The sequence below is a fragment of the Dermacentor variabilis genome, chromosome 4 (genome assembly GCF_050947875.1).
Source record: "Dermacentor variabilis isolate Ectoservices chromosome 4, ASM5094787v1, whole genome shotgun sequence".
NCBI lineage: Eukaryota > Metazoa > Arthropoda > Arachnida > Ixodida > Ixodidae > Dermacentor > Dermacentor variabilis.
Window position 1 is genome coordinate 13,684,775 of NC_134571.1, and position 245,943 is coordinate 13,930,717.

The 245,943-nt window shown below is 47.3% G+C and overlaps 6 protein-coding genes across 7 annotated transcripts; all 6 read left to right on the forward strand.

The window, feature by feature from the left end:
- Positions 1-28,710: 28,710 nt before the first annotated feature.
- LOC142577737 (uncharacterized) lies at positions 28,711-30,386 on the forward strand (the record flags this gene model as incomplete). Its single annotated transcript, XM_075687190.1, has 1 exon — positions 28,711-30,386. A coding segment is annotated over exon 1 (1,425 nt), but the record flags the coding sequence as incomplete, so codon positions are not given.
- On the forward strand, positions 30,365-34,382 carry LOC142578682 (uncharacterized). The gene has a single exon (XM_075688155.1). The coding sequence runs from the start codon at positions 30,668-30,670 to the stop codon at positions 34,325-34,327; it is 3,660 nt and encodes a 1,219-aa protein (XP_075544270.1). The 5' UTR covers positions 30,365-30,667; the 3' UTR covers positions 34,328-34,382.
- Positions 34,383-50,728: 16,346 nt separating this feature from the next.
- On the forward strand, positions 50,729-53,479 carry LOC142578684 (uncharacterized). Its single transcript, XM_075688158.1, has 4 exons — positions 50,729-50,976; positions 51,068-51,207; positions 51,287-51,462; positions 52,147-53,479. The coding sequence occupies exons 1-3, from the start codon at positions 50,800-50,802 to the stop codon at positions 51,336-51,338; spliced, it is 369 nt and encodes a 122-aa protein (XP_075544273.1). The 5' UTR covers positions 50,729-50,799; the 3' UTR covers positions 51,339-51,462; positions 52,147-53,479.
- Positions 53,480-65,693: 12,214 nt separating this feature from the next.
- Positions 65,694-179,445, forward strand: v (Tryptophan 2,3-dioxygenase vermilion). 2 transcript variants are annotated; one of them, XM_075688156.1, is made up of 14 exons: positions 65,695-65,897; positions 109,162-109,225; positions 109,810-109,903; positions 111,657-111,724; positions 113,363-113,428; positions 117,303-117,364; positions 122,808-122,883; positions 134,811-134,924; positions 135,482-135,589; positions 157,079-157,123; positions 167,613-167,667; positions 170,994-171,131; positions 172,337-172,430; positions 178,798-179,439. In XM_075688156.1, the coding sequence occupies exons 1-14, from the start codon at positions 65,863-65,865 to the stop codon at positions 178,982-178,984; spliced, it is 1,206 nt and encodes a 401-aa protein (XP_075544271.1). In that variant the 5' UTR covers positions 65,695-65,862; the 3' UTR covers positions 178,985-179,439. The 2 variants fall into 2 exon arrangements, with proteins under 2 accessions (XP_075544272.1, XP_075544271.1); XM_075688157.1 differs by lacking the exon at positions 157,079-157,123 and having other exon boundaries at positions 65,694-65,897; positions 178,798-179,445.
- A 32,259-nt stretch (positions 179,446-211,704) lies between these two features.
- On the forward strand, positions 211,705-219,577 carry LOC142578685 (V-type proton ATPase 16 kDa proteolipid subunit c-like). The gene is made up of 3 exons (XM_075688160.1): positions 211,705-211,891; positions 213,398-213,581; positions 217,338-219,577. Exons 1-3 carry the CDS (start codon positions 211,819-211,821, stop codon positions 217,543-217,545), a joined length of 465 nt encoding a protein of 154 aa, XP_075544275.1. The 5' UTR covers positions 211,705-211,818; the 3' UTR covers positions 217,546-219,577.
- An 11,130-nt stretch (positions 219,578-230,707) lies between these two features.
- Positions 230,708-235,430, forward strand: LOC142578688 (uncharacterized). Its single transcript, XM_075688165.1, has 3 exons — positions 230,708-231,781; positions 232,252-233,757; positions 233,849-235,430. Exons 1-3 carry the CDS (start codon positions 231,515-231,517, stop codon positions 234,959-234,961), a joined length of 2,886 nt encoding a protein of 961 aa, XP_075544280.1. The 5' UTR covers positions 230,708-231,514; the 3' UTR covers positions 234,962-235,430.
- Positions 235,431-245,943: the final 10,513 nt, after the last annotated feature.

The following is a 245,943-nucleotide window of genomic DNA, read 5'->3' on the forward strand; positions in this document are numbered from 1 at the left end:
TTTATTCGCCTACCGCCTCACTCTGATACACGTCGACTTGTTGTTCTCACCAGCTGTACCTGACGGCAATTACGTGGTCGCACCAATTCCAGTCGTTATACTCATACATGGTGTTACCGTGCCGCACGCTGTGCTGACAATTACTGGCAACTGCACCTGCCTTCCCCTTGACAATTTCGCGCTAACCGCGCAAGTTCGGCCTCAGGGGATCTCATTGGCTGTAATTAGCGCTTTACAGGATGATGAGGTTGAGCCGTTCCCAGTGGAAGATCGTTACAGCTCAGCCCATACCGTGACGTCATCGCACGGTACTGACGTCGACATTAAGAGGATGGTTTACTTTGACCTTACACCTGCTCAAGCTGAAGCCCTTTGCCGCGTTCTTGAAGGCTATCGCGACATTTTTTTTTTACTTTGACAATCGACCCTTAGGTCAAACGTCCGTTGTGACCCATCGCATAAATACTGGCGATGCGAACCCTATTTCATATCGTGTTTCTGCGTCTGAACGAGCTGTTATCCAACAGGAAGTAAAAAAGATGCTTGAAAAGGACATTATCGAGCCTTCCTGTAGTCCCTGTGCTTCTCCCGTCGTACTTGTCAAAAAGAAGGATGGAAAGTGTCGCTTTTGTTTAGATTATCGCTACCTGAACGAAATCACAAAAAAGGACGTGTACCCTTTGCCACGTATTGATGACGCTCTAGACTGCCTGTACGGTGCCACCTATTTTCCTTCTATCTACTTACGGTCCGGCTATCGGCAGATATCCGTCGACGACATGGACCGAGGGAAGACTGCATTTGTTACCCCTGACGGCCTTTATCAGTTCAAGGTGATGCCTTTCGGTCTGTGTAACGTGCCCGCCACCTTCGAACGAATGATGGACTCTTTGCTTCAAGCGTTCAAGTGGTCCAACTGTTTGTGCTATCTGGACAACGTCCAAGGAGGTTAAAGAAAAACTGCTGGAGTGGAAACTATGTCCCGAAGGTGAAGCCGCACAGGAGGGGCACGATAGAACTACAAATAAAAATGATGAAGCGCTCTTCGCACACTTCCCATGAGTTAATCAACCTCCTCGATTTATCATCGCCTGTTTTACCGGACATACTTATCTACCTGTACCTCTGTAATACTGGTTTTAGAGTGAAATCTGAATACTTTGGCATATTGTATTGGGGAGAACGTCATCAATATTCATAATAAATTACTATTTTCGTTGGGAACAACCAGCTTTTGTTTTATAATAGCCTAGCATAACAATAACAGAGCCAAATCACTTCATCTGTAAGCAAACATCACCCAGTAAGGCTCTATTTCAGGTGAAGGAGGGGCAAGCATCGGCTTCACCTTTCCTGTTACGAAGCTACAGGAGCTTCCACTCCAGCAGTTTTCCTTTAACCTCCTTGACAACGTCATCCTTTATTCGCCCACATTAGACACGCATCTAGATCGTCTTTCGGCGATACTTGACGTGTTCCGTCGTGCCGCTCACCAGTTGAACTCGTCAAAATGTGACTTCGCTCGCCGCCAAATCACCGTCCTTGGACACCTCGTGGATGCCAGAGGCGTGCGACCTGATCCGGACAAAATTCGCACTGTTGCCAACTTTCCTGTTCCCAAGTCTACCAAGGACGTTCGTAGTTTCGTAGGGCTGTGCTCTTATTTCCGACGCTTTGTGAAGGATGTTGCGACCATCGCACGTCCCCTTACCGACCTCTTGAAGAAAGACGCCCCTTTTTCTTGGGGTCCTGACCATGCCGCATCTTTCTCACAGCTGACTACTCTCCTTACCACGCCTCCAATTTTGGCCCACTTTGACCAGTCTGCCTCAACGAAAGTTCGAACTGATGCCGGTGGTCACGGCATATGAGCAGTGTTAGTTCAACGCCAGCGTTGACATGATCGCGTTATAGCCTTTGCCAGCCGACTTCTATCACCCACCGAGCGCAATTATTCAATCACACAGCGCGAGTACCTCGCTCTTGTGTGGGCTGTTGCGAAGTTTCGTCCATACTTGCACGGACGCCCATTCTTTGTCATTACTGATCACCACGGTCTCTGCTGGCTATCCTCGCTCAAGGACCCCACGGGACGACTCGCTCGCTGGGCGTTATGCCTGCAAGAATATACCTTCTCCGACGTATATAAGACGGGACGCTTGCACCAGGATGCCGATTGTTCGTCCCGCTACCCCGTCGACGAACCGGCTGATGCGGACGCCATCGCTTGCGTTTATTGTGTCCCAGTTGCTTCAAATCGGCAACGAGCAACGCCGCGATCCTTCATTACGAGCCCTGATCGACCATCTGGAGTCAACGCCTGGCGACACCTCTCTCTGGATGTTTCTCCTCAAGGAGGGGACATTATACCGCCGCAATTTCGATCCACACGGCCTTGACCTTCTGTTCGTCATTCCATCACACCTGCGTTCGACTGTCCTCCACCAACTTCACGACGCTCCCTTGGCTGGACACTTGGGCGTCTCGAGCACATACAACCGTGTACGCCGTCCATTCTTTTGGCCGGGTCTCGCCCGCTCTGTGCGGCGCTACGTTGCCGCTTGTGAGCCCTGTCAGCGCCGGAAGAACCCCTCCACACTTCCAGCTGGATGTCTCCAGACGATCGACATCCCACCCGAACCCTTTTTCCGTGTTGGTCTAGACCTTCTTGGACCATTTCCTCTCTCGGGCTCCGGAAATAAATGGGTCACCGTCGCTACTGATTATGCTACGCGGTACGCAATCACCAAAGCCTTCCCCACAAGTTGTGCTACTGACGTTGCTGACTTTCTTCTCTATGGCATCATTTTAGTGCACGGTGCTCAGCGCCAATTACTCACTGACCGTAGCCGCAGATTTCTCTCAGCAGTCGTCGAGGACATCCTCCGCTCCCGCTCGGCAAAGCACAAGTTTAGCACGTCCTACCACCGAAAGACCAACGGCCTCACGGAGCGCCTCAACCGTACCATCACCGACATGCTTTCGAAGTACGTTGCGACCGACCACCACGACTGGGCTCTTCACTTACCATATGTGACGTTCGCGTATAATTCATCGCGTCACGACACCACCGGCTATTCACCATTCTGTCTCCTATATGGCCGAGAAACCGCGTTGCCCTTGGACACTTTGCTGCCCTCGGCTACACGTTCAGCCACTGAATACGCCCGCGACGCGATCGTACACGCCGACCACGCACGCCAGCTCGCCCGCACCCGTCTCGAGGCCTCACAGGAGCATCAGAGACATCTCTATGATTGCCACCATCGCGACGTGCACTTTTCTCCGAGTTCTCTGGTGCTTCTCTGGTCACCCATTCGACGTGTGGGCCTTCCCGAAAAACTGCTGTCGCGCCGCACTGGCCCATACGGTGTGGTGCGACAAGTGACCGATGTCACGTATGAAATCATCACCGGCGACCTCTCAGCGTCATCGTCAGCTGCAAGTGACATCGTTCACGTGGCGAGACTAAAGCCATACCACACATCTTTCACCGCGGATGTGTAGGTTAAGCACCGGGACGCTGTTTCTATATACTGCAGGGGTTATGATACGGAACAGCAGCCACATTGTGGCTGCACTCAGGAGAAAGAAGACGACGTGGGTGTCCCGTTTGATATAGCGTCGCCATTTTGGCCTCCGTTAGCTTCCCTGTAAATAAATTATAAATAGCATTGGGCATCAGCTACACGTAACAATATATATACATAACAGAGCGCAAGGTGAATACAAAAGAAAAAGGAAGAGAAGGCAGTTGAATAATCTGTGAAACTGCGTAACAACAACGTAAAGCTCGGCAAAGAACGCTGGCAAGCAGTTATGAAAAATATCGAGATCATTAAAATAATCGTTATAAAGACTCGGCATTCTGTAGGCGGCTGAGTGTTGGTGACGACCGGCAGGAACATGCAATGATCTATATTCTTTGGTCATCCTGCGCGCAATACGAAACATGATACAACTGAGGAATTCGAGGAAGGTAAGGTCATCGTGAAAGAGTTTGAAAAGAAACATAAGGTGAGCGCAATTACGACTGCTGTGAAATAAAGGTAATAAAATGCAACATTGCTAGAACAGCGTCGGTGCTAACAAGGTGGGGATGATGTAGGCCTACAAACTTTTTTCTGGGCTCTATCTACGATGTCGCTGTGACAATGTCAATGTCACTGGCATCTAGAAATGCCATTCCAGACAACCGACGCGTGTTCCAGTTGAGTAAATAGTTCAGGAAGAAGACACATTGTTCTGCACAGCTTGCTGAAAGCTGTATGAGAATAGAATTCCCTTGATAGTCGGTAAACAGAGCGCGCGCAGAGCGCAAACCTTGCACTGCAACGCGTTGATTGTGAGCAGAAAAGTGCAAGGTTCTATCAAAGAGTACGCCGAGATCATTGATCTCACAGCCCTTACGCAATGGTATACAGAATCTACAGAATAAGAAATAGTTGCTGTTTTGCGAGTGAAAGTCACGACTCCGGTCTTGGCAGCATTCAGGGTGAGGTTATTATCTTTGCAACATTTAGAATAAATAAAACAGCTCATACTGCAGGATGCACGGCCATAAACACTTTGAATTTGATTTAAAATATTGATGTCATTGTTATATAGACGTTTTAATCGGGCGAGGAGGAAAGAGCGCGCGGCGAGCCTTTCCTCCTCTCTGGCTTGTGCTATCCGGCATTGCTTTCCGCATGATGCGGAACGATTTCGAGATGTTTTAAATCGTACTTTGCCAAATTTACGCAATGTCCGTTCTTATAAGCTCGTCAGGGAAGCCTTTCGGTGCATCGGTAACTACAGTACGCGGAAATATCTCTTGGGGGCGCAAACATGGGACGCGCAATATCAGCCGCGGTGTGTGTATGTGCTGTGGACTATTTTGCGTGTATCGGTTTTAATTCAAGGAAGGGAACCGGCATCTCTGTATTGCCAGCGTGAAATTGTAAATCTGCTCACTATCTGATCGCTTGGTGTAGGAACTAGAAAATAAGAGTGCATGCTCGTGTATGGCCAACCCAATTGCAACCACGAAAAATCTAAGTGGCAGGCGTTACCAAATATTTGGGATACGTCGGCATCGGTCTCCCGCATTTTAAGTCTAGTAGACTTAAAATCACTATATGTCTACGCTAGCTTCCTGCATGAGGCCGTCGGCGCTGCTCAACACAGTGGTCACTGCGGTTGGTAAACCAGCATGATAAATATATAAGCTGTGTGCTTCGACATTGCCTTCCATTTTTTTTTTTTTTTTGCCCTGTAAAGCCGTAATATCCGAGAGGGATCGCAGCTACTTTTGAGGACAGAATTTCTGTATTAGGGGTGAGTGCGCCGTAGAGAACAGGACGAACACAACCGAGTTAAAAAATCTTATTGTCATCCTCTGACTCGAAAAAAAAAGAAAAAGAAAACGGGCTAACGCCGCAATACGACCTCTCATAGTCACGCCGCACGACGTTTGCAGGGCCGGTATTTCGTAGCGATGCCTTTTCCTATTCTATTCTTTTTCAGACTTCTCGCGCTTGGCTAGTGGTCAGAGCGACGGTCTGCCCACATTATCAACGGGATCAGGCGGCCGTGTGTGGTGGATGATAAGAGTAGCATAGAATAAGGCATAAGGCATTGCTACAAAATAGCGGCCCAGATCTATAAGCGTTGATGTCACATGCTTGGGCCATGCGCTACATAGAACAAATATATCTGCAATCCAGCGTCTACCACTGTTCGCAGGAGACACTTCGGATTCACCTCCGCCACGTCATTCATACGAAGACTCACTTTTTAAAGGATATTTCTAGAACCCGTGCTACATCTAGCTTTGGGCAGGCCGTCGGAAGCATCTCTACTTCGATTCCTGCTCAGGCGTCACAAATTATGCCATGATACATTTCACTATGGACACTGTCCCCACTGGAAATTGTGCCATATATACCTGGAATCAGTGTGAAAAAGAAAGTGCCTCAAGCAGCGATTTATGGAATATATGCACAAAGAATACGCAGCCGCAACGCACATTTTCACAGATGGCTCTACAACTCCACATCGGTCATCGTGCGGACTTTTCGTTCCCTCTGCAGGACAACGATTATCGTGTTTCGTCTTGAGCGTACGACATCATCTACTTCAGCGGAGCTATATGGCATTAAGGATACTTTTATGTATGTACTTCGACAGCAGCCGCCAAAGACATGGGCGATTTTCGCGGATTCAAAAGCAGCCCTACAAAGTATGTGGAACAGGCACAATTTAAGCGCTGCAATAATCAACCTGCAGCATTCGACATTGCTTATCTTCACCACAGGGCTAAGATTGCTGGGCATTGCATAAAGTTCCAGTGGATACCTGCCCCCCCCCCCCCCCATGCCGGCATTTCGGGAAATGAAAGAGCGGATGAAGCTGCCACAAATGGACCCAATACCGCAAGTTCAAAAGAACATTTTTTACAAAAGCCGACGCTTCAAACAGGGCAAAAAAATATGCCTATATATCAAGAAAAAGACCGCATCTGGAATCTGCCGCTTCACCAAGATAACTTCCTGCGTTACATTGACCCAGAAATGAGACCGAAAATTCCACGACCACTCCCTCGACACTTAGAGACATTGTACCATCGTCTTCGACTGAACGTGGCATATACGAACAATTATCCGTACCGCATATGGCTTACCACTAACCCATACTGTGATAACTGTCGCAACTTCGAGGCAATTGAGCTCATATTACTAGAATGCCCCGCGTACCGCGACGAGAGACAATTTTTTGAGCAACAAATGGACATGATTTGCCACGAACCGTTAACGTTACCGAGCATCTTATGTCCAATGCCCGGCCGTTCAAAACAGCGACGGGTGTTGGATTTATTGTTCAAATACCTGTCAGACATTGGTCTAATAGGAAAGCTTTAAAAATTGCACACTTCATATACAAAAGCCTAAATTTACCCGCCATGTCACCTATAAATATTAGTATCAGGTCCACTCGGACATTTCATATTTCTTTTTTATTCTCTTTTTCTCCCACTCTCCTCTGCAATCTTTTAATCCCATTCCCTGTCCCTATACAGAGTAGCATGCCAGCGGTTATATACGCGCCGGCAATCTCTGGTTTTCTAATAAAGAGCTCTCTCTCTCTCTCTCTCTCTCTCTCTCTCTCTCTCTCTCTCTCTCTCTCTCTCTCTCTCTCTGTACCACTGCTTAGGCCGCTCGTGCAGTTCGTAAACGGTCGCTTTGCTGGACGAGTATAATTCTCACTGTAACGTATGCTGTTATTACTAACCAAAACTATTTTATTCATGGGTGGAAACCTCGTCCACCGAACCAAGTAGTCACGCAATGTTATCTGCAGCTAACAGTTTGAACGCTTGTCAAAGTATAACAACACAACTTTTACCGTAGCAGAACGGTACCGACGCTGTTACGATCGTCGCGTATGTTTCATTGCTACTAAAATAATGCAGAATACTGCAATAACGTTACATTAGTGAATGGAGTTTCTAGAAATACACAATTGATCTCAGAGTATGATTGTAGGCTCAAACAAGCGCGCACACATCGCGCTGCGTGCTCCGTCCGCCTCAACGCCAGCAGAAATTCCGGCCATGCCAACTTAAACCACTTCAGTGCGTCTCACAGAACTGTTTCCCACGTAGAAGACGCCGCGTCGCACTGAACAGACCGCACGAGTGCGAAAACAAACGCCAGAAACGACCGGCGAGCGTATACCTGACATACAAGACGGAGCGCTCGCCCAAGCCAGCATGTCGACTGCCTATAGATGGTGTCCCTGTGTAGCAATATGGTGGCGCCCATGAAAAAGCGGTCTATAGAAGGAAAGAAAATTTCTGAATAGGGCGAAAGAAAACGTCAATAATAAAAATATAAATAATTGCTGGCTCTCCCGTAGTCGAGAGTAAATGTAAGCATGAAATGGCTACCGGCAAAACAGATTGGTTGGAGATGATAGTAGCCACAATCTTAAAATTGGTGTACTGCATGTTCACAGCGGCACACCGCACAACACCATACTGTGCACTGGTCCACATGGACACTGCTCAGCTAGAAGAACAAAACCGGCTGAAGGCGACACGAGAGGCAGCGAAAGGTGCCAGGAAAACAGAGTGTAATGCTCAGCGCTAAGAAGAATTATTTGAATTCTAGAGTTTTACGAGCTAAAACCACGATTTGATTATGAGGCACGCCGTATTGGGGGACTCCAGATTAATTTTGACCACCGGGAGAATATTTGACGTGCCCTCAATGCACGGGACACGGGCGTTCTTGCATTTCGCCTCCATCGAAATGCGGCCGCCGCGGCCAGGATTTGATTCCGCGGCGTCGTGCTTAGCAGCGCAACACCATAACCGTTAAGTCACCGCGGCGGGTAGAAGTGCCTGAAGCAGGATGGATGTTATGAGCTTCCCCTTTGTAACGGGGCGGTGGGTTGCGTCACCAAGCTCTTGCTATTATACTGCCTAATGTCCTACCTAGGTTAAACAGCAAAAAAGAAAAAAAGAAAAAAAAAACCACTATGAACCACCACACCCAAACTTTATGATCCCCTATTGCGAACTGTGCTTTTCTACGTCTCCGTCTTTTGTCGTTTCCCTACTTTTCTTCCACCAGTCCTCCAATCGCCTCTTACTAATGCCTATTGTGGACATGTTTAATTTACCACAGCTCCCGCTGAACCCAAGGGCTTCAAGCAGGCCAATGGTGCCTAAATCGACTGCTGGGTAGACGTCTTCACATTTTAATAAAACATGCTCCATAGTTTCCCTTGCTTTGCCGCAGCAAGCACATGCTTCTTCTTCCGTCTTATATCTCGCTTTATAGGTGCGTGTTCTAAGGCATCCCGATCTCGCTTCGAAAGGTAATGAGCTTCCCTTTGAGTTATCATAAATGGTTTCTTTCCTGATTTGGTTTTTTCCTCTTAAGTAGTTACTCGTGGCAGGTTTCTTTTCCATTGCCGCCACCCATGAGATTATTTCGGCCTCTCTGACTTCCGGTGGCACCGCGCAGCGTGGCGCCATTTCTCGAGACGACGCAAAACCCGCGCTGCGGAACTCACTGACGGCTGGTGTTCCAGCGAGCAAAGGCAACCCTGTCTCGGCACCAAGAGACGGCAGTGAAGTGTATGGTGCCCTGTGTCTACCTTTTGAACGTCCCCCCCGTCCCCCCCCCCCACTATTAGAAATGACAAATAAAACTTCAGCGTACTAGAAGTTACAGCTTGAGCGATATTGTGAACAAACGTTAAGAAAAGCTATGAAGCAATATTTTTTTAACTTGTTTGGGAAGTGACTAGCGTATGTAATGCGGTCCTGTACAAAGGGTTGGGGGCCGGAGACCGCATTTTCTTAAAGGAGGCATGTCACCCAACAGTTTGGGGCTTCCCGCGAGAAATTGTAGCCGAGGGTTTGCTTTGGCTATACCCGCATGAAAGCTGGGTAGTGAAAGCAGATTTCTGTCCCCCCCCCCAAAAAAAAGAAAAAATCAATGGACACATTGCTGAGCTAAACTGCGATAGCCGAAAGCCTATCTATGACTTCCCCTGTTGCTGTTGTCTGAACTGTTCCGCGAACGGACGCCGCCGTGGCCGCGAGCATGGGATGCGACCACAGCCATATGGCTGCAAGGTTTGTCGCCGATGTGCGCGCATGTCCGCGCCCTCCCACGCGCCCACTCGCACAGGATGGTTGCTTGGGCCAGTTGGAAATTCATGATAAAAAATGACGTACAGCATGAAGGACAAGCACTGCGAGAGACGACATACGCTGCGCTGACTTCCAACAATATTTTATTGCGTTGCCACATCATATGTATATACATACATATACATACAAGAGGGGGCATGCGCAAAAAATGAAAGGCAGTCACGAGGGGTGTTCTAACAGCAAGTCATTTTACTAAGAACATGGTCACTTGAAAAAGACGAACATTACTAATTCTTTCTGTTGAGATACATGACTTCACCAGTAAACCCGCAAAAGAGAATTGAAATAACGTGTATCTCACAGGTACGCCTGTGAAATACACCTCTTCTTTACTTGGCAAACAGTGAACCACATCAAATGGACTCGCGCATGAAAGATGGCAGGAAGAACCTTGCCAAGAACAAGTTAACAAGCGAAAGTGCAAAATAAAGATTTCTAGTAGCGTTTTTTTTTTATTAGCTCTGGAAGAATTACAGAGAAATTATTATTGTTGCAACAATCGCAGTTCTTTTAGATCCCTCGTTTACTGCTCTGCCAAGTGCCAAAACCGACTCGTGTTGTTATTTGGGAAGTTACGTAACGATGCGTGGTCACGAGTCCCGTAAGACCGCGTAGTGAGCAGGGCGCTGTAGTTCTAGACGTACTGCGCCCACCACGGAAGGTTAGAAAAACACCGCCATTAGCACAACAGGGAAGTGGCTACGTCAGGCGGCTCGATTGATAACTGTAGAAGCATCATTCAAAACACACGAAATTATTCTCCATATCCGGCACCGTTTTCTCTACTTCCTTTTTAAATAAAAAGATGTTGATTAATAAATATTTTTACAAACAGTTTTCGCTTTTCCTCCCTGTTTGGCTGTCACCTTGGCTTTCTCCCTTAGTAGATAGCTTAATTTCTCATCTCTTTGCGGCTCTTGTATCCAGTTGCCAATTTTGCTCGAAAAGTGCTGTACAATTAGGGAAAAACCAGGCGAGGTAACGGGTGACAGTCATATCGCTTATGGTTTGAACAGTTATTGCAGTGTCTGAAGTTGGACGCTGTTTCGCAATACTTTCCACCTTATCTAACGCATATCGCGGATATACGGTTCCGAGGATCTGCCAGCGTCGCGACGAGCCGTCACTCGAGGAAATAATGAAGCAAAATAAAAAGTTAAACGCTATTGTCGTTTTCTCCGGCCACAACTCGTTCCACAAGCATACAGACCAGCTGACTATGAACCAAATCCCTTTCCTGGCCCCTGGATCCGTCTAAACAAAGAAGGTTGAACTAACGAAGCAACAGCGTTGCGCGTGATTGTTGAATAGATGGTGAAATAAAAATTGTGTTGGGCATTATAAATAAAATACTATAATTAAAACCATAAACTACGTCCTGCCTGCTGCAATAGATGGTGACAACTGAATTGATCTTGCGTTAATCGCGCGGGCACCGAATCGATGAGAAAACTGGCCTCAACACCCCAGAAGATGCCGATAACTACCGCCATCCAGAAGAAGTGAAGAAATTGACAGCTATTCTACTCTGTGAAGATGTAATGGCAGCGAAAGCTGACAGTCAAAGCTCTCAAACGAAAAGCAAACTGTTTCACATCCGCTGCGGGTCGGCCTGAAGATAGTGCAATATCGAGCTGACCCGCGGCGGAGGTGAAGCAGGCGTTAAGCACCCCACATACGTGGGCCAATCCCGAAAGTAGTGCAATGCCGGGCCAACCCGCGGTGGAGCTGAAGCAGGCATTAACTCATCATACGTCGGCCGCTCCCGAAGATATTGCAATACCGAGCCCACCTGTGGCGGGTGTGAAGCAGGCGTTAAGCGCTCCCCGTATACGTGGGCCCATCCCAAAGATTCCGAAGGGCCCGTTACAGGTTCCCGAGTCCATAGGGGTATGTGCCATGGATCTTGGACCCTTTTTGCACTATCACCAGGATCGGCCCACATGATGATTTTTTCTGTTAACGGACGCCGAAAAAAAAAAACTACGGAAGTTAGTCATACACTGCTTTCGCTGTAAAAGGCAGCAAAATGTTGACCGCCGAGTAGATTGATTTGTCGGTGCTTTAGGAATGTGTGTGAAGGTGGTGGCGTGGGCGGATAGGGGGCGGGGGGTATGCCGCTTAATTTGGGGGGGGGGTCGCCCCCCCCCCCCTGGGTACGGGCCTGCTTCACTAGGGGTCAGCGCGATAGAGAGGGCACTAATGCACACACTACGCAGTTTTCTGATGAAATCAGCTTCTATAATTTCCCGCGTGAGCTGCGAGCTGTGTCTCGCTAAAACTTCCGTATCTTCAAAAAGAGGGGCACGCAGCCGCAGCCCTGGCAATGGATGCCCAAGTGGCCTTGAACAGTGCTATGGACGCTGTTATAGTGCTCTCTTAAACGATCGTTTGAGCACCTGCCTATCTGTACAACATATTTACTGCCGCAAAACAGGGGAATCTGGTAAACCACATTCGTTGCACATGTCACAAAACGTTTTCTGTGCCCGACAGAGCAACAGCTCTGACGTGATTTAGGCGCGTTTACGCGTTTACATAGCCTTGCCAGCTTTTCCGGTGCTGAGAAAACGACTGTGATTCCTGCACGCTGCACAATCTTTTTGAACATATGTGAGACATCATGCACATACGGCAGCACTGCAAACCTGCGTCTTTCAACAGGCTGATACCTTGACTGAACGGGCTCATCCCGTATTCTGCGCCTCAGAAGCTGTTCCTCTATGGCTGAAATTAAGGCCAAAGGGTAGCCAGCCCAAGAAAGGCGATCAACCTGTGCAGCAAGACCATGTTGCGTCTTGTATGAGCAAGATTTGTTGAGGCTGTTAACGAGACATAACTTTATAATGCCTCGTTTAACGAGCTTTGAGTGTCCTGAGTTAAAGGGCAAGAGTGGCTTATTACTTCTCCTTTCGAAGCACCAGCACACACGTTTGTTAGCAAGGGACAGCCTGAGATCTATAAAGCGCAAGGAATTATCAATGGGGACCTCATGCGTAAGTTCTAGAGGTTGCAGCTCTTTCTTAAAGATCTCTAGGACTCCCGAAGCAGCAAGCTCGAAAGCGTCATCAGTGCAATCAATAAATACCAGGTAGTCGTCCACAAACCTGCACACTTTGACAACAGGAGACCCGTCTAGGTGACTTTGAATATTGCAATCATGATGAGCTAGATAAATATCACTTAGTGCCGGCACCATGCATGATCCTATACAAACACCATTCCTTTGTTTGTAATTTCGTTCATTCCGTGAGGTGAAAGTTGATTTCAAATAGTTTTCTGTTAGCGGCTTTCTTGAATTGCTAACCTTCTATTTAAAATAAACTTTCACCTGGTGGAATGAACGGATTATTATAACGAAATTATTATATCATTTAGCAATCGATGAACACCCGTTATGCAAAAGGAAACCGCGAGCATGCGATCTACTTGAATCAGATGCAAAGCTGCGGAGGGAACCGTCGTGTGCTGCTGACTGATACCAGCGTTGAAACTTGGAACTTTACTATGAGGAGGAGAAATATACAGCAAAACAGTCCTCGACTACTTGGACTTCTACTCCGCTTAAGCCGACTCATTATCTTGAAAACGCTGACTGGTGTTCGTAGATGGGACAAATGATGTTGATGAACAGGTTAATTTGTTTACGAAAGTCATTGAAATTGGCATGCAAATCCAAGCAAAGCTTGTATTGCCTCTCTCATGCAGGCGTTGGTGCTGCCGTACGAAAAAACCCAAGCCGCGCGAAAATAAAAATTGCTTGTCGGGCTGCAGATTCGAGCCACCGACCTCCGGGTTGCGAGACCACCACCGTTAACTGATTCAGTCATGGTCGTTTTTTTTCCTTTATTGCATGGAATTAAGAATAGTGTCATTTCAAAACTGTTACATTACATTTGAACATACATGAGAAATAAATGCACGCATGGTACGCAGCCCAATGAAAGTTCGAAATTCGGGCAAACAAACACAAGCGTCCAGACGCGAAACCCATTCAGTTACGGAATCGAAGGTAGCAACCACACTACGCACTTGAGCAGCCTCGTTCCGAAAGATAGAGTTTGTCGAGTGAGGTGGCTCGGCATGCCTGTTGATCATTAGACTTCTCCATAATGAACGAAGTCCTAATAACATGAACAAATCATATGGCGTATTATTGGCTGTCTTTTGAAAGGAAGGAACCGGGTACCACAAGATGTGAGGGGAAGGTCTTTTTTGATAGTTCTTTGTAAAATGTCTTAAAACTGAAATACGTCACGGCAAAGTATAAAGCAATGTTCTATTGTTTCGGGTTGATTGCAAAGTGTACAATTTGTATTCCAGGGTACATATAGTCCTTTTTCCTGAAGCCACGTTTTAACTGGAAGGGTGGAGGTGTGCAGCGTAAAGAAGAATGTTTTCGCTGCTGGCATAATGCACATTCTGCGGACACGGCAAAGAACATCCTGACCAAATAGAGACAGGTACGGCTTTCAGTACATAGGTTCAGGGTAAAGGTCATGTATAAGTGCTATATTTAGCGACGTGCCATCAACGGTAAACAAATATTCTAGAGTGAATCTGGCTTTTAAGAATGAAATAGTGTCGACAAGTTCCTTTAGGAAGCCTCCTAACGGCAGTTACCGAGCTAGGTTTGTCGTGACAGAAAGAAAAGGCAGGTGTGAAGCAACACGTGTTCGTTTACTGCGAGAACGATAGGATGGTGGAAGTTTTTAAAGTAAAATAATTGCGTGACCAATTGTCGCACAAACAATTGCACAATACTCAAGCCTCCCTTCTCAACGGAAGAAAAAGGTTGTCCCTTCTTATGGCTTCCCATGATGAACGCCAAATGAAACATGCAAGTAGTCTATGAAATGCCTGAACATAAATACGTGAGCAGTGCAAGACCTGCAAAACATAAAGAAGCGTAGAAGCAGGGAACATATTACATGCCTTAGCTCTAGCACAGTGGAGAGGTCACGTCCCTGCCAGGTTGCCACTTTTCGACGAAGAGTGATTATCGTGGACGACCAATGAGGTCCACTATTACGGAAGTTATCGAGAGGCACACCAAGACATCGCAACGGAGACTGATTTCAATGAATATTCGCGAATACAGAGGGAGTGAGCGCCCACATGCCCAGCGAAAAGCCCCTACTTTTGTCAAAATTTACAGTAGCTCCTGCAGTCTCACAGAAACACAGGGTAGCGTTTATCGCCTTGGTAATGCTTGGCTTATCGACCCAAAAGAAGGCAATGTCATCTCCATAAGCTAGCACTTTATTTTCCTCGTAGTCTGCATAGCTGTATCCTTTAATGATTGAGTCGCAAAGCCCGCTTAAGCAAAGCAGTTCCAAGTATATAGCGAAAAGTAAAGGCCACAGCGGAATACTCTGACGAACTGATGACTGTACCTGTATTATATCTGAGAAGATACAGTTGACAACTAACTTTGTAGTACAATGTTTATAACAACGTGTTATACGATTGTATATAATACATCCCCTAACTGAAGATGTCGCAGCAGTTGGAACAAAAATCGTGCTGATCCTTATCAAAGGCTTTGGCGAAGTCAATCTGGAGAAGAGCTACTTGATCCGTAGCACTCTATATGCACTCAGAGACTGAACCTGCGATATGAACATTTCTCTGTATAGAGCGTCCTCGAATTCCGTATTTTCGATGGTCACCTACTAATCTAGTAATGACCGTCTGCAACCTATTTGTCAGTACTTTCGCAAATATTTTGTAATCGACGTTATATAACGATATCAGCCTATATCCGTTGACACTCTTTATTACTTCATTATCAGTGCTCTTTGGTATTAAGGTTGCGTGGCCCTGATAGGAAGACGGAGGAAGCTCACCATGTTTATAGCGTTCCTTGAAAAGCTGCTCAAGAAAAGTAGACAAGAATTCCTCAAATATAATGTAAAATTCAGCCCTAAGGACATCAGGGGCCAGGCGTCTTGTTTTTCTGGAGAGTTCCGACGGCAAACTTAATTTCTTCTCGAGTTATTGGCCCATCAACGCTGAATCGATCATCTTCTTGTAAGTGTGGCATAAGGGAAATAAACTGATCAGCTTTTTCTTCGTAACCATTCTGAGGCCTAACTGCAGTGAAAAGATCTTTATAATGAGGTTCAAATACGGTTATTATTTGCGATGTGTCAGTGTATATGGAACCACCAGATTCAATTTGTTATATTTGCTTGGAAGACGCGTATTGATTTTCATCAGCGAGAGCCCTTTTTGGGGACTGCTCATCTGTGAAGCGAGTTGTGCGTGAACGCACCATTGCTCCTTTGTACATTTCCATCTCGTATTTGTGTATTTGTGAGCGAACTGTATTTATCTCATCGCTATACAACCCTGGTTCCTGGCTTTCGAAAGCGTGCAGCTTGTGAAGTAGATCATGAAGGTGATGCTTTTCAGCTTCTTTATTTTTCTTTTTGAGACAGCTCACATGAAATGGCAATCGCCTCATTTCTTACTCTATCTTTGAACATTTCCCATTGAGCAAACAATGGAAGCTGTTTACATTAATTATGGAAAACAAAGTGCTGCGTACCAGACACATCATGTTTTGAATATCATTGCAGATAGACTGAACATTAAAGCTACTAGTGCTGCATTTAAAAAATAAGCATAGAACTTATTAATAACCGCACCTATACAGTATCAACATTAACTTGTGGATTTTCATGCCTCGACCAATGCTTAAATCATTCACGAATTAGTATTCTGAGTGTTTACATGTATAATGTAATTTCATTGCATCCTCATGCATTCTACGTTTCCAATTTTTCGGAATTTATATTATGTAGCTGTATATTTTGGCGTGCGTGACCTCTTCTGTACGATTATTTAAGGATGTCATGTAAATTTTTCCTCTTGTTTATGTGATTTGTTATGTGTACTCTTGAAAGTTGCTAGTTGTCCATTTTCTTGAAACTGATGTACTGCAATCCTTTTTTTTTTACTCTGTTGAACTCGAAGCATGTGAGCTGCTACGAACGGCGGAGGGACAGGGACCTTTGTCAGGCTTGATTACATTTAGCCCCCCCTACCCCTGCAGTGAGCTTTGTATATTGCTTACTGTGAATAAAATACTCACTCACTCACTCACTCACTCACTCACTCACTCACTCACTCACTCACTCACTCACTCACTTGCTTTCTCTTTTCTCTAGTAAAAATTCTTTCACTTTGTTTACAAAACTTTCCTCTCGTAAAAGTTGTGTTTTAAATTTCCACAGCTTCCAGTTTGGAGACAACTTGCGAAACTTTCGGGGACCCCATGAAACAGCTACTAAACAGTGGTCTGTGAAAAATACAGGCTTCACGGCCTAGTTTCGAATGTGAGACCAGAGATTCGTCGAAACGTACACACGATCAAGTCGAGCATAACAGACGCCTTGAAAGTGCGTAAACCGCACCCAAGAATGTGTGTAGGCTCCCACGTCCATTAGATTGTGATCTTCCGTTAACTGATGTAGGAAAGTAACACGTGCATCATAACGATTCGTTACGTATGAGTGATCTCTGGAATGACAAACACAGTTGAAGTCTCCCAACACTACCCAATCTCTGTCAGTATCCAGGAGTGGAGCAAGAGAGAGGAAGAAAGCCTTCCTGCCACTCACTTTTGAGGGAGCATAAACGCAAATAAACCGCCAATTACGCGAACGAAAAGAGAGGTCACAGCATTTAAGGCGGCCTTCGTCGTCAACATGTAGTGACAATGAAGAGTGATTTAACCACTTTCTAACTAACAAAAAGCATCCAGCGGAAGAACCACATGCTTGGCTAATACACACCTCGTAATCTAGTTGAAAACTTTGCAGCGGAAGGCTGACATCACTAACAGACGAAACCTTGGTCTCTTGCACTGCTCCAGCATCAATTTCGTGCCTCCTAAACACGTGAAGTAACTGCTGCTGACACCTTATATTCCGTAGCCCACGCACGTTGAGTGCCGCTACACATAAGGGGAGGGTGAAGGCGGTAGCCAATTTGATCACCTAAAGCTTTTGTTTTTCATCGCCAATTGGCCACAGGTAAATCTGTGGTCTCGCTCACTTTGGACTTCTTTGTGGCACTCTCCTGACTACGCTGATAAAACTGTCGTGCACATCATCACCAGGAGAGGGAGTTCGTTGAGCAATAGAAGACACTTTCTCGAGCGCCTATACTGCACTTTTTGTTGCTTCGTCGCTGCACGGTGCCGGACGTTTCCTTGCCTGACTGCTGTCCATCGCCTCTCCTTCTTCCTTGTCAGTAGAGGGCTTTTCTTTAAGGTTTTGCTAGGCCATGTGGGTAAATCGAGTTATCTCCACCTGTAGCTTCGTTAGTGTTATTGGCGCAGCGGTGGCTGTTTTGCATTGGCTTTGGGGACTCCTGTTCTTCGTCCTTGATGTCACCTGTAGTCCCTCCGCTGACACTATTCTACTACTCCGTAGAACTACTCCGTATTTTACTACCTCCGTAGAATCCATGAGGTGGCCCAGTTGTGGCTCGTCTACGCTATATTGTCCAGAACGAAGCTTATTGGCGTAGGTCGACACGTAGGTGGCAATGCCACCGACCAAATCGGTGGCATTGCAAGCAGCTCGGTGTTCTGCATTGTCGACGGACGTGTCCGACACGCTGGCAACGAAGGCACAGCGGAGGCTTAATGGGGATGACTATCAGGCACAGGAGTCCATAAATGGACATAATGTGTCGTATTGAGCGTACGGTGACAATATCCTTGAGCACCAATGAAACTTCCCGGTTTGTTGTCACCCACTCTTCCATACTTCCCTCTCCACCGACTTTATCTGACCATACGCCTGGAACGTCTCTTCAACCCGCCAAGGTTCAAGGTGAAGTAGAAGCCATAGTAACTTGAGCTTGATGTTTTTAGTCTCCGGATCTACCACCATGTGCTTCAGCCCTTTGACCCGGAGCTCACCACAGGTCACGAGAGTCTGTTTCGCCGCACTACTAGCGTAAGTAACCATACGTAAAGGGATCATTTGATACTGTCTGACACCTATAATACCTGCAGTATTCGCTACTTCGAGAAGAGCGTCTCGGAAGTCAGGAGCCCGGTCTGCCACTCAAGTCCGCATGAAGAGATATGGAAACATCGTTTCCGGTTGGTAGACGCGCGAGGACAACTTTGTAACTAGGATCTTCATTCAGAAACGGGGTCGACGATCCTCGGCCTGTGCCCGATACGCTGTTTCCAGCAGAGAGAATTTTCGAGCACAGCCGTCGGTTCATCATACGCGCCCTTTAAAACGGGGTTTAAGTGTTTCTTCATGCATATAAATATATGCAAGAAGAAGTAGACGCGCCGCAAGGCGCAAGCCAATCGCAGGCGTCCCATCCGTCCGGAGGAGGGAAAGGGTGTGATCGCGTGTTCGCTCGCCTCATGCCCGCCGTTTCCCGCCAGTTCAGGCCCGCGGTCAGATGAAGAGGCCGCGTTTGGTTCGTTCTGCCGAAGAGCAGGCTGCGTTGAAGGAACGGTAGCGGGAGCGGGCCGCGCGTCGTGCGTTCGGCCGAAGAACAGGCAGCGTTTCATGAACGCCGCCGGGAACGCTCGAGAAAGGGCTCATCGTCAACGTGCCGACTTCGCCGTGAGGGAGCCCGAAGCCAAGGCGTAACGACAACGAAGAGACGCGGATCCCGAGCTTCGCGGGCACCCCTGTTCCCATAAGGGAAGGGAGGAGGAGGAGGAGATAACTTTATTGGGTCCTGAGGAACCCCTTCCCATCCATTCTTGGTTTAGCGGTCGGCAGGGGTCGCCGGCCGCACCCACGTTGGGACGGGAAGCCCGTGAGCCTCCGCCCTTTCGTGAGCCCTCTGGACGGCCCGGAGCTGGGTCTGGTGGTCGTCGCTTCGCAGGGCGTCCATCCAGTCCTCTTCTTTGCTGAACACGGTGCCGCTTAACGCGGAGCATTGCCAAAGCATGTGCGATAGCGAGCAGTACGATTCGCCGCAATCCGGACATTGCGGCTCTACGTCCGGTGAATAAAGGCTCATTCTACCTCTCCAGGGGAACGACCTTGTTTGCAGCATTCTGAATATAGATGACTGGTCTACTGAGTTTAGCGTGGGGGAGTGGGAAGGTCCTCCTCGACACCTGATAGTGCGTTGTTATTTCGTTGAAGGTGAGCAGCGGGTCTCGGTTCTCCCCTCCCTCTCCGCCACTTCGCTCGCCACGATCGCCGCGGTGCGTGAGTCCTCGCGCGCGTCCGTGTGCCAGCTCGTTGGCGTTGGGAAAGTCGGGGTGCACGTCGGCCCCCATGTGGGCTGGAAACCATTTGAGGATGTGATGACCCGCGGCTCCCTCACTGCCGAGGACGGCCGCCGCTTTCCGCGATATCGAGCCTGAGGCAAATGCTCTGGCCGCCGATCGCGAATCTGTGTATACGTAAGGACGTTCCGGGTCCCTCATTGCCATGGCTATTGCCACCTGTTCGGCCACCTCGGACGTTACCCCCTTGACCGATGCTGCGTTAATGATCGTACCATCCCAGCGTATCGAGACGGCCGCGTACCGGTCGCTGCGTCCGTACTGGGCCGCGTCTACAAATGCCGCCAGTCCCGGACAGTTGGCGGTCGATTTTAGCAGTGCTCAGGCCCTCGCCTTTCGGCGCCCCTCGTTGAATTGCGGATGGACGTTTCTCGGAAGCGGTTCTACCTTGAAAGTGCCCCTGACCGCCGCGCTGAGCGCGACGCTGCGTGCGTTGCACTCTGCCTCTGCATTTATCCCTGCTTCTTCTAGGATGCGTCTGCCGGCCCTGGTGGTCGACAGCCGCACGACCTGTGCCTTGGTCTGAGCTTCGATGATTTCTGCTAGCGAATTGTGGACCCCTAGCCGATCGAGCCACTCCGTGCTTGTACTGATGGGAAGACCTAGCACCCTCTTGATGCTCTTGCGCATCAGTGTGTCTATCTTGGCCGCTTCTCTCTTGGTCCATTTTAGCGCCAAGGCTACGTAATTTACGTGACTCATGAGGAAGGCGTGGTAAAGTCTGATGAGATTGCTCTCGCTGAGCCCTCCCCTGTGGTTGGTCACCCTGAGGATCAGCCGGAGCATGTTCTCCGTTTTGGACGTGAGTCTCATGACCGTTTGCGTGTTACCGCCTTTAGCCTCAATTAGCAGCCCCAGGATTCTTATAGTGTCCACTCTGGGGATCGGCTGGCCGGCACTCGTGTGTAATTTTATTGGTATTTGATCGATCCACTCCAGGCGAATTTCCGCCGTCGGCTTCGCCGTGTACGTGAGGGTCCATATGAGCGAAAGCGTGTGAGGGTGAGCCGGCGAACGCCGTTCAATCTCGCGTGCGCGATCGAGGAACGCGGCACGAACGCGCGCCCTCCCCTGTGGCGCACGAGGCAAGGGGTTCAGGCAACGCCCTCTAGAGAACGTTCAGGCGAGGAAGGAGGGGCGTTCTCCGGCGGCTTCCAGGGTGTTTCGATGTCCTCCTCGCCCGACGCTCCGTACCAACACAACACCGATTTCTCTAAAGGGTGTTAACCAACACCCTCTCAAGAGGTGTTGTCTGTACAGAGTGGTGACATTGCGGCGTCCACTACGGCGTTGGCCACGCGAATCGCGGACGCCGTAGTGTAGACGCCTTTGGCGGACCCCGCAGGGCACTTTGCCGGCGCTCGTGTGTCTTGAAAACAAGCTGCGACGTGGCCAAAGCGCGCCCGCGCGGGCCTCATCTTCAAAGCGATCTGCGATGTTTGCAGATGCAGAGTGCGCATAGGGCCGGTAGCTTACTATGCGATGTCTATTCGACGTTTCGTTCGCGTTGACGTATGTATGTATGTATGCTTTATTTCCACAAAAACTAAATACAGCTTTGCGGGGGTAAAGTGGGGAAAAAAAGCTGCTCGTAGCAGCTTGACCAGCCCCAAATACCCTTAACACAAGAAAAGAAGGGAGCAGCAGAGCGGAAATACAGTTTTCCCAAGTACTTACACATTCAAGCACTACAACCTATCATGCATACTCATCGCAAATCAGGCGAGGAAGAAAATACAACAAAAGCAAAATGTAAGTAAGCAAGCAAAAACACAAAATCTCACTGCACTTCAAAAGCATATATGCATTGTACAACTCACATATGAGAGAAAAAATCAAGAATATCAGGAGGAGAACAAGTTGCAACATCAATTTTATTAACAATAATGTCGCGAAAAGAGTATAGCGCGGGCCTCTTTGCTTTCTTTCGGTCGAATTTTGTGGGCTCCGCGACGCGGGGGGAAACCTTTGTACACAAATAACCGCGACGGCGCCGCCGCGGGCACGTGCTGCCGCCCTGCCGCCGCGCCTGACGTCACACGTGCACCTGAAGCGCCCTCTTCCCACGGTCGGCTGTCAAAACATTAGGTATGGTCAGAGTGCTTTTGTATACGGAGTGTTGACGCGACCATTTTTTGGGCCCCTTGAACTCTGACGCTTATTGGATGATGTCGGCTTGCCTGATTGGTCGGAGTAACGAAGTAGCCCATTGGTGGAGAAAAGTGTCTCTTGGATGCTGTGTAAACTTATTTAAGGAATAGTTTGGGGTAGTTTTGAGTGAGCAAATAGACAGCAGCGGACGGCGCAACTTCACCACGGGAGACCAGGCCGGTCAGGCAGGCCGACGACGACGGGTATGACATCGTTCTGTTTGTAGATTTTCGCACAGTTTAAACTTACGGCAGATGCCCAGTGAATAAACCTAGCTGTTCAAATGCTACTCTCGTCGTCGTACCTGCGGATTTGGACTTGCCCCTGCCAGAGCTCATCCCCATTCATCTTCGTCTCCCGGGTGAGCTGATGCGTCTGATACCTAACGGCTGCGTCACTTCGCTACAATAAGATCGTTTAATAACCGAGGTAGCCTAGAGCCCAACATTTGTGATCCATAGTTTGTGCGCGATTTTGGTACGTGCCAGTACTCTGGCTTTCTTGTGCTGTATGGAGTTTCGTGCAGTTCTAAGTTAGCCTTAGAAGTAATGCAGTTTATGTTCTTTTTCTGTTCGTTTTTATGCGCAAGCACTAAACGATACTTTAAAACGGCCTGTACTTTCGGTGTGTAAAGTTTATGAAATAAATAAGCTGAAGGGAAATCGTATGGTTTATTACAAATAGCGCGAAGAGCCTTCTTTTGCAGTATGTACAGCCTGTTGATATTTGTGTCAGAAGTGGGAGCCCAGACAGAACAACAATAATTTAAATGGCTGAGAAAAAGTGAATTATATATCAAGCACTTCATAGAGCGAGGAAGATAGTTCAAGGAATGAAAAATTCCAGTGATTTGTGAAAGCTTGCCAGCAAGAAAATCTACATGGCGCTGCCACGTCGTAGTATGATCAAAAAATACACCTAGCGATCTTACCGAGTGTACAAGCTGAATTTTAGAATTGTTCATTAGCAAATCTTCCTCTAGAGTAATTTGCGTGTTCTTAGCACAAGATAACACCGCCTTAGCTTTTTGCGAATTAATAGTCAAACCGTTGTCAAATGACCATGTGTATAGTTTATTCAAAACTGCATTAGCTCTTATAATCAATTCGGCAGGGCGGTTAGATGAAAAGAATAACGTAGTGTCGTCAGCATAGATTACATAACGCGTATCAACATCAATGTTTGCTAAATCGTTAATAAAGATATTAAAGAGGAGGGGCCCTAAAATACTGCCCTGAAGTACACCTACATTGACCGACCGAACTTCAGATTGAAAGCTATTTACTTGTACAAATTGCTTTCTATGACCAAGATACGACCTAATCAAGTCAAGTGCATTACCGCGTATACCGTAATGGTTTAACTTACTAATCAAGAGATCATGATTTATAGAATTGAAGGCTTTTGAAAAATCGACAAATACTCCCAAAGTTAGCAAACATTCCTCAAAATTATTTAGAATTAGTTCTTTCTGTTCAAGCAAAGCTAGCTGTGTTGACATATTTTTCCAGAAAGCGTACTGATGCTTAGTTATCAAGTTGTGCTTGTCCAGAAAGTCTGATATTCTGCAAAAAATTATTTTTTCCAAGCACTTCGAGAATATAGGGAGAATAGATAGAGGTCTATAATTAGGTTAGGCAGTTTTGTCACCTTTCTTGAACAGTGCAACTACTCTTGCCACCTGCATTTTATATGGGAACACACCGGTAGAAAGGCAGATATTATAAATATGGCCTAGTACTGGAACGATTATATCTATTACAAAATTCACAGGCGTGATTTTAATGTTATCAGCATCGCAGGAATTGCTATTGTTTAGTGCGGAGAACACTAAACTTCTGAAGTGTTTGTGTGACGCAAAAGAATTGAATGCACACAGTTCGTTGTAATGAAACGGCAGGCGTTTTCATTCACATTGCGTTTAGGTAGATTAGTGAAATAATTATTAAAACAGTCGGCCAACTTCTCGTCTGGTATGTCCGCTCCATCGGAAATGATACGCAACCCTGCCGCTGAATTTGGCACTCTATTCAGCAAAGAATTAACCCAATGCCGTATCTTCTTGCTGTCATGGCTGCAAGATGCGAAGGATTGCTTACAAAATGTAGTTTTCGCAGCACGTAATTCCTTAGTTAAGCCATTTCGAAATGCTTTAAACACTCTTAAATCATCAGGATCCCGAGATGTGATCAATTTATTGAATAACCTGGCCTTTTCTTTTATCTTTTTAAATAATTGAATAGTAACCCAGGGTTTACGTATCCTTGATGGAGCGGATACTTTAGGAACGGAAGGAAAATGTTTACCATAATAAGAGATGAACGTTTCCAGAAAAGCACCGTAAGCGCGATCCGCGCTTGTAGCAGCAACAACACTGTCCCACACTACGTGACGTAAGTCATCGCGAAAACACACTTCAGTTATAATTTGCGAGAGCAAACTCGTTCTGGTGATCTTTTATCTTTCCGTTTGACAGTGAGTAATACAGGCATGTGATCACTCAAGCTGTATGAAGTAGTGCCACCTTGAACACTGTTTGATCCGTAGTTGGTAATGAACAAGTCAAGGCATGTGGACGTATCGCAGGTAATTCTGGTAGCAGTATTGATAACATTGGAACACCCATACGTTTTTAAAAGCAATTCAAAATCACGTGTGATATTGCAGTCAACCATCATGTTTATATTGAAATCGCCACCACAAATCATATTATACTGTAATTCAACAATGTATTTTAATAATTTCTCAAAAAAGAGAAAAAAGCCTTGGAGATTACCTCGCGGTGGTCTGTAGACAACAGAATAAATAATGCGCGCATGTAACACAGGCAATACCTCGTAGTCATCGTTAACACACGAAAATTCTTGAACACAGTTGATATTAAATGAATCGCACACAATTAGGCTAACCCCGCCACCGCGCGAGTTCATTCTTGATCTTGCAAAGCACTCGTACTTTGGCGGACACCAGGGGACCGTACCATCACTGTACCACGTTTCAGAAAGCATTATGAAATGAAAACGAAAGTTTAGGCTGCTGAAAAAAATGTCAAGTTCATCCTTTTTATTTTTCACTGACTGACAGTTGATATGTATGCACCTAATCAATCCACCGTTCTGTGAGCTTGCATTATCGTGAAGATCCGACGAACACATTTTGTTCGAGTGTCCCAACATCATTTTAACTACAACCTACTTTCGCTCCTATGCTCAAAAAACGATCTTATCCAGATCTGCAGGCGACTTGATCAAGTGTGCGCGGTCGCCCTCGCTCTTTCATAGAAACACTTTTCCAGTGCGGTGCCATGCAAAGCGGAAATTATTTACCCGCGCCCATTCTTTCGTAGCTCTTAGGAGCATTCGATTCTGCGCAGTGAGGTTTTACGTAATAAACATTCCATGCTGAGCACCTGACAAAAGCTCCTTTTGTTCAGCCATTGTTCCCTTGTTGACTGGTTGGAAAAACGTATGATAATGCCGGGAGCCCTGTCGCCTCTGGTCTGAAGCCGGTGAATCGAGGTAACAGTTTGTTCAGTCAAAGGGGAAAGTTGCAGTTTTGATGCAATGACATTCATTTTATCTATAAGACACTCGTTGTTGTCTTGATTAACACCGTGAACCTCAATATTTAGTTTTCTGCTGTGGTACTCAAGTTCATTTATCGAGGAGCGCACTGAAAGCAATTCTGCGCTCATGTTTTGCTCCTCTAGTTTGCAAACTTTATTCTTGGGCGCCTTTAGTTCGTTGTCATGCTTCGCAACGGCCTCAAGAATTTTGTCATACTTGGTTGATAACAGACTCACCGATTCCTCAATATCGTTTACCGTTTGCTTGAGGGGCAGTAATTCATCAAGTTTCCTGCTTATCTCGACTAGCATCGTGGCTATTTTGCCATCAGTTTCCTTTGGCACAGACGAGCTCTGTCCTACTTTGCTCCTACGACATGACGAGCAACGCCAAGATTTCCTATAGTCTTCCCCTTTACACCGGTACGTGCTCTCAGAAACTCCGGAGCATGCAGTTTCAATATGATAATAGGCTGAACACTCGGAGCGTTGCATAAATTGGTCACCGTCCTTAAGGGCACTGCGACACTTGCCACACTCTGATTCACTTGAAGGACCCATGACGACAAAATAGCAACCAGTGATTATATAAATGCAGGAAAATAAGGCACAAGCTTCAATCACAGAAATTGTTCAATGGCAGCAGCAGCAGCAACAAGAAAAAGTACGACCGAACGTGTACATAATTAACAAAAAAGACTATGTGTAAGAAGCACAAACATGTAAAAGGTTGCAGAGCCACGTTAGATTGCCGTCTGTATTCCGCTGCCGCTGCTGCCAAATGACCAGGAGAACACAGTGCAACCCATATAAGTAGCAGCAGAAGGGGACCCTTGTGACCTGTCCGCAGGATGCGCGTGATTCACGGTGAAGGATAAGCCAGGCGCCAGGTAGATGAACCAGTCTTTAGGCACGAGGAGTAGGAAATTATCTTGCGCATGCTCTTTCCATCCAAGTGGTCCGGCAATCCTGTCTTCAGATCAAAAAGATGGCTCCAAGCCGGTAGGCGCGCAGCAGAGAAAAATCTGTAAAAGGTTGCAGAGCCACGTTAGATTGCCGTCTGTATTCCGCTGCCGTCTGTATTCCGTGACAGATGCACGGAGGTCAGTTGGCTCGCTGCCGCTGCCGCGATTCCTAACTCCAGCGTTTTCACAGACAGTATCCGCTGTCATCGAGCGACGTGTGTTCATGTTTACCTGTGCGTGCGTGACACCGCGCTAGCTAATTTAGTTAAAACACGTTGACGGGCTAGTTGGTTTGAATCCATGATAGAATGGGGTAAGCACGACTGAACAAGGACGTAGAAAGAAGCATACATGCAAAGACAGCCCTGTCTCTGAGAGTGTTTCTTACTACTTGCTCGTTGGGTCACAATTACGCATTCTGTCATTGTTAATTTAATTACTGAGCGAATGTTTACAAGCTTATACAGCCGCTAAAACGACTATCCTTATTTCGTACAGCTATATACTAATTTGGTATCGCAATCGGTGCTTCGCCTTTCGGGTGGAACTGCAAATTTTTTTATACCTACAAGAACTCTCATTAAGTCAAAGTTTCCTCATTGGTTTTCTAAAGAACTAAAAACGGTAATAGTACCGTGGACACAGAAAGGAGGGTCAGACAGTCCTAGATAAGTGGAAACTTGAATTCAGACGCTGTCGCTGTCACTGCAAATTTTATTATAAAAATGATCACTACGACCGCATTGAGCGTGTTGAAGCCAGCATGACACGTAATTCGCAATATTCCTGGATATACGTGAGCTCTCGCTCTTTTATAAGAACGTCGAAGATGTATGTCTTGTGATGAAAATGTTGATCTTGCCTCGAACACTGCTGATGCCTCTGCAGAACATTTCTGGCCTGTATTCGGTGTAAGAGGTGCTCGGAACTCAAGTAACCTTCATTCTCAGTCTGGTATGGTGTCAATCAGTCAATGAAGACCTTGTTTTCAATTGTATGAAGCGCCTCAGACCTTCCCTTTCTTGTGGCACTGATGGTATCTCTCCCGCATAACTCAAGACATGTACGGAAGCATATTTGTCCCTTTTTGCACAAGAATCTTGAACAGTTCCCTAAAGTCTGCTACCTCTCCATGCGCTTTGAAAGTAGCGGATGTAGTGCCTGTACACAAATAGGGTGCTAAAAGTGCAGTTACTAACTACCGGCCTATATCTATCCTCTGGGCTGCATCAGAAGTGCTGGAATCTGTATTGCATTCCCAGCTTTCTGTTAGTGCTAAGAACATTTTATAGAGGAACACCCGTAGCTTTATATCAGGGTGCTCCAAAACAACAAACTTGCTCACCATTATGACACATACTTCCAGTGTGGTACATAGTAAGGGCCATTTACACGATCTTTATTTTGACCTAGGTAAAGCATTTGATGTAGTTTGTAATGAGTTCTTCATTACAAAGCTCACGCGATTGGATATACCCTCTTCATCACTGTCGTGATATCTAATTACCTGAGCAATATATCCTGCTTCATTTGCATTATTGGACGGAGATCTTTTAGCTATGAAGTCACTATATAGCGTAGTTCCTCAAGTATCTGTTCTTGGCCCTCTTTTCTTCCTACTTGTTCATAATGACATTTTGTCAGCAATAAAGTGGTCTTGATTCCTTTTATGTGCTGACGATTTCAAGCTGCTTAAGAGTGTCAACAGTGTTCACGACTGCACTGAACTCCAAAAAGACATTTTCTCACTTTCAAACTGATGCACGAGCTACTCTTTAATGATTCCAAAACTATGCTATTAAGTTATATGAAGAATAACATGTGTAATTTTCTTACTCTTCGGTATGCTCCACTGCCCATGAAATGAAAGATCTTGGTGTCTCTTCACACGCTAAATATGCGAAACAGCGCGCCTTTTGCGCTCTTCGGATTGTCTGTAGTATATCGCATGACTTCCACTTCCCTGTTGCGAAACGCAAGAAGAAGAAGAAGAAGCGCTCGTCCCTAGTCAGAGATCGGCTCCGGGATTGCTAGCCAATTACGCAGTGCTAATTACCTCGTACCAAAGTTTTGCTTGCACCAATGTGTCCGTGAAGGCGAGCGGCATCGACCGATACCAGCTGACCCCAGAGGTGCTTTGCCATATTTCGTGACTGCTTCTACTGCCGCCGTGCGGAGGATTGCTAGGCTTAGGCGTGTTCCGCGGACACTCGGCCCAACAACACCGTCGCACCGACAGCGGCCTGCCGTACACCTCGGCGGCTGCCACTCGTCAGCTCCGAGATGGAGGCGCCCTCTGAAACAACAATGATCGTGGACAATCACATGTGCGTTCAAGTTCAGGGAACAGAGATATCACCCGAGGAATACCACAGCGACGCCGGATGGACGCTCGCGGGGGAACGCATGTCGAGGCTGCGTCAGCGGACCCCCACCAGCGGCAAGCCCGACGCACCCGGCGGGTGTCAAACAAGCACGAGGTCAAAATTCTACAAGAACGTCAGAGCCTCGGCCATCAAGGCAGCACGCATGCCAGCCATGCCACTAGAAGAAACCAAGATAGTAGTCAGACCCAGAGGGGGACTGGACATCGTCAAGACCGGCACCACCACCGTCGCTGCGGCCATACTCGCTGCGGCCAAGATCACGAGCGAGGAAAGCGCCGCGGACACCATCTGCCCCAACACACAACAGAACATCATGGTCGTAAGTACACCGAACGAAGACAACGCGGCAAGGTACGCTAAAATCCAGGAATTATCCATTCAAGGCAAACCCTACGAGGTCAGCGCATATCGCACTGCACCTCACGACACCGTGAAGGGCGTCATCAGAGGCATCCCCATCGACGCGAGCGCCGACGAGCTAGATAGAAAGATCGTCAACGAGAGGAACCCGCTAGCAGTGGCCTCAAAAAGGATTGGAAGCACGACCACTGCGATTGTGGTGTTCCAGGGGCCCAAGGTACCGAACTTTGTCCGATACGGAGTCACCCTGATTCCGTGCCGCCTCTACAAGAAACAGATCGACGTCTGCCAGCAGTGCGGCCGAGTGGGACACCGCAAGGACGTTTGCCCGACCCCCACAATCAAGACGTGCCTGGCCTGCGGACTCGCGAACCCTACAGAAGACCATCGCTGTACCCCAAAATGTCAGTTGTGCGGAGGCGAACACCCGACCGGAGACCGAACGTGCAAGGCGAAATACAAGATCCCCTACGTAGTGCGCAAGCGACAATGGGAGCGCCGACAGGCCGAACGCCAGCTACTGTCGGAGAGCGATTTCCCGCCACTGGACAAGCCGCCAGCTGCGCGAAAGTCAAGGACCCCATCGGAAAACCGCGCGCCCAAATCCAGAGACAGCAGTTGTTGCAAGAGAAGCCTCAGCAGGAAAACGTCACCGTCGCGTGAGCGAGTGAGCTGGGTCGACGCAGCGAAAGGAAACAACATAAGGAACGTGCAGAAAATCACCGAAACCACGAAGAAAGAAGATATTAATAAGGTCCGGGAGGCAAATGAGCTCCTAAGACACGAAAACGCGGCGTTGCGAGCGACCATCAACAACCTCACGAAAGAGATCGCCGAGATTCGTCAGTTGCTGCTATGCAACAACGAGCCTCTACAGAGACCCACGCCAAGCACAAGCAAGACCGAGGAAACGACAACGAACATCAAGGAGACAGCCATAGAGGAACCGGCACCGAAGAAGCGAGCCATCGAGGCCACGCACACGCAAACAGAAAACGATCGCATCGACAGCCTCGAAGCGAAATTCGAAGCGACATTCAGCAAACTCGAACAGCTAATCACGACAAACATCGCAGCAGTGACAGCACTGAAACAAACAATGGAGACCTACCGAGCCGATAACACGAACAGATTCGCCTACATCGAAAGAACCCTACAGCCGATGGTAGGCCACCCGACGTTTGCGCCCCTCTTCGCGCATCATCCACCCAACCAGGGAGCCCCGTACACGGCAACGCAATCATGGCCGCCAACGCAACACCAGCAGCAGCAGGTGTAACCGCGTGGCAGTGGAACTGTCGCGGCTTCGGAAGGAAGAAGGCAGTCATCCAACAGCACATCGTACATGCCGCGCGCAAGCCAGACGTTATACTACTACAAGAGACACTAACCGACGCACCGTCCCTCCCCGGCTACAGAGTGCACAAGGGACCGCCCGACGGCAGAGGCCTGTGCACCCTGGTCAGGAAGGGACTCACGTTCGTCGAACATGAGCTGCAAAGCAATCTCAGGTTCGAGCACACACTGACCGAAATCATCCCTGGCAAGAAGAGAAAAGGAAGCATATTTCTGCTCAACGTCTACAGCAAGCCATCTCAGAGAAAACAGAGATTCAAGACATTACTGCACAGAGCCAGCACCGCAGCGGGCCGTAACACCCTGATCGCGTGCGGAGACTTCAACGCGATGAACCCTGCCTGGGGCTACACCAAGTACACAGCAAAGGGCCGCGACCTGTACCAAGACGCCACGGAACTCGACTTTACCCTCATCACGGACCCGACACATCCGACGAGAATCGGTAACTCCGTGTCCCGGGACACCACTCCAGACCTCACGTTCGTCAAGAACGACATCCGGGGCGCGATCACATGGAGAAACACGGGGATCGACCTAGGCAGCGACCACACCATCGTGGAAATCGGCATACCGGAACACAACGACACCAGCGTCAAAACACACAGATGGATAGACTGGGATGCCTTTCGAGACGCCAGAAGCCAGAAGAGCGACGGTGACGACGAGATCGAAGACATCGACTCGTGGACGGCCGAAATCACCAAGAGCGTACGCGACGCGACCAAAGAGATTGAAACGGGCGCGGAGATCGACAAAGTAGACAGCCGGCTTGCGCATCTCATCGAGGCCAAACAGTCGATACTAAATCGCTGGAGGAAACAACGGCTTAACCGAAGACTGAGAAAGAAGGTGGCGGAGCTGAACCGAGCGATCGAGGATCACTGCCGCGCTCTCTGCATGCAACAGTGGAACGAGATCTGCAACGCGGCAGACGGGCAGATGCATAGCGGGAAGACGTGGAACCTACTGCGGCACCTGCTCGACGAAACGAAGACCAAGTCGCACCAAAGGGACAGACTCGCCAAGCTCATACATCGGGCGGTCTCAGCACACGGCGTCGACGAAGTCACCAGGCACATTAACGACAAATACCTGCCGACTACACCTACCGAACAACACGCGCCGTACAGCGGCCTGCCTAACGCGAACCTCGATCGTGACATCGACGTCGAGGAGGTACGCGCGGCCCTGCACGACCTCAACAGCCGGTCGGCAGCCGGCCCGGACCTCGTCACGAACAAGGCGCTCAAGAACCTCGATGACGGCTCGATTGAAAAGCTCGCACAATACTACAACAAGTGCTGGAGAGCGGGAGCGCTGCCAAAGCTGTGGAAGACAGCCAAGACCATCCTGATCCCCAAGCCGGGGAAGCCGCCGGACACGGATAACCTCCGGCCCATCTCGCTCACGTCCTGCGTGGGCAAGGTGCTGGAGCACGTCCTGCTCAACAGGTGGCAAGACTACCTGGAACGAGAAGGGCTGTACCCGGCCACTTTGATCGGCTTCAGACAGCATCTCAGCACGCAGGACGCGATGCTGCAGCTCAAACACCAAATCATCGATGATGGCGGCAGCGCCCGCGACAACAAAGCCATCCTAGGGCTCGACCTGCAGAGCGCCTTCGATAAGGTGAAACACTCGGCGATTCTGTCCCAAGTCTCCAAGCTCAACATGGGGGAAAGATCCTACAACTACATCAAGGACTTCCTCACGGACAGGACTGTCGAGCTACGAGCAGGCGACCTACAGACGCAAGAGAAGAAGCTTGGGAGCACCGGAACACCACAGGGATCGGTCATTTCGCCAATGCTGTTCAACCTGGTAATGATCGGAGTGGCCGAAAAGCTCGGGTGCATCGAAGACGTCAGGCACACCATCTACGCGGACGATATCACGATATGGGTGACCGGTGGCAGCGACGCCCACATCGAGGGCGCGCTGCAAGCCGCCGTCGCCGCAATAGAAGACCAGCTGGAAGGCACCGGACTGAGATGTTCGCCGAGCAAATCGGAGCTTCTCATACTCCCACCTACCAAATACAGCAGAGGCAAGACTAGACAACGCGAAAACGAAAAAATCAGAATCGTGACCAAATCCGGCAACGTAATCCCCGAGGTCGGCAAAATTAGGATCCTAGGCATGGTCATCGAAAAGCACGGAAGGAACGGCGAAACCATCACCCGTCTCAAGGCAAAAACAGCCAACGCGATTCGACTCCTCAAACGAGTCACTTCCAGAAAGGCTGGCATGAGAGAGGAGAGCCTAATTAGGCTCGTCCAATCTTTCATCATCGGCCACGTCGCGTACGTTGCAGCCTACCACAGATGGCTGCAACACGAACGAAACAAAATCAACGTGCTCATCAGAAGAGCGTACAAGACAGCGCTCGGCCTGTTCGAGTCCACAAGCACGGCCCGCTTGTTACAACTCGGGCTACACAATACGCTCGAAGAAATAGCCGAAGCGCAACGGACCTCTCAACTGGAGCGGCTGTCCATGACCAAAGCCGGGAGGAAGATACTGGACGATCTGGGAATAAGACGCTCGAACGAGGTGGAGATGAAGCTCCCCGTCCCCGAAGAGGTCCGACGCCAGACCAGAATCGACCCCATACCGAGGAACATGAATCCCGAGTTCAACAAGGGAAGAAGAGCGGCGAGGGCCAAGGCTCTCATCGACCAGCATGCCAACGACGAACACGCGCGGTACGTGGACGCGGCCGAATACCAACGGAACGCCTTCGCAGCGGTCGTCATAGAGGCGTCAACCGGCGCCACGAGGACGGCAGCGAGCGTGAGAGGCACCGAAGCGGAGCAAGCGGAGGAGGTAGCCATCGCCCTGGCCATCGCCGACGCAGACTGCCACACGGTGCTGAGTGACTCAAGACAGGCGGTGCGAAACTTCGCCAAAGGGCGAATCTGCAGGGAGGCTGAGCGCGTACTGCGAGCGGTAAAACTAGACGAACGAAAAGTACGACTCAAGTGGTTCCCGGCGCACGCGGGCGACGCGTCGGAACGCAATGAGAACCATAACGAGACGGCACACGCCGCGGCGCGAGCGCTAACCAACCGCGCCCCGGCGACAGACCGTCCGACATGGTTCGGAACCAAGGACCGCATGACGGATTACAATGAAATCACGAAGGCCTACCGCTTGGCTCGCAGGACTCTTCCACCCCCGCACCCGAGACTGAGTCGAGCGGAGGCGGTAGTACTGAGACAGCTCCAGACCGGATCGCTACCGAGCCCGAAACTGTTAAATCGCATGTACCCCGAGACATATCCGACAGATATGTGCAGAGTCTGCCGGAGGGGGACCGCAGACTACACGCACATCTTGTGGGACTGCATTAAATATCCAGAAGACGCTAACTCAAGAACACTCCCACCGCGGCTCGAGGCAGCCGCGAAGAGCTACGACCGAGACGATCAGCTCTGGGCCGTCCAGCAGGTCCTCGAGGCGCTCGAAAGGCACGGACCCAGCGAGCCGGCAACGGCGAGCGGAGACCCGCGCCGAGTAACGGCACCTTCGAGGATGACGTAGGCCCTCGTCGGGGCGCGCGAGCGCCCAACTGCAGGCATGAATAAAGTTTCTCCAATCCAATCCAATCCCTGTTGCCTTTCTGAAATTGTATTCTAACGTGTGCCTTCCACTACTACAGTATGCCTCTGTATATCTCTGCAAATTTAATTATAACCTCATTGAACGCGTCCAGGTTAAGTTGATGTCTATCTTCAAGCACCACTTTTTAAGTTCTAGCGACCATAGTCTAGCCCTCTAAATTACAGCTCAACTACCACCTCTAAACTGAAGACGTATTAAATCATACCTTCTGTGTTTCTTTATGGTAGCCCATGAAATTATACATTGCCCAAAGCTTATTGATAACGTGCAATTTTCTGTGCGGCAAATGTACAAGGCAACGTTCCGCGTTTTCTGCATGGCCTTGTTGCATTAAAGACTGTCCTACGGCTCGACTGCAAAAAAAAAGCTAATTATTGTGCCTGCATTGACATTCTTCGGAGTTAATTTCCTTTGTTTTGTATATATATAGAAAATCATGTTGCATGATTAGCTCCCTTTTACGCCCGCATCCTCATTTTCTGTTTCGCTATTTGTTTCTCTATCTCACATTGTTTTGTCCACATTTGTCTTCTCTGTACATTTTCTCTCGCGGGTTGCTTTTTAAGTGCACCAGTGCAAAGGCTCCATAGCTGCTACTGGGAACTTATTATTATTATTATTATTATTATTATTATTATTATTATTATTATTATTATTATTATTATTATTATTATTATTATTATGCGTAGTCATCCCAGATATGTAGTTCCTCGGACAAGAACTCGTTATGGAAAAGGACAAAGAAGGTACTACATCCCCCACCTGTTTAATAACCTTCCCAGTGCTGTACTGGATCAGACAACTTTGTCGGGATTAAAAAAGGCCCTCAAGGCAATGATAGAATAGTTCACACTTGTATAAAGTCTCTTTTGTTGTAGTGTGATCTTTACCAAAATGAATGTCAGACTGTTTCCGCTGTTTTCACATTTTTTTTCTTTTCTCGTTCTAGATAGGTTGTGACTTTGTTTACATATTGTGCCATGTTTACTCAATTGTAATGGTTGTTGAGTGCTATGTGTTTTCATTTGAACATTAAGTGTTGTTTCCTGGGCGTGTTTACCTGAAAAACCTGTGAAACGGTCTTTCTTATTTTTTTTTAGTTTGACATTTAGTTTGTCTGTAATAAGGTTCATAATGCATCGCCCTGACTGCCAGGCTTCTGCCATACAAGCCCACAGAAGGCTTCGGCAGACCTAGCAAAATCATATGTACAATTTCATTATTTGTAATAAAGATTATTATTATTGTTATTATTATTATTATTGTTATTAAAAATAATAATAAGAGCCAGGATTTGGATTTGTTCGCGATCAAACATTTTCGCGAAACTCGCTTACACTATTATAAAACGCGCTACCAGTATTTCACGACTTTCTTGTGCTGCAATGTCACACCCGAAAAGATGTAATTTCTTCGGGGCATTCTTGTGCATTCTTAAGAACGCATAAAGATACATGCCCTCAATGGGTGCAATTTGATTTGTAGCGCGCCTACTATTCGCACTGCGTAACTTCGTATCTACACACAACATGTATCCGGCGTCCTCTGCCAAGATTGTGCAGCCCGCCGCGGTGACCAAGTGACTGTGGCGTTCTGCTGAGGACAAGGTCACGGGTTCGATTCTCGGCGGCCGCAGTCCTGTTGGCGGAAGCATGCAGAAGCGCTCCTGCATAGAAATCGGCAAACGTGCAGGCTGGAGAGCGCAGCAGCAACGCACCATGTCCAGGCTGGACGTGCTGCAGATCGAGCGCGTACGTTTTGCACCAACAGAGGTGCACACGTGTTCACAGGAAAGTCGCGCTTATGCTTCGACCACGTGCATTGCAAGACGCAGCATGCGCACGTGTGCGTCACATCCAGAACATCCACACCAGGAAAAATATTCAATATGAACGCCAATTGAAAACATATTCTCTCATTTCGCAATCTTCAAGGTGCTTTCGGGAAGGCGACGACAATCTACATAAAGGCCCAGTATTTATTTTCTCTATCTAGACCTTTAGGCAGAGCATAAATTTTCTTATTATCCGTCCTGGAGAGCGCCAAGGTTACAGTATATGCGAGCAAGGACATGAAGGATAATATGTGATTGATATTTGACTTGCTGAATTTGCAATTCATTATTCTCGCGGCATGAACAGCGTAGTAGCGGAGAAAGGGTGGGGACGTGGAATAAGTCAACCTTGAAAAACGCAAACACACACAAACACACACACAAGGCAAAAAAGAAAAACACTTTCGCTGTTTCTTTATGAAATACAGTCGATGGAAAGCACCTGGGAGGAACTGCATTTTAGTTATGCGACTAAATGAGCGAAATTGCTAGTCAATAATGGGCCGCTAGTAGGCACTCCATTTAATGCTACATACCCAAGAAGCTGTGGCCACCAGTGGGTCTGATCACGTACGATGTTTAGCTTCCGACACGCAATTTCGAATGCAGGCTACCAAGATAAGAAGGAAGCGCTGAAAACAAAAACAAGATCAGAGATAGGGCGCAATATGATAAACCAAAGCCGAGATAATGAAATTGAAAAGAGTATAACTTCCGTGGTGCGTGAATAAAGCGGCAGGGCCTCTGTTGCTCGAATAGTGCCGCCATTTCTGTCCCAAGGTCCTAGAAACCTTTATGTCAATTTCTGTGCGGATACCAAGCAATGTCTTAGCTGCCATTCGCGCTGTCGTGAGTTACCGGCGGCAACACAGCACGTGATCAGTGTCCTCTGTGAGCTCGGGCAAAGTGGCGAAAGCAACTCCACGATTTCGGACAAAAATATCCGGTTTCCAAGATAGAGCATGGTCGGCGATACCCGGCGCCTTAGACGCCGTCAGCTTGCCTGTTCCGTTCGTGGGGGCGCTGGAGTCGCACGACGGGTCGAGGCTGAAGAGCAAGGGAAAGCGAGAATAACCTTTACAACAGGACCGCGTGCCAGCCCTTCTAATTACTGCATACATTCATTATGATCCAAGTCCTTCAATAACTGTTCTTTATTATGACGGTAATTACACTAGCACTCGAGGCGCGCCGTTGGCGCCGTCGTGTTGTCCGACTATCGACGGTGCGTGCGCGAGAGCACCTGGAGGATAAGAAGGCCTCTACGTGTAGAGGCATTCTCCGTGCAGAGACCTTAGAAAAAATTACCGACGATTACGTTACTTCCTAATGCGAAATTTGAGCGCAGCAAATAAGCTGTTTCACCTTTTCGATAGATTGAGGCAAAGAAATCGAGCAACACATGTATGCGCTATCACAGAATTTTTTTTTTTTTTATATTTCCCGTACTCCTGGATCATCTCGACGGCGGCGACGGTAAGCTTCTGCTTCGGCGGCACGCACCTCTGGATTCTGACGGCGACGGCGCTGGGCCTCTGCTCTGGCAGCTCGTTTAGCAGCAGCAGCAGCAGCAGCAGACGGAGGACTTCCATCGGTCGTCTCGCTCATGGCTCAGAAAGAACTGGCAGATAATTTCGCAGTGGCGAACGGCAGCGGCAATTTCGGCTCGGGCGGTGCACATATACAGATCCGCCGCCACAGATCTGGCTCTCTGATTGCCACCGCACAGGGCGAACGGCAGCGGCAATTTCGGCTCGGGCGGTGCACATATACAGATCCGCCGCCACCGATCTGGCTCTCTGATTGCCACCGCACAGGGGTTGCATTGGAGGAGGAGCGAAGAAAGGAATTAAGTTCGAGCCGGCGCTTTGACAACCGGAGACTCGCAGGAAGAGGGGGGAGGGGGGCGGCGTGTACACCCAGCGGCAAACGATGGGGGCAGAAGCGCGCGCAGCAAGCGGACAACACGATAAAGGGAGGAGGGAAGAGATAGCAGCGACTGACTGATGCCGCTGACGCCGATAGTGAGTCAACCCCAGCTGCGGAGTTGGTTTCAGGGACAACGCCGCCGATGCCGACACAAACAATATGATACCCTCGCTTCCGCAGCGCTAAGAACCAGGTCTAGCCGTGGGAAGGTGGTCACGTATTCGTCGACGTGCCGGGGCCTACGTGAAATAACCGGCGCGTCGGCAACTGAAGAGCACCCTATCCGCCACACAAGAACAGGGGGGGGGGACCATTTCCTCCTCTTTCTGCATGGCGGCGACGGTGTTCTATGCAGTCACGTTATCTTGACTCTCTAGCGGCGTCAGCGGCATCCAGCGGTATCAGTCGGTCGCTGCTAGCGCTGGGGGGGGATGAAAGGGGGGCGGAGCTGGTTACGAGGCCGACGACAACGCCGGCGACGACGCGAAACCCAGGAACGGACGCCAAAGAGCTGCGCTCTAAAATGGCCTCCACACACGTAGAGGCATTCTCTATGTAGAGGCCTTAAAGAAGACTCCACATGTAGAGGCTTTCCCTATGCAGGGGCATTCTCCGTAGAGAAGCGCAGTGCACGTGGCTGCAAACGCCACGAAGTGGACGCACCGTCCCGCGCTGCTCAGTCGGCACGTCGTGTGGCTTCCGCTGCGGGCGCGCGTGTTGTCATCCCAGCAGCTGCGTCCACGGTGCACCGTTGTTCGCCGGGCGTAAACTGTGCACAGCGAAGCTTCCGTAGAAGCGCACATGTCGATAAAGTGGGAAAACAAAAGTATAGAAAGTGACGTCACAAAGGGAAATGGCAGTGACGTCAAGATCTTACGCGGGTTGGCGCGAATGTTTGAATTCCTTTAGCGTCCGGCATTACGGCCGCTACGACAGCAGTTATCTTTCTTTTGAGGCTGAGGCACGCTTGCGACTCGCCTCAGCTGAAACTCCAGCGTGTCCTTTAGCAATTAGGAGTGACTTATGTCTCAATGTGAACGTAATTAGGGTGTCATCGACGGCAATTGCTTCCTTGGGTAGGTGAGCGAATAGGATGGAAATAAATGACACTGCCAAAGAGCTTTCAAAATCAACTTCACTTTTATTCGTCTTGAATAATGCAACCAACATAACTGACCAAACAAAGCATGTTTCAATGATGAGAAGTACTATGGCCAGCACACTGTCGTGAGGCATAGCAACTTATCCGAATCCTTTTCACAACATCATTTGTAATTCCTTGCGACATCATGCATTCATATCGAACAATTATCAAACAACAGTGCCCCACGTTATCATTTAGAAAACATTCCACTTACTAATTTTGCTGCCCGTCGGACACTCAGAGCCTGTGTTACGGAGAGTAAACAAGCTTAGCGCGACGGTTCTTCGCGGGGCGTCCCGCATTTATCGTCACGACGAGACAAGTGCGTCAGATGCCGCAGCGTGAACTTGAACAATAACAAAAAACCTGCACTCACACCTTCCGCCAACGAATGCAGTGCGCTCGATCACGCAAATTTTGAAGTGAAGCGCACGCCACACTTTGAAGAAACACGCAAGTAAATGAAAAATAAACGCGGACGAGACCGCCGCGGTCAAGAGAGCCCAAGGCCATTCCTCACGACATAATAGCTGGCTTGCACAACCTTGCCAAGTCTTGCGCCAGACTCGCTGGTTGATAGGGGTCGCCAAGAAATAACAAACATTTTATTTCTTTATTTCTTTATTCATTTGTTTGTTTGTTTGTTTGTTTGTTTGTTTGTTTGTTTGTTTGTATGTTTGTTTGTTTGTTTGTTTGTTTCACAATAACCCTAAAGGCCCTCTAGGGAGGCTATGACATAGAGTAAAGGTTACATCGATGAGGCAAGGAACAGCGCATAATTGTAAATACAACACAAAACCAAAATTGGGATAAAATTAGTTACAGTGCATCAACGTAGAAACACAGAAGAAACCAAATAAAAAATAGTTATCTGTACAGCAACTTTGAATGATTTGCACAAACGATGACAACGTCACAGAGACATTGGTTATCGGTGCAAAGAAAGGAAAATCAGTTTACAAATCAGAGAGTGAAACGTTATGTATTGGATATGCATATTACTGCGCAAAGCATCTGTAAATTTCGAGGCATTTGTTTCCGTGACAATGTGCGATGACACTCTATCGCGGTGCGAGGTATAAATGACTGACCAAATGCGTGGGAACGACACATGATGCATTTGACTTTGCAAGAATATGATGCATTTGACTTTGCAAGAATGATCACGACGGGGAAAAATGGCGGAGGGTTCACATTTGAACACGTTATGAAGAGATACGTGATAGTAAAGCTTATGGAATAGTGTTAAACGAGATGTATTACGACAAAATGATAAGGCTTCAAGCTCGGTGCAATTTTTCAATGCTGTTACACTGGTTTCTCGTGAATAATCTGAAAAGATGAAGCATGCAGCACGGTTCTGCAGGGCTTCTAAGTCAGTTATTAGGTACGTCTGATGGGGATCCCATATGGCTGAAGCGTACTCTATTTTAGGGCGTATTAGTGGTGTGTATGCCGATTTGCGTAAGTGTACGGGAGCATGTTTGAGGTTATGTTTAAGGAAACCAAGCGAACGGTTTGCAGAAGCGAGGATATGGTTAATGTGATTATTCCACGTCAAGTTAGGGGTTACGTGTACGCCAAGATATTTGTAGCTGGAAACTTGTTCAACAAGGCTGTCGTTTAAGATGTAAGATGTTGAAGTTCGGGGTGTCTGATTAGTAAAAGACATGAATTTAGCTTTAGCAAGATTTAGATGCATTAATCAGGTTAATTGAACACCACGCCTTTATGGTGTTTAGGTCAGATTGAAGAATGGCATGATCACAATTAGAGTGTATATCACGATATATGCGCAGTCATCAGCAAATAGTCTGATATTGGATTTGATGCCGTCAGGCATCATAATAATTAAATATAAATCATTATAATAATTAATTATAATCGTTATAATTATATAAATATATAATTATTATAATATAATTAAATGTAATTAATAATTATTTGTAATGTAATAATATAATAATTAAATATAAATAATTAATAATATAAATAAGAAAAGTATAGGCCCAAGCACACTTCCCTGTTGTACACCAGATGTTACGGGGACTAGAGATTAGTTGTGATTGTTAAACGATGTAAACTGCATCCTGTTAAAAAGAAAGTCTTTTATTCATGTGACAACCGTAGAGTCGATGTTCAGCTGTGTAAGCTTGTGAATAAGTCGACGATGAGGGACATGGTCAAATGCTTTCGAGAAATCTAGGAATACGCCGTATACGTGAATTCCGGTGTCTATAGATCAATTCATTCTTGTGCAAACAGCGCGAATAACGGGACACAGAAAGAGGCACGCCTCTGTCGTGTGCCTCTTTCTGTGTCCCGTTATTCACACTGTTTGCAAAAAAGTTAAATTGAATTATGGGGTTTTACGTGCCAAAACCACTTTCTGATTATGAGGCACGCCGTAGTGGAGGACCCCGGAAATTTAGACCACCTGGGGTTCTTTAACATGCACCTAAATCTAAGTACACGGGTGTTTTCGCATTTCGCCCCCATCGAAATGCGGCCGCCGTGGCCGGGATTCGATCCCGCGACCTCGTGCTCAGCAGCCCAACACCATAGCCCTGTTTGCAAAAGAATGTGTTCGTACCAACAAGCCCGGCTAGCCACTATTATGAAGTTCATTGATGAATGTATGTCGTGAATGAAGCCAGCGAGCTGAGTGTCACATGAATAACCTCTACGAAAACTGTGCTGCTGCTTAAATATGGGGCTATGTTATTCAAGGTAGTTATTGACCTGGAAGTGTATAATATGTTCGACTAATTTGCAAATGTTACTTGTTTAAGAAATTGGTCGATAGTTAAGAGGTGAGGAACGATCCCCAGACTTGAAGAATGGCGCTACCATAGCCACCTTCCAATCGTGGGGGATAACGCCTGTTGATAGGGATTGTGAAAATAAGGCGGGCAGTATTGGGAAGATGCTTGGGGCTATATTTTTCAGAATTATTTTATTTAAGCCAGTATTGGTGCTGCATACATTGTGAAATAGAAAAAAAAACATTCGTTCTTTTAGTGCATGAAAAATATTTGAAATTGAAAATTTACTCGTGTGCCAGTATTCTGATTACAAATTTTATAGCAATTTTTTTTTACACATAGGTTTTCTAGTTTCAGTGTTTGTATCCCCCCTGCCTCACCTAGTCGCACCTAAATCGTGCACCACTAACTGATATCCTTGGCGATAGGTTTTGGCACGCTTTTCGTTCCGAGCTTCGCGACCTATTTACTGTGGACTCTGTCGTTCGTGCACACAGTGCAGTGTGGAACGCATCGTGACGTCATCCTCCCGCTGGGCGGCGACGATTGAACGCCGTCGGTTCCTCGTCGCGCTGCCAGCGTCGCGCCACGACTCGCTCTGGTTGACCGCAGTGCGCAGCACTTGTCTCCCGTGTTTCGTCGTGCCGCGTAACTTAAAACCAAGGAAGTCCCTGGTTAAAGGGACCCTAAAGAGAAAAATGATTTCTTCTGCATCAGTTAATTGCCTCTCTCCTACACCAAAAAACACCCCTCTTGCCACGATAAGACGCTTGGTAAGCCAGAAAAAGCGCAAGCACGAAAGACGGGTAGCGACGCCTCCTTGAAGTTCCCGCGCCTGGTCGCTGTGACGTCACAGATTTTGATGGCATCTTCTAGGGCCTACTTAAGTATATAGCGGTACAGATTGACTACATTGTGCTTTAAAGGAACCAAATATTAAACATGGCAAGATTCGGGAACCTATATTCAGCCAACGCGGCCCAAATGCGTCGGTATTTCGGCGCGAAATTCAAATACTGATATTTCGACCTTCATTTTCTCATAAAATAATCAAACTATTATTTTGAAATGACTGCCTGCAGAGTTCTCAAACAATGCTTTATTCGTCTAAGCTAATTTATTGTTTCGCTTTAGTGTCCCTTTAAAACAGCGTGTGAGGAGCTCGAGCGCTATATATATATATATACCTCTATTGCGTGAATTATGAAAAAGTCATTTTAAAAATTATTTTTTTAGCTTTTTTATTGATTGAATGAACAAACACATATACAAAAGGTTTCAGAGTTATGACGACTGTATTAATAAAGATACAGCTTTGTCCCAAATATGGCGCCCCATGAAGATGGCCGAGTGCTCTTGCTGCCATGGGCGGAAAACAAAGCTTCACGGACGGTGGTCTTTTTAGCGCGATGTGTGGAATGAAATGAAACAGTTGTTTGCTGCGTTCAGGCAGAGATGAATTTTGCACTTTCTCTATCTTAACGACGACTTGTTTGTGCAAGATGGCCGCTTACATCTTTGTTTCTTCTCTTCAACTTCTGGCCAGTGGCCGAGTTGGTCAGACCGGTCGTCATTGGGTGGCATTGCGGCCACTGGTCCCTGTGCTTTCTTTTATTTGAACCTGGAATTCGATGTCTTGACTGGAAGGCCTTCCTGGTCGCTTTTTGGGTAGGCACTTGTTATGCGAGGTAAGGTATTCTGCAATTTCTGCTTTGAATTGAGCGAGCGGTAGCACTTGTTTCTTCTCAAGCTGCTCCTGCACCCTCCTGTACAATAGCCATGCTGCTACTACCGATAAGTCTAGCATATGCGTAAAAATTCGAAAGTTCCATTTCTTCGACCTAATGTGTACGCGGTAAAGTCCAAGCAGTGAGTCCAGCAGGTCGACACCACCCATGTGCCTGTTGTGGACCTTTACTACGCTGGGGCAATCAATTTCGCAAAACTCCTTGGCGGAGGTAAACCAGCGCTTAGTCTTTTGTACTGGATCTCTCCCAACAAAGTTAGTTAGTTAGTTAGTTAGTTAGTTAGTTAGTTAGTTAGTTAGTTAGTTAGTTAGTTAGTTAGTTAGTTAGTTAGTTAGTTAGTTAGTTAGTTAGTTAGTTAGTTAGTTAGTTAGTTAGTTAGTTAGTTAGTTAGTTAGTTAGTTAGTTAAATGGTGGTTTAATGGCTCAAAAGCGGCTAAGGCTATGCTGCTCCAAACACGAGGTGTTTTAAAATCCAGTTTATGAAGAAAAAGGCTGTGTTAATAATCTATATTTTATGTAAAAATCCAGTGTCGTCTAGAAATTTACGGACGTCAGATAATGGGACTAGCGGATCATCGTGTAAAATTAGAGCAGGGTGTAAAGGTATGTGTAGTTGATATAATTTGTGCAAAAGTGTTCGTCTGTGTGTTCAATCTGTGTACATGTGAGTAATATGTGCATAACTGTTAATGGCTGTTGACAGTTCTCGCATGTTCGTGTGTCTTCTTTCGTAAGTAAGTAATTGTGTGTGAGGTGTGTGTGCCCAATGTGTAGTCGGCATAAAACTACTTCGATGAACCGCTCCTGGTGATAGCATGACTTCCACTCGCCAAATATGCGTTTCGTGAGATGTAGCTTGTTGTCGGCACAACGGTCCCATTCGCGTTGCCATTTTACCGTTAAGGCTTTTCTAATTTGCCGGATGCTATCTTTATATGGGAGTGTTGTGTTTGTAATGTCTTTGTGCGCTGGCCATCAATGCATATCGATCAGCTGCTTCGTTACCCGGTATCCCAACATGGCTTGGGACCCTGCAGCAACGAATTGACCTTCCGTATTCGTAAAAAGCCAGCATGTTTAAAATGTCTCCAATCAGAGGTTCACACTCAGATTTCAGATGTAGAGCCCTCAGTGTGCTTAAAGTATCTTTGTATATGACTGTATTTTTGTGTTTATCAGCGATAATCTTTTTAACAACAACCCATATAGCGAAAACTTCGGCCGTAAAAACAGAGGCGTGTTGTGGCAATCGAATACTTGCTTCCCAATTTTCCGTTACGACCCCCCCACCCACGTCTTTTTTTTTTTCATTTTAGAGCCATCAGTGTAGAATTCTATGCGATTTTGATATTTGTACTGAAGAACACGAAATTCTTGTGTAATGTGTTCGCGTGGGGTGTCTTCTTTAAATGTGTCAATGTCCAGTCACATAACGGTTCAAAATCATGCCACGGGGGCAGACGCTGTGGCTTTCTGGCAACCTGGAGGACTTCGCAAGGAATGTCATAATCCCGAACGTATTCCTCATATCGCAGGACAAGTGGTTTAATCATGTTCGGTTTATTTGTATAGTGTAGGCGTGAGTTGCACTGTGTGACGATGTTGTAGCTTATGTGTTGCGGTGATGACTGAATTCTGAGTATGTAAGAGAATGTGAGTAATACTCCGCGCTGCTGTAATGAGGGTTCATTACACTCGACGTATAAACTTTGAATAGGTGAGGTTCTGTAGGCACCACTTGCCAGTCGCAGTCCAAGGTTATGTACTGGATCAAGTCGTTGGATGTAGAATTGTCTGGCTGAGCCGTGAACAATGGAGCCGTAGTCTAAAAGGCTACGAACTAGAGACCGGTTCGACAGAAATGTCATGGCGCGGCTATCGTATACCACCGCGCACACGATAACTCCACGTCATCTATGGCACTTGTGAGTGCCTCTGAAGCACCACGTCCTTTACATTTCAGTTCCTTTTCGCTTTTCAGGCGGCAGTTTGGTAGACGATTCACCCTCACCGTACCGATTGACAAAATTCCACCTTGTGATAGAGTGACCTGCAGCTTCGGGCTATTGCACAGATGGCAGCACGTTCCCATATTTTGTCTTTCAAGTGCATACTGTGCCAAATATGGCACACACCGATTTCGGGTTCTCTGCTGTAGTTAAAGACGAAATTGAGAATACTAATATCTGGCTTGAATGGGTGAGACCAAAAAATATGCCAAAATAATTTTTCTATGTTTCCGCGGTGGAAATTTTCAGAGCAAAAAAATAACAATTGCTCGTGTTTGCCCCCTCCGAGTTTCACGTCGCTTCCCAAAATCTTCTTCACCTCTGTTTTGCGTATCGCTCAAGAGATGGCAGCGCTTGCCCATAATGAGAGCGCATAACTATGAGAATCACTCTGACGGTATCACATTCTCTACTGGGAATCTCACACACGTGAACACAAATGGTAACCAGTATGTGCCAAATATGGGACGCCATGCAATAGAGGGATATATATATATATATGTGTGTGTGTGTGTGTGTGTGTGTGTGTGTGTGTGTGTGTGTGTGTGTGTGTGTGTGTGTGTGTGTGTGTGTGTGTGTGTGTGTGTGTGTGTGTGTGTGTGTGTGTGTGTGTGTGTGTGTGTTATAGGTGCAGGGGTGCAGCGGTGGCGTAGAGGTAGCACATCCGCCTCGCGTGCAAGAGGACCGGGGTTCGAATCCCGGTACCGCGCAATTTTCCACCGAATTAAAAAAAATTCGCGTGTTGATAAAATTGCATACACAGACCTGGAGTGTGGCCTGATCCCGGTGACCAGAACCGGTAACGCACTCCCTCACCAGAGCAGGATTGGCCACCCTGGTGCAGTACTTGGCCACAACCTCCTATATGAACACAACAATCAAACCCCGGCCCCTCAGTCCCCAGCAGCTGCGAAGCAACTGACCACGGCGGCGGTCAGACCTGCGACGCAGCAGAGGGTCCTAAGAATCCCTGGTTCCAGACAGACCGCCATTGGAATCTGAACCTGGCAACGTTTAACGCTAGAACGTCGTCTAGTGGGGCGAGTCTAGCAGTGCTATTGGAGGAATTAGAGGGCAGCAAATTAGATATAATAGGGCTCAGTGAAGTTAGGAGGACGAAAGAAGCATGTACAGTGCTGAAAAGCACTGTACATGCGTCGTGTGCTACCGGGGCTTAACGGAGAGACGAGAACTAGGACTTGGATTCCTGATCAATAAGCATATAGCTGGTAACGTACAGGAACTCTATAGCATTAACAAAAGGGTGGCAGGTCTTGTTGTGAAACTTAATAAGAGGTACAAATTGAAGGTCGCACAGGTCTACTCCCCTACATCCAGTCATGATGACCAGCAAGTCGAAAGCTTCTATGAAGACGTGGAATCGGCGATGGGAAAAGTCAAAACAAAATACACTATACTGATGGGCGACCTCAATGCCATGGCAGGCAAGAAGCAGGCTCGAAAAAAAGTCACTGTGGGAATATGGCATCGGCTCTAGGAATAGCAGGGGAGAGTGATTAGTGGAGTTTGCAGAACAGAATAATATGCGGATAATGAATACCTTTTTCCACAAGCGGGATAGCCGAAAGTGGACGTGGATGAGCCCGAATGGCGAGACTAGAAATGAAATAGACCTTATACGCTACGCTAACCCTGGCATCATACAAGATGTGGACATACTCGGCAAGGTGCGCTGCAGTGACCATAGGATGGTAAGAACTCGAATTAGCCTAGACCTGAAGAGGGAACGGAAGAAACTGGTACATAAGAAGCCGATCAATGAGTTAGCGGTAAGAGGGAAAATAGAGGAATTCCTGATCAAGCTACAGAACAGCTATTCGTCTTTAACTCAGGAAGAGGACCTTAGTGTTGAAGCAATGAACGACAATTTTGTGGGCATCATTAAGGAGTCTGCAACAGAAGTCGGTGGTAACCACGTTAGACAGGATACCAGTAAGCTATCGCAGGAGACGAAAGATCTGATCAAGAAACGTAAATGTACGAAAGCCTCTAACCCTACAGCTAGAATACAACTGGCAGAACTTTCCAAGGTAATCAACAAGCGTAAGACAGCGGACATAAGGAAATATAATATGGATAGAATTTAACACGCTCTCAGGAACGGAGGAAGCCTGAAAGCAGTGAAGAAGAAACTAGGAATAGGCAAGAATCAGATGTATGCGTTAAGAGACAAAGCCGGCAATATCATTACTAATATGGATGAGATCGTTCAAGTGGCTGAGGAGTTCTATAGAGATCTATACAGTACCAGTGGCACCCACGACGATAATGGAAGAGAGAATAGTCTAGAAAATTTTGAAATCCTACAAGTAACGCCGGAAGAAGTAGAAAAGCCTTGGCAGCTATGCAAATGGGGAAGGCAGCTGGGGAAACAGATTTGTGGAAGGATGGTGGGCAGATTGTTCTAGAAAAACTGGCCACCCTGTATACGCAATGCCTCATGACCTCGAGCGTACCGGAATCTTGGAAGAACGCCAACATAATCCTAATCCATGATAAAGGGTACACCAAAGACTTGAAAAATTATAGACCGATCAGCTCACTCTCCGTTGCCTAGAAAGTATTTACTAAGGTAATCGCAAATAGAATCAGGAACACCTTAGACTTCTGTCAACCAAAGGACCAGGCAGGATTCCGTAAAGGCTACTCAACAATAGACCATATTCACACTATCAATCAGGTGATAGAGAAATGTGCGTAATATAACCAACCGTTATATATATCATTAATTGATTACGAGAAAGCGTTTGATTCAGTCGAAACCTCAACAGTCATGGAGGCATTACAAAATCAGGGTGTAGACGAGCCGTATGTAAAGATACTGAAAGATATCTATAGCAGCTCCACAGCCACCGTTGTTCTCCATAAAGAAAGCAACAAAATCCCGATAAAGAAAGGAGTCAGGCAGGGAGGTACGATCTCTTCAATGCTATTCACAGCGTGTTTTCAGGAGGTATTCAGAGACCTGGATTGGAAGAATTGGGGATAAGAGTTAATGGAGTGTACCTTAGTAACTTGCGATTCGCTGATGATATTGCCTTGCTTAGTAACTCGGGGGACCAATTGCAATGCATGCTCACTGATCTGGAGAGGCAAAGCAGAAGGGTGGGTCTAAAAATTAATCTGCAGAAAACTAAAGTAATGTTTAACAGTCTCGGAAGAGAACAGCAGTTTACGATAGATAGCTATGCACTGGAAGTGGTAAGGGAATGCATCTACTTAGGACAGGTAGTGTAACCAATGCGTAATCAAGCGTAACCAATGCCGCATAATGACGTCGGCGCCCACAAGTTGTATACGACTTTCCAGGTCAATATGCACTTGCCATATTGAGCAGCCAGGCCTGAATCCAATTTGGCATGGGCTAAGAAGCATTCTCTTATTATAATATTCATAACGCGAACATGTAAGGCTCTTTCTGTCAACTTTACAAAATTTGACGTTACGGCAATTGGTCTGATGTTGTCTAAGGTATAACCCTTTCCCACTTTTTTAGGCAATGGTATAATCTCTACAATCTTCCATTCTGGTGGAATCCAAGCCCCTCTGAAAGAATAATTTATAATGTTTAGTAGACCTTCTTGCGGCTCGTTTTATAAGATATTTAACTTGGCCCAAGTGACTTCATCACGGCCTGGAACCGCATTCGGAATCTTCCGTAATAGATTGGACAATTCATCCACAGATATCTCCGTAAAATACTCATCAATAAGGAAAATCAACATAGGGGGAGGAACAGTAGAACAAAAGGCATGCTCCAACCCTTTGCCAATAACCTCCAATGACTCCATCGAGTCTTGTGCGGCGAAATCTGTACATTATACGTTCACGGACTACGAAATCTAAAAAAGCCGAATAGGGCGCGTCTGTTATTGTGTTTGGCAAGAAAATCAAAATGTTTTATGTAATATATTCATCTTTTGCTTTCGACACAGTACGTTTAAATGTACCTACAACGAATTGATGGCCGGGCCAAATTTTAGGGCATTGGTTATGTAATAATTCCTTACAGGCGACTTTTCTCTCCTATAATCCCACGAGCAGTCATCATTCCACCAGCGCGAAGAGGATTCATCTTTCACTGCGTGGACCTCAAATTCAGCTTTCCTGTGGAACTTGTTTAGCAAGTGCTTAATGCTTTTCGCTTAGAATTCTCGTTAGGTAGGGTAGGCAATGATGACCGCAGATTACTTTGAAATATACTGTGTGGAGTCTCACCCATAATCTTGGGACAAGGGAACAACAGCACAGTAGTGCAAACAATCGCAAGGGCGTTTATTGCACCTTTCATTCGGCTAGCACTAATGCGTGCTAGCCGAATTGCTCTCCACAAAACATACCGATGGGCGCACGACATATCTAAGAAGTCCAACTCACCGTGACTGGATATCGAGCGAATATGTTCACCCAACGCTGGACATCAAATTCCTGGTCGTTCGCGTGTACGGTCATGCGAACGGTGGCGCGCTTGTACGATCGTGTTCGTCCGTTCCGGAGTGCTCCTCCTAGGCCCCGCGAGACGGTCTCGCAGAAGCATGCATCGGCGCACGCGCGGAACCTCCGCGCCGCTTGCCGATCCCAAGCCAAAGAGGAAGAGCGTACTCCCTATCGCGCCTGACTAACCTCGCCGTTAGGCGGCGTTAGCAGCGCCACACTCGCACCATCTCTCTTATAGCGTCCTCGATCACCCGCACCGGGGCGCCTTGGTGCGCACCTTCATCCTGGATCAACCACACCGGTGCGCACCGACCATCCTCGATCACCGGAAGCACACCCTGTTGGAGCGGTTTTCCGCTGCCCCGTGTCGCACCAAGAAAATCGATGGTGCGCCGGGGTGCAATCCCAGCAAGCACTGCGGAACGCGCGACGCGCACTGCCGACTGCAGAACCGCGGACGCTCTGTCCCGATAGCTGCGGTTGCAACGGAGTTGGCTAGTGGAGATGTCGGCAATGAGAAAGGAGGCGCTGCTTGTTGCCGCAATCGATGAGCTTTTTTCAAGTTCGTCTGACACCGAGGACGACATGATGCTCTGCCTCGTCCATAAACAATGTGGTGAAGAGCGGCCGAAAGTGGACAGGTTCGTTGACCGGGTCGTCAGGCGCCTCGACGATACCGGAGTAAGGAGCCTGTGTATTTGCAATTGTTTACTGCTGCCAAAGCATTGTGTAAGGCCACTTTCATGTGAGATGTTGTGTCGTTTACTTGCAGTTCCGGCAGCATTTCCAGATAAGCAGGAGCGTCTGCTACCGGCTGATTGCGGATTACGAGAACGCCAGTTTTTATCCAAAGCGTTATGGAGGCACGCATCCGCAGAAATCGGCTGAAGAGCACGTTCTTTCGTTTCTTTGGTGAGTTGTTTGTCCCTGTTTGTTTCTAAATAATTCTAGTCAGGCACTTGCATGCGTGACAAGTTGTTTACTTCGTCAGGTTCGCAGGAAATAAACTATCGAGTGAGCCGTCGCCGTCATGTTTGGAATGACGGACAGCACTGTGAATGGAATCATCGAACGTGTGTCGGGCTTCTTGGACAGCATCAGCGCGGATGTGAAACGCCTTCCAGACATGCCTGAACAAAAATAGCAGCCAGCGCCACGTTCGAAGAAGTAAGGCGACGGTGTTGTCATAAATGCTTTTATTGGGCAATTGTTTACTTGAACCTTTTTTTTAAATATTAGAATCCAGAGGAGTTTGTTTCTGGACCGCTGTTTGCTGCTTGTTGTGCATCCCGCAGCATTCGAAATCTCGGTAAGAGAGGCCCTAGTTCTCTCCTCTTCAAAGATGAGTTTCGCAAATGCGCTACAATTAAGAAGATGGCTTAAAAACAAACCATGCCTTGGGCTGTTAACTTTAACAAATGCTCTACGTGTCTGTTGGAGACTGCATATGAAGTCGAATTGAAAATATATGAAAAAAGGAATAATATGAAGGAATTGCATTTTAAGTGCAAGGTTTAATCCCGCCTTTGCCTTGCATGCTTTGAACTTTAATCCATCCTCAGGCTAACGAGTTTTATGGCAACAGTCTCGTCGTGTTTGCTTTTTGGTCACCCACTGTTTTTGTTCTCTGGTGAGCACTACCTGCGCATAGTGTAATCGCAGGTAAGGCATTTACCCAGCGTTAATTTTCTCTCCTTGTATGACTGGCCATATTGTGGTTCTTCACACACATTTTAGCAGCTTTTTTCTGCGTATTGTGTAATTAAAATAGTTAATATTGGTATTTGAGCATGCTAGAGAAAGTAACTGGGAAGGTACATTCAAAACCCATTAATGTTTCACTGGCTTCAGATTTCAGGTTTTCCAAATGTCTTGGGATGTGTTGACGGAACATACATAGAAACGAGGTGCCCAGCCGGGAAGATTGCCTCAACATATACAAAGAGGCACGACAAGAAGTCATACGGCGTTCAGGCAATTTGCACTGTTCATCGCAAGTTTGTGGATGTGTTCCTCGGCCCCACAGGCAAGATGCACGACGCTGACACATTAAAACGCACTTTTGCTTTAGACAGACTGCCAGGAGTTTGTGAAGGCAAGTATCATCTGCTTGGTGATACTGCCTATCCACTCCGAGAATATCTCCTGACACCATTCAGGGACTGTGGTTCCATGACCCCTGAATCTATAAAATATAACTTGCGCTTGAGCTAAACACGGGTACGCATTGAAAATGCTTTGGGCCTGCTGAAAGGACGTTTGAGGCAACTTTTGTACTTGGAATTCTGGACGGTAAAGAAGGCCACATTGTTCATTCTTGCACACTGCGTACTCCACAACATGTGCCTTGAAGGAGGGGGCAATTGCCTTGACTATGGGGATGTGGGTACCACAAATGCCAGCAGGCCAAACCTGATTGAAATGCTAGCTTCTGTAGACTCAAAAACAGAAAAAGTGCTGAAGCAGCTAGGATATAAAAAAACGGAAGCAAATTGTACGGTACCTTCATACCATTCAGTGAGCCACGACTATTTAGTGCTGAATGTGGCTGTTTATCTATTTTTTTTCGGTTTAGCTTCATAATGTCTTCCATACCTCTTTCCTGGCCGTAAGAAAAATAAGGCTTCATGGCAGGTTCACGTTATTATTTTCTAGTGGCAATTTTACATTATTGATATTAGCATGCAGCATGAGAAAAATGCAGGCAATCGAATAGAATATCTTATTACAGTATGATGACTTTTCTTAGTGGTGACAGTAGTCCTGCTTCGATAACAAATGAATGAAGGAAGCTGTCCAAACAGATATTTAGAGCATTTAAGGAATTTTATCATTTTCAACGATATTGTGCCGGCAGGTTTTTTGTAAGTAGTAGGCTACGACAAAATGTCTGCTTGGAATTACCATGTAGAATAACACAGAAGTGTGGGAGGTAAGAGAGAGTGTATGTTGCATTTAAATGCTAGCTGCGCTTGCTGCTGTTGACCAAGCATAGCTGAGAGAGAGTCACCTGTACACTGCATTTCCATGCATCAGTGCCAAGAGTCGCATGGTTATGAGCTGCAATTTCATATTCCCTTTCCGGTAAGTCACAATTCGTAAGATACCCTTACCATGCCTTGTTCTCACAACTTGCTTTGTACAAGTGATCCACAAATAAATATTCTTTACCTTACCTAGGTTCTCTGTCATCTGTCTTGAGCCAGGCGCAGTGAGCTGTAATAAAATACATCATGAATGCTCACAAGGTGTATCTTTCAATATATTTATTAAATATTATGAACAGAAATGAAATGGAAGATACAATGTGATTTAAAACATGATGATCACAACAACATATTGCACAGCGTTGCCACTTTGGCCTAAGTGGCGATAAGGAAAATGCATAATGACGTGCTTCGCAGATAAGAGGTAGAGTAAATGCACACCCATCTTGTCCTCTTCTCATCTGTATCTCATCCTCAGGGCAGTTTTATGTTTTTTTAGCCAAGGACCAAGTACAGATGTCGAACACTATGGACTCCAGGAAGACGCTGCTACTGTAGGCTGATTTGGTGCCCCCAGCAGATGTTTCAACAGCTCCACCTTCTCTTGTGTCGTCGCTCTCGCTGCTGTTTTCTATCTTCATGAATTTTCCACATGATTTCCGGGATGCTTAATTTTGATCTTTTGGGTGGAACTGTGCCATTTTGCTTCTCTCATCTATACTCATCCCTTCCTGGTCCTCGCAAAAGTTCAGGTTCAAAACTGTCGTCTATATGGATTTAATCTTGGCCAATTCGTCGTCAAAGGGCATTTCTGTGGGCTCGGCACCTGAGGTTGCATTGTTCTTTTTTTTTTGCGTCAGAGCGTCTATTTTTTATGGTCTTAAATCTGTTTTGGCACTGCTCTGCAGTTTTGCAGTGCCCTGTATCATCTTCTATATCTAAAGCAATTGCCGCCCACATGGCCCTCTCGTTCTTAAATCTTTTCATCGGGCCCACTTGGCTCAAATAATCATAAAATTTGTCCAAAAGGACCCTTGTTTCCCCTTCACTCCATTCACTTGTTTGAGGAACCTTCGTGTCCTGATCATTTCTTTCATTAGCATCTGGTAATGAGAAAACAAATTCATGCACGTCAATTAATGTACAAATGGCTCTGTCGGTACCATCCAAGAAATAATAGCCACAAAAGTGACAATGGCAAGGGGGATACACGTGAAAGAAAGCTAACTGTCGACTGGAACATACCCAGACACCCTCGCAGCGACCTCATGACCGCGTTGGTAGCGGATCACGACGGAGGATTGATAGAACATACAACAATCAAGGCTGGCCGAGTGGTGGAAGTGGAGGAAACGGCGATTGCCATGGCCATGCATGCGGAAGCGAATACCGTCATCAGCGACAGCAGGCAGGCCATCGGCAATTTCGTCCATGGTAGAATTTCCAAACAGACGTACCATGTCCTCACACGACGCCCCATAAGCGGCTTGAAAACCTTCGTATGGACCCCCGCTCACGCGGCTGTGCCCAGCAACGCGTCGGCTCACAGTTTGGCTCGAGATCTCGCGCGCCGAGCCTCATCCGCGGATGCGGACGGCGTGAATGAGGAGGAGAGACACGAGGAACCCTGCAAGACTTATTATGAAATAGCCCATCGGTATCGCTTGAGGCGTCGCGCGCTCCCACCACCGGCCAAGCAACTCGAGAAAACGCCAGCGGTCGCGTTTCGGCGACTTCAGACAAACGCATACCCACACCCAAAATACATTAACAAAATCGCAGGGGGCAAGGAAAGCGACCAATGTAGGCTCTGTTCAGAAACAGGAACACTCGCACACATAATGTGGGAATGCACCTCGCTCCCGTTCTGTCATCCCCCCGTCAGCAGCGAGACTGACTGGGCGGCCTGGCTCAGTTCCGGGGACGTCGACCGACAGCTTGAACTGGTGGACTGGGCGGAAAAGGCCAAGCAGGCCCAGGGCCTTACCTGAGCGCAAACCCTCAGCCACGTCCCCCTTTACCCTTCCCCCTTTCAATAAAGTTTATAACCACCACCACCACCACTCAGTAAAACAAAAAAAGAACCAATGAGCACTATTGGCACCAGTTAAACCCAATAGGTCAACTGATTGCGCTCATGAATCCAATTGCGTATTCCTTTGGGCCCAATAGGATGGTGCGCAATTTATTGGTCTTATTGGGTGAAGTTATTTCCAATTGGAAACACCGAATGGGCTCGAATGATTGAGCCCAATGGGTGGCGAAAACACAACTGGTGTTTGACCAGTTATTTCAGTTTGAAATTTTCCAATTGTACCTTTTTTTTTTTAGTGGACATGCATGGTTTCAGGGTGCCCATTATATGTATCTCGTAACGAGCCCAGTTTCTTCTACACTATAGTCTGCTCGGTGGGCGACATACTTCAACGTCTACAAAAAACTCCAAGAAATGCAATACTTGCCAGGGCTGGTAGACAAGCTGCTGCTCGCAATCCCTGATGGTCCTACGACTGCACTCGGACCATCGGCTTTCGCATTGCTGTTCGCACTGCCGGTGATCGACTCCACCAACGCATGCAGCTTTGTCGGATCTGTAAAGCGTAAAAAATGATTTAGTATAATTATTTGGCTCCCCATCTTTGTGCTACTAGAACTTGCTGGGAGCGGGCCGCGGAAGCGCATCGCGCTGTGTTGCTGACAATACGGTCGACTGCCCGCGCGTACGTTGCTAAAAACAAATATTTATCGCCATAACATCGTTCATTTCATCCACAGACATTGCCACATGATGTCTCTTGCCATTAATTATAAAATTCATTGGTGTTTGCTTGCAACCAGGTATGTCGGAGCACGCAGTTTGACAAGGTTCGAGAGCTTGCCGTAGATGCTCAACACCTGCAAACAATAAAATATGCGCGCGCGCGTGTTCTCGCACGTTTCGCTGCAGGGGCAAAGTGGCGCTGCATGCAAGCACCTTGCACGGGGTGCAGTTTTGTCCTCGATGTGGACCCTCCGCAGCGCGCCATCACCGCGGTGCAAAGCGCACCATTCTGGTTTCGGGGCAACCCCGGGGCAAGGTGATCGAGGACGCTATAGATAAGTTGCAAACAGACCGACCACCGCCAGCGCTTAGCCGGATTACATTATATGCGAGAGCCATGCGAGGAAAACAACATTAGGGGACGCGAGAGAATCGAGCATCCCCACAACTTTAATTATTGTATGTTCGCGGCTGAGACATTATGTCACCGGACACATAACCTCAAAGATCACTGAAATATGGTCGTGGTGACTATTTGTGGCATAGCGACCAGTCGACCAAGCGGATACGCAAAGACCTGAACCTGAGAATGACAAATCTAGAGTAGAAGCAGCGAAACCTCTAAGAAAAGTAGGATGTCCTGAATTTTTACATAAGAGACTTTTGTCATGTGACCAATGCCACAGTCGAGTACCCCACGGAACCGTTTTTAAACCCCATGATGACAGTTGAAGTTTTCCACGATGCCGTTACAGCCATAAACTGCTACACCTCCGGCCATGGCGAGCTTCTCCTGGGTTTCAGATGGGGCTAGTTGAGAGTCAACTCCGCGCACGAGTCCCTTGGTGCACGCAAGATGTGGTGGCATGAACGAACTCACCGGGACAGAGGCATCTGACGAGCACTTCAGTAGGTCCGCTACGCAAGCCTGGTCTGGCTATCTGCGTACTATGTTACCGCGACCGAACTGCCGGGCATCGGTGACACTCTGGCAGTGAGGAGTCACGGCATGAAGTTTCTCTTGAATTGTCTTATTCAGCCTGATAGAGCCGCTACTCGAGGGCACCAGCGCGACGGCCTTGAAAGCTTTGGGGCACAGTCTAGGTGGGCCGACGGCTCGTAACTTTTGGTGTGCTGTGCTTTCGCCGCTCACTTTCCGCTGAAGCGATAGACAGCAAGAAGGTCACTTCACTCGCTGCTGCTGCCGCGGTTCCTCACGCCAGCGTTTTGGCAGCGGGTGTCCACGGTCATCCAGTGTGAGGTGTGCATGTTTGCCTTTGCCCCTACCCTCCCCCCGTTTTTGACAGTGGGGCGGCAAGTGCCCCCTTGCCCCCCCCCCCCCACAGGGTACATGCGCCTATGTTGTTGACGATCGAAAGAACTAGCAATGATTAGGGTCGTTACTCCGCGAATGCGTGGTGAATACCCCTCTTACCAACGAGTAATCTCTTTAGCGCCCGGCTCTCTCCTGCACTTTCCTTCCGTGAGAATTTACTGTAGCCCTTGAAAAAGGTCGGTCCACCGACCGAAACGGTTGGGCACATAAACCGAAGGCAACCGCGAAAATGTGCTTCTCATATGTCTAAGTACGCTAGGCCCCCATTGAAAAATCCATTCACTATAACTATACGTTTTGTTTTCCTTCAGGGAGGGGATGTAGTGTTGCACATGCAGGCATTGCAGTACGCCATTTTCAAGGTGGTGTTGCTTGAGTCCACAACCGATGGTGCAGTCCAGCATATGATATGCATGTGTTGTACACGTCTTTAACGAAGACCCGGTTTATATCGCCCTAGCAGGAACAGCACCGGGACTAGCACTTCGAGGTCGGAGTCTTACTCACATTCTCTTCAAAGCGAACAGCTTTCTTCGTCTATTTCTCCCGTTTCCAGAGGGGTTGGCGGCCGGAGTTACTCCGCCAGTGCAAAGGGCACGTGCCCTCGAGTTGCGCTCGTCACCGAACTGCGCTGCGCGTTTCTTGCCGGCACGCGCCGTGCCATCGTGCCGGATCACCAAAGCTTCGCTCAGACCTATCCCAGCAGTCCTTTCGGATATGCAGGATCATTCAAAACAATCGGAGGAATATCTTGCCTCCGTGAAGTAAACGATCGGAGAGGAAGGCGCATGTGCCCAGCCGTTGTCGCGCCAGCGTCGTCAAGCTCACGTCATCCCGTTGTGGTCATACCGGATATCATTATGTCGCCATGTCGCCAAGCTGCCTGCCCTTAAAAGACGGGATTGAAATCTCTAGTAAAAGGGGTTCGATGGCCTCGTGAAGTGGTTAATTGCGAAGTGATGCTAATGTTAAGTTGCAAGACTTGCAAGTTGCGCCGGAGCTGATATCTTCGACTTGGATTACTATGACTAGGCTCTCTCTCCCTCTCAACAGTGTGTCTCAGTGTTTCGGCGTTAAATAGCCTACTACGTTAACAGTTTAACGAAGTCACTTACCTCATATTTGCTAATAAAAAAGAAATATACCAAGCTTCTTTACCGCGAATCATTTAAATACAAATGCCGCGTGCGTCTTCCTTCCGTGTGGACGTCGTCTGAGGACACATGATCAACGCTTTCTTTGCCCTCGCCTGTAAATCAAACGTGAAGGTAGCCTACATATTATGTAGCCGATGACTCCTCGTTTCTCCAGGGCTCTGAGTATTTTAGTGGCCCGAGCATCGAGTGACATACTTGTTTCTTGCGCAGCACTTCCGGTTCACCTCCTGAAACGCGTTTGGTCCTGACCAGTGCACTGCTATAACGCAGCACTAATTGCCGATTAAGTGTCATAAATGCGTATGTTATTAAAAGGAAGCACCCTCTCGACATTGCTATTTAAAACTTGTTGAAACACGGTCATACTTCTTAAATATCATTTTTTGAATGTTGTCCATGGAGTTAAGCTAATATATTGCATTGAAGTTGAACTGATTGCCGAAAGCGAAATTCCCAAAATTCCTGGACATGTCTGTCGACTAAGCTATACGATGCCTTTTTTTTTCCGTGATAAATTGAAAACAGAACTGAAAATATTTTACACGGAGAACATCCTATGCACTCGAACTCGTGTAAACAAGTGCATGCGTCCAACAAGTGCATTCAGGCGGACAAAAGTTGTAGCGTAGCGTGCACACGTCTTCATATGGTGCATTTTCACGAAAAAAAAGGATCGCGTAGATCGCGGGCTCTCGGCATGGCGATCAGACAGACTGGATTTCTAGAGACTCCTATACCCAATAGCAGAAACATGCGATAAGGGAGGACTGCCGGTATTCTCGAAAGGTAGACACGTAATTGAGCAAGGCGTGATGTCTGTATCCTTTCTAAGCATCCGGTGGAGAATGTCACAAAAAATATGGTGCAGCCTATAAAACACTGATCTATGGCCTCGGCACATGTACAGAGAAACTGTTCGTTGACCACGGCACATAGCAGCCCCTCGAATTAGGAGGTAGACGCATTATACGGATCCATCTAAGCACATCCTGATAGATATGGCCGACTTAAATAAGGTGAACGATACGGTGGATCTGAGGGCGATTGTAATCCCGTACACCTTCTTGGATATTCGTGTGCGCATTCACTACCATTGCGGCGGATGTGAAGCACACACGAACCACAGCAAGAGAGCAATAATTTATTATCTGTTGTGCAGTGCCTGACGAAGTAAGAAAATCCTACTGCCATAAACTTGTCTATTCTAAAGACCGAGTTGTAAGCCAGCACGGAGCGTCCAGCAACATGAGCCCGCGCACGTCACAATTATATATAACTGCAATAGCTTGTTTGGGACATGCGCATCTCGAGAGCAACATTGCGCCCGTCTGTGAACTGGAAATAGCTTCGCAACGAACAAACGGTACCAAACGGACAGAAGTTCCCTCCTTTCTCTATAAATGCAGTTTCTTATCTTTCCGTCGTTAATTAGTCAGTCGATTAGCACAACAGCTGCCGATATTTCCAATTTCATGGAAATTATTATTTCGTAATAAAGAAAAATGGTAGGCGACCCTAGTCTTTGACTTAGGTGTCCTGACTTAGGTTGCCGCCATTGGAAACTTGTTGAAAGTCAGTCAGTCTTTTTAAATGCGTATTTATTTAAAGCGCTGCCCATTCACTTACGCAGAAGTGTTGTTGCGAAGTTCAACAGATTTCTGAAGGGGAAATGTGCAAAATTCCTGGGTATGACATCGCACGCGTCATGCGGAGGTTGTGAGCTCGGTTCCCATCGACGGAAAGCTGTCTTTTCTTCCACTTTCTTCTTGTTGCGTAAAATATGTTACATAGGAAGATGCAGACGAGAAGCTGTACACATATATATGTACAAACAATTACGCCGCACTTGGCCAAGAGGCAACAGCCCGCGCTAGCCTCTAATCGTCGTCGCCGTCCACACTGCTGGCCTCTTCGTCGTCGTAAATACTGGTCCGTAGCAATACTATGGAGTTTGTTGTAAATGCAACTCTTATCCATAATTAATTCTGATTTGAATTGAGCAGTCCGTTAACCTTCTCCGTGCATTGTTTGTATTTCATTATCTGCTGGGTTCATAAGCTCGTTACTAAAGCTAGAACCATTCGGTTCCCATTGTTCTTCTCGTTCGTCCCTTCTTGTTTACCAGTATACTCATTCCTTCGCGTTATACGCATGTTCGCATCAAGGTTCTCTTCGCTTCAACCGACCGGTTGTTGAAGACTTCGCCCATCGGCTTTGTTTAATTTTTTGCGCTCTTTTCCTTTGAAACATTGAACTTTCATTCATTGAACATTCATTGAACTTTCATTGAACATGATCATTCTTTCAAAGTTTAACTTTGAAAGAATGATCATGCCTTTGAAAGATGGCATGGGTTGACTGAAAGAAATCGTTGTGGAGGTATGGATGGTGATAAAGCCTATGGAAAAATGTTAAACGAGCAAGTTTACGGCGATGCAATAGGTCTTCAAGTTCGGCACGCTTCTTGAGTTCTAAAAGGCTTGTATGGTAGGAGAAGACTGAAAACATAAAACGAACAGCAAGGCTCTGCAAGGATTTGACGTTAGAGATAACGTAGACCTGATCGGAGTCCCAAATCGAGGCAGAATATTCAATTTTAGGGCGTATTAGAATGGCAAAAGCAAGCTTTTTTATGTAGTAGGAGCATGTTTGAGGTTACGTTTACGAAGACCAAGTGAGCGGTTAGCAGACGCAAGGGTGAGGTCGGTATGGTGATGTCATGTTAAGTCACACTGAAGGTGCGCTCCAAGGTACTTATAAGCTGTTAGTCCTACAGTATTGCTATTAAGGATTTAAGTGGTTGGAATACGGGATGTACGATGAGTGAAACACATATGTTTCGTTTTAGAAACGTTAACGGTCATTAACCAGGATGAGCACCATGTGCTTACTGCATTGAGGTCAGTTTGTAGGGATTCGCGGTCAGTGTCATTGGTAATGTTGCAGTAAATTACGCAATCATCAGCAAAGAGTAGGACTCTGGACCCTACACAGGCAGGCAAATCATTAATGTATATTAGAAACATTGGAGGACTGAGCGCGCTTTCTTGGGGCAGACCAGATGCCACATGAGCAGAAGATGTGTTAGAATTTTTAACAGAGGTGAACTGAGTTCTTGACGATAGAAATTCTTTAATCCAGACGAGCACATTAGGGTGGATGTTAGGCTGTGCTAATTTCAGTAGAAGAGTGTCATGAAGGACCCGATCAAAAGCCTTTGAAAAATAAAGAAATAATGCGTCTACCTGAAAGCCTGCGTCAAGTGATGAATGTAAGTTCTTAACAATTTCAGTGAGTTCAGTGTCACATGAAAAACCCTTGCGGAAGCCGTTCTGATATTTGAAAATAATGTTATGATCTTCGAGGTAGCTAATTACTTGGCTATGGATGACATGCTCAAGAAGTTTGCAAGTTGGTTAGTGAGATGGGTCGATAGTTAAAGGGAAGCTGAAGAATTTTCCAGAAAAAATGAATGAAGAGCTGTGCGCAATGGTTTTCAACCCTCCGAATTCGAATATCGCATCGAAATGGAGCGCAAGAAAGCGCAAACACATTTTATTTTGACGAAAAGTGCAGCAGCAGACTCGGGCAGCTTGCGCGCCTCGTCTCCGCCTGTGATTGGTCGGGCGCCTCGTGACGTCAACAATGGTGTTCGTCCGGAGCGGCCGCTGCCGCCACACATGAAGCATGGTGCAAGGTGGTTTGGCGCTGTGGTTTGGTGAGACAGTAATGGTAAATTTCGAGAGCTTGCGTTTCTCTGAGGAGTTCAGCGTTGGTCCCTACATGTATACGTAGCCGGCCTCTCCAAGAAGCAAAAGATGCTGGTAGCAAGCAGTACTTTCGACGCGAAGAACGCTTATCTGACTTGAACATAGGTATTACCTTGGCTACCCGCCAGTCATTGGTAATTAGCCTGTTTGATAATGATTTTGAAAACAGACAGGACAAGGCCGAATAAACGCTTTGTGATGTACTCTTAAGTATCCTATTATTAAAGCTAAGGTGATTCGAACTACCAGTAATTTTAAGGTTGTTTAACAAAGCTAAGATACCAACTTCATTAATAACTATTTCAGGCACGCGAATGTCATCAAATATATTTAATTCTAGAGATGAACTAATATCTTCGTTGTTAAAAACTAATGAGAAGGTTTCGTTAAAAATCTGAGCACATTCAGATTCATCAGTAACGACGCCGTTACTGTCGGTAAGCGAAATATCGGGATGAAAACTAGGGTTTATGATGCGCCAGAATTTGCGAGGGTTGTTGGTTAACAGAGATACCAAGTCATAATATAAAACCGGCGTCGAGGGGATTTTAGGAGCGACTGGTACTCTTTATCACATTTCTTGTACTTTTCCCTCGCGCTCAAACGAACATTTTTTTACTGCCTGCTGAGAAAATCGCTTTTTCTTACTGTTCATGCGCCGCAACTTCTGGTTAAACCACGGTGCTCTGCTGTTACATTTGATGGGCATGAGAAGCACAAATTCATCGATAAGGTCGACAAAATTTTTTCAAACAAATCCCAATTTTGCTCAACGGTTCGCAAGGGATACTGATTCAAGAACTCAGCAGAGAAACAATCCAATTCAGAGTTAATTTTATCATAGTTAGCTCTGTTGTAACATGTGATTTGTTTAAATCAGATGATTTGTTTAATGATCTTGGGACCACGGCCTCGAATATCGCAGCTATGGAAGGCCACAAAAGTGTTGCTGCGATATTTGAAAGCTACCGGATTCAGTCAGCGTCTATGATCCGGGCTGAATGACCGAACGATATACCCAGTGGACTTTCTCTTCTTCTTTTAATCTTTCCGTCCCCTTTTCCCTTTCTCCAGTGTAGGGTAGCCAACCAGGCTGAGTCCTGGTTAACCTCTCTACCTTTCATTTAGCATTTGCTCTCTCTCTTTCTCTTATTTGTTTAATAGCAGTTTTCTTTTCGTTAAAGGAACCTGCAATGCGTCCTGTTATTACTTCATGATCCGAAATGCGCTCTAAATTAATTATGTCTCAACAAATGCCAGGATGATTTGTTAATATTAGGTCTATAATGTTCGCAGTGCTCGATGTGCGACGCGTGCGATCAGTAATAAGTTCCGATAGTGAGAAATCAAGACAGGATTGAAGAAACATATGTGCTTCGCTTCCACTCGCTTTGACGAATTGTGTGAACCAGTTTAATCTAGGGAAATTGAAATCACCGAATATGAGTAGAGTAGAGTTTGGGAAACGTGTTCCTACTTCACACAGAACTCGATGAAATTCGGAAGAAAAGTAATCATTCACATTAGGAAGGCGGTAGATAGCACCAATAATGATATCTATAGAAGAACACTTTAAAGAAACTCATACACATTCGAGAAATGCACTAATCATTACCGGCACAGTCAGCAAATCATCTTTTATTGCCAAGAGTGCAGCACCACCTCTATGGTTTGATCTATCACATCGAAAAATATTGAAACGTGTTTCGCTGACAAAAATTTTGTTATCTGGTATAACATCAGTGAGCCATGTTTCAGTTAGTGCTATTAATAATGAGGAACATGAGTCGATTAGTGGAGATATTTCGACACCCTTTGGTACGACACTTCTGGTGTTAGCGTCAAAAGGGAAAAAATGTTTTATCGGTATTATACATTGAGATTTGAGGATGGGAAACTGGGGTCTGAAAGAGATGAAAACATGAGCTCGTCATTCGTCTGTGAATCGCTGAGTTACACAATTTACGCGTCCAGCCTCACTGTCCCACACACAGGCATCATTATTAATATGAAGCTTATTAAAGACTGGGCGAATGCGGTCCCCGTCTTTCCTTACGGATTTTGCGTATTGCCACAGGTGACGGCGCCTTCACTCACTTCACTTCATTTGATAATGAAGACGAAAGTGCTGGTTTTAATGTACATGAACAGCGCAGTCTCGAATCACGATCTCGGTCTCGAATCGAGTCAATTCTTGTGCAGAAATGTGTTGAGTTTTCAGAACGCCTCGCAAACGACGATGGTCCCGCCGAGGCCTCAGGAAAAGCTCTTCTGACAAAGGTCCATTGTTGAAATTTCGAAAAGGCTCTGGTAGTGATTGCCTTTCCGCAGCATATACCGTGGGCAGATGCACAACGATGTGTTCTATAGTCTCATGTATATCGCACTCCTCAAGAGAGAGAGAGAGAGATGCAGGGAATTTAGCTAGACTTTGTCCTGCTTGCCACCCTAAACTTCAGGAAGTGGAAGTGAAAAAGAGAGAGAGAGGGAGACATAGGAGTCTTGATCGCACTTTCACATGCACTAAGCCAGATGCAGCGTATCCAAAGTCGTCAATCAATTCAAGTCTGACGCCTGTATAGAAGAGCTCGAGTGGCTTTTTGGGCTGATGAGCTTTGAGGTCAGGCTCCCGAGGCCTTTGCTTCTGTAAATGGCCTATAATGCAGTCTATTCAAGACCCGGATACGTCTGCACGGCTGATAAAGACTACGTAGCATCGAGTCAACGCCACTCCTATAGTCGTAACCTGGGCATCAAGCCTTCGTGACTTCCGTCAATGGTGGGTGCTAACCTCCGTCGCATGCCTCGGTTGAGTCCATGATTAGGACTACGACGGTTACACGACTGCGTTTAATATGTCCCAGTATTTTTCACGTATTATGGAATAGATTATAGAAAGCTTTAGTGCCTCGTCAAGAAAATATATACGAACAGGTCCCAGCCAGCAACACTATACTGAACTTCTGGTTAGCCTCCTTGCATAATCTTCATCTTGACCTTCTATCTCAATATCCGGCTTCATCGTTGTATCTTTTCGCCCACGATCAATTTCCTCCTTCGCGAAAATGGGGACGAAGATTGACAATGTTCATTTGGAATTCCCGCCGTCTCTTCCGCACTTCTCGACTTCACGCTGAGGAAACGATGACCACCGGAGAGTGCGGCGCAGTCTCTCTCTCTCTCTCCCCGCCGGTGGGGAAGCAAGGTCACCCTGCGTCGGCGAATGAGCGGCGAGGAGGTGAACGCAAGAAAGCAAGCAAACAAAAAATACGATACGGGAAAATGTGAAAAGTGACTACGAGCTAAGACAAGAAAGACCCCTTTGCTTTTCTTTTCTCTCTCTCTCTCTCTCTCAATTTGTACGAGACGGAGGGTCGGCGGCGCATGAGAGATTCTCGTGTGGACCGAGAGCCGCGGCACAGCTGACTGTTTTTCTCCGCCTCCGCTCTCCCTGTACGCAGACCGGTGCTTGGGCCGGTAGCGATCGCACGAGCCGGTGTGTAGCGTCGCCGCCGCTGCTTACGGAGGACATTTCCGTTCACCGCCGCCTCCAGGCATGGCCTCCGCAAAGAACAACGCAACGGCTGCAAGGTAAAGTAATGATTGCGATCGCCCCGCAATTCTTCCACGCGCTCTTGACATCCGAAAGGGGCAAAAGAAAAGGTGTAGCTTTAAGCCACATCGATTCAAGAAAGCCGTTCGACCGGCCGCCGCCGCGGTGGCTGTAGAGCACGAGGTCGCGGGTTCGATTGCCGGCCGCGTTGGACACGAGAAAGCTTGTGTGTGTGTGTAACCGCAGGTGGTCGAAAGTAATCCGGCGCGCCCCACTTGAGGCGCCTCTCGTGTATACGCCGCGAGCTGCCTTGGGACGGTGCACCTCAATTTAAATTAAGGAAGGTCAGAAACGGGCATGCCTTAGGCGGTGTACACACGTGCCTTCCTCAGATTGGGTCCAATATGTCAAAGTATGCTCATCGTGTCGCATCTACTTTGACTACTACCATACGAGCTTTCCAGGTACTCGCAACGTTGACAGTCTTTTCAAAAAAAGAAGAGAAAAAGCAGTCCGGGAATGTTTGCCTCTTCAAGCCGGTCTTTTCTCGACAATACGAGGTTCGCGTTTCGATGAAGCTGAGCTCATTTCGTGCGTAGCATTGCGGTTTTGGAAACTTTCTTTTGCAACTAGGTCATTTCAGCATTGCGATGCAGACTGCAAATGACGCCTAATTGTAGCAGAACTCCAAATGGAATACTTTCAAAGCTTTTCTAACTGGCCCCAAGCCGTGGATCGATCTGGTCTCGCGCTAAGTCCTGCTGCTTGCCTCGCTGTCTTGCATGCTCTCCGAGAAACATTGAATGCTTGCTCAGGTAGCAAGTTTTCTTTTCAAAGGATTAATTCAGTTTGCGTAACATCGTTGTGCCCAACAGTTAAACGAAACTCACGTTTTTCCTTCAAGCGCCGTTCTTTCGTATTCTTCGCAAGCAACGCGTCGGTGGCCTTTGCGATCTTTAAACAAGTGCCAGTGTCCTAGCCTGCTCTAATTGAGTGATACCTGCGTCACCGCAACAGATGTTACAACTACAGTAGGACGCATTAAAAAAAGAAGAAACGCTAACTGGCTGCAACTGTCAGGCTGTATAAGCAGCTCTCAGTTTCGCTCATAGTCTGTTACGAGATCGCTGAATATGAATAGTAATATTTATATAAATATTATAATCATTTTTGCTACATATACTTCAGACCAAACGGGTCCAAGTAGAACGGGCAGCACAAATAACACAGTAACTGGGTTACAAAGAAAACATGACAGTAAGAAAAAGAATAATAAGACGAAAACCATCAGCATCTATGCATACAGAGGGCCATTAGGTTCCGTCGGGATGTTCCTATGGAAAAAACTTATAAATATTAGTTCTGGCAAAATAATAAAGTGTATTTGAATTGATTCCATCCTTCGTTCTTACTACATTTCGCGATTTCAATCACGCTGACGACACCTCTATTTTAGATACATTGGCTGACGCCTTCGACACCTTTGAAACACTCAGCATATCAAGTGACGTAATGTTCTCGTGACATATTTTGAAAATATTGTCATGTCATGTGTCGAACACTTCACTCCCATCAAAACAAAAAAGAAAAATACTAAAATCCCTTGGATGAACAGAGATATACTACATCTTTCACGTCGTGTTCGCAGGCTTAGACGCTTGAAGGACTCCCATAACCCCGTACACACTGCTAGGTTAGCTAAGGCGAAGGAGGATCTTTGTACAAAAACCAAATCAGCCAAAGATTTTTTTATAGCGTGCAGCTACCGCTTCTGTTGAAAAGTAACCCGCATAAATTCTGGGGATTCATTTTTCCTCGTGACAGCTCTTGTACATCCTTATGTGTCAAGAAGGAAATGACTAGTGATTCACTATTAATCTGCAACGCCTTCAACGCATACTTTAAGTCCGTTTTTACTTGCGATAATCATATTGTTCCTCCTTTTCCAAACATTCATCCGACTTGCCCCATTAATGATATCTTAGTTAGCACAGAAGGTGTCTTAAACCTCATACTAAATATTGATACAAAGAAAAGTGAAGGGCCTGATGGAATCCCGAATTTGTTTCTCGTTCAGTATGCCTTATGGACTTCACGATACCTTACTCTTATCTTCAATAAATCACTAACTTCCGGCATAGTACCTTCATCATGGAAGATGGCTAAGGTGCTTCCGTTACATAAGTCAGGTAGTAAACAGCATCTTTCCAACTACCGGCCAATATCTTTAACACCATATTCATGCAAAATACTAGACCATATAATATACAAACACATTGTGGAATTCCTTGAATCAAATAACATTCTCTCTAATATACAACATGGATTCAGACGTGGTTTTAGCACCATAACCCAACTTGTCGAGTTCACGCATGACATAGCTTCTAACCTGGATAAGGGATTTCAAATTGACGCTATATTCATAGATTTTTCCAAAGCTTTCGATACCGTACTTCACTCAAAACTACTGTCCAAACTAAATGCCATTCTTAACAACCCTCAATTAGTGAACTGGATAGAAAGTTTTTTGTCTCACCGCACTCAATTCGTAAGCTTTAACTCGATCAATTCTTCGGTGGTGGATGTGTATATGGCGTCCCTCAAGGCTCGGTCCTCGGACCTCTACTTTTCTTACCATATATTAATGATTTGCCATGCGATATATCATCTAAAATTCAAATGTATGCAGATGAGTGCGTATTGTATGACATCATTTCATCTCCCTCTGAGCACGTTCGCCTTAGTGAATCATTCGTCAGATTTTCTAAATGGTGTGAAACATGGCAAATGAATATTAACTACCGTAAGACTGTAGTTATGTCCTTCTCTAATAAAGCTAACCCGTTCCTTTTCAGCTACGGATTTAATGATAATTTAAATCAGCGCGTTTCTGAATATAAATATCTTGGTCTCACGTTCACCATTAACCTGTCCTGGTCAAAGCACATTGATTCCATTACGACTAAAGCTCTACAAAAACTCGGTTATTTACGTCGTACTCTGTCTAATTCTCCGCGCGACACTAAATTACTGTTATATAAAGCTATTGTTCGCCCTATACTTGAGTATGGTAGTATCGTTTGGAATCCCTACAAGCAGTACGAAATAGACAGAGTTGAGGCCATACAAAGGAAAGCCATTAGATTTGTCTACCGAGGTTATGACCACCAGTTCTCACCATCGTCAGTCATGTCCTCACTCAAACTGACATCTCTCGCCGAACAGCGACACGTTAATTCTTTAAAAAATTTTCATGGCATTATTCACTCATCTTGTCGCCTCTCCTGTAATGAATATATCACCTTTGCAAAAATCTCTTCTAGTAGGAGACATCACGCGCTCAACATTACACCATTTTTTGCACGCACTAATAATCTTAAGTATAGCTTTTTCCCTAAAACAATTGAAACATGGAATTCGCTACCAGGAACCAACCGTTCTCTCCCATTAAATGAATTCTTGTCTGTACTCCCTCAACACTGCGCCTAAAGCTTCTTTGTTGCCGATTGTATTTCTTTCTTGTATAATAGTGTATCATTCGCTCCTGCTATAGCCCCAGCAGGGGCTTCAGTATGTGTAAATAAATAAATAAATAAATAAATAAATAATGTCGTGTAGGTCTTGCAGACAATGGCGAAAGGCACTGCGTGAGCTCAAATCAGCTCAAAAAGTTCAAGCGACATATCTTCTCGATTCAAGCTGTTCAATGTTGTCAGTATTCATGAGTTATGTTGGAGAATCAGTGTTAAATCAGAAATAAATAAGCTGGACAGCGTTTCGCTCAATTCTGCCTAGTTCTTTAAGGTTAAAGTTAGTGTAGGGGTCCCAAGAAAGCGAAGGATATTCAAGCTTAGGTCGTATGAAAGTGAAATGTCCAAGAAGATTAACGTTAGGAGGAGGGTTCAGAAGTTAATTTTTAGGTGTCAGAGTTTGTGGAAAGCTGATGAGCAAGTGTTCGCAATGTGCTGATTCCAAGAGAAGTCATTCGTTATTGTCCCTCCCAGGTGCTTGTAACTATTAACATGTTTCAAAGAAAAATGTGTCAGTTATAAGTATACTTAAAAAACGATTTCTTGGAGTTTACACAAAGATAATCAGCTTTATTTGTGTTAATAGTCATGCCAAAATCTGTGTATCACCTATTTACATTAGCTAGATTAGAATTCAACTCAACTTGAACACGAACACTTGTAATTTCACGAACTAAGACAACATCATCCGTGACTAATTTAGGTTCAGTTCCAGGAGTAATTACAGTAACAATATCATTTATATATAGTAGAAACAATAAGGATCCCAGTACACTTCCTTGTCACAGGAAGGCTGCAGGAATCACTACAGTGCCTTCTCGGCCCACTACTCTTCCTAATTTATTTTAATGACCTTCCACTACAGATATCTTCACAAATACGAGTGTTCGCAGACGACTGCGTCCTTTACCGAATAATCCACAATAGTTCTGACAGCTCGGCTTTAATCGCCACAAAACTGGTGTGACGAATGGCTTATGACCCTTAACCTTACTAAATGTACAACAATTACTTTATCGCTCCCCCAGAACCCCATTTTCTGTTCCCTACTGTATTACAAACGCATCCCTTGAATCAGTCGAGTCATCTAAACATTTAGGTATCACCCTCTCCAAAGATCTAAACTGGCGCGCACATATCGCAAACATGGTATCCGCCGCTAACAAAACACTGGGATTTTTGAAACGAAATTTTCTACACGCAGCAGAACACGTTAAACTGCTTGCCTACAAAACACTCTACATCCTAAATTTTAGTGTGGATCAGCTATCTGGAACCCGCACCAAACATATCAAATAACAATAATGAATGTTAAAGACTGTGCAATCAGATTAATTCATTCCTTATATTTGCACAGTGTCAGTGTATCATCTTTAGAAGCACAATCCCGATCTACACGCGCTGTCGTCTCGGCGCCGAATCACTCGCTTGTGCCATAAGTTTTATTACAGTCAACTTCGCCGCTCCCCATACTTCTCGCCCTCACCTGCACACTTTTCCCGCCGCACAAGACACCCTTTACAAGTCACTCGCAAGCGCTATCATTCTGTCACTTTTTCTGCCTCTTTATTTTTTTCGAACAGCGACAAACTTGAACAGCCTGCAGCATCACATTGCGGAAATCATCTGCCCATGCGCGTTTGCTGATGCCTTAGATATTCATTGCCTACCATAAAGGAAAACAAAGGCTACACGCATATACTTGTATTCGTGCAAGCTTATATTTCCATGCTTCTTTTTTCTGCCTATTTTTGTGTCCTTTCTATAGGCATACCACTGACTTCTTATCTCACCAGTTATCTCACCTCACCACTTATCCAATACCCCTCCAATCAGTGGTATTCAAGGAAAAGCTAAAAAGAAGAAAACAGTGTTCCACTATGCAGATAATCAGAAGCTCAGAAAATTAAACTGTCACGGAGGTTAATATTGTTGCCATAGCAATTATATGCCGTAGGCGTCGTCGTCGCCGTGTGGTTCTGTATAAAATCCACGGGTGATAAAATCGTCGCCGCGCGCCGTATGCTGTAGGTGTGAGTGAAAGCTTGCGAGGGTGAGCCGGCGATCGCGCCTCAATCTCGCGCACGCAACCGCGGAGAGCGCGGAGGAAGCGCGCCGCCTTCCGTCGCGCGCAAGGCTTCGGGAGGGAGGGGGGCGCGTTCCACTTCGAACGGCCCGCGCGGGCGCGGGCGCCCGGCCGGGCCGCTTGTATCTTGAAAGCCATCTGCGACGGGTAGAGTCCGCGCTGCTCTTGTTTTTTCGCGGCGTACTTCGCGTTGATGCAAGCGGCTGCACGAAGGTCAATTCCCTCGCTGCTGCTGCCGCGTTTTCTCACTGCAGCGTTTTGACAGCGAGTTTCCGCGGTCATCGAGTGAGATGCGTTCGTGTTGGCTTGTGCGCGTGACAACATGTATGTTAATTTAGTTAGCATGCCTATGTTTGCAAGTTTATACGGCCGATAAGGATACCAGCAGTCACAGAAGCATTACGTAATCAAGAAATACAGGAGGATTACGTAAATATCTTGGAAAATATATACACAGATCACACAGCTATATTAATCATCTACAAGAAAAGTAGAAAGATACCTGTAAAAAAGGGTGTCAGACAAGGAGGCATAATCTCTCCAATGCTATTCGCTGCCTGCTTGGAAGAAGTATTCAAGCTATTAATCTAGGAAGGCTTAGGAGTAATGATTCTTAGGAGTAAGGATTGTCCTGTTCAACAGCACTGCGGACGGCTTGCAACAAGTTATTAAGGACCTTAACAGAGAGAGTGTAAGAGTGGGGTTGAAGATTAATATGCAGAAAAAGATAATGATCAATAGCCTGGTAAAGAAACAAGAGTTCAGGATCGCTAGTCAGCCTCTAGAGTCTGTGAAGGAATACGTTTTAAATCTATTATCCTTACTTCGTATAGTTGTCCAATAATTTGCTATCCCACTCGGTGCTTCACCTTTCAGGTGCAAGGGCGACTTTTTTGTGAGCTTATTGAGCTTTTTTTTTTCATTAATGACTCTGTCAAAGGCTTTGCTAAAGTCTAAATACATTGCACCAGGTTGTTCATTCTTATCAAGACATGCGGCAAATTAATGAACTACCGTAACCAATAGTGTAACTGTAAAACGATTTCTTCTAAATTCGCGTTGTAAGCTTTTAGTATAGAGTTTTGCAACAAAAACTTCATTATGCATTTGGCTATAACATGTTCCAATAATTTGCAGCAAGATGTTAAGAATATTGGGCCGTACTTTTATAGTAACAAACGGTCACCCTCTTTTTAAACGACGGGTATAATCTGAGCTATCTACCATTGATCAGGTAGTCTCGCAGTTACTAGTGAACATTGGATCACTATCACAAGAAACCTAGCAACAGTTTTTGGTATAACGGCAAAGAAAGATATTTGGTAAACCGCCAGGACCTCTAGAAGATTTCGTGTTCAGGTTTAATAGCATCGTAACTACATTGTAATACGAAATAAGTCGACGACGACGACGACAACAACAACAACAATAATAATAATATAGAAGAAGAAGAAGAAGAATCTAAGCCATACGATGGGTTCCTTCAGTGCCATTCAAAACAGTACCCGACGGCCCACTGCTGTCAACCTGGGCAGCGCCATCTCCTTTAGAACAAATGCATCAGATTGTTAAAAATATGGTTTTCAAGAAAAAATTTAACGTTTACGAATAAGTTTCAGAGCACCAGAAAATGTCAATTGCGCGATAATTTTTTTAATGGGCAATAAGATTTCTTTTAATTTATTTACCTTATAAGAGCCATTTTGTAATTGCATAAATGAAGTCAGCCGGCACCCATGGCATAACCTTATGCTAGAAATTATGTACACATAGCAGCAGTTTAGAGAAATACGGGCTCGAAATTTTTAACGAAATGCGTCGCGCTGTTCCAGTTAATATAATTTTCGTACTGCGAAAAAGTGCAGTACGAGAAACTGCTAACCGCAGCAGCAATGCTTTTGACGCCAGATGACTACCCTCTGAAATCTTTTAATCCCCTTCCCCCACCCTATGGTAAGGAGTACAGCCCGTCACCGGTCATACGCACGCCTATTCATCATATATCATGTCATATCACATCATATCTATCATAACACATATTTACCTTCCAAACTATTTATTTTTATTTATTTATTGAATACCGTCAACACTCTACTTGAGGCAATTACAGGGAAGTCAAAGAGGAAATAATAACAGCGAAACTAAAGGAACACTAGGTTGATATGAAAGAGTCGATAACTGCTTTGAGTATCGCCTAACTTCAATTCTGCTAATAAACATGCCCGATAAAGTCAGTAACAGAAAAGAAAGATTATTAGTGAATTTTTGTTAGTATAATAATTGTACTGAGAACTAAGTATGGACAGCTGGGCTAGTTGGTTATGATTAGCATTCTGAAACATCGTTCCAGCGCACAATTGAACAAGAACGAGAAGAGAAAGACAACACGAACGCCGGACTTCAACTGAATTTTATTCATGGAAAACAGGGCTTTATGTACACAGGGGGAGGGAGTGGGGGGCTGCTAGTGCGCAGGACCCCTCAAAAATATTTCCTTGGCCTAGGCAACAATCATCAGAGGTGTCAAACCAAAATGAGAAAAAAAGAAAAAAAAACTTTTCCCTCTCTTTTTTACATCACTCAGTGCAATCTTGCTGACCTCCCGCCCTACCTAGCTGATTCGACACATCCGTTTGCCCTGAGATAATCAAGTTCTTTTTTCCCGAGTACAACAGAAGGAGCACTGACAGAGTAATCGTTTTCATTGGAGATACAAAACGCTTCAAAAATTTCCAGGTTTTTCTGATTGCTATATTTGCGCAACACACGTGTTCGTTCGAAAAACGCCTTGCATGCTGGCTTGTGCGAGCAACGGCAAATGCGGTCGGCTAAATGACCAGCGCCACTTAGTGAAGTAGCATTCCTGCGATGCTCTAGCAAGCGTTCATTCAGACAGCGCCCGGTTTGGCCGATATAAAGCACACCAAAGCCCTCGTTGAATGTGACGTCGGTGTTGTGTATAGTATTCCCCTCGCCTGTGGGAAATGCTATATCGGCCAAACCGGGCGCTGTCTGAATGAACGCTTGCTAGAGCATCGCAGGAATGCTACTTCACTAAGTGGCGCTGGTCATTTAGCCGACCGCATTCGCCGTTGCTCGCACAAGCCAGCATGCAAGGCGTTTTTCGAACGAACACGTGTGTTGCGCAAATATAGCAATCAGAAAAACCTGGAAATTTTTGAAGCGTTTTGTATCTCCAATGAAAACGATTACTGTGTCAGTGCTCCTTCTGTTGCACTCGGGAAAAAAGAACTTGATTATCTCAGGGCAAACGGGTGTGTCGAATCAGCTAGGTAGGGCGGGATATGAGCAAGATTGCACTGAGTGATGTAAAAAAGAGAGGGAAAAGTTTTTTTCTTTTTTCTCATTTTGGTTTGACACCTCTGATGACTGTTCCTAGACCAAGGAAATATTTTTGAGTGGTCCTGCGCACTAGCAGCCCCCCACTCCCTCCCCCTGTGCACATAAAGCCCTGTTTTCCATGAATAAAATTCAGCTGAAGTCCGGCGTTCGTGTTGTCTTTCTCTTCTCGTTCTTGTTCAATTGTGCGCTGGAACGATGTTTCATAATGCTGTACTGAGAACTACCGCGTAAGCTCTGATGGACGCCGATGCTGCGAATCTGCACTCGTCTCGGGTTTCTCCTCTCTTGTTTTTTCGCGCTATTTTACATCAGTATAGAATACAAACTCGCCCAGCATTCCAGTGCTTACGCGAATATTTATTAGCAAATACTCATTTTGTTTCAAATTTCCTTTTACGAACAACCTGACGCAGTTATCGCAGAAAACACGGGCTACGTTTAGAATATTTTTCGGTTGCAATGACGACGTTGTTGTGGTTTCTATTTTTTTTTCTGTCTTTCTTTTATCGGGAGGCGGAAGGGAAGACTAGGTTTGCGTTAGAACACATCGAGATCCGTAAGAAGACCCCACCATATCAGCTGCCTCTGTAGAGGAAGTACCATGCGCGCCGTTCCAGCATACCTCATTCGTTGCCATTCAGGCCTTTCAAGTAAGCGCAGAAACCATGGTTGGAGGCTCGCTGGCGTCCTATTCGACGTGCTTAGGCACACGTGATCGCGTCGTCGTACGCACGTACGACGTGATTTGGATGCATGATTTAGATGCGCACGTAGTGCGGGAAATGTGACCCGCGCAGTTTCCAACTAAAATCACCAGAGGGAACTCTGGCGCTAGTTTCTATACGGAGCAGCAAGTGTGGCAATCAATCCCTGCACGATAGTGATGTTCAGTCATGGGCAGTGCTTGTATGTGCCTAAACTAGGTTATTCTGGATTCAAATGTATTTGTGGCTTTGCACAGAGATAACTTTCAGCAAAATATCGCGTTATGAAATGCAACAATACGTAGTCTTTTAAGACATGGCCTCTATGATCTGTTTCCGGCTCTCGAATGGCTTCCGGCGCATGCAGCGAGTAAAAACTTAGCCTTCGAAATGCGTTTCTGTCATCCAAAGAAAGCCATCGCTGGGCCGTGGATTTGGACACCCTTTAATTGCAATAATTTTTCGCGTTAACCTTGCCTTGTTTAGAAAAACGAGTTCTTATAAATTTAAAAAGATATATCGTAATAAATGGCCGTCAAAGGAACATTTCAAACTACAAGAACGAATATTAAACAAATCCGTTTACTACCTTTAGTATTGAACGATCGAAGCCTCAGACCTCCCAGCACTGATTTTTGTAGGTAACGCGATAGTGTGAATTACAATCCCATGGAGTCAACAGGCAATAAAACCACTGCAAGATCGCACGCGTAATGCGAAAGACCCATGTTCATCTCCCACCTGCGACAAGTCGTTTTACAGCGTAAGCTGTTATTGGTTCATTTCAATAGCCGTTTCGATTGGAGACGGTGTCCATCGCAGTTATCGCCAGGAATGAGAAGCAAAAAAAGAAACATATTTCCTTCCGGGATCGAACCCGGGCACTCTGCGCCGCCGTCTGCTACTCTGCCACTGCGTCAAGCCAGCGATTCTTTTTTAACATAGTGTTTATCACAATGAATGAAATGATGTATGTACAGGAACTATTATTAATAGTATGAGCACCAGGTGGTGATACGCGATCACAGGTCGAATAGTGGCACATACAAAGAAAACGTCACACAAAGCAACATATTCCATCACAACAAAAACTTGAAAGGAGAAGTTAAAAAGTTCCTATCAATCCGGCTGACATTCTTCTTGGTCGTATATGTCCTTAAAGTGCGTAATCATTTGAGCGAAATGCGATCTTGAGGAAACGCCAGCGCTTGCTGGCTGCTGCGGAAACATGCCCTATACGAGCGTCGCGCAGCGCAGCGTCGATATATGCGCCTATATGCGCGCCGCGCAGCGTCGACACGTGCACATTTTGCATCGCAGTTGCATATCATTACACCAGGTGGCACGGCATGTAGCAGTTGCATAGGTAGCGGTACAACGTAGATAGAGAAGCTTTTAGGAAGAAAAATAAAAATAAAGAGATATATACAAAGATACTAGAATAAACAACATGCATAGCTACCTGATTAAATCAAACAGGCTAGGTGACTATTTGTCACAGCTCTGTTTCAAAGGGGATGCCAATAAATGATGGTGATGATGATTTAATGGTGTATTCTTTGAAATGGGGCGGTGACAAATAGTCACCTAGCGTGCTTGATTTAATCCGGTATGCTATACATGCTCTTTATCTGTCATTTTTATATAAATCTTAATTTTTCCTCCCCCACCCTCAAAATCTACCTTGTACCGCTAGCTATGATTGTCAGAGATCCAGTTGTAACATTATCTTCGCAACTTTTTTTTTTTTTCACCTAAACGTCTCTTGCTTATCTCGACTGCCGACCGGTTGACGCTTCCGTCCACTGTAAACCCAAACGCTTCTGGAAGGTGTTCGTTACCTCCTGGTCCCACGGCGTGAATGCCTTCGCATTCAATTGGGATGTGCTGAGTGGTCTCCGGATTTCTTGCTGCGGCATACACATGCCTCATCTCGTTCCGATTATTGTCATGTGGTAGTGACGGTGAAGAAAGCAGCAAAACTGGGAGTTACGAAACTAGCGTTTTATTGGGCGAACTTGTGCCCTGAAAAACAGGCTACAATTCAAGAACGGCAACAACGGCGAACACAGTCGGCGATCGTCGAAAGTCTGCTCAGCGGGTCAAACGCGTCGGCTTTTATAGATCAGTCATCGAAGGTTCCAGAGTAATCGCTGGTGCCCGCGCGTCTTCCAGAAAGTTCTACACCATTCGCGTCGCGCATACATCATGTCAGATTACACAAGGTTCGGTAACACCAGACAGCAAAAAGAACCATCGATAACATCCGGGAAACTTCCGATACATACAGGCGCGTCCTGCGCTGCGCAATAACATTTGTTAGACGGTGAAAAGCGGTCACCCGGAAAAGACAAGTACACGTGACATGATTTTCTCCGGTACGTTTTTGTCTTTAGGCAACCGGCTCGAGCCTCGATTACCAAGACACTGCCCTATATGTGTTATCGTACAGATTTTCCTTTCTAATTTCTTTCTTCTCACTCTTGTAAATTTCCATGCTCCTTCTTGTTCCCATTCTTCGCATCCAAATAACTGTATCTGTTTCTCTGTCTGTCTGATGACTTCTGGTTGTCTACTTACAGTTTCAGTTGCCCTATACTTGGTTGCCAACTTTCTTGACTTCTTCCTCCATGCTGTGTCCCCGCTTTCGAAGTGCAGATACTTGTGCGCTTTAGCTGCCCATTTATTTTGGTCTCACGTGATCTGAGATGAGCGCCGTATGACGGTTATACGTGCAAACTTTGCGTCGCAGTTGCATTGTATTACACCAGGTGTCACGGCATGTAGCAGTTGCATCGTATCGTACCACGTGTTAAGGTTTGTAACATGTGCGCCGCGTAGTCTCGATACCTGTGCTCACTCTTCGGTGCACGTTACGGCGCCTCCTCGCAAAGTACGAACGGCTGCTGAAGTACCAGATCGTACCGGAACACGCGCGGCTGCAACCAGGCAACGCCGGGCTCGGCACACCGCTGTGCCGGCAGCAGCGTGACTCGCAGCCCGCCGTCGGCGGCGGGTGAACAGTTCGGTTCGTTCTCGTAAAAACGACGCGAAGAGCCTTCCCCGCGAAGAGCCTCCAGTGCGTGCTGCCGAAAATGGAGCTCCGACGGAGCCGCTCTTCCAGCTCGTGCTGTGACTGTGCCGCGGGTGCGGCGCAGACCTGTGACATCTTTTTTCGTTCTCTTTCATGTGCCTTCAATACATTACGATATTTTTGTGTTTTAACTGAATAAGCAGTTACTTTCGTCTGTGCTTTCTTTGGATTCATTGTTTGGGTCAGTGGTCGCAATTAACGAAGAAGCGTGACCCGTATTCTCGCTCTTTGTTGTGAAGGGCGTTTTGTGGGGCACCGTACGCGGGAGCGGATAACCATCTCGCGCAACGTCTTTTTACGCTCTTCCAGAGTCTACGTTGGCTTGCGCAAGAACCAGTCACACTCCCCGCCATTGTGCTTCTATTTTTGTTTCTTACGTAGACGTGCTTCGAACATTATCTTGTTCTCTTTCACTGTCGCCACTACAGTGTTTCTCGGGGGGGCCGGCTTTTCTCGTTTCTCTAATAGTTATGCAACCACATCCGTCGAGTTTCGAATATAGGCAGCCTTGAGTGTAGACGACGTTGTCCTCGAGAGGTGTCTACGCCATGAGCAGAGGCGCATCGGTCGGAGTAGCGTGTGAAGGGGTTAAGTAAATGCTATACTACTAACTGTGATGCGCACGATCGCGCTCATTTTCATCCTATATATGCAACGTGTAATTTCATGTGATTGTTATGATTATGCTCCGCAAAGGTCGCAACTTATATATATATTTTGTGTCACATTGGCACATATATGTAAACACACTTAAGCATATCACATACTACTTGTGTCATAGTGGCACATCCAATTCTGGAATCCAAACAAGACCGGAAGAGGAAACAAATAGAAGGCAGGCTTGTTAACCAGAAGAGTGCCTGCTTGGTTACATTAGAGTGGCTGATTTCTTCTGGTCTTTTCTCCAAAATTTTGTTTGTGTGTAATATGGGCCTTCGGTCGTATGTTCATTTCTGTTTGTTGCTTCTGACGACTCTCTTTCTTCACGTCTCTTGTCCCGTCAATATCACGACTTGTCGACTTCTATTAATAATTTTGTTAAGTTCTGTTAAGTCTATTTAGCTTTTCTTTATCCGCGCATATATCCGGTCACCAAACCGACCACTCATGCAAAAACGCAGGTAAGAGGCAAAGAAAGCTGCACTTTAAAATTATGGTGATACCGCTGATGGTGCGTTTAGATTCGCCGACTTGTACTTCCTATACTGTATAAGCGCTCTGCAGCCTTCAGTGTTTTTATGCGCAGTGATTCGTATGAATTACGCAGTTGTATGAAAATAATTTTTCGTTCGCCCTGTGACGAGGCGTAGCCGGCGCCAAGCTCTCCTCTTAAATTGATATGAATAAAACAAAAATTCAGCCTTGAGACTGTCGTCAAAAATGAGAACAGGAATATCGTTTTTCAGAAAGTTGCTCAACCAACTAGCCCGACTTCGCACTCTTGTAATGCAGAGAATGTTCGCGCAACGTGCCATTCAGTTCATCTGTAGTCTCGTAACAGCTGCTCGTGCAGATCTGCTGCACGCTCATGTCGGCAGCTGCACCCCCCTCCGACCGCACACTTTCAGCAGCACGCAAGTGCAGAGAACGTATCGGGGATGCGACGCCACTAAGCACAGTTGTATCAGCGCGGCGTGCCGACAGGACATTAATTTTCGATCTCCTTCGCGCGTTCGGGATAAATTTTGTCCCTGACAAAATGTTGGGCGTACTCGGCGAGTTGGCATGAACGTAGAATACAAAGCACCGAAAAAAGAAAGTGCACAAACAAACAAAGAAGTAATAAATAGGACGAAACACTGAAATACGGAATTCGCTTTGGTTTTCTTTTTTTCGTTTTCTGCTCTTGTTTTTTATGCCATCCTTCATATTTAATGCACATCCTTAGACTTTCAATTAAAACCATTAGTTCGTAGTGAGTGTCCTTGTCGTATTCGTCTTGTGTTTTTGTTCTCATCGCTATTATCTAGCAATTCTTTCACCTGCTTTTCACCTTTCTCCCTCACGGCTGCCTACCCCGCTCTATATATCTGTACGTCCCTGAAAGAAAATTCTACTCCTAAATACCGTATATACTCGTCCAAAAGCAGTACCACTCTTCTTCGTGCCTCTGTGCCATATTTCCACTGGAGCTCGTAAACACATGCCTTCACGCGGCGGCTGCGGGTGCGAGAAATGGGTCGTGTGCGTCTCCTCTGCGTCTGTCACCGATAGTACGACCAACGCCTTCTACTCGTTACACCATTTGGGCTCGGAGACATTCTCGGTGACGAAAGCACAGGCATGCGCGGCAACGTTACTGTAGAGTCTTCTCGTTAGATTAGTGCGCCACTTCCTAGCTCAGAAAGCGACGCGGGCACCGTTGCAGTTCCTGAAGTCAACTGGCATCAGAGTTCGCCTCGGTTTGACGTGCAGCTCTACATGTGCACGCAGCTAGTGTCCTCTCACAGTTCTCTCTCTCATCATATCTTAACGCATTTTCCCTGGCGTAGGGTGAGGAGAAAATATGAAGAGGATAGATATATGACTGAAATCAGTCACGCTGGGAACACAGGCGAACTGGCATGTCTCAGAACGGCCTCGTATATACGGTGTTGCGACCCAGGATAGCGTATCCCACCGCTGTCATGCAGTTGATGACGTGGCTGATGATGTGCCAGGTGCCGGGTGATCGAGAGATCCGGGGCCACGTCCAAGAGATGAGAAAAACGGTTTATTTGCAAATTTACATGATGAGAGCTTACCTGTACTAGCACGAGTACGAGTACTAGTACGAGCATGAGCATGAGTAGGAGCACCCGTACGACTAGGAGCACCAGTACGAGTCGGAGCACCCTCCCACGTCACTCGAGATCCAGTTTTTAGGCACTTCTTTTTCCGCTTTCTCTCGTCTGGAAATTCACTGGTCTTCTCCGCCAACCACAATCGCTTAACGGTTCGCGAAATCCTGCCCACGACGTCGCATCGTCCCGCCGGGATCCGCCTCCAATGTTGCATGGACGCCCCCGCATGCGAGGCAACGACGAGGCAAGCTGGGCACTCGATGTCGAAGTCGTTCCCACGGAAGTCCTCGACGCTGGCCCCTTTTATCAATTAGTGGGCCGTTCGTGACGGTTCGCTTGTTAGGGTCAGGTTCCGGTAGAGTGGTATTCACGGTAGTAGTTGCTTCCACCAAAGGCGGCGGCCATTGTCGCCTCTGGTAAGCTCTTTCGTTTGCGTGTCACGGTCTATGTCTGGTACCGTCTAGTCCAGGCGGCCGCGCATCTGCCCCGTAAGCTTTGGTTACGCTCATTTAGTCGCCTGCTCCCTGGTCCTGAGAAAACGACGATGCAGCGCAAAGGGCCTTTCATAGCTACACGCTTGCCGGTGAAGCATTAATCATCGAGAATTTATGCCGGGTACAACGATGCTAAACGCCAATCGTAACAACGGCCACAACCCGACTTCAGAAACTGTTGTGCGCCCTTGTGGCTTGTGGCCATAGTGAATGTCCCGAGTTTAAAAACGGCGCAAAATTTCTTCTTTCGTTGCATTTTCACGTGTAGATTATCTTTCTCTTCGTCATGACGACGTGCTGATAATTGCCGGGAAGCTTATGCAGCAACGATTAAACGACAACGTCCTACAACATCAGGTCGCGGGTTCAAATCCCGGCTGCGGCGGCCGCATTTCGATGGAAGCGAAATGCAAAACTGCCCGTGTACTGTGCTATGTGTGCACGTTAAAGAACCACAGGGGGTCAAAATTAATCCGGAGTCCTCCGCTACGGCGGGCCCCATAATCGCATCGTGGTTTTGGCACGTGAAACCCCGAAATGTAATTTTGTTTAACGTGCAACATCGACCTGCGGTGACGCCACTGTGTATTGGCAGCTCAAAAGTTCTTTCAACAGCTATGACTGTAATGCTTTGAAAATAATTTGTTTCTTAATGTTTTGGCGTCGGCCTTACGGCCGCAGTTTGTACGTTATGCTTGATCCGGAAAATCCAAGATCGTAGATTTGTTTTCTTCGACTGACGATCTAACGCAAGGGCATCAGCGTGTCCAAACTTTGGGATAGTATACTATGCGATAATATCATAACGATAGCGTCCGCTTAGCAACCCATTTAGCATCCTGTAGAAAGAGCGACAGTATCTCGGTGGTTTAATTACGTTCACCTTGTCGCATATATAGTGGGAGCTTTCCTCGAACGGGTAGAATGGCATTGCGCTGGATAATACTACTACGCATAATGGCGTTAGTCCTACAGAGACCTTTATCGGCAACCGTCACGGAGGGCTTGTCATAGACGTCACTAGTCTATAGCAAAAGGCGAGGTATCCTGCATTGAGCCTGCAGTTGTCGGTTCGTGGTCTAAATAAACTCATCTATGCACCTTGTTCATGGCAATGGCGGCAAAGGTTATTTAAAGGTAAACGTGGGTGTAATCTGAATTATTGGTTTGCCAGCGTCTGTAAACACAAGCCCACGGGAAGGCTGCATCTATTAAACGTTGACAGATAAGAGGCATGATGTATGCTAAGCGAATGGCTGTACGGGGGCTTGATCGATAAAGTTAGACGCGATGGAGTGTTTTAACCAATAGCCACATCGTGGAAAATACTGTTCTTCCTCTTAGCAAAGGCTGCCATTGCTGACCTTATATAGGACCTTCGTGAAGCACGCAGGGACTCTGTAGTTCGTAACGTAAATTCTTTATCACTGGTCTATCTCGATGAAGGACTGGGCCGACTAGCAATGTGCTCCACTGGGGTCGAGAAAAACGAGCTTGCTTTTTACCACGGCACCTACGCGAGCAACACAGCGAATAGCCCATGGTGATGTGACGTCGGCAGGACGTGCTAGCGATGGCCGCGGGCGCTCGCTGCCGAAACGCTGGCGTGAGCAAGCGCCCGCGGCAGCTGCAGCGAAGTGGCCTTCGTGCAGTCTATCGCTTCAACGCGAACTCAGCGCCGACAACACACAGCACGCACAAAGCTACGAGCCGTCGACAAGCCTGGCCTCTGCCCCCAGCGCACGTCGTCCTCAAGACCGGGACGCGCGACCGCACGCAGCCGCCACATACGCAGTTGCAGCCGGAGTGGAACGTCGCCCCCACCGGCCTCTGCCTCCTCTCCCCCCGGTGCCTCGCAGCGTTGGTTGTCTCGCGCGTGACGGAAGACGGCGCGCTTCCTCCCCTCTCTCGTCCCTTTCGAGCGGGCGAGATTGAGCCGCGATCGTCGTCTCCCCTCGCAAGCTTGAACTCGCACGTACATCGCAGGGCACGCGGCAACGGTGTTATCGCGTTTGGACTTTATACGGAACATCACGCCGACGGCAGAAAAGCGCCGGGAGTGTCCGTATAGTTGCTGTCGCAATAAAATGTCATTTTAAGCTTTCGTTGATTTTATTGCAGTGTCTCTTGCTTAAAGTTAACAGTGCCAGGGTTGCCACGTTTGACTGTGTTGCGTGAATTTGCCTATGCTTTGTGACAATCTTAGCTACATTTTTTTTGCTTCTCTGTCACATGACTGCTGTTTCTTCTTTTTTCTTTTTCTTCTTTTTTTTTTTTTGCTACCTCAGGCCCCATCATGAGGTAGTTTAATATTGTCAGAAATACTGGACGTCGCATCAACAGTGATGTTTCGCCTTGTGTAGCATTTGTGTGCCTTACGCTACGCTGGCCATTTATATCGCCTTCAAAATGTCGAAATAGACGCATTTGCATTCTGATCAAGAACAAGGTCATCCCTCATACCCGCAGTGGCCAGCACGGAGTGCAACTACAGCTATGGCTATGGCACTTGTGTCGAGCTCGGCCACGCTATTAAATGTTTTTCTTATCCGGAACCTTGCAATGCATGGTTAGCTACTTTTCTGGTTACTTTCGGAGATTTCATGATTACTTCTCACGTTCGGGGCCTGGAAACCCTGCTTAATGCACACGTTGTGTAATCGTACCGCAACAGTAGTACAGACGTTTCTTCCCGTGGCCCTGATCGGTTCACTTCGCGCTGCCGCGAAGCGGTAAAAGGATGTCGCGGTTGATATCAAGGAATGAGCTAGAACGGATTCCGCACCAACGTCCTCTCCCCCCTTTTGACCGTCAGTGAAATAATTTGGAATGCAGCATGTGGCAAACAGTGAAAAAAAAGAAATAATGACAATAATGACCTCGTGAAGGACTAATACTAGCTCACGGCTCCTGAAATAGAATCAACTTGACGGTGGACGCCCGCTAATCCCTTCGATGTTCAGGTTGGTTGGGTGTTCGGAGCTCGTGGGTAAGACCGGGCCTCTGAATTCCCAAGCCGTGGCTCGATTATTAGTGTGAGAGCGCGAGGCCAAAAGGTATAAATATTTAAGTGATTCAAATGATGGCAAAAGGTGGTGCATTCAGCACGCAGTTTTGGCAGGCTGTAGCTTGTATCTGCTTCGTCTTCTTTTTTTATCGCGTTACATGACGTCAAGCATATGGTTTGCTCATCATCATCATTATCCTCACTGATTTATGTCCATCGCAGGACTAAAATCTTCCCGGGAGATCTTCTGTTATGCCCACCTTGCACTAGGCGTCGGCCGTCTCCATCTCACATGCCCTCAAAGTTGCGGATCACGTCACATCACCTTATAATCAGGTGCCGCCGTCGACTTCATTTCCCATTTCTTGGCACCCATTCTGTAACTCTATAGTAGACCCCCGGTTATCTGATCTAAGCAATTATATGACCACTAATCTCCACTCTCTTAATGTCATTGAATATACTATCAGATAAACATATGTTCTCTAATACATTTTCAAGTCTCTTAACGGTATGCTCGTCATTTTTCGTTTTGTCGCTCGCTGCGTGGTCTTTAGTTTATGCTCAAGTTCCAGCTGCATACGTCAGTAATGGTAGAATGCACTGATTGTATACTTTCTGCTTCCAAATTTATCGATAAGCGTTCACTTTTGACTCTAGAGTGTCTGTAATATATGCGCTCTAACCCATTTTCGTTCGTTTGAAAAACAAATTGCCTCGTTATCTGTGCCCGTACTTGACCTAGATAAATGTACCGCTTTAAAGCTTAGTGAAAGTGAAATAGCCAGGACTTCATCTACATTCCTTATCGAGGAGACGGGATAGAGATTGATTGGCCCGTACTTCACGAAGACTTGAACTTAGACGCCACACCGACGCAGGTCTCGAGAATAAGCGAGGATGCGTAGCTGAACTAGGATTTCGTGGCCAAATTCAGTGCGCCGTAGCATCGCGTGCAACCTCGATGAAAGTGAAAACCTTCGCTTGCCCGTCGCACATACTTACTAAGACAAACAGCAAGAAGACGAGACGAAGTTAAGGAACTACAAAACATGAGCGCTTCGCTGCGCTGTCAATCCACTCTGCGTCCGCCCTTCGAGCGGCTTTGCATACCGGGTTGGTTCGACACATTTTTTCTTAGCAAGCCACGTACCAACCAGGCCAAGTGAACACAATGCCGTATACGCCGACCTTTGTTGCGCGACTTAACGTAAAGTACTTCAATAACAATGATTTCAATGTTCGAGTGCTTAATAAGAAATGCCGGTTTGGCCCGAAGGCGAGGACTTAAAAACAAGGTTTAGCGTTCCGCTGAAGGCGTCTCACAACAATGGAGCGACAAGGAGCGTGCCAGCGTCGTTGCAGCTGTAGGTGTCGCACCTGGATGGTGCGCTGTAGTGTCCCTGTATTGGCGGCGAGGAGTTACGGAGTCGCCATCTATCGGAAGCGCCTCGCTGGCGTAGTATGAGGGTTCAGGCGGCGCGCTCCTCATAGGTTTTGCTGTCAGCGCTCACTGAAAACACCACGCGCGAGCTCTCCCGGACATTTCTGTAAGTACTTTCGAAACGAGCGAAGTTGTTTACTGTCTAAATAATAATCTTGGGCAAACTGAAAGCACACAATCGCTTACAGACGCTATCTCCTTACCGAATACGTACAGTGAACGCCACTGCTCGCGGTCGCCGCGATGGAGTCTCCCGAACCGGCTTCTTGCGTGAAAGGTAGGTAAACGCTGAGAGCAAACTATGTGAAATATGTTCTTATAGTGTTTGTATAACTAAATGGAGCGTAACAGAATGAAGCCTCAATGCAGCGATCGCGCAGATTCGCAGCGACCGACTGTGCGTCTGCATGCTTGTCCGCGCACTGTTTCGCTTTCTCCGCGCGCGCGTTTTCGCACCGTGCCATGAGCTTTAGGCCGCAGAATATGAGCATTTGACAGTATACAAGCAACCATTGTTGCGTGGGAGCTATCAGAGCTGTTCAAAAATAACTTCATTGTAGAGACTTCGACGCCTACAGGGACTATGATGTGCCGTTGCGACGATTCAATCTTTTCTTTTCTTCTAAATTCTTTGAATTTTCAATATTTTTTTTTTCGAGTTGCGTCGCACTGTATGTTTATCGGTGTTCTCAGCGTGCAATTTCCCGCTGCTCCTTTTTTGTAATCCAGTGCATTAATTCATAACACAAACATGACCATATGCCATGCTTTTTTTTAATGTGCTTCTTACCGCTGCCTTTCCGCTCCACTGAACTTGCCAGTATCTATAGCATCGACAACTTGATAGACCAAACCGTCATAACATTAGTCGTGCAGCAGACTCGGGCGAGCGTCTCAGTGCGCGTTTTCAGAACATCGCAGGCCGGGCGCCGTAGCAGAAATCTTCCTCGCGTCTGTGCTTGCTGCATACCCGAGTTGTAGCCGATGACTGTTTGCCGGTTTTATGTTTCGCGAGCCAAGCTTCACGCAGCTTCTTGTCCTGCGGTTACATGCGAATAAGGCCGACACCGGCCTCCGTTACGTGCGTCCGGCCCTGCGGCCCCGAGCAGTAGCCTACCATGTTGCGCGCCTTCAAAGGCAGCCACTACCTGTTGTAGTGCTTTCAAGCGTTGTAAAGGAGCCACTCGAAGCGGGAAAATTTCGCCACTAAATGAGGACCGCAGCGTACGAGGGAATTCAAACTCGTTTTCAGCTCGCTTCGGCGCTCCCGAAGCAGCCGACGCGGCCGCTATGTCCACGTGATCCCTCCTAGCACGTCACGCCGATGGTGGCGCCAGCTCGTCCAGTGATGGAGCTCGAGGTGGTGGTGGTGGTGGTGATAACTTTATTGTCGGCTCTACCCCCCACCCCATCCCTCCCTCGACAATTATCACCAGACACTTTGGAGGCGGCTCCAAACACGCACCTTACCCTCCCCTTATATACGCTCGCGCTATCACCACGTCCACACCGACCCCTCCTGTACCCTCTGCCACCACCCCAAAGCCACTCTCGATCACATTCTTTTCCTCTGCCCGGCGGATCCTCCCCCGCGGGGCCTGGAGCACCTTACTACTTGGGAGGCTTGGGAGACCCTACTGCGCTCCGAGGACCCGGCCAAGCAAGCCATCGCCACAGGCCGGGCTGCCAGCGTCATGAGCCTCCGGGACATGAACGTTTGAGTGCAGTGGGGCCGTGCGGGGGCCCAAGGAGCTCGAGGCCAATATGCTCCGGCAGGGAGCAGAGTTGCGCATAGGTCCGGCATTATAGCTATGCAGTGAAGCCACTCCTTGTGTGCGCAGGAGGCGAATGCCGCGCGATGTTTCATTTGCTTTTTTTCTGCTGGTCGCGAGCTACTTATGCGGCAATTCTTCGCAAGCGCTGAGCAAGATGGCACCTTTTATTACAGGCTATAAGCTCGAATCATTGGCGCAGCCGTAGCGAGGTAGGGTTGCAACCACCCGAAATCTTTAGTTTGTATATGCATGTGTACATATATGTAGTACATACAAACACACGCACGAACGTGCTTATAGGGGGTAGGACCCCACTCAGTCCTCCGAAATAAAATTCTCACTACTCCCGTGGCTCAAACAGCTCAAAAGTTCGCCTTCAAACACGCTATACCATGCAATTCAAAAAGCGGTGCAATGTTTTTCAGCACGCAAATGAAGTTTTCTGGCTGAGGCTGGAAGGCATGACGCGTTTTGAAGGATCGTTAAAGAAAACTTCACACACGTGAAGTGGACAATTATGTGAGCGCATTTTGGCTGTTAAAAGCCGATTAATGATCGTCGCCAAGCGAACTGTCGTGCATGCAGTTACGCCAGTGACCACTAACAGAGCGTCATTTATCACTAACAGTCGTTCACAACAGCACAACGCTTTCGATATATGCGGTGCAGACAGGTAAACCTAAACGCATTTCAAATGTTCACATGCGCACATTTTATGCAATGCTTACTTTTGCGATTTATTCATACCGCACACTAAACAGCTGCTTCGTAGTGGCAAATTTGCAAGTGGAAAAAGATTCAAGATACAGGCGGTTCTAGATCAAATTTATTTCGTACAAGGGAATGGTTGACTAATGGCTGCTGGCAGCAAGGCAAGATAGATGGTTCTTGGATCCTTTGGCATGGGGGGGTGGGGGTCAGAAATCAAGGCAACTGGAAGGACAACAGGCTATTAACAGTAACAGAGGTCATTTTTGTTGCACTTATCACATCAAGATGGCACACTTGCAAAGGAATTATTCACCCATTGCAGACTGTAATATGAGAACACATTTTTCTTGACCTCTTCATACCACTCAGGTCAATTTACTATAACACAGCGCTTATGAAGCATACAGGCAGAATTTTACATTCCTCATGTCGACCAAGGCCGATATAACGAGAAAGATATTGCGGGCGGTAAATGCTGACGCTATCACAGCTGTCTCATAAGATGGAGCACGCGAGGTTTTCGCTAACTACAAAAAAAAAAACGAACACTAGCACATACACGTTTCATGAAGATTAGAACGCCAACAAAAAATAAAGTAAAGAAAACATAGGAGATAAAAACCAGGGTGCAAGGGGCAAACTGTATCTGCTCGTATTTAGTAAGTTTTGAAGACACTGTTTTAGACTCGCATAGTCAGAACAACTGTACAAGCAGCACATTCCATTGGGTGAATTGGTAGTTTACACATGCTCCAACGTGTCGTTCATTCTTTGACCCGCGTCTGAATAGTACAACAACTTGTCATGCCAGGCGAACTCATCTCAGGGTTAAGAGGGGTGTTACTCGAGATAAACGTTGCTTTAGTGTAAACGAGGCAAACTCACCTCTGTAAACAAGGCGAGCGCGCACCTCGACGAACGCATAACCTGGTTCCTTTCGGAGCCGGCCTGCCTCCGCCCGTACGCTGTAGCCACGCCAGTCGCCGGCGCACGCCGGTCTGTCCGCAGAGCGCCGCTTAAAAAGCTTTGCCGCCTTCCGTGCGGTGTGCGCGCTTCGCTGCGGTGCACCGCGTCATACTGGTGCACAAGTGTCAATACGATGCGTTTCGTGTCAGTTCAACAAGGACCTTGACTTTATGTCGCCGAATACCGTACCCGGAACCGATGAATGCAACGCACGCTCGACGGTCCGCTGATGGTAATGTCGATGGCATTGACGGAATTATATATATATATATATATATATATATATATATATATATATATATATATATATATATATATATATATATATATATATATATATATATATATCTTGCACGTGGAGTGCGCTGGCCGCAGTCAGTCGGAGCTGGGTGAAGGGATAGGGAGGTGGGATAAGGCGGTGTAGGAGGCAGGCATGAAGATTGACATCTAAGCGAAGCTTAAGTGGTGCCACTCCAACAAAACCTGACAATATACAATCTAGAAAGACCTAATTCATTATATATTTTTATTGTGAGGAACCGTGCAATAAATAAATAAATAAATATATTTTCCTGTTCAAACACACATGAAACAATACAATTATATGCTCACGTTATATACGACCACCTGACCCATCTTAATCAATTTTGTTGCTGCCGAGAGAAAATAAAATTTCTCGTCACTGACGCAGGTTCTCATTTACGCTCGCTAATTTTCTTTATTTTTCTTTTGTGAACCTCAAGGAGAATGGTAAAACTAAGTCTCAAGTTTGTGACTTCGTAACTCTGCAAGAAAAACAGCTGTCTTAATTTTGTAAAGTGCCACTGATTGAAAACCTTGAAACGCAAAAAGTCCGCATCTTGCGTTACGTGGTTCGTTCATAGAATATCAGTATATCTCGAGACATATGTGTAATACGTCAAAATAGTGTGCTTCAGGTGCTTTATCGGGCTCACTAAAAAAAAAATCACGATGTTTGTTTTTCTTACTCAGGCGCCACGCCGCAAACGCATCGAAAGTGCGTTGCATGCGGCCTCTGCTGTATGCGGACGCGTCAGGTTGGTCGCAGGAGAGCGTCCGCTGTCGCATGGACGAGCGACAACCGAAAAGTGAAATCTAAGCAAGGACTGCAGACTGGAAGCTCATGCCAGCAGTAGAGGACACCTCGATGTGTTTGATTAAAGCTTCGACACGCTGTGCGTAGTTCTATGCAGGGGAACGGGACTCGTAAGCTAGTGTGTAATATGTTCGAAAAGTACTCGCAGAGACATAAAGGAAAAGTCAAGGAGGTTAGCCAGGTGGCATCTGGTTTGCTACTCTGCACTGGGGAAGGGGGAAGAAAAGGAAGATGTCAAGGAAGCAAGAAAGGGAAAATTTCAGTGGCGCCGTAGCGGTAAATGCGAGAGAAATGTGTTAGTATTACGTCCACCTGCGGCAAGTTGTTTTTTCACCCACTTTCATTTCCATTAATTTATCGTCTTTTTAAATTTTATTTTTTAAGCACAAGTAATTACCCCTATATTGCACTTGTTGTCAGTGTTTGTTGGCTTTTATGATATATATATATATATCCCTTTCCCCCCTTTATTATTTTCTACATTTCAATTTCAACCACAGCTAATTTCCACAATAGTTTCCATACATGCTCTCCATAAGCTCTCCCCTCTCTACCACCACGTGACCGGCTTCACACACGTTTTTTCCCGCTTTGGCAATCGCGTAATGCCAAGGCTTTAAAGGGTCACGCACACGCACACATAACCATTAAGGGCGGTCGCATGCAGAGTCCAGCCATATACAGCACTGCTCCGGCGGCTGTATATGGGCTGTATATGGGCTCCGGCTGTAGCGGATGAAGGTCGAGTCCATTGTCGTAATGTTTATTTTTTGTTCCGTGACAATGCTGTCGTCCAGTAGGCTTGAAGAAAATAATTTGGGCAGTGGATGAGGACAGCGTAATATATACATACGGTTTTCTCGCAATCAGCTAAGCTACGCGAAATTGTTTTGAGTGCTGTAGGCAGTGTGTACTTTAGCACGTAGCTTGCCATTTTATACCCCTGTCAAGCGGGCAAGTTAAGTGCACTTATGGCGTGTGCACTCGGTTTTTAAGTGCACTTTCTCAAATCTTAACGTCGCAGCGGAGTGTACTCTCAGATGAGTACACTCAAGTCGGAGTACGTTCACGGAACGCACTTTGCTGGCCGAGTGCGTAGCCTCGCCGCCAATGGTTTGAAGGAGTACCTAGCCTCGCCACCAACGCTTTCAACGATGCAAAATGTAATGCATAGAAAAAGGACACAAAAGCTCATTTCAGTTATTTAGCAGCTGTTAACAATATAATTTGTGTTTAGCGAGAAGCGAAACAGCACAATAAAGAAACGAATTTATCATGTACGCAACTAACGGCGCCAGAATGATGCGGCACTGCGGCGCCGCCATGTTCATTCAGTTCGTGTTTATTTTGGTGTGAAAGCGTGCTGACCACACCGGTCGTGCTTTGAGCCGTGTGCGTGGCATTTTGCAGTGTAGCTAAATATCTAACTCACCGTCTTTGCTCATATATACTCGCTCATATTGTGTTCTAGCAGGATCATGAGCAGGATCAACTGCCGCCTCGCCGCACGCCGCCATGTTGTTTTGGATTGGCTAGGCATTCGTCTTGGACAGCATTGACTTGCAACACACTTATAATAAAAACATCTTCGTTTTCTGTTGAGACAAATAGATGAAGTTTGTTTTTATATATAATTCTACTTAAAACAATCGCTTTTTAGCAGCTTTCTCTTGTTAATTTACATCTTTAAAAACGCGCTCTTAGTCTGACGCCATTTTTTTTCCCTGCGAGTGCACTCTGTTTTCCCGTTAAGAAGCGCGTTGCCTAAAGTGTGACTCAAAGTCCCGAAGTGCACTCCCCGTAAGTGCACTTAACTTGCCCGCTTGACAGGGGTATTAATTACGCGCGCGGCCGCCACAATTTGGGCACCAAACAGAATTGGCAGTTTTGAAAGAGGTACGCTGTCCGTTCCACGCTTAATTTTGCCACGACAGCGTAGCCGAACCAAGCCTCCAGAAGCATTGCTGTAGAAAATGAAACTATCGAGGAATCTGCGGTAAAGGCCACAAGCGGCCTCCACTCTCACCGAAGAAAGCCGCACGTGCGGGCCTTTTCCGGGCGGTATTTCAAGTTTTATACTTCCTCTTACTCGTGTACTTCATGCGAGGGGTACAAGAAAGCTACAGCGAAGCCGGTTTTATGTTGATCAGATGGTTTCATTTCACTGTAGCCGCACAGCAGGCCGTTTCGTATTTGACGGGTCGAAAGCAGCAGCGGGGAATTGAAATCTCGTGCCAAAATCTAAGTTCACAACGCGACCTAAAGCTTGACGAGACCGATTCTCGGGTAGGCTGGTTGCGTGAGACGCGGCGCATTAATTTCGGGCCACGCTGAGTTTCTCGGCTTGCGATAACATCGCAGGATATTGATTTCCTCGTTTTGCTTCTCTCGACGCTGTCCTTCGTGGAAGCCGTGCGCGGTGTTGCTGACCACGCGGAAAGGGCGCGCGAGTGTTTCACCCCTCTGGGCCTTCGCTTTGCCTTCTCCTGAACCTTGCTCAGTAAGAGTTAAAACGCATGCAGTACGTCCTGTTCACCAAGCAAGGTTAACTATCGGTCTATGGCACCACTTCTCTTACGTCTCTCACTTCAGGACTATGCCGACATGTGTGCTATTTATTTATTTATTTATTTATTTATTTATTTATTTATTTATTTATTTATTTACTGTGTGCGAGTATGGCTTGGAAAGGGGGGGTGGGGTATTCGTTATCGATATTTCTAGGAGCGTTTGCTCCTGTGGGAAAGCGTTCGGCTAGTAGCAGCAGTTGCTGGTCAGTTTTGTTCACGGAAGCTCTACTGGGAACTACATACTTAAACACTCGCCTCCGGCTTTCCGATGACTATATCTGATACATAATGCACTAGGATATATGGTTTGTACACATAGGCGCAGTACGTATTATCGAGGAAGTCCTTACGTATTGTGGGCAATACAATAACTTCTTAGTGGAACGTGCAAAACAGACTTATTAGAAAAAGAAATAGACAGCGTATGTTCGGACGATACGGTAAAAGTTTCGTGCGTAGTCCTTAAATGAGCGTTCACGCGTTGTGTGCATTGCGCACACCGTTTCGCTCAATACAGCATGTGACAAGTTATGAAAATAGCGCTCAGTAAACGAAAATGAAAACAAAGAAAAAGGCGTGCAGGTTGTAAATGAAGACCAGGGAGCGAGAGACAAACATCTCACTTTGGCGCGGAACAAGAGAAATGAGAAGTAATTTGCGCTACAGCGGTTGTTACTACACATTACTGGCTGCGATTCAACCATATTTTCTTTTGCGCGTCGTTCAACTGCTCCTGGCGCTTCGTGTTGACGAACAACCGAGCACTGCAGATGCAGAAATAAAGACGTATATGTATCTCAACTGAGTGATAAAGGCGCAGCGTCCTCAGTGCTTGCCGACAAAAACAGAACGTTATCAGCCGATTTACATTTTGCGACGTTTCGAGTAGAAGCGTCGGAAGGCCCTAACAGGTTCATGGCTGAGACATGCATCGCTGCACTGTTTGCTAGAAAATGGAAGCCTAGAACCCTTTAGTTGAAGGCAAGAGCGCATTGGATTAGGTTATGTTAGACAGATGCCAATTCAGGAACGCTCAGGAGGACTGCAAGAACAGGACAAAAATCACAGTGGTAGTTTCTCCTGAAGCACTGACAGCGATGGCAAGGTTCAGCCTTTCGCTGGCACCCTATCGTGTGGGGCCTCCGCCGAGGAGTGATTTGCCACGGGGGTGCTTGCACCGCCGCTGTCCAGGAGCCCCTATGAGTCCAACCCCTTAAATTTCTGTCTTTTCCTTTTCTCCTTTGTATTTTTCAATTAATGATTATTGATTCTTCTTACTATTATTGCTCTCATTTTAATGCATAATTTCACTTTTCAGCAGCACTTACTCTACAGCAGTCCTGGAAGCTTATCTGTGGTTATAACTTGGAATAATCACCCATTTCATGGTGAATGCCCCATAGTGGGTACGAGCCATGGGCGAGTCAAATGGGCAACCACTGCTCCTCGAACGACGTTCAATGAACACGGGTGCGGCACATATTGATGGCGCGGGGCAAGTCCTGCCGGGCAGAATATGAAACAGCGGCCTGGCTGCTGCGAAACGTCGCGCAGAAAATTCTTAGGGGCGTTCTATGCTGCCCGCTGAGGCAAACCATGGATGGCCCGAATGCTTTGAGAGTATGAGACTCTTGTGCGTGCAGCCCTTTGTTTGAATCCGGCCCTAGGACAATTTTATTGGCTTATATATATATATATATATATATCACCGAAAGCTGACGCGCGCCGGACCGTCGAGCGGGCCGCCCTTCAGTTCTGCCGTCCCCGACAGCCGTTTCCTACCACCGTGTCAGCTCAAGAGATAACAAACTGTGGACTCTTAAAAGTGGACCCCGCAGGCGTGCCGAAGGGGAAAGCCATAACAGGCCGCCACGTCGTATCTATACGACGGGCGACAACGCGGCTCACCGTCGAGGAGGCGCGACGTCGCCTGAGGGTCGTATTCGAGTAAAGCAATTCCGCTAGTACAATTGAGATCAGAACTGCGCTCACCGACGGCGCCCCACGTCTCGCCCGAGTGTCAACAGTTTCGACCGCGAGACACATCGCGCGGCCACGAAAGCGATAAGCGAGCGACACAGCCTCGCTCGCTCTTGGCCGGAACGCGCAGCAGTGCATGCACTTGCCATCTAGCATACGTCGAACAGTGCAATCAATCCCACAACTGTAGGATCCCAGAGCAGGGAGTACGCGATTCGGCTATGTAAAAACAAATACAAGCGGCATAAGGACAATCGAAATATGAAAAATACGGCTCGAAAAATTAAACACATTGATGCTTTAACACTGCTGACAGTAAGAACGGCAAAGTGAAGGAGAAGCATCTTGGGAGACATTATATGTGTTCTTTATTGCTATAGGTGCTGTCTAAGCGCTACCTAAAAGAAAGAATCAGCAACATAAATGACAGTTCCACGCAGCGTATTCCATTCGCTTGTTGTGCGAAGGCAAAAATAAAGACGATATAACAACGGACGAGCGAAGCATTATGCATTATTTGATTATGAGTTTGATATTTACGAGCAGTCAACAAGGAGGCGGAGCATAGTTTTGTTCAAGAGGAAAATGAAGCCAAGTAAGGTTATCTTATTAGTTGAAGGTATATGTAACAATGTCTATTGAAACTTGTTGCTGATTCACTTAATTTACAATCCTTGTTTGTTTTGCGCCGCGTCTTTGTCCTAAGTCTTTTGCTTGCTCGCTAAGAGGAAGGCGGCGCGTTGTGAACTTGCATTGTATTTCCTTTCACTCTCATTTCCATTTTTTATTAAATCTACATTTCATTAAAAACAGTTAATTTTCTTGCTCACGATTGCGGCGCGGGCTTTTCCACTTGTCTTATGATGTTTTTCACACATTCTCGGGCAGGTAAATTATACACAAAATGTACTGTACATATATGACACCTCTTTGTCGTTTGACAATGGTTGTTTGGCAATGACAATGGCAAAAAACAAACAATTTCACAGTGGTTGTTGCGAACATAAATATGCCCCTTCGGTACCTCTAATTTTTCTGTTTCGTCTGATGGTGTGTTTCTCTCGCTTCAGGACCCGCTGGAGCAGACTAGCTTGCACTTTACTGGAGATTATGTATTCTGCTATTTTCTCGACTTTTGGTGGTAGCACGGATAATTACGGTTTCGAAGGCAATACGTGGCAGAAACGGCAATCGCTATACGTCCTATAACCACCTGTAATTACATGCAAATACGCCAGCACCACAGGTGCTACCGGCGACATATAGGTGCAGCGAACGGCGACAACGCAAATAAGTGGTTTATAGCGAGAAACAACATCGCGACAAATCGAGACAACGTATGGTCAAAGGCTGAACTTCATTTACAAAGTTCCGCATTCTGCCTACAAGGTATCTGTCTGTCTGTCTGTCTGTCTGTCTGTCTGTCCGTCCGTCCGTCCGTCCGTCCGTCCGTCCGTCCGTCCGTCCGTCCGTCCGTCCGTCCGTCCGTCCGTCCGTCTGTCTGTCTGTCTGTCTGTCTGTCTGTCTGTCTGTCTGTCTGTCTGTCTGTCTGTCCGTGCGTCTGTCTGTCTGTCTGTCTGTCCGTGCGTCTGTCTGTCTGTCTGTCTGTCCGTGCGTCTGTCTGTCTGTCTGTCTGTCTGTCTGTCTGTCTGTCTGTCTGTCTGTCTGTCTGTCTGTCTGTCTGTCTGTCTGTCTGTCTGTCTGTCTGTCTGTCTGTCTGTCTGTCTGTCTGTCTGTCTGTTTTGGTGAAGGAAATGTTATCGTCTGTCCTCGTCGGTAGTGTCGTTACGCTGCAGCACTCGATGGAGATCACTCACCGATCTCGACACGCCTGAATCTGGCAATGGCTCTTGTTGTTTGCAACGGATTGAGCAATGTAACCAGCGCCTACGTCGCAAAAGTTGCCGCAGGCTGTACACGTGCTACCAATGTCGACGACATAAATAAGTGGCATCGCGTGACTGATTTTATATGTAGGCTGTTAGGAAAGCAAGAAGGCACATAATGGAGAGGTGTGAATCAATGTGGCTGCCGAGCTCACAATTGCACGTTGTGCGTGCAAAGGATGTGCAACGCATCACGGCAGCAACACACTCAAGGACTCGTCTAGCTTTCCCAAATCGTGTGGTAGAGCGATGAAAAATGGAGGAATCAAAAACATTTAAAAATGAGCTTTTGTAGGTCCAACGCACATTTTCGAATCTATGCTAAGCGAATCTGAACTAAAGTGGCAGATTAAATCTTCTACAATTTGGTGATGACAGGTGCATGAACCGAAAAGTACGACACGTATGAAGCAGCATTTAGGGATTTTGTAAGTCTTATGTCACAGTGGGACATACCCATCCCGCACAACTGGCCAAGAAGGAGGCACACACCAGTGGCACATACCTAATGGCTAAATGAATGAAAGTAAAGAAAATAAAATAATTTGTGAAATATAATAAACATTATACTAACAAACGGGTATGCTTTAGACATGGTAAGCCTACGTTGTATCATAATGTTTTATGTAGGAATCTTACATAGTGGAACATGCCCATTCTGTGCATGCACCTGTCATCATCCAATTATACAGATCGCGTTTGGCTGTAAAGCATTGAATTAGACCCTTTACCTAAGCTTCGCTTCGCATAGATTCCAACATGTGCATTAGATCTACATAAGTTGTTTTTTTTTTTTTCGCCCCGCCGTAGATCATTCATTATGTATGCTAAAATGAGGTTTTCAGCCGCGCCACAGAAACGATTCCTGATTACGGGTCATTTTTCTTATTTCTTCTTTCAGGACTTCGCGTTTACTTGAACCCGGCAGAAACGGGTCGAGTCGGCTTTTCTGACTCGAATCGGCCCGTCGAGTTTATGTAAATGCTAGCCGGTCGGGCTGAACGAGCGTCGGACAGGGCAGAGTGAGCCCGACTGTACGGCGCGGGTTGACCCATCCCGACCCGCTCGCCGAGCGCGTGTAAACGCGGTCGGGCCAGTCAGCACCGAGACTAACGCGTGACCACTGAGACGTCAGCGTTTTATACGCAGGCAGCAGAAATGATTTCGAAACAAGGCAAAAACAAGCGCTGTGCCGCGCAATATTATTATACAAATAAGAGCCATGAAATAGAGCTGTTAAAGGACGGCTGCGAGAACCGGAAGCCCCTGTTGTGCCTGGCGATAGCTCGGAACAAAGCAGGCTTCACCGGCAGATGTGCAGCTGTCTGGGGTGCCATTCACGCTTCGTCATTTGCTCAAGGTGACTTAATCATTGTCACCTGAGACAGACGAACAAGCAGTCATGTTCCATGTCTTCGGCGCTATAGACCTGGCGCCATTGAGGAAGGAAACTGGGGAGAGGCCCTACCCCGTCCGCGCGCTTGGAGAAAAGTGTTGAGGAAATGACGTAGTAGGTTCTCCTCATTTTTTCCTGCTTTTTTATTTCTTTGCCGTAGCAGCCACGCCTTTCGGGCCACAATGGCGGCTTTGTTTTGGTTCTGTGCGCTCACACATGTTGCTCCGTAGGTTTCGTACCATGGCAAAGGCGCCGTGCGGGCAGGTTTGCGTTGGTCTCCGTGTTTTGTTGCGCTGCGTTATCTGGACCGTGCTCTCCCGGATGTTGCTGTCGCCAGGTGGGACAGGAGGAACTGAAATTCGTGAAATGAACGCGCATGCAACGCTGTACGCAATGTACCGCGCCACGGCAATGGCAACGCACGAAGGAATATCAGCGGGGAATTTTGCCCTCTTTGGCGGAATCATGCTAACGTGCTAACGATTGTTTAGTATTGCTGCGGAGCTCGCGCGTCCGAGCAGCACGGTTGCGAACAGCGCGGCGTGGTTTCGCGAGAAATGTAAACAAGAGAGGAGAGCTGGCCCGATAGGCGGAGCAACGCCACGAGCAACGCCTACTTCCGGCTTCACTTTAGCTTCGCAAAGAGTGACGTCAGGGCCCCTCCTGAGTTTCCTTCCTCCGTGCCTGGCGCCGACGGTGACACGTAAGCAATGACAGCTCACGACGACAGCGCCGCCCTCCGACTGCCGCGATCTCTCTCGATCCCGACAGATGACCGTCACGAAGAGGCCACTGATTGGTTAAAATGCCACTGTCGGGGACTGCCGGGGAACGGCGTCAACGGTGGGATCACAGTTTGCCACGTGTTAGCCTCATATTGTGCAACGTTAGAGACCAGGGGGCCGGCAAAAGGGTGGGAGTGCGCCAAAAACGGGAGACGTTGAGGCCGGGATATAATTTGACCGGTTCGGCGTTTGTGATACGCCAGTGAATTTCCTCGATGAGTGAAAGTGGAAAATAAACGGCCTAAAAAGCGGATCTGGACTGCTTTGAGAAGAGCAAGGTTCGGACATGCAAAGATTTTAGCATGTACTGAGCTCCGAGAGCTGTAGCCGTGTTTGTAAAATTCAATCATGCACAACTGAATATAAGCTTCTTTCTCGTCTCTTAGACGTCGCTCGGGACCTTTCTTCCACCCCGCACCTGGCACGGCGCCATCCACGGAACCTTCGTGGCCGCACGGGCCCCCGACTTCGCAACAACCCCGTTCGAACGCGTTGAAGTCTCGGCTCGACGCTGCGTGCAGTCCAGACACGTCAGAAGCGAGTTCGTGTTGATACGGTAACCTCGGGTTCGCCAGCCCGATTTCCGACTCGACCCGGTTGCGTTGAGTTCATGTAAACGCAGCCCTACGTGTCGGCGCGTAGTTCCCGTAAGTTCTGCAGGGGCTTCGCGCAAACGGTTAGACGCAAGGAAATAAAACTCACCTGACAATGCCAAGAATGCTTTCCGCATTGAGAAAGAAAAAGACAGGATAAATAAGATTAGAGAAGTCGTAGCTAACAAAAATATTTGTCGTGATGCGAGCAACTTAAGCAACTTTAATGATGTACAACGAGGATGTTTTCGGAAAAGAAAATACAGGCTTCTCATGCACCGTGATGGGACGAGGGGCGAGGGTCATACTGCACTTATTGGTTTGCATGTAGTAAACTAGGGGCTGAATCGTTTTGGACCACGGACGGCAAGCGGGCAGCACTGGCGGTCAATGCGGCTGAAACTGCTAACTCTTCCTTGTCTTGCGCTGCACACGAAGAGCTCCCTATTCAAGACATGAAGCGGCCATGATTAGGCTGTACACAAAGACAGCGCGCTGTCTTGCCGGCTCCTCCAATTCGACAAGTAGCTGTGACTTATTAAAAAGTTAATTGAGAAAGAGAGACAAAAGGGAAGGAAAGACAGGGAGGTTAGCCATTGTAAATACCGTCTGGCTACCCTGTGCTGGGGAAAGGGGTAAAGGGAATAAAAGGAGAAGAGAGAAAAAAACAACAAGAAAAAAGTTAGTTGAACTATTTCAAAGCAGTGTATCGAATGGTGCTCCTCTCCTTCTTTTTTTGTCTTTTTGTTATTGTTGTTGAAAAGTTAAGGTGTCTGTTTATAACTTCCGTTTCTAGCCTCTTTCGTGGGCAGATCCCGGAGATTGTGCAGTCTAAAAATGGGACAGACATGACGATGATGATGATGAACCATAGAATTTGTTCTTCTGAGTCGCGGCTGATGAAAACAATTAAAATGAGGATAATTGTGATGATATTTGTGACGACGACGGTGATATTAATGATGATGGCTATGATGGTGATGACCGCGACTCCGACAATGCTGGTGATGATGATGACTGACCACGCCCCAACTCGCCCAGGAAGACGCTCTTACATCGGCTTCAACTACACGTTGAATCCTCTCCCAATTTTTTAATCTAACGCGCGGTTTTTTTGTTTTTTTTTCTTTAGTTCTTTTTTCGGTTCTCGATTATTGAACTAGGCAGGTTTCCGGTAACATTACAGATAAGCAATTCATGGTCGTCGCTCGATCTATAACCACGACACGCATGATTTTATCAGGGAGTCTGGTGGTTGTCTGCGGCGGATTAAGCCAAAGTGTTGACTACGTCGCCATGCTGCCGCAGGCGATGCACGTGTAGTGGATTCCGACAACGTTAACCAGCTGATGCAGGCAAGTTTGAGCGACATTTTCCCGTACACTGGTATCACATTCATATTTATAAGGCTTTTCCTGTGATAGAATTAAACGTGACAGAATTGCTTGCGCATGCACGTAGATACATATTAAACAATATACCCGAACAGCACAAATAACACTTTTAAAAGAATGTACAAAAGTTGTACAAAACTTGCGCTTGGCACAATAAACTGTGCAGACCATTTTCACGGTGATCGCGTGTCCCCCGCCATGTTCGATCACGTGGTGACGCGCCCGTTGCTTGTTTCGGCTCCCTTCGCTGGCTCCGTGTTGGCAATTGACGTGCGCGAAGCCTGGTGCAGCCCGGCAAACCTCGACTTCGGTCGACGTCGTGGATTGGGTGGACGCTTTCGCCACAGCTTCAAAGGACATATAAGCGCTTTCGGAGCTCGTTGCGCCTTGTTCAAACGGCGCGAACGGGGTTTGCGCTAAAAGCGGGGCAACGAGTACATTCCAGGCTATCCACTTATTCATTAAATCAAGGTCAGTGCGTTTTGGCCTTCATTCATCATTTGGCAAAGACTTTGAAGCAACGGTTTGTCATGCTTCCGACTCGGTGAAGTTCCTCGGTGTGGTCATGATGTGTTGTTTGTTTTCTGCCTATTTACCCGCGGCTGCGCTCAGTTGCGATAGATTTGTTCTTGCTTGGCACAAGAGCGCTTGGAACGTAAATGTTCTGTACTTTATAATAGCTCGTAGCAAAGACGTATTATTGCTAGTCACTCGTGAACTTTGTGAACTCTGTGAGCTCTGTGAACCGTGTCGCAACATTCAGCTTCTTTTTTCTGTCGGTGTAGTTGCCGTCACCCGTGCTTCGGCGCATTGATTCACTTACTTGTGGTACGTGGGCTTTAGAGTGGGCCAAGATGGCGTTGAGTTGGGATCGATGTGTGTAGATAACGCGGGAGAAACTTACTATGCCTGGAAGTGGCGCTACTACATTTGTCAGTATGTAACGAGCAGCACTCACTATTGCCAACGTTCCCGATTTGAAATCCTTTCTTTAGAGGTTAGTGATAGAACGCTAGTGGATCGCGAAGGGCGGCCGCCAACACAGGCAGCCTTTATGTAGCAGTGCCCCGTGGACTTGGTGACACAGGTTCATTGCATTCCTCGCTATACCAGTCACTATTATTGCAGCCAATTAGTGCTCGCGTCCTCCCTCTACCACTCGAGCTTCCGCAGCATGAAGGGCGCAAAGTGTGTTAGCGTACTCCCCGTTGCATTTCCGACTGCTGATGGCAGTCGGAAATGGCAGTCGGAAATGGCAGTCGGAACTATGGCTTGACGGACAGAATCTAGGTCTTACTCTTGTCACGGATCCAACTTGTCCCACTCGTATGGGAAACAGCGTTAGCAGAGACACTACTCCGGACTTAACATTCGCAACAAGAATTCCACAAGCAGACTGGATCAACACACAAGACAACTTTGGCAGCGACCACTATTTAATCCAAACAACAGTGCGAGCGGGCCCGCGAAAGCCTAAGGGCCGTCAACTCCGCATAACCAACTGGGACGGCAGGCCAGAGCCCTCACCTCTTTCTCCGGTACCCAACCCCCTTTCGAAGAGTGGGTCGCATCCTTGCTGCAAGACGCGAGCGAAGCCACTAAATTGGTGCCTGAGGAAGCCAATCTGCAGAAGGCAGATAGCAAGTTACTGCATATGTGGGAAGCCCTCGCCAGTCTGCAACGCAGATACAAACACAACAAGCTCAACCGAACGCTCAGGAAACGTATTAGTACTCTCACCCTTCAGACTATGCACAACAACTTGCTCGTCAAAATTGGCACAGCACATGCGACAGCATGGAGCGGCAACCAAACCTGCCCAAAGCGTGGAATATCCTCCGTCGCCTCCTCGATCCGGCCAACAGCAAGAACACACAACAGCACAACTTGCAAAAAATTATTCACACCCATCCGGGCACGGACGCACGAGTTCTTCAAGAGCTGATAGATCGATACGTAGGACCTCAACCTACTACACCCGCTCCAGCATACACAGGCACCGCTAACGACCACCTGGACGCGCCCATACAAGCAGCAGAAGTACGTGAAGCCATCCTCGCACTCCGCCCTAACTCGGCCCCGGAACCTGATGGCATTACTATTAAAATTCTTCGCAACCTAGATGAGGATTCTATACTAGCCCTCACAGCTTATTTTAACGCATACTGGGAAACTGGAAACCTCCCCTCACAATGGAAAGAAGCCAAAATTATTATGATTCCCAAACCCGCGAAGCGCCTCCTACGCGAAAACCTGCGCCCTATCTCCCTCACTTCATGTGTCGGAAAGGTCCTCGAACACGTCATCCTCACACGCTTACACAGACATATGAACGACAACGACCTCTTCCCCAATACCATGGTTGGCTTCCGCCCGGAACTTTCTGCTCAAGATATCATGATTCAGCTCAAACACCAAATTATCGATGGCGATAAAAGCTCCAGGCTGGACACCAGAGCCATCTTGGGGCTAGACCTAACTAAGGTCTTCGATAACGTCACGCATGAGGCCATACTGAACCAACTGGCCACCATTACCATCGGAGGGTTGCAGTCGCCAATTATTCACTTCGGCAGCAAAGGCACGCCGCAAGGATCGGTTCTATCCCCTTTTCTGTTTAACGTCGCCTTGCTCGGACTACCGCCTGCATTAGCTAGCATCCCCAACCTCAAGCATAGCCTCTACGCAGACGATATCACCCTGTGGGTCACCGGGGGCAGCGACGGGGACATCCAAGACACGCTGCAGCAAGCTATCAACGAGGTCGTTGCATACGTAGAACCGCGCGGCCTGGCGTGCTCCCCACAGAAATCGGAGCTCCTTCTGTACAAGCAGAATTGGGGAGGTAGACGTCCACACCCTCACCCGCCCGAGATAGAACTCCACGTGCACCAGCAACGCATACCTACTGTACCTAGCATTCGTATCCTTGGCTTACGCATCCAACAAAACGGCAGAAACATAGAGATACTCAAGCAATTAGATAATCATGTACACCAAACCACACGCCTCATTGCACGCATCGGAAATCGACATCACGGCATGAAAGAAAACAACCTTATACGCCTGGTAACCGCCTACGCCCTGAGCAGGATCACCTATGTCGCCCCGTACCTTAACCTCAATGCAACTGACAAGCTCAAACTCAATACCATGATCAAGAGAGCCTATAAACAAGCCCTACATCTTCCCATCACCACCTCTAACGAGAAACTGGACGCCCTCGGCATTCATAACACCATAGACGAGCTCATTGAAGCGCAGCGTATTAGCCAATATGAACGACTCGCCAATTCCACCGCGGGCAGGCATATTCTAGGCACCCTAGGCATAACCTACACCACCAAATTCGGACCAAAAGTACCCATCCCTCCAAACATTCGTGCTCAGATAGTTATCCCGCCCATACCTCGCAATATGCACCCTGAACACAATCCAGAGCGACGTGCAGAAAGAACTAAACAACTACAAGAGCGCTACGACCAAGCCGCTGACGTAACCTACGTGGACGCAGCAGAATACCCCAACCAAAACGCCATGGCGGTCGTCGCAGTCGCGGGTTCGCAGTACCGCTTCGCCGCGGCCGCATCAATATTCACCACGCAGCCTGAAGTAGGAGAAGAAATGGCCATCGCTTTGGCCTACGTGGCTACTAATGCACACTGCATCATCAGCGATTCAAAAACGGCCATTCGTAACTACACAAGAGGACTGATAGCACCCCAAGCGCAGAAGATTCTCTCTGGCACTCCTCCCTCAAGGCAACGTCGCGTGCAGATCATCTGGGCCCCTGGTCACTCGGGTCTGGCTGGAAACGAAGCCGCCCACGATGCCGCCCGAGCTCTCGCAAACCGGGCGCATCATCCTTCCCCTGCGTCTTCCGATCCCGACCAGCCCTCAGTTCTGCATCGCGGTCACGCGCGGGACCAAATGGTCACGTTCGAAGAAATTCTCCTACACTACCGCAGAGAGCGGTTACGCTACCCCCCAGCACACAAAACACTGAGTAAATCTACTGAATGAAACACTGAATGGTTATTTTATAATAAATAAAACCACCATTTGGCGACTCCTTCAGACACGAACTTTTCCGAACCCCGTGCTTTACAACCGCATTTACCCCGATGCATACTCCCCAATCTGCAAAGCGTGCGAGGCCCGCGCTGACTTCGATCATATTATCTGACAATGCCCCAAAGCCTCACCCACCAACACCTCCCGCACTAACACACGCATCATAACTACGGCCGTGCAGTGGGAGACATTGCTGCTCAGCTTGCACCCAGAGGAACAGCTCTGGGCCGTCCGGATGGCCGAAGACGCCGCCAGAAAGCAAGGACTGGCGCCGTCTGAGGAAGGGAGGGTATTGGGGGTTAGTCTCCCGACCCCCGCCACCCCTGAACCCCATCAAGGACATACTAAAGTTTTCTCTCTCTCCGACTGCTGATTGCACAGTAGCAGGGAAAAACGATAATGGTTTCGCATTCGTGCGCTTTCGCTGAGGCAACGTGCAGAGCGCCGCAGAAAGTGCCATCTCGTTCCTCTATGGGGAAATGCCATAGAGGTACGCGAAGAGTCAATACGCATCGACAGAAACAACCTTACCGACGTCCACATTATCACACACAAATCATTGTCATTTAACGTAACTGCATCGTCCGGCATCCGGTTTCATTCCCTTATTATTCTTCAGAAGAACAAATTGCCAAATGTTGTATTTTATACAGGTGTTCCAATATTTTTGTGAATTATCTCGACGAAGCCGGGTGTACATCGACTCTAAGAAGTACTTGTGGAGGGCGACTAATTGCTCTCTGGTTGTTATGGATACAATGAATAAATATCAGCTGTAGTTGTTGCCTTCCTATTGTTAGCAGCTCCTATCTCACTGTTCGTTTTGTTTCAGAAATTATCGCAGATTAATCATACTTATTACATACAAATATTAATTTTTGATGTTCCAGTTTTTTTAATCTATCGATGAGGTATGCTGCTGGTGAAGGTCCCAAATTACTCAGCATAATCTAGTACAGATTACGATATAAAGAAAAATAATGGGAGAAATAGAGATATAGTACTTTCCGCATAGTCTGCTATAGGTCACACAAAAAAAATTTTCTCCATTACAGAGAGCGAAATATCGGTACTAGTATGTACACAGTTCATCCTTCTTTTTTTCATTGCGTTATTTTCCTACTTTGGTTAACCTCGGTTAACGATGGCCGGAATGATAGATAGATAGATAGATAGATAGATAGATAGATAGATAGATAGATAGATAGATAGATAGATAGATAGATAGATAGATAGATAGATAGATAGATAGATAGATAGATAGATAGATAGATAGATAGATAGATAGATAGATAGATAGATAGATAGATAGATAGATAGATAGATTTATGGGTGAATGGATGGACGTATTTATAGGCGGGTGGCTAAAGGGGTATGAGAAAAGTCGTATTGAATTATCCAGAATAATTATGACAAACTGGGATTCTTTATTGTTCACCAATCAAAATGCGGGGCCCGTGGTCGAGAATCGAGCCACTCGCCTCCTGCTTAGGTAGTAGAACGCTACAGCCACAGAGCCAGCGCGGCGAGTCATGATCTCCAGAATGCGAAGGCTACGCATCATTAGGAATTCTTTACATTGTCTTTTCACTCGGCCCAGGGTCTGCTCCAAATAACAGGGACTAACTCCGCGCAATCGGTGCTTGTGAAGCGCACAACTGCTCCAGCTGATGGGCAATTTTTGCTCACGTAGGCTGCATTTAAAAGAAGGTGATACACTCCAGTGACTGGCACTTTTGAGATCTTATAGCGCAGCTCTTTGGCGCCCGTTCCTGCGGCGAGCGTTGGCGTCCCTCGTGACCGAGCGAACGAACAGCGAAGGATGAAAGAGCGAGCGCGGAGTGCAGCAGGGGATGGTAGACAGCGACAGCGAAGAGAGCGCGAGGAGGAAAGCAGAGAAGGAGGGTGCAGGGGAACCATGAGGGGGAAAGCGTATAAGGGGAGGGTATGTATAAAGCGTGAGAAGAAAAGCGTAGTGCCACGCAAGACGGGTTCTGCGGCGACGATGGCTATACGAGACGGCGCTAGAATAGCCTGCGTCATCTGTATGAAAACAAAGCGCTGCATGAGCGGAGGTCTGCCTCTGGTGGCTGCTGTGAGTCGCGCCCATGCGTCACCTACGCGCTGACTCTCGCGATCTCCCGATTAGCGAGGCAGTCGCGCCACGCTTCGCTGCGTTTGCAACGTGCCACACGAGATAGGTTGTCCGCGCCAGCCAATATATCGCAACATGAAGAGAGGTATAGAGGTGCGCTCAAATCTCGCATTAGGGAGTATCGTAATCGTCGGTGAATTTTTTAGAGGGGAGCTATTAGACGCCCGTTCCTGCGCTGAACGTCGGCGTGCCTCGAAGTCCCGCGGCCTCCCTCGGCGTAACCGAGTGAGCGAGTGCAGCGAAGGATGAAAGAGTGAACGCGATGCGCAGCGGGCGATGAAACACGGCGATAACAAAGAGAACGCGAGGAGGAAAGCGGAGGAGGAGAGTATGGCGAAAGGGTCAGGAGGAAAGCATAGTGCCGCGCAAGACGGCGACGACCGCTACGATGAGACACCAGAGTTGCGCGCCATCGTCTGTCCACCCGTGGCATGCGGCGAGCGCGTCGACCGATGCCATGTATGTGGAAGGGCTGCCTGAGCTCGGGTCTGTCTCCGGCGGCGGCGGTAAATCGCTCGTAACCTGTGCCCTGCCTCTCCCTATTAACGAGGCAATCGTGCCACTCTTCGTTCCGTTTGCAGCCGCAGGAGACAGATTGTCCACACCAGCCAATATAGCGGGAAAAATGGAAACACTACAGAGCTGCTCTCAAATTTCGCATTAGGGAGTATCGTAATCGTCGGTGAATTTTTTTATTTATCTAAATATTCAACCATTTTATTAATGTTTAGCAATGTGTATTTGTGTATATGCATCTTAGTTTGTTTCTGTTCCTAGATATTTTCGCGGTGGTTTGAATTTAAGTCCACTTAATATATAGAAGTCTAAGCTTTTGTGTGTCAAACACTGAGGGTAATCGAAATGGCCTGACCACTTCTGTATTTTTGTGCGTCCAATGTCTTGCCGTATGCGCCAGCTTAAGTGGAGTAGTACCCTAGTAGAACGCACTAGCCCAGGCAAGTCTCCCTCTGAATAAACTCTCTTTTTATCTCTGTGTTTGGGACCTCTCTTCGTAGTGCACTACTTGACAATGTTTATATGTGCAGAAGTTATACCAACGAAGAATATGCGAAAACGCGTGAATGTAATGCTGTACAAAAGAGATTCACATGTTGCGTTCACATCAACGTTATCCAGCACAGGCATATTCTTAAATGTATAAGGTGGGGCCCTTAAGTTTCACGGATGGTGCTCTTACAACAAAGTTAACCTTATATTGGCGCTATTCAAAACGCTCCATTCTTCATGTTACACTGAAAACCCATTGCTCCCAAATATTTAGTTTCATGTTTAATTGTTTATTCTTCAAACATTATTGTTTTATGACGCCGCCGTAGGATGATGCTGAGACTCTGGTGCGATCAAACCCTGACTTCCGTTTTCTGTTAATTCCAGCAACGACAACTCCAAGGATGGGGTGCCGCACCAAGAGAAGCTGCTGTACGGAGACTACCTGCAGGTACGTGATGCTTGCGTCCTTGTGTGCCTTCTCAATTTCAGTGTTGCCATCTTTTCTCAGCAGGTTATTTTCTCGCGCTTGCCACGCACTTCAGTGGACTACGGTAGGGCAAAACAGATTCCCCGGATTGTGCAGTAGCATTCCGCCGAATTCGCGTAGAATTGTAGCTGTAGCACTGAGTGCCTCTATAGCGTGAAGCGATGGGTCATGTGCCACGCGGCCTTAATTAAGCAGCAGGTACTCGCACACCTTGGCGTGACTGCGCGTGCCATGCAGCTGCAATCAGCTGATTGGCGCGCACGGCACGCATATACAAGCATACATGCTTCTTCGAGCGAAATGCGTTCCGTGTAGCATTAGAAAAGAAGCAGATAATATGCGGCACCGCATTTCGGTTGTGGTGACAGCGCCGTTTCAATCGGCAGCCTTGTTGAGTTGCCCTAAAATGAACGACTGGCACAACGCTGCGGGCGACGACGCTCTAAAAACGCGTCGGAAGCGCGCGGGTTCTGGCTGGCCGCTCGAGTTAGCTCGCCTTTCGATGTTGCAATTCAAACTGACACTGGCTATTTCCTTCACGGTAGCTAGACAAGCTCCTCGACTGTCAGAAAATGGTCACGGAAAAGCACTGCGAAGAGAGAGTCCACGACGAGCACCTTTTCATCATCACGCATCAAGGTGAGTTGGCGACAGAATCAGCATAGGGTATATAGAAACCATGTATCTAACGTTCTGCATTACGAGATGAAAAAGTTGCCGTAAGCTGTGAGGAAGGAAAGCTTTCTTACATGCGCGGATTGCTAAATGTTATAAGCGTGCACTCGTGCGCTAAAGCCATCAATGGTGCTCTAGTGTCTGTTCTTTTTCAATGCGAAATCCTTGTCTGCGTTTCTACGCTGCCACGATCCGAACAATACAGAGATTCACAGGAAGATTGACACTCGAAGTGATCAACAGCGGTCGAACAAGGATGTTTTAAGCTGGAGTATAGCCTCCGAGATTGAGCGGCGCGCACTTGCCGCGCGCGCTGCCGTCTCGGAGGCCGTGGCCGGAGCCAGACGTTTCGACGAGGACAAGTCATCTTCTGGAAACGTTGATTTCCTCGTTCTGCAGCTGTTGATTACGCGATGATAATTTAGCACTTCCGAACCCTCCGAAAATGTGACTGTGTAAATACAGGAAGTTAACGCTTTAAGCACAGAAGACGAGCTCAGCTTAACAAGCAAAAACTTGCCAAAAAGACAAACGACGAGACCTGCTCATCGAGCGCATTTCTTTTTTTTTTTTTTAGGTCTTAAGACGATTTGAGCTCCTGTGTTGCTCCGCGTTTCTTCCAGATTGCGTGATTCATTTTGTGCTTGCTGGAAATCACGTCAGTAGGCACAAAGAGCTCTTAAAGAGTGACATTGGAAGCATAGACTTGCTTGCAGTGAAGGCCACCTTCGCTGCAGTGTAACGTTTATTTTTTTATTACTGTGCTTCACCTTTCTGACAGAATTTCTTTTGCATGGTCTTTCTTCATGTGGTCATCAAAATCGCTTGCACGTGATGTTGAGAACATACACTAACTTGTGTGCAGTGAATCCCACTTTTGCTAGTGTAAAAAAGATTACTAATAAAATTCACCTTTTTGATACCGATTATTCACATGGTTTCGCTTTATACGATCATCACTGATTTGCACGCAAAAGAAGATTCCGCCTTTCTTACGAGTTTTTCTTTTACCAGTTTAAAGGGTTAACAGACACTAAAGAGAAAAATAATTTCAGCTATACTGGTAAATCAAACTTCCACACTACCAAACAGAACCCACTATTACCGCTAGAGGGGATAAGTCGGAAGAGACGGGTGGCGACGCCGCCTTGGAGTTCCCGCAACAGCTCCGCGTGACGTCATGGATTTCATTACTGGTGCAAGAAATCAATTAATAAGGCCGATGTTTTCTTTTCTTTCAAATTTCGCGACCAATTAGCAGCGCGGACTTCTCAGAGTGACGTAAAAAAATTCTAAAGAATATTCCCGCAATTTGAGCCGTTCTTTTCCATAATAAGTTTTCGGCTCTCAGTAAGTTGTGAATCTGGTTTCCTTAGAGTGCAATGTAACCAATCTTTGTTAAGTAGCCAACTGACTATAGACTTTAGCAGGTGCTGTCAAAATTTATGACGTCACAAAAATATGGAAGCGATTCCAAGGGGGTGTCGCCACTCGTATTGTGCTATTTCATTTATCCTGACCGACGAAGCGTTCATTCATTCGGCCGAATTGCTTGGTGTTCCAAAAGCCTAACCTAATAGCGTAGCTTCTGATCGTGGAGCAGTCAAGGTACAAATACACTAAAAATCTTCATGGTGCAATTTCCGAAATGTATGCTCCGGGGTTTTCGACTTCTACGTCAGTTGAATTCTTTTTGTCTTTTTCTTTTCTGCCACAGCTTATGAACTATGGTTCAAACAAATCATCTTCGAGCTGGACTCCGTAAAGCCGCTTCTAGGCTGTAAAGTGAGTTAAGATTTTTTAATTTTATTTGTAAACAGGGTAACCGCGTCCACTCGTTTGTCTATGACGTCGGCGCTTGCACTACTTAAGTTTTGCGTACTGTTCATCTGTTGTTAAGCGATGAGCTTCTTCAAAATCACGAACCCCGTCGGGGCTAACGAAAAAGAAAAAACAAACTTAATATCAGGACCGTGTCCGATATTTACACCGTAACATGTATTTAAGATCTCCCCTCATACGATCTTATTACATAGTAAAGTAAATCCATCATTGCAGGCTAACATTTTAAGCGCATTGTCATTGTCTTCGTTTCCAACATTGCACATGGATGCAGGCAACTTATAATGTGACATGCATCGCTGCAGCACATCCAGCGTCATACTGCAGATTTGCAATGGTAATTATGTAAAAAGTATCGCAGACATTAAATCGACTAACTTGTGCGGCGCTGCTAAAACTCGCCATTGTTTGTGATTCGTATATCACCACCGATTGAAGGCATCGCTCTCGAAATTGAAATTTTTTTCTTTGCGCGTCAGTGGCAACCAGGAATATATCTAAAATTCAACGTAAATGCTAGTCATGCAGCCAACACATTTAATTAATGAAAATATAATTATAATTATTTCTGAAAACGTAAAATTTAGCATGGGTATTTGAATGTAGGACTTTCGAACAAGAAAAAAAGAAACAAGACACGCACACCATGACAGCTGGCATACCGACTTTTATAAAACATTTTATACAAACGATGAAAGCAATGTGCATTTTCAGCTTCCTGTTTATCAAAGAGAACGCCGCTTTTGTGCGAAAACGGGAACATAATCATGCCTGCCAACTCTACCGAATTTTTTCACAAAGTTTACGAGTTTCGGCCCGTTTTAAGATATGACGAACTTGTAGTCAAGTTTTATGAAAAAAGTAATTTTGTTTGCAAAAATGTTCGCACGTCGGTCTCACTACCTATCTTTCATTTCAAGTCTTCTCAGGGTGAACTAGTGCAAGATAGATAGTTGCACCGAGCAAATTCATACAAACAAATGCTTGAAGCAGGTGAAACTAACAACTGATGAAAAAATCACTGTAATTTAGAAACAGTTTGTTGCTTGTCAGTATTTGCTGTTCTAAGTTTGCTGCTGCTCGTTGTGCGGCGTCTCAAGTTGCCGAACCTTCGTTACCGAACTGCGTACGTATCTCTTAAAAGACGAGTGCGAAGGGAGGCAAGAAAGATCTGCACCCGCCTGTTTTCTGCAGGATTTTACGAATTGTAAAGATCACGGCAGGTATGCAAAATTTACACTGTTGATCCAAGTTATTATTATTATTATTATTATTATTATTATTATTATTATTATTATTATTATTATTATTATTATTATTATTATTATTATTATTATTATTATTATTATTATTATTATTATTATTATAGCTCTAAATATGCGAATCCGCTTCAATATGCGGCATCAGTGCCTCTAACCATAACGAAGATCTTCGCAAAGCGTAATACTATTTAGCGTAATACAAGTTTTAAATCGATAAATGTGCGCTATGTGTTCTTATATGCTTAGTGCTGCATTTCACGGTAACTGCTTCTAGGCAAGACTCTTTGAGTCGCAACTTCATCTGTCTCGTTATTTGCAGGATATGAACGAACCTAACATGTTCCAAATCACGTCCCGGATGAACCGCGTCGTGCTCATTCTCAAGGTAAGGCTTCAGACCATACGCAAGTTATTGTCTATATTTGAGGAAAATAGAGAGAATAAATAACTTAAACGAGGCTATAGGCCTGTGCGCGGAAGTGGGTAAAGGGAAAGAGCTGTCACCTGCCTTTCGAGCAATCTTTCAGAACCCCTAAAATGAGCCTTTTCTATGCACGTTTGGCGGGTTGTGCCTATTGAATAACAGTGTCAGGTGCAGTATGTAAGTGCGGTGGTACGCCGCCATGTGTGAAAACAGTTCATCTGTTTTCACATCTTAAAGACTTCAGGCGCTTTTAGGGCCTCCGTACGTTCCGATCGAGCCTTCGTCGGAGACGCCAGCTGCACCGTAGGTCTTCACGTTCACTTCGGACCAGGGGCGCCGAAGGCGTCGGATTCCATCCCGCCTTCGACGCTGTCGGTGCTGCATAACTTCTAAACCTGGTTGAGGTAGCTGACACTTAAACTTCCAAGACTTTGTTCGATCTGTGCTCTAAGAAGGTATTGTACCAGCGATTTCTTCTTGGCAAGAAGGCGGCGATTAGGCAGGACTATATTTACAGTTGAAAACAATATTTTCAGACCCTTTGGGGAAGCTGCACTCATGCTTTTACGAATCAGCTATTTCTGTTGCCGAGTGTCACAAAGGCCTGCGGAAACGTCGTCGACGCCTGAAGGACGCATAAGCAAAAGGCAGCATGTGTCTTACCGCTAACTGGCACCAAAAGCATCTAAAAAAATATATCATCATTATCATCGCCACCATCATCCGCCTCGTTCATTGTTCACTGCCACTAGAAGGCCTCCAGTTTCCATAAAGCCTCCGCCTAAATCTGGTCTGCGTCATCCGAACCATCCAATGTCTACAAATTGTCTCATTTAATCACCCCGCTTCCTCACGTGTCACCATCGAATGAATGCGTTTTTTTCTTCCCTTGGCAGCCACTCAGTTTCTGTGATAGACCACCAGTTACCTTTCGTATGCATGAGACGACCTGCCCAACTGCACGTTTCCTTTTAATCTCAACGAGAACAAGACCATCATCTTCCCGCATTTGCTCCTCATCATGCAAGTGATGTAGCATGTCGCGTTAAAGAAGCACTGAGGCGACATTTTATACTTGCCCTTTTTGTTACGTTAAGTGAAGGTGCAAGCGCTCTAAAGCTGAGACAGAATACTAGAAAGTGACAGAGCACCGTTCACTACAACACTGAAATACCTTTTTACTACAAGCCAGTTTCTACGAGCCAGTCCGGGTATACCAGGAGACGGATGCGTCACTCATGACGTCACGATACACTACAGGCAGTGACTACATGGGAGTGCAGCCAGGAGAAACGGGCGCAGCACTGTTGTTCAGTGTGAGCAACGTCGTCATACCTAGCTTTACTGCTAAACGACGTCAACTAATTTTGCTCTGTATCATGACGTCACCATAATATCGAATGCGCTAGGTACGGCATTTCGACACAACTTCAATGTAAAATTAAAATATTAATGTTTTGCAACCTTCATGTTTGGTAAGCGATACTTGAAAGTGCGAAAGACGCGCGGTAGAATTTCTACAACTTCGAAAATGCAATCAATAACCCTTATAATGAAACGTTTCATAGGCACGTGAAAGCCTGTGGAGGAAGGTGCATTACGCTTCAATGTACTGAGCAAGATAGGCGCAGATAGTGGAGTTAAATAAAGGGAAGTTTATGTAAAGTGCGAAAGAAGAGAGAGAGAGAGAGAGATAAAAGGAAGGCAGGGATGTGAACCAATCAAGAATCTGGTTGGTTACCCTGCGCTGGGGGAAGGAAGAAGGGGAATAGAAAGAAGGGACAGAAAGAGAGAGATGAGGGTAGAGAGACTTGCACGAAGAGCACTACAGAAGGGTTGAAATCTGGGCCAGTTGGTACATACTTGAACGAAAAAACCAGTAAAAAACACAAAGGACAAGAGGAGAGGTTCACACCACAACCACATCGCCACCACAACCACAACCACACCACCACCACATCGCTATGTGATTAGCGATGATGCAGTTGCGCATGCTCTGCTGGCCTTGCTGGGACTACACCGATTCTAATAAACCTCAGTTGATAGTCCAGTCGTTGTGGTGGGAACCTCTCCTCTTGTCCTTTGTGTTTTTGACTGGTTTTTTCGTTCAAGCACTACAGAGTCCAAGGCGCTCGCCCAAGCCAGACGTTCTCAGAAAGCACAAAAGGGCCTTTACTGCCTTCTGAGCTGATGATCGGTGGAGTCGGTGGTCTAATGTTGTCTGCTCACTCGGAAGATGATCATCTAGTTTCCTGAATGCGTTGGTCATAGATTGTGCTTCAAACTGAGGGCAGTGGCACAATAGGTGGACAATATTCTGATCGCAGGCGCAGAGATCACGTGCGGGACTGTCAGCCATTCCAATTACTGCTGAATAAGCTTTCGTGAATGCAACTCCCAACAACAACCGACACAGAAGAGACGCTTCGCGTCGGTGCAGTCCGGCCGAAGGTCTAAGTTGCAGCGAAGGGTTGAGTCTGTGCAAAACACCTTGTTTATGCAGTGTTTCACTCAGCTAATGAGATTGTGCATGCTAGAACGCAAAGCTGTCTCGCAGCGTCTGTTCTTGAGAGAGGAATGGGGACGCAGCGGTCTTCTTGATTTGACGTCCGAGCTGGCTTATCTGCGTCATCATTTCCTATGTGCCGCAATGGCCTGGTATCCATCGAAAAGTGATATCATGACCTTTTTCTCACAAGTGATGGATGAGTTCCACGATTCCGCACGTCAGTTGATCGTGAGTTCTATGTCGGAGAAACGACTATACACATTGTAAGGCCGGCCTTGAATCGCAGAAGACTGCCCATTTTTCAGGACTGTGTTGATCACATGAAGCGCACCGCGGAGAGCCGCGAGCTCTGCAGCTGTTGACGTAGTGACATGGGAAGTCTTGAACCGTCGGGTTATTCTCCTTGTTGGTATAACTACAGCGCCACCGGAACTGGATGAACAAGAGGAGTAAAGTAAGTTGCTTGAGTCCTGATGACGGCAAGTCCGACTTTTTCTAAAGTCCTGGGATTGTGATGTTTACTTGAGTACGGCTCACACACCACGGAGGAATCGACGGTCTTGCAGCAGGTGCGTACCCTGATGTAAGAAAGGCACGGCGCGCGAAGACAGTTGCGCTGAATGCCGTGTGGGGCCTTGTTACAGGGCCCACACGTGCCCTGTAGTTCTTGATCTCAGACTTGCGAGGTGGTTGGTTGGGGTCCGGGCGAAGTGTCTTATGTGCACATGCATTGCTTCAATGGTAATGTGCGTACTAATATTGCATACACGCACACTCATAGGAGGAGAGAAAAAGGCAAAGTGCCTGACTGATTCCGTCCCTTTGCAAACAGTCATAACATCTGACAGTCAGTACTATAGGTCGGTGATATCAGCAGCGGGCTTTCTCTTCTTTTCTTGATCTTTATTACCTTCATTTTCCCCTTTCCCCGGTGCAGGGTAGCCGACCGGGCTCAGTTGTGGTTAACCTGCCTGCCTTTCATTTATCCTTTCCCTCTCTCTTTAATAGTCAGCACTAACGCCACTTCACAACAGTGCCAACGTAATCTAACATGACACAGAGCACAGATTCAGTGGCACCGTCTAACAGCACTCACACTCAATACATATGCTAATTTCTGTTAAGCAGAGGCCACTCCGTAACGTTCTTCCTGTATTCTTTAAAAGAAGTATATTCTCATAAGTACGAGATCATAACCGACCGTGGCGAATGTTCCCCTGATCTGAAAGCATTGGCCGTCTATGTTTCGTCAAAGTTTGGGGGAGCGATTTTTAACTTAACCGCACATGTTCCTGCCCCCCTCCCCCCATTTTCTTCCGCTAACAGCTGCTGCAAGAACAGGTCGAGATCCTGGAAACCATGACTCCCCTGGATTTCATGGAATTCAGGTGAGGCTCCCGCTTGCGAAGCATCCACTGTGGCTCACGTGCTGGTATTGCGCCAAGAGGCTGCGTGCTCACGTTGCACGCGATTGGCGCACTGTGCGTGCGTCAATTGCTACACGTTGCACACAGAACAATTAGAGAGCTTCTTAAGGAAATGTGGTGAATTGTCTGGGTTTGTTGACCTTTCCAGAAGAAACGCTGCTCGAAAAAGACGAAACACGAATTCGGAGGAGCAAATAGGGCACGGTTTGTCTTGATGGCATCATAAGTAATGCATTTATTTCTTTTTAAAGGCTTAAATGTGTCATGCAATACCAGCAAGACTGAGAAAGACACAGGTAGGCATCAGGCTGCTCAGAAATTGGTCTCAATAAGAAAGCGTATCGCTGTCAAGCAATCCCATACCTCTAATAAAGGCATTGCACATATGAGGTGTAAGGAACGTTCAAGCGAGGCAGTCTCTATGCAGCCTTGTGTTCTGTATTAGAATACGAGGGCGGTGATAATGATGACGGCGATGACGCCATGGCTATGGCGTTCTGCTGACAAGGTCACAGGCCGCGGAGGCCACATTCCAATGCAGGGCCATTGCATTGGATTTTAGCGCACGGTGAAGATACCTGACCTGGTGGTAGAGTGACCCTCTATTGTGGCGTTACCAGTGGCGTAGCTAGGTCGTCTGGCACCCGGGGCCCATAAGTCTCCTGTCACCTCCCTCCCCCCCCCCCTGGCTGTAGTCAAGGAAGGCGAGGATATCAACAAGTTCCGGGTGTCTTCAGACGTATATGACACCTCCCCCCCCCCCCCGCTGGCCCCTTGCACCCGGGGCCCACGGCCCCCCGGCCCCCCCTGTTGCTACGCCGCTAGGCGTTACTCACTATCCACTGTGCAAGTTACATGACGTTAGACCCCACAATTTAATTAATGTCTAGATGCGACTTCCGAGCTCACAGATGCATCCACCACTATCGAGCGTATTTAGCTTTACCGCTCAACGGAAGCGCCTTCACGTTTAACGGACCTTAATTAAGGCCAGTAGTTCTCTCGCTGCGAACTGCACACTTGAATGTACGTATCGGCGCTCCAAGGTTGCTCGCAGCGACCTCTGTATTTCATTTCCATACGCCTAAAGGAACGGTGGTGTTCCTCCCGCTCTAATCTCGTGCCACTTAAGTGCGGCCAACCTTGAAATCGCATGCTTCGTGTCCTTGCGTTTGAATTCTAACCAAAGTGAACAGGACGATGACGACGACCCACGCGCACACCACGGCAAGTACGTGTGCGCACTGCGTTGTACAAACCTCCGCTCCCGGCAGCTCCTTACAGGTTGGGCTTGGTTTTCCTTTACCGATGCCAAGAGTTCTATTGTTTTATTTTGCTTTTTGCCGTATTAGTCTATTCAATCACTTGCGAAGAGCCGCCCCGAAATCTAGACATCTCCTGTGAACATTATTCAGTTCCTAGCTGGCTTCTGAGAACCTATGAGTACGAAGCACCCAGGCCTGTATTTCTGTGGCGACTTAAGTAACCCATGACTTCTGTGAGGTGCAATGTATCCTATATTACATTCGAAAGCGCAATATCAATGCTGCCGACGAAGACACATGCAAAGCGCGACAGGCGCTAATCTATATGTAGGTTCTGCTGGAAACAATAGAGACTTTTAAGCCTGTCCGCTATTCCGGCAAACGGGGGCGGTCTGGGCGGATAGACCTCAGACTCTGCCCAGGCCGTGCTGCGGAAAAACCCGTCACCAGCGCCCCCATCGCAGCCTTGACGCGAACTGAGTAGTGCAAAAAGAGCTGTCCGGAAGCGAAGGTGCATAGGCCACAATGGACCCTCCTCTTTCGGTTACGTTGGGGCATGGTTTCCTAAAAATCAAGGACCTGGAAAGCTTCTTCCACCCATCCACGCATCGGAAAGGGAGGAAGCTCAGCAGGGCGAAGTAACTGTACGATATAAAAGAAGTCTCAGGTGTTTTTTCGGTGTGCTGCAACTCGCAAGTACAGAGAGCATCAGGTTTTTGATAGACATATCCGCATAAAAATCTAAGCATTTCAAATTGGTTCGTATTGAAAGTGTCCTGAGCACAAGACTTAAGTACTTATCTCCTATATTTTTTTGCATTTTATCGTAATGCTTTTTCTCGCAATTATTTACAGAGTTAATCCTTCCATAGCCTTTTTCAGGGCAGCAAACTGAAAACATTTTCCAAGGCAGCAAACAGCGTGCAAACATAACGAAAGTAAGCGTCCTATACAGTGCCTGCGCGCCGCATCTTTCTGCCTCGCAGGAGCTACAGCATCGCTCAGTACCTTTGAACTTTTCGCAGACGCTTCAAGCAACACACGCGCACAAATAAATGTAAATTAACGCGACATTTATTTTACGCACGTGCGTTACGTCGCAATTACTCATCCAGTGCTCCTACAGTAACCTTATTGCTCACATTTGAGAAACGCAGTCGAGCAGGCTCAGCACATTGCGAAACATGCTTGTTGTATCGGCGCAGGACACAAAATACCGAAACTAGAAATGAGCTCGCGATAAAACGATGCTCTAGAACAGGATTTTGAATTCATAAATGAACCAAAACGTTTGGTTAAACTGATCTATCAAATCTCTCCGTTCCACTGGTTGCGTCAAGCGGAGGCGGACGTTTGTTAACAGGTGGAAATATCAATCGCACATAGGCAGGATGGTTCGCAACGTTTTTTCTGTTGCTAACGAAGTGGCGGCTGTAGATTCTTGCGTTTTCGCTTGGTTGCCACGGTCCTCCGTCAGGGTTACGCAGCACAATTACAGGAGAACAACATTATCACACTTTCTCATGCGAGACGCTGTGTTGTGAGGAATGCAAATAGTTCGATTACCCAACACGTTGAACGACCCGTATCCAGCGCTCTCGCCTTTCCCCTTCATACGATCGCGATGGAAATCGGTAAAGGTGAACGTTGTTATTGAGTCCTTCACGTTCATGGCAATTTACAACACAACAGTAGCGTCCATTGCGGCGTTTCTTCGTAGCGCGCGGAGCGACCGAGGCTGCCGTCGTTTTCGCCATCAGTCTGACGAATGCGCCAGCAAGCGCTTTATGGCAGTTCGGCGGCGCGTCCGACTAGCGGAGAAATTAATAGCTCTCTGTGAGGTGTTAAATGCGCAAAACGCTCGCAATATGGACCAAAATCTAGTTAAATTGTTGTCTCGCAGCTGCTAGCCATACAGGCAACTTAGCAATTACTTAGTAATTACTGCCTCTTCGCACCGGCAGGTGGCGCTACGCGTCTTGCAAAACTACAGAGTCTGACGTCCATTGCCGGATTTGCTAAAACCCCTACATCCACGCGCCACCGCCGCTTTCTTAAGTAGCGACAACCTTTGTTGTGCGCCGCATTTTCCTCTCACACCAAATCCGGTTCCGGTATTTCCGCTTCTGGCATTTCCGGTTTAAGAATTTCCGGTTCCGGCGTTTCCGCTTCCTGGAGCTGCGCTGCGGGAATTTCCGCGTTGACTGCTGTTGGACGATCGTGAGACGCCCGTGCGTGCTTAGCAGAGCTGTGGCAGTCACCATAAGAAGAATGCTAAGGGGACAAGCTGCGTATTCCGCTGAAGTAGTAGTTCGCGGTCGCTGTTTTCCAAATGCACGAAAAACGGCAGTGGTCTCCAAGCGCCTAGGCACTAAATTCCACTGTACGTTGTCGCTCGTGCCACAACCCGTCGCAGGTTGACGCGAAGCAACGAACACGAGCAGATCGCTGGTTACAGTAGGCGGTGGTTCTTGGATGGAATCGCATTCACAGTTTCAACCGCAGCTCGTGCAATTAAAGCCTTTCCAGCGACGCGAAAGTAAACAACGCTAAAGAACAAAGCGTCACTCCCACTCAGAACAGAAAGCTGCAGCTACGTAAGTTCCGCTTGCCGCCGGAAGCTAAGGGGGTGAGTGGGAGAGGAACGTGGTGGAGGAGGGCAGGTTGTCGGTACTCACGGAGGAAGGAGACTAAGGAGAGGCTCTGACGTCACTCTTTGTGAAGCAAAAGTGAAGCCGGAAGTTGGCGTTGCTCATGGCGATGCTCCGCCTTTTGGGCCACCCTCCTCTCTTGTTTACATCTTTCGCGAAACCACGCCGCGCTGCGCGTGGTTTCACGCGCGGAGCGCGTGCGCTCGCGCAACATCCGGCAGAGCACGTTGGTAACACAGCGCAACAAGACACGGTGACTAACGCAAACCCGCCCACACAGGGCCTTTGCCACGGCACGAAACCTACCAGAGCAACACGTGTGAGCGCTCAAAACCATAACAACGCCGCCATTGTGGCCCAAAAAGCGTGGCCATACAGCAAAAAAAAAAAAAAACAGCAAAAATGAGAACCTACTGCGTCATTTCCGCCACACTTTTCTTCTAGCGCGCGGAGGGGGTAGGGCCTCTCCTTAGTTTCCTTCCTCCGTGGCGGTACTTAACCTGGTCGGCGGAAACGTGTATGGAGGGGTTTTAGGATATGCGGGTGCGTAAACGTGAGTGGCCGAAGTAGCCAGAGCGGTTCAGCCACCTGGTGGCGTAGAGTTCAACCAGACAAACACAGAGCTAAGATTGCAGTAACCCACTATATACTGCTTCGCTGCTGGTGCAAATTTTCGGCAGTGGCGTAATGGCGAGCGCGATTACGCCGCTGTTGAAAATTTACACCAGCAGCTAAGCAGAATATAATAATTGGCTTTGTGTTTGTGCGGTTGAGCTCTGCACCACCAGCTGACGCCACCAATCTGGCTGCTCACGTTTACGCCTCCGCTCAACCGGCAAACCGCCCGCGCTTGCCGGAATACCGTACGCAATAAAATTCTCTAATAGCTCACGTTAACTGGAACGCCAAACATGATTTCAGAATATGATTGTTCTTGTAATATTCAACTTTTATTTAGATACGTAGTTCTCAATAATTTTGCTGTGTACTTTCTTGTTTTCCTACTGAATTCATGCAAGCTCTAACCGATGCATTTCCTGTGTGCTACGCGCGATTATTTGCTGTCCCTGTATATCCTGCACCATTAGGGAGGTCTAGAAATAGGTGACCGAAAGCTAAAGGATGCTGTGCCAGGCGCACAAAAGAACGGCAAAAGGAATACAAATGATTTTGGGTTTTCGTGTACTCAGGGCTGCTTCGGGACGCTATTTCTAAAACTCCCGATTGTCGTCAAATGTTCTTATCTTTTTTTTTCTTCTTTTTCAAGTTCCGCGGCAATTGTTGCGCACTCTTTCCCCAATCAAAGTAGCAGCGTTCTGTATTCTTGTGCTGTATTCCCATTATTTTTATCTCTTTTGAGTGTTTGAGAGAAGGAAAGACGCGAGAGGGGGTAGGTGTAACAGTGGCATATGGCCCACACGAAACGTCGCAAGCAGTATGGTTTTGAAAGGATGTGTTTTCATTCTAAACCTCTCCCCTGTCACGCAGAGGTTACTTGGCGCCAGCATCTGGGTTCCAAAGCCTCCAGTTCCGCCTCATCGAAAACAAGCTGGGAGTTAAGAATGTAAGCCATGTGAAGCCCTCTCGTTTCACTATCTCTCTCTCTCTCTCTCTCTCTCTCTCTCTATATATATATATATATATATATATATATATATATATATATATATATATATATATATATATATATATATATATTAATTTATGGAGTTTTACGTGCCGAAACCACTTTCTGATTATGAGGCACGCCGTAGTGGAGGATTCCGGAAATTTCGACCACCTGGGGTTCTTTAACGTGCACCTAAATATAAGTACACGGGTGTTTTCGCATTTCGCCCTCATCGAAATGCGGTCGCGGTAGCCGGGATTCGATCCCGCGACCTCGTGCTCAGCAGCCCAACGCTATAGCCACTGAGCAACCACGGCGGGTTATCTATCTATCTATCTATCTATCTATCTATCTATCTATCTATCTAGAAGAGTTGACTGTTGGCACGTGACTGTTGGGCTAGTTGGTCGTCCATATCTGAAGTAGTAGCTTAGCGCGCATAAAACCACGGAAACAAGAACTTGCCCTTGTCCGTCTTTCTTGTTTCCGTGGTTTTATTCGCGCTAAGCTACTACTTCAAATATTTATCTATCGATCGATCTGTCTATCTATCTGTCCGTCCGTCCTCTCCGTCCGTCCGTCCGTCCGTCCGTCCGTCTGTCTGTCTGTCTGTCTGTCTGTCTGTCTGTCTGTCTGTCTGTCTGTCTGTCTGTCTGTCTGTCTGTCTGTCTGTCTGTCTGTCTTGCAGCCTCAATGGGCAGAGCTTGATGCGCTTCAAGTTTCAGCTATATGGCAGCAGTTGAGGATCAAGCATTCGCGTCCTCAGATTACGCCCGGGCACTTTTGGACGGTGCGCGCTCGGGCCGTGGGCTGTGTTTACTGGGAGGAAGGCATCGCAAGTGGCACTGCTGCAGTAAATGTAAAGCACACAGGTCTGCAGCGGCATATTCAGTGGTTTTTGCGCAGACACCCCAGATGCGCCGCGCTCTTGAGTGTAATGCATCTGCCTGTCTTGTCTTGTCTTGTCTTGTGTCCCAGACAGTGGCGCATAACCACTATGGGGGCCTGTCGTTCTCAAATTATTGCCCGTGCTAGTTTTATGTATCCTTGAGCTTCTTCTTCACTTGCTGTCTCTGCTCCATCTGCTTCCCCTTCTTCCCAAATCAGACGAGATGTGCGCTCCTCCAAGTGACAGGTTGCAAGCCAGCTCATTTATTTCTTTTTTTTTCATCGTTCTGCGTTTGCATTTCTTATAGCAATAAACATAATTACTCAACTTATCTCTAGAGAGTGTCTCACAACAACCAAAAAATGTTCGGATGTAAGTGAACATAGCGAAAGGTTTGACTATTGCGGAATAAATTACAGAAACTATTTTATTTAGCATTCTCGCGAAGTCGGTGATGCGACAGCATTTATGGCTCGTATTTTAAAGACCGACAAACATAATCACTGAGTTCAAGTTGCGCGTTCGATGAAAGCTCTAACCACCCGAATGAAAGATCTCCAAGTACACATTAATCACTCGCGCTAGGGTTATAATGCTTGAGCAAGTAAAACACGGTGTAGCGAGAAGCGTCCCGGAAGAAGAAAAGTTTTCATGAAGAGATGGTCCGGCAGTTTTGGTTGTGGTGGCCTCAGGTGGCTACTCAAAGACATTGGACTCGGGCGACATGTTCGGCTCGCCGAACGGCCCAGAGCTGCTCTTCCAGCTCCGAACTTTTGGGAGCTTTCTCCCAGCGGCGGCGACGCCGACGGAGACGGTCCCCGGTGGCCGCCGCGGCCAGGGCAGCGTCGGGAAAGAGCGAGTTCGAGGCTTTCTGTACGCTGGCAACGGCCGCGGTTATGGACGCGTCGCGAACGGCGGCGGTTTCCGTATACCGTTGTTGCTGGTACATTCTCAGAGCATCGGTAGCAGCGTTGCTTTGTGTCCGCACGCGTTACACGCTCAAGTAAAACTCTTGCTTGGGCTAGTTGGTTCATGCTTGAATTAGTAAAAGCAAGGCGCAGAAGACCAGGACTCAAGAAGCCACGATGTGATACACGCATGGGTTGTGTAGGTAACAGTGGTGTAACACGGCCGGGTTAGGGTAGGTGCGTTTTTGCAGTAATCGTAATGTTACGCCATCGTTCCTGTTTAATTTGTCGTGCGGTGGCGGGAACGTGCGTCTTTCGAGTCTGTAGTGTTGGGCGAGGTCTCTGAACGTGGTCAGGCGATCGCCCTATGACCACTGTGGTTCTTGTTGTTGCTGCGTTTCTGTCCTAGCGCCCCGACTTGAACTGAATTTCCAAGATGACACCAGTCTCGAGATATTAATTCCCTAAGTCTGCGACGAAATACATGTACATTCCAATTACGTCTGTGCTTCATTGCATAAAAGAGTGCTATGTTAAAAAGGTAAGTGGAACAGCCGTGCAATTTTACGGCGGATTCGATGGCGCGTAACTCCAAGAAGGTGTCATTATGGAAATTCATTCGAAGTGCACGCGCCTTGCAACCACACCGGCTACGATTGGCAAATTGCAACATGTGCCGTAAAGTAATTAAGAAGTTAATTAAATAATTTTGTTAATTTGTTGAAGATGTGTTTCGATTACCTATGCAAGTAATGTCCGCCTCTCTGAACAATCCAGCTCAATGAATAGAATTATGTTATCTGCGGCAGGCAATATTTAAACATTCCCCGTAAAACTTAAAAATCAGCACCTACCCCCCCCCCCCCCCGCCGCGCACATACACACATATATATACACGAGCATATAGTGTTGGGCTAAGGAGATCACGCTGGTCCCGGTAGTATAATGAAAGAAAGGAGATTATGACGTACTTTGGAATTTGCACAGTATATTTTCCTAACGTTTCGACTGGTGGACCAGCCTTTGTGAAGTAACAAGTTCCGTGTTACTTGTTTCCTTGTTCGTTGTTTCCTGTTTCCTTGTAGACACGCTATCTATATGAGATGGTGTTGTGCGCAACAATGACAACGTAGAAATAGCGATAACACCGTCGAGGTTGGTCATACTGTGATAGGAAATTGAACTTTACGGACAGTTGACATACATTCAGTACTCGCGACAGTACAGCCAGATCACACGTGACAAAAAAATACACTTCACAACTACGCCATTTCTAGACATGTTACGGTATGAACTAATCAAGTAGTGTAAGCAGGGGTGGCAGCACAGTACCCACGTGGCACACAGCACAGAGATCAATCGTTCGTTTACTAAGCATTGCAATGCAAACCACTCGAAATCAATAATAAAAAACATGGAACTGTGGCACACACGTAGTATACAGTAAGGAAATTAATCGTTGGTTCAGTAAAGGTTACAATGCCAACCAATCGAGATCAATAAAAAACGTGGACGTAAAAAGCACCGTGCGATAGTAAAGCCAGAATGCAGGCGATACGCACTGCTCAGTAAACGCCATAGTGAGCAGGATGAATGGTGAGGGCTTTTATTGGCACGTGTGCGGTAGACTACTGTCTCGTGCAGGGACTATGGACATCAGTGACCATAATTACCATTACGGTTTTTGAGAGTAAGCTGCGTGGCATACAGAGGGAGTCACGACCAATGTCAAGGATGCTCAGTAGGCATGCTAGTTAGCGTGCCTGCGCTTTCGTTAATGTGAGATGACACGGTGTTAAACATATAGATTAGGTAAGACTCACGGACTTCGCGATCGTGATGGGAATGAAAGCCTGATTCAAGCATAGTGGCCCTAAGTTTTTCGAAAGAATGCCTGGTAAGCGAATATGTCTTGATATGGGTACATTAGGAAGAGTATCAGCAAGCGATTTGGGGTTATTAAAGCGTATTCGAAACGAAGTTTTGTTTGGCCAATATGCTGTTTTATTTCAGACGGTACAATCAAGCATGCATATAACGGTCGTCTAGTAAAACACGTTGTTAGGCTAGTTGATGCTTTGTATGCCTCTTTCCTGTCTTCTTGTATGTTTCCTGTGTGCGTCTTTTTTTTTGCTAGTTTTTTCTTAATACATGTATATAAGGTGGAGGCATCGCAGATAAAGGATCCGCGAATCTTTATGGTAAAGTCTGAAAACGTACTAATCACTTCCTTGGTAGTTTGCATATGCACACACATCTTGCAACGTGCTTTGTTGCATGGGACACAGCCAGATGTGTTGTGCTCATTTTATTTTGAGGATGTTAGCATATATCGCGGAGGTTCTTACACCGTCGGTACACGATGCGAAGCGGTTCAGGAAAGACATCTAAAATATGCTCACTTTGGGCAAGGATATTGTGGTGGCTTTTAACACAGAAAGCGATTCGTTTTTTTACTGTATACCGTGTGTGCGCCACATTTCCGTGTTTCTTTATTGTTCTCGAGTAGTTTGTATTGCAATGCTTAGTAAACGAACGATTGCTGTCTGTGCTGCGTGCCACGTGGGTACTGTGCTGCCAACCCCTACTTATATTACTTGGTTAGTACTGATTATATACTTGATATATAGTATGGATAGGATGAATGGATGGATGGATATATATATATATATATATATATATATATATATATATATATATATATATATATATATATATATATATATATATATATGTGTGTGTGTGTGTGTGTGTGTGTGTGTGCTCACCTATGTTGTCCTTGGTGTTTTTGTTTGTTGACTTCTTTTGATAGGATTAATAAAAATTGGGCCCCTTAGTTCCCTTTCTCCTCGTTCATAGATAGATAGATAGATAGATAGATAGATAGATAGATAGATAGATAGATAGATAGATAGATAGATAGATAGATAGATAGATAGATAGATAGATAGATAGATAGATAGATAGATAGATAGATAGATAGATAGATAGATAGATAGATAGATAGATAGATAGATAGATAGATAGATAGATAGATAGATAGATAGATAGATAGATAGATAGATAGATAGATAGATAGATAGATAGATAGATAGATAGATAGATAGATAGATAGATAGATAGATAGATAGATAGACGGACGGACGGACGGACGGACGGACGGACGGACGGACGGACGGACGGATGGATGGATGGATGGATGGATGGATGGATGGATGCAACACTTTCTGCTCATGATACAAGAAATACAGGCGGCGCCGTATTCATAGGCAGAGAGCTCCATTTTATCACGTTAATTAAAAACAGCCGGCTTCTCTCAAACTTGAAACGCAATGATACCGGAAATGTTATGACTAGAACAAACTTGATGAAAACCCCACCAGACGAGAACGACTAGAGAAGCAGTACCCCCGTGGTGCAAAATCTGAGAAGTAACACTTAAGATGATGTGGCACATTTTCAGAAGTGAAACGCGCAAAGCTTAAAGAGGAAAGTAGAAAGAAGAGACACACAGTGCGGTGATATTTAGCAACGCTTTATTTCGAAAACGAACGCCCTCTTTAGAGCGCTAGAAAGAGAGAGAGGGAGGGGGGAGGCAAAGGAAAGACATGTAGGGAGGTTAATCAAGAATACCTCCGGTTGGCTACCCTGTACCGGGGGAGGGCGAAAGGGCTGCGACAGATTAGAGAAAAAGAATGCGAAAAGAAAAGAAATAAATGCGCTAAGATGCAGCGCTTCAAAGGTGCTTTACGGACAAACCAATATCTTGCCGCTGCGACAAAGCGTTGAAATCGCCAGGTTAGTGATATTTGTTTCTGCTCCTTTTTCAGTCAATATAAGCATGAAAATTGTTTGAAGCATTCGCGTTTGTCGTTTAACAGGGGGTAATATTTTAAATTTACCTCATTCGTCATACAGATCAGATATATAGGCTAGGCATAAACTTTTACTTGCCTTCTTATACGCCTGTCACACGAGCACCCGTAAACTCCTCTTAACTCCGTTGTCTTTATCTCGAGGGAGATGCACTCGGGTCTCACGGTCGCCCTCCCGATAAGGCAGTTTAATGGACGAAGTGACTGCGAGCCAGAACGCTATTTTTCTAGATCAACTATTTTCGCCTTATTTCTGTGTATATCACGGGGAATCCGCCATGGGTTGCGGTACGGATGCGACTCGACGACCCCGCGCCTCTTCTGGGGATGGCGACTTCAGTGGTGGCTGCGTCTAAAAAGCGGACTGGCCTCCAGAGCGACACCGATCGCAACGATACCAGTGTCGACTCGTTTAGCAGTGAGGGCTTCTCCGATGACGACTTTCAGATTGTGAGGAGCCACAAGGCAAAACGAAGAAACACCATGGCCTTCCTGTCTTCAAGCACGTCGACTGTAGGATAAACTCGGAACACTTCAATCAATACGATTCTATTTGTACCAGAACTTGAGGCGACTCAACAGACAGTCTGTCTCGGAGATCCTTGAAGCAGTCACGCCAAATCAAGGTTGCACTGCGAACTTTGAGCAAACTTACGGAACTTGCCGGCATGAAGGTCCGCTCGTATATTTCTCTGGACAGTGACACCACTACTGGTGTCATCTACAACGTGCACGTCTCCATCTCCAGCGCTAACTTGCCTATACTAGCGAAGCCAGCCATTGGTCGCTTTGCCATAACTCACGTGTCTCGACTCAGCACATCCCACTGTGTGAAGGTAATTTTCAAGGGCGAATCTCTTCCCTCATGCGTCAAGGTGGGCCACTTTAGACACGCTGTGCGACCATTTATCCGAAGGCCACGTGAGCAGAAAACGTGAGCGCCGTGTGCGAGAACACGAGAGTTTTCTCGCGCTGCGCAGATACACGCTACAGATTTCTGTGCATCCACGGTTCTCAAATGCCCCAATTGCATTGAGTCCCATGATGCTACCTGAAAGGACTCTCCCAAAATGAAGAAGGAAAGGGAGTTCTTAAAGCAAAGGGCGAGAGACCGTTCGTCTCGTCGGGAAGCTGTTGCGGCCCTTAGAAAGCGACGCTCCCGACGCCGTCAGACTTAAAAGAACGCAGATACCTCCGTGAAGAGCACATCCGACAATTCCTCCTCCTCTGCCCCCTACGCCTGGCGGCGTCGAGTCTAAGGTCGTGCCGCGCAACACCAATACTGAAGCTTAGCCCGCGCTACGAAAGCGACAGCCCCCACCACAGCTGAAGCCACAGCCGATGGCACAGCTGAAGCCACAGTTGAAGCCACAGCTGGTGCCACAGCCGATACCACAGCCGGTGCCACAGCCGATACCACAGCCGGTGCCACAGCCGGTGCCACAGCCGATACCACAGCCGGTGCCACAGCCGGAGCCACATCAAAAGGTACAGCGCACCGCGGTAGAGTCCACAGCGCCGACTCCCGATAAATTGTCCGAAGAAGACCGGCAAGTGGTTGTGATGATTCGGTCCCTTATAAATACCCTTCGTGTACTTTTCAGGAGGTTGCATACTCCGTCAGCGCGAAGTGCAGTGCAAGTGCTAGATGCTCTTAATCCAGAGCTTGGAACTCTCGAGTAAACCCCATAGCTCACCCGCAGCCTCCTATTCGCGCAACGACCACTGGCTCTTGTCGCCCAGATGTCATCAACGCAGATCACCTGCTATGGAACCCCACTTTGGTGTCACGGTGCTTCACTGCACACACAGTCTTCACTTCCTTCTTCTTCTCTTCTTTCCATTCCCCTTTTCACTCACCCCCATTGTAGGGTAGCTTACCGGACGCTCGTATGGTTGACCTCCCTGCCTTTCCTTTCTTTGTTATATATCTCTCTCTTGGTCAAGGCAGATCGGCGATGTCCCTCGGCGGCTGAAGGGAGTACTCTCGATCATGACCATACTGGTTGTAAAACTGCTAATTTAGTTACTGTTTGCATTAAAATTAATATTGCGCGTGTGTAGAACGTTTATATTGAAATAAGTAAAATTTCAAGCACAATTAAGCAACAATCATTTTCAATCAGTTTGTGCAGCAGCAAACAATCAGTTTGCTGCTGCACAATACTCTCGATCTTGGCCACTTGGCGCCATGCTCTTCTCGTCTTTCAGGGAGTTTACACGAGCCCGACATAATCGGGTCGCGGCTTGTTTGGCTGAAATGTGCCTCTTGAGTTCGCGTAAACTCTAGCCGGTCGGACTGAACAAGCGTCGAGTCGGGCTGCGTCAGCCCGACTCGTTTGCAGCGTGCATGTAAACGCAGACGGGTCCTGCCGGCCAGCGCCGAGACTTGTACGTGAACGTTGGAACGTCACGATTTATGCGTCGGTAGCGGGAATAGTATAGTAGTATAGGTAGAATAGAATAGTAGTATAGGTAGCGGGAATAGCGGAATAGTGACTGTGCTACTTTACCACCTCGGAGTACTGCGTTGATCACCGTAGAAACAGACGATGATCCTCCCCATCTCGGAATCGCTGAAGGCAATCTGTCAGTCTTGTTGGCTCGACAGGTTTGCGTAGCCCGCGGCATCTTGCAGCTGTCGTCACGGACTGCTCAGATTTTAGTGACCAATTTCAGTCGTGAATACCAGCACTTCGCCCCACGAACTGCCATCGCCTATTTGGAGCTAGTCAGTGATTTTCCCGCTTGTTTAACTGTAGGGCAAACTGATGGAGATTCTAACTGTGACGTACCAGCCAACAGCAATATTGATGTGAATTCTAAATTATCGGGTCAACAACAGGCTAGCATTCGAAGCCTTTTACAGTCTTTTGCGGACTGTTTCGCTTCAACATCGAAGGTCAACCAAACGCCTATTGCGAAACACAGAATTATTACAAATCCCAATGAAAGACCCGTGCGCCAACGTGCTTACCGTGTTTCTCGTAAAGAGCAAGACGCCATCCGAAATCAAGTCCAACAAATGCTTACCGACGATATCATACAGCCCTCCACCAGTCCATGGGCGTCACCTGTGGTTCTGGTGAAAAAGAAAGACGGCACACTGCGTTTTTGCGTTGACTATCGCAAGCTTAACAACGTTACGAAGAATGACGTTTATCCCCTTCCCCGCATCGACGACTCTTTGGACCGCCTTCGAAATGCTCGATACTTCTCATCGATGGACCTTCGCAGCGGCTACTGGCAAATAGAGGTTGATGAGCGTGACCGTGAGAAAACCGCATTTATTACGCCTGACGGACTTTACGAATTCAAGGTCCTTCCTTTCGGATTGTGCTCTGCGCCTGCTACTTTTCAGCGCATGATGGACACGGTTCTATCAGGTCTCAAGTGGCAGTCATGCCTTGTCTATTTAGATGATATCGTTGTCTTTTCAGAAACTTTTGAGCAGCACCTCCAGCGCTTACACGCAGTTCTAGACGCAATTCGCACTGCTGGCCTGTCTTTAAAGCCTGAAAAATGCCATTTCGGGTATGACGAACTCAAATTTTTAGGCCATGTCGTCAGCTACGAGGGCATTCGACCAGATCCCAACAAAACCATTGCTGTTGCTTCGTTTCCAACACCTTCGAACAAACACGAACTCCGCCGTTTTCTAGGGCTTTGCGCATATTATCGACGCTTCGTGGCCAACTTTTCACGAATAGCCGAACCGTTGCAACGGTTGACTAAGGATAATGTTCCGTTTGTCTGGGAGCAGGACCAACAAGAGGCCTTCTGTGAACTCCAGAAACGTCTGCACACACCTCCTGTTCTAGGACACTTTGGCGAAGACAGTGACACCGAGTTGCACACGGATGCCAGCAACGTTGGCCTTGGTGCCGTCCTCGTACAGTGGCAAGATGGAGCCGAGCGCGTCATTGCGTACGCAAGCCGCACTTTGTCTCCAGCTGAAAGGAACTATTTCACTACGGAGAAGGAATGCTTGGCCGTTGTGTGGGCAATTGCTAAGTTCCGACCATATTTGTACGGCCGATCATTTCGAGTTGTGACAGATCACCATTCATTGTGCTGGCTCGCCAATCTCAAGGATCCATCTGGCCGTCTTGCACGCTGGAGTCTTCGCTTGCAAGAATACGATATTACGATAGCGTTCAAGTCCGGGCGTAAACACACCGACGCCGACTGCCTGTCACGTGCTCCACTTCAACTGTCGCCATACGACTTTGATGAAGAGGACGCATTTCTGTCCATTATCACAGTATCAGACATCAGCAAGCAACAGCGCGATGATTCAGAACTCCGGCCTCTCATCGACTACCTTGAGAACCATCTACCAGAGCCGCCTCGTAGGTTCATCCGCAAATTATCCTCGTTTTTTCTCCGAGATGGCGTTCTCTACAAGCTGGGTTTTCACTCGACTGCAACCGCCTGCCTTCTTGTAGTGCCGTCTTCACTGCGTGACGATATCCTGCGGGCCACTCACGACGAGCCATCTTCGGGCCACTTGGGATTCGCACGGACGTTTTCACGCATACGCCAAAAGTACTTCTGGCCTAACCTTCGCCGTGACGTAAAGCAATACGTGAAGACATGCCGCGACTGCCAGAGACGCAAGACACCTCCCGCGCGTCCGGCTGGCCTTCTCCATCCCGTGGATCCTCCGCGGATCCCTTTTCAGCAGGTTGGCATAGATTTGCTTGGGCCATTCCCCACGTCGAGGGCTGGTAACCGTTGGATTGCTGTTGCCACAGACTACCTTACACGTTACATTGAAACCCGAGCACTCCCACGAGGCACTGCTAATGATATTGCTACCTTCTTTGTACATGGTATCGTACTCCGCCACGGTGCTCCAACAGTGGTTATAACCGACCGGGGCACAGCATTTACAGCGCAGCTCACAGAAGACATCATGCTTCTCAGTGGTACAGTTCACCGCAAAGCCACTGCTTACCATCCCCAGACGAATGGGCTCACAGAAAGGCTAAACAAAATGATCGCTGATATGATTTCCATGTATGTTGACGTCGACCACAAAAACTGAGACGACGTTCTCCCATACGTTACGTTTGCATATAATACTGCCGTTCAAGAAACTACCGGCTTCACCCCTTTTCGCTTAGTACACGGCCGGGAAGCTGTTACAACGTTGGACGCAATGCTTCTACCCACCTACTGTTCTAATGTTGTCACGGATGCTGCGGAATTCGCTCGATGTGCCGAAGAGGCACGCCAGCTCGCACGAATGCGTATCCGCCACCAACAACACAACGACGCCGACCGGTACAATCTTCGTCACCGCGACGTCACTTATCAACCCGGTGACAAAGTATGGGTGTGGACACCGATCCGCCAGCGTGGTCGGTCGGAGAAACTTTTGCGCCGCTACTTTGGACCTTATAGGATCGTTCAACGACTCGGCGACGTCACATACGAAGTGATTCCTGAAGGAGAAGGCACCACTCGCCGTCCCCGACGCCCAGGCCTGTCCGATGTCGTTCACGTCTCTAGATTGAAGTTATACCACTCCCGCTGAACGCAAAGCTCCGCACCTCTCTCACCATCTACGTCTGTCTTAACAGTATCACCGTCGCTATCTCCAGTGCGTCAATGTTCCGCATCGAGACGATGCTTCTAGGGAGGGGGGTAATGCCACGACCTCGACACAGCTGACAGCCACTCGGTGCAAGTCGGTGCCACATGCTAGGCACGTTGGGTGGCTCCGAGAAGAAGAGAACGACGAAGGTGCCAGGACAGCGATAGATATAAAAGATCTCTAGCGTCGACCGAAGTCTTTTGTGGCTTTGTCTGTGACAATATTATTAGTCTAGAAGCCGACCATCATTTTTTGTGTGCCAATGTATGGCGTTGTTGCGTAGAAAATTGCCACCGGAGGTGTCGCCGCTGCTGCTCAATTTGAACCGCCCACGCCTAAACAGACGAGTCTTCGTAATCCTCACGTGACCTTGCTCTCTGCTTCTCTCTGTGGATCAGCCAGTGCTCACGTCACATTAAGGGTACCACATTCTAAAGTAGGAGGCGCCATTTTAATTCTTCATTTTCGTCATTTTCTAGTTTATACAAAAGCTCTGTGCTCGCTACGAATGACGGATTCGTTATTGCAGAACCCTATCTTTCGATATAGCGCGAGGTAAAATTTTTAATTAGTGCCACTTTGAGAACGTGCGCTTATCTCAATCGCAGGAGCTGCGAGTCAACTACGGCAAGCAGCACTACCAGAAGGTGTTCGAGGATCCCTCCGCCATCCACAAGATACAGGAGTCCGAGAAGGAGCTCACGTTACTGCAGCTCGTAGAGGTGCATGCGCTTTCTTTTCTGCATCCACGCGCTGGCTAAATTTTACTTTACTGTGCCGATACAATATTCCGTTATAGCCCTTGAACTAAATGAACGTGGTAACTGTATGTTACCAAGGAGACATTGTAAGACTCTGCTATTACACTGCGAAAATCACGATACTGACATTGAGAGATTTTGCATAGTAGAAACATATTGCAGCAGGGGTTCTCAATGTTTCGAAAGAAATGGCAGGGTGACCAACACAAATAAGGTAATGACAAGAAAAGGAGCTTGCAGTAATAAAAGTGTGTACGTGTGAACAAGCGTATAGATAACATGTTGTAGATAACAAGTAGATAAGATATAAAAAAAATATGTCAGTTCGTACACTAATGTTAGCAATACTGCGCAGTAATCAATATACGGACATGTGAACAAGCATATAAACATTAACACGGATAGTCAACTTGATACATAGCATGCACAACGAAACTCAGAAGAGCTAACTGAACAGTATGTTTGTTTGTTTTTTCTTCTTTTGTTCCTGGTCCCGCATTGACGCTGTCGGGCCACAGCGGTGGCTAGAACGGACGCCCGGCCTGGAAGCGCATGGCTTCAACTTTTGGGAAAAGTATCAAAACGTCGTGAATCGCATGCTCGACCAAATGGAAGAGGACGCCAAGGTGCGTGCACCGACTGGTCTGAATTGATTTATTGATTTCAACGTGCGGGAGTCTTCTCAACGATTAACTGCTGTATGGTTGAACAAGATATTACGCAGAAAGGAAGTTCGGAGAGGATGGGTAACAGCTGGCATATATACGTCAAGCTAGCTTCTGCGATATCTATGAGCATAAATGGCAGTGTTGCCTACCGGAAGGCAGCTTATAGGCTTCTGTAACAATGTGCAATTCTAAAGTATAGCTCACTGTTTTCGACAAACAGCGATTCTGTTCGCCAATTTGGATATTGACGCTTTGGGTTTCTCTCTTGTGCACTTCGTTGTGTTCGCTCTGCGATTGCAACAAAGCCCGTCATTGTTTCACCACCACAAGCTTGACAGTGGGATATTATCACTGTACAGATATGCTGCTCACAATGACGCATGACTTAAGAGGAAGCTTTAGCTCGGGCCCAACTCCGACGCGGCCTATTCAAATATATGTAAAACGCAAAAACGATTTTGTGAGATAATCACTGGACCAATTTTGATGAAATTTGTTGTATTTGAGAGAAAAAGTTAAATACTAGTGACTGTTGGAAGCGGAATTTCGAGTTAGGGCCTAAATTTTGTTAATAGAATTTTCAAAAATTCGGAACTTTGAATAAAATGGAAGCACGAGGTTTAAAAATTCATAGCTCTGCATCAAAAACAGATATCGCGGTTCTGTGAACGGCATCCATTAGATCATTCAAGGCGGACAAATTCGATATGTTGCTTTACACCTTAGATGAATTTGTTACGTCGGTTACAAGGGTTCTGCAAAAGTTGTATTTCCCTATTACTAAATTTTTTCATATTCATGTGTAGCATATCAATTTTGTCCGCTTTAGATGTACTATTAGATACAATTCACAGAATTGTATTATCATTTTTACTTGTTGAGTTACAGAGTTGTAAACTTGATAGTATTGTTTTTTGAAAATTTTCGATTTTTGCCAATTTTTAATAACAAATTCACGACCTAACTCGAAATTTCGGAACCAACAGTCACTAGATCTTAAGTTTTTCCATTAAATGCAACAAACCTCGTCAAATTTGGTGCTGTGGTTGCCGAGAAAAACGAATTCTCCTTTTGCATGTATTTAGATAGGAGCACCCGAGCTAAAGCTTCCTCATAAGGGGAAGCGTTAGCTCGGGCCACGGAGTAGCTCGGGCCCAACTCCGACGCGGCCTATTCAAATACATGTAAAACGCAATAACGTTTTTATGAGATAACCCCTGGAGTGATTTTAATGAAACTTGTTGCATTTGAAAGAGAAAGTTAAATCCTAGTGACTGTTGGGAGCGGAATTTAGATTTAAGGCTTGAATTTTCTTAAAACGATTTTCAAATATTAGACAGTTTGAGAAAAAATAGAAGCATGAAGTTTACAAATTCATAGCTCTGCATCGAGAACTGATATCGCGGTTATGTAAACGGCATCCATTAGATAATTCAAAGCGGACAAATTCAATATGTCATTTTACATCTTACGTGAAGTTGTTACATTGGTTACAAGGGTTTTGCAAAAGTTGTATTCTCCTATTATTAATTTTTTTATATTCGTGTGTAACATATCAATTTTGTCCGCTGTAGATGTACTATTAGATGCAATTCACAAAATTGTATTATCATTTTTCGTTGCCGAGTTACAGAGTTGTAAACTTGATAGTTTCGTTTTCTGAAAATTTTCGATTTTTGCCAAATTTTAATAAAAAGTTGACGACTTAACAATTCGAAACCAACCGTCACTAACCTTTAAGTTTTTCTTTTAAATGCAACAAACTTCGTCAAATTTGATGCAGTGGTTGCCGAGAAAAACGAATTCTCCATTTACATGTATTTAGATAGGAGCATCCGAGCTAAAGCTTCCTCTTAAAATACCGCGTACGCGTATGCCGCAAAGCCGCCCCCACCACTCCCCCGGAAATGCGTTATACGCGATAAGTTATCACATCGCCTGCACGCCGATATTTAGCGCAATACTTGAGATTGCGGACTGCGATATTACGCACGCATATGCTGGACGAATTGCTCACGCGTGACTGACACAACGGAAAATGAACCGTTTTGAGAATACGGCATCTGATCAATAAAAGCCTTTCTCGATTCACGGCAGCGATATAACTTACACGGTCCTCGAGCTTGCGCGATCACGACAATGGAAAGATTCTACTGCAATTCTTTTAATTTTTGCTCTTCTTCATAGGCTATAGCGGTGCGTCGCCGGCGTTGTACGATAAGGAAGGAATGAAATCGAGCGAGATAAATCCTTAATTATAACATATCGTGTCTACGCCTGTCATTCAGGGCAAGCATGTCCGTATATCCTTGCTGAACGTGGAGACTCTTGCTTCATGATAAGGGATGGCAGACGACACACTGAAAACACTTCCTGTAAGCTTGCTTTCTCCTGCCGTTGTGGAAAACGGTATAATGCGGTGCAGATGCTGTAATAGATGCATCCTATCGAAACCAGACAGCTTCCTACAGTTACTAGAGGAAATTCTGGCGCTGCAATTCTTAAACCACCATGCGAATGATGGAAGTACATGGATTTATCTGTTCTTCGTGCTTGGGGCTTCAGACGTTGTTGTGAGTCGGTGTATACGCTTTATCTGGGCCTAAATTGGCCTAAATTTCAAAGAAATTGATACTTCTTAAATGCAGAAGGTAGTAATATTACTCTGGAAACAAGCATAATTCCTGCTAATTGCAGTGGTTCCGCTTGTCCATGCGTCCGTGGCGTAATAGTTTCAATATCGGGCTTCTGTGCTGGAGGTCCTGTGCTCGTATCCTGCTGTCAGACTAATGTAATAATGTTCATTTAATTATTTATAACTGCGTACTTTCCTTAAAGCGATCACTTTGCAAACTCACGAAGCCATTTAAAGCGGGAAAGACGAGGTTTAGGCAAATCCATGTACTGCACATAATTGCCATGCTGGCTGAACCGCCCTGCTTGCAAATCTCGTAGACACTAGCGCCACAGTTCCCTCTGGCAATTGTATGAAACTCTGTGGTCAAAACACGTTGTGATAAACAGCATTCCCTCCTGTCTTAAAGCGAAATAGAGCGAGTGCGCTGGAAATGGTGACCAAAAAAAAATTGCAGCAGATCCAACGAGTTGGAACCTATGTACAGCGAAGCATTGTGAGTGCATAAAGAGTCGAAACCCGAGTGCACACACAAGCGCGGGCGCGCACAAATTATATCGAGTCTTTTGTTAAGCAGAGCTGCTGACTGCTAGCGAGTACGACGGAGACGAACGCATCATAGTCTCAGAAGTAGCATGCGTATGCTTACGTAGCACGATTCGAACCCATTCTATTCGCAAGTAGCGTTTACTTCCTCATCACCGTGCAGCCGCGGACGCGGGAAGAGGAACTTTCTGGTTCTTTTTTGTTTTTCCCACGGACGGCTGGTACCGCCGCTGGCGCGGATGCACGGAGTCGAGCGCCATCTAGTGGTGCTGCAAGCAACCCAGTGGCGCGTGTGCCGCGCTGTGATTGGTTGGTCTATTCGGCAAAGAAGCAACAAGGCCGTAACCACGAAACCCGGCGTGGTTCGCGAAGAAGAGCTTCGATTGTAAAAGTTGTCGCTATTTCGCTCTAACGATAAAACGTGCTCTTCAGCTGCAGGAGGGCGTCAACACATTCACTGGCGTGCTGACCGCGCCTTTGCTTTTCTCGACTTCTTTTACTGCGAAGTATCGCACTGAATGTTGTCTATGACTACCCTCCGGGAAAATCGTGGCGGCCAACAAGAAACGCCTTACGGCAAAGCCAACGTTCTCACGACTGCTCTGTAGCTCTCAATCTGATGTAAATATCTTGGGAAATATCGTACTGAAATTGACCGCTAAGACGACTACATCATTACACCGAGTGTCATTTACTTGTAATAATGAGTTAGTTCACAGTGAAGTTGTAAGCGTTACACAATTCCCGTCTGCTGCCAATACATGGGCATCTATGGAGGGATTATGGTTGCAGAGAACGGCTGGGCTGTAACTCTTGTTTTATCGAAACTATCCCGAAACAAATTATATGACAATTAGTCGCTAGGACGACTCTAATAAAACTTGGTGCTGGGCTAGTTGGTGATGCATTCTTTAATACTGATGGTAGCGCTAAGAAGGACGAACACACGGTGAAAAGACGACGAGGAAACGCAGTTAGGACGACTCAAACATTACGTCAAGTTTCATGTACTTTTCATAATTGCGTATGTTCACAGTGAAGTTGTCAATATTGTGAAATTCCCGTCTGCTGCTAATACATGGGCTTCTACGGGAGGGAAACGGGCAGCCCCATGTTTGTCCTGTCCGCTAGAATAAAACTCTAGTCAGCTAATTAACTAGGAACTATGCTTCAATCTCAAATGACAAACAGACGTATTTTTCCGTGAACTCCTTTGGACTATGCCCCTGTCACAACGCATATAGTCGCGCGCGTCAAAGCTGCGTCTACAACGTTTGCGTCTTTAGAGCGGCGTCGTAAAAGCCCATCGGAAGTAGCTCTGTGTACGTATAACGTAGGACATGACGTATCGCGCGCCTGATATTAACGCGATAGCGTTAAGGAGCTCGTGTCGCAGAAAAGCCGGTGTCGCCGGCGTTGGCCGTGAGCGATAAATGCCGGGAGGCACTTCATGAATAAAAAACAACTTGCAAGCTGGGCTGGGTGGGAATCGAACCAGGGTCTCCGGAGCGTGAGACGGAGACGCTACCAGTCAGCCACGAGTTTTTTTTTTTTCTTTATTGTAGTCAGCCACGAGTTCGATGCTTCAAAGCGGTACAAAAGCGCCTCTAGAGAATGCGGTGTTGCCTTCGAAACGTGCCGTAGAAAGTTATACTGCCGTGTATATCGGTAATTATGAGCATGTAACTTACAGAAGTCGCAGTTACACGAGTAGCGAAGTAAGTTTCCGCTACATTTCTTCTGCGCTCTGCGCACACACAGAGCCATCTTGCGGCAAACACAGAAGACCACCTCCTCGCAATGTGCGGCGCTGTCCCGACACGTGGCGCGCCACTCGACCGCTTCTTAAAGCCCCTTGATACTGAAAGTAGCGCCATTCTGTGAACTTTGCCGCCGCGCCGCCAACCCTCGCACATCCTCCTCGCCCGCCTCTCCACTCGGCGCTTTTCTGACCGATGATTGGCCGCTCCGGCCGGCCCCAGCCGTCGCCTTGGAAACGCGCGCGAAAGCGTCGCTTTGCTTGTGTTGTTGTTTTTCTTCGGCGCCATGGGCAGGCCGTGTTCCTTTATTCAGCTAATTCGAACTCTGCATTTCGCACCGCGTTATGCCGGGTTGCTGCGCATTTCAGTGCACAAGCCGGCGTGAAAAAATAGCTTCATGCTTTTCACGATTCCTCGAGGGAAGAACGACATCAGCCGCCGAATAAAGTGGATTCACAACATCGGACGCATATCGTCTGGAGAATAACACCATGCAATATTTCATGTTACTGGGTTCGAGCTTATGCTACTTCTAACCGGCGGTTTATATAAATATTTTTATTTTCCGAAGTGTGTGCCATCCTGGATGTTTTGTGTGTTTTCCGTGTAACGTTTCAGGAGTCACCTGCAATAAAAATTGCATCTGGCCAGATATGTGCTGGTGTGTCACAGTGGCTGTGTATTCTATGCTCCAGACCTGTACTCTGCGTCTGAAATTTGTGTTGGGGTGGCACGATGTTTTCAGTAAGTAGCTGAAAAAACTGGCAAAACCCTGCATGCCGCCCTCTCAGATCTATGGTAATGGCTGCGGCTGGTAGCTTTTCCAGCTCTTACGAAACAGCTTTATTGGCAAATTGCAAAAGGAATGACATCTGGGAGAGTCATTAATGCCACAGATGGGAAGAATAATGTGCAAAGGAGGACCAAAACTTCGCGCAAATAAGCTTTGAGCATCTTCTTGCCTGCTATGGATCTTTAGAGCGATGAAGGTCTTCGTGTGACCGCCGCGACTGTGAAAGTCTACCGCGATTCCGAGGTCTAGCGGCACGTGAGGAGCGAGTCAGCAGAGATGCCTTTTAAGGCTGACTTTCATTCGCCATAGGTGAAATCTTTACAATTTATATTTAGTTATGCTATCAAAATAACGTCAGATTCTTAAGCTCTGTGTTTCTAAAATAGTACGAATTGTTTCCTTGAAACCGACCCAGTCACAGAAGGGCTAAATCCTTTCTTATCGTCCTTTACAGCGCTGAATATTGCATCACCACGGGCGTCTGAGGCACTAATTGAATGCATTCGATGGGCTACACTGAATAAGTCACAGAGACAGCATCCCCTTCCCATCTCTTAATCTAGTCGTCCGTTGCCGTCAGCAATCATTCATAAATTTCAAGCCAACCCTTGGCTACGCTCACTTCTACAGTAATCAATAAAAATATATCTCTCTTGAGAGCACGAAAAACTAGAAAAAAATTTTTCTCTTTCAAGCAGGAATGAAATTTCTATAGCCCAGGTATTAAATGCGCGGCATATGCATTACACCGAGGCCCCAAGCCTTTTAGGACTGAACCCCTCCCACCCTGCCCCCCCACAAAAAAAAAAATCCATAATCACGTTATAGCAAATTTCGCATCATTTTTGCGGCCACTGTCCTGCTTCTGAAGCTTCACGCACGCAATGACGTCCAACTAAATTACCGCAATCTCAGCCTGGCTCGACTGCAAAAATATAGTGTCATAAAAAGTACTTCCGCGAAAATGCAGCACTAGTTGAAATTGCATTTAACGGAGCGTCACTGTGTCGAAAAATATTAAAGAATGTACAAATTTAAATTAAATACTGCGCTAATTAAAGCTCTGCCCTGTTGAAGTGACCAGTATAAAGATATCAAAGCCAATGTGGGCTATATACAATACGCTGCGATTGTTAATTCATGCCGCAAACGCGCACGTTTAGCGCTTTCATTGCTCAAACGAGAAGGTGATAAATGTGGGTCATGGTAGAGTCAAGCACATTGCATCCCTATCTAGTGCTTTCGTTTAATAATAGAGCGAGAAAAAAATCCCGAAGTTAGGTGCGATCACGGGTGCCAGCTGATGCATCGGGCCGCCGAGCGCGCGATGGCCTGCGAAGCGTGCCGTGCGCAGCGCGCACAGCCGGCGGGCGAGGAGAATCGAGGAGGAAAGCGCGGGAGTGGAGGAGAGTGTCGCTACTTTCAAATTATTAAGGGGCTTTACCGCTTCTCCCCTTCGGGCCGTGCGGGGACAGCGGGGACCGGTTCTAGGATGCCCCACTACCCTTGCGTTTAATAAGTGTTCTCGCTCTCTCCCCTTCCAACTTCACTCGTCACTCGAAACCTCGTGTTTTGGCGACGTGGCTCCTCTTTCCGCTCACAGCGCGATTCCTAGGTGCAGCGTCCGATGCGGTACGCCTCTGACGTGATCGTTGCGCCGTAGCGCGTCTGGTGGGAAAGCGTCCTCTGCGATGTGTGCCGAGCTGCTTCCGAGGAGTCATGCGTCTGCGTGGTGCTCCCAAGCGAGATAGTGCCGATCACGACGTTTGTCTCGCGTAGATCGTTTCTCCCTCCGAGACACCGAGTTCGTTGGTTCGTTCCCCTTGTTCAGGCGCACATTTCGTTGCCGCGCCGAACGCTGCGTTGCTCGGCACTCACGATATGGGAAGCGGCTTTCTCGCCGTTTCCCACCGACCGCCTTTTCTTCCCGGGACTTTGTTGCCGCTCCCCGCGCCTCTACAGCTCTGAAGCAGTTCCAACGCGGCTGCCCCTGCCGGGGCCATAGCTGCCTTGTTTTCTACACCATGAACCAAGAGCGCCAAGCGACCAGCTCTTCCGAGGCCCATCTTCTAAACCGGCGTGCAAAGGGCCTTCGGCGAATTCACCGGTCCGTTTCGATGGAGCATTTATCTACCGCAACGTCATTTTCCAACGAGCAGGAGACGCACTCGGCGATAGAGAACGCCGGCGCGCGTTCCTCAACAACAACGAAGACTCCCGAGGTGGATACCGCAGGAGTGGCCGCCGATTCCATCGTCGCCAATTTTCCCCCCCAACAGCGAGAGGTGGACACTCCGACCGGGGAAAGGATGGAGTAAGATGCTGCCCCAAACATTTACGACGACAAAACTGACGACGACACAGGTGGCTGTTGGAAGACAGTCATACATAAGCGACTCATCCGTCAAACTCGCGCTAAGACGCAACCCTCCGAGAAGATCTTGGGCATTCCGGACGCCTCCCAGCCTACCGTACGCAAGCGCATTCGGAATCAGAACCTGCCTCAACTTCCTTTGCAAGATGAAAAGATAATTCTGCGGCCTCACGGAGGACTTTGTCTCGATAAGTGGACGCGCCCAGAACTCGCCAGTGCTCTATGGAGTGCAGCCGGCTTGACCACCGATGATCGTCAGGACATCATATTCCGACTGCGACCTCAGCAGAACTTGGCAATCATCAGCACACCCCAGTCACACGTAGCCGATGCATTGTACAAGGTGAGGGAGCTGAACCTTGGTCAGCGGGTCTATCCCATCACAACATATTTTGCGGCCCCAGACAACTAATGCAAGGGAATTGTTCCTGGCCTTTTGCCCGGTACACCGTCTTCCAAGCTAGTGGATGAGCTTGTGGCTCCTGGAACTCAAATACTTCAAGCACGAATGATGGGTCAAACCAACGTTGCGTTGGTAACATTTGAAGGACTTAAAGTGCCTCGCTACGTGCGTTTCTATGGTGCAGAACTCCGCTGCCACCCCCATCGACCCCGCCAACTGGTTTGCAAGATATGTCACAAGCTCGGCCATTGGGCTGATTACTGTCCTACGCCGCACGTGGTCATTTGCGCGACGTGCGGGACTGACAACCCCGCCCCGTCACATCCGTGCACCCCACACTGCAGATCCTGTGACGGGACCCACCCTACAGCGGATCCAAACTGCCCGCGGCGTGCTAGGCATACACTGAACAAAGCTTGGGTTCGGAAAGCTCTCGAGAAAGAGCAGCGTGAACTCCAACCCTCCAGCGACCCGACCACTACCACAGATACGGCGGAGACCCGAACGTCGCGCGCCTCAACGAAGGAGACCAGAAAAGTCCGGTCGGAGACCCGTTCGAGATCCCGTCGCAAGTTCCGGACCCGCTCCAAGTCTCGGTCCCGATCCCGCGAGGCATCGGTGCGCCTCCCAGAGAAACGCCCTCATTCCCCATCTTCCCAACAACCCTACAAGAAGGCCCTGCAGACCAACGCCCCAGCCAAGCTGACCCTGGTCCCTTCAGGGGTGGGGCGGACCCCGGAGAAGAAAACGCCGCCGACGCCGACGCCGACGCCGACGCCGACGACACCGGCTTTTCTGCGACACGAGCTCCTTAACGCTGTCGCGTTAAAACAGCAATGGAGGCGCCTCGGGAGGTAGGTCGGGCGGAGGGTCCCCCACAGCGCGCTCCGCCCCGTAATTCTCTCCCTACTCCTTCCCCTATTACCAATTCGTTACCAAATCCCGATCCTCTAATAGAAATAGCCCGCCTACGTCGTGACATGGAGGCGCGCTGTGAGCGCCTGCAAAAACAAATGGACGCGCTGGTGGCAGACATGAGCACTAGTATGTAGGCGGCTCTGGACAGGATAGAACGCCAAATGGAGGCCCTTCAAATAGGAATTACGGAGCAAGTGACATCATGTATAGAGTGCACATTCGCACGCATGCAAGTTCCTGAGCTTAGCGGTAACAACGAAAGCGCGCTTTCCGACCAAGGCTCTCGGCCGCAACCTTCAAATGTGGGCACCCGGCGCCCGCATCCCTATGCACGACCGCCTGCTTCCTCTCTCGATGATGATGGCGCCGCGTAACGCGGAGCAACTAGTGGTGTGGCAGTGGAATTGTAGGAGATTCCGCCGAAAACGAGGTTCCCTACAGCAGTATATCGCCACATCCACGAACCCTCCCGATGTCATCCTCTTACAGTAAGTCAATTGCACCTCTTCTTTATCCGGCTACAGCACGTTCTCGGGTGTCTCTCCTCTTGTGGGAGTCTTAGTTTCGAAACATGTTACATGTCGCATGCATACCACTAACATTGACATTCCTCACCAAATATTGGAAATAATTACGCAAGGTAAACGCAGCGAGAGTCTGTTTATACTCAATGCATACAGTTCCCCCCGTTCGCGAACGCACTGTTTTCAGCACCTACTAACAGGATTTGGTAGGTTTGGACGGGTTTGTGTGGTGGCCGGCGACTTTAACGCTCCGCATACTGCATAGGGTTACGTTAAATCGCAGGCTAAAGTTACCCGCTGATGGAATGCCATCTGTAACATGAGATACACGGTGCTTACCGACTCAGAACACCCCACTCGGATGGGCAACAGCGTATCTCGTGACACCTGCCCTGACCTTACCTTCGTGCGCAATACTGGCCCAGTCGTTGCGCATGGGCCTTTAGAGGAGCACCTTGGTAGTGACCACTACATTGTAGCGACCACCTTGTCATTACGGGGTGCGCGCAGCCGCGAGCGAAATGTGCGTATAACGGATTGGGCGAAATTCAGGGAACGTCGCCAGGACCCACCTGAGCGCCAAGGGTACGAACGCTGGCTTGAATCTCTCGCACAAGATCTAGAGGCCACCACGAGCACACTGCGCACCACAACCGAGACACCAGACATAGACCCGCATTTACTTCCTCTTTGGAACGCCCGCAGAGAGTTGACACGACGATGGAAACGACAACGCCTCAACCGCAAACTTAGGAAACGTATAGATCAAATTACACGGTAATCTCAGGAGTATGCAGAGATCCTTACGAGGAATAACTGGCGAGGATTTTGCGGTCGCCTCTCAGGCACATTGATCACAGCAATAACGTGGTCGTTTCTTCGCTCACTCACAGATCCCACCACAACAAAGGGAAAAACATTTCAACAGCTGCACATCCTAATGCACGAGTACAGGGACGATGTCTCGACACTCCTCAGAGAGCTAGAGAAGCATTTCATACACACACGCCCGCCGCCGCAGTACCCTGACTATCCTTATGTAGGCGAGGTGAACGAATTGCTCGATGCAGACATCACATCTGACGAAATTCTAGGACTCGGGCCTGCCAGGTCATAACTGAGCAGAGTGTCAATAAAGTTGTTACCACCACCCACCATCTGACGAAGTGCGGGTGGTCCTACAAGACCTACGCCGCAACACGGCACCGGGAGCCGACCACATCCGGTTCGCCACCCTTCGTAACCTCAGTAACGCGGATATTAACCACCTCACCCATATCTTCAATGATTGCTGGCGCAAGGGCATGCTTCCCCAAGCATGGCGACACGCCGACATCACACTGATCCCCAAACCAGGCAAGCCTGTTAAGGTTGAAAACTTACGACCCATCTCCCTAACATCATGCATTGGTAAGCTCATGGAGCATGTACTCTTGCGGCGTCTGCAGCCCTTCCTCGAAGAAAAATAATTCTTTTCTAACTCTCAATTCGGATATCAGGCTCATCTGTCTGCCAAAGATGTGCTTTTAAAATTGCGGGAGGAAGTCATAGGACCTCCGTCGTCCGCCCAAACGAGAGCACTCATCGCCTTAGACCTAAAAGGGGCATTCGATAATGTTGAACATGACCTCATCCTTCGCAGTGTTGCACATTCACACTGTGGAACTCGTATGTACAACTATATCCGCGCATTTCTTCGAGATCGCACAGCTACCGTAGGAATGGGACCGCATCGATCCGGTACGATTCGCCTTGTAGGACGTGGAACCCCCCAGGGCTCAGTTCTTTCCCCTACTCTATTCAATATCGCACTCGCAGGGCTCCCCTGGCTACTCGACCGGATCCCTGATGTCGCCCACGCTATTTATGCGGACGACATTACTATCTGGTCGACACGGGGTTCCGACGGAGCCATCCAGGACCGACTGCAGCAAGCAGTCGATACAGTGTCCGAGTACGCGAGAAAATGCGGCTTAAGATGTGCTCCGGAAAAGTCGGAACTCATAATCATTCGCCCCCGGAGCCGTCCCTCTACTCCCCCTATCACTGTGCACGTGGATGGCACACCGATACCACAGGTTAATCGTGCTCGTATCCTCTGCCTACACGTCCAAGCGGATGGCAGGTCAAACTACACTGTCTCCCTTCTATCCAGACCAGATTGAGCAAATTCTGGCCATGATCCGGAGGGTCTCCAACAGGCGCTCGGGCCTTCGAGAAGAGGACCTGCTGCGCTTGGTGGAGGCATGCGTGATCAGCCGCCTTACCATCTCCCATTTCAGCGGTTGGCCCAAGCGCAACAACTTCGCATAGACGCAATGATTCGCAAAGCAACGAAGCTGGCCCATGGCCTCCCGAACTATACTTCCACACACCGTCTCCTTAACTTAGGGACACATAACACACTAGGCGAGCTGCGAGAGGCACATTGGGTCAGCCATCGCCAGCGCCTCCTACTCACTCCTACTGGCCCTTATCTTCTCACACGTCTAGGATACTCTGTCCCACCCCTTTAGTCTGAAACCCGTCTAACGATCTTGTCGTCAGCGATACGCCAAGTACTAAGTATTCATCCATTGCCACGTAATATGCACCCCGAGCATGACAAAGGGTGGCGCAAAGCCCGTGTACGATACATTGGCCGCATGCTTGCAAACATCCCGGAAACACATACTTTATACACGGACACATCACGCACTCAAGAGGGCTATACCTCGGTAGTTTTGGATGGCACCGAATCCCTGAGAGACTCTGCTGCAATGCGCGGAACAAATGCCGCTTACGGAGAAATTCTCGGTGTTGCTCTTGCAATTCGATACGCCATCCGTGTTCCTGGGGAAGTGTATATATTGACGGACTCGCAACAGGCATGCCGGGCGCATCCCGAGAGCGGCGCACCAAATTCTCAAGCAGATCCCGCAAAATACACTAACCACACTTCCCCGCATCCACTTACTCTGGACCCCTAGTCATACCTCGCTGCCGGGTAACGAACGCGCACATGCGGTTGCCCGAGAAATTTTCCTCCGGACGACTCGGCGTGGTGAGGCGACTAGTTCAGAGTGGGGGGATCCCTTGCTCCGTTACAAAGACATACTCCGTCATTATACACGCATTCGTCACACCCACGCCGCACCACCGCCGTCCTTCTCGCGGGAGGAAGCAGTGGCATTACGCCAGTTACAAACCGCAACTTTTCCAAATTTTGTCTCTCTCAATAAATTCTGCCCACACTGTTATGCAGATCGTTGCCCTGGCTGCGGCAGCTCGCCCACAATCTTCCACGTCACGATTGAGTGCACTGCAAACCTCTTTCCTCCCTTGCCAACTCTCCTTTACCCCCTACGCAACAAAGAGCTGTGGGACGATGCCCTCCGCGACGGACCTCCCGAAGTCCTCCGAGCTGTGATACAACGGGCTCGAAACATCGCCGGAATCATCTTAGGGACCCTGGGCTGAGGGTTCCTCCCACACTGCTCTCGCCATTCAAATATTATTAATAAAGATGTTTTACTATCTCTCTCTCTCTCTCTCTCTCTCTCTCTCTCTCTCTCTCTCTCTCTGTCTCTGCACTCACCGCGTGATTGGTGGGTGCAAAGTCCGATGCGGAGCTCCTCATAAGTGATCGCTGCGCCGTAGCGCAATGTCTTACACCCCTTGGTGGGTCGACGGGAACGCTATCGCGTACCACTCTTGAAAGCGAAGCTTAAGCGTCCTCCAATTTTTCTTTGTATTTCGTATAAATTACATACACATACATTATATGCATAGTTACATACCAAGAAAACTCTACACCAATATGATTTATACCATCATAGCAGCTTCGAAGTCAATAAACTTCACAAGGTGGAACGGCTCCTCAGTTCTCTTTATTGCGATAGAAATTATATGGACAGTTCAGGCTCATTGCCGTCACCATCGGCATCGCCGTGATGTTACGCGTATAAAGCCCAGGGGCGATAACATCGTCCACGCGCGCCGTATGTTGTATCTACAGGGCCTCCCAGCTAACTTTAGCCAGAGTTTAAAAAATACGCGAATGCTACGTAGCGGAACAGAACCAAGGTAATGTTGTTTGCTGTAGCTTGGAGATACTCAACTTATTGTTTTTTCATTCGGCCTAATTAGATAATTGTTCTTAGTTAATTAATAAGCTTCTCAAATATTATAATTAGATTAAAAGTGTCAAGGAGAAAATTGCAGAGCGACATGAAAAACTCCCGATACGGCTTTCTGTTGCTCAATACGTGCTACATAAAAGTTTTTTCCGAGCGGGAAAGAAGCCCGCAAATGCACGCAAAATTGCTGCGCGACAGGCCGCTCAAGGCACGCGGCGGCTGAAAGCGAATAGCTTGCTTGCCGGGGCGGGCCATGCCAGTAGTTGCGCGTTCTGCAGCCGGCGGCATGCCGCACGTGTTTTTCCCGCTAAGTGCGGACGTACCATAAAGTTATTAAATATATAAGCATTTCTATGCTTACCCAACGAGAAAAAAAAAGGTCACCGTTGATTACCATACTTCCTCATTCGAAATTTCAGCGCAGCTGTACACGTGAGACTTATGCGTGTCAATACTTTGTAGTATGGTTGTATAGGTACATGGTTTATATTAGGAAGAGAACGCTGTGAGTAGCGTGGCTGGCGCGGACAATCTGTCGTGCGGCACATTGCAAACGGAGCGATGTGTGACGCGACTGCCTCGCTAATCGGGAGATCGGGAGACACAGCGCGTGGGTGACGCCTGCAACTACGCGCCGCCTCTTGCGATCTCGGATTGCGATAACAAATTAGTATACAGCTATACGAAGTAACGATAGTATATTTATCGGCCGTGTAAAGTTGTAAGTATTTGCTTGTTAGTTAAGGCGTCACGCGTGTTCAAGCAAACATCAACACATCTCAATAGATGACCGCGCACACTCGCTGCCAATACGCTGGAGTGAGGAAGCCCGGCAGCAGCAGCGACGTGCTGCCTCTCGCTTCAACGCCAACTAAGCGACGAGAACACAGCGCACACGAATCTATCTGCACTCGGCGCTCTCAGTGCCCATCGCAGATCGCTTTCAAGACAGGGCCCACACGGCCGCGCCAAACACAGCCGCCGCCGCGGAGAGAACGCCACCCCCCCTTTCCATCCCTCTCCGCACTGGCTTGCGCACGACAGAAGGTGGCGCACTTCCGGCTTTCCTCCCTTGCACGCGCAAGACTGAGCCACAATCGTCGGCTCACCCTCACAAGCTTTCAATCGCACGTACACCATACGGCGCGCAACGACGATTTTATCGCTCTTGGATTTTACACAGAATATCACGGCGACGGCAGAGATAGGCCTGGAGTGTCCATATAGTTGCGCAATAAAATTGGTGGCTATCCTCGCGTATTTTTTTTTTTGTGCCTCATTTGTCTTGCAAGTATTAGCTTTTATATGCAGCAGTGCGAAGATGCCGTCGCTATTACTGGGATCAGGCACGTACCCAGGGCGGGCCCGGGGGGGCCTGGGTCACCCCCCCCCCCCCCCGAAATCAAGTGGCATACCCCCCCTCCACCCACGCCACCACTCCTCACACATTCCTAAAGCGCCGCCAGATCAATGTTGAGACTTGGCAGCTATTCATCGGTCAGCATTTTGCTGCCTTCTTCACTCCTTTTGGATGGCGGTAGTTATCGACATCTCTTGGGATTCACGTGAACGCCAATTTTCTTATAGATTCGGCGCCCATGCGATTAACTCGAGATGCGTTCGTTGTCACCATCTATTCAACTGGCACGCGCATAGCTGTTGCTTTTGTTAGTTCAACCTTCTTTCTTTAGGCTGATCCAGGGACCAGGAAAGGTATTCGGTTGTTAGTCAGCTGGTCTGTACTTCGTGGAACGAGTTGCGGCCGGAGAAAACGCCAATTTCGTTTAACTTTTCCTTTTGCTTCATTATTTCCTCGAGTGGCGGCTCACCGCGACGCTGGCAGATGCCCGGAACCTTATACACGTGTTATGGGTTAGATAAGGTGGGAAATAAAATAATGTGAAACAGCGTCCATCATGAAACCCTGCAATAACCCTTAAACCCATAAGCAATATGACTGTCACCCGTTACCTCGTCTGGTTTTTCCCTAATTGTACAGCACTTTTCGTACAAAATTGGCAACTAGAAACAAAAATCGCAAGGAGTTAAGAAATTAAGCGATCTACTAAAGGAGAGAGCCAAGGCAACAACCAAATTGCAAGGAAAAGAGAATAATAATAAATTTAACCGTTGTTTATGAAAATGTTTACGGATCAACATCTTTTTATTTAAATAACGCCGCCGGAAGTGGAGAACAATTACGTGTTTTGAATTACGCTTCTACAGTTATCGGTCGAACCGCCTCACGTAGCCACTTCTCTGCTGTGCTTGTGTGGGTTTTTTTCTAACCTTTCGCGGTGGGCACAGTATACGTCTAGAATCGCAGTGTCCTGCGCTCTACGCGGTTGTGTGGGGCTGGCGGCGACAAAGCGTTACACAACTTCCCAAATAACAATACGAGTCGCTTTTCGCACTTGGTAGAGTAGTAAACGAGGAATGCAAAAGAACTTTGATTGTTCCGGAAATATATATTTCACTATAATTCTTGCAGAGCTAATACAAAAAACGCTACTATAGTCGGATACAACTTAAGTCTGCAGTAAAGCCTCGCCCACGCCCCCATTACAACCAGCCACTGTTCCTCCGCGAGGCTGCAAATAATCTGTACTTCAAACTTTTCCTGTTACCCAAATAAGGTAGTAACCAAAAAAGTAAAATTATTAGCGCTTAATTTTACACATTTTCCCTCGCCTATTACAGTGGAATGACGAAAGCCTAATTCTTTATTGAACTGGAATAAAATGCTTCGCTGCAACTATTTATTGTCAAGTTTCACTTCAGTTGATAGTGAAGTTTCATGAGTAAAACGGGCTCAGCAGTGAAATGAACTGTACCGCAGACTTTTGAAGAGTGAATTATACTCAGGCTCCATACACTTTGTCTATGTCTGTTGCACACGTCATTGCTTCCGCCGATGAAAAGACTCTTCAGGAACAGCGGATGATCCGGAGCTATCAAGCACGACGCCATTTTGAAAAGGCCGCATGACGATGATTTTGTTTGCTTCTGTGATTAACTAGCGGAGTAACACAAACCCGCACGGTCCGTTTGCCTTGGTTGCTAAATGCTGTTTTTTTTTTAGTTATATTCTACTGTAGAAATCGTTGTTTTACACTTTCGCTTGTTTACTTGTTCTGCGCTTCTTTCCTGCGTGAGTCCATTTGATGTCGTTCCTTGTTTGCCAACTAAAGGAGAGGTGTATCTCATAAGCGCACCTGTGAAATACGCCTTATTTCATGTCTCTTTTGCGGGCTTACGCTTCTTTGGACGAATGTTAGGCGTTATTCATATTTGTACTAGTAAAAGTACCCCCCCCCCCCTCATTTCAATAGAAAGTTACCTTGGGTTACACCCCCCCTAGTGCACAACATCTGCAGGCTTGGAGTGACGTCTGTAACCGGCAAAAGATTACGAGACCGAGTGGGGCTTTACTAATCCAGGTACAACCAAATTAGGAAGGCCCACTAAGCTTCAACAAAACACTTCCTCACAAGAACAGGAATTGTCCTCCCTGGTGCAGTATTCGGCCACCCCCTCCCACATGGTTCACTCAATTATCCAATGGCCCTCAGTCCCCAGCAGCTGGGGAGCAACTCACCAAGGCGGCGGTCAGACCTGTAACGTAGCAGAGGATGCTAAGAATCTCCGGGTCCGGACAGGCCGCCAATGGAAACTGACCCTTGCAACGTTTAACACCTAAGCCCTCTCGAGTGAGGCTAGCTTAGCAGGACTCTTTGAGGAATTATCAGACATTGTTTGGGATATTATCGGCTTTAGTGAGATTAGAAGAACTGGTGAGGCCTATACATTGCTGAATAACGGACATGACATCTGCTATAGAGGTCTTCTAGACAAGAAGCAATACGGGGTAGGATTCCTAATCCACAAGGAACTAGCTGGCAACATTGACGAATTCTACAGCATTAATGAGAGGGTAGCTGTAGTCGTAATCAAGCTTAATAAGAGGGGGGGATGCAAATGAGAGAAAGGCAGGGAGGTTAACCAGACTTAAAACCTCCGGTTTGCTACCCTGCACTAGGGGAAGGGAAAGGGGAAGTAAAGACGGAAAGAAGAGCGTGACAAAAATAAAAGCGTGAGAAAAAAAATATGAAAAGGGATGAAATGGGGTCCTTATAGTCTTTCTAATAGGCCACTGTCACGTAGAAAAGTCAACAAAGCCTTGACCGACTTTTGTTGCGACGACATCCATTCACGATAATGAGGAAGTAGATCAGTTTTATGAAGATGTTGAATTAGCGATGAGAAAAGCGCAAACTCAGTATACTATAGTAACGGGCGACTTCAATGCAAAAGGGGTGAAAAGCAGGCTGGGCAACAAGAAATTGGCAACTACAGCGCCGACTCTAGGAGCGCTAGAAGACAGATGCTGGTAGAGTTCGCAGAAATGAATAAGCTTCGAATAATGAACACCTTTTTCAGGAAGCGTAGCAATAGAAAGTTGACCTGGAAAAGCCCTAATGGTGAAACAAGGAATTAAATTGATTTCATATTTTCTGCTGATCCCAGCATAGTACAGGATGTAGAAGTGATAGGCAGGGTAAAGTGCAGTGATCGTAGGTTAGTAAGGCTAGGATTCACCTGAATTTTAAGAGAGAAAGAGCAAGATTGGTCAAGAAGAAGCAGGTCATCCTTAAGGCAATAAGGGTAAAAGGAGACAAATTCAGCCTGGTAATTGCCAACAAATATGCAGCCTTAGAACAAGGAGATGATGATGACATAGAGCTAATGCATGAAACCGTAACTAGGTTGGTTTCAGAGGCAGCAATTGAAGTGGGAGGCGAGGCACCAATGTAAACAGTAGGCAAGCTCTCCCAAGTAAAGGACGTAATACAGAAACGACCAAAATGAAAGTGTCCAACTCAAGAGATGTGATAGAATTCGCAGAACTGTCAAAACCGATAAACAAGGCGAAAATAAGTGATATTCAAAACTATAACATGAGAAAGACTGAAGAAGTCGTAAAAAATGAACGCAGCCTGAAATCAGTGAGAAAGAAACCTGGCATAGGACAATCCCAGATGTATGCACTAAAAGATAAGCAGGGTAATACCATCAGCAATGTCGAAGATATAGTAAAAGCAGCGGAAGAATTCTATGCTGACCTGTACAATACCCAGAGGAGTCAGGGTACCTCACCTAGAAACAGTAATGAACAGGATACAGAAACTCCTCCTATAACTAGCGATGAGGTCAGAAGGGCCCTGCAAGACATGAAACGATGAAGAGCGGCAGGAGAAGATGGAATAACAGCCGATTTAATCAAAGATGGAGGAGACATAATGCTTGGAAAATTGACGGTTCTTTATACGAAGTGTCTATCGACTGCAAGGGTCCCAGAAAACTGGAAGAATGCAGACATTATACTAATCCACAAAAAGGGAGACGTTAAAGAATTCAAAAATTATAGGACCATTAGCTTGATCCCAGTATTTTATAAAATATTTACCAAAATAATCTCCAATAGAATAAGGGCAACACTGGATATTGTCCACCAAGGGAACAGGCTGGCTTCAGGAAGGGATACTTGACAATGGATCACATCCATGTCATCAATTAGGTTATCGAGAAATCCGCAGAGTACAATAAGCCTCTCTATATGGCTTACATAGATTACGAAAAGGCATTTGATTGAGTAGAGATACCAGCAGTCATAGAGGCACTATGTAATAAAGGAGTGCAGAACGCTTACGTAAAGAGGTTGGAAAATTTTGCTGCACGCATGTAGTATTTGTTTGTTTGAACGAGGCGAGTGGGAGCCATCACTCCGGAAAAGAGGAAGAAGAACGAACTGGGCTCGCGCTGTGAATCTAACCGGTCAGCGCTGCAACCATTGTAAATATAACCTGTAAAATTAATAGTTGCTCGTCTTAATGACTCGTCATTCGCGTAACAATAACTATACAGGTTCTACAGCAGCCTTAATTCTACACAAGAAAAGCAGGCAGGTACGTATAAAGAAAGGGGTCAGACAGGGAGACACAATTTCTCCAATGCTACTCACTGCGTGCTTAGAAGTATTCAAGCTATTAAACTGGGAAGGCTCAGGAGTAAAGATCGACGGCGAATATCACAGCAACCTTCGGTTTGCCGATGACATTGTTCTATTCAACAACAATGCAGACGAGTTAAAACAAATGATTGAAGACCTTAACAGAGAGAGTGTAAGAGTGGGGTTGAATATTAATATGCAGAAGACAAAGATAATGATAAATAGCCGGGTAGAGGAACAAGAGTTCAGGATCGCCAGTCGGCCGCTAGAGACTGTGAAGGAGTACGTTTACCTAGGTCAATTAATCACAGGGAACCCTGATCATGAGAAGGAAATTCACAGGAGAATAAAAATGGGTTGGATCGCATGCGACAGACATTGCCAGCTCCTGACTGGAGGCTTACCATTATCATTGGAAAGTAAGGTATATAATCAGTGTATTTTATCGGTGCTGACATATGGGGCAGAGACTTGGAGACTGACAAGGAAGTTTCAGAACAAGTTAAGGACCGCGCAAAGAGAGATGGAACGAAGATTGCTAGACACAACATTAAGAGACAGACAGAAAGAGAGTAGTTTGGGTTAGAGAGCAAACGGGTATAGACAATATTCCAATTGACATCAAGCGATAAAAATGGAGCTGGGCAGGTCATGTAATGCGCCGGTTAGATAACCGTTGGACCATTAGGGTTACAGAATGGGTACCAAGAAAAGGAAAACGCAATCGAGGACGACAAAAGACTAGGTGGAGCAATGAAATTAGGAAATTCGCGGGCGCTAGTTGGAATCGGTTGGCGCAGGACAGGGGTAATTCGAGATCGCAGGGAGAGGCCTTCGTCCTGCAGTGGACATTAAACAGGATGATGATGATGATGATGATGATGATGATGATGATGATGATGATGATGATGATGGTGGTGGTGGTGGTGGTGGTGGTGGTGGTGGTGGTGGTGGTGCCCCCCCCCCGGAAAAAAGTTCTGGGTACGTGCCTGACTGGGATTATTATTATTATTATTATTATTATTATTATTACTATTATTATTATTATTATTATTATTATTATTATTATTATTATTATTATTATTATTATTATTATTATTATTATTATTATGTGGTTGTTGTTATTGTGGTTCATGATGATGATGATGATGAACACTCCTGAGTGTAGGGTAGCAGGGTAGCAAGCAGTATCTTTCTCTTCCAGTTAACCTCACTGCCTCTCTCACCACATTTCTAAATATAGTCTGTCTTGCAATGCCTTCCTTCTCACTTCTCGCGCATGTTGTGCCTAGCTGTTTGATTGAACACTATCTGACAGACACATTTTCTCCTGATTCTAGCTTCTTTTCTTTCTTTTTTTCTACAGGCTGACAACAACGACGCTGTTCTAAGCAGTGTGGCCAAGAAACGGGTACGATTTTGCTGATAGTTCCATTTAGAGCGTGACTTATCAAATGGGGCGACGATGACAACCATGACCGTGGTGATCCGCAGCACGATATGTAGCGATGCTACAGAGAACAAGGCCGAGTCACCATGCTCACCCAACCTTTCTTTTTCCCCCGTGCACATACGTCCACATGCCTCTCTGTTATACTGTGTGTCCCAGCTAACGTTAGCCAAGTTGTTCAACGAAAAGAAAAAGATTTGGAAAACACGGTTCAAGATACAATCTTAACACCCACGGTGTGCAGTCGTCAGACTTGTGACGACCAATAATCGCATGTCTTTAAGACTGTATATTCCAACATGTTCTTTTAATCGTTTAACAGCTTGACTAACGTTAGCGGGGACACCACATAGAGCGTTTGAGAGCGCTCTATAGGCCAGTGCTCCCAAAGAAAATCCGCGCAGAAGGCTGTATTCGCGCCACCCAGGTTCTATGTATACGGTCTACGCGCAGTCTACAGGCCTTCGTGATAGATGTAAGAGCACTGCTCACTACCACACTCAAGTGTGCGCTGTTTGCTAGTGCTCTCTCTCTCTCCCCTTCCACTCTTTCTCTTTTTATCCCCCTTAACCCTTCCTCCCGTGCAGGGTAGCCGACCGGAACTACCTCTGGTCAACCTCCCTGCCTTTCTATGCATCCTTGTTTCCTGTCTTTGAGCGGCGCTGTGCAGTGTAAAGCAAGCAATGTTTTTGCGTTCCTGCTCGGTTAGGGACGACAAAGTGGCGGTTTCATTGTGCTGGTATACTGTAACTTGACGGTGTATCATCGTAGCAAATGAGAGAGAGAGAGAGAGAGAGAGAGAGAGAGAGAGAGAGAGAGAGAGAGAACAACTTTAGTGAAAATGCCTGCAGAGTCGGTTAGGCTCCCTCCACGCAGGGAGGACAAGCTTTTACCGCGACGCGGCCACTACGTCAGTCTCGTGCATTGTGCTCCTCGAGGTCTTGGTTCCTCGCTACTTCCGCGGATCCGAGAGGGCCGCTACCCCCTTCCTGGGGTGCTGCTCCCCTTCTCCTCGGTTTCGCGAGGTCGCTGCCTCTCTAGAACTGCCGAGACCTGCTGGACGGCCTTGAGTTGTGTATCTTGGTCATAGCTCCTCGTTTCAGCCTCTAGCTGCGGCGGGATCGTCGTCTTCTCGCTGGCTTCTCCCGGATTTATACTACAGTCCCAAAGGATGTGAGCTGCGGTGGCTCTCTCCTTAGCGTACAGTCTACACACGTCACTCGCGTACACGCTCGGACACACGTGCTTAGCTAGCGCCGGGGTGAGCAGGGACCCCGTCTGTAATTGCCTGTATAACACTGACTCCTTCCGGGTAAGCCCAGGGTGAGGTGGCGGCATAGTCTGTCTGTTAAGTCTGTACCACTTCACTATTTCGTTGAAGGCGGTCATCTTGTCCTTGGCACTGCACCGCGACCAACACTACGAGTCGCCCGTGCTTGCAACTGCGCGGTTGGTTAGTCCTCGCGCGGCCGAGTTGGCCGTCTCGTTGTGGTTCACGTTCCCGCGTTCCGACACGTCACTGCCCATGTGGGCCGGAAACCACTTGATCACAACAGCGCTTATGCGTCCTATGTATTCGGCCTTGCGCAGTATGCGCGCAGCCTCACTGCATACCCTACCCTTGGCGTAGTTCTTCACTGCCGTTCTAGAGTCACACAACACTGTAGTGCATCCGGGGTCGGAGACGGCCAATCGTAGCAAATAGGATGGGGAAAATATAAGCGCCTAATTACTTCCAACTGCTCTTTATTTCACGCATGCGCGCAATGTATAATTAGATTAGCAAGGTGTATGGCAAGTTTATCTCACCATAATTGGTTCTAGGCGAGGTCAACTTTTTTTTACTTATACACCACGCGCATGTGGAAAATTAAAAAAAAATAATGCGTGGTAGTAGTTAGCGCGTGCCTATGTCCTATACCGTCAAAATCGACGTGTTAGGCATGTTGCGTACTCCAGGGTAGCGTACCGTACTGCTGCCGAGAAGTAGTGGCGCCTGCCTATCCAAGGTCGACCGACATTACTTATTGGGTAGCGTGGCGTTGTCGGCGGGCTGCAGGCATCCGGTAGATCATGGCTACCAAGCAAGGGTGAGACGATTTGCTAGTCCGAAACTTGCACGGTTTATTCAAAGGTAGTTGAAAGAAAATAAGAAAAGCATGAAGTATGAAGTATATAAAAGTACATTTCGGAGCCCCTTAAATAGGCTCTCTACAAGTGTGGGCGGGATCTTGCTTCCGTCAATGTCACGTGACAGGCACAGAGAGAGGGCCCCTCCTCCTGCATTACCGAGCACGGGGAGGAGAAGTCGATCCTCTTTTCGACGAATACGGGGAGAAGGTCGGGTGAATGACCTGTCGCCCGTGGGCTCCGGCCTAGTAGAAGGTAGGGTGAATGACCTGTCGCCCGTGGGCTCCGGCCTAGTAGAAGGTAGGGGGAACGACCTGTCGCCCGTGGGCTCCGGCCTAGTAGAAGGTAGGGTGAATGACCTGTCGCCCGTGGGCTCCGGCCTAGTAGAAGGTAGGGGGAACGACCTGTCGCCCGTGGGCTCCGGCCTAGTAGAAGGTAGGGTGAATGACCTGTCGCCCGTGGGCTCCGGCCTAGTAGAAGGTAGGGGGAACGACCTGTCGCCCGTGGGCTCCGGCCTAGTAGAAGGTAGGGTGAATGACCTGTCGCCCGTGGGCTCCGACCAAGTAGAGGGTAGGGGGATGACGTATCGCCCGTGGTGTCCGACCAAGTAGAAGGTAGGGGGATGACGTATCGCCCGTGGTGTCCGACGCCAACCCTAACAGGCAACGCTTGCAAGTAGCGGCAACTTCAAGAACGCAGAAATGGAACCGGAACCTAAGGAAGAAAATAGCCGAGCACAATAAAGAAATAGAGAGCTACGCCTTCAAAGTAGAAGAGAAAAGGTGGGATCAAAAATGCGATGAGCTAGAGAAGAATATGAGCCGTCCCAACACTTGGCAGATGCTGCGCCACCTCATAGACCCCACCAACACCAAAACCCACGCCAACATAGAACAAATCAAGGCGAGATACAAATTTGACGGAACTGATGAAGAGCTCATCGACCGACTTAAAGAAATTTATATGGGCCCCGCATGCCCGGCAGCGGATAAAGAATATCGGGGATCGGAGAATCCGCTGTTGGACGAACCAATTCTAGTTGCAGAGGTCAGAGCCGCGCTCTTTGATTTAAAAAGGAACACAGCCCCTGGCCCAGACAAGATCACCTACGGTATGCAACTTAGACGACAACTCTATAGTTCACCTGACAGCTTATCTGAACAAAGTGTGGGAATCAGGGGAAGTCCCTAAAGACTGGAAACACGCCAACATCATTTTAATCCACAAGAAGGGCAAAATTCCGGGTATTGAAAATCTCAGGCCAATTTCACTGACCTTGTGTCTAGGCAAATTAATGGAGAAGGTAATTCAGACGCGACTAACTCGATTCGCGGAAGAAAGCAGCATCTGGCCTCACGAGATGGTAGGTTTCAGACCGCACCTTAGCGCTCAAGATACCATGCTAAGGCTCCAACACGATATTATAGACAAACGAAAGACCAAAGATACGAGAGCAATATTGGGCATAGACTTAACCAAAGCGTTTGATAATGTCAGCCACTCGGCCATCCTCGACAGCCTGTTAGATCTTAACGTAGGGAAGAGGACCTTCGCCTACGTAAAATCTTTTCTCAAGGACAGAACAGCGACCCTGCACATGCAGAGCCTCAGCTCAGAAGAGATCAAATTAGGAAACAGGGGCACCCCGCAAGGAGCCATCCTATCCCCCTTCCTATTTAATTTAGTAATGAAAGACCTCCCGGGCAAGTTAGGAAGGATCGAAGGACTAAAGACGAGCGTCTACGCAGACGACGTCAACGTTTGGCTCAATGAGGGCAGCGATGCGTCTATCGAAGAAAGGCTCCAGCGGGCAGCCGACATCATAGACTTACATGCCAAAAGTAAAGGGCTGAGCTGCTCCCCGACGAAGTCGGAACTACTAATCATCAGGCCCAGGACGAGGACAAACAACGTATCTCCTCCCAAAATCTCGATAGACCTAGACGGGAAAGAAATTCCACAAGTAGATGAGATCCGAATTCTGGGCATGCTCATAAGCAAAACAGGAAACAATCACACGACTATAGCTAAGCTAGACACGCACGCGAACCAAGTGGTAAGCATCATTAGAAGAATCTCGGCCAGAGGCAGAGGGCTAAAGGAGAAGAACAAGTTAAGGCTAGTCCAGGCCTTCATCTTCAGACGGATCTGTTACTCAACCCCATTCCTTAACAACAAAAAAGTAGAAAGAAACAAGTTAGACGTCATAATAAGGAAATGCACAAAACGGGCACTGGGACTACCAATCTCGACCTCAACTGAAACACTAGAGGGAATGGGAGTGCATAACACATGGCAGGAGTTAGCGGAAGCGACGAGAACGGCACAACTCGAACGCCTGAGTCTAACCGAGACAGGACAGCAGATTCTAAACTGGGTAGGGCTGCAAGCAAACAGAGGAACGAAATACCAGACGTTCCACATTGAGTCGAAAATTAGGAAAGCCCTCACGGTCGCACCGATACCTAAGAACATGCACCCACAACACGATCAGGAAAGACGCCAGCACAGAGCCAAACACTTGGCAACAAAGCTAAGCAGAATGCCACCCGAGACGGTTGCCTTCGCAGACGCCGCCCTTGGCGGAGATGGAAGCTCCGTCTCAGTGGTAGTCGACGGGTCCGGCGCAGAACAGGGCGCGATATATACGAGCGGAGTAGACGCCACGGCAGCGGAGGAAGCAGCCATCGCCCTAGCGTGCGTTAGTACGGACGCGAGGGTGATCGTTAGCGACAGCAAATCGGCAGTAAGGAATTTCTGCCAAGGCAAAATATCAGACTACGCGTACAGCATAATATCGAAAGGTAACATAGACAGAGGGATCACCATAACCTGGGCCCCCGCTCACTCCAACATACCAGGAAACGAAGCCGCCAACGCCCTCGCCCGAGCGCTCATTATCCGGGGGGGACGGCAGCCTCAACCTAACTTTAAGGTCGAGACGCTCGCGACCTACCACGAGGTCACAGAGCACTACAGATTAGGACGTCGGAAATATCCACTCCCGGATAGGTCGCTCACGTCCGCAGAGGCAGTGACCTGGCGTCGCCTGCAAGCCAAAAACCACATGTCTCCCAGATGGAGATATCTCACGCAAACGGGAAACCCGGAGGACCAATTCTGCAGATTCTGCGATAAAATAGGAACCCTAAGACATATCCTATGGGAGTGCAGCTACTCCCCAGGATATAATTTATTCAAGGACGAAGAACCATGGGAGACCACGCTTCATAGCGAAGACCCGGCTGTACAGGCCAACATTGTCCGTCTGGCAGCCGAAGCGGCAAACCGCTTCGTCTACTAACACCTGCCCCTTAGGGTGACATCGGGCTCCCTGGACGCCTACGAGCGGTACCGGAGCTCCGGTGTCACCCATTACGGACAATAAAAGTTTTCTCACTCACTCACTCAAGAACGCAGAAACTGTGCGGTATGCGTACCTTCATTTCTTTTGCTCATGTAACGTGGTGCTGGAGCATTGGAGACGTCCGCGTGCATTCAAGATGATTTGTAACGCTAGTACGTTGACAGCCCGCATGGTGTTGCGTACTCCAGGGTAGCGTATCGTACTGCTGCCGAGAAGTGGCGGCGCCTGCCTATTGAAGCTCGACCGACGTTGCTTATTGGGTTGCGTGGCGTTGTCGGTGGGCTGCAGGCATCTGGTAGACCATGGCGACCAAGCAAGGGCGAGACGATTTCTAGTGCGAAACTTGCACGGTTTAATCAAAGGTAGATGAAAGAAAATGAGAAGAGCATGAAGTGATTAAAAGTAAATTTCGGAGCGCCTTAAATAGGCTCTCTACAATCGTGTGCGGGATCTTGCTTCCGTCGATGTCACGTGACCGGCACAGAAAGAGTGCCCCTCCTCCTCTGGTTATACCCAGCCTGCTGAAAGAAAGAAGTCGTCCCGCCTCCTGGAATTGTAGACGCCTGTCCGCCTCTTCTGCGCGTTGCGGGTTCGTAGAAGTTCTCTTCTAGGTCCAATACGAGGAAACGGCCTCTCTAAACTCGCGCACACACACACACACACACAAAAGAGGCCTGTACACTGCGGGGTTTCCGGCAGACAGGCAGGCACTCGAAACGGTCATGGCGAATCAGGAAGTCACGCCTCATTTCGACGAGCCCTGGTGGAAGAAGGTCGGGTGAGAGAAAGTTCTTTGTGCACGAGGTGTGGGACGCCAACCATCGCAGGTGAAGCCACGCCTCATTTCGACGAAGATGGTCGGATGAAATTCCTTTCGCTACGTGGTGTTAGGCGCCAACCCTACAATGGTCTGCTAATTTACAGCATGAGAAATTCGCTCGGGCACAATGTCAACTCTCCGTCAAAAGTGCCAAGTTACTCTGCAAATAACACCTCATGTCACCAGGGCTTGATTCAGGGCTCCTGTGTCTTGTCTGGTGCTCCGATTACGGGGAGATAATCATCATTGGGATTATTATTATGTTTGTAGACATAAAACGACTACAGAAGGAAGAAATATATTGATACGTGAAAGAGGCAGGGCGCACAGATGCAAACGGGTATGTATTTACAGGAGATAGAAATGGCGCCCGAGCAACAGCCACAGTCCTCGTCCTTCTTCTCTCGAGACACCTTCATCATTCTCTTCCCCGCAACGTTATTCTCCCAGGGGACAGTTCCGTCCCGGTGCAGGTTATGGAGCATAAAGTAAGGCGGGTGCATAGGGCTTGAGTCTAGCAACGTAAACAACATCGCTTCTTATGTCGGGAGGCATTGAAGATTCGCCTGCCAGTGCACTCTTATAAGCCACGTCAGAGATTTGGCGCAAGATCTTGCACGGACCAGAGCAACGTGAAATGAATTTTTCGGACAATCCGACACGACGCGAAGGTGTCCAAGGAGCCCAAGATTACCAGGGGAAAAATGGGCTTCTCGGTGTCGACGCTCGTAGCGGCACTTTTGGGAACCTTGCGAGACAGTAAGGCGATCACGAGCGATTTGTCGGGACGGGGCGGCCAGGGCAATAGCATCACGGGTGTAAGCAGTTAGCGTCTGCAATTTGTAGGGAAGTAACGTGTGCATGGGTATTGCATGGTCGCGCCCAAACAAAAGACAGAACGGTGAAAATCCGGCGGTGTCATGATGAGACGAGTTATAAGCAAAATCGATGTATGACAGAGCGACGTCCCAGTCACGGTGATCGTCGGAAACGTACATCGCAAGCATTTTAGTTAGCGTGCTGTTAAGGCGTTCGGTAAAGCCATTCATCTGAGGGTGGTACGCGATAGCAACTTTGTGCTCGGTAGCACATGAGCGGAGCAGATCATCGACGACCTTCGATAGGAAGTAACGGCCACGATCCGTAAGTGGCTGGCGATGGGCGCCGTGGCGTAGGACTACGTCGTGTAGCAGAAAGACAGCGACATCTGTCGCGCAGCTGGTTGGAATTGCTTGAGTAATGGCATATCTTGTTTCATAATCCGTTGCCACTGCAATCCACTTGTTTCCTCTCGTAGGAATAGGAAAAGGGCCAAGCCAGGTCGAGCCCCACACGGAAAAATGGCTCCGTGGGGACGTCAATAGGTTGAAGGAAACCAGCATGCAGGAGGTAATGCAGGCGTCTTCCGGCGCTGACACAGAGCGATAAATTCCGGGCCAGAAGAAGCGGCGTCACACGCGGTCGTATGTACGAGGGACACCCAAGTGTCCAGCTGTAGGAGCGTCGTGTAGCTGCTGGAGCACGGGGGGTCGGAGTTGCCTTGGAACGACTAGCAGGATCTCGGAAACGTCAGGGCGGACGCAGTGACAATATAAAGTCCCATCGTGGAGGGTGAACAGACGGAGGGAAAGGTCACCGGGCACATAGGTTAGGCGGTCCGTGCGATGGACGGGATCGCGGCATTGTTCGGCACCGATACGGAGCAAGTCGGAGATGTAAAGAATGTAAATGTCCGATCCAGCATCTGCGACGTCCGGTGGATCCACAGGATCGCGGAACACGCTGTCGGCCTCTTAAGGCAGACGTCCTGATTTACACACGATGGAGAAGATCTATTCTTCCAGGCGTAGGGCCCAACAAGCGAGGCCTCCTGTTGGATCCTTCAAAGAGGAGAGCCAACAAAGATTGTGGTGATCAGTTACGGCGCAGAAACTGCGACCGAACAGGTAGGGTCGAAATTTGGCGACCGCCCATACGAGCGCTGAAGATTCACGTTCTGCGACTGAGTTATTTCGTTTGGGCGCAGAAAGAAGACGGCTGGCGTAAACGATGACGCACTCTTGACCCCTTTGACGCTGACCGAGCACGGCGCCGATGCCATGACCACTCGCGTCTGTGCGGACTTCAGTGGGAGCCGAGGGGTCAAAATGAGACAGAATCGTTGTTAGCCGCTAAATAAGGGTAGCAAAGGCTTGCGCTTGCTGTAGTCCCCAAAGGCGCATACTTCTTGACAATGTTGGTGAGTGGACTAGCGATATCGGAAAATCCTTTAACAAAGCAGCGGAAATACGAATATAATTCCATAAACATTTGGACATCTTTTGCTGAACATGGAACAGGAAAGTTGCACACAGCGCGTACTTTCTCCGTGTCAGGTTGTATTCCTGCAGCGTTCACGAGATGTCCGAGCACAATGATTTCGCGGCAGCCAAAATGTCACTTCGATGACTTCATCTGAAGGCCAGCACCGCGAAAGACAGAGAGGACAGTATCGAGGCACTGAATATGACTCTTAAAGGTCGGCGAAAACACATTCACATCGTCAAGATAACAGACTTCCACAAAAATGATACAGGAAAGCGGCAGGCGCACAGATGCAAACGGGTGTGTACTTACAGGAGTTGTTGTTGTTGTTGTTGTTGCTTTGAGTGGCCGTGGCACATACCCACAGTGGGGGATTGGCCAAGAATCGGGTGGTTCAATAGGTGCATAAGGAAGGAAGGAAGGAAATCAACTTTATTCGAGGCCCTGCAGGCCACAAGAGCTTTGGGCTCTCATGGAGTGGGTGTCTCCCATGACGGAACCGGGAGGTTGAGTTTCCTGGCGGCGTCGTGGACCTGCTGGACGGCCCAGAGTTGGGGAGCGAGGTCTTCGCTCCGGATTGCTTCTTCAAACTTGCGCTTGTCCTGTTCGCAGTTTATGTGAGCTTGCGAGCACGGCCAGATTAAATGATAGACGTTAAGGGATGTATTGCAATTGGTGCAATAAGACTTGTCGTAGAGCTCAGGCATGTAATGGTGTAGTTTGTTTTGCGTGGGGTATGTGTCTGCTTGTAGCATTGAGTCTTCGTCCTTCTTCTCCCGTGGCACCTTCGTCGTTCTCTTCCCTGCAGGGCAAAATAAAGGGCAAAATAATGAAGGAAGACATTTTTTCCTTTCTAATAATACAAGGGCAAAATAATGTGAGGACACGGAAATGCGTTTTAAAAGCTCGAAAGCTTTGGATTTTTACGACAACGACAGCTCTGTAGGTGCTCAAGGACGCGGCGATGCCAATCATAAAAGTTTATTTACGCGTTCTATATAAATACTACACATGTTTTTCCTCTTATGTTTGTAGGTTGTCTATAAATTGCTTTTAGAATTGTGGCCATGCGCATTTTGCCGACAAACATTTGCGCAATTACCGCAAACAACCTGAAAGACCTAAAGAAGTACAGATTTTTTAACGAACTTTGTTTATTGACTGCGAATAGGCTTCACATAGCCGAAATTATAAGTCGGTAGGAAAGCGAAGCGGTCTGCGAAAATATTCTCTTGACAAGTTATACTCCCTAAATTCGCTTTTATTGATGACTATACAGGCACGCTTACGCGTGCAGTGGCTTCCGAACTTATGACACTCACTGCATATCCAAGGCAGACCAACTCACCTCATTTCGCCTTTAGACAAACTAAGCGGACGTGTAGTTTAAACGACATGTACAACTTTAAGACGTTTTAAGGTTTGCCTTTGGAAGCGAAGCTCCAAGAAAAAACAGTGAAATGTTCCTTGCGCTGTTAGGCATGTATCACTCTGCATAACGGTCAAGCAGGGGTTCGCGTGTGTTTCAGAGGATCGGATCAACAATTCATTTGTCTGGGAGGCGTTCTCCTGCCTCTTTGTTGCGAAATGTCCCCCCATCTGCCGCGCGAGAAACTTCGCAGTTTAACCAGTTCAAAATAAATAAGCGAAATGTAGTCGTCGCTCGCACTTGGTTCTTCTCTTTTTGCGACTCGTATTTTTGTCGTGTCGTCTAAGCGACCTTATCCCTCCGTCCCTCACTAATGTTGTGTTTTGTTGTCGCAATGAGCAATGTGACAGCCAATGCCCGCTCTAATACATCATCTGCTTTCATTTTTTTTCCTTTACAGGAGACCTTCGACACTCTCTTCGACGTTAACAAGCACAACGCCCTGCTTTCTAGAGGTGACCGGTTCACATTTCTTTCCGTACGCAGTCTTATGGTCCAGACGAGTCTCGCAAACAGAGGATTTTACAAGACCCCGATGCTCTCGTCCTTAAGTTTAAGCAGACTCTTTTTTGTGTACTTCCTGGGAGCTGTCAGATTAGTCGTTTGTTGGCGCTGCTTTACTTTTAATCCGTTCAATTTAGGTCAGCCTGGAAGAGGTACCCACGGCGCCTCTCTTAACATTTATGTTTTATATGGGTCGACAGTACATACTTCGTTCTCGCTGACACTGTCCAGAGGGCATATTCTTAAGCAATCTCGGGCAGGGCATCTCGGAACCGTTGCGCACTGTGATTTCCTCGCAGTGCTTCGAGCCAGCCACCAGCTCAATATGTTCGCAATAAATTTCACACAGCAAAATTATTCTTGATATATGTAGAGAATCTGTCTTTCAAAAGGAACATCTATGTAACATAGATGTAGAACATCTATGAGCATCTATGTAGTTCAAGTGGCTGAGGAGTTCTATAGAGATTTATACGGTACCCGTGGCACCCACGACGGTAATAGAAGAGAGAATAGTCTAGAGGAATTCGAAATCCCACAGGTAACGCCGGAAGAATTAAAGGACGCCTTGGGAGCTATGCAGAGAGGGAAGGCAGCTGGGGAGGATCAGGTAACAGCAGATTTGTTGAAGGATGGTGGGCAGATTGTTCTAGAGAAACTGGCCACCCTGTATACGCAATGCCTCATGACTTCGAGCGTACCGGAATCTTTGAAAAACGCTAACATAATCCTAATCCATAAGAAAGGGGACGCCAAAGACTTGAAAAATTATAGACCAATCAGCTTACTGTCCGTTGCCTACAAAGTATTTACTAAGGTAATCGTAAATAGAATCAGGAACACCTTAGACTTCTGTCAAGCAAAGGACCAGGCAGGATTCCGTAAAGGCTACTCAACAATAGATCATATTCACACTATCAATCAGATGATAGAGAAATGTGCGGAATATAACCAACCCTTATATATAGCTTTCATTGATTACGAGAAAGCGTTTGATTCTGTCGAAACCTCAGCAGTCATAGAGGCATTACGGAATCAGGGTGTAGACGAGCCGTATGTAAAAATATTGAAAGATATCTATAGCGGCTCCACAGCCACCGTAGTCCTCCATAAAGCAAGCAACAAAATCCCAATAAAGAAAGGCGTCAGGCAGGGAGATACGATCTCTCCAATGCTATTCACAGCATGTTTACAGGAGGTATTCAGAAACCTGGACTGGGAAGAATTGGGGATAAAAGTTAATGGAGAATACCTTAGTAACTTGCGATTTGCTGATGATATTGCCTTGCTTAGTAACTCAGGAGACCAACTGCAATGCATGCTCACTGACCTGGAGAGGCAAAGCCGAAGGGTGGGTCTAAAAATTAATCTGCAGAAAACTAAAGTAATGTTTAACAGTCTCGGAAGAGAACAACAGTTTACGATAGGCAGTGAGGCACTGGAAGTGGTAAGGGAATGCATCTACTTAGGACAGGTAGTGACTGCGGATCCGGATCATGAGACTGAAGTAATCAGAAGAATAAGAATGGGCTGGGGTGCGTTTGGCAGGCATTCTCAGATCATGAACAGCAGGTTGCCATTATCCCTCAAGAGAAAAGTTTATAACAGCTGTGTCTTACCAGTACTCACGTACGGGGGAGAAACCTGGAGGCTTACGAAAAGGGTTCTACTTAAATTGAGGACGACGCAACGAGCTATGGAAAGAAGAATGATAGGTGTAACGTTAAGGGATAAGAGCAGATTGGGTGAGGGAACAAATGCGAGTTAATGACATCTTAGTTGAAATCAAGAAAAAGAAATGGGGGGGCATGGGCAGGACACCTAATGAGAAGGGAAGATGACCGATGGTCATTAAGAGTTACGGAATGGATCCCAAGGGAAGGGAAGCGTAGCAGGGGGCGGCAGAAAGTTAGGTGGGCGGATGAGATTAAGAAGTTTGCAGGGACAACATGGCCACAATTAGTACATGACCGGGGTAGTTGGAGAAGTATGGGAGAGGCCTTTGCCCTACAGTGGGCGTAACCAGGCTGATGATGATGATGATAAAGATCTATGTAGCCAGAAAACTTCGCTGTGACGCATGGTTCATCCCTTCTAAAAGCAAGCCTAGAAACACAGGCAGAAAGGACGACATAAACTGTTCACTTGGCGTATAGGCGAAACGAAAAATGTGTGCAACGACTCTCCACGTCTTCCTAGCTGTCAGCGATCAACAATAAGCATTGACGAAAAAAAACTTTGAAAACTTGCCCCACTGTCGACGGAAGTGACGCCAGTGAGACCTTTTCCGATGGTGGAACTACAAACTCACACGTACATGTCGTGCATCGCCACTTGTACGCCGAAATCGGCAGCATTCTTCGTGACGTCACGCTCTGCACCTTGCTTATAGACGTCACGGAGATGCGACGCCACGTGCTGTGAGCGTTGTCAGACACAGCAGTGCCATCGCATCTCCGTGACGTCTCGCCGCGCCCCTTGTCTATAAGCAAGATGCAACGCGTGACGTCTGGTATATATTATATCGTATCATATTTTTATTTGCTTTTATTTGTTTGCACATACTGCAGGCAATTGTACTGGCCCAAGCAGGAGGGGTTGTAAACTAAATGACAAGCGGATTACAGACATTGTATGACAAATGAAAGATCGTAACAATACAGAACCAAAAACAAGAAAAACTAGGGAAATGGAATAATCGTGTGAAAGTACGTCCCAGCTCTTTTGCAATGTTATCGGAACCACTGATGCTGTCTGGCAGGCAATTCCACTCTTCCATGGTTCTCGGAAAGAAGCTGTGCTTGTGCATACATTCGCGCTGGCAGCGACACGCCTGAGCTTGTGCACTCAATTACCGCAATTAAAGCAAATTCCATGGCATATACTTTTGACAAAACACACTAATAATTAGAGACAAGTTTGTGAATATTTCTCACTGAATATTATTGTTCATAGTTGGGGATAGAGGACATCAAGTGGGACTACAGCGTATCGTCTGCTTTCTTTTTCGCAGTAGTAGTACAGTAGTACTACTGTAGTACACCGCATGCGCACTAACAAAACATTAAATGTCACTCACTCGCTCACTAGCTCACCCACCCACCTATTCATCACCTGTTCACTCGCCAACTCACTCTCCTCACTCACTCTGAGACTCGGCATCCATACACCGGTACCTGCCCGTAAAACGGTACAGAGCCCGTTTTATGACGAACACGAAGGTTATCTACAAGAGCGGCCGTGTGCCCTCTCCCTGTCTCTCTGCGTGCGTGCGCAGGCGAGCGTCGTCTGAGCCACCAAGCCATGAAGGGCGCCATGATGATCTTCCTGTACCGCGACCAGCCTCGCTTCCACCAGCCCTACTATCTGCTCACGCTTCTCATGGACACCGACTCGCTCTTGACCAAGTGGCGCTGTAAGTGCTGCGCTCGTGCGTGTACGAATACCGCGGGAAGCGCGTGCGGTGCAATCTGCCTCGGGGATTCAAAAGGAGGGGCATTCACTTAGTGATGGGAGACGCCAACAGCACGCGTCAGGTCGCTGTAAAATTCGATATAACCATTAACTCAGACGTCGCTTTGCCTCTGAGTATACCTATTCCAAATGAATGCTCACACGTGCTACCATTTGGCTACAGTCGAACCAATGTAAATAATTTTGGCGAAGCTAAATAAGATGTCGATTCTCGGCCAGCAGTTAAATGTAGATATCTACTTTACCTTTCTCTTTTCTTTCGCTTTTAAAGAAAATGTCGAACATAGAACATAGGAATACTGAAAAGGAATATCAAGCATGACGTTTGCGACCCCAACTACACAATCAAAACATTTGTCGCTATATATATATCTATCTATCTATCTATATATATATATATATATATATATATATATATATATATATATATATATATATATCAGGAAGCCTAAAGCAGATACAATTGATATATAATATATATCTCTGAACTATGCCTATAACTCTTTAATATGACCTTTGCGAAATTAATGTAACGAATCACACATATATGCTTAATTTACGTCACTTTGGCATCCGGCACGTATACGCCCTGCGTAACCAAGCAGTTTCGTCGGGAGGAAGCGCAATGAGACAGGAAACATCGAGTATTTCCCGCGGTTATGGTCAAGCTACCGTGAAGTAAAAGACATTCTTGTTGGAGACCTGTAATGAGAAGGGTCGAAACGGTTATCCTTCCCTTCTCTAGTAGACAAAGACATTGATTTCTTATCTACTTCTCATCTAAAGGGCTAGTGAATCAGCGAACGTTCGCAGGAATGTGTTCGGTGTATCCTGGGCGTGATAGTTGACTACTCTTGGTGGCCCACGCGTGTCAAGTGCGCTTTTCGGCTTTTGATTCACCCTTTCCTGAGTCTCGTTATTTAGTCGATTAATGTGTACTAAATGTATTCGAGCTTTGAGAGGCGCTGTGTTCCGTGTGCTGCTTTCACGTTTCCCGCGCACCTGTTTCACGCTGTTAATTATATCAGCGTAATTATTATCGTCCGTTTTACATGCGGTTAGTGCGCGAAAACTTGGCAGAACGCCTTGAGAGTGCAACTGTAATCACCTCTGTACTCGCCTCTTTTCTGACCCTCCCCTCTCCAGACAACCACGTGCAGATGGTGCAGCGAATGATCGGATCGCAGCAGTTCGGCACGGGCGGCTCTTCTGGCTACCAGTACCTCCGGTCTACGCTCAGGTGTCGAGCTTTGCTACCATTGCATTCAATGACGTCGTGAAAGTTTTCACCACAAAAAAAAAAAAAACTACAGACATACCATCTGCGACGCGAGTGCGCGCGCCGACACACTGCAAGTGTTTGGCCCGCATACAACAGCAGCAGAAAGAGAGCGAGAGTGATGGGATATAGATTGCTTACAGAAGACATTGGAATCCTGGTCTCGGAAGACCTGCATGCAAAGAGCTAACAGAGTGCTTCTGAGCTTTTGGAAGGCTACTGGACCGGATGATGTGATGCCTATAACGCAGATATAGCATAGTACTCAAATATAACCTGTAGGCTTTTGTATTAAACTATTAAACCTAAAGCCGAGACCACACGTACGCTTGCGGACGCGCGTAAGCTCGCGTCCGCGCGCCTAGCGCCTGCCGCGCCTCGCGAGTAATGGCGGTTTGCATCCACAAAGACGCGCGACAGCGCGCGCTCACTGGGCTCACTCACAGACGCCTTGGTAAGCACCGCTTCGTACTTTGTTATCGACAGTGTTTCAAAATGCTTCAATTTATATAAACGTAATTGTAATATTTTTATAGCTGTTAGAGCAGCGTAAAAAGGAAAGAATAACCACTTTCTTGCATGATATAAATCTGCTTCACCGAGAGTTGAACGTTTCGCGCCGTAGCTGCGTAGCTAGGCGCGCCGACGCGAGTCAACCGAAGCGCTCGATAACAGAGCGGAGCTGTTCCCCGAGATCACGCCGCGTTTCGACGCGTACGAGCCATGCCGCACCGTCTGCGCATGCGTGGGCGCGTGAGCGCGAGCTTGCGCGCGTCCGCAAGCGTACGTGTGGTCTGGGCTTAACGGCTACGGCTACTCTAGTACTAGTCATGTATTTCCGTTAAGAGAGGGTGACATTGAAATTACGTTATACCCTGAGGGAGGAGGTAACGTTTCAGAAAAAGAATTGAGAGAATCGAAGAGAATTGTAACGTTCGCGTGCAGTCCTGAGATTACACAGAGCATCGCCGAAGTCTATCGTGCATGCCTGTAGACTTCGGGAACCGGAGCAGCGGTGCCTTCGTTTCCCCGACCTTTCCCTGTGACCACACTGAGCCAGAATCCTCTGTTTCCGATAGCGGGTGTCCAGTCTGTCAAACACGATGTGCAACACTCGAAACAGAGAAGGTGCTCAGAGGACACGCCGTGACAGCTAAGCTTGTCACGTGGTTCGGTTGTGAGTCATTCCACTCTGACGCCAGTGGGAGCTCATAAATACGGGTGTCACACGGCGCACATTCGGTCGCGATCGAGCCCGAACGGGATAAAATTTCGCGGTCGCGATTTATTTATTTATTTATTTATTTATTTTACCGTCAAACGCAAATGCATTGTAGAGAGGAATAGGTTACAAAGGAACGGTAAGTTATACAAAGTTATACAAACAATAAACGGTAATGCAGAAACTATTGGCAGAATACAAGCAGAAATTACAACGATGAAACAAAAACCGCGTGATGCAAACAAAATGACTCGCTATATGGCGCAGCTAGCTAAAATGAAAAAAAAATGCAAATAAACATAGTCTGAACAAAGCATGCTCCACGATAGAAACAAGATTGGCGGGATCGAAGGTGGTTCCAGTCACGTGAAGCGTTCGGGATGAAAGAGTGTAGAAATGTGTTCGTGCGAAAGGATGTACACCCAACTTTACTAATGTGGTCAACCCGCGATGAAAGGTGCGTAGGCACAGAGATGAGCTCAGCATGTATATGATGATGATAGTAAACTTTGTAAAATAAGCATAAGTGAAAAACTTCTCTGCGTAGCGATAAATGGGACAGTGATAAACCGGCTTTCATTACCGTTACCCTGGATGTACGTACGAGGATAATTGACTAGTATGAAACGAGTTGCGTTGTTCTCAGCCAGTTCAAGTGCATTAATAAGGTTATCACGATCAGGATTCCAAACAGCAGAGGTATATTCTAATTTGGGGCTTACCAATGTTATATAAAGCAGCAATATTAGTTAAGTTGAAGACTGAAATTTCAACGTAACTATCATAACATTCGGTTGGCGTTATTAGTTATTACGGTGACGTGAGTTTTCTATGTTAGATCAGGTTACAGATTGGTTACAAGATATTGATTGCACGAAACTTGTTCAAGTATAGTAAGTACTTTTAAGTTTATAAACTGGGAGGTGTCGTTTGTGCGACGAACACGCATTAGTTTGCACTTATTGATGTGTAAATCCATGATCCACTTGTCGTACCAACCTATTCTAGGCCAAACTACACTTGCCGGCGCGCGACAGCTCGTGCCCAGGCGCCTCACGCATGCGCAGATGGGGCAGGACAGATCGCGTCGAAGTGCGGCCATGGTGCGGCGCTGACCCCGGTATCCTCTCCAGACAAATAGCAAATGTCGGTGGTATACGAAACGATGGGCTTCTTCGATTTTCCACTTCTGGCTACCCGCGGGCTGCCAGAGCCAGCCAGAGCGTCTTCGTTTTTTTCGGGTTGCTCCGCCCACCGCGCTACGCACTTCCGCCGGGCGTTCGTTTTGCTCGCGCTGGACGGTTCTGGCTACCCGCGGGCTGCCAGAACCTGCCAGGGGCGCTATTCTGGACATTCCGCCATTTTCTTCGATGGGTGACGTAGGCGCGACACAAACAAAATGGCGCTGGTGGCCCCGTTTTGCTTACGTAACGTGACGCCAACTTTACGTTTCGCTTAAGAAACTGAAATGAAGGCACTGAATGTAGCGTTATCGGTAAAGCAAAACAGTTTTCCTCCGCAGTAAAAATAAAGCAGCTATCTGAAAGCGTATGATTATTCCGTCGAAAACGCTTCTCGCTTCCGTCGTCTGCTGCGTACAAGCCGTCGTCTGCTTCAACAGCTAGGATGCGTGTCCCCGGAAAATGGAATGAGTCATCGCATGTTGGTGCCAACGTGCTTGTTTTCTTGCTTGAGACAACATACGCAACATACCAGTGGTGATACACGCACGTTCTAGGCCACGTTATCGCTATCTCGAGAAACGCAAGTGACTCAGCCCGACTCGGCTGGCTAAAGAAACGGCCGAATATCACCGATAGCGTTGCGGGCGCCAGAGATATCCACTAGCGCGACGCAAGCGCCGGCGCTGCCATCTCTTGTTCATTTCGCTGGTTACTCGCACCGCGGGAGGAAACTTCAAGGCGCCGTCTTGCGCACATTTCTTTTTATAAATTAGAAAGAGGCCGTTGTCATCACTTTTGATTGTGCGAAAAGGCATTAATCTTGATTACAATACAAATGCAGCAGTGAAAAGTGGACAACATTGCCGAAAGCTTACTATGTTCAACCAATATTATTTCGTGTAAACGCGTTCTTTTAAAAAATGATGGCCCCAAACACAAATGCCAACACCACCCGAGAGCGATGCAAATACTATGAGCACGCGTTACGAACAACAAATTTTCGTGGCGCCAAACGACGGGGAAAATGTGGCGATACGCATTCCTCTCGGCTGCCATTGCATATGGCTGCTCATTAGCATAATTCGTGCGGCTCGTCTTAGCAAAAATTATGGTGGAAAATCTCAGCAATGGCGGCCCAGCGCAACGTCACGCGTCGTCAAAATGACGTTTACGAAAGAGCCCTTCCTGTGATGCTCCTCACGAGATATTCCTTCAGCCAATCAGCAAGCTGACATGACGCATATCTTGGATCGCCACCACATATTCGCGCAATTGCACATGCATTGCACTGGTTGTGCATGCTACCACTCACATTCTTTTTGAAGCGCTAACATCGCAATATAGCTGCCAAGGACCAAGAAAAATGTATTAGTCCATAAAATTCGCAGCTCCACGTCACGTTTCGTCATCTTGATGAAAACGCAATATTGCTTTTTGCAATACTTCCGCTTCCCGGCACAAATTTCAAAACACGTGACCTCTCGACAGCCAATCAGAGAGTAAACATGGCGGATAATGGCGGCCGTGCAGCCGCCATGCGTGTCCCGAATAGCGCCCAGGACGATTTTGGTCTGGCTGCTGTCTGGAAGTTCTCTGGCTAGCAGACGACTAAAAGAGGCGATGGGCGATCGGCGCCATCTTTACGGGGACTTCACGGATTGCAACGCGGGTGCTTGAGTACTTAAATTTACCTCGCTCAGCCAACCGTCTACGGTCATCTTCGGATTTCCTTACTTCTAGCGTTATCTTTTTAGGTGCTAACGCACCGTTCCGCATCGCGAAGCGGTGTGATACGAGCCGTGGTGAACCGTTTGAAGCTTTTGTGTGCGTGTCCCCAGGTCTTCGCGGCGGTGAACAGCGCGCCGCGCTCTCATGCGTGCATGTTATCTGCATCGTGTTCCACGCAAGTTGTAGACGCTCATTCACACATTGCGGTACATTTTGGGTTCATCTTTCTCTGGTGGCGTTCCTTTTCACATATCTCGCGTATGTATATCTCCTTTCTCTACAGTTGGCGAAGGCTTTGCAGCTAGCCCGTGTTCGCTGCGTCTCTCCGTCGTATGCTGTGGCAGCTCGAAACCGATATATGTTCGAACTGCAGGGCGTTGATCTAAGACACTGATTGCACTCGGTACATTTAGACACACGTACATTGGCTTATTGCTCTCATGATTGCGACCAATGTTGTTTTTCGTGTGAAACGTTTCGCTCGTCACAGGCGACGTGCATTTTCATGCGCCAGCCGCGTCCCCAGCTCCTTAAATGAGAAGCACCATCAGCTACAACAAACTTTATGAAATCGAAGCCCAAGCAGGTCGGCGCGAAATTTTATGCGTATGAGCTAGACGTACCCGATAACCTGCTTTTTCATGTCTTGTGATGACACAAAGCCAACTCATCAATGTCGCCGGTGGTCGACGTGATCGCTGCGAGCAGGGATCCTCCAGCTATCGCTTTCGAGTATACAATCACGATTTCGCGTCTTGTCATCCGCCGCGTCGGAGGCCATCTGTTGCGCTGCGCAAGCGAGGTTGGCCGAGTACGCGTCCTGCGCCGAGTCGCGCGAAATCGCGCGAAAGTTATCGTATCCCTGAATGCAACAATATATTTTCAAGCTGGCAACGCATAAATGGGCTGACTACGCCGAGCGCGCGCCGGCCTCTACGGGTGCTGCCATGCTGGTAGCATGTTTACATTTGGCCAGCTGTACCTGCGCTCGATTTTGCAAATTTCGGGCAGGTTCGGGTTGTCTTGGGATCCCAGCCCATGTGACTTCCTGTCAGAACCGGAACTAGCTGGCTGCCAGAACTCCGAAAATCGAACAGGCCCGATGTCTACTAAGTCGAAGATAGTCGTCCATGCGGGCGCTCGCTGGCGCGCGTCTTCGAGGTTCAAACCGCCATTACTCGTGAGGCGCGGCAAACGCATGGGCTCGAGCTTTCACGCGCCGGTAAGCGTAGCTCGGCCTTAATTGTAACGTGTGTTCAGGATTGGCTTTATCGCGCAAGCTGAGGGATCGGGAGCCAATCGTGGTCGAGAATTTCGACCCGGATCGAGCTCCATCGCGAACGGAAGTGGCCGTGTGATACCGCTATTGAATGCGACGCCGAGTCACAGGCGGCAGAGCGCGGTCCCGTCACGTGTTGGCGGCGCAGGCGGCAGACGCGAATGCACGTCAAGGGAGTGCCGAACGTAAACGAGAGATCAGGAAGATCGAATAATTTGCACCCTTAAAAGTGACAAAGCGGGTACATCTGTCTATAATTCGCCCCCTACAGGGTGTAAGCGTGCGAGTTACTTTACAGTGTAGGCGTTATAGTGATTCCCATCGCGAGCAAGTTGGCGAAATCAGCAACTGCATCTATTCTCGGAACTAGAGGTGCGCGAACACTCAGCGTTTCGAGTGCCACAATCAAATAATATTTGTTTATTGACTCGTATTAGATTCGAAAATAGAATATTATGTATTTACGATAATTCGTTTATTGTCTAATAAAAGGGACATTATTGTTATTGGAACATACATGAAGAAACAAATCGGCGAGACCTCAATGTTCCCGAAGAATTGTGCTTCAGGAGCCACTGCAGCTGTGAATAGGCTTATACCATTGTGACCCGACCATCAGTGATCAGAGCATTCGTCATATGTCTCTTGTCCAGTACAGTGTTGTAAAGAATCGGTACAGATATTTTTCACGGAGTGAGAATATATATATATATATATATATATATATATATATATATATATATATATATATATGATCCTGTTTTTGTATGTTGTTCTACCTGCATTCGTCTAGTTTTTCATTGACCGTTTCATTCTCGACAATTTAGCTGGCATATCGCATCATTTCTTTGTCCCGCAAATCGCCGACGGCGCCTGTTTGTGATGTTCACTCTTTCTGCTTCTCTGACGCCGCAGCGACCGGTACAAGGTGTTCCTGGACCTGTTCAACATGTCCACGTTTCTGATCCCGCGCTCGTGCATACCGAAGCTGACAAGTGCCATGAGCCGCAAGCTGAGCATACAGCACGACCAGGAGCAGCAGGTGGACGGGAACGCCAGTGTCGCCATCAATGACCCGCACTTCCCCGAGAAGTTCCTCTAAGCACAGACACGCGTGGGATATAGTTAGCTGTGCACGGGTGAGGATAGAAAGGAACGAGAAAAAAGTGGAGAATGAACAACGTCTCATGTCTTCATTGTCACACGGCCACGCTCGGCGCTCGTTGAGCACCGTCTGTTGTCATTGCCCGTGCTGGCTTGTCGAAGCCTTGATAGTGTCACTGAAGGTTTCACTGTGTGAATTGCGGGGCATATAACTTACGCGGAAGTGGTGGGCTCTTTACCCGCACAAACGGACGTCGGTGATGTGAAAGGTGAAATGTGGGGTTCAGCTGCCTCTGAGGTCATCCTCGTGACACCAGTATATAGTTCGTCGCGCAAGCGATTGCTCGTGTGTGTACGTCTAATAGTTCAATATAGAAAACTGCGTGAAACATTCAAAAGCCTAACCACAAGAGCATGCGTAATAATCCAGAACTATCGCATTGAAAACAACAATACAAAGAAAATGATCGACAGTGGGTAGCGAATAGGGGAAGGGGGGAGGGGGCGCAGTTACGCGTTGAATTTCCGACGTGGCTTATGCCACAGCAAAGTGAGCAAAAAAAGCAGAGCCTGCTAAAGCAAGTCGGTCTCCTGAAACGGAGGTGCACCATGCATCGCGTCGTAACTGATTGGCAGCGCAATGTCAGCTTTGCTGCGGCACAGATCTATGCAAGGAGAGCATTTAACTGAGAGCACGATAGCAAGAAATATTGCCGTTTAAATATATATAAACGGATACGTGTAGTCAATCACCAGGCTAAACATCGGTTAATGCTTGGCACTTTTCATTCGGAAGCACGGCGCCTCATGTGAAAGAGAAAATGGACAAGGCTATACAGTTTACGTTCGAAGTTAGCGCGCGATAGTTTCTCTAAGGAGTTTAGCTCCGTATGCAAGCGTAGTCGCATGGACCACGTCACGGATCCCCCAGCTCGGTGCTTCTTATGTACTTCAATGTACACTTCGCTACAAGTGCTACAGCGGCTATTCTGGAATACTGAGCAAGAAACGCCATGCATGTAAAAGGCACATTCGACGACGCAGTGAAATCGTTCACTGTGTGCTTAAATAGCTTCAAAAGACGCTGTACGTTGTGTCGTACTCACGTACGCCATATCGGACGGCGCTCGTTTCGTTAACACTATGGAGAATTGACGTATACGCCGCTGGCTGACGGCGGAGCGTCGCATATATGCCACACTGTGCCAGGAAAACGGGACAACGACAACAGTGGTGATGCAGTTACATTATGTGAATAGCTCTTACGTGTAAAGAAATCTGTATGGTGTCCTCTTCGCAAACAGCACGTCCTCGATATGGTCTCCTCTTCGCAAATTGCACAAAACTGACATACCGTTGAGGGTTACTGTTTCAGAAAGGGACACGTGGCAGAAGTCTGTCGCGCTGTTTCTGCAAGCCAAGCCAGCCGTTCTACCCGTTTTTAATACGTAACTCCGACGAAGTGATTGACTTTTTGAAGGACAACTCCGATAGAGGCTTCCAAGTCTTCTCCGTCGACGTTAAAGACCTATGGTATTCTGTTCCTCACAATGACCTGCTGTCAGCTATTTGGCACACGATTGATGAATTTGATGCCACCCGTTTTCAGAATAATACTGGGCTGTCAAGTAACCAACTTTTAGAACTTTTGAGCTTCTATTTGTCATCAACGTTCATTACATGGAATGATATCATCTATTTGCAGAAAAACGGAGTGTGCATCGGTTCTTGTATTGCCTGGCCCCTCAGTGATTTATTTTTAGCTCGCCTAGATGTCGCCATGTCAGTGAACCTTAATCAGACTAATGTTTTTAAAATATTTCGTTATGTGGACGATGATTTGTTTTGTATTCAGTGTTCTCCGGCTGACCTCGAGACTGATGTTGCCATGGTGGGGCCAATAGTCAAAGAATACCTTGCCCCCCATTGATGTTACCCACGAGCTCCCACAGAATGACACGATCCGGTTTTTGGATCTGCGCTTGTACCGATATTCACACGTGTTGGTACTACGAACCTCGTTCCAACAAACCACTTCTTCCGTTTCATTCTGCTCATTCTAAGTTGGTCAAGAGAGGCATTGCTAACCTTTGCCTAAATAATGCTTTGCAAAAATCGTGCCACCATTCCGCTTTGTGTAGCTTTGCTTCTCAGTGCGAACGGCTTTCGCAGACTGGTTTTCCCGTGTCCTTACAAGTGTCAGTGGCTGAACGGATTCTAAGAGAGATTTAAAAAGACAACCGGCACGAAAATAATCCTACAACTACTCGGAGTAGGACAAGCATTATCTCATATGTCCACACCGTCTCGCATAAACTGAAGAAAATCGCCAAGCGAGCGAATATTCGTGTGGTGTTTTCTGCCCCTAACGAGCTTATGAGGATTTATAAGCTCACTAATCCGAATAAGGAGGCTCCTCCTAGCTGTGATAAGAATCGTAAAAGGAAGCTCGTTAATCGCACACAGCGTGTTGTTTGTAGTTTTCCACTCAAGTGCGGAAAACGTTACGTCGGTCAGACTGGCCGATGTCTGAATGATAGGCTGCGCGAACATTGTTACAATGCTAAGAATTGTACTACACCTGGGGTGTTTCCAGCGCAGCACAGCAAAACGCGTGGTTGGGAACCTGTTTTAGAAGAATGCGTCATTTTAGGTCGTAGTCATAATCAGCTTACAAGTGAAATAATTGAAACAAAAGCTATCATAGGTCTTGGCCATGCATGTCTAAACTCACTTTCATTATCGTTATCAAGCAATGAATCGGCGTATCTCGAACTGCCGCCACAGGCTGTCTGAATATGTTTTTTTTTTACATAGTTACTTTTGCTTTTGTTGCTTTGTTTTGTGTTGTTGTCTCTTTATGTCACATGGTTAGCTGAGTGTATAAGTAGCCTTCTGAGTCGCGAAATAAACCATCAGTTGAAAGTTAGCGCTCACCCTGCTCTCCGTTCCTTTTCATTACCCCTTCTACCTTCCTTTTTTGCTCATTCTGAGCTGCACTACAAGCCTAAAAAAAGTCATGACATACCAACTCGCCCAAACTGCCACGCTTTTGACGGTGCTACCGTACCACCGCGACGATATTACGGCTGTGTTAGACCACACAAGCTTCAGGATCGGCCCACGAAAACGGTTAAGCACAGGAAATCGCGGTAACTTATTTCCCAAAGAAAGCTACATGCTTTAAAAGGACACTGAAGATACTTTAAAAGGACAAAATGAAGGTCAAAGTTTCAGTTTCTGAATATTGTGCCGAAACCCCAACGCCTGTACTTCGCTGTGAGGCCACGGATTTCAAACTAATTTAATGCGAGAGCATTATATGCTTCATGATGCGGAAAATCAGGCGAGCATCCGGCGCTAACATCCGATGGTAAGAAAGCCCACGTGACCAAGTGACAACGTCACGTTCCCAGCGCTGGACCTGCTGCGGTTCGCACTGGGAAATCCCACGGTGAACAACCACGGCATCGGACGGATGCCGTGGCCCATACTCAATAAATTGACTTTGCCCAATTCGAAAATTGAGTTGACCCACATTCAAAACCCACCTGGCCCACTCCCAAAATTTTGGTGGCCTACCCTCAAAATTGACTTTTCCCAATTCGAGTACAAAACGAAGTGAAAAGTATATCGCGCGGAAGACTCGGAATGCTTTCGCATTCAACGAACGTAGCAGACTTAAGTGCCTCTGTAAGTTTTTTTCTTATGCCTCGTTGGCTCTGCAAAAGTTCACAAAACTCGCCACGTTAAATGTTTGGCTCCTTTTAGAACACATCGTAGTGTATACCCCTAAGGCTAGCCTAGACAAAGCTGTCAAAATCCATGAGGTCTCAACGAGGTGCTGGAACTTCAAGGACACCCGACTTTTGTTATTGCGTTTTTTCTGGCCTACCAAGCGTCTTATCGTTGTAAGGGTGGTGTTTTTGATGAGGCAGGAGGGTAATTTACTGATTTAGAAAAAAAAACATTTTTTTCTATGTAGCGTCCCTTTAAAACCTCTTATAATCGTTCGCAAAAGAAAAGTCTAGGATATATCACTGGCAAATGCGGACAACCAGGGGCAAAGGGAACTTACGAACTTAAAGCTTATTGAATACGGGCCCTGATTCTCGGATCCAGGAGTGAGTGGCCCTTGGGCGATAATCCTTTATCCGGCAGTGGCTGTTGAGCAAGGTTAGAGTCTCTGTCAAATTGACTGGAGAGGGGTTCGTGGCAAACCATACGAGATCCTGGCCTACATTCTCCTGCTCTGCCCAGCTCATAGCGCCGAGGCGCCGCATGGTGTCTGCTTTCTGGCACCTCTGGACAGCGAGCGTTGAGGCGCTGACGATCCCTGCCTGCCCACAGGTACTGTTCACTCCAAGCACACGTTGCGCAGGACGCCGATCTCTCCGCCTATAGTCGACGAGAGACCCACACTGCTTGGCGAAAACGCTCCTCCCTCAGCCATCCCTCTGGTCATGTGCTGCCATTTACTCTCTGGCCAGGTACTGTAGGTGTGGCAGGAACTCGATTAAGCTGCGATTGAGCAACTTTTTATCCTGCCACTTTTTTCCCTGTGTGTTGATTGCATATAGGCGAAAATGGAGATCGTTTTTTTTTCATTGAATTCGTTGATCCCTTAATTCATGGCATATATATGTGTACCCACGAGGGAGATCAGGCACACAACGACAGGTAATTTCACTAATCTATAAATAGAAATTTGAAAGGGAGAAAGCTAGAAATTAAAAATGATTAACGCGGAATTGTCATGGAAGTTTAAAAATTAAAATCAAATGAGCGTGTGACAAGAAGTAGCGCAGCAGGGAGCGCACCTCCAGCAGCAACGTTGAGGATGCTGCTGTTGACTTGTGGAGTGCATCGCAAGTCATCCTCTGGGTGCGGCCAAGCTGCACGGCTTCAAACGGTATTACCGAACTGTCACCGAAAACGAAACTTGACGAAGAGCGAGTGCAAGGAAAATATTGTGACACACGCGCACTTTTACATATTGGCCGGGTCAGCTGCGCTTCGCTGAATAGGCCAGGCAAACATCGAGGCCTACAACATACATCAAAAAGGTAATATTTATCCAATAAGTCGTGTCAGATATGCACCTATGCTGTGCTGAGCCTTTTTTCGTTTACAGAATAAGTGCGCTAGATGTACTATACTATGTTCTGCCACAGTGCAATGTGAGCGTGCGGCAACACACATTTTTTATGCCGCATGTCGTTATTGTGTTATAAACACATGTATTATTGTGTTATATATATATATATATATATATATATATATATATATATATATATATATATATATATATATATATATATATATATATATATATATATAAGAAGAAAGAAGAAAGGGGGTTAGCCGAGGGGCCCGATATTTATTAGTCATATCATAAGCAACCAACAAACACTGACACCAAGAACAACATAGGGGAAATTACTTGCGCTTAATAAATGAAATCAAGAAACAATAAAGTAATGGAAATTAAAGTGGATGAAAAAACAACTTGCCGCAGGTGGGAACCGAACCCACAACCTTCGCATTTCGATGGTCTCGAAACATAACGAGGGTCTCGAATCCGGCAACATTGATGTCTTCAGGTAGCATATGTGGCTTTATTGAGCAGTTGCCTTCACCCAAAAAGACCACATTCTCGTGACGCCTGCGGCAAAAAGGACGTTCCACGTCCGCCGCCAAGGTCTGTGAGTGGTGGCGCTGGCTCCCAGGGTTCTACTAGGACCAAGGCAGAAAGCTGGGCTAGTTGGTGTGTCATCATTATTCAAAAGACTAGCGCAATGTAGCAGGGACAAAGACAGAGAAGACGACAGGACGAGCGCCAACGACGACGGACGAGCGGTCGATTCCACTAGGACGCATGAATACCCAAGAAAGTGGATGGGGAAGCAGCGCCGCGGTGGCTCAATTGGTACAGCATCGCACGCGAAATGCGAAGGCTGTGGTTTCGGTTCCCACCTGCGGCAAGTTGTTTTTTCATCCACTTTAATTTTCATCCACTTTAAAGTTCGAAAAGAGATTTCTTGTGGAGCGATCCATTGAAAACAAACTCCCTTTTTAAGTAAGTTGGTCAGGGGAGCGGCGGTCGATGCGAAATGGGGAATAAATCTGCCTAAGTACGAAGCCATACCCACAAACGACTGAAATTGTTTCGGGAAGTTGGGGTGGGATATTCCGCCGCAGCAGCAATGCGCTCCTCGAGCAGCTGTATGCCGTTTCGAGAAATAGCATGTCCCAGGTATGAAATCTTGGAGAGACCAAACTGGCCCTTCTCTCGGTTCAACCGAAACCCAGCCTCATAGAGCTTGTGTAGCACTTTGACCGAATTGCGCAGATGTTATTCTTCCATTGCGCCAACGACCAGGATGTCGTCCACACACATGCTTGGTTTTTCAGAGCTCCTAGCACGCAATTCATGGCACGCTGAAAGGTAGTCTACAAGCCGTGCGCAAACCAAACGGCATGCGGTTAAATTCGTAGAAGCCTGAAGGAATCCGAGAGGATGTATTGCACTTGTCTTCTTCCGCGACGTTGATCTGCCAGTATCCCGGGCATAAATCATGCGATGAAAAGAACTTGGAATGGCGGACCGTATCACTAACGTCATCAATTCGAGGTAGTGGGTACACATCGGGCGTCGTACACTTGTTTAGCTGCCTGTAGTGAACGCAAAATCTCAAAGAACCATATCTTTTTCCGAACAAGCACTGCAGGCGCTGCCAACGAGTTTGAACAGGGCCGAGTGATGCCCGCGTCAAGCATTTCACGCATGTGCTCCGCGATCACGGTACACTCCCGTTCCGCGTACATCCATCAAATGTACCAGCAAATTATTGCCTGGGAGGTCGGCCGTACTGTGGGCGAACAATGCACTGTGGCGAGCGAGTACCGAGGACAAGATAGGCGAATTTGCACGCTCACCTGTCGGTGTCGGAATCAGCGTGGATGTAACCGTGGTGCTCTGGGCCAGGGTTAGGCGGAGCTCAACACGACGGTGGTCGATGGTAATTCGAATGCCGTCGGACAGCAATAAATCCGTCCACAGAATCATGTCGGCAGAGAGGCCTTCTAAGACGGAAACAGCTGGGATGAATTTTGTCTCGGCCTATGTCGGGACATGAATGTCCAGCATGCCCATGGCACTGGCATAGCGCTGCCTCCTAGTCCGTAGAGCGGGGGTTGCGTCCACGGGCGGATTGTGTCAGGAGCATGACGTTGGTGTAAAGCCTTCCTCTCAGGGCCCGTATCCATAAGGACCAACAGGTCACCTATCCCTTCCACAAAGACCGGTAATATGGGAGATTGGCAGGTCTAGTAATGTATCCAGTTATTTGGCGGCTGAAGGAAATCCTTGGCATTGTGACCAATTTGACCACAAGAAGAGCAGCCGCGTCATGTGGAGACGGTCGGTGAAGGCCCAGCCAACGGCACACCTGCAGCAGTACGACGGCGAGTGCTATGCTGCAGTTCATGCTGCTTCGTGTGTCGTCGACAAATTCGATTTCACCCTGCCATCTGCTAGCCGCCTGGTTCGCTCAGATGGTAGAGCGGCTGCCACGGAAAGGCGGTGGTCCCGGGTTCGAGTCCCGGACCAGGGCGAATTTTTCTTCAACTCTGAGGCTTTTCTTTCGAGGAACCCGTATGGGTTTCCTTTGTAGCAATTGCTACGAACGGGTGGATGTCTGAGTTTCCCTTTATTAAGCACCAATCTTGTACTAACATTGTCGGCATCAGCGCCAAAAGACTTTTCTATATTGAAACGCCGCCACAATATCCTTTCCCAAAGTGAACATCTTCTCGATATTTTTCCTGAACCGCCTCGCGTCGTGTACCGACGGTGTAAGAACCTCCGCGATATGTTAACGTCCTCAAAATTAAATGAACACAACAAGACGTCTGGCTGCGCCCCATGCAACAAAGCGCGCTGCAAGGTGTGTGTGCAAATGCAAACCACAGAGAGAGTGAGTAGTACGCCCTCAGACTTCGCCCTAAAACTTCGTGGATCTTTCAATTGCGATACCTCGAATGTTGTATACATGCTTGAGTGCACAGTCTGCAGAAAACAGTATATTGGCCAAACAGAAACCTCGTTCCGAATACGCTTTAATAACCACAGATCGCATGCTAATACACTTCCTAACCTACCATTATCAAGACATATTCGCTTACCAGGCCATTCTTTCGAAAACCACAGGGTCACTATACTTGAATCAGGCTTTCATTCCCATCACGATCGCGAAGTCCGCGAGTCTTACCTAATCTATAAGTTTAACACCGTGTCATCTGGCATTAATGAAAGCACAAGCAGACTAACCAGCGTGCCTACTAAGCATCCTTGGCATTAGCCGTGACGCCTTATGTATGCCATGAGATGCAACTTTCTTTCAAGAACCCTCTATTATTATTGTCTTTTTTCGCTGTTGCGTCAATTCTGTGTCGTATAATGTCCATAGTCCGCAGACGACACTGTATTCCACCGTACGCATGCCAATAAAAGCCCTGGTCGCTATGACGACCACTGCTCATGAGCAGTGCACTTCACCCGCACCCTGAATGTACTATCGCGCGGTGCCTTATTATTTCCATGTTTCTTTTTATTGTATTATTTTTGTATTTATTGTTGATTTCAAGTGGTTTGCATTGTAATATTGAGTAAACGAACGATTCATTTCTGCACTGTGCGCCACGTGCGTGGTATCGCTATATTTATGTTGTTTTTCTTGTTGCTATTATGGCGCACAACTTTATCTGATGTATCGCGGGTTTATAATGAAGCCCAAATGCATGCACATGTTACTTTGACAAACGCTGGGCCACCAGCCGAAACGTCAGTCAAATATACTGTCCTACTTGAACGTACGTCGTACTCTTCTTCATCATTATATATATATATATATATATATATATATATATATATATATATATATATATATATATTGTAATGAAGAAGAAGAGCACTGAAACAAGGCCAGCCAGATCGTCTCTTCCATGCCTGCTGTGCAACCAGTGGGCCAGCCGGATCGCCAGTGCTTGGCACGAGTGTGAGCCGTTCGAGCTACCAGCTGTTCCTGCTCTGCGTCACCTGCCTCCTCGGTTACGAAGAGACGTTACCATCGGAACGGTTCAGTGCACCCATTACAATTGGTGGAAGGTGCGGGGTACTCAAGAACATCTACACCCTGGAACTCCGGTCTCGGACTCTGCCTCCCGTCATGCCTGACTCTCGCCAGCCGACGCCGCCGCCACCCCCCGTTGCCTGCTCTGGCGCTGTCCCGCAACGCCATCCAGCGGTTTTCAGCGGTACGGACGAGCAGGACGTCAATGACTGGTTGGCTACGTACGAACGGGAGAGCTTGCACAATCGATGGGATGATACCGCCAAGTTAAATGCCGTCATATTCTACCTAGCGGGAGTGGCTCACCTGTGGTTTAAGAATCACGAAGCCGACTTTCAGTTCTGGTCCGCGTTCAAGACCAGTTTCGCTGCAGTTTTCGCTCGCCCTGCCGTCCACAAGTTGCGCGCCGAGCAGCGGTTACGAGAGCGAGCGCAACAACCCGGTGAAACATTCACCTGTTACATCGAAGAGCTTCTCGACCTGTGCAAACGTGTGGATGCTTCTATGCCCGAAAATGAGAAATTAAAGCACATTTTGAAGGGCATCGCCGATGACATTTTTCAAATGTTGATCGCCAAGAGTCCGCGCACCGTAGCAGAGCTCATAAACTTGTGCCAAAGCTACGACGAGTTGAGAAGGCAACGCGCTTTGACCAGGCGCCCCTCAGTGGCTGACGAGGCCCTCTCTTCCATGACCGTCCTCCCTGATCGCTCCCCCCTGCTCACACAAATCCAAGCTTTCGTGCGGGAGGAAATTGCACGTCAGCTCTCTCTAATGCCCTTTGCTGAGCTACCCCAACAGCAGCCGCTGCCTTCACAGTCTCCTACACAGCTCGCCCCTACGCTCCGGTGGGTTATTGAAGAGCAAATTGCTGAGGCCCTACCTATGCAGCATCAGCAGTACCCTGTCGCCGCGCCACTTACCTACGCAACCGTCGCCGCGCAGCCTCAAGTTGCTGAGGCTCTACCAATGCAGCATCAGCTGTACCCTGGCGCCGCGCCACCTACTTACGCATCCGTCGCCGCGCAGCCTCCTCGTCAACCACTCGTTGCACTACATCCACGGCCGCTACCACCCGTTCGTCATCCCGTTCATCGACCTGCTCCTGCGTTTGCTAATCCTTGGCGCACACAAGACAACAGGCCCATATGTTATGCCTGCGGTATTCCCGGCCATGTTGCACGACTCTGCCGCCGCCGCATGCTGCACTCTGATGGGCTGGTGCAGTCGCCTCCCTACGCCGACGTGCAACCTTTTCAAGACACTTATCTTAGTCGGCAGTCGAACAGGCCACCAGCCGAGCGCCCGGTCCTTCCACGTCGTTCGCCTTCCCCGCGTCGCCGCTCGTTATCCCCCTTGCGTAGGCGCCCTTCACTCACGCAAGAGGAAAACTAAGCGCCGCAGTTCAGGAGGCAAGAACTGCGTCGCCATCGATCTGTACAAGTCCTCCATTGTCGCCTTCGAACGTTGTCGATCTAACTGTGGACGGCCTCCCTACCGTTGCGCTAATTGATACTGGAGCAGCCGTGTCTGTCCTAAACGAACGCCTCTCTCGCGCCTTACGAAAAGTTACGACGCCACTTTCTGGGTTTTCTCTTCGCACAGCAAGCGCCCAGCCAGTGCAGCCTTCAGCAGCTTGCACAGCTAGAGTTGTTATTCAGGGCGTTCTCTATATTGTGGAGTTTGTGGTTCTTCAGTCCTGCTCTCACGACGTGATACTTGGGTGGGACTTTCTTTCGCGAAATAACGCCGTCATCAATTGTGCACGTGCTGAAGTCGAATTATCGCCTCTGTGTGCGGTACCCCTCGTCGGCGCCACATCTCTTCCCGCTAAGCTAGTCCTTCGGGAAGACATCACCATACTGCCGTACTCGTCTGCCGTTGTTCCCGTCTTCTGTGGCGCTGTCTCTGGAGGCACTGTCCTCTTCACTCCTTCGGAACTCTTCATAACCCGCAAAGATGTTCCCCTCCCTTTCGTCACGCTTGACATTTCAGCCGGACTCAGCGCCATCGTTGTCTGCAATCCGCTTCCTACAGCCCTGAAGGCTCTTTGCGGTGAAGCACTTGGCTATGTTCAGCCTCTTGATGACATGTTTATAACCGACGTGCCGGACACTTCGTATACAGAGCTCACTGACTTCTGTGCACTTTCCACTTCTGCTCCGCCATCAGGTGACTTATTCACACATTTCATTGCCGATGACCTTACTTCCGAGCAGCGCTCCCAGCTTCTTCACCTGCTTGCCCAGTTCCGTTCTTCTTTTGATGTCGCTCAGCCTACTCTGGGTCGCACGTCAACCGTCAGCCACCACATCGACACTGGCTCCAACGCGCCATTGCGACAGCGCCCGTACCGCGTATCCGCCAAGGAGCGTCAGGTGATCAGTGAGCACGTGGACGACATGCTTCAGCGCGGCGTCATTCGACCTTCCAATAGCCCGTGGGCATCACCGGTGGTTCTTGCCACAAAAAAAGATGGTTCCATTCGGTTCTGCGTCGATTATCGCCGTCTCAATAAGATAACGCGCTAAGACGTATACCCTCTACCGCGCATTGACGACGCTCTGGACAGCTTGCAAGGCGCTAAATTCTTCTCTTCGTTGGATTTACGCTCGGGCTACTGGCAGGTCCCGATGTCAGCAGTTGATCGCCCTAAAACTGCATTCATTACGCCAGATGGTTTATACGAATTTAATGTGATGCCATTTGGCCTATGCAATGCACCTGCTACCTTTGAACGAATGATGGACACTATCTTGCGCGGCCTAAAATGGAGCACGTGTTTGTGCTATCTCGACGACATCGTTGTGTTCGCCCCTGATTTCAGCACGCATCTTCTTCGCCTTAGGCAAGTGTTGACGTCCTTGACCAACGCAGGCCTGCAACTGAACCTGAAAAAGTGCCAGTTCGCCGCGCGCAAGCTCATGATTCTGGGTCACGTCGTATCACAAGACGGCATTTGCCCCGACCCATCAAAACTTCGCGCCGTGGCAGAATTTCCGAAACCAAAGACACTCAAAGACCTCCGCGCCTTCATCGGCCTCTGTTCTTACTTCAGGCGCTTTGTTCGCAATTTTGCCTCGATAATATCACCTCTGACACAACTCTTAAGTGGCGCCAACGACCTATCCTCCTGGTCTCCTGCATGCGACACCGCGTTCGTGACCTTACGCCGTCTCCTGACGTCTCCGCCTATACTGCGACACTTCGACCCCACCGCCCCAACTGAAGTGCATACCGATGCCAGTGGTATTGGCCTTGGCGCTGTCTTTGCGCAGCGCAAGTCTGGCTACTCCGAGTACGTCGTTACGCCAGTCGTGCGCTGACCAAAGCGGAACGCAATTACAGCGTCACAGAAGAAGAATGTCTGGCCATCGTTTGGGCACTCGCGAAGTTTCGCCCCTATGTATACGGCAGGCCTTTCAATGTGGTTACTGACCATCACGCCCTTTGTTGGTTATCCTCTTTAAAAGACCCGTCTGGACGCCTTGCCCGCTGGGCTCTGCGCATTCAAGAATACGACATACACGTCCGCTCCGGTCGCAAGCACACTGACGCTGACGCTCTGTCCCGCTCTCCGCTGCCTGCCGACGCGGCCTCCCTCTCCACCATTGAGGCGGTATCCTCGGTCGACGTCGACACGCTCGCATCAGAACAGCGCCAGGATCCTTGGGTGGCCTCTCTTTTGGATCTCCTTTCTGGCTCGCCTGCATCTCCCATCTCCCTGCGTCGCCAGGCTGTCCATTTTGCTGTCCGGGATAAACTCTTGTATCGACGGAACTACCAGCCCGATGGTCGCCAGTGGCTCCTGGTTATCCCTAAGACTTTGCGTTCCGACATGTGCGCGTCTTTCCATACTGACCCACAATGTGCACACGCAGGCGTTTAGAAGACGTATTAGCGCCTGCGGCAACGTTACTACTGGCGCGGAATGTTTACTTTTGTCCAAAAGTTTGTCCGCTCGTGCCCGCAATGCCAACGCCGCAAATCTCCGCCTCATCCAGCCCACGGATTATTGCAGCCGCTTCCGTGCCCTGCTCGTGCCTTCGACCGTGTGGGAATTGACCTGTACGGGCCGCTACCACTAACACCCGCTGGAAAACGATGGATTATTGTCGCAGTTGACCATCTTACACGCTATGCCGAAACCGCTGCTCTACCTGCAGCGACCGCCAGTGACGTTGCATCCTTTCTGCTCCATCGTTTCATCCTTCGTCATGGCCCACCTCGGGAGCTGCTGAGTGATAGAGGCCGTGTGTTTCTGTCGCATGTGGTTGAAGCTCTGCTTGCTCAATGCCGCATAGTTCACCGGACCACCACGGCGTACCATCCTCAAACTAACGGACTTACAGAGCGTTTCAATCGCACCCTTGGTGATATGCTCGCCATGTACGTTTCATCGGAGCATACAAACTGGGCCATCATCCTCCCATTTGTCACGTACGCATATAATACGGCTACACAAAGTACCACAGAATTTTCTCCATACTTTCTTCTCTACGGTCGCGATCCTTCCCATACCATCTACGGTTTTGCCTTATACACCAGACGCGTCAGAATGTGCTCCCGTTTCAGCCGTCGCCCGATACGCCGAGGAATGCCGTCAATTAGCCCGAAAGTTCACCTCCGCTGACCAACAACGACAAAAAGCCAATCGTGATGGCGACGCTACGAATCCGAACTTCGCTCCCGGCGCCCTTGTCTTGTTGTCCGTGCCTTCTACCACGCCTGGACTTTCGACAAAACTTCTCTCGCAGTATGATGGACCATACCGCATCGTCGAACGGACCTCTCCCGTCAACTATGTCATCGAGCCGCTTACATCGACACCCGACAAGCGCCGCCGTGGACGGGATGTTGTTCACGTGCGCCGCCTGAAACAATTCTATGACCCGCTCGTCTCCACGTTGTTGCGTTTCGCCTGCGACACGTGGTTTTGCCGGCGCGACTGCGGCGGGGCGGCAGACATTTTGGCCCGATCGTCGTCGCCGCAACACTCATCGCCAGGTGTTTCCAGGCGCGTCTGCGGCGATGCGACCGCCTAGGGATCCTCCTCGCATTCCAGTCATTGTGCCCGAAACAGGCGATGCCAAAGCAGGGATCTCATTCCAGTTATTGGGCCCGAAACAGGCGATGCCAAAGCAGGGATCTCGTTCCAGTCATTGTGCCCGAAACAGGCGATGCCAAAGCAGGGATCTCATTCCAGTTATTGGGCCCGAAACAGGCGATGCCAAAGCAGGGATCTCGTTCCAGTCATTGTGCCCGAAACAGGCGATGCCAAAGCAGGGACCATCCTCTCATTACAGTCATTGTGTCCGACCGGCAGCGCCACGACAGGGTGCTACGAGATCGTGCGCAGCGCCACGACAGGGTGCTACGAGATCGTGCTCGACATGGTGCTACGGCATCGCTACGACAGTGTGCGTCACCATTAGCCCATTGTACATTCACGTGCTCGTCTTTTGAGGGGTTCCTTCTTGCCCTCAACTGCGAGAGTATAAAAACAGCTGCCCCCGGACGCCAAAAGGAGGGCTCCGATTTCTTCTGTTGAGTGAAGTGCTCTCCCGTCTCTCTACTTCGGTCAACCTGACCGCCAACTCTTTGCGATGTTAAAATAAACAAGTTGTTTCGTTGTTACCAGTCGACTCATGCTTTGCCGGGACCTTCGGATGCTTCCAGTTGTACCCCAGGCCGCCAGGCCAACGCTACCCTTGGGGCTTGCGACCCAGGTACAACCACGGGCGCCAGCGCCGAGTTCCCAACAGATCGTACCAGCGGTCCGATCCGAAACATCTGGTGGCAGCGGTGGGATCGCGACAACGGAGGCCAGCAGCGAAGAGATGCAGTTGACTGTATGCTGAGCAGCTCAACGACGATCCGGGAGCAGTGCAACGAGCCCTGTGTGACGACTGGTTGCCTGCAGCGGAACGACTGCGCGGAATTCCTGCCTGCGAGGTTTGGTGAGTGCGGGACTTTCTTCTTCTGAGCTTTGCCAGGCTTTTGTTAGTGTCAGAAACAGAGCTGGTAATTGTGGTTGTCGTTGCTGCCGGGTTAGTTTGCGGCAAGACAATAGTAAGCAGTAGAGAAAGCAGCATTCAGAGCAGCCATGGATTTGAAGTCGTTGCGCAAACCGAAATTGTTGGAGCTTGCAAGAGAGTTGGGTCTGGATGTCTCGGACAAACTCAGAAAACCAGAACTGCTAAAGGCTATTCTTGAGTTAGAGGCTGAGGATGACGAGCTGTCGGAATGCCTTGAGACTATTGAAGAGAGGGAGACTGCAAAAGAAAAAGAAGAGCGTGAACGTAAAGAACAGAAAGAGCGAGAGCAACAAGAGCGTGACCGTCAACACGCTTTGGAAATGAAGCGTCTTGAGGTAGAAATGGAACGCGCTCGTAATGGAAGTCAGGCACACGGTGCAGGAGAACGCGTATTGTTCAAAATGACTGACCTGATGCGGCCGTTTAAGCTTGGAGAGGACATTGGTTTGTTCCTGGTTAACTTTGAGCGAACGTGCGAGAAGCAGGGGTTCTCTCGGGAAACGTGGCCACAGCGCTTGCTCACTTTGTTACCCGGCGAGGCGGCCGACGTAGTCGCTCGCTTGGATAGAGAGGAGGCAGAGGATTTCGACAAAGTAAAATCGAGTCTGCTAAAAAAGTACCGGCTGTCTGCGGAGGCGTTCCGTCGGAAGTTTCGGGAAAATGAGAAAGGCAAAAGTGAGTCATATACAGAGTTTGCGTATAGGCTTATGTCGAACATGCAGGAGTGGCTCAAAGAAGAGAAAGCGTTTGGTGACCACGATAAAGTTCTGCAGTGCTTCGGGCTAGAACAGTTTTATAGTCGGTTACCGGAGAACGTGCGATACTGGGTCTTGGATAGGCCAGACGTGAGTACGGTGGCTAGAGCCGCTGAGCTAGCCGAGGAGTTTGTGACGCGTCGAGCTCGCGGAGCTAAGGACGGTCAAAAGGGTGAATTTGGCTCCAAGTCTGAGAGGCCAAGGTTCACGCCCATGAGATTTAAGGGGGACACGCGTAGTGAGGATGCGAGTGAAAGCAATCCGACCAAACGTAAAGAGACGGCAGCCGAAGCCGAACGCAGAAAGCGGTTCGAGATGAGGCGAGCGGGCGTTTGTTATACGTGCCAGAAGCCGGGTCACTTTTCGGCGCAGTGTCCGGAAACAACACCAAAAGTTGTGTTTTTTTCAATAGGCAGCACGGACGAGAACATGAAGCTTCTCGAGCCTTACATGCGAGACCTCCTCGTGAACGGGAAAGAGTGCCGAGTGCTTCGCGATTCCGCAGCTACGATGGATGTAGTTCACCCATCTTACGTAGAACCCCATATGTTCACGGGCGAGTGCGCATGGATCAAGCAAGCCGTGGAAGCTCATAGCGTGTGTCTGCCAGTAGCAAAGGTGCTTATTGAAGGACCTTTCGGAGCGCTTGAGACAGAGGCGGCAGTGTCATCTATGCTGCCACCCCAGTACCCGTACCTATTTTCAAACAGGTCCGATCACCTCCTGCGCGAGAAGGGGCTTTTGTTTGGTGAAGCTAGTGTTCAGGCCTTAACCAGGTCGAAGGTTCGGGAGCTCGCTGCAAAGGCGGTAGTTGCGGGGCCGACGTTATCAAACAACGAAAAAGGGTCAGAGGCGCAGCAAGCTGATATTCAGAGCACGCCCGAACTGAATAAACTTGAGTGTGTAACGTTAAAGGCGCCAGATACTGGAGAGGAAAATCCCGATTCGGGAAAGTTAGAAGAGCTATCTACTGATTTGCTCATCGCGCCTACGTCAGACGGACTTGATAGGTTGCTAAAAGTCAGCCGGTCGGCTTTGATAGCCGAGCAAAAAAAGGATGGCAGCCTGGAAAACGTGCGCTGCAATGTCAAAGAAGGTATCGCCAGGAAAACTGCGCGTTTTGTGGAAAGAGGTGGAGTCCTGTACCGGAAGTATCTAGACCGCCGAGGAGTGGAGTTCGATCAACTGGTCGTGCCTCAATGCTATCGTCAGGATCTGTTGCGCTTGTCACACGGGGGTTCGTGGTCCGGACACCTAGGAGTTAAGAAAACTAAGGACCGTCTCTTGCAAGAGTACTATTGGCCAGGGTGTTTTCGGGACGCAGACCATTTCGTGAGGACATGTGACACTTGTCAGCGGGTGGGCAAACCAGGGGACAAATCGAGGGCGCCGTTGAAATTGGTACCTATCATTACGGAGCCTTTTAGACGGCTCGTTATTGATACAGTGGGACCTCTGCCGGTAACAGCCACGGGGTACAGACACATTTTGACTGTGATCTGCCCAGCGACAAAGTTCCCTGAAGCAGTGCCGCTTAAAGAACTCAGCTCAGTTGAGATAGTTAATGCACTACTGTCCATATTTGCGCGAGTTGGTTTTCCTGCAGAAATTCAATCAGATCAGGGCACAGTGTTTACTAGCGCTTTGACGACAACTTTTCTCGAAAGGTGTGGGGTAAAGCTGTTACACAGCTCAGTGTACCACCCACAGTCGAATTCCGTTGAGAAGCTCCACTCCGTCATGAAGCGCGTGTTGAGAGCGTTGTGTTTTGAACATCGAACTGACTGGGAGCTGTGTCTGCCTGGGGTGATGTTTGCTTTAAGGACCGCGCCGCATGCGGCTACGGGGTTTTCGCCAGCTGAACTGGTGTACGGTCGCTCGCTTCGATCTCCGCTTCGCATGCTTCGAGAATCATGGGAAGGTAGGGGCGACGACCCAGTCGTGGTGGAGTACGTACTTAAGCTCCTCGAACGCTTAAGAAGGGCACAGGAGTTGTCAGGTGAAGCAATGGCAAAGGCCCAGCAGAGGGCCAAGGTTTATTATGATCGGACAGCCAGGGCCCGTCGTTTTGAGGTTGGCGATGAGGTCATGATATTGCGCACATCGCTAAACAACAAACTAGACGTGCAGTGGGAGGGCCCAGCACGAATTGTTCAGAAACTGTCGGACGTTAACTACGTGGTAAGTCTGCCAGGAAAGCGGAAAGCACAGCAAGTTTACCACTGTAATCTGCTCAAACCTTATAGACAAAGGGAAGCAGTGGTGTGCATGATGGTAAACGTTCCTGAAGAGCTTCCGGTCGAGCTTCCGGGACTAGGCTCAGTGACGAACAGGGAAGACACCGGTCAAGTCATTAGTGACCTTATCAGTAAAGCACCGCTGTCGCCTGAGCAGAAAACCGAACTACACCAGCTATTACAAGAGTTTCAAGGTCTGTTCTCTGAGAGGCCTGGTAGGACTTCGGTACTTACTCATGATATAGAACTTACCTCCCCAGAGCCAGTACGATCCAAGGCGTATCGGGTGTCACCCCGCCAGAGCGATATTATGGAGGCTGAGGTAAAGAAAATGCTACAGCTCGGTGTTATTGAGGCAGGTGAGAGTGATTATACCTCCCCTTTGATTTTAGTTGAGGTACCGGGCAAGGAACCTCGTCCTTGCGTCGACTACCGCAGGCTTAATTCCATCACTAAGGATCAAATTTATCCGATCCCTAACATCGAGGAGCGCCTTGAGAAAGTTAGTAGCGCTCAGTTTATTTCCACCCTAGATCTTGTCAGGGGTTATTGGCAGGTTCCACTTACAGAAGAGGCTAGTAGGTATGCGGCGTTCATTTCACCAATGGGAACATTCCGTCCTAAAGTGTTGAGTTTTGGTTTGAAGAACGCGCCATACTGTTTTTCAAGCCTCATGGATAAAGTGTTGCGGGGACAGCAAGAATTCGCTTTACCGTATCTAGACGACGTAGCGATATTCTCCGCATCCTGGTCTGAGCATATGACACACTTGCGGGCAGTGCTAACCCGCCTGCGCGAAGCGGGCTTGACAGTCAAGGCTCCTAAGTGCCAGATAGCACAGGCCGAGGTTGTCTACCTCGGTCACGTGATTGGTCAGGGTCGTCGCCGCCCCTCTGAAATAAAAGTGGCCGCTGTGCGAGACTTTCCGCAACCGCGCACCAAGACCGATGTTCGGTCGTTCTTGGGTGTCGCCGGCTACTATCAGAGGTACATCCCTAGGTACTCTGATATCGCGGCTCCCCTGACGGATGCTCTAAGAAAGACAGAGCCTCAAACAGTCGTCTGGGACGAGACCAAGGAAAGAGCTTTTAGCGCCCTAAAGAGTGCCCTAACAAGCCAGCCTGTGCTACGATCGCCAGACTATACAAAAGGGTTCATTGTTCAGTGCGATGCTAGTGAGCGAGGCATGGGCGTTGTACTGTGCCAACGGGAAAATGGAGAAGTAGAACACCCCGTCCTGTATGCTAGTCGTAAGCTGACCAGTCGTGAGCAGGCGTATAGCGCCACCGAGAAAGAGTGTGCATGTCTCGTGTGGGCCGTTCAGAAATTGTCATGCTATCTAGCCGGCTCGAGGTTTATCATTGAGACGGATCACTGCCCTCTCCAATGGCTGCAGACCATCTCTCCCAAAAATGGCCGCCTCCTGCGCTGGAGCCTCGCTTTACAACAATATTCCTTTGAGGTGCGTTACAAAAAGGGGAGTCTCAACGGTAACGCCGATGGCTTAAGTCGAAGCCCCTAACGTAGGAATCAGCCTCAAAATTGTTTGTTACTGATGTTTTTCTTCCTGAGGCAGGATTTTTTTTAACATATTGCTTTTGTTTAGTGTTTCAAAGTGATGATATGCTTTCTAGTGCAATTTTTCAATTTGTGGACGCGTTCTGAGTGATGCTAGACTACTGTAAGGAACTAGGCAGTGGTATAAAAAGGGGAAAGAGCCTGGCAGGGCTTAGTGAGGGTTGTGCCGTGCTTGCTGACTGAGCGGTTGAGTTTTCAGCGTAGTTCTAACGCTTGCCGGGAACGAGAACAAAAATGTGAACTCTCCCGAAGTCACTTTGCAGTGTCCCGTGCGAACCTGAACGAGAGAACGAGGCCTTCTCTGTGCGCTGCGCTCAAGAAACGTCAAGGGACGCCCGACTTCGGTTATGAGCATCATCGAGCGACATCCCTCCGGACAGCGGATGCAGTCCCCTGTCCATCGGGATCTCCTTCCCCCGGCGGGGCGGTCTGTTGCGTTTCGCCTGCGACACGTGGTTTTGCCGGCGCGACTGCGGCGGGGCGGCAGACATTTTGGCCCGATCGTCGTCGCCGCAACACTCATCGCCAGGTGTTTCCAGGCGCGTCTGCGGCGATGCGACCGCCTAGGGATCCTCCTCGCATTCCAGTCATTGTGCCCGAAACAGGCGATGCCAAAGCAGGGATCTCATTCCAGTTATTGGGCCCGAAACAGGCGATGCCAAAGCAGGGATCTCGTTCCAGTCATTGTGCCCGAAACAGGCGATGCCAAAGCAGGGATCTCATTCCAGTTATTGGGCCCGAAACAGGCGATGCCAAAGCAGGGATCTCGTTCCAGTCATTGTGCCCGAAACAGGCGATGCCAAAGCAGGGACCATCCTCTCATTACAGTCATTGTGTCCGACCGGCAGCGCCACGACAGGGTGCTACGAGATCGTGCGCAGCGCCACGACAGGGTGCTACGAGATCGTGCTCGACATGGTGCTACGGCATCGCTACGACAGTGTGCGTCACCATTAGCCCATTGTACATTCACGTGCTCGTCTTTTGAGGGGTTCCTTCTTGCCCTCAACTGCGAGAGTATAAAAACAGCTGCCCCCGGACGCCAAAAGGAGGGCTCCGATTTCTTCTGTTGAGTGAAGTGCTCTCCCGTCTCTCTACTTCGGTCAACCTGACCGCCAACTCTTTGCGATGTTAAAATAAACAAGTTGTTTCGTTGTTACCAGTCGACTCATGCTTTGCCGGGACCTTCGGATGCTTCCAGTTGTACCCCAGGCCGCCAGGCCAACGCTACCCTTGGGGCTTGCGACCCAGGTACAACCACGGGCGCCAGCGCCGAGTTCCCAACAGATCGTACCAGCGGTCCGATCCGAAACAACGTCGTAAGTCGCCAGGATGGCTCCGCTTTTGCACCGGGGGTAATTGTAATGAAGAAGAAGAGCACAGGAACAAGGCCAGCCAGATCGTCTCTTCCATGCCTGCTGTGCAACCAGTGGGCCAGCCGGATCGCCAGTGCTTGGCACGAGTGTGAGCCGTTCGAGCTACCAGCTGTTCCTCCTCTGCGTCACCTGCCTCCTCGGTTACGAAGAGACGTTACCATCGGAACTGTTCAGTGCACCCATTACAATATATATATATATATATATATATATATATATATCATTCTGTTTATTGTAATAAATACAATGTAAGAAAGAAAGAAAACAGAAGCGGGTTGGGGTGTCGGGCTGCTGTGCCAGAGGAAAGTTCCTTTTTATTTATTTATTTAATTGTCTTGCTTTTTTTTAAGTCATGAACTATTTGGCAACATAGCAGCACCCAGCCACGATCAAGAGTCCGGGAGTTCTCGCGAAAAATGATTCGCTCTAAAATGGTGCACATCAGAGAGGTCACAGGCAATAACGCGCTGCAGACATAACGTGGCACAAACATGTTCGTTGCGCGAAAAATCTGTACGTTGCATCTTTTGTCACATTGTCACGACATCAAAAATATGTGCTTAGCTATTACACACGCAAAAGCGGTACCCATGTAGCAACCAATTATAAAGAAAGCATTTGATTTACTGGAATTTGAGGAAAGGAATGAATCTGCTCAGCCACTCAAGGAGTGACTCTCGCCATACCCAGGAGTTAAAAGGAGTGGCGTCCCTTTCCTGTAAAGAATGTACTGTATATATATACAGGGTGTTTCAGTGAGCACTTTCAAAAATCTTTAAAAGTTGCCTGTGGCAGATATGACAAATGACAAGCTGGTCTACTCGAAGCGGTGGGTAATACTTGCACAAGAAATTGAGATGAATCGACTAATTAATAAAAATTCACTAATTAAAATTTTAGCTAATTACCTTATGGCCCATATTTCAATATACAAATTCTAGCCGGAAAGTTCGCACGGTGGATCCACTTGGAACGAATTTTCAAGATGACACCAGTTTCGAGATATAAATTTCCTAACTTTGCGGAGAAATGCATTGGCGTTCCAGTTAATTTGTTAACAAAACGTCGTTTCATGCACCAAAGCACACAACTGGAACGCCAATGCATTTCTCCGCAAAGCTCGGGAATTTATATCGCGAAACTGGTGTCGTCCGGAGAAGTCGTTCTAAGTGGATCCGCCTTGCGATGTGCACTGCTAGAATTTGTAAATTGCAATATGGGTCATAAGATGATTATCTAAAAGTTAATTAGTTAATTCTTGTTAATTGGTCGATTTTGCATCTCTTTTTTTTTTTTGCAAGCAGTGTCCGCCGCTTCGATCAGACCGGCTCATAAACTAGAATTGAGCTACCTGCTACAGGCAACCTTTAAAATATTTTGAAAGTGTTCGCTGAAGCACCTTGTATATATGGTGTTCTGAGGCTTGCCAGTGTTCTTGTTTTGTTTCTAGGGGCAGGGGCGAGGGGTATCGTCATCAGCAGCAGCCTACTTTATGTTCACTGCAGGACGACGCCCCTCCCGGCGATCTCCGATTACCCCTGTCCTGCGCCAAGCGATTCCCAACTAGCGCCCGCGAATTTCCTAATTTCATCGCCCCACCTTGTCTTCTGCCGTCCTCGACTGCGCTTCCCTTCTCTTGGCACCCATTCTGTAACCCTAATGGTCCACCAGTTATCTAACCTACGCATTACATGACCTACCCAGCTCCATTGTTTCCTTTTAATGTCAATCACAATATCGGCTATCCCCGTTCCCTCTCTGATTCAAACCGCTCTCTTTCGGTCTCTTAACGTTGCGCCAGCATTCTTCGTTCCATCGCTCTTTGCGCAGGCCTTAACTTGTTCTCAAGTTTCTTTGTTAGCCTCCAAGTTTCTGCCCCATATGTCAGCACCGGTAAAATGCACTGATTGTACACCTTTCTTTTTAATGATAATGGTAAGCTTCCAGTCAGGGGCTAACAGTGTCTCCCGTATGCGCTCCAACCCATTTTTATTCTTCTGTAAATTTCCTTCTCATGATCAGGGTTCCCTGTGAGTAACTGACCTAGGTAAACGTACTCCTTTACAGACTCTATAGAAGCTGACTGGCGATCCTGAACTCTTGTTCCTTTGCCCGGCTATTCATCATTATCTTTGTCTTCTGCATATTGCTACGGAACAGTATTTGCGATGACGAAGAGGCGAGCAGTGTGAAGACGACGACGACGACGATTGGAGGCTAGCGCGGGCTGTTTCCTCTTGGCCAAGTGCGGCGTATTTCCTTGTAAATATACTTGTATATAGATTTTCGTCTGCGTATTCCTACGTAAGAATATTGATCTTCACCCCACTCGGAGCAGACGTGCCTTCGATGGGCTCCGTCGACAACGGCCGCTCGAGCACAAGTTGGATTCGACGGTCTTGGTTTTTAGCTGGAATCAACAGCACTCGACGAACGGACACCGAGGATATCAATTTTTCCAAGGTGGGCCCTCGTTTCCCCACGATATTGAGACTTTGAAGCGTTCGACGCGCTGCATGGTGAGCTAAGCCTAAGGTTCGACATAGCGACGAGAAGCCACCGGCAGCGGCGGAGGCGCAGCTCGAAGACTATGATGGAAACCGTAGAAGGTACGGAGATCGATCTGGAAGAATTGAACGTGCCGGGGTAATGGTACGTTAGAAAGAAGAAAGGAAAAGCGCCCCCCCTAGTGAACAACGAGGCACGCCATATGGAACGGCAGCGAGCCGCCGAGAAGCTCGCAGGGAGGAAGATGGCAGCTAAGTCGGTTGAAAGGCAATTTGCCCGACTTCCGGACTGCGCCGAGAAAGTAATCATGAGGCCGCACGGCGGTCTCGTACGTCTAATGAAATACGGAAGTGCGCATTTGGCAGACGTAATACTTAGGGCGGCTGGCGTCAATCCAGACGCCGCCGGAGAGGACGTCATCTTGTTGAATGTGAAGCAACATTCCATTCTCGTCGCTACCGTCAGCGCGGAAAGGAAGAGAAAATACGCCGACTTGAAGCTCCTCGTGTTCGAAGGGGAAAAAATTGAAATGACTACGTACGTCGCTATGCCGGAGGACTGCGGAAAAGGCGTCGTGCATGAAGTCCCTTTGTCCTTCTCGGACGCAGAGAGCTTGAAAAGGCTGCAAGTCTACGGGAATCCCCCGGTCTGGGAGTTCGACGACTCGGAAGAACGTCGAGGACAGTTTTAATAATACTGGTCGAAGACAAAGAGGTGCCGCGGTGGGTGAGACTTACGCCTGTGGCGCAACGCTGCGTAATCTACCGCAAGAAGTACGACGTTTGTAACGCCTGCGGGCGGCTCGGACACCGCGAGGACGTCTGCCCGGACGCCGCGAATGTGAAGTGTCGTGGCTGTGGCATGGAGCAACCACAAGACCATTTATGTGAACCCAAGTGCAAACTGTGCGGGAAAGGACACCCGCTCGGTGACAGAAAATGCAGAAAACTCTACCGTGTTCCTTACGAGGTGAAGAGGCAGTGGGAACGAAAGATCAACATGCTACAGCAGCAGCAACTTCAAAAGCAGCAGCAAGCCGGAGCGACTGCCGAGGTGAATCCCAGGGGTCGTTCCAAGGTCAGGCGCGGAAACGAGGACTTTCGCGTCAGAACCGACTCCTTTCAGAGGCTTGAGGAGACCACCGGAGGGCATCAGCAGCGTGGCCGTTCGCGGTCCCGCACCAGGGGGCGCTCCGGATCCAGACAAAGGGGGAGATCGAGCTCCAGGGACCCGGCGCACCCATGCATGGACTAAGAAGCGGAAGCAGAGCAGGGACCGAAACAATGTAAGCTTTGGCAGTGGGGTTTCCCAGGCAAAAGATAAGAAAGATGAGGAGATCGATAAATTACGGAAAGAAGTTGGGGAGCTTAAAGAGGTCATTAATAAGCTCACTCAAGAGTTGCATAGACCAAAATCACAGGCGTGTACGGGGTCCCCCTCCACCCATAACGCGCAACCAAAATTGGTATCGAAACCAACCCGCCCGATCCCTATGGTTATGACTCCCATGCAGCCTGCGGCACTGGAGGAGGAAAATATGATTATCGAATCGGCTAGACCACCCCCAATGAAACGCAAAGGGGAGGACGTTGATCCGTTGGTGGCACTAGAGAAAAGATTAGAAGCCAAAATCGAAGCTAAATTTGATTCTTTCATGGTCCAAATTATGGGAGCAATACAGCAGACTCAAAGCCAGATCCAAGCCCTTACGGGTGAAGTACAAAAGCAAAGGGCAGAATTAGTAGCCATCGGAGAATGGCAACTAAAAGCAGAGGAACAACTCGACCAGCTCCAACATGGCCAGAGGTGCGCAAACTGAGTCTTTAATCTGGCAGTGGAACTGTCGCGGCTTCCAACGCAAGCGAGCGTTAGTGCAACAGTAGTTGACGCTATTAGATGAGAAACCGCTAGCTATAGCCCTGCAGGAGACGGGCAAAGCAGCACAGCTCTCGATACACCAAGCTTTTTCAAGTGACAGGGGTGAGAAATCTCGCGTCACTACGTTCATTAAGAGGAATATTGCGGCAATCGTGCACGAAATCAACTCGAGAGACATTGAGGCAGTGCTTCTGGAAATTATTACGGGACGAAAAGAGGAACCGAGCGCGTTCCTATTAAACTTGTACAGTACTCCACAGCAGAGAAAGGTGCGATTCAGGGCCCTCTTTCGCAAAGCTATTTAGGCAGCCGGGACTAATCCCTTGCTAATAGTAGGTGACTTTAATGCAGCGCATCCGGAATGGGGTTACACTAAACAAGATCCAAAAAGTAGGCAGCTATGGGAGGACGCGCACGAGCTAGGATTCACCCTACACATGGACCCTAGCAGTCAGACCAGGGTGGGTAACAGCGTGTGCGCAGACACCTCCCCTGACCTGACCTTCTCAAAAGGTATGACAGATCTGAATTGGAAAAACTCGGAGTTCAATTTCGGAAGTGATCATTTCATTCTGGCCTCGATCCTTAAAAAAGGGGTGAAGACGCGTCGTGTGCGTCAACCGAGGATCACCGAATGGGGATTATTTAGGGAGAAGCGAGAGAAAGCTGCCATAGGGAAAATCACAAACATAGAGAAATGAACGGAGGTCATCGCGCGTCACGTTAAAGAGGCAACCAAGACGCTTGAAGGGGACGATGCCCCGGAAGTAATCGATAGCAAACTGCTTCACATGTGGGAGGCAAAACGTGGTATGGAGCGCAGACTAAAGAAGCAAAAATGGAACCGTAATCTCAGAAGGCGGATTGCTAGACATAACAAAGAAATTGAAAATTACGCGATCAAATTATGCGAACAGAATTGGTGCAGCAGATGCGACGAGATGGAGAGGGGCATGAGCCTTTCCAAAACGTGGGGTCTGCTGAGACATCTATTAGATCCGACCAATTCGAAAACCCTATCGGGAATTAGATTATCAAAAGCCAGGCACGCGTATGAGGGTACAGACGTGGAATTTATGGACAAACTAATCACCATGTACATTGGCGATACGCATAGCACCCCCCTCCCGGAGTACGACGGAGCTCCCAATGAGGAGCTCGACGCACCCATCACGGAGGCGGAGGTCAGGGCAGTAATATTGGGACTAAAAACCAAATCAGCCCCGGGCCCTAACGGGATAACAAACAAAATTCTAAGAAGTATGGACGATGCCTCCATCAGCGCTCTGACGGAGTACATGCAAGAAATTTGGACTAAAGGCCACCTGCCACGCCAGTGGAAGATGGCAAACGTGATCCTAATTCCAAAGCCGGGCAAACCCCCTAAACTAGAAAATCTAAGACCCATTTCCCTAACCTCATGCATGGGGAAATTGATGGAGCGCGTAGTCCAGACCAGACTGACGCACTTTATGGAGCAGAACGACCTGTGGCCGCACGAGATCATCGGCTTCCGACCGGGCTTGTGTACGCAGGACGTGATGCGCCGACTAAAACATGACATAATCGACTCACGTTCTAGAGACGCCAAGGTAATCCTCGGCATGGACTTGACAAAAACTTTTGATAATGTTAAACACGAAGCGATACTCCACGGTCTCCAAGAAATCGGGGTAGGCGCGTGAACATTCGACTATGTCAAGGACTCTTTGTCAGACAGAACTGCCTGCATGAAGTTCCAAGATATTGAATCTCCAACACTGAAATTAGGAAGCAGGGACACGCCGCAGGGCTCGGTTCTTTCCCCGCTCGATCCTCTTCAACGTGGCGATGAAGGGCCTCCCGAAGCTCTGAGAAGCATACAGGGGCTAAATTTCAGTATTTATGCGGATGACACCACCCTCTGGACCAACCAGGGGAGCGATGCGAGCATCGAGGAGCGCCTGCAGGCGGCGGCGGACACTGTCGTGGACTACGCTGCCAGTAGGGATCTCTCGTGCTCACCGCAAAAATCGGAGTTGTTCGTCTACAACCCAAAGTCGCCCCGGTGCAAGCGTAGCTGGGAATTTGACATTAAAATAGAGGGGCAACCAGCCCCAAAGGTAAACCAAATCAGAATCCTAGGACTTTTCATACAGGAAAACGGATATAATGATGGGACAATAAAAAATCTAGAGGGATTTGCCACGCAAGCACTTGGAATATTTAGAAGGGTCGCGCTGAAAGGACGAGGCCTGAAGGAAAGAAGCTTGCTTAAACTAACCCAAGCATACGTAATAAGCCGCGTGTGCTATGCCACGCCTTTCTTAAACATCAGGTCAGAGGAGAGGAGGAAACTCGACTCGCTCATTCGACGGTGCATAAAGAGGGCCTTAGGCTTACCAATTACCACCTCCACAGACAAGCTCCTCTCTATGGGAGTGCACAATACCTGGGACGAAATAGCGGAGGCTGTCAGAATTTCGCAGCTTGAAAGATTAAGCCGAACGACCACGGGCAGAGCTATCCTCGAAATGGTAGGCCTGCAAACAGATAGGGGACTACGAGGCAAAAAGACAACATCCCGCTGGACTGCCGAGAAAATATAATCATTCCTCCCCTCCCTCGTAACATGCATCCCATATTCAACATGGAGAGGAGGGAAAAGAGAGCAGAAGCACTAATCAAACGCTTTGATTCAATGGACAGCAAGTCGGTTGCGTACGTGGACGCGGCAAGTGGCAAGTCGGGTGCGGCGGTCGCCTCGGTGGTCGACGGCCGAGGTGCCCCCGTATCGGCCGCCACCATTAGAAGTCGCAACTCGGAAACGGCTGAAGAAGTTGCGATAGCGCTCGCTTGCGTGGGAACGGAAGCAAATTTCATAATTAGCGATAGCAAAACGGCCATCTGGAATTTTGGAAAGGGTAGGATCTCGCCGGAAGCGGCAAGGGTTCGGGCCAGTAGACGGCTGAAAAGAAAAATTAGCCTAATTTGGACCCCTGCACACACGTCCGTTCCCCGCAACGAGGTAGCCCACGAGCAGTGGCGTAGCTAGGTCTTCTGGCACCCGGGGCCCTTAGCTCTTCTGTCACCCCCCTCCCCCCCGGTGTAGTCGAGGAAGGTGCGGATATCGAGAATTTTCGGGTGTCTTCAGACGTATATGACACCCCCCCCCCCCCTACTGGCCCCGTGCACCCGGGGCCCACGGCCCCCCGGCCCCCCCTGTCGCTACGCCACTGCCCACGAGTTAGCCCGAGCTCTCTACTTCCGGGTGGCTGTGGAACCGGCCGACTGCCGGAACATGGACGAGCGTCTGCAAAATTATACGGAGATTGTCGAAAATTATCGGCTACGCAGGAGACTGGTGCCACCACAGGATAAAAGTCTAAACAATAGAGAGGCAGTCGCATGGCGGCGCCTGCAAGCTGGGAACTTCGTAAACCCGGTCTGGGCATACCATGTTACGCATGATAGAGAAAACGATGAGTGCAAACACTGTGGGGCGAGAGGGACCCTCGATCACATAATCTGGGAATGCGCTAGCTCACCGGGGGCTAAAGCAAACATAAATTGTAGAGAGGCCTGGGAAGCCCTGCTGCGGAGCGAGGACCCTACTCCACAGCAACACGCTATCCGCCTGGCGGAAGAAGCCGCGAAGAGTCAAGACCTCTTTGTTTGCTTCTAATCGCGGAGCTTCCGGCCCCCGTCCCCAAGGCCTGTGTGCCGGGGACGGGGAGTAGGGGCCTCCTTATCCGGCGGTACAATAAAATTGCTATCATCATCATCTTCTTCTTCACCCCACTCTTACACTCTGTTAAGGTCCTCAATCATTTGTTCTAACTCGTCTCCTGTGTTACTGAACAGGACGATGTCCTCTGTAAACCGAAGGCTGCTGAGATATTCGCCGTTGATGCTCACTCCTAAGCGTTTCCAGTTTAATAGCTTGAATGTACTTCCAAGCACGCAGTGAATAGCATGGGAGTGATTGCGTCTCCTTGTCTGACCCCTTTCTTTATAGGTATCTTCTTACTTTTCTTGTGGAGAATTGAGGTAGCTACGGAACCTCTGCAGATATTTTCTAAGATAGTCACGTAATCGTCCTGTACTCCTTGATTACGTAATGCCTCTATGACTGTTGGTATCTCTACCGAATCAAATGCCTTTTCATAATATACGAAAGCCATATAGAGAGGCTTATTGTACTCTGCGGATTTCTCGATAACCTAATTGATGACATGGATGTGATCCATTGTAAAGTATCCCTTCCTGAAGCCAGCCTGTTCCCTTGATGGACAATATCCAGTGTTGCCCTTATTCTATTGGAGATTATTTTGGTAAATATTTTATATAATACTGGGAGTAAGCTAATGGGCCTATAATATTTCAGTTCTTTAACGTCTCCCTTTTTGTGGATTAGTATAATGTCTGCATTCTTCCAGTTTTCTGGGACTCTTGCAGTATAGGCTCTTCGTTTAAAGAGCCACCAGTTTTTCAAGCATTGTGTCTCCTCCATCTCTGATTAAATCGACTGTTATTCCATCTTCTGCCGCTCTTCCTGGTCTCATGTCTTGCAAGGCCCTTCTGACCTCATCTCTAGTTACAGGAAGAGTTCCTGTATCTTGTTCATTACTGTTCCTAATTGAGGTATCCTGACTCCTCTGGGTACTGTAGAGGTCAGTATAGAATTCTTCCGCTGCTTTTACTGTATCTTCGAGATTGCTGATGATATTACCCTGCTTATCTTTCAGAGTATACATCTTGGTTTGTCCTATTCCAAGCTTCCTTCTCATTGATTTCATGCTGCGTCCATTTTTTACGTCTTTCTCAGTCTTTCTCACGTATATAATTTCGAATATCCCTTATTTTTTCCTTATTGATCAGTTTTGACAGTTCCGCGAATTCTATCTGATCTCTTGAGTTGGATGCTTTCATTCTTTGTCGTTTCTTTATGAGGTCCTTCGTTATTTGCGAGAGCTTACCTAATGGTTGCCTTGGTGCCTGATCTCCTACCTCAATTGTTGCTTCTGAAACTAGTCTAGTTATGCTTTCGTTCATTTCCTCTGTGCCATCTTCATCCCTCTGTTTTAAGGCTGAATATTTGTTTGCAAGCACCAGCCTGAATTGGTCTGCTTTTACCCTTAATGCGTCTAGGATGCCCTGTCTCCTCTACATCAATTTTACTGTTTCTCTTTTCATAATGAGGTGAATCCTAGGCCTCACTAAGCTATGATAACTGCCCCCCTTTACCCTACCTAACATTTCTACATACTGCATTATGCTGGGATCGGCAAAAAGTATGAAATCTATTTCATTTCTTGTTTCACCATTAGAGCATTTCCAGGTCCACTTTCTGTTGCTACGCTTCCTGAAGAAGGTGTTCATTATTCGCAGCTTATTCCTTTCCGCGAATTCTACCAGCATCTCTCCTCTAGCGTTCCCAGAATCGACGCCATAGTTGCAAATTGCTTATTTACCTGTCTGCTTTTTCCCCACTTTTGCATTGAAGTCGCCCATTGCTACGGCATACTGAGTTTGCATTTTTCTCATCGCTAATTCAACGTCTTCATAAAACTGATCTACTTCATCATCATCATGACTACATGTTGGAGCGTAGGCTTGTACTACTTTTAATATATACCTCTTATTAAGTTTGATTTTAATGGTGTAGAATTCGTCATTGTTGCCCGCTATGTCATTATGGATTAGGAATCCTACTCCATATTGCTTCTTATCTGGGAGACCTCTATAACAGAGGACATGACCGTTAGTCAGCACTGTATAAGCCTCACCAGTTCTTCTAACCTCACTAAGGCCAATGACATCCCAAACAATACCTGACAGAGAGCTCGGTTGTTAAAGGTTGCCAGAGTCAGTTTCCATTAGCGGCCTGTCCGGGTGCCGAGATTCTTAGCACCCTCTGCTGCGTTACAGGTCTGACCACCGCCTTCGTCAAATGATTCGCACCTGCTGTAGACTGAGGGCCATTGGTTGATCGAATGAGTCATTTGGGAGGGAGTGGCCGAATACTGCACTAGGGAGGCCAATTCCTGTTCTGGTGAGGAAGTGTCTTTTGTTGAAGCTTAGTGGGTCTTCCTAATTTGGTTGTACCTAGATTAGTACAGCCCCACTGGCTCTCGGCATCGTTTGCCGGTGTTAGGCACTGAGCACGTGCTGGTGGGCGAGTTGGTTGTACATGATTACAACGAAGGCGCCTAATAAAACAACAGACGAAGGAAGGCAACGCGGGACAACCACGTAGGTTGTCCCGTGTCCGTTTTTTTTTTATTATTATTATTTGGCGCCTTCGTTGTAATCGGTGTTAGGCGCCACTCCAAGCCTGGAGGTCCGCAAACTTCGTTTAATTAAGGGCTCTACAGAGATAACTAAACCGGATCTCGAAAGATATGCTTTTCTGCTCTGCGAGCGTCGGAAAACCAGAAGGACGTCATGATTGCTATGTTTTGAACATCAGCTACAAGGTCGTGCGTTTTTATTTTAAAATCGTAGAAAAATGTTTTGCGCGCATTACTGCTCAATTGTTGCTCAAATTTTGCAAGAAGATTGCATACTATAACCCAAATTGTTACGCTCCAAGTTTATTGTGAAAGAAACTGAATTTGCCTTCGTCTGCACCCCTCGCAGCAAGTGATATTTTAAACAGAGCGACTATGTCATTGTTGGCGTCTGCAGTGCGGCAAAGCACGGCCTTCGAGATCCGCTTTTAATAATTGCTCGTGGGTAGAGAAGCACAAACATGGGCGCAGACGAAGGCAAACTCGCAGTATTTTCTCGACATACTCCGCAAGTAACAGTGCTGAGTGTTATATTGAATGATTAGGAATCAAGATGTTGTAACGCATACAATATCAAGATGTACTAACAGTGTTGTCCCAGTCCACGCCCCATAGGGTAACGGCTTCTGGATTTAGAAAGTGTATATTTAAGGCTATACTTTTGCCGGTTGAATGCAGCGAAAGCGATTTCATGAGCCGAAAACACGTTATAGAAGTCAGTCAAGTTTTGGACACAACCTACTCGCCTAAACTGCCATACTTGTGCCCTAGATTTCGGTTCTGTTTTTGATCTCATTGTTTTTTGGCAGTCCAAGTGCGACAACCATCAATTGACGTCAAGAGTGACGTCAACGCATTGCGTACATTGCCACCAATCATGGCGTCGAGATATGCCTTGTTTCCGGTTCCGGCGCGAAATTTTTGTCACATGATAAAAAGAAAAGCAATCGGCCATTATTCGGCGAGACGTAAGCTTGCAGCTGGCATTAGGTGGTGTACGATCAAGATTGGTGCCGCTAGCAAGCTCTCGCTCAAAAATTTCCCAGGGAAGCAGCAATGGCCGACAAGGAACCTCTGTACACTCCCTTCTTCGGCGTCATGGGAGCCGTTGCAGCTATGGCGTTTAGCGGTAAAGTACAACCTCCTTCATTGCTGCTTTCGCTGCTGGTGCAGTCGATTTGTACGATCGGCCAGTGCCCCTAGGCCTAAGTCATTGGAGTAAGGGATTTGTAAGCCGGCCGGGGCCACAAAATCGGAGCTTCAGTGTCCTCGGCTCTCGCTCGAAATTAAGGTGTAGCTACTGCCACACCTAACGTGTATTCGCGTCTCCGCGGCATCTCGGTTGACCGAGAATAAATTTTCACCGTAGATTTGGACCTTTCTTTTTATACTGCTGATTTAGCGTACGACAAATATGGCCAAAGTTTAATGCCTTTTGCGGTATTCGTTCGCATCACGGCCACGCACCTTTCATACGTTCGCCTTGTTCCGTGCAAGTTGCTGAGATCGCATTTAGATGGGTCCTTTGCCTGCACACCGCCGGCATATGAGCCTGTTATAGTGGCGCTGGGCTCAATGACTCCAGCACTGACTAATCGCCAAAAGGGAGGGGCATTGTAGAGTGCCTCCGTGTTTCGACTGTATTCGGGGATTTCAAGGGCGTATCGAAGAAGCTAAATTTCGATTGGGCTGACCCGATTTTTCTACCATTTTCGCCTGCTACTGCAAGAGCGGTGCCGTGCCCGTCTTGGTCTCGTGACTGCGCATGCCGAGACTTCATGGCAGGCTGATAACGGGCCGCCGTAAAATTTTGTAACTGCTGCTTAGTACCGGCATCGCAGGCCAGCTTATGGGGCGGAAAAAAATTTGATGTCGATGCGGGCTGTAGAACTGCTCTCCATTCGTGGCGTTTCTGATAGCTTTTAACGGCGCGAAAGGGGGGCGTTACCTCCAAAAGTCACGCGCTCGACCCCGCGAAAGGCGATTCGGGCTAGGATTTCGATTCTCCACGCCTCGGCAGCGTTTCCTGTTGGCAAAAACCAGGCAGAATGCCCATTTCGGCCTGCTCTGCACGAGGTAACACGCAGCTGTGTCGGAAACGGCCTGGAAATAGGCTGGGTGCTCTGTACCTCGCGCAAACAGTTCATTCAGTCAGTCACGTGAGATGCCGGCTCCGGCGACGTTCACCTGCTGCGCGGCCTTCGGAAAGTGAATTGGCCAACGCAATCAACCGCTTCTGTTCGCTCATTCGTAGCGTGGCGCAAATCGAGCTATAAAGGGTTTTTATAATATCTGGCAAAGCACTTATCTGCCCTGAGCTAACCGCCACTGTAATTTATTGTGCTCTTGTTCATCCGCAATGGTTGTTTAATTAACTTAAGTTGAATGTTATTTTCCTACGTGGCGGGTGACCTGGTCTTATATCGCGATACTTCGATAACTCTACAAGATTCTTCTGCGTATATAATGCTATAGCTCCTACTGCATTGTACCTGCTGTTAAAAACGCGCAATAAGGTCGTGTAAAGTGTAAACGCAAAGTCATGCACACGCTTCTGGCCTCTTTTACGCTGATGTACAGATATTTTCGTGTAAGGCCGGCGCTTTTTCTCTAAATGATGGATCTTTCTTTTCAGCACTGGGAGCTGCCTATGGTACAGCAAAGTCTGGCACAGGCATTGCAGCCATGTCTGTGATGCGGCCAGAGCTCATCATGAAATCCATCATTCCAGTGGTCATGGCGGGTATCATTGCTATCTACGGCCTCGTCGTTGCTGTGCTTATCTCCAGTACCATCAAGCCAGACTACAAATTATTTTCGTGAGTGTCTTTGAGGCTATATTCATTAACACCAAATTGGATTTATAACCGTGCCACACGAGCACAGAAAATGGTATTCAGTAAAGGCCATAATTTCCTGAATTACATTCCTTTCGGTGGGTCAGCCACACATCCAAATTTGATGACATTCGACCCATAATGCCGATAAAAGCTTCTTCTGAAGTGAGTAATTTTAGGGTAATAACAAAAAGATAAACATGTATTACCTGCCTTCAAGGCTAGTGACATGTAGAAATAAGCATACTATGGTGCCGCTTGCTTTACTTTGTCGCTGTCTTTTACAATGTTGCAACCGACAAAGCACAATGACGATAAAATCGTCCTTGTATGCTTGTTGCCAACATTTAACACTACGCCTCTTGTAGTAGCATCTTCTGTTTGTTTTTTTCTTTTCATTATATAAACCATCATGCGCTTTGTTTGCTGTATAGCTTAAACACCTGAAAAACTTGTTTCCAGATAAATAGGATGTCATTTCAAATAATTTAAGTAAACCACACTGAGCAAGCTATGGCACCAAGAGTATGTTGTTCTCAGTCGAATGAGTTCTGGCGAATGCTTTCGGTGAGGAACGGCATTAAGGCAAATGCCATTTGACTTGCCTGTGTGGCACCCATGCAAATGACATTAAATCTTAAGGCATCAGGAATTTCATGCCATTTTCTCTGTCCGTGTGGTACCGGTATAATACCCGTGCCACACATGCCATCGGGTCAAATGTCACTAAATTTGGATGTTATATATGTCAGATTTGTGGATTATCATTGCGTTAAAAGGCTGAAAAATGCAGCAGTGAGTTATTTTTCTCATTGACAGGCATGATAATCATCACACATAATTATGAGTCCTGAATAGCCAAAATTTTCTAAAGTGTGACAATGATAGAGAAAAGTACCTGGAATTCTCGCTAAAGCTGTCCAATGGAATTGAAGTAATGTAGGAATTTTGGGTTACTATAATATAAGCTAACGGGAAGTGAATCTCTTACCTAGACGTTTTGTTTGCTTAATGTATGTGAAAGTGACGAATAAACAGTAATTTCACCAGCAGGGTGCAGTGGGCTTTTATAGCTAATATATTTTCGTAATGGATGACAGCTTAAATTCTGTGTTTACCTTCAAATTCAAAAGTTTCAAATACAGCAGGATTCAACAAAACGCAAATAACCCAAGTTTTCCTAGCACGACAAGGCACTTAGTCTGTTATACCCAATTCTTTCATGGTTCTCGACGTTTGGGATAGAATTGAATTCTGTGGAGCATATTTGACCACATGTTAACATGATAATTACCTGAGCTTCATATAGGTAAAATACGATTCTGCCCTTTACCTGCCTGAAAGCCACCATGAAGCATTAATTGCCCCAAAAGTCATAACAAATGGAAATGATTTGTTAAAATTTGTATTAACGAGCTCTGCCGCTCGGATATCTAATAAAGACCTAGAGCGCTAAAAACAGACAGGACATGGAAAAAGAAATGCACACCACATGCGCCAGTCTTTATTATAATTCATTACCAACTAGCGCGCCTATCCATCCTTTTACGGATATCTAGGCTTTTTATACAGGGGATGTCTTATTCACCTGCTGTGTAAATTCTAGTTTACTGCTACATCCACCTATTCAATGCCTTTAGTGATACCGCAGAATCGCAGTGCTTAAACCCATGCCAATCCTTTTGTAAGGAATAAAAAAATGTGTGCCCCCCCCCCCCCCCCCCCCCAATAGGTGTGCTTATCCACTTGGTGCTGCTCGGTGAAAGAAATGGATGCTCTGCACACTTCAAAGTGACACACAACACTTCATTCTTTGAAAAGTGTTTAACAGGATCTTTACTGGAGTTCCTACCTCACTTCTAACTGGCACAATATCTTTGATATTTCATCCACTGTTACTTTCATTGTTCTCAACATTGCATCTCTAAGAAAAGTGTTTCATGGCACTTAATGTCTGTGTACTCTTAGAGGCTGCTAAAGATAAAATTCCAGTATTAGTCAAGCCTCCAAGTTGCACAAATCGAGCTGTCAGCTCAACATTATCAGAAATGACAAAACACTCTGAAATTACATTCCTTAGATCCTTCAAATACATCTGCAATGCAGATTTCTTTCGAGCATTAGTTGAAGCACTTTGAAGTTTGTTGCATTCATAGTCATTATAGTGATTGTTCGACTTGGTTTAAGCTGTCAAGACTAGTGAAAATGGAACTTTTGAAATATGATGCATCGTTTATCACTCCATGACGGCACAACCAACAGATATATTGCAAACTGCATCTGTGTCTAAAATGGGCAAAGTATTAATATCTGCACAATTTGTAGCAAGAGTAAATTGCAATATATGTTGCAATTAACATATCCTCTTTAAACACTCTGCCAGGTGCAGTTTGCAGAATTGTAATGTTTTTGTTGTAGGTTTAGCACTGTAGCTTAGAGGTGATTTTGAAGGGGATGGGGCTGCAATTTTATTAACGGTAACACATTTTCAGGCATCAATTGTCATGAATATTACCATTCTAAAAACGTGAAATATATTATTAGAACCAGCTCAGTGATTGTATATAGTATTCTGTATTTCGCATTGAAATAAGGGTGCAAGCTAAAGCTTCCTTTTTAAGTGTCGCTGAATGGCACAGCGAGCAGCCGTGACCCATCCTTGTGGCTCAGTGACACCGGTGACTCCAGAGGTCGCATGACCAGATCTGGTCGCTTGGTCGAAGAGCAACTGTTCTGGGTCAGTCGCAAGACTTCTGAATCGCGTGTGCAAGAACAGGATGTCTGTATACGCTGATGATTATTTTACGCAACAATGCGAGCAGATGTGAACAGCATCAATCAAGAGACATATCAGTGTGGTGGCGGTCCAGTTGCATGACCTCCTCAAGTTGCTGGTGTGAATGAGCCCTCACTCTTCTTATAACAAAGTGAATCTAAATATTTCCTAGTTGATATCGGTGTGTAAGAAATGATTATAGTGAATATCAGACATAACAAGAGTACCAATCGTGTTTGGTGCAACTTTGTTACAATGAGGTTCGACTGCACTGTAACTGAGTGGAAGTTGCATGCAAGGCCTGCTCTTGGATTATGTGTGCTTTTCGGGAAGTTGCTAACATTGCAGCCTGTGGAAAAGTGCCTCCACCATTTGCACAGGCAGGTTTCTAACATTGCAGCATCTTGTTATTGGAGTACTGTCTTTATCGAATGTAGGGCTGTAAAGAAACATCAATGTCGCACAGCACTCAAAAGGCAGCAGTGCTGTGCAGCATGCGAGGCCAAATGCACCTGTATAGGCTGTGATAAAGTAGTGGTACACTTCACCGACCATCAAAGCTGTGCATTACTGTTACATGCTTGCACAGAGGTTGAATTGTGGGTGCCAACTTCGGTGAGCAGTAATCCTGAGCAAGTTAGCCCCTCGTTATTGAGGTCATGCCGACTGACCTTGTTTCGTATTTTGAAATGTTTTCCTTGTATCTTTTGATGTAATGATAGCAAATAAACGTTTATGATGTGTCTATAGGCTTGTTGCTGCTATTGACAGTAGTTCAAGAAAGGTTGTGGCTCCCGTCAGAGGCAGTGTTTGTTGTTTCAGTCATATTGATCGTGTATCCAAAGCCTTAAAAATACATAAATCTGAATGTGGAAATGTTGCCAATCACAACCTTTTATAGTGATGCAAGTGAATGTGTGCTGTTCCTCAACCTGTTAACGCCTCCCTTTCTTGCGTCGCAGTGCGTTCCTGCATCTGGGAGCTGGACTGAGTGTAGGGCTGAGCGGATTGGCGGCCGGCTTTGCTATTGGCATCGTTGGGGATGCCGGCGTTCGTGGTACGGCGCAGCAGCCCCGGCTGTTTGTGGGCATGATTCTGATCCTCATTTTCGCCGAAGTGCTTGGGTTGTACGGTCTCATCGTGGCTCTGATCATGTACTCCCGCGGTTGAGCACTACTTCGCGATGCCAGCCAGCCCCCCACCCCCTTTACAAACCAACACCATCGCCCCTCCCATCCCTGCCCGCCATCAAACCTCTCTTCCCTCCAATGCCAGCATTGTGCCCGATGTCGCATGTCTTAAAATCGTACCACACCCAGTCCCTAGAGCTCCACTTGGCTAAGCAAGAAGAGGTGTAGACAGTCTTTATTTCCCTCCCCCCCAGTGTGACTTCTTGCAGCCCTGAATCCCACTGTCCGAGCATGTATGGCAGAACCTTATCCACCATCTGTTTTTTGCACATTGCCCTGTAATGTTTCACTGCAGGTGGCGTGCGCGTGTCGGTGTATTTATTGTAGTTTACGAAACTTTTGTTTCGTTTCATTAAGTCCTTTACAGGCACCATTTCTGATTTGAGTGCTTCCTGCATGCATGTATTCGTTTTCTCGCTCATGTCACAGTTGCTGTGCTTGCTGGTGTCGTATCTACATTCTGAAAACGCTTTTCTTTCTCCTACACCTCTCTGCTTGCACCTACTAGACGTTGAGCAAATGGATGTGCAGAGCTCACTTGTGGATCGCTGGCCAGTCATTGTCTGTTGCTCCGTTGTGTGGGAACTTTGTACTGCCAGTTTTAATTTGGCAACCATCTACTGCGTCTGGCTGTCGGGTTGCAGACATTCCAAAGAGAGCTAGCCCAATTATTATGCCCTGTGGATCCATTTGATGCCTGCTCCTCCACCCCCCCCCTCCCCCGTTTGTTTTACTTGATAACAAATGGTGATACTACATGTAGTTGGCTCACCCTGTTACCTGTTCAATCTTTTTAATTGTGCTGCTTTACAGAACAATCTTTTAAAGCTGGCTGCAACAAAAAATTGCCAGCTGCCAGCAGCGAGCCGTCGGCATTCACTAGATGTAATAGCTGAAGCAACATGTGCTGGTCAGTGTTAGTGGGAGAAACTGTGGCATGGTTAGGCAATGCAGCATTCTGCAGCCAGCCTGCAACTTCAAATTTCCAGCCAAAAGCACTCAACCAGATGTTAGCTTACAGCTGAAAAAGGCAGTTAGCAAATTTAAGGGCATGTAAGTGTGTGTGTGTGTGTGTGTGTAGCAACACATATTCACTATAATGCAATGGATGGTGCACATTTACAAATGCTATCTGGAAAAATGTCCTCAAAGGGAATATAGTGCACTCTTTCCTGCCACTAATCATGCAGTGCGCTTGAGCAAGTTGCAGGCTGTCTTTTAACTGACGGATTTGCAGAAGTGCACTCGGCTGAGTGCAGCAATTAGAAATGGCGTTAAACATGTTCTCCCTGCAAGCTCTCTACAGGAGGCCCACTGGGGACCCACTGGAGACCCACTGCCTTTATGCCCAGATGAGTTTTCGAGTGGAGGTTATAAATGCAGGTTGCACTCTATGTATACGTGGCCGACATGGGGGCATCCATACCTGTTCACATGTGTAAGCTTCTTTCAATATCGACTGCCACTGGATTGCAAGTGTGAGGTTTTAGTAAGTTGTTGTGCGCTAGCATTGTTGGACCGAGCCTCTACTTATGTCCTACTAAACAAGCATGCTCCCTCCTGTTGTTTCTCTATGGGTGCCGCTGCGACAGTGCTGAAAACACAAAGTGCCAGCATGTTAACACTGGAAGAAAAAAGAAAACGTGGCACTACCCGCACATGCTTTTGAAATGTAGATGTCTGCATTATGACTGTAACCAGTTTATCTGTGTAAATACATTGGTAGTACTGTGATCTGGTGAGCGCATGTATGTTTAACCGAGCTGTAAACAGAAATTTTCATCTAGGTATTGTCCTGCATTAGCTACACATCTGTTGACGTGACTGTTTTGGAAGTTGATTCATTTCGTGTTTTTTTTTTCTCCAAAATGTTCTCTGTTGGCAGGTGGTATGAAGTGGGTTCAATTCCCTGTAATATAGTAGTGGTGTATGTGTATGTATGTATATATGTGTCATATACATACTTTGCGGTTACTCTATTTTTTTTTCTGAAGAATAAAGCTTTTTTTTTTGTTCAAAATCAAGGCAATCATTCTTACTTTGGTTTTATGGGATGAATGCACAAGGCCACTTTCAAAAGTACATTACTGCATTGATTTAACGGCGTTTTTCACTGGCTGATCTGAAGCGGGATTTCTTGCTCCACAACGGCTGTTCAGATTTTCACTGGTCATTTCGGATCAACTTGTTCTGTGCCAGATCGCTTTAACTTGCTCCACTGCCAACTCGGATTTGGACGGAAATGTGACAAGGAGAATACGTCACTTATGGATTCATGTATAATCTGTACAGAACATTGCAGCAGCTGTGGGACGACTACTTTTCCATGGAGGACGTGTTGTCATGAAAACAGTGCAAGTTGTACAGTATTTCTGGAGCCAATTTGTGTGACCTGTAACTTCTCGTATGATCCCCCCCCCGCGGAGCGTTTATGCTCTCCCCTGGCAGATTGATTGATGAAAGCTGAGTGCTCGCTCCAGGATTTCGGGGACTGCTCCTGGTCAATCGGTGGGAAATGCCATGATATTTACCGGGAAGGCTGAGGCAATGAAGAAATTTAACTGTTGTGCCCAAATGGCACTGCAGCAAAGGGCAGTAGCAAATGCAGCAAGACTGGCTGCACTTCAGTCACTTGCAATAAATACTCGCAGCGATGCCTGAAGAGTCTTTTTAGTCTAGGGGCCTATGCTCAGACCTTGGGCAAGTCGAGGTGTTTCATACAAAAAATACTAGTTCAAAATCGTACAGATCCCATACACCATCGGAATCGTCTATGCGAAGCTTTCTGGGCTGTTTGCTTTGACTAACGATAATTAGTGGTGGTGCTGACGACTAATGTTTAACCTTTTAAGTGTTCAGTGCAATACTAGTGATGGGTTGGTGTCAAACACTGCCTTGCGTGCACCACTGCTGTTTGCATAGTGCACAGAACACACAGCGAAATGTGTTTGTTGTAGACGTGCATGATTATTTCTAACCTCTCAGAAGGTTAGCATCGTCATTGCCTCACATGCCTCTGTCGAAACCTCGGCAGTCGTGGAGGCATTATGGAATGAGGGTGTAGACGAGCCGTATGTAAAAATACTGAAAGATATCTATAGCGGCTCCACAGCCACCGTAGTCCTCCATAAAAGAAGCAACAAAATCGCAATAAAGAAAGGCGTCAGGCAGGGAGATACGATCTCTCCAATGCTATTCACAGCATGTTTACAGGAGGTATTCATAAACCTGCATTGGGAAGAATTGGGGATAAAAGTTAATGGAGAATACCTTAGTAACTTGCGATTTGCTGATGATATTGCCTTGCTTAGTAACTCGGGGGACCAATTGCAATGCATGCTCACTGACCTGGAGAGGCAAAGCAGAAGGGTGAGTCTAAAGATTAATCTGCAGAAAACTAAATGTTTAACAGTCTCGGAAGAGAACACCAGTTTACGATAGGTAGCGACGCACTGGAAGTGGTAAGGGAATGAATCTACTTAGGGCAGGTAGTCACTGCGGATCCGGATCATGAGGCTGAAAGAATCTGAAGAATAAGAATGGAATGGGGTTGTTATGATTGGGGGTTCAATGCCATTGCTCGTGATCCGTTGTCGAGATTGGAATCGGGCATGAATTGGAAGGTAGCTGGCCCATGCCGTCGTCCAACTTATCCACGCTGAGGACGTTGATGAAGGAAAGGACTGCTTCTCGTCGAGAACGAGGAATACGGGTTTATTTACAGTATTTATATCAGTCTAATACGACTGTTTGAGAAAGTACATCAGTCTAACATGACTGCTTGAGAGTGTGTCCTGAGCAGCCGCACAACAGCAGTTTTTAAACACTCGGTCCTCTCCCGATACCCAGGTGACAGAAACGGCCGTCGAAGCACCGTAGGAGAGTTGACCAGGCACCGTAGGGGAGTTGACGAGGCACCGTAGGGGCATTTATTCCCCGAACTGCTGCGGGCCCGCCGGCCGCCCATTGTCTGGCGTCTTGGTCAGCGCGTGGGAAGGGGTGTCTGTAGACATTCCCGCGGCTCAGTAACAATAGTTGGTCCGCCAAGCCCGTTTAGTTACAATGGCGACTTCGTCAAACTCGGCTCCAGCGACCAGAGTCGAGGACACACGTATTGTTCACACACAGTCGACTTAGTCACGCCGTGGCTAGAGGTGTGCGGCGACGCTCCGGGAAAGTTGCCGCCATAGTCGCAACTGGTTGGCAAAATTTGCACTGCAGCTGGCCATTCTTAACAGGGTGCATTTGGCAGGCATTCTCAGATAATGAACAGCAGGTTGCCATTATCCCTCAAGAAAAGTGTATAACCCAGCTGTGTCTCACCAGTACTCGCGTACGGGGCAGAAACCTGCAGGCTTACGAAAGGGGTTCTACTTAAATTGAGGACGACGCAATGAGCTATGTAACGAAGAATGATTGGTGTAACATTAAGGGATAAGAAAAGAGCAGATTGGGTGCGGGAACAAATGCGAGTTAATGACATCTTAGTTGAAATCAAGAAAAAGAAATGGGGGCATGGGCAGGACATGTAATGACGAGGGAAGATAACCGATGGTCATTAAGGGTTACGGACTGGATTCCAAGGGAAGGGAAGCGTAGCAGGGGGCGGCAGAAAGTTAGGTGGGCGGATGAGATTAAGAAGTTTGCAGGGACGACATGGCCACAATTAGTACATGACCGGGGTTGTTGAAGTATGGGAGTGGCCTTCGCCCTGCAGTGGGTGTAACCAGGATGATGATGATGATGATGCCTCACGTGGCACAACGCATCATGGCAGACGAGTCAAACTTGATTGACTTAATTGCCATCGGATAACTAGTGCTAGTGATGGACTTGGCATTAATTTTGAATCCCTGGTGGTTCTTGAACGTGCACCTAAAGCTGAGTACACAGGCTTTGTATTTTGGCCTCGTCGAAATGCGGCTTCCACGGTTGGGATGGAACCTGCGGTCTCAAGTAAAGCCATTGCTGCAAAGCTAATGCTGTGGGCCCAAAGTGTTGATTTGATGTGCGCCTGCTTCCATAGCATTGCTGAGATGCTGCAGTGCAGGCCTCGTACCTGCACACCCTGCGCGAGTTATCCACTTGACAAATTTACATGGTGTTTATTTTTTAGAAGTGGCGCCAACGTACCATACCGTACCTTGAACTTAAATTTATCCAGTTTGTCCGCAACCGCTGTCGTGTCTAGTAGTAAGATTTCCTTGCATTGTCCCATTTTCACCCTCCATGTGTCGGAGCTGTGAGCCAGGAACGACAAGGCTGTTGTTCACTCTTTTTGTCACTGGGTCAGTACTACCCATTCTGTGCCGCCTCTCTACCATTATATCTACCTCCCCTCTGAGTTGTTGCACGTTAGTATAAAGGTAACCACTGCAGTTTCTGCAATGCTTTGGCAGGTGGTCACGGATAATTACAGCCATCAAGAGGGTATTGTAGCGACGCCCGGGGAGCTCCAGAAAACATTGTAGTGACACGGTTGAAAGGTCCAAACTAGTTTCTTGCTTTGCCTTTCCTGTATTGCCAAGTATAAGCATGCTCTGAACCACCTCGCAATGCAGTGTGCAAGACAGTAGCAGCAGCAGCAATGAAAAAGTTGAAGGAAGAGGCAAAAAAACTTCTTTAATAGTGTCCAAGTTCTGCCACTATGCCTCTACAGTCAGCTTGCGAATTATAGGCAGTACATGGATTTTCCTGGACTTTGTCCTCCTGACTTTGAATGAGCAATGACTTTGAGCTGCTGGTTTATAAATTATCAGTACGGCAATCGCTAATCTCGTGCGCCCTCCAATTGTGGCCATTCAGCATATTTCTGAACATTTGAATAAGCTGTTTAAAACATTGGAAATAAAATGCACATAGTGTCATGAATTTACATGTGGCCATGCATACTCAAGATTTGTTCTGTACAAAAACAGGAGGAAGCTTTAGTTAGCTAGGGAGCTCCTACCTAAGTACATGGGAATGAATAGTTTTTCTGGCAATTGCCACATCAATTTTGATGAGAGTTGTTGCATTCAAAAAACGTTATCTGGTGACTGGAGATTTTTAATTTAGGCACTTTTTTGTTTTACTAAATGATTGAAAATTGAAGAATTGCTGCACTTAATAGATCTAAAGTGGACAAAATGGATGTTATATGCTTTGAAATATACAACTAATTTTCAAATAGGATTTTTGCAAGCGCTTGTAATCATTGTATGAATTTTCTGTAAGCTGTAAATTTGTATATCGTCTTTGTGCATTGTGGTCACATTAAAGATTTCCCGGTGGTCAAAATTACTCTGGAGTCCCCACTACGGTGTGCCTCATAACCAAATCGTGGTTTTGGCATGTAAAACCCCAAAATTCATTCATCAAATTTGTGCGAGTTGCTCTAACAGATGCAGATTACAGAACCATTTTGACACCTGTTTTTGGTGGAACATTATGGATTCACAAACTGCTTAAGTTTTTTCTAAGTTCAGATTTTCTTGAATTATTAAAAACATTGCAGGCCCTTAATCAAGTTTCCTTGCCAGAGTTGCTAGAACTTAATTTTCTCAAATGCAACAAATTTTAGACAAATAGGTCGGAAAACTATTTGTTTTCCATTGATTTTAATAGTAAATTATGAGTTGGCCCCGAGCTAAATGGAACTCCTTTAAGGAAATGTGAGGTTAGCATGCAATGCGATTTGTCAATCAATCCATGCCGACTTGCAGAAAAATCAATGCTCTGTTCATAATTTCCACAGTGCGTCAACACAGCACCTGACTTGTATACTAACAGAAACCACTTTTGACTGTCGCTCGAGCAGAATTCATAAACTCGCACTAGTATTCTCAATGTGATGCCTCATGGACAGAAGTTGGACAGCAACAATTACAAGATGCAACATTGAGATGGAGCTTCAAGCTCTGTAGGCGAACTTCCTTCATTCAAGTACATGTGAAACATAGTAATGTTCTAATCATAGGCAACCGACGCGTTGATATTAATGAAATCTGTTGCATTTAAGAGAAAGTTGAATTGGGCCGACTGCAAGGAGCACATTATTCGCTGAGGCCTTGGGATATCTTCACAGAAATGTCATCCGTTAATGTAAAAAAAAATTAAATAATTAGGCACCAAGTTAGCTAATACTGCAACTCTAAACATTTATTGGAGTGCCCAAAGCAGATAAATCTAACATATCATTTCGCATTTTACAAGAAAATTGTTACTTAAATTTGTCAAGTTTTGTGGCAGTCCTATTCCCAAATTGTTTGATTTATAGCAATTCTATCTTTAGATGTTCTAAATGATTCTGCCTTCCACAGAGGCTGTCTTTTAAATATGTGGCCTTTATTATTTCTTTTTCAAGCAGCAATGTTAGCATTGATGAACAATAGACTGAAAGCATCTTCTTTTAAATTAGTTCAGATAGGAAAGCTGATGGTGTCCAACATCGCTCTTTAGAGAGTACAGAGTTTGTATGTGAGCTCTCAAGATCACCTTGAGGGAGCCTTACTATTTTCTCTGCATTAAAAAAAAATCCTTAATTCATTTCATCCTTCTACTGTAATTCATCCAAGGTGTCGAAAGGAAAGGATAAAGACGTATGATTGTCCACTACATCAACATTTGGTCCGAACCATAAAACTTCTTGCTATATACTCCTCCCCACAACCTAATCCCATCATTCTCTTCAATAATAGTGTGCCTTCCCAGGGACAAAAATGACATCCTATGGATATCCCATGGGCATTCACTGCTGGAACATGGATGTCCTAGGGTGTGTTGAATATGTCCGTTAGACTTCCTTCACATGATTGTTTGGCTGCACTTGTCCTGCAGCGTCCCTTGCCTGTCTGAGGAGGGACATAATGGGGACATGCTGTGTACATTTTACTGACATATGCCATTGTCTTCTGCACATTGTTTGCTATATAATCTATATTTCAGTTGCAACACACGCTGTGTACAGATATGCAACGGGCAGAGCGCCTACGTATCAAGAACTGCTAGATACGTTGCGTACAAACGTGTGCGGAAGTACAGCATACTCCTCATTCTTCTAGGCCTTCGGCCAAGTGCAAGTACCTTATTGTAATAATTGAAATTTTCAAAGTTGCGTCAGAAAACTTGTAAAGTATGATGTACACACAAGCTGCAGACATGGTAGCTTCGGAGTGTAATTTAAACATGCGGGAAAACATTCTGTTACCAGGAAACTAAAGAAGTCTCAATTGTACAGCAAGTATTAACGTGTACGCTAAGAAAGGTATGTGTGCGATAACATTGGGACACCCGCAGTAGGATACCTGAAACAGGTCCACGTGCTACGTCCTCGCGACGTGTGGTAGGATATCTGAAAGTGGTCGTCCGGCATGTATCCTATTTGTCTCGGAATAGTGCATGGACATTGGGACCTGTTTCAGATGTTCTATGGACAAAGTGTTTTCACTGGTTTTCCACTTTTGGTGGTTGCACCACCTACAGCAGAAGCATGTGATTCATATCTCTCTTCTAAATGTTCCGTTTCTTTTTTGCACAAATATACACAGTACTACTAGGCATCTTGGCAAGGCCATCAAGCCTGTCACATCTGCCAAACTTGCGTTGAATAGATTGTATTTTGAGCTGAAGTCAAATGTACAAAACTTGTAGTTGGATTAGACAGTAGAAGCTGAAGTGTTGGGAGAAATCTCTCAATGAATGTCAATGCTAATGCAATTAGCATTGAAGAAATATAGTGACCAAGTAGGACATAAAGAAATATTACAGAACAGCTAGATCCTTCTTTACATGTATATCAATCTGTGTCACTGGTTTTAGGATGAAGCCGGAATATCTTGTCAAATTTTATGGGTGATCATATGTTATCAGCCCTCAGCCAAAGTTAGTACTTTAGCCAGAAAGGACAAGCTTTTATTTCCCAGTGAGCCTTTCATTTATGTTAACACAGCAAAATTTGTGCTTGAGCTGTGAGCAGAATGCAGCTCTCAAGGCTCTCTTTTGAGAGGCAAATGGGGGGCAAACCCTGGCTTCACCTCTGCTGGTAAGAACCTACCTGGAGGCTGCCGAATAGAGATACAAACGTTTATTGATGAAACAGCTAGCAGAGATTAAGCAAAGGCCTTGTCAGCCCCAGGTGGGCGGTCACTGACAAATGGCAAGCTTATCTTATAACCTCCTTTGTAGGGACAAATTGCGACACATCACGTTTCCACCACCAAAACTCGTATATTAGGCGTATATGCGGCCAGGTGCCTAGATATTTCCACTGAACATGCTGCGCAATATAGCGCCGCTACCGCTAAGTCCGCGCGAGGCGCCAGTGTGTAATCAGGCAAGATTGATTCAAAATATATGTCGTGGGTTCGATTCCGCCCAGCACTGAAATTCAAGTTGTGTGCGTCATCAACTCGAGTTGGCGTCAAAGAGGTTCTCTGAAGGGCGGCACAGACCCAGTGACCCAAGTTTTATCACCCGAACGAGTTTGCGAGGTTCGCACACTGCCATTCGTTTTTTCAGCGGTGCAGCAATGGCGCCCTCTGAACCACGCCGTTCCTGGACATGAGCGGTGCATACGACAACGTGAACAGGGAACCCCTGTGGAACACATTAAAAGAAGGTATCGGTCATGACGTAACTGATTTTCTACAAGAAATATATCGAGAAAATAATGTTGAAATAACATGGGAAGAAATTAAGAGTACGACAACTGTCGAGGTACACAAAAGATTAACAAGGTTGTCTACTATCACCGCTGCTGTTCATGCAGCAGCGGTGATAGTAGACAACCTTGTTAATCTTTTGTGTACCTCGACAGTTGTCGTACTCTTTAATTTCTTCCCATGGTGATATGATAAGTATGGAAAGAAGGCTACAAGGAAGCAATCTAGGGTATAATCTGTCGTACAGATTAGGCGGAAAGGTTTTTGAGCAACGACTACCGGGTTTAATGTATGCGGACGATATCGTACTTAGTTTTAGTTTTAGTGCAGCTAAGTCCGGTGGGATGTTTTTCAATGATACAACTGATCAGGAGCTTACAATACAAGGCCATGAAATACCCCGAGTAGCCGAATACAAATATCTCAGGGTATGGATAAACAAAGGGCGGAGGTACACGGAAAAGCACGAACAGTCTCTCATAGCAAAAGGGCGAAGAGATGCCGGGATAAGGAAACATAGGGCATTGTGGTGTACAACAGGTGTGAGGTGCTGAGAGGTGTTTGGAAGGGAGTAATGGTGCCGGGGCTTACCTTCGGGAATGCGGTCCCATGCTTAAGGGCAGAAGTTCAGTTGAAACTAGTAGTAAATCGGAGAGCTGTCGGAAGATTAGCACTAGGTGCCCATGGGATAACCACAAGCGAAGCACTACAGGGGGATATGGGCTGGGCATTGTTCGAAGTACGGGAAGCTCAGAGTAAAATCCTATACGAAAAACGCCTGAGGAAATTTGACGATAGCAGGTGGGCAGCTAAGGTATTTAAATACATATACAGAATGAGTGTTGACTAACAATGGTGGAAAAGAACTGGGAAGCTAACCAGTAAGTATGCCAGACACGTGGACGGAGAAAGACAGAGCATTAAAATGACAGGTTAAAAACGCGGAAGGTAAAAATTGGATAAATTCAATGGAAAAGCAGTAACGGGAAGGAAGCATTTTATGATAACTCAAGAGGAAGTGCCCTACGTGTGCCCTACTCTTTGAAGCTAGGTCAGGATATCTTAGAACGCGGAGCTATAAAAAGAAATTTAACGAAGACAAAGGCACATGTAGTATGTGTGGTAAATCTGTAGAAACAATAGAACACCTCATACTAAAATGTGATGGCATGGTGATGGTATCCATCCCGATTGGTGGCTCAAAAGCAGAGAAGTGTAGGAAGACGTATTTAAAGAAAACGGCGAATTTTAATAACTTCCAACACAGCTGAACAAAAATAAAAAGCTGAGCATGGTGGCAATTCTGCCATCACTCCGTTTTAAAGGGGACGCTCCTACCTTCCATCCATCCCCTCCGTTCGTTTTAAAAGGTGCAAAAAAGGTGCAGCGCTGGTTGACGATTACCGCTCACTTTCTTTTTGAAGCGCTAACATCGCAATATAGCTGCCAGGGACCCAAAAAAATGTATTAGTTGATAAAATTTGCAGCTCCACGTCATGCTGTACGTACAAGTACAGGTGCGAAACAGCGCCACAGCAGACGACACAGCGCACATGCGCAAGCGACGTTAAAACCCCGCTTACGTGCGTCTGCTGTGTCATTGACTGTGACTACGCAAGTGCGAGTGTACTTATGTCCTTATGATTTAGGAGCCTACTATACCAGCAGTTCAGGACTTATTATGGAGGAAGAAAAACTGAGGAGAGGCCCTACCCCGTCCGCGCGCTATGAAAAAAGTGTGGAGGAAATGACGTAGCAAGTTTTTTCTCTTTTTTTTCTGTAGCGGCCACGGAGGAAGAAAACTCAGGAGAGGCCCTGACGTCACTCTTTGAGAAGCGAAAGTGAAGCCGGAAGTTGGCGTTGCTCATGGCGTTGCTCCGCCTATCGGGCCAGCTCTCCTCTCTTGTCTACATTTCTCGCGAAATCACGCCGCGCCATAGAATAAAGAACCAACCGTGCTGCTCGGACCCGCGCGCTCCGCAGCAATACTAAACAATCGTTGGCACGTTAGCATGATTCCGCCAAAGAGGGCAAAATTTCCCGCGGATATTTTTTCGTCCGTTGCCATTTCCGTGGCGGGTTGCATGCGCGTTCATTTCACGAACTTTAGTTCCTCCTTTCCCACCTGGCCACAGCAACATCCGGTAGAGCACGGTCCAGATAACGCAGCGCAACAAAACACGGAGACCAACGCAAACCTGCCCGCACGGCGCCTTTGACACGGTACGAAACCTACGGAGCAACACGTGTGAGCGCACAGAACAATAACAAAGCCGCCATTGTGGCCCGAAAGGCGGGGCCACTACAGCAAAGAAATAAAAAAAAACAGCAAAACAAAGGAAAACCAACAACGTCCATTTTCTCCATACTTTTCTCCTAGCGCGCGGAGGGGGTAAGGCATAGAGTTTCTCACTACATTACCTAGAGGGAAATCTGGCGCTGCTGCGCTGTGGTATGCATGGGAATGCCGGTATATTGTGGATTCGGATTGGCATCGTTCTCGTAGAGACGGGACACCTTGAAGACGCGCTTGGCAAGTACGAAAGCAAGTACCGTTCCGTCTGTCACAATGATTCATTTTGTACTAGAACAACACGTAAAAAGCTGTTTTAGTTTTATTATTACGCGAAAACATGTTTTGTTTAACTATGCGAACTTGTTATTGTGCGTACGACTACATGTTACGTAAAAAGTATCAGCGGGCCGCTAAAGTTGGAGGACAGACGACAAGGTTCGCGCTCCGCTTTGAAACAGTTGGTCGTCTGTTCTTGCTTTTCTTCGCTTGGTCATGCATCGCGGGTGAGTAAAGATGTAATATGCGTGAATGGAAACATTTTATGAAGATTTTACTTTGAGAACGCGTTATTTGCGTAGCCATATCCACGTTTTAGACGAAGCCTCTTACAACACCAGCCAACACGAGCCTCGCAGACACATATACCATCATTCTCATGACGGCACGGTACCCCCTTGAGAAACTCCCATAGACGGTGGCGCCAGATTACCCTCTAGGTGTTATAGTGAGAAACTCTATGGAATCACATGGCTTTAGTTCCCAGCAGTGAAGGCAAATCGAACCAGTCGCTGATCGAATGGAGTCCCTAGAGTGAAGCATAACCCAGTAAGGCACTAACCCAAGTTGACCTGAAGGTTGGTTTTGAACCATAGAGTTTCTAAATAAATAATATGAAACTCTATGGTTTTGAACCTTTCCCTCAACCCAGCAGGTCATGCGAGATGGTTTTTCTTCCTTCATGTTTGAGACACTGACAGACCGTGCCCTAAATGTGCATGGAGCTCCCGAAGGATGAAAAAAATTTTGTGTATGCTGATGGTTTGCTGATTAGCTCGCTTCATATTAATTTTACACTTCATTGACGTTTTCATCTGGGTAACAAATCTCGAAAGCTATGCTTTTGTGCAGCGTCATGGCCGCCACTATAAGCGAAAAAAATAAAATAACGGTACTGTGATCACGGAGGTCGCCTATTACTTGCCTGCCCTCTAGACGTTGCTTGGCGAAGCTTCATGCTCTCGTTTTCTTTTCGTTCCGACGGGCAGATTTCAAGTTTTGCAGCCGAGGTCCAGCTTGTTTGCGAAACGCGAAAGGGTCCATTTCCGCGAAGTTCCTTGGAGTCAATCCTTTGCGCAGTATCTTCGGGACGATAAGTGTAGATCACTCGGATAGCAGCAGTGCGTTTTCTGCGTTTCGACGGCGCGACAAAGCTACCATCAAGGCGGCGGTGTTTGTGTGTGTGTGTGTGTGTGTGCGCGTGTATGTGTGTGTGCGTGCGCAGTCAAAAACAAAAGCAAAACATGGCCGTGCCGTCCCGTTGGCGGAGGTGCTGAGGAGGTCAGAACAGAGATGTTCCTTTGTGATCTGGGCCGACGCGAAATGACTTAACGAACTCTGATCGCGGGATGAGCCCGAGCTTCATACACGACAGTTCTGTGGGTGATGTGGACCGTTGTGGTCGAAGATCGCCGTAGCGAGGAACGTAAGCAGGAGGAGGCCAGCTTCAGTTCAGTTCGTCAAACGCGCTGTCCCTTGTGGAGTGAGTCGAGGGTTGTAAAAAGTGGAACCGTGGTTTGTACGATTTCGATAGTTTGTGGCGCTGGCTGAGTTTCTGATCTCGGACTCTTGGGAGCGCTGCACAGGCCTCACCAGTGGCGAACATCCTGTGTGTGACTCACGGCCGCTCTCCCTGTGGAGCGCGAGCAGAGGCGCATGCAGACGATGGCACGGTTGGTGCCACCGTGCCAAGACGACAGCTTGGTGTGAACGTACTTAGGGTGCGCGGAGCGAATATGAGGGGCGACGTGCTACCGCCGAAGCGGCAGGCTGTCGTCGACCGATTACGGCGGCGAATCGAACTTTACCGCCGACACCACAACGCCACACTGCCGCGTTTCGAGCAGGCCGCCAATGCCGTCTACGAGGACCAGCGACAGGAAACACTATTGCTGAAGCAGCGTTATTTGGAATCCAAGGTGAAAAAAACAAAAAAGAGCGAAAGCAAGTCATCCGGATCGGCAGCTACATCATCCGCGGATTCCCACAAGAACCTCCTCCAGGTGAGCACTTGCCGTGCGCGTCAGAAGTTTACACTGCAAATATCTGTTTTAACTTTCGAACGGCGTTACCTAGGGCGATCTCGGTTTAGGCTGATGTAACTGCATGGTGGTGGTGATAGTGATCGTGCCCTTCGTATCGGGTCGCCGTAGTCTGTCCCAAGTTTTCAAGCTGGCGTGACCACAAAAAGTCAGGCATGTTTAGGTATGTGAACAAGCATGTTCACTCAGGGAATCCATGCATCAGCCAAAATTTCAACACAGTTTGGCAAGCACTAATGCTAATCTCATTTTTCATTTCAACCGTAAAGTCTACTGCAACATCTAGGCAGCAGTGCCAAGTGCTCATCTCACTCATGGGGGCTTTGTTGCTCTTGTAAAACCACAAATAGGAAAAAACGTTCTTTTTTTTCTCTTCTGTGTTTCACTAAGTGCCTGCAACTAGTACTTTCAAGAGCCTGTTACTCTTGCAGAAGTCCAACAAGAGGCCGGCTGTGAACATTGAAGCATCCCATGATCCAGCTACTGACACAGGGCAGTCCGATGACAAGGACCACAGGCTTACCAAGATGGCTCGAATGAGCAGCTCCACTTCAGATAAACAAGTGCTCCAGCAACAGAAGCAGATGAGCTTGGACTCTCAGCAAATGCAGATTCCTGGCTTTGAATGCATCAAACAGCAATCTGTTGGACCTTCCATTACACCTAAGTCTCCAGTTTCAGCAGGGACCAGCCACAACCCATCTGCACTGCTATGTAATGTGAAGCAAGAATGTGATAGCCTTGGATATTGTGGTCAAACCAATGACTGTACACATTCCCAGGAAGCCACTACTTCAGCTGCAGCAGCTCAAGATGAGAGTGCAGATACTGGAGAAAAGTTTCTCGATGGATTTCCTAATCTGGGCCTGCCAGAAGATTCTTCTGAAGTTTGGGTAGACAACCCTGAGATTCTGCGGCACCTCATTGATGACATAACAAATCCATCAGATTTGATGACTGATTTCAATTTCAACTATAGTATGGAGGGCATAAAAAATACAGAAGAAACAGTCAAAATCGAAGGTATGAGCAACACTTCTTTAAATGAAAAGAAAAGCAGGCAGCAACACACAGGATTTAGTAGCAGCGAGTCATTCATAGCTACAAGTCAGGCATCGCAGCAGGTGCTGGTATCACCGTATGAGCAACGGTCTTCAGCTGCAATGGACAGCCTTGCTGCAAATGCTCCGTGTTTGCCTCAGCAGAGCTTCTCCTCAAGCAATGCACGTCCTGGCCAGTTCTCAGCGTCAAATATGGGCAGCCTGGACTTCAAGCTTTCGGAACCAAGCCCTGCAGCACAGACATTAAAACAAATGGCAGAGCAGCACCAGCAGCACAAGCAAGGTCATGACAAGCACTCAATTGGCCTGGGTGTACCTCGACCAAACTTTTCCCCCAGTGACGGTTTTGATGTTTCCCTAGCAGCATCACGCAATGCAATCTTTAGCACTACAGATAACTCTCTTAACCCTTCCAAGGTGATGCAGACATCAAACATGTTTCCCAATGTGGGCTTTGGAAACCCAGCCTTGACGACAACGATTCAGTCCAATTTTCGAGCTGACAATGCAGTGAGGGCTGCGAATTCCTTGTCAGGTGTTGCTTTTGGCAAACCTAATGGTGCTCAAAGCCCCTATGTGGTATCTAGTAATTCTCTTGATGCAGCCAGATGCCAAGCTCTCTCTCAAATGCCACTGCAACTGCAAGAACAGCAGAAGTGTTCACCTAAAGGAGTGCAGTATGCCAATAGCAGCACTGACGAGAAGACGGTTTTCGTGAACAATTTTAAAGCAAGCTTGGCACAGTTCAATGATGCCAACAGTGCACCATCACCTCCCCTCGTCAAGAGCCCATCACAGTTTCCGAAACAAATATCATCTCCCATGGCTTCACAAACATGCAGGTTGATCGGCCCATCTAACCACAGCACTATTCAGGTGAGTTTTTATTTGCATTATTTTACCAGTAACATTCCATAAGGAAGTGTACTGAGAGCATTGTATCTTTCTCTTCATTTCATAAATGCAGGCAAATGCAATGCAGCAGCAGCAAGACATGAAGGACAAAAAAGACATCTCACCACTGAATATATCAAATCCATCATATGCAGATGCACTAGCATTTTCAAGCGGGAACGTTAGAGGCATGAACCGGAGCAGTATCGCACCTCCAGCTCATTTCCAGGCACCACAACAACAGCAACAAGCACAAATGCAACAGCACAGGGATAAGCAGGGCTTCTCACAGGTGCAGTTCATAGAAGCAAACCAGCTTACTCAGCCACCATCTTCATCACCAACGGACGTTAAAATCCACCGACTCCATTACAGCCAGAACAAAAGCTCAATTGTTGCACAACACCACCTGCAACACTACACAGCTCGGGTCCAAAATCCAATGGGCTTGCAGGGACTGCCACAACAGGGACCACTGCGGGTGGCTCGGCCCGCCGTGTCCGTAGCCAGCAGCCAGCTTCCTTCTCATCCCCAACAATATGTGCAACGCATGGCAGCCAGGCAGCCCGCCAACATGAGCTCTGTCCCATTTCAAAATCCTGGTTCACTGGGCTTCAACACATCTAGAATGCCTCTGCCGGTGAGAGCTTCATCTCCGCAGCAAATGTCGGGGCCTGTCAGGCACCCACTGTCAGCAGCCTCTGTCACTGTGACCCAGAAACCCTTGTACACAAATGCTGCCATGAGGCCACAACTACCAGCAGACTTTGCTGCTTCACAGCGTGAATGGCAATGTGCAATGGGCCAAGGCCAGGCAACGCAGCAAACACAGTCTCAGCAACGGGTGTGCTTCCAGCCACAGACATCACAGGCGCAGAACAGGGTTGTCTTCAGCACAATGCAGCCAGGTTCATCACCTCGACCACCACCATTCCAGCTACCGCAGATGAGTGTGCAGCAACAGCAAGCCATGACGACAACACTGCCACCACTCCCTCAGTTGCAGATTCCTCCACGTAGCACAGCACCGCAGACAAGCACCTTCTCACCATCATTCACATCAAGCATTGCAGACTTTAACCTCGAGTTTCTGGAGAGCATCGAGAATAGTGATTCGGATCTGCTGAACTTCGACCCTGTCAACTCAAACTTTGGAATACTCGACGATGTGCTTGGAGGCAAGTGAAAAGCGTGTGCAAGTTCCGTGGACATTGACTCATTTTCTTTGTTTTTTATACATACAGTGTACACTGCACATTTTGCATGACTTTGTAAACAACTCAAATGATATTACTATTCCACATATTCTCAACATTGTATGAATAACAGCACATTGTGTTAACTGAAGGCAATCGTTTACACAACATTGAGCAAGAATGAGCTGTTTTTTCAACAAGGGCATAAGCTGCACCCTTGGTTTTATTCCACTGGTGTCTCTTTTATGCACCGCATGACTGCCTGTAAATAATGGGTTTCTACTGTAGTATAATTATATATATGTACATCTATATATATTATATATATATATACTTGTGTTCTTGTTTTTATACATCAGAAACAAAAGTTGTTGCCAAATCCTGTGAGAGCTACGCAGCCTTGCAGTCAATTATGCAATTTTCAAAATAAAGTGAAGCCTGCCTTATCTTCACAGAAGACATTGCATACTTGTGTGCTTTTTTAATTATCGACATTTTCTTTTCATCTTGGATGAGAGAACAGCTACAAACTTTGCATGCATGCTGTGTCTTTAGCGCATTCATTATCACTAAAATTATAACTGTTAAAGGTATGAGATTAAAAGTTTGTGGGAGGCACATATATAGCGGAAGTCACAGTGAAAAAAAGCTTTTCTGGCCAAGCACAAGGCTCATAATAGCTTTGCATTATGAATTTTGAAAATAAAGAAATGGGGCACAGGTGTGGGGGAAGTGCAAGACGGAAGAGGATGAAGTAGTTAGTATGTAGGATTTTATGGCGCAAAAGCAACTACAGCTATGGTGCGCCATGCACAAAATGAGAATATATAATTTGATGAAAGAGCTGCAAGCAACAAAAATTATTACATTAGTGTTTGTTTAAGAAACCTGTTTCTTCTAAAAACTTTAAAACATTGTCTGGAGATACAAGTATGTTTTTGGCTAGGATCAGGGAGGGATGAAGTGGTGTTAGTGCTTTGTAAAGTTCATAAAAATATTTCTTTCAGGATGTCGTAAAAGGAGCTAGCTCTTGCCTAGTAAAGACATGTTCGAGAGCTTAGGTCATGGGCCTTTGCTTATTATATTTTTAATACTGAAAACTGGGATAGAATTGGGGACCTTTAGATGGCCCTAACAACGAACATGTGCTGTTGTAAATCTATACCAAAAAAAAGTAATGCTAGTTCCACGCAGTAACAGCTGTCAAAACAGCAAAGATGGTGGTCGTTTTCTAAAGTTTGAACGTGTATTTAGCACAATTTTTATGAAAGCCTTTTGTCTCATTATTTTGCTAGATTTAAGCTTCAGTTTCCAAGAAAATCCAAAGAACTAGGTGATGGGCAAGCAGTACATCATCACTGCAAACATTGACATTCTCGATGCCATTGTCTGTGGCCAAACTGATAACGGGGGTTGGCTTGCCTCCACCAGCACTTGGCTTCTGCTTCCCCATTCTTGATCCTTGGCGGCGGCAGCTTCCCTCCGCTGGCGCTTTCTTTGTGCTTCTCGCTCTCAAAGCTCAGGATTTGCGCGATGTCAGCACTGCTGCTCATGCCGAGCGGAATCCATGGGGCAAAAGGAAGCGCTCCAGCAAGACACCTGCTCCTATACCCCTCTCCTCACCCCTCCCCCAGTGCATGCTCTGATTGGTCTGCTCCCATCCAGGCGGGACCCTGTGCCTTAAAGCTCCTGGAAAAAAACTAAAGTAGCGCCAGCTGTACCCCTTTGCCTCTGCCTCCTTTCCTAGGAGCTGCAGCAGCGCCTCTATGGTGTCCACAAGGAAGCTACGGACGCCAGAGCCACAAGCATGGCCGGGCTCAACTGGCATGCGCTCGCTAGTGCAGGAGCTGCGTCTTTGGCGTCCCTCAACCCAGGGCTTCGCTGTCGTTACCTCGGCGCGCGTGCTGTGTTGCGAGTGGAAATTCAAGATGGCACTTGCTTGACCTTCTAAAAGCATAGTGCGTAACACTTGAAACCGTGCGATTTCTCAGTGTCACCGAGCTTACCCGTATGTTCATTTCCAGCGCTTGGCACTGCATTCAGGAGCGCCAACGCTGAGCACGTCTGTGTGCAAACGCACTCGCGCCTGGCCCTGCTTGCTTGCGGGGATGGTAGTTTCCAGTACAAGCGTTTAGCTGACTTAATTCTTCTTTACATAACCTCCATGTCATAGTGCACAGCTAAAATAGCAAACAAGTGGTAACCGCACCATCGGCACAGACCTGCGAGTTTGAAGCCCCTGAAAAAAATAGGATTCTTTTTTAGAGGCTTTATGTTGTGCATTTAAGCACAGTGCGAGCACTTCTGTAAACTGACTGATTGAATACTGCACATTTTTATGCTTTCAGATACAACAAAAATCACACCACTTGCATCTACACACATTCCATTGCATTTTCGCATTTTTCCTTCTTTCGAACCTCTCCCACTGCACTGCTCCGAACCGCACCGCCCTGCTATTCCTTAGTGGGATAATTGCACAAATCCATCTTCCTGTCCGAGGGCCTTGCTTGACAGGCATTGAAAGACACCTCAACTAACTTGATTTGCAATCTACAAAATGCACGAGAGGGAGGTGCCTGCACACTGACACGAATGGCGCTACTTTAGTTTTTTTCCAGGGGCTTTACCGTTCCTTAGAGTTACTGTATAGCATGGATGGATGTTATGAGTGTCCCCTTTGGAACGGGGCGGTGGGTTTCACCACCAAGCTCTTGCTATTATACTGCCTAATGTCCTACCTAGGTTAAAAAAGAAAAAAATAAACACTATGAACTCCCACAACCAAATTTTCCGATCACCTATTGCGAACTGTGCTTTTGTACGTCTCCGTTTTTTATCGTTTCCCTACTTTTCTTCCACCAATCCTCCAACTGTCTCTTACTAATCCCTATTGCAGACATGTTTACTTTTCCACTGCTCTCGCTGAACCCAAGGGCTTCAAGGAGGCCAGTGGTGCCTAAATCGACTGCTGGGTAGACGTCTTCACATTCTAATAAAACATGCTCCATAGTTTCCCTAGCTTTACCGCAGCAAGCTCATGCTTCTTCTTCCTTCTTATATCTCACTTTATAGGTGCGTGTTCTAAGGCATCCCGATCTCGCTTCGAAAAGTAATGAGCTTCCCTTTGAGTTATCATAAATTGTTTATTTCCTGATTTTGTTTTGCCTCTTAAGTAGTTACTGATGGCAGGTTTCTTTTCCATTGCCGCCACCCATGAGATTACTTCAGCCTCTCTGACTTTCCGCTTGACGTTCTTTGTTGCCCACCCTACAGGCCGCATACTTGCTGGTACGCTTCCTAGTTCTTTTCCTCCACTGTGAATCAGTTTTTCCTGTACAGATACCTCAACACTCTCCCAGCCCATTTACTTTCTTCCATATTCCTCAGTCGTTCTTCATACTCAATTTTACTGTGAGCTTCCCTCACTTAAAAACTAGTCCAGCCCAAATCACTCTGCACAGCTTCATTTGTAGTCTTTCCATGAGCGCCCAATGCGAGGCGACCCACTGACCTTTGGTTCCCATCGAGTCCCGATTGTACCCGATTTAAAGCAAAAAACCGCATTTCCAAATCCCTTGGGGTGCCCTCTGGCGGTGAGCTCCGGAACCTGCCCCCCTGCATGACACCTGACAACGGACAGCGAAGGCTCGACTTGGAACAGCTGCGCTGTTAAAAACGAATATGCAAGTAATAGCGCAGGTCGTGACACTGTGTGACACTGTGTGACACTGTTTCACTGTTTAACTAAATTAAGCAGAATTTTACAGTGAAGCTGTTAAGAGTTCTGCAACAGTTTTTATGTGCTCTCATATGTGCAATTTCATTAAGCAGTAATCCACAATCTTTTTCCCCTTGTGTTGTGTTATACCGGCTCCATAGTGGAGGTCAGCTAGGAGTTTGTACGGCTGCAGTGATGAAAGCCGACACCGTGGTGTTGCAATGGAGCCTTTGTGGGAGCAGTCAAGCCGTGAAGCCGTGAGCCAGCAAACAGATGTATAGTTAAAGGCTATGAGGCCTTGCTTACATAGCTTTACTGTCTCTCGGATGTATGAGTTGTCACAGCGGCATACATCTGTGAAATAATTTTTAATGTGTGAGCATTCTTTGGCTAGTGCACACACTTTACAGTGTGTGTGTGTGTGTGTGTGTGTGTGTGTGTGTGTGTGTGTGTGTGTGTGTGTGTGTGTGTGTGTGTGTGTGTGTGTGTGTGTGTGTGTGTGCGTGCGTGTGTGTGTGTGTGTAATGTTGTGGCTCTAGGTTATTTCGAACCCGGCTCCATATAATAGCATTGCGGAGGCTTTGGGTTGAAGGCAGAAACTCAGAAGTTGGGAACATGACAACCAACAGGTTTATTGCACTCGAACAAAACTTATTTACTTCGTTGAACAGGGAAAACAGAAAAAGGTCAAGAGTTTAGCAACAAGTGTCTGGATGAGCCCCGTTTCCATGGCCCAGAGCACTTTCTTTTTCTAAAAAGCAAGGGCACAATTGGCGTTCGCAGGCACCAGCGCACCACATTTCTCATCTCGAAGGCCACGCGCAGACTTGGTGGCAGTGCCATTAGATGGCAGAGCACGTCAAGAAAGAAGCGCAGTAGAGGAGCCCGATTGTTACATGACACATTTCTCAGGCAACATGCATTTTGGAGGCTATGCACAGGCTTCGCGATGATGGTGCTAGATGGTGCCGAGTGTTCTTGGAGAAGCACGAAAGATGAATCCCACTGCAGTAAACCCATATATACCTCGTTTTGACAGTAGTAGTATGTTGTGTTGCTATATTGATTCACTGCTAACAATGCACCACCGTCAGCAGTCATTGTGAGATGGTTCCTGCCGCAATTTTTTTCTTTCATCCTCATATTTATTTTTATTGCCATGACAATATGTATTTTGCTTATTTACTGGTCTAAACAAATGGCACCAACATCTTCATCACAAAGGTAGTTTTGTACATTTTCTGTTCAAAGAGGAGCGGCGCAACACTGCTGTCATATATGCACTCCAGCTTATGTGTACGCTATTATGGTAAAGCTCTCCATTACTTTAGCGTTACGGTGAAATAATTAGAAATACAAACCAAACTATCTCCAGACACATCCACATTGTAAATGCAAAACTAGAGAGCTTTAGCATGTCTGGTGACATTCCAGCAAAAGCAGCCGGTTCAGGCAGATTGCCAGGTGAGCAGAGGCATAAACATGAGCGGCAGGAGTAGTGATGTGCCACTATTCTACTTGACCTGCAGCGAAGAATACACTTGGTTAGTGCAATGTTAGCTCTGTTTGTCGAGATGAGCTCTGTGCAATCACTCCCGCCACTCATTTTTACGACTACATCCATTAATCCGCTTGCAAATATCAGAATATTGGACATGCTAAAACTCTCTGTCGAACACACGCAATGTCAAATGTACCTGTGGCATGGGCTCTACTGTAATTCAGCAGCTTTGCTTCACAGAGATATATAAATATTACTTTTGAGCTCTATTGTTTCACTCTAGCCAACTTGCAAGAAGCTACAAGGTGAAAATGGCCAGCATGCTGTGTAGAGGCAGAGCTTATTAAAGAAACTCTAAGAAGGAGAGAAAAAGTTTAATGGTATCTAGAGAGGTTAGCCTAGCAAGCGACATGGCATGCCAACCCAGGTAAGATGAGGAAAAGTAGTAAAATGTTGAGCTGAATTAGTGAATTATGCCTCTACAAAAACTTAAGCTGAATTAGTACATTATTCTGCAAAAACTAAATAATAGTTCTTACAGCAAGAGCAAGCTTAGTAAGCAAGAAAAGACGCAAAAATGAAATGCCGGGTGGTGATGCTGCCAGGAAGTTCCCACACCATCTTACTGTGACATTATAGATTTTTACAGCATCTGTTAGAGTCTATAATTCATGACAATTGATGTAAAAATTTAGTACATAGTTCTCAAGAGATGGCGATAGTGAGAGAAGTCAGTCTCCACCGTGACATCGGGGAAATAAGCAAACATAAGTTCTGGTATTTGCCAACTGAATTCCTAAGTTAGGTTTCCGTTCGCCATAATGACCACATAGCATGATAAAGTAACCAAGAACTGAAGCTATCGAATCTCACAAACCTTTCTTGCACCAAAAAGGCCCAAATATGGCAAAATATTTGTAGGCCTGTGATGTCAAAGGGACGTGCCGAGATTTTTGTGTGAAATTCAAAAGGAAGTGTAGCTTTCATTTTTAGGACAAGCAATCAAAATATACCTGCCAAATAAATGAAAATTGACTTAAATATGTTACATCCATGTATGTCATTAGCATATAAATGCACAAGTAACTTGCAGTAGTCTAAAAAGGCATAGACGGCCCGGAAAGGGTGAAAGCTTCTTTATTGTGTTGGGCGCAGTCAGAGGCAGGAGCCATACTGAGGCACAGAAGGAAGATGATTTTTTTTTATTAACTGAGGAGCATGTACTCCAAAAGTGCTTGGGAGCAGAGGCTGGCACCACATTGTAGATCAGATGGCCCAGAGCAGAGATCCTAATAACATGCAACAAAAATGCTTATGCCTTTCTAAACTGATTTGGTGTTGCACCTTATGGTGGTACGAATGGAATGTCTGCTGTACATGGACAGTGGGGATATACCATGGCAGATGCGAATTGCCATTGACACTTGGCATTCGTAAAGGGGCCCTGAAACACTTTTTAAACATACATAGTAAGAAAACATTGCCGATCCATCGAAGAGGCTGCTGTCAACATGTAACCCAAATATTGCTTCACAGCATGCAGCAGTGAATTCACAATCTACTGTCAAACACAGCGAAAAATCGATCGCTCTCGCTTCCACAATGTCGTCATGCAGCATCATCGAAAGTAGTTGGCCCACCAATGCTATTGGAAATTTCGTAATCACAAGAGCATTCTCAGTAATACATAATTGCTAATTTTGAGTTAAATAATTGAAAAATACATATTTCTGCGATCTCAAAACGACAGGGAAAAAAAATTGGCAGTCACTTTAGCATACGCTAAAGAGGATGAAGGCAAACGCCTCCTCGCTCATGAGACATTCATTACATTACTTGACATTTTCATTCGAGTGCATTTACCTCCTATTGTTTTCTCCCACTAAAGGTCGTGAGTATGGGTGCCTTAATTAACTTCACCCCAATTAACACCAAAAGTCGAGGGTTCGCCTCTCACCAAAGCTCGTGGGTTCAAGCACCCTTATTAACTCTGTTTTATTAACTGTGCCTTAATTAACATGAAATTTAGCGCGTTCGACTCTCAACCTTTACAATGTCAACTGGAATCCAACTTGGACATATGGCCAGTTCACCCGTATCCCCACGTTGGAACGTTGGTTCGAGTGCCTTAATTAACTTCACCTTAACCAACATCAAAGGTCATGGGTTCGACTCCCACCAAAAGTTGTGGGTTCGTCCTTCACGATATCAATTGGAATCTGACTTGGAGATATGGCCGGTTTGCCCCTATCTCCAAGAGGGTTTGACTCCCACCAAAGGTCGAGGGTTCAACTCCTACCAATGGTTTTGGGTTCGAGTGCCTTAAGTAACTCAGTCTTAGTTAACTGTGCCTTAATTCAATTTGCCTTAATTAACGCCACAGGTCATGGGTTCGACTTTCACCAGTGGTCGTGGGTTCGACCATCAATGGTGGCACCATCAATTTTGGTGCCATTTAATTTTGGTTCCACCAAAGGTCGAGGGTTTGGCTCCCACAAAAGGCCTTAAGTTTGAGTGGCTTAATTAACTTTGCCTTAATTAACACCAATGGTCATGGTGGCACCATCAATTTTGGTGCCATAACGCTGGACAGTCAATTTTTCAATAACGCCGGACAACAGATTTTGTGACCCACGAGGCACTTAAGGACCTTAATAATGTCATCCTTGCACTGTGCATAGCCTCCGAGATGGCAGCGGCAGCCACCACAAGGTGCCGCAGTGAGCCCGTTCATCGCCGTGGCACAACTATTGGCCAGGGCTTTGTTCTCTTGGCTTCACCACTGTGTACTTTCCAGCGCATTATCAGAGATGAAAGGCGAGAGAAAGCAGGGTATCAGTGCAATAACTCCACTTATAGTTGAAGCATTCAAAATATTTTTGCGGCATGAGATTCGTGGGACATGTACTTTAATAATGAGGCCATTCTACGATTTTTTAGAGAAGTGTTTCAGGGCCCCTTTAAATGTTTTACCCAAATACTAAGCACAATACTGCTATGAAAACCAGTGGCTGCATTTTGTAGCAGTTCATTTGCAGTTTTTTTTTTTCATACTTCATTGCTCAAACGCACACAAAAGTTGCACAGACAAGAAACTTCACAGATGGAAAGTTCATGTTCACATGTTCTTTCTTGTTTAATAAGCAATGACAAGAAAGGGAGTTAACTGACGGGCCCGATTTTTATATCGTAAGAAGCCAACAAACACTGACCCCCAAGGACAACATAGGGGAAATTACTTGTGCTTAATAAATGGAATAAAGAAATGATAAATTAATGGAAATGAAAGTGGATGAAAAAACAACTTGCCACAGGTGGGGGACGATCCCACAACCTTCGCATTACGCGTGCGATGCTCTACCAATTGTGCTACCGCAGCGCCGCTTCCCCATCCACTTTCTTGGGTATTTATGTTTCCTAGCAGAACCCTGGGAGTGTCAGCCAGCGCCACTACTCACAAACCTTGGCGGCGGATGTGGAACATCCTTTCTGCCACAGGCGTCACAAGAATGTGACCTTTCTGGATAAAGGCAAACGGTCAATAAACCCACACATGCTACCTGAAGGCATTATTGTTGCCGGATTCGAGACCCTCATTATGTAATGAACGAGAAGAAAGGGGGCTAACCAAGGGGCCAGATTTTTATTAGTCGTATCATAAGAAGCCAACAAACACTAACACCAAGGACAACATAGGGGAAATTACTTGTGCTCAATGAATGAAGAAACGATAAATTAATGGAAACGAAAGCGAATGAAAAAACAGCTTACCGCAGGTGGGGAATGATCCCACAACCAATAAGCAGTCTTTTCCACCATGCAAATGTGCAGTTTCGATATTAACTACCGGTGACGTCAGATTTGGACATTTCCTTTATGCCCCTTTGAATTCTGGTAGTAATAAATTCAGAGTGCTGATCCCTAAAGCATGAAATCAACAAGCACAGCTTGCAACATGGTTGTTTTGCAGTAATATTCCTTTTTAAAAAATGGTCAGTTTTGACCAAAGGTGAAGCACTCAGCAAGAACGCTAATGTATGTGCACACAGCGCTCATGCCCTGCGAAAGCTAGAGTGCTGCCCTAGTTCAATCAGACCCAATTGATTGCAGTGTGACTGTGTGTCTACTTGGCTTCGTTGCCTTTGCAGCAAAACGCACTACAAGTCTATGAAGACCTAACCCTTCGTGCGTGTGCCACGCATACATGTTGATCCTGACAAATGCACCTCAAGCATCCGTACAATTTCTATTGAAATAAAATTATGAAGATCCCACACACTGTGGGAACCTACGTTATGTTTAGCACTTTGCAAGCAGCTGGCTATCCACCTTTGTTTGGCGTTTTGCACTGTCACCAAATGGACTGTTTGTGCAAGTTAAGCAGTTATGTGTGACGACAGCAGTGAGGTGATGGTGACAGCATGACTGATTTAATGCATTCTGGTGAAGAGATGTTACAACCTGTTCTATTATGTCCAAGACCGATCAAGACAATGTGATGTCAGGTAGCACCTCTATAGCTGCCACGAGACAAGGATTGAGGTAAGCAGACAAGGATTGGGGTAAGCTTGCAAGCTATTGCTTTTATAAGAAACTTACTGCTATACGATGCGAAGGACAGTGGCAAGGTTGACAATGATTCACCTGTTCCATGCCTGCATCTATGGCCCAATAGAAACTGGCATTTGTGCATGTGCTCTTGGGAGAGACCATAGTTCAAGGCCCACCATCAGACACACTAATCCCATTTTTGATGAAACCTGAAATGGGGCAAGATAGAAACTATGTAATATGCATGTGACCTTCCTTCTTACCTTCTGCGAAGAGCCCAGTATAAGGCAAGGAATGCTTTGGATTAAAAGCTCAACTCTTCGTACGTCATGGAAGGGCTAGAAACACGGGACGCGAAAAGAACAATTCCGACGCCACTGGGAGAAAATATCACAGTGGCACTGATGCTGGGAAACATGAATCCAGTACATCACCGAGAATGAAGGAATTCAAGAATTGAAGCCTTACGCAAGAGCTATATAAGAAACCCAAACACAAGATACATGGCCGTGGCGAAATACCCGAGAATCCCAGCTCACGCTGTCAGTGTCATCAACAGCATGGGAATGGAAAGAACAGCAGCCACAACCCTCACAAGAGAAGTGGACACAGCCGAACAAGTAGCCATAGCCTTGGCCATCACAACCTGCAAAGAAAATGCCATTGTCCTCACTGACTTCCCAGTGCTGTGCAGAAACTACCAGAAAGGTATTATCTCTGAGAAAGCTCTATGCATCACAAAATGTGTGAAGAAACTACCTGAGACACATATCGTGTGAACTCCAGCACATGAAAGCCTGGCAGGAAACACGGTGGCAGACGCTGCAGCCAGAGGTCATACTTGCCGGACGTCCCTGCCAAACGTGCCAAGGAGAGACGATGTCGGCAAGAAGTGCACCAGCATCCTATAACACTGCCGACTAGACCAAAGAACATAGACCACACACCAAGCTAAGCAGGGAGTAGGCACTAACACTCGGAAGGCTACAAAACAACTACTACATCCACGAAATCTTACTTGCACAGGTTGGCACCCACCCAGTTTTCGTACTTCTGCAAATTCTGCGATCTCCACGACACCTTACACAACATGGGGTGGGAATATGGAGGAGCAACAAGAGCCAAGCCAGAGCACGTAACCACCTAAGGGCAGTAGGAGGCCCAGCTGTTAAGTCCAGATTTTGAGGACCAGCTAGCAC

Bases quoted from the DNA above. Each gene is read 5' to 3' on its own strand.
- v (XM_075688156.1), top strand. From the start codon at position 65,863: ATGGCCTCCGCAAAGAACAACGCAACGGCTGCAAG. The intron at 122,884-134,810 runs GTAAGCCATGTG...TCTCAATCGCAG, and splicing joins ACAAGCTGGGAGTTAAGAAT to GAGCTGCGAGTCAACTACGG. The intron at 171,132-172,336 runs GTAAGTGCTGCG...TCCCCTCTCCAG, and splicing joins GCTCTTGACCAAGTGGCGCT to ACAACCACGTGCAGATGGTG.
- LOC142578684 (XM_075688158.1), top strand. From the start codon at position 50,800: ATGTCGGCAATGAGAAAGGAGGCGCTGCTTGTTGCCGCAATCGATGAG. The intron at 50,977-51,067 runs GTAAGGAGCCTG...GTTTACTTGCAG, and splicing joins GGCGCCTCGACGATACCGGA to TTCCGGCAGCATTTCCAGAT. The intron at 51,208-51,286 runs GTGAGTTGTTTG...TTACTTCGTCAG, and splicing joins CACGTTCTTTCGTTTCTTTG to GTTCGCAGGAAATAAACTAT.
- LOC142578688 (XM_075688165.1), top strand. From the start codon at position 231,515: ATGAGGGGCGACGTGCTACCGCCGAAGCGGCAGGCTGTCGTCGACCGA. The intron at 231,782-232,251 runs GTGAGCACTTGC...TTACTCTTGCAG, and splicing joins CCCACAAGAACCTCCTCCAG to AAGTCCAACAAGAGGCCGGC. The intron at 233,758-233,848 runs GTGAGTTTTTAT...TCATAAATGCAG, and splicing joins CTAACCACAGCACTATTCAG to GCAAATGCAATGCAGCAGCA.
- LOC142578685 (XM_075688160.1), top strand. From the start codon at position 211,819: ATGGCCGACAAGGAACCTCTGTACACTCCCTTCTTCGGCGTCATGGGA. The intron at 211,892-213,397 runs GTAAAGTACAAC...CTTTCTTTTCAG, and splicing joins TGCAGCTATGGCGTTTAGCG to CACTGGGAGCTGCCTATGGT. The intron at 213,582-217,337 runs GTGAGTGTCTTT...CTTGCGTCGCAG, and splicing joins CCAGACTACAAATTATTTTC to TGCGTTCCTGCATCTGGGAG.
- LOC142578682 (XM_075688155.1), top strand. From the start codon at position 30,668: ATGGCCGCCAACGCAACACCAGCAGCAGCAGGTGTAACCGCGTGGCAG.